We start from the raw sequence: 288,358 nt of genomic DNA, 5'->3' as shown, positions 1-288,358 counted from the left end.
ACTCAGCGGACGCAACCAAGGTGGCAATGTGAGATCTTTTCGCTGCCCTAAGTGCCCTGGTGTATTCCTTGGTGCAGGTGGTTACCATTGCTCGGTTCGATTCGGACTTATCGGCCCTCCATAGGTGCTCTAGGCGTCTCCTCCGGCGCTTCATCTCCCGGAGTTCCTCGGTAAACCAAGGGGGTCTCCGGGATCCGGTGCCTCGGAGGGGCCGTAGTGGCGCAATCCGGTCAAGGGTCTCCGATGCTGCCGAGTGCCAGGCAGCAACCAGAGTCTCAACCGGACTGTGGACAAAAGTATCAGGAATGACCCCAAGCTCCGTCTGGAACCTTAACGGCTCCATAAGTCACCTGGGGCGGAACCACCTGGTCGGTTCCTCCTCCCTACAGTGGGGGTTTGGTCTCCGGAAGTCAAGCCTCAGTAGGCAGTGGTCTGACCACGACAGGGGTATGATGTCGTTACCCCTCAGACCAAGATCACAAATCCACTGCTCCGAGAGGAATACGAGGTCGAGCATGTGACCCGCTGAGTGGGTTGGGCCCCGGATTACCTGGGTCAAGCCCATGGCCGTCATGGAAGCCATGAACTCCTGCGCCCCATCAGAGTGTTCACCGAGCGACGGCAAATTGAAGTCCCCCAAGACCATCAGCCTGGGGAACTCAATTGCCAGCTCGGCTACCGACTCGAGGAGCGAGGGGAGGGCTGCTGCAATGCTGTTGGGAGGCAGGTACGTTAACAGCAGACCCACTTGACCCTTGAGGTCCAACTTTACCAGCAGAGACTCACACCCGACAAGCTCCGGAGCAGGGATCCTACGAGGAGCTAACGACTCCCGGATAGCAATAGCCACACCCCCACCCCTTCCCTGGGCTCTCGGCTGGTGCAGCACCTGAAATCCTTCTGGGCACATCTCTACGAGGGGGACTCCTCCCTCTGGGCCCAGCCAGGTTTCAGTAATACATGCCAGGTCTGCCCTCTCGTCTAAAATTAAGTCCCGGACGAGAGGAGCTTTGTGAACCACAGACCTGGCATTTAGTGACAGCAGCCTGAGCCCAGGGTCCTGATTACTTGTGTCATCTGGTCTCGGAGTGGGACTCATAGGGCCGGAAGGAGGGATCTCTGTAACGTAGCGAACCCTCCTTCCCCGGTAATGGCCTGCCCTAAAGTCCCCGCCATATCTGCCCCTCCCTGTTACGACCGTAATGCTCCGACCCTCTCCCGTGTCTCTGGTCCCCTCAACCACCCCCGTGCCCCCCGCATCCCCCGGCAGGTCCTCCGAATCATACATACCCATACACTCACCCAGGCAATCCCCACGTAGCAGTTAAAACACAAAAATTACAACAATAATAATGATAAAAAGTGGGACATTCATTCATCCCATACATATCCCATGCATATCCCATACAAAGAGAAGGAAAAAAGATGAAAGAAAAGGAAGAAAAGAAGATAAATTGCGCTGTTGATTAAAAGTGCAAGATCAGATAACATAACTGGCTCTCAGCGTTCAAGATAGTTGGAGTGGCTGGAGACCAGTTACAGTTCAGATAAAATATATGGGGGAGTGTCTTATATCCCCCTCTTCTTCTGTAAGTTTGAAGAGGTTCAACCAGGCCGGAACAGTTCCAGATGGCAAAGGGTTTTCTTGTGCAGGCACTGTCCAAGGTGAAAGTAATAATAGTGGCAATAATCAAAGCCAGATGGAAATGTGCCAGCAAGCCTAGGAATCCAAAGGCCGTGGCAGGGAGAGGCCAGATGTTAGAATGCCACAATAAGAAGTAGTCCAGTGCCAAGCAGAAAGCACAGGGGGAGGCTTCACAACAGTGGGGACAGGCAAAGATGGAGTCGCTTCTGTGGGGCCACCTGACCAGACACGAGCGGAGGGGGGGGCAAAGACGGGGCGAAAACGAGGCCGGACGGGGAGGAGAGCCATCCGGAGGGACTGCCGCGGCACCAGGCAAAGCCAGCCGCCCAACTTCCTCAGTCCCAACAGTAATTCTGTCCGTCCACTCTCCTTCCGAAGCAACAATAGCCCGGCAAAGCCCCCAGAAAACACAGCCAACACGCTCACCCTCGGCAATATTCTTATTAATCCGCTCTCTCTCCGGGACAATGGCGGCCGCGCAGAGCCCCCAGAAAGCGCAGCCAACAGTCCCAATGATTCCTCCGTCCGTCCGCTTGCACTCCGGGGCGATGGCAAACAAACAGAGTCCCCAGGAGGTGCAGCCAGCAACACGAGGACACCGGAGCCTTTGGAAAACGCCGAAGGACGCCGCCGCCAGAGAAAAACACCGAAGCACGCTACCGCTGCTCCCAGCGTGGCCTCGCCTCCCCCACCGCCGAGCAGCACAGGCAGCACACAGACCTCCGGTGTTTGAACGAGCCGGGGCCGCTCGAAAACGGCGGCCCCCTCAAAGGTCTGGTTTCCTCGGATCCCCCAGGCTCCAGACATCCCTGAGGACCTCTTCACGGAAGGTTCAAGTTGATTTTTTGAGGTTTCCAGCGTTTTTTCCGTCTAAGTTAGAACGGAGAAGAACGCCTAGCAGCCATCTCTGATCTCGCACATGCGCACTTGGACCGCCTTTCAATTTCAGTAATTAAGGCAGAATGACTGATAAACAAAAGTTTTGTTTGTAAACATCCTTACAGTTCATAGGTTTGCAGCTATAGGATGTCCAAATCAGATATGATTTAAATAACACTTTGGGGCATTTTTTTTCTCTGTCTCGTGGACATTGGGAAACTGGGGGGGGGGGTGTCCTAATCTGTGATATTGTCCAGCATGATGGTACTTAATTCTAAAAGGATGGGTAGGCAAGATATTGGAGACAATTTTAGTCTCAGAATCTATTCTAGCCAAACAAGCTCCTTTAATGTCAACTAAGATGATTTGGACTACTTATTTTACAATCTTCCTTTGAATACTCAATTATCACAGAAGAAAACCAATTTGATAGGGGATGGAGGGATAGAGGGAGAAGTAGGAGCCATAGAAGGAAACAGAAATGGGATGGTTCTTTTCCATATTTGGTCAATCTATATATTTTGAGATAGCCACATACATTATAAAATACTAGACATTTCCCATGAGCATTGTTAAAAAAAACATGAAGCAGAAGTTATACTCCTGAGCATTTTGGAAAAAAAGAGAAAATCTTTGCAAAAGATTTTTTTTTATTAAATTAGGATCACAGATCCATTTTATTGTTTTTAAAAATTGGAGCCAGATCTGGATAAAATCTTATCTGACATTCTTTTAAGAGATTTATCTATTTGTGCAGTGATGTTATAATTTTGTAGTTAAAATTCATTCTGGATACAAAAATCAAATTGATAATCCCTGCTGAAAGCTGGCTGTCACTTTCCAAGACTCAGGAGGATATTCCAAAAATTCATTAAGCAAACCAAGATTTGTCATAATTAAAGCTTCTTATATTTATAATAAAGACACAAAATTCCAAATGTGATCTGGCACAAAAATGTTTATGCCTTCAACTGATCCACATATTAAACTTTGGGAAAAAAAAACAACTTTTCAAAGCAATTACACAGCTGTATTATTTCCTTTTAATTGCAATCTCTCTTCTCATGTTTAATTGCATTGTTATCTCCAACAATATCTAGAAAAAGTTATTTTCTCCTTAATGAGGTTTTATTTCAAATATCCATCTTCCTTGTCTGTGCTCAGCAGCAAATGTTACAAAGCATCACATCGAAGCACAGTGAAAATGTTGGCTTCACAATTCACATCTCATTCATCCAATGCATCATGGAAGCCCCTGCTTTCTCATTTATTCTTCCTTTAAAAAAAATGATTTTATATATCTGCAGTATCCCTTGATATCTCAACCCAAATTTCCACACCATTACACTTCTGCTTTTTGTCCTCTTCCTCTCTGTTTAGCACCACTTCAGTATTATCTTTCTGGTCAGGGTTTTGGAGAACTTCCAGACTGGTCCAGACTGGTCCAACTGCTGAGATATGAAAACTCTCAAAATCTTTTTTTATATGCTACACCTACTACAATAACTTCTTGTATATCATTCAACACTCATTTTTACTTAGCATCTTTGGCTGAATTTGATATTGAGTCAACTGCTTTTCTGAAAAATGCTCCTTGATTGTTATGTTTTACCATTTCCCAGCCAAATTATTTCCAATTATAGCATTTATATTATCCAATTACGAACAACAATATTTGGCATCAAAAATAAAGAAAAGTGCAAGATGTTGTGACAGCTTATATTTACCCTCAGCCAATAGACTTCTCTTTCACACCCTATTAAGGACAAAATATTTAATATCAACATTAATATTTACTTACTATTTATAAATATTAAAATATATAAAATTGTTACTTATCTTCAGGATACGATATAGTTATAGAATTTGGCAAACTAAACAAACTAACCTTGAAACTGTTGATCCTTACCTCGTTCCTATCAGGTGTTAAAGCTAAGTCTGAGAAGATTCTTGTGCATAGGCTTTTAGCAATAAATCGATTAATTTGAACCTCTACATGTGACCAATTTTTTTTATACCTGACACAGAGGTGGGTTCCTACCAATTTGCACCAGATCGGTAGAACCGGTTTGTCAAATCTATCGAACCGGTTAGAAGAGGTTCCACCAGTGGACCCAGAAAGCAGGTCACACCTACAGAAGAGGTTCCAAAAATTTTTGAAACCCGTCACTGACCTGACAGCATTTTCTTAGTTAGGCTGAAGCACCTGCTTCTACCAGCTGATCTAGGGCACCATGAAAGGCTGACAAATAGCTAAATATTAATAATTTATTCCTGTACTTTTGCTGGAAGGATGGTCAGGTAATCTTCTGCCTTATGAACCAAAATAATCTGTAGGAGGCCTTTTGACAGAGAGGCTGGATTTCTCAGTACCAAGCAGCAGACGATTTAAGCCAACATTAATCTTCCAGATTTCTACATTTGAAAAAAGCTACCCCTCAACATGTTGAACCATAATGATGGAACTAAAGACATACTGTAACTCCAATGTCAGAGTTTGAGCAGCGTGACTAGTATTATGTGATAAACCCAAAAGCACTAACACAGCACACAGAGCCTTAAGACAATTAACAGTGGTTTATATACAACTATATACAGACATATACATGCAGGAGATAAATTCCCTTACCATACACTACCGACACAAGGAAAGAACTGAATACACGCTGAGAGAGAGAAACACCCTCTAATAACCACCTATATATCAACTCCTCTTAAAACAGTAAAAGACTTATGTGGACCCCACCCCACTAGAATTTTAAAGAGCTGCAATGAATCAGCTTCATTGCGTCAGTCTTGCTGATTACAGCTTACAACCTTTCATCAGCTGGCAGCTATTAAATCCTCAGTACCTTGACATCCAAGTTTTGCTCTACTTGTGCAGGTCTTATAGTGGCTGTAAAAACTGAGTAAGGAATAAGGATCCAATAAATGCTATTGCCATTTATTCTCTGACACCTCTTTCATATGAAGATGAATGGCAAGTACTTTGTACTTTATACATAGGCTCTGGAATCTCCACTTTAAAAAGTTAAATAGCAGACCCAGGAAATATTTTTACTGAAGTTCTCAGAATGAACCTTCTAGACAGAACAGATGATGTTGGTTTAATAGTTGTTGCTGTTGTTGTTTAGGGTCTTATCTATCATCTGACATTTCATCATATTAAAACTTTACATCTCTCTTTTTCCCTTCAGCAAGTCATGAACCAATAACATAAAGAATGCAGCTGTTATAAAATATAACTACTCTATTGCATGTAATTTTCTTTCCAAAGGGGGGAAAATCTACTTTTTGAGCAGCAGATGTGCCTGTAGCTATATTTCATTTGAGTCACTGCTTTTCTTCAGTCGCTTTCAAAAACTCCTTGAAAGACATCAAAGGAAGAACCTAAGGGAAGAACCTAAGAAACATTTGACTTCTCCAAAGTATTAAAAAAAGTTCGGCCAAATACATTTGCCCAATAGGATAAGTCTTGATTTATTTATTTCTTTAACAGATTCTGTAGGTTGACAATAAATGGATACATAATTAAAACTCTCCATATAGTCTGCCACAGAAGACTCAAATGTCCATTGCTAATAAAGACATTCCTTTTCTCTAACTGAAGGTATAAGGTGAGTATATATAGAAGCTAACTTTTTCAAAGGTTTGTTATTCATAGTGGTAAAGTGTACAATCTAAATTGCAAAGATAGTCTAATTACAATGTTGTCCAGACCAAGAGCTGATGTGGTGCAGTGGTTAGAGTATAGCACTGCAGGATGCTTCAGCTGACTGCTAGCTGAAGTTCAGCAGTTTAAATCTCATCAGGCTCAAGGTTGATTCAGCTTTCCAAGGTGGGTAAAATGAAGACCCGGATTTCTGGGGGCATTATGCTGACTCTCTAACCACTTAGAGAGGGCTGTAGAAAGCACTATGAAGCAGTATATAAGTCTAAATGCTATTGCTATTAGTGAACTCTATAGTCAACTATATGTGTGTCTCTTTGGAAGATATTCCTGGTGTTTCCAATGGAGTTAAGGCTCAGGTTAAGTATATGTAGGATTTCAGCCTAGTTTTGAAATCAATTTCCTATAGAACCCACATAATCATCTTACCCATAAGTAAGAGTACAGGGATATGTTTGTACTATCTACTTCTGTATACTTTTCCTGTTAAATTATGCAACTTTTTAGTGTATAGGACATGAAATGATGGTCTTAAATTACAGGAAGGCAGACTCCAGTTGAATGTAAAGAAAACATCCTAGTGGTAGGATGGACAAACTAAGCAATCAATTAATTAGAATGATGGTAGATTTCTCTTCCATTGGATGTGTTCAAACAGAGTCTAGATCTGTGGTTCCCAACCTTTTTTTGCCCATGCCCCACCTAAGCACCTCTAAAATCCTGATGCCCCCTCTGTGACATATAATTCTAACTTTACTTAACCCGGAGGAAGCCTAAAAGGCAATTAACCTGGTTTAAACAAGGTTCAAATTGCCCCCATTAAAAATCAAATTGCCTCCCTGTGGGGCGTGGGCCCCACATTGGGAGCCACTGGTCTAGATAATAATCTGTTAGGGATCATTTGGTTTATTTCTTCATTGAGCAGAAGATTGAAGCTGGTAGCTTAAATGGCCCTTTCCAACTCAAAGATTCAATATTGTGTGATTTTCCAGGATTCCACACCACCTAATTACCTAGGTAGAAAACACTCGGTAATAGATTTCAAACAGTAGAAGGTTCCTGGAATGGTAACAGAGCCATGGGAATGGGGGAGTGTCATGAATTCTCCTTTTGCATGACAGAAATGGGAGCAGAGGGAAACAAAAGCAGCTTTAAGGTTTTGAAGTGTAACACTTTAAAAAATAGTATTACACTATTTCTGCTCGATATGGAGCAGAAATATCTTTTTCTTTTAGAAAATGAATTTTAACAATTAAGGTGGGAGCATGTAATACAACTAATTTGCTCATACTGAACAGTTGAACCAATGGATAGAAGCTTGACAGTGAGTGATGCAAACTTGAACTAAGAGTGGTTTCCCGAGTGTAAAATCTATTAGATAATGGAATGGCCTCCTTCTGAAGAAGTGGGTGCTACATCACTGGAGGTCTTCAAAGAAAATATTGGACAGCCTTTGCCCAGAGTGGTGTGAGGATTCACTGGTCAGAGGTTGAACTGGAAGATCACCAAGCTCCTTTTCAACCCTATGATTCTATGTTCAAAACAACACGACCCTGATGATTGGAAAGACCCCACAGAGACTTCATTTCCTTAAAGTGCTGCGAAAAAAATCAGGTGGAACAATGGCTGATGACCTCTTTCTGTCAGTCCACCATAGAAAATGTCCTCATATATTGTATTATAGTATGGTATGCTGGTTTAACAGCTGCAGATAGGAAGGCACTACAGAGAATGATCAATTTGGCACAAGAAACCATTGGTTGCCCTCTAACACCACTGGATGACATCGCCAGGTCTCGCTGCTTTAGCAGAGTAAGGAAGATACTCAGAGATGATTCACACCCAGGTCAGTGTCTTTTTCCACTTCTACAATCGGCCAGAAGACATCAAAGCATAGCCAGCCAAACAAATAGGTTTAAAAATAGTTTCTATCCTCGGGCTGTCAGACTTTTAAATACAACCACAATCACTCCATGCACACCTGGAAACGTATGACTAGTGTTTTTCTTTTTCTTTCCTTTTTCGTTTCCGCTATAATTTTGCACTAGTGATGCTAAAACCAACTTCATTGTATTTATTTCGTACAATGACAATGAAGACTATACTATACTATACTAACATCATTGAATGGGAGGATTCACATTTGTTATAAGAAAAGCAGGATATAGATGTAATAAATGCATCATGACAATATATGGAAAGTCCACTACGGGAGAACAAACCAGTTTTTATGGCACATAAACATCATTTACTTGAATATGTTGTGCTTTATTAGCAGCAGCTGATTGCATTGAGCTAGTTTTGTGGGATAGCGTGGCATTTCCAGTAACTTGAATATTCTGTTTCTGGCACATGGAGATCATTGCTTATATGGTTTCAACAGATCTTAGCTGGTGGGCTTCTATAAATGTGAGCCAGCCAGATCATAATGTTTATCTCAAAAGGGACTGTGTGACACACTGGGTAGTCAATAACATCATATTCAGCTTCAGAGTAATACAGAGAGAAAAAGACTTTTGGCCCCAATCTTGTGGTAAGACAATTATACCCATCTGGAAACTCTTGCAGTTTCCCCCTCCCCAGCTCCCTTTTTCTAAACTCTTAAATATTTCACTATAGTAAAGCCATTCTCATGATGACTTTTCTGAAATTGCTTATTTTTCAGATCAGTGGAGAGGGATACAGAAGCGTCTCAGATCATTACAGAACATGAAGATCCTTGCACTTCTCACTATATTACAAGTGACAGCCATGCCCAGTTGAGCCCTGAACATTCTAGTCAGCAAAGAGAGCCACTATAAAAGGGCTCCACTACAACTTTCAAACTTAAAAATGCCTTCTGACAGACATAATTTTAAAAAATCTATCCCATCTGTTTCAATCCCAGGGCATATGGCCATGATGGAGAACCTATGGCATGTGTGCCAGAGGTGGCACACAGAGCCCTCTCTGCTGGCACGTTGCTCCTGGTCAGATCTTCGTGGCATTTCTTTCGTGAGCTTCTGTTTCCCTTCAAACAATGAAACATAAGCTTGCCAAAGAAAAGATCTTACCTCTTGCCACGCTGCTGGTATTGGGATGCCCTGCCTCCCGCCAACCAGGTGGTCTTCAGGTCTCTGCTGCGCATGCGTGCATATACATGCATGTGCACATTTGTGCATGCTCACTAATGCATGCATTCATACATACACGTGCATGTCTGCACATATGGGCATTCACACACATGCACCTTTCAGTTTGGGCATGCACACATGCAGTTTGGGCACTCGGTGTCTAAAAGGTTCGCCATCGCTGACATATGGTAATGCCACAGATATATATTTTGTGTCATTATATCTAATAGCAAACAGGGCCATAGATACATAATTCTTGCTATGGCAGTACAAGACAGGTAAGCCATGTTCTCTGCAATAACATTCTGAGAAGAAGGAGTCTCCAAGTTTGCAATTTCTTTGACAGTAGTGTCGCCAATGATCACAACCCCAAGCACCTTGGCTTGAAGAGCAGATAAATTGTCATAAAGGCTTCATGGGTTCTTGCAGCTTGACTCATATCAGAAGATATGACAATCTCCTTTCAGTTTTATAGAACAGAATTCTTTATTGGCCAAGTGTGATTGGACACAGAAGGGTTTTTTCTTCGGTGGATAAGCACTCAAGTGTACATAAAAGAGATAAGTGATAAATATGATAATAGTCATCATAAATACATTCATCATGATACAACACTTAGTGATAGTCATAGGATACTAAATAAGCAATCAAAATCATACTAGGAAACTAAAACAATATAAATCATAAAGATACACGCAACTAGGCAATAGTCATAAGTAGAAAAGGAGATAGCTAATAGGAAATTCTACTTTATGTCAATGTTGTTGCATTTTATAAATAAATTAAGGCAAGTCTCAAGCTTTGCTTTCACATATGTAATATCTTTCAGGCAATATTTAATTACTGCATGATTACTTGAATTGATAATTCTCCTGAAATTTTCTTTATTATTACAAACTGTATTGTAACAAGAGAAATAAATAAATGCATAAAAACTTCCCCCGCTATCCTGTCTTTCTTTTGAATGATCAGTAGCAAAGCTGCAGCAAAGCCATAAAACACTGCTTTATTTGTGAGCATCTGACCATGCATTTTAAAGTTAATTATCTTTCAACTGAATATATGTGGACTCCCTACAGTGTTGACTAAATATACGCTATGCAGTTTCTATATTCCTTTCTCACTTCCTACTTAAAGTTAAATAAGAGATTAATTATACTGATGTGCAATTTCTCTTGGATTGGCAGTATCTGTCTCTTCAGTTATCTCCCTCTTCAGCCTCCCTGGAAGCTATTTGTACCAGTAAATCCTATACTTAAATGTCCCTCTTCTTTCTTTAGTAGCATTTAGATCTCCAACCAGCTGCCCTTCAGGAATCCTGACCCAGCCTCTCTAGGAACTGTCCAATATCCATTTTGACTTGTCAGTCAATTTTCCCCATTTCTCTTTTAAGTCTCCATCATTCTCATCTCCTTTTCCAATAAGCAAGTTACTGTTTACTTCTATTTCTGTGAGAAAGTGCCCTATTTCTCTGATCTTTGCTATCAATTTAAAAAAGGGGCAATGTCTATGTTTGGATGAGCACATGATAGGATGACAAATAATCTCAGGATGTGGCATGCTTTCATATGAACATTACAATATGTCAACAGAACAATGAAACAATTATATTGAACAGAAATTCATATGGAAACAAAAATTATCTTCAAGCAAAATCTAGGTCATCTAGAAGTCAGCTAATTGGATATAAGCAGAAATCTGATTTAACTAATTAGACTAAAACTCAAAAACTTTGAAATAATGCCCTGAATGGGAAATTAACAAATTAATTTCAATGGAACGTTAATACAATAAGGACATAATAATGTTCATTTGCAGATTCTCTGTGACATCATTCATCCTTATTTGGAGAGGGGCATGACTGTTTGTTTTAACTATATACATAAGCAAACTATTTAGGTTAAAGGAAAGCATTGCTTTCATTATTAATCAAAAGTATTCAAGTTTGCACTTTTCATTATTTTAAAAGTTGATATCTGCTTTTCCTTCCTTTATATATATTTTCTCAGTAAGGTAAAATGAAGTAAACATTGATAAATCACATCAATTTCACCAGATTTTGCCTTGGAATAGTGTCAAACTTGATTTCATTGAGACCCACATCAGGGCTATGTTTGACTTTGAGCGGGGGGAGGGTGGCCAGCTCAACATCACTTATTGAGCCTCTGTTTTCAGCCACGATGGGCCACCTGGGCTCCGTTTTCGGCAGCGATGGCCTCCTGTAGCCCTCTGCCAGCAAAAATGAAGCTTGAGGAGGGAATGTGCACCTTGGCTGGGCTTCATTTTCACTGGCAGAGAGTTGCAGAATGCCATCACGGCCAAAAACAAAGTGGCCTTACCAAGCTCTGTTTTTGCTGTCAAAGACACAGCTAGCCAGTTCTTCACTGTTTCCAGGAGGACCTACAGACCAGATCTAAGCACCTCATGGGTCGTATCTGGCCCACAGGCCTTGGGTTTGACACCCCTGCCATAGACTGGGGGGGGGGGAGTTTTATAATTAAAAGAAATAAGCAAAACACCACCAATAGTGTTGTCAGAAACCTTTGAATTCAGGTTGACACAGTTTGGAGCTGAAGGGGGAGAGCAGAGGTGGATGGAGTCTTCAGCCAAAACAACATAGTTAGCTGATGAGCCAGATACATTCCAATGGCCGGCTGACCAGAGGAGGATGAGAGAAGTCACCAAGCAACCAGCACTTATCCCAATTGGACAGTGTGACATATTGTTTTGGAAAAATGAGAAAAGTTGGGTAGAAAGCACGGGAACCTTTAGTACTGGATTAATGTCAGGTTCCAATTAATGTACCCTTCACAAATTGAACTCCGGGGCATTCCATTTCCTCAAAGAACAAATTTATTTAGATACATCATCTTGGCACAGACTGATGGAAAGCCAGTTCTAAGGGTTCCGGCACTTTCCACCCCAGTTAAAGAAAAGGTTTCTCATTTTTCCAAAACAATATGTCACACTGCCCAATCAGAATACATGCTGGTTGCTTGGCAACTTCTCTCTCCTCCTCTGGTCAACTGGCTGTTGGAATATATCTGACTCATCGGCTAACTGTGTTGTTTTGGCTGAAGACTCCATCCACCTCTGCTCTCTCCCTTCAGCTCCAAACTGCGTCAACCTGAATTCATGTGAAAATAACCCATGATAGAAACAAGTCCCCCCACCGGAAAGGAACCTGGCCACCATCCAGTCAGATTTAGGCTTGACAAGTGTTTAGAACAAGACAAAAATGAGTAATGTTCAACTGAGCAGAGTAAAGTATTACAAAATGTATCAGAACTTTATAAATAGAATGGCTTGGAGCAAATCAAGCAACAGTTGTGGAAGAAAGAAGAAGAGGATAATTACTTAGGCTTAGCAACTTGTAGAGCAAACAATCTGGTTTCTAATAGAGATTCCTACAATTAGGAATTTTGTAACTTTCTTAGTTGTTTCAGTGTAGTGATCTTGCGGCAACTAATTTACAATTGCTGTTTGTAATTGATAGTTGGGAATTTTGCTAATTAGTGGATCAATGACATAACAATGTAAGGTATGATATAAATGACAATCTAGAAACCTGTGTGCCAATCTTGAGTGTGGTACCTATAATGGCAGTGAGGGTAGAACATCAAATTGTGCCAATGTGAATGCCTTCTAAATGGGTCATGGCAGATATGCTAAAATTTCTATGTAAAAAGGAGCACATGTTAGCTTGTAGCAGCCAGATATTTGTGGAGGTCAAGAAAATGAAGTGACATATCCATACATACCTGTTCTGACCCCCACCTTGTCCGTTCAGAAACGAAAGCCAAACAAAACGTTCAAAGGAATGTTTTTTTTATCAGTCCCGGCTCTTGCTGGCTGCGAGCCCAAAATAAACACAGATAAATGCTCTGGCAAAAGTCCTATAACTCATAGACTACTGCAAAACAGGATTATATAAATCAAGTCACTTATCCAAGTTGGCTTTACTCGATGTTTGCACGCGAACGGGGAACGTTGACTTCTGCAACCAGGGCGTGGCACCATCAGTCTCTTTTATCAGCAGGAGGAGATCCTAACGAGCAACAGCTGCTCATTTTCATCTCCTGTAAGTCCTCAAATGTTCCTTACGTTGGTCAGCCCTTCTCCTGCATGCATCCCGAAACAACTCACAGGAGGTTTCTGTGTCAGCCTCTTTGTCTCCTCCCCACTGATCCAAGGCTCAGTCGTTACCTGGGAACCAACTAGTCTCTCTGCGCCCTGCTCGGAATCAGAACCCTGTCCAAGGTCCTCCGCCTCCTCCAGGCCTGACTCATAGGGCCCCTCGCTGTCAGAGTCTGATAGCAGCTCCAAAGGCTCCTGCCGAGCCACAGCACATACCATTACCAGGTACGTCATCAGCCATATCCCCAAAGTGAGGGCAACAATAACACCAAGACACTTTATACCAAATAGAATCGTGATACAATTTCATTAGACATTACAAAATTCCAATACATATGGGTACCATCCAGTACTATCCATGGATAATAATCAAAACTATTTGATTCTCTGCAAATATTGCATTTTTGTCCCCCAAAAATGTAAGCAAAGAATTAGGGTTTTTTTCCTCAATAATAATTGTGATTTGTTGTGATTACCAACACCAACATACATTATCAAATTTTGATTTAACAAACTAGAGGCCATAGTTCATGTGCATACATGATATAAAACTTCAGGGAAAAACTCATTTTTTTCTTGTTAAAAACATTTATATTATCTTACAAATTCATGGTACATATGTTAAAGCTGAGATACACATATGCAAATGGTTATGATAACAAGACTTGAGTAGATGGTTTTGATTCATTCAAATGCTTCAGCTGTCATTTGCTTGCTGGACCTGTATGATATTATTATATCCAACATATGATTATTGTGTGTCTCGATGCTTGTAAGAACAAAATAGAATCTAGTCTTTTAAGTGGTTTATTGCCATACAAAGTATTTACTGTGCACTATGAAAACATCAGGCCATTGCATATAACGGTGAGCCAAAGGGAGGGAAAGAGCAATAGGTGTGGAAAGTAATGGTTCAATAGAAATTACTACCAAGAAACTTAAGCTGACAAAAAGGTCTAATCTTGTTAACTTCACAGCAGCAGGTCCATTGATCGGGGGAGGGGGCGAGCATTTAATTCTGAATGTTCTCATAGCTTTTACTGATGTAGAAAATGCTGTAAAGTATGAGTTATTCTATGTAGCAAAGGCTGTATAGTAAAGAACAGAAATGTTTGGATAGACTTGTGATTTTTACTTCCGCTCTGCTTCTTATTTTCATTTCCCTTCTTTTCTTTCTCCTTCCCTTTATTGAAGCAACAGCCCTGCTTAAAGAATTACAACATTTTCACATGAACAAACATGTTTATATTACAGTTCAGACAGTACCAATATTCACAAGGAGATAGGAAAAAGCACATTATTTTGGGCAATCATACTGTGTGAGAAAAAAGAACAATTAAAAAGGGGCAGAGAAGAGGGAAGTTAAAGGAATCTTCCAGAACTTTATCAACCAACTAATTTATACATATTAACAAAGTACTACATTATTAATATGCTAAATTAACCTTTCTTTGTGTGTCTAGAGTGGCTTAGCCTAATAGAAAAATCCTCTTCTTATTTGTATCCCCTACTTGGAAAGATTGCATCTATGTTTAGTAAAGGTGTGTCAAACTACTAAAAATACTTTATTGCTATTTTGCCATCATAGTAATTCTCCTATAAGGGAAATAGGGGTAATTTTAATCTACCTACCTACTCCTTTCTCTTTCTCTCTTTCTCTCTTTCTCTCTTTCTCTCTTTCTCTCTTTCTCTCTTTCTCTCTTTCTCTCTTTCTCCTTCTTTCTTTCTTTTTTCTTTCTTTCTTTCATCTTATCTATGTACCTGATACTCTAGGCATCTAACAGACATGTCAACAGCTATGTACTATTCTATATATGTCAACATATATAGAATGGTAGGGCCTTGTGTTACAATATTCCATCTTCCATCTTGCTGGCTTTGATTTTCTCTTTCCCACTCAGATGCCACTGTGGTTCACCTGCAAAACTTGTATAAGGCAATGGATGCAAAGATGTAGGAAGGTGGTATAAATTACTTAGGCTTTAGCCATAAAATAACAATTGCATTTGACATGAAATAAGTTCTAAGCTAATTTGTATATTATGTTTTGGATTGTATCTATTTCTCATGCATTGATTACTATAAAGCATTTGATCATGCTTTCTCTCTATGGTCTCTATGGTCTATTCACGAATCAGCTATCATCTTTAGCTCTATCTGTAATAAATGACTATTTATGTTCTATGCGTACCCTACATCAAACAAAAGTGCTAGTTAAGAAAGTTTTTCAATAGAAGTGTTGGGAATTAGCCTATTTATTTGGGACTTGTAATCTCTTTGAGTAGACTTTGACACACACATGCTTTAGTCCTGTATTTGACTAATATTTCTTCGCAAAAAGAAATAAACTTTAAAATGTTATTGCAATTTTGAGTTGTATGCTAAAACTTGGAATTTATAAAGAAATTTGGATTTAGTCAGGAGTGAAGGCAAGAAGAGGATTTTATTTAATTGGAAAGAAATAATTGCTCTGGCCTTAAAATCCTGGATTGAATATATTATAGGTGTTCAGTTTTTTGTGTAATTTATTATTCTATTTAAGTGTATTTATTTTGTATCATTTTCTTATTAGCTTTTGGGGGGTTTTATTCGTTGTTAAATATTTTGTGGATTTTCCCCCTTTATTCTAGAATGTACTAAATTTTAAACATTAAAAAGAATGTCTATTAATATTTCTGATATGGGATTAGGGACAAGTGGATATCCCACCCGATTCATTATTACATTTTCTATTTACACTTCCCTTTATGATCCAAGTGATCAGGACATGTAAATTCACAATAGGTAACAGAATTAAAGTTCTGCTTGATACTGTCAGCTGTTTTTTAATGCTACCAGTATTATCACTTGCAAACATCAATGAACCAGTTCTGACTCACTGATCTGTTTTCACCAACCTTCTGGCAGTGAACATGGGAAAGTAGAGACCATGGGTATAAGCCGGCTGCAGGCCACTGACTGGTGTAGCTCAAGACAATCTTTTGATAGACCTCCAAGGAACACTGTGCACCATGGTCTCCAATTTGAGTGCCCTATGCATATTTTAGACTTTAAACACTACCAGGCATTAGCTTAAAGATGGGCAAATAATGTGGGCTACATAAGTCATTCTTACTGTGCTGCCCCAGCAGTATATAGCTAGTGTAGGAATTAAGAACTGTCTCCTTTAAGAAACTACCTCATGGGAAATACAGGTAGAAACTGCCTTATGGGAAAAGTAGTTCCATAACATGTGATCACATCTATGTTTCTGATTGGCCACTGGGACATTTTGCCTACGTGCAAAGTTTATAGCCGCTCAGTTTGCCTTTGTGAACCAGAATAGTAGTGTGTATCTCCGCTCAGCATGGGAGTAAAATCGTCATCTTTTTACACCACCTGATGGGACAGATCATGGAAAGTCAGAAGCATCTTAACACTGAACTGTAAGTTTTACTGTTAAGAATGCCTGATAATAAACTTGATCTGAAAGAGATTCCTAAGCATGGAGTTAATTGCATGACTCGAGCAAGCCTACAATGCCCAAAGCAGAACACTTACTGACTCTGGCTTTATTTTTGTTTTGTTTTGTTTATTCCTAATTGTTAGATATGTTAATGAAAAACGTTCACTTTTAACTCTTAAGGGTAGAAAGGCAGGTCTAAGGGAAAATTGAGTGTTAGCAAAACCTAGATCTGTCAAAGTGTGTGTGAGTGGCAGGTTTATAAATATATTAGACAACCCATGAGTCATTGGGTCACCCTTTCAGAGATATTTCCTTATCAGAGGAAATAAACAGAGAAATAAAATGACCATGGGTGTGCAAAAAATCATGGGGAGCAGGGGCAACTTCAAACTTCCTGCTGGTTTCCACATTGATTTTCCTTGTAGCAAATTGGAAGGGAGCGTTGGAACACAGAACTGCAGCACTGAAACAGTCATAACTTTGCTAAATTTCAGTCCTAAAAATCATGGCTCCTGGATTTTGGATGCATTCTGAAAGTTAGCCCATTTGAGTTACACTGATTCAAAAATTGTTGCTCTGTAATGCACCATTTCATCCAATTGAAAGTTACAAACAAGAGTTTATAATATAGTGGGACCTTGGGTCACAACCAAATTGGGTGCTGACCAAAAAATGTTTCACTCAGGTCATGAACACATCCTCGGGTGCCGAACAAACACAGCCGTAGTGATTTTCCCTGCCACGTTGATTTTCCCTGCCATGCCATTTTGTGTGTGTGCATGCACATGTGCAATCAGTCTTGCTTCTGGTCATGGCCAAATTGGGTACTGACCGAAGTCCTGGAATGGATTACGGTCGGCACCCGAGGTCCCACTGTAGATAGATGATAGATAGATGATAGATAGATAGATGATGGATAGATGGATGGATGGATGGATGGATGGATGGATGGATGGATGGATGATAGATGTTATAGAACTAGGGAAAGCAATGAATGACAATTGAGCAATGCTGAAGTATTAAGGAAACCTGCTTTCAACCCATTTAAAGTTATTTCATAAATATTAATCACATGTGTTTAAATGTTAACAAAATTATTGTACTCTTCAGTAGAGAGATACAGATGGACAGGCAGGCAAATAAAGGTATATCAGAGAAAAAAAGATTCAGATTGGGTAAGGGCTTTGTGGTGGCAATAAAACCAATGTATCTTTTAGAGATATTCCTGGTTAATGGGATTTTTGCGGAACAAAAGAAAAATAAGAAAAGGACATACACACCAACAATCAGGATTTGACAGGTGACCTTGTTAGAGTGAAGCAAATTTGGCAAAGAGGCAGGGAGGTATGTCTTCATAAAGTGTATCCTTGTGTGGAATAAATGTCTTCTCACCTCTGACTCTGAACAGGATCGAATATTGTCAATATCTCAATATTCCACCTCACTGCACTTTGTGGAGCTGTCTTCTGTAGGAGCAAATGAAGCAAATGCCCTCATGGGTAGTTGGTGGTATGGATCACAACTTGTCTCCAACATGTGACAGTAGTGACCCCAGAGTCCATTTAGCTTGCTTTGATTTTCTTTAAGAGTGTTCCATGCTTGCATTTTGTCCTCTTGGATAGATTTTTTAGAGCAATGATTAGTGGAGACGGTAGAAATGAAGCCCTTGTTGATTGGTGACATTGTTTCTACCAAGCCATTGTCCTCATCTATAATATGTGACATTTATTTTAAAAAACCTGTGATGTTGAATTCATCAGTTTACCGCTGGGAAAAAATGTAATGAGAGATCTTTTTTTTCTCCAGCATTTCTGTTATTATAATCTCATCATCACAAAGGAAAATGAATGCTTCTAGAAATATTTCATGTTTTTCTGTATAGGGATGGTCAACCTTTTTCATGTGCTAATGTTAAGAATGCTTAGTTATTTTTCACAGCTTCTCTTTCTTGGGCTTAACCAAATCAGCATTCATTGTTTCATTTAGTCTAAGAATGTTGGAAAAATAAAATACAATTATGCAATCTCTTCTGCTATTCTGTTATTTTGTTGAAACAGAGCCCACCAACATAAATTGTATTTCCCAGTACATGGATTAACAGTGTTGGAGACATGCATGCTCTTCTAAACTACAGTAGTCCCAATGATGATTTCCAAAAATATAGAAGCTTTATATATCTTAGAAATTAGATTCATAGAACAGGTCCACAAATCTCTACCATTTCTCATTATTGAAGGGTCATCTGAATTCACCCTATGCCTTCTGCCTTGATTAAGCAGAAATGGTAAAGACATACATTCAGATGACGTGAAACTAATGCACCAACCTATAATCATAAGATTATTTGTGAGATCACCACACAGCTTAGCTAAGACCTCAAAAAAGAAAAATTCTACTGCTAGTCCTAGCATGCAGCAAAGAGGTTCACAGAAATCAGAAAATGAAAATATCTGATTCATCCAAATGTTCTTCTTTGCTGCTCTCTATGCCCATATGACAAATCCTTTCGATAGTCAAATACAGTTAGTCCTCGACTTACAACCGAGCCCAAAATTTATGTTGCTAAGTAAGATATTTGTTAAATGAGATTTGCCTCATTTTATGACCTTTCTTGCCACAGTTGTTAACTAAATCATTGAAGTTGTTATGTTAATAACCTGGTTGTTAAGTGAATCTGGCTTCCCCATTGACATTGTTTGTCAGAAGGTTGCAAAAGGGATTCACATGATCTGGGGACACTGCAACTGTCATAAATACGAACCATTTGTCAAGCATCCAAGTCATTGTCAAGTGATCATGAGGATGCTGCAACAGTCATAAGTGTGAAAAATGTTCATGTCACTTTTTTCAGTGAGGTAATTTTGAACATCACTAAATGAGCTTTAATAATTAATATTAGTGCCCTAACTTGTTCCTGAGAAATGCTGTAACTCTCCACCAGTATATAAGATGCTGAGCTTGTTGATCCAAATGTCGGCAGTTCATCGGTTTGAATCCCTAGTGCCGCGCAATGGGGTGAGCTCCCGTTACTTGTCCCAGCTTCTCCCAACCTAGCAGTTCGAAAGCACATAAAAAATACAAGTAGAAAAATAGGGACCACCTTGTGGGAAGGTAAAAGCGCTCTTCATGCTGGCCACATGACCACAGAGGAGTCTTCGGACAGCTCTGGCTCTTCAGCTTAGAAATGGGGATGTGCACCGTCCCTAGAAATGACTAGCACGCATGTGCAGGGGAACCTTTACCATTACCTTACAAGAATTATGCAATCAGGTTCTATGTTCCATGTAGAACAGCAACTCTACTAATCTAAAATTCTTCTCCCGGATCTGCATAATTGGAAGGGCAATCTATGTTCCACATAACAGGGCTAATAGAAGTAGGACATAATATTACACATGCTGTCTCTAGCTTTTCATTATTAGATTATCTTTCTTGATATTGACAAGATAGTATTTGTCTCACTTTTCATCTCATTTTTCAACTTTTCATCTTGTGTGTTTCATCTGAACCACTGCATATTATTCACATTCTGATTTAGATGAAACCTTCATCGGGCTGCTTCAGACAAATGTGTTTTCCCCTGATGGTTTCTTCCAGCTACAAGGTTAATATGAGAAGTTAGACTTTATTTGTAATATAAAAAGTTGGACTTTGGGAGGAGTGGATTGTTCCTGAATTGCTGTCATTAGATGGTTCACACCCTCTTATCATGATTTAAGGTCCTCCAGGCTTCCTGCTAAAGTGCCTAGCACCTGCTGCTCTGCCTGCAATGGAGCACAGATGTGAATTGCTATGATAACCTGCCAATATCGGGCTTGCAATGCATGAGTCCCTGGATGACAGTATTTACTAGATCCAAGTGTAATTTTAGAAGATGATAAACTGAATATTTGGCTGACACTGCAATAAATGTCTCCTAGAATGACATTTTAGCACCAACCTGGATGAACAGATTAAAAAAATAGGCAGTTGTCTGAACCATCTGCCCATTGCTTGGGAAGATACATATTTCAGTATTAAGGACACCCATTGTCTGTAAAAGGCAACCGCTTCAACCCCATTCTTAAGACCTTGAATAGCAGAAGTGAAATAGCATCATCTAGAGATTCTATGGACCTCTGCCACAATGTTGTAGATGATCATCTCTGACAGATGATGTAGAAAGTCCTGAAATCAAAACCAGACACCGTAATTCATAGAAATGTGTTCCTATCACATTTTTCCTAATGTGATAGGAAAAGATCAACATGATAAGTTCAGGATCCTACACAAATTTTGTCCAATGTTGTTTTTCATATCAGACTAAGCTCAAGCATAAGTATGTGTCAAAATGATTACAGTTTCTCTTATTTCTTCTTCCTCTGCCATTTTTTCTGTGCTGGATTTTATATGCAAATATCCTCAGGGCTGGACTTTAGCCTTTTATAATCTTCAGTGGAGTTCACTGGAGAAATTTCCACAATTCATGCATTTTCACCCAAAAGACAAATACATTTTCTATATTAAGATTACTTTGCAAAAGCTGAGATAATCAAGCTGGCACAGCATTTAAGGTATTGGTCTCACACCAGAAACACCCAGATCTATTCTTAGCCAAGGATTCACTTTCTCTCATCCAAATTTATTTCCCAAGGTTGCTGATATCTCCGTGTAAACTACTTTAAGCAATTGGAGAAAAGCAGGGTATAAATTTAACAAATAAATAATAAAAATTAAGTTGGGGATCAAAACCAAACATAGAGAAAGACCTTGGTCTTTTGCAAGTTAAATTAAAAATATTGAGATGTTAGCTTTAAACAGAGTTTACTGCAAAATCTAGAGCAACTTGTTATGTTTTTCCTGTTGTTATATCTGCCAGATAGAGCTAGAGTTTATATGGTAAAGCATCACAGATTAGTTCTGGTATAAATGTTAGTATTTATAAAATGTTTTATATTTTCTTTAAAATTTTCTTACCCATCTTGGCTATTTACTGAGTAGAAAAATAGAGTATTCATCAGATAAATAATTATCTACTTCAGTTCAATATGGTTTATGATCATGCTAGATATTGCTTTTGAGTTTATATAATCTTTATAATGTTGTCTGATTATCTTTCTGAGTCTACTTAACAGAAGGCACGCTGACAGCTCTGAGCCAATTCAAAATGTTTATTCTTTATAATTTGAGGATTCAGAATATTTGATTGATTTAATTCAGTCCTCTAAGCATATTACCTTCCAAATGGAGGCATACCATTTAATTTGATAATTGTATCCAAATTATTCATTCAGTATCGAAAGTCAACTTTATTTATTTCAATCAAATTGTCTTGGATTCAAATCTCCAGAATAAATTTTTGCACAGCTGTTGCCTATTACCTTCCAAGTCTATTTACCAAAGTTGGTTCTTCACAATGAGTAATTCTGCTCTTGACTCAAAGAAGCTTATTACTGGGGAATTGGGAAATATCTCGGAAACAATATTATCAGTAATATTGAGTCATTTCCATTTTTTGTAATTTCTTAGTCAAAGTATTGCTATTGACTGTCCATACAGAACACTGAGACAAATAAATTGAGGATATATATTTTGTTTATCATTTCATCTATCACTAATAGTTGAAGCATCTTTGTAGCAATAAAAACATTACCTGTATTCTAGTTTTAATTAAGATTGCCTCACTTTTTCCAAATTGGAAGTCGTGGCATATTTCTTACACTCTAAAATTCATGATGATTTGGATTCTGCCACAGATAAAAATATTTTATAGTAAAGAATCACAGCTGCAAATTTGGTAATCTCTTACTTCCATCGGTCTATGAAAAAGGGTTTGAAACCAAAATATGCATAATCCAACTACTTTACAATACTTGTCCTTACTCAGACTGTGGTTCAAATCTTAGATACTTAATTAAAAACATGCAAACATTTAAACATTTACAGCAAATTCAGACTATATCTAATGAAATACATGCTAATCATGTATTTATAAAAGTTTTGACAGCATAGTGTGATCATGAATTAATTATTCAATATTTCTCAATTCAAACAATAAATGTGGCATTGATGGTGTGTAGTTGGTTCACAAGAAAACAATTAGTAAAAGAAGAGCCTTTTATTATTTTGCCCATACTTAGGCAAAATATCAGCTGGCGGTTGTCTAGCTAGCATGTTTATTGTTATGTACACATATGATTTACAATTGTCTAACAACAAAATACATTGTGCTTTTATAAAATCCTGGAACAAAACCTTGGTCAAAGTGATGTAACTAACTTATCACTTTTATTTTCTGAATATTGAAAGGGTGGGGAAAGGGAGGGAGGGAAAAGGGAAATGGAAAGGGGAAAAGGAAGAGGGAAGGGGAAAGGGGAGGAAACAAAAGGATCAGGAAACAAAAGGATCAAGAAAGGGAAAGATTTACTTTTATCATTGATATGTTAATACATCAGACTCTAAATCTGGCAATATATAGCTGATCAGGAAACATGTTCCATTTCCTCAGAGCTTTTAGAAGTATACTAATTATTCCACAGCCTATGAATACAAATGTGTTGTACTACAGAAAAGATCATTCTGCCAGAGAAATAACAAAACATATTGTGTATGTTGTGTTTGTGTGTGTGCAGCAGACATTCTGTAATGCTTAAACAATGCAGTATTCATTCATTTATTCATTTATTAAATTTATAGGCCGCCCAATCCCGGAGGACTCCGGGCGGCTATATTCTTGAACTTTTCTTAAACATTTCTTAATGTTTGATTCCATAATGCAGGTAGCTTGTTCCTGGACAGATGTGGACTAATTTGAGTGAAAGTGCCCCATTGGGATCCCCAGGCAGTGCAGTGTTCAAAGAACCATTATAGTTAATGGGTTGTTTCTAATTGTACTAATTTCCTCAGAAACATCTTGATAATAGACCCCAGCAAGGTAAAGCCTGCATCTTGGTCATTCATAGACCTCTTGGATTCTTGGCACTAAGAGGTTGCTGTGAGGCTGAAGCACATAAATATATAATGTTGTGGCCATGCAAATCAAGAGTATCTTCTTCCAGCAAGTGCATCTACAAAGTTTGCCTTCAAGGATGTATCTCACTCTCTAGAATTGTAGCTGTGTTTTATTTAAACAGCAGTCTTTTTCTCATTTTTCTATGCCATACTTGAAAGGAATGGACTCACTTCTTTGTCAGAGCATAAAAAGCTATGCATTGGGGTGATAATCCATCAGCTATAATATCTAGTCAAGGAAGAATGGCACATTTAGAACTTGACCTCAGCCTGATATAATTTCCTTTTCTATAATAAAAGCCATGACTACAAGCAGAGGAAAATTCAGCATTATGGGAAAAGAGACAAACCTCTGAAGATAAATGCTGGGAGCAGGGAAGGAGGGTAAGGCATTGAAGGGTGCAGCCAGGTATATCATTTGGTCATCATCCATTCCACCATCTGAACTGTTTTCCACTTTCAAAGCTAATCTGTTCTCTTCAGGTACAGGATGGATGCATTTCAGCCAGCCGTGACACAATATCCAATTGCTATGTACGTAAATGGAATGGGAAAAACTACCATTTTCTTGCTCACTTCTTGTAATAAAATATATTTAGATAGGTACAAAAATGCACCACCAAAGACTTCAAAGGTGCTCTCCGTTCATTGTTCAATGTGAATATGATTAGGTTTTGATAGAATGTGAATACTGAGTGATACTTGAGTCTAGTTGTGAGTGATAGGAAGCTGGGCCTCTTTGTAGATCAAGCCATTTCTTCTTTGCATTTTATCTATTTATCTATGTTTTGAAAACTAAACTAAACATCTAAATTCATTTAATAACAGTGAGAAGAGTAAGGTGTAGGCTTTGTGTTTTTTTAAATAGAACAATTATAAAACTACTTAGCTTTGCTTCATTGATCCCACTCCTAACAAAAAATCATTTTAATTCAAATTGCTTTAAATAAAAAAAGCTGTCAGATTTTTAGAAACCATAGATTATCCTCCCTCAATTTTGTTCACATGTATTTGAATTACAATTCTCATCAATCACGGCTACATAATTGTGGATCTATTGGATGCATATATTGGGAGATACTGGTAATAGTAAAATACATTTAGGGCACACTAGTTAGAGTTGAGGCAAGTTGGTCCCATATATTTAATGGGCACTAGGTTGGGGGAGAAATGAAAGAAAATATAATCTAATTTTAATTATCCTTTTTTTCTTTTTTAAGAATATATAATAATTAGGCTTTGTCAGTTCTAAATGTACATGATGGTAAAGTTTATGATAAATTTTAAGTCTTGGGTATTTTTTTAAGTATCAGAAGCAATATAATTTCATATCCTAGCTGTGCTAAATGCTCTTATCCACAATTTAGCAGCTAGGCCTATTTTTCTGCCCATCTTTGACTGAAGGGAAATTTTTGAAATGATTAGAGAGAAGAGACTCATCTGTTTCCAGGATGCCTTCCTTGTAGAATTAAAAAGTCAGGTGGAGGGAGGAATTCTCCATTTCTTTAAAATAGCTCTACTTGCCTCCAGCTAACTGCTGATGAAAGCAACTCTGAAATTTATACCTAAAGGCAAAATAGATACTAAATTGTGATATCTTACAGATCAGCCCTTGCCAGGGGCTTGTCCATCTCTCATGATCAAAAAGTGCTACTTCATCCTTATTCAATGGACAGCCAGGAATGAACAGATATGAACAGATATGAGGAACAGCAGGATAATAAGGATAATAACCATTCTTTTTCCTGAGGCTCATTCCTACTCATGTCAAAAACAGACTCAGCACCCTGCTCCAGAGATTCCTTCATTAAAAGCAAGGAGGTATTCCTGACATATCATCATAAATGTAAGGGACGTTTTGTCTTAAAAAAGAAAGAAAAAAGACAGAAAAGGGAAACTGAAGTGGATGTAATTTTGATGAGTATAGTTTATTGACAAATTGATATGAAACAACTTGGTGCAAAGATTATAGCTCATTCCAACCCATAATTTTACCCCAACCTAAGTAAAGACAAAGCAGATAGATGATAAGAAAAATATAAGGCCAAGACATGTAACAAATATTGCTGTCAAATAATGTTTCTACAGTGCAATGGGGGAAAATAGAATGGTTCTTTTCCATTTTTGATTGCAAACACATGCAAATAAACAAAGCAAAAATAGCATTCAAATTTGCTTTCACTAGAATCCATGGCAAAATTCTTTTAGAGGCAGTCCTTGTTTAATGACAATAATTGAGACCGGCAGCTCTATTACTAAGTAACATAGTAAAAAAGAATGTCATATGACTGTACTGTCTTATGATAGCAATTGCAGCAGTTCTAGTTGCTACTGTTAGACAAATCTGTCATGGTCCCCTTATGACTCAGTAATGTGATTACCATCTGTGAACTATCCCCAGCTCCCTCAGTGACTTCATTCATTGGAAACTGGCACTGAATGTCACAAATGGCAATCATGTTACCGTGAAAACTAAAATAGTCACATATACAAGGAACAGATGTAATGTTCAGTACCATTGTAACTTCAAATAACCACTGAACAAGTAGTCACTGGATGATCTATATCCCTTCTTTAATTTACATATACAATCCAATACACAAGGTCATGACATAATTCAACATTTGTACCTCTCTACTTTGAGACTATAGGGGAAGATGGACTGCATCACCATCGCACACAAACCAAGAAAAGCCTTCCAAAACAACCTAAGTAAACTAAAAGACTGAGCAGCCCCAGATGGAAAAAAACAGGGATGATCTACAACAGAGATAGTCAACCTTTTTATACCTACCGCCCACTTTTGTGTCTCTCTTATTAGTAAAATTTTCTAACCGCCCACCGGTTCCACAGTAATGGTGATTTTATGAAAACCTAATAAAAAATTTTAAATAATGCTATGATTTTTTTTTAAGTCAATTAAATTTTAAAAAAAGGAAAGTGCTTCAGTATCGGACAAAACCCCTACCGCCCACCATGAAAGCTGGAACGCCCACTAGTGGGCGGTAGGGACCAGGTTGACTACCACTGATATACAACATACAGTATCTGTAACATCCACTATGTAGGACAAACAGGTAGAAAACTAGCACAATGCATCCATGAACACCAACTTGAAATCAGAAGACATGATGAAAATTCCTTAATTTCGCAACACATGAATAGACTTGACCATAGCTTCAGCTAGAAAACTAAGCATTCTGGATCAAGCCAAGTCCAAAAATGCTAGAGAATTCTTGGAAGCCTGGCACTCCGACAAATTGCCATCAACAGGCACATCAAAATTAACATCTACATATCCCTCAAAAGAGGCAATTTAAAAGCCAAAAAGAAACAAAAAGTTCCAAACAGTTTGTCATAAACAATTAACTCCCAGATGGGCACAGAGTAACACCAAGATTAACAGTAGACCAAAAATCAAAGTAAACAATACGCCAATCAAGAAACTAACAATGCGAAAACTTCTGGGGGGGCGGAGCCTGTCGCCGAGGAGGGCTCAACCGAGCTCCTCTCAGAGATCTGGTCTGTATATCTAAATAAGATCATAGATATCACCCCTTTTTGGCTATAAAGGGGCAGGGAGGAGCTCTGTGTGCTAGGGTCTATTCGTAATTCACAGCCTTTCTCTTTTTTTTGGCTGTGGACAGAGATTAGATCCAGCGTAGCGGAGCCTTTATCTCCAGCCAGTTCTTCTCAGCTGCTTTTTTTTTGCAGCCCTAGACAGGCGATCCCCCCCCCCAGGACAAAGCAAAGTTGTTTGAAGCTAGGATTAATACGGGCGGGTCCCACCCCTGTGAGATTTATGCTTTTATTACTATCTTAAACACCAGCACCATTTGTCTTAGAGGCTTCTTTGTTTAAACGGACTTCAAAATGGCGATTTCTCTGCGTTGGTGATTGATAGGGGAAGTACTTAGCCGGTTTTACCTTCCTGCAGACCGCTCCTTAAAAAAATAATTTTTTTTTTTTTTTTTTTTTTTGGAAACAGAGGGGAGCGAAAGCGTTGTTTATTTGTTTATTTATAATGGCACCCAGGTCAAAATCGAAGCGTCTCTCTACAAATGTGCCTAAAGAACCTATGAATGAACTTAAAGAATTTACACTGGAATCGCAGCCCTTGTCTCCTACGCCCTCTACTGGAGAATTCTTAACACAGGAATTTTTCTTTCAAATGTTTAATTATTTTAAACAAGAAATTAAGGAATTTGTATTGGAGCTATATGGTGATTTAAAGTCTAAAATTGACCAAATGAAGGCGAATACGTTTGCAGCCGTGTCTGCCCTGTCAGATTATACCGCTGAAATAGAGAATAAATTGGAAAGCTTGGAGGAGGCTAATTCTAATTTGACTACTAATATTCAAATATTACAAGAAAAAATTAGAGACACTCAAGAACAGCTCGTTATGATAAACTTTAATAAGAAGGCATTCGCAATAAGAGTCAGAGGATTCCGTGAAAAGGAGCGAGAGAATCTGAAACAGACCTTTGTTGAAGCCCTCAGCCATGCGGTGGGAAGCCCGGGACTTAACTTTGATTGGCAGATTCGGAAAATCTATCGCCAGAATTCGTTGGTAGCGGAACAGCGACAGCTCCCAAGGGACATAATTATATATTTCTCCACAAAAGAATCTAGAAACGCGATTATGCAAAAGTTTCATAATAATAGTTTGCGAGTTGATGGCCAGGATCTGATTGTCTTTAAAGAAATACCATTCCAGATGTTAAAGGCAAGAAGGGAGTATACTTTCCTAACTAAACTGCTTAGAAATTATCAGATTCAATATAAATGGGAGGCCCCAGCCGGTATTACGGTCACATTTGAGAATCAAAGATTTCGTCTCAATTCTGTTTCGGAGGCTCGAGACTTCTATTACAAGATCTTGAAGGCGGGGCTTCCTGATTCACTTGGAAAAGAGAAGAGACAAGTCGAAGGAGAAGGCAAGCAACGGACAACATGGCTGCAAGATGGAGGGGGTAGCTTTTCCTCCCTCGGGGAAGCAGAAAAGCGGAGATCAAGGATTTAGACATTCTAAATTACTCGCCAAAGTTGTGGATTGAATGGGGGTTTGCGACCTCTCTCCGGTAGAAAAAGCGGAACTTATTGGTGGGGTGATACTGAATGTATATATGTAAAATGAATGCAGAATGATTTATGTTGTTTAAATTCTGTTAGAAGGGAAAGTTGGATGAGATTATTTTAAAACAGAAGGTAAACTGATTCTTGTTGAAAGTATTATTTGAACAGGTGGAATGATCCATGCTAATTAATTTTTATTAGAAGGGAAAGCTTGGTGAAATTATTTTGAGCTAGATTTTAAACTAATGTCTGTATAAATTTGATAGTGGTAAATATCAGAGAAGCAAGGGATGAGGGTAAAATGCATGCGGAATGATTTACGTATATTGGTGGGGTGATACTGAATGTATATATGTAAAATGAACGCAGAATGATTTATGTTGTTTAAATTCTGTTAGAAGGGAAAGCTGGACGAGATTATTTTAAAACAGAAGGTAAACTGATTCTTGTTGAAAGTATTATTTGAATATGTGGAATGATCCATGCTATTTAATTTTTATTAGAAGGGAAAGCTTGGTGAAATTATTTTGAGCTAGATTTTAAACTAATGTCTGCATAAATTTGATAGTGGTAAATATCAGAGAAGCAAGGGATGAGGGTAAAATGCATGCGGAATGATTTACGTTGTTTAAATCCTATTAGAAGGGAAAGCTGGTCGGGATCATTTTAAGATAGAATGCAAACTGATTTTTGTGTAAAGTAATACTTGATCCACGCTGCTTAAAGTTCACTAAGAAGAGTAAGTTTGGTCAGATTATTTTGAATTACTGTTTGAAAATAAGGTTAAGAAAGATTATTTACGCTGTTTAAATCCTATTAGAAGGGAAAGTTTGATTATTCTTCTGTAAAGCAATATTTGAATATGTGGAACGATCCACGCTGCTTAAATTTTACTAGAAGGGATTATTTTTGAGATAGATTGTATATTGATGTCTATACAAATTTGTATAAATGTTTATCTGAATACAAGGTTAAGGAAGAGGAACGGGAGAGTCTACAGGAGGTCTGGGTAAATAACAAAGAAGCAAGAGACGAGAATAAAATATAGATAGAATGACTTACACTATTTAAGCATAGATAAAGATGGGGGCTGAGCTTAACACAAAGAGTTCTTTTTTTTTTCTTTTTTCTTTTTTCTTTTCCTTTTTTTCTTTTTTGTTTTTCTTTCCTTTAATATATTACTTTTATTTTTAATCCATACGAACATAAGATACTTTAGATAGAAGGCAGTGCCAGGTGTGGGCCCTGGGAAGTCGGGAGGATTAGGGATGGGGATTTATGGGGGGTGGGTGGGTGGGTGTTAACATAGTCTCAATAAGAACAAGAATGCACTTATATACGGTTGTTCTTTTTTTCTCTCTCTCTCTTTTCTTTCTTTATATTTTTTTTCCTTGGTTTATTTTACTTTTTATCAGATTATAATAAACAACACTTGAATAAAGGAATACACCAAGGAGGGAGGTAGAGGGAAAGAAGAGGGAGGAGTAAGGAAGGAGTAAGGGGAATGTAAGGAGGGTGTGTTGGGAGTAAGGAAGGTTTGAGGGGAAAGGGAAGTAGGAGGGGAGTGTTAGAGGGAGGAAAGGAAAGTTGGAGGGGGTAGATGGGGTGTATGGAGGATGGAAGTGTCAGGTGGGGTTGTGAATGATGAGTTGTGTTTTCTTTTTTATTTTGTTTAACTTTTTTTTTATTATAGCAAATACCCTGTATATAAGTGATTGTAAAATGGAATGTGAAAATGAATAAAATATATTTAAAAAAAAAAGAAACTAACAATGCAAATGAACAAACTAATAGACGATAATAAACTAATCAAGGGACTGTCCCCATTAACACTGGCAGGGCAAGACATTAGCATACAAAATGATAGCAAACCCACTTCCTTCTAGCACTGATGGTGTTACCTAGTTTGGTAATGAAACATCTACAAGAAAACAATCAAGCATTAATAGCAACAAGGACCCCATGTAAGATGGACTCTTTCACCACCAGCTTCCTACCTGCAACAACTGAGCAGGCCTTAGATAGCTCCCAAATCTAAAGAACTGTATGTAAAAGTTTCTGAATTTAATTCCTGGCAGACAGTTTGACCTCTATAGGGTAACATCTGACTGCTCAGGTCTGATGAATCCACAAAAGAATGAATCCTGGTGCCTGTTTTCTGATGGTCAACATTCAATTGCTGATTGTTATGCGGGGGACTAGGGGAGAGAGAGAGACAAAATATTATTGAAATATTATTTATTGCATAAATAATTCTTTAAACATTACTCAACATACCTGCACATAATGTGACAGTGTTTTCCTCCTAGAAATGACCCATTTCTTGATGGAAAGCAAATAGGAAAAGAGATATACTGCATCCTCTGATTCTAAATATAAGTAAGCTAAAATATAAGTAAGCTAAGTTTTTCAAGAGTACTTACAACCTATTATGGTAACTTTTCTAATAAAACTCTTACGTGACCCTTTTATTTTCCTCAATGGCTTTGGGAATCAATAAAGTAATATTACTTTACGAATTTGATTTATTGAACATTTGGCCCAGTTATACATCATGTAATGCCTTCTAGATAGTCTTAGATGTTGTAAACAAAACACCTTTCAACTATTTTGGAAAGCTAATAGATTCTGTGTAATAGACACTGTATAATAGACAGGTATATACTGTAGAGAATGGGTCCATCAATAATTCTGTTGAACAGAACTTTCTGATAATGTACCTTTGAGTTTGATGCTGAAGACCAAACCTCTACATCTTCTCTGTGAGCTTCCAAAACATGCAACAGCATAGGTTTTGAAAGAAGATGCTGGGTCAATAGACTTTTGGTCTCACTGTGTGTGGTTTCTATCTTTCTTTCTTTTTTGCAGTTTTAATAGCAACCTGGAAGTAAATCAAATATGAAATGAACCTTTGAAAAAGGCTAAACTATGAGGCTGACAACTTTTATAGTCAATTTTATTTGGGTGACATTTTAAATGGTTCTGAAAGTAAATCTCAGTCCCAGCCAATAACGCAGCTTGTGAAACTATTATTACTGGTTGTTTGGCATTTCAAGAAAACAGGGAAAGGCCTTATATAGTCACTATGGTTTATGTGGCATATTAAATAAAGTATTATCTTAGTCAACATAAAGAGATGGTATTAATTACAGGTAGAGATGAAGCAGAACAAATAGTCCATGTAGCATCATCTTGCCTTGATAATGAAAGCACTGTGATAAAACACTTTAGAAGAATGGTGAACAGCAAATCTTTTTTTAAACCCCTTGACCTGAATTACGTAGATGCTGTGTACGATTTATTCAAGTGTTTTCTTCTCATATAAAGCTCCATCCTTGCAGTCTAACCTTATCATTTCTCCATGTAAAGGAAAGAACACAATCAGGAAAATAACACAAAAGAAGCCAAATTTCATGAGCGTATTAAAAAAATGCCTTAATCTTGATGATTGAATATAGTTTCTGTAGAGATGAAGCAGAAATCAGGACCTAAATCCAGCCCAACCAGAAAGTTGCACACAGAACGTGATACTAATTTGGAGGGGACAATTTGTAGACAATATTTATTTCATCCAATAAGTTATTCTTCTCTAAGTGAAAGTGGCAGTGCTTACCAAACAAAAAGGACCATCTTTATTTATGCCAATAATATAGTTGTATCACATAATTGTCCTTCAATTCCATGGAACACTAAACCTGAGCATGCTTTAATGCCCTCCCTATAGCAATTCTTGAGAGAAGATTCAAAAATATCCAATTGATATACTGTTAACCTTCAATTGGGCAAAACAGTCCATCATAGGACAACAATTTTTAAATCAAGGGATCTCTTATAGAATGTGTTCTAACTAACTTATAGAATGTGTTCAAATTTAGGGACCCATTACTACCATAGAATTGAAACTAGGAAAATAACAGAATAACAGAATTGGAAGGGACCTTGGAGATCTTTTTAGTACACACCCTGATCAGACAGGAAACGCTATACCAGTGATGGGGAACCTTTTTTGGCTCACGGGCCAAAAGCAGGGGGAGCACAGAGGGGTTGTGCACTGGCATGCCACACATGTGCATGCTTCCCCCCACTGCGACCAGTGCTCCCCCCACCCCGCTTTTGGCACTCTTTTTTCGCCCTCCCCAGGCTCTAGAGGCTTTCTAGGAGCCTGGGGAGAGCAAAAACAGCCTCCCTGTTCCCCCCTGAAGGCCCACCCTGAAGTTTCCCTGAAGCCTCCAGAGCATGAAAAACCAACCCTTTGGGCAAACGGTGTGCTCATAGGGCCCTTTTTCATTCCTTTGACGGCTCTGGAGGGCGAAAAGAGCACTATGAGCAAATAGAAAGTGACTTTCTGTTTGCTCATAGGGCTATTTTTTGCCTTCTGGAGCCATCAGGGAAGCCTCCCTAAGGCTCCTGAAGGCTCCGGAGGACAAAAAATGGCACTACGGCCAAACCAGATGTCCATTCCTGAATTTCTGGTTTGCCCATAGGGCTGGTTTTTCACACTTCAGGGAAGCCTCTGGAGGGTGAAAAATGGCCTCAAAAGAAGGCCGAAGTCAGCTGGCCATTATAGGGCACGGCCCTATATCATTTCAGAGTGTTGGAGCACCCACAACTTCAGGAGGCAAGTCATTACACTGATTAATTATTCTGTCAGGAAATTTCTCCTTAGTTCTAGGTTGCTTCTCTCCTTAATTAGTTTCCAACTACTGCTTCTTGTCCTGCCTTCAGGTGCTTTAGAAAATAGGTTTACCCCCTCTTCTTTGTAGCAACCCCTGAGATATTGGAATTCTTTGATCATGTCACCTCCTAATTCTTCTTTTCATTAAACTACACATAAATATCAGAGCAGATGTTTTACATATTTTACATGTTTTATATTTTATATATTTACATAGATGTTTTAGACAGTGATCAGACTGATGATGTAATTATCAACTGTACGCATGTTGTATTTGTTTGATTTGTTGATCACTGTATTTAATGATAGCAATAGCACTTAGACTTATAAACTACTTCACAGTGTAGTAAAGAGGGCAGCGGTCCTCGCTAAGCGGTTCTCAGAGTCAGCATATTGCCCTCAACAATTTGGGTCCTCATTTTACTGACCTCAGAAGGCTGAGTCAACCTTGAGCCGCTCAGGATCGAACTCCTGGCTATGAGCAGTTAGCTTGCAATACTGCAATCTAACCATTCTCACCACAGTACCACCACCATCTCAGTTTTGCTGGATCAAGCAACATGATTTGCATGTCATGACAGTATTCCACCTCAAAGATTCAAAAGCCACACTTTTGTATTATTTAATAAAGAGCAATACATCAAAATAAAATAAAATATATACAGTCCACTTCAAATTTTCATGTCCTATATTTTATTAACTGCTTGCTGCCTTAGAATGCAATAAATCAAGGACACGTGAAGCTTCCTTGACAATAGTTGAATATTGGATTGCATTAATACTAGAGACATCATGGCAGCTTAATGGGTAGCATAGTGTTTTTTTCATTCTCATCTGTGCACAGCTTCAGAATCTGTTTCGAAAAGGGGATTCAAGATATTTTTGCATTGCAGCTTTAAGCTGCTTGTCTCCTGTACTAGTGCTGATTAGAAAGGAACACAATTTAAGAAATCACTCTCCAGATTTCAAGCTTTAGCAACTATGTTGGCCAATTGTTCTGTCCTGGATAATGTCGTCCCTAATTATTGGACTCTTCTACTTTTTACTCTCCCACCTGAGCTGGAAAAGCAAATGCTGATCACCTTCATACCCTTGAGTAGACCTTTAAGGCAACCTGATCTCTATTGGAAGAGGGAAACAACATTTAGAGGTCTTTGACTCATATAGTGTGAAAGAGCCGTGTAATCCAAGCCCCATTTCAGTTGGAGAGGTTGCCTGCTTGTGTTCAGAATATCACTAGACCACTAGTGGAGAAAATAACAATACCGTTTTCACCATTCTTGCTATTGAGCTGATAAAGAAATCCAATAAATTTATGTCAGTTCCACCCCAGGACTGTATTCAGTCCAAAGAAATGACAAAGGGGAAGACATTATTAGATTCTACTCTGGAGAAGTGTATCTGTGCTGGGAGCGAGAAAAAGGGGGCAGATACAGAATTGTTCTCTCTCTTCTTTATGATTGTTAGGAAGAAGTTTGGAGTCTGCTTGTATCTTTATTGGGCCCACCTTCATGAGTGCACAGACAAAGAGGAACCTTCCCTCCAAACCTTTTGTCTTTGCTGCAGCCTTCCCTTCCCCCTTATTAGGCACTCCAATTTTCTGTTCCTTTACCTAGATAATTTCTGCTAAATCAATTTAAAAAGAAAATTAAAAAGGGAATGATTACTATTTCAATATTTCAGTAGTGGATTAGTTACTCTATCCGCCCCCCCCCCCCAAAAAAAAACAAAAACAGTTCACCATTCCAGCAAACCAGGATGAAATGGCTGTGGAAGGCGACATTAGTGAAGATGCCCACCACAGCACATGTGCCCATTGGAGACATTGTCCACAACCAAATGACATGTAACAGCTAGAATTTGGAAAATGCTTCTTTGAAGTGGAACTAGAAAATACCAGTAGAGGTTGTCATCACCATGGGCTGGGAATAAGCTGAGGATGTGTTGATGTCCTCCAGAACTGGTACTTAGGTCACCCTCACAGCAGGATAAATAAAATGGACAAATGAGCTCCCAGAACATATTTGCATACAAACAAAGCATCTGTCTGCAGAAATGTAAATGTACAACCCTTCAATGAAGTCAAGGAGAAGCACTACCCAAACTAAATTGACCTTACAGTTTACACTGAGAAGAAATTGACTTATTCAGTAATTCATACTTTTCTAGGCTCTTCCCAAGGACATTAGTCGACTTGCAATGGATCTTGAGAAATGCCCAAGAAAAGAGTTGTTCAATAGCAAGGTGTTAATCTTCCTTTAAGGCTGCTTCTAGACAAAGGAGATTGTTTTGTTGTGAACCATTCAGCTTTTTACATTGTGTTGGCAAATGCTGCTTTTTCTTCTCCATATTATAGACAGTAGTGAGACAGATAACAATTCTCTCATTTGTGGCACCACACTCTCTTTTATTGTGATACATAGAAAGAAATAGAGCTAGTTTGGTATAGTGGTGAAGGCATCAGGCTAGAAACTGGTAGATTGGGAGATCATGAGTTCTAATCCTGCCTTAGGCAAAAAACCAGCTAGGAGACCTTGGGCCAGCATCATAAATGTGCACCAAGCTTTGCTTATATTCATTCATTCATTTTCTTTCCATTGCTACAGAAGTTCAAGTCAGCACTGAGCTTTCTGTTCATTGAGAACAGAGAGAACAATGAGAAATAACAATTGGCCTGAAGCCATCCAGTGTGTTTTAATAATAGAAGGTATTTTTGAAGCTGAATCTTATGAGTCACAATCTAGTACCAGACTATTTCTTTGCAATAAGTATGATGAGCCTCTTCCCATAGGCATACATGTTCAAATCTAAAATGGGGATCAATTGAGAGAAATAGTACATAGGAGAATCAAAGAATACTAGCTTTCTAACAAACTGATTGCTGTTTCAAATATCTTTAATTTTGATTTGGTTTATTACAATAACACTGCTAGCTGGACAACCTCAGATACAGAATCTGGAAACTGTAAGATAGACAGTTCTGAGGGCATACCGCCTGCAACCCACCACTGTTGCATTTCAAAATGAATAAACATGATCTCACTTGTTCCAGAACTGGCATTCAATATTAATCAATATTCTCTTTTCATCTTCTATGAAGTTAAGTGCTATAATAACATGGAAGATCTGCATTTAAGCTGGCTATGATCCTCCTCAATGTCACCAGTGACTATCTACCCATCCTCTATATAGACACTGAGTTGAGTAAATAAAATTTTGAAGTGAGTTATTTTGACAGAATTACCTTGCTATAACTCATTTTATCTTTCTGTAATTTAGGGAGGAGAGGAGGAGGAGAAGAGGAGGAGGAGGAGGAGGATTCCAGTGTTCTCATATCTCCTCTTAAGATTTTTAATAGCACTAATAGGAGTATGCTACATAAAAATCCCTTTTAAAGGAATAAATGATAACATATAAGATAAATGAGAAATGAGAAAAGGAGGCTACAAAAAAAAAGTCAGATAGCTGATCATGTTTTCATCATGAGAAAAAATATCCTAGTAAATATAGCAACTCACTACCAACTAAAGTCTTATCACATCTATGTCATGACCGCTTAACTGTAGATGTGAATAATCATGTTTGTATCAATCTATATCTACTTGGGCTGTGAAACACAAGCTACGGTTTTTTTCCCATATATCATCAGCACCACCAAGAGACCAACACAGGAAATATTTCTATCGCTGTTTCTTTCTTTCTATCTTGATCACCATCTCTATCTATAGGCACACAGACACGCACGCACTCACATGAATTTTTTTTTAGACTAATAAATTATGCAACAGAACAAAGCCACCTGGAGTTCTATTGCTTTTCAAGGAAAGACAAGAGAATAATGTACCTGGTCTTGTTATTCACATGGTAAGATGGCAAGAACACTGCTAAGGAAATATGAATGAGGTACCAGAAGATTATTATTTTGAAAACATGGCTTCTGATGAAAGAAAGTCATGTACCTAATCATAAAGAAAAGAAACAGGTTTTGTTCCACTTATCTGTGAAAGATAGATGGCTCAATCCTCCATTTTAATCTGAGCTCAGTGAAATCAATAGCCATTTGAAATGCCCTAGGGAAGCAGGGTCAAACCAAGTCCAAGACCACAGAGAAAATGAATCTGCTACCAAAAGTTCAAATACTATGTGCTCTGCAAACTAAAAAGCATTCCCGTTTCCTCACATATGTAACAGCTATGATGGCTTCAAAGCACAACTTGGAATATTCATTAAGTACATAACGAGAAAAGATCAATAGTGGCAGAGGAGATGTTCTCTTTTAAAACAAAAATGCCAAGTTGGGGACAGACGGGTACAGTGTTTGAGTTCCTATTGTGCAGCACTCTTGACACACAGTTCAACTTGAGAATGTTCAGTCTTTGGGGACAACAGATGGAAAAAGGTGCCTTCTCAACTTTACTTTTCCCAATGGATTGGGAGGCAGCAAAGAATTGCATTTTTTAAAAACAAAGTTATTAAATGTGCAGAAATGTGCAGAAATGTGCAGAAATGTAGGACTGAAGATTTGAAACACTATATATTTGCAGACAGAATGACTTTAACAAATCGAAGATGCTATTCAGTATTATCAAAACACCTAACCTTTTCCACATCACCTGTGGGTATGTATTTCACTTTCTAAAGTCTGAGCATATTGCTCTAGGCCAGGGGTGTCAAATTCAAGGCCTGGGGGCCAGATCCGGCTCATGGGGGGCCACCCTGGAAACAGCAAAGGACTGGCCCACAGTGCTTCTGCCAGCAAAAACGGGCCCCCGAGCTCCATTTTCACTGGCAGAGGGTTGTAGGAGGCCGTGGCATCCGAAAACAGAGTTTGGAGCCCGTTTTTGTTGGCATAACCCTTGGGCCACCACTGGTACCTCTGACAGGAGTGATGTTGAGCTGGCCACGCCCACTCCGGCCACGCCCACCCTGACTCTCCAAGGTCAAACACAACCCTGATGCAGCCCTCAATGAAATCGAGTTTGATATCCATGCTCTATGCTGTTAGTCATGTGCTCAATGAGTCTGAGTTACAATGGAGAAAGTGATTGCCACTGCAATGCTTCTCATATAAGACAGGCTCCATTATGAACCCTACCAAGGAGTTTGCTAAAATGCCACAAGGGGATAAAAGATATGGGTGGGGGGCGGAAAGAGACAAAGGACTATTCACTAATAAACTGCATGTTTTACTTAAAAATTCAAAGCACAAAACACAAATGCTTCCTGAATTCAAAAAGGTATAGAATCAACATTAAAAAAAAAAACATAACACATGAATAAATATGAGAAAAGGAAAACTACAAAAGCATTTCTGGCAGACAGAAACAAAAAGTGGAAAAATGCAACAACCATACATACAGTTGTCTTTATAACCACAAAATTAAGCAGCTGTCTCACGCAAAGTAGGGAACATGTACAGTGAATTACAATGTAATTCTCACTGCAGTTTACGAGAAAATGAATGCAAACAGTTATAACTTACAGGAATAAGGACAGAAAAAAGTCATTAGCAATTTGATCTTTTAGTTATTACACTACTACTTTAGCCCCATTTAAATTTCCAGCAGCTGGGTTGATTAAATGTGCCTTAAGTCTTCAATTATATAAAATGGTGATTTAGAAACTAAAGAGAAGAAAGGAATTTATAAAACAATTCAGTCCATATTGGGGATTTGAGAAATATTCTCCTGTGAACTTGGAAAAAAGCCCCCCAAAAATACTATACAAAATTACAGTGCAGAAAATGTAGAAAAGTCCATATATACTATTTTAAAAAAAGCAGGAGGAAACTGAGGTAAATATTCTTGGTATAGGTAATAAACTGCAGAAGTAAAGTTTTACCCAATAAACAAAATACAGTGATTTTTTTTGTTATAGAAGACGAAACAGAGGAATTATTTTTTTTTAATCTTAAACTATCAAAAACATGCCTCAAAATGCTCCTTGAAAATGAAAGACACATTCTTTGTTCAACAAGGTGGCGCAGTGGTTAAATGCAGCACTGCAGGCTACTGCTAGATCAGCAGGTCAGCGGTTCAAATCTCACCGGCTCAGGGTTGACTCAGCCTTCCATCCTTCCGAGGTGGGTAAAATGAGGACCCAGATTGTTGGGGGCAATATGCTGACTCTCTGTAAACCGCTTAGAGAGGCCTGAAAGGCCTATGAAGTGGTATATAAGTCTACTGCTATTGCTATAAGATGGTATACAGCACAGACATGCATACAACCCTCACAGAAACCAACATCAGCCAAGAAAAAATAAAATGAAATCAGGAAAGGTATAAATGTTATTGTTCTTTAATCCATTAACATTCCTTTTTGTTTCCATTCCAGCGTTCTGATTGGTCATTCCCCAACCCCCACCTCATTCCCATATTCAGTCTTGACGTTTGTTTTCAAGACTGATGCATGACATGACAGGAAGCAAAGTACAAAAGAAAGTCATTAGCACAAAGTAGTAAACCTTGTACCATTTTTCCTACATTTGGGTTGTTGTTGTTTTTTCATGGCCTATGCAAGTTTTGTCAGGGCAGCTGATTTTTTTTCCCTTCATTATCTCAGACACCAGGCAGTAAAAAATTTTCACGGAAAGTCCCAAATGTGCTTTTTTCAGCAGGCAACTGGACATTCTTGTTTTGTCTTTGAAGACGTTTCACTTCTCATCCAAGAAGCGTCTTCAGCTCTGACAAGATAGTGGGGAATGGAAGGATTTATATTCCCCATTATCCAGTCAGAACTGAATACGTTTCTTGGATGAGAAGCGAAACGTCTTCAAAGGCAAAACAGGAAAGTCCAGTTGCCTCTTGAGAAAGCATATTTGGGACAACCATGACCTGGATGACTGAGAATCTGTACAGATTCTTCACAGAAAGATGGTCTGCTTGTGGAAAATAGATTTATTTCCATTCTATTGCATGGCTCTTTCTGAGTTCCCTGCCCCTCCCAAGTGGGATCTGATTAATGGAAGACTATTCATCTGCTTTCAGTTTTAAAAACTGAGCTTAGGAAGAAGTTCAGAAAAGAACTCAAGAGACTCCCCACAGCTGAAGTGCTGTCCTGTTTTTATGACAGAAAAGTTTTGTCCTGAAAAATGCATATTTTTCCTATTTACAAGAAGCAGTCCCAGTGTAACATTCTTCCGTTAGGTAGTAATGCCAGATGAGAATGACAAATGCACAGATTTTATTTTTTTTTAAAGAAATGTCAGCAAGGGGAAGTTGGAGCTCCTGCTGACTGCTGATTTTTGGATCTTTTCTTCAAAAATCCAAGAGGCTCTTTTATTCTTTTTCAACAGGATTCCTCTGTCATTCACAAGCTTTGTGCACCTGGTGACATAAGGCTGTATTCGTGTTTCTGTGTCACGACTAGGGTGAAAACCTGCCATTTAACATAAACCTTTTCCTTTGTTTGCATCTGCCTACTTTGATTTATGAGAGCATTGTGCTCTCTAAACCAAAATTTAATAGGTGTTTGCATACTAGCACTCCTCAAAAGAATAAACTGATAAAAAAAATCTCTTTCACTTAATTGTGCTTCAAGACAAGGTTATCCTCTGTGGATTTGCATTGCAGCTTTATTGTAGAAATGGACAAAGGAATAGTTACTCAAGGTAGAGAGGTGTACAGTGGTGGGATTCAGCCAGTTCGCACCTATTCGGGAGAACCAGTTGGTAACTTTCTAAGCAGTTCGGAGAACCGGTTGTTGGAAGAAATCTCATTTTGTTTTTTTCCCACTTTACAGGGCTAATCCTGTAAGGAAGGTAGGAAGGAAACATTCTGGTGTTGTTTCTAGCCTAATCTTTATTGCCCTGCTTACAGAAACTGCCTCTCCAGTTAACCCTTATTACCATTGTAACAACTAAGGCAAAGTGCCCATCGACCTGAGTGACATTGACTTGGCCACACCCACATGATCACACGGCCATCGAGCCCCGCCTACCCAGCTGGTCATTAGGGCAGAGAACCGGTTGGTAAATTATTTGAATCCCACCACTGGAGGTGTAGCAATTTGAACAAGTAAAAGAGAAGGTAAAACCTAGAGAGCATTCAAAGCCCCCCCCCCACCTCCCCAAAAAATCTGTAGATTCAAAGGGTCTGATGACACTTGAACATAACGAATAGCTGTATTGGCATGAAGTGTTTGCCCAGGATGCTTTGAGCTATGGTCAACTCAATCCAAACTTCAAGACTGATAGCCTAAATCATAATCTACCCTAAATCCACCCAACACATTAAGCTAAAGTGCAAGGCTAGTGGGTCTAGGTAGTGGTAGCTCAATGTTGTCCGCATTGAGCTAGCACTTCAGTGTGTTAAGCCTAAACAAAAGCAACAATCCAAATAGTCTCTCAAGGCAAATTCTGGATATACTTTTTTATTCAAAATGCAAGCTAGTCTCCAAAATAAAAATCACATATTACAGGAATATATCCCATTCAGTCTTTTCCTTAAAATCTGGGTGGACTATTTTTCTCTGTAGTCATATTTTTTTTCTGCTCAAAATCACCTTTCTCACATTATAACGCAATAAAGAATTTATGGAGAGGCCCATTTTCTCATCCTGCTTCTTCAAAAGTGAAAAAAGCAGTGCAAAGACTTGCCATTTCCTGCTGTGATGTATTCCGTCCATTGCATTCAAAAGCAAGTGTGCGATTTTGACATTCGAGGCAGAAATTTCTGTAACTCCTCCTCCCCTTCCCTACCAGTAAAAATTCCATGATAATAAATGAAACAAGTTAACAGGGCCTGATTTTTTTTTATGAATAACTCCAAATCAAGTACATCGGACGGCTACTTCGTTACCCTAAGAGTACAGGCTGCCATGATTAAGTAGCTTGTGGTGTTGAAGAAGGGTTTCAGCCAAGATAGGTTTCTGTAAGGTTCTTCAGACCCATTCCTTGCACTCCATTTCCAAGAAAATAATAGTTTTAGCTTCAGCTTTCCACTCCTTGCCCTCAGCTAGTCTGAATCTCTCATTGTAATTCTTCCAGTTTTATCCCAAATTTGGCAAAAACAGGCTGCTGCCATTATTCATAGATTCTGATATTGCCCATGCTGAAGATTCAATACTTTAACGTGCATTGGCAATTGCTGGAAAAAGAATATTCACAATTTCTTGTAAGAAGCTGAAACCTGGTGTGGCATAGTATGTATTCAGCTAGCAGGCTACATGCAGGATTTTCAAATGGTTTTCCCTTTGTTGCATAAATCAGGTCTTACTGTAAAAATAAATGCTAGTGAAGCTTACGTGGAGAAAGAAACAGAGCACTCTGCACTTGTCATGCTGTTTCTTTTGTTCCATTTCCTCCTTTGTTCCTTTATCTCCCCACCTCTTGTCTGAGGAGATTTGAAGTTCTGATTTGTTCATTATTGCAGGTAAAAGACTAGAATGAACAAAAAGATCTGGCAGGGAGAGAGGAATGGAGAGTGGAATCAGTTGATGTTGTGCTACAGTGGCATGGAAAAAAAACCTCTCAGTTAAATTCTGGAACCCAGTTTTATTTTTTCTGATTCAGTTCACTGTTAACTGGTCCTGTAGACAGGTAGTTCTGAGGGCCAGGAATGAGGAATATGGCCTACTTTTGCAAGACTCTCAGAATGAAAAGATACTTAACTTGGGGACTTCCAGAGGAGATTATATAAACTGAAAACAGGTCTGTGAAAGCAGAGACAATGACTGACAAAGACCAAGGAATCAGCCAGTAAACCAGTTCCTTGGAACCTCTCTGGTTAAGGAGAGAACTGGAGATTGCCTACATGAGCTCCAGTTCAATATCATCTATATAGCTGTCTCTCCTACATGTTTCCCAGCAACAACAATCCTAGAGTAGTTTGGGCTGAGGGAGTAGACGTTCCCCAGAGAACTTCCCTGGCTGAGGGTGGACTTGAATCTCACTCTTCCTGGTTCTAGTTCACACCTTAATTACTACCCTACTTTGTCTCTCACATGTATATGGGGGGGGGGGGGGGTATTTCATTTCTGTCCCTGAAAATCAGCTATATACAGTAGCTCTGTCAGTAAACATAATCACTATTCTACACTAACTGGATGTAGCCTAGATTTTAGGCTGTGTTGCTTGAAACCAAAATAACTGTCATCTTGCATTGATCTATCCTGGGTACTCTTCAAATCCATCCAAAACCTTGTAAATCTGAAAGTTCTGTTCACAGTCATCAGTGTGCTTTGTGGTTTAGGATTACAGCTGAGTAGGTCACCAAGATATAGTGTGTATGTCTCCCTTGGCATCACCAGTTGTCTTTCATAAAGTAAGAACTTATTACATTCTGCCTCCTGGCTTTAGTATTGGACCCCTTTGTCAGGCTACCCAGAAAGATCTGTCTTCTATGAAATGGATGATGAAGCAGAAAACTGTAGATTCAAAAGGGAAATGTTCCACTTTGCTCTCAGAAAAACTCATTTTCCTTCAGACTCATCAATCAGTCTTCTAGGAGGCAGACATTTTTTGTCTGGCCCCAGACTTGCTGATAGCCATTGCATGAAAGATCCCATGAAATTTTAACAAAATTTCAAATGTGTTCAGTGTGACCCACCCAAAATGTGAGTCTTTAGGGCCAAAGTGATCCTCTTCATTTCCATCACTGATCAGAGACCCAATTTTATTTCAATCATCTAAGCCAGGGGTACCCAAACTTGGGAACTTTAAGACTTGTGGACTTCAACTCCCAGAATTCCCCAGCCAACCATGCTGGCTAGGGAATTCTGGGAGTTGAAGTCCACAAGTCTTAAAGTTCCCAAGTTTGGACACCCCTGATCTAAGCCACTGTTTTTCAAATTGGCAACTTTAAAATGGCTAGACTTCACCTCCAGAATTCCCCAGCCAATTACGGACAGCTGAAGTCTAGGAGTTGAAACCTACATATTTTGAAGTTGCCAAATTTAAAAATAACACTTATCTAAAAATAAAGAACACTTATTTGCCCTAATTGAATTGATGCAGGTCAGGCAGTTTTGATATTGCTTTCCTGTTGCAATGATTGATGTCCAAAATATTGTACACTTTCTTTTTTGGCCTATACTTTACAGTATTTAAGAATGACTAACAGGCACTTTCTTACTGTTACTTTAAGCTGCTTTTAACTCCAGCAAAAATGGAAACCATACAGTGTTACCACAGGGAAAAACTGATTTATTGTAGTATGAGTTCCCCTAGAAACAACCCACTTTATCAGATGCATGACAGATTACTTTGTTATGCACCATATGACAACTTGGAATGTTGCTACAAAGGCTTATTCTGCAATAAACCATTTAATCTCAAAGGAGTCACAATCCTCCTTCTCATCTTCACTTCTTCATATACCAGCTTCTCCACATGATAATTTTCTAGCAAAGGAAACATGGTACCCAGGTGTGTTTTTTTTTTCTAAAGAAAAGATCTTTGTGTGGACTGCCTCAAGTAATCATGAAAGAAAATATTTTTCACACCAGAATTGGGATATCAGTTGCGACCATGAATGGTGCATAGAGAGAGGGGGGGAGAGAGGGAGGGAGGGGGAGAGAGGGAGAGAGAAAGAGAAGGAAGGATAGAGATGCCATTTTGTGATTTATTTTTATTTTTTTGTAAAGACTGTGCAATAGCTCAGTGGTTAAAGATGCTGAAGAGGATGCTGAGTGATAGCTCAATGGCTAAGACGCTGAGCTTGTCGATTAGAAAGGTTGTCGATTAGAAAGGTTGGCAGTTCGGCAGTTTGAATCCCTAGTGCCATGTATAGGGATGAGCTCCAGTTACTTGTCCCAGCTTCTGTCAACCTAGCAGTTTGAAAGCATGTAAAAATGCAAGTAGAAAAAATAGGGGCCACCTTTTGGTGGGAAGGTAACTGCGTTCCATACTTCTTCGGCATTTAGTCATGACCACATGACCACAGAGATGTCTTTGGACAGCACTGGCTCTTCAGCTTTGAAACGGAGGATCTAGGATCCCCTAGAGTTGGGAAAAACTAACACATATGTGCGAGGGGAACCTTTACCTTTACCTAAAGATACAGAGCTTGTCAGCTGAAAAGCCGGCAGCCTGGCTTCAAAACTCATGTGCCATGCAATCAGGAAGTTCCTGTTACTTACCCCATCTCCAGCCCATCTAGAAGTTCGAAAGCATGCAAATCCAAGTAGATAAATAGGTACCACTTCAGTGGGAAGGTAACAATGTTCCATGCACCTCAGCATATAGTCATGCTGGTCACATGACCATGGAAATGTCTTTGGACAATGCTGGCTTCAAAGAAATGGAGAGTTGGACATGACTGGATAGGGGAAACCTTTACTTTGTTTTGTAAAATTTTTAAATCTAGGTACCAGTGGTTTTAACAGCTGGTAGAAGGGAAAAACTGAAGGATCCATGATGAAATAAGGAATTACCAGCCCAACCCCAGCAAAATATTCCCACCACTGCAAATTCCCAGTGGCAGGACACTTCTCTTTCAGGTGATGGAATCAACCTCCATTGAAACAAGCTGGATTCCAGCTCAGCTTTGCAGATTCGTTATTTATTCTATTTAAACAGTGCATGCTGCTTGGCCCAAAAGATCTCCTGCTTTATCCATGTAACAAATAAGCTGAAGAGGCAAACCAGCAACTGTCCCTTTTATAACCTGAGCATGAAAAGTATTTGAAATTTTGTGTGTGTGTGTGTGTGTGTGTGTGTGTGTGTGTGTGTGTGTGTAGCAAAGACATATATCTTTCTCTTTAGATATAGGTCTCCTTACAGATATCTACACATACTTCCACAATCAGTGCTGATTGGGTTCCCACTTCACAGTAAACCTAATTTCTTCACCTGATCAAGCACATCACTATTATCTGAATATGCAAACCAAAGTTAGCAAAACTTCTGGTTCAGGTTTCACCTTTTCCAGTAAACCTAAATCTTAGCCTAGTGTATCTGAGACTGATAATCCATGATTTGCTGAATAACAAGTATAAATCCTGCCTTCATATCAGAAATATTGATCCTGTCCTGCATTTGAAAAGATCAATAAATGAAAGAAAATATCAGACATGCTTGCTTAATTAATTAATTTACATACAGCCCCTCTCCCCAATAAGGCATCTCTGGATGATTTGCAAAGAATAAAAAGATAAATATAAATAAATAAAAAATTTAAAAGCTATGTAAAAACTAGAACCAAGGAAATAGGGGATAAGATCTTCTTATCCACTTCCATATTTCAACCCCATCCAGAGTTAGGGTTAGGGCCCCAGACCAACCATCAAAGCTCAATTTTGATACCCTTCCAGAAGGCCAAAAGAATGGGTGCAGTTCCCACCTCCAAATGGTGAGATGAGGTCATAGCAGAAAAGGCTCTCCCCCTTGATCCCACCCACTGGGATTCTTATTCAGAATATATTGTAAGGAATTATATATAATTATACAGCATATGCATTAAAAGCATAGATATTAAAATGCATTAAAAGCATAGATATTTTTCTGCCTCCATTTTAAAGGGCTTTACAAGATAATTAATTTATTAAAGATTAGCTTTTGTATGTTTAATTATTCATTGTTAAGTCAAAAAGGCATCAGCATACACATTGCTTTATGTGAACAAAGAACATTCACAGCAACATTAACCTTTTTCCTCTGTATCACAGTATATTCTACAGAGAAAAAAGAGGGTGCTCTTAACTCTTAGAAACACTTCTTGTGGATTTTTGCTACATAATTCAAAGACCAAGCTAGTTTTGCTTTCTTAAACAAAAGTGATAAAATCCACAAAAGGCAGGCCTATTTGCAGTGTTCTTGTTACACCAAATAAAAGACCGATAGCCAGCACATTTCTCTAGAATTGTGGGGTCTAAGAGGATGAGAAATTCTATTTCCATCGGCACCGTACAATTCGGTGTAATGTATAATTCTGTCACTGTTTTTGCCTCATTACAGTGAATTATCCAATGAAGAATAAAATGTGTTCAGGGGAGAATTTTCATTCATTTTCCAACACCTTTGAGTCTCCCTTACATCACTCAAGATCCATGTAGAAAAGAAAGAGAAGCATTTGTAATCTGAATAAGTATCCTGACAAAGTATGTTTTCCATTCCTGTTAAAGGTCGATAGAACCGAGCACTGCTTTGAAGCCTCCTGTTGTGGGGGGTAGAAACCCTAAAACTATTGCCCTTTTTGAATGTTAACATGGTAGTAACAATTTACTGTTTCATTCCAAAGATATATGTATCATTAGAACCGGCTGCAAACATTATGATGCCTCAGGTGAAAAATCCAAATGTCACCCACTGCATTCTTAACTGCAAATTACCATTAACTAACTTACATTTGATGCCTCTAAACTATCACTTGTGATAGTCACTTCAGTTCAATTCTTAGTAAAGCTGTATCTTCCCCCATCCCCTTTCTTGTAAAACACAACGTATTCATAATTAAGAAGACAGGCTATGCTATTCCAATCAATGAAACCAATTGCCATGACATTCAAAGTTTATGGAACATTGCCACCTAATGGAAATATGCATTTAATACATGTTATCGTATCCATCTAATACAAAGGATTTGCAGTTAGTAATTGTAAGATCACATTTTGCCTTTGTATTTTATAGTACTTTTATTTTTTAAAAGACAACATATGCCGGAGGGTAGAGTAGAATTCTCCGTAATAACTCCAAACATTTTTATAAATAAAGCCAGAAAAATCCCCAATTGCTTTTAATGAATACTCAGAAAACTTACCTGTCATCCTGTTTGAGCCTGCTTGGCCTGTGACACATTATTCTGCCCATGTGATATTTGAATTAGTTTTTTTTTTAAACTCCTAACCTGCAACTAAGGTTTAATTAGTTCTGAAGAGAAAAAGTTCTTTCTTATAGGAAAGCTACTGGGACACTTTTTTTTTCATTGGATCTTTTTGGGCTAATTTGAAGAATAATTTTTATCAATGATTAGCTCTAACAGCTCTAATTAGCTGTAACAATGAATATAGCCGCTTCAACTCCTCGTGATATCATACTGGGGATCAGACTTTCAACAGAAATTCATGCACTATAAAGAATTTTTCAGTGCTTCCTGCTTGGACTATTTTTGGAAAAGCAGAGGAGTGACTTATCTTCTTTATCTGTCATTTCCATGACACACTAAATCTCATCGGATATTAACCCAGTTTAAATCTCCTTACTGGCCATTCCAATAGCACACTACCTTGTTCAAAATTGGCCATTTTGGGAACACAGACTCCATGTCCATTTTCACACGCACTGGTTGGTAAATCTGTGAAACTCTGCATCAGAAGAAAGCTCACGTCTTCCTTGCATCGTGAGTTCCTTCCCTATTGACCAGGAAACCTCTAGATGAGATGGGTGGCACATTAATATAATAAACAATAATAAAGTCTGAAACATATATGAATAAGAACAGAGAGAGAAAGATACAGAAAAGAACAACAGAACAACAGAAGAGATCCAAGAACCAAGTCACACTAAAGCATCTTTGCTGGTTGCCCTGTCTTCTAACGGCTCTTTCTGCTCCAACTCTGGACAATATTATAACAGAGTTGGAAGGGACCTTAGAGGTCTTCTAGTCCAACCCCCTGCCTAGATAGGAAACCCTATACCATTTCAGACGAATGGTTATACAACATCTTCTTAAAAATTCCCAGTGTTGGAGCATTCACAACTTCTAGAGGCAAGATGTTCCACTGATTAATTGTTCTGTCAGGAAATTTCTCCTCAGTTCTAAGTTGCTTCTCTCCTTGATTAGTTTCCACCCATTGCTTCTTGTTCTACCCTCAGGTGCTTTGGAGAATAATTTGACTCCCTCTTCTTTGTAGCACCCCTGAGATATTGGAACACTGCTATCATGTCTCCCCTAGTCCTTCTTTTCATTAAACTAGACATACCCAGTTCCTGCAACAGTTCTTCATATGCTTTAACCTCCAGTCTTTTAATCATCTTTGTTGCTCTTCTCTGCACTCTTTCTAGAATCTCCATATCTTTTCTACATCATGGCGACCAAAACTGAGTGCAGTATTCCACATGTGGCCTTACTAAGGCATTATAAAGTGGTATTAACACTTCAAGTGATCTTGATTCTATCACTCTGTTTATGCAGTCTAGAATTTTGTTGGGGTTTTTTGGCAGCTGCTGCACACAGATGGCTCATATTTAAATGGTTGTCCACTAGGATTCCAAGATCCCTCTCACAGTTAAGATCCGTCTCTGACCACTCAAGGCACTTTATGGAATCTGGTATCTCTTTCTTCCCCAACACATCCACAAAAGGCAGAAGACAAGTGATCACCATAAACACACAAAAGCTTCTAATCATTCACAGTCTCTCCAACCATGAGACCCCCACAAATGCTCATGAGAAATAAAACATTCCTTGCAGGGAGAAACAAGGATTTTAATGATGGAGAAAGTCAAATCTTGAATGAATTAATGAATGACAAAGGAGATAGATATCTCCAACTATAGCAATCAACAATCCCCCGGAAGTGAGCACAAAAAAATCCATATAGTCACATTACTGGCTATAAGTACATGCAACATGCATGTCTTCCAGTACGCTGAGTGTGGGGAAGAAATTTTCATCCACAGTCAGTCAGCACTAGGGAAGCATGTTCACTGGCTGACAGAATTTCAAAATGGTGTCCAGAATATTACTATACAAAAGGGGGTAATTTTATGTGTTTGTGTGTATACTTGAGCTCTGACTAACTAGATGAATTTGTTAACCCTATGCAAGATTTGCCTATGTTGGGTTAAATCTAAACACTGGAATTAGCCAATCATTAGTCAACAGAATCATTGTGGAATTTCCATCCTCCACTAACTACCATTGATAGACCCAATTAAGCATGCTCTGGGTCCAGGGCCTATCTATATTTTTGTAATGCCACACATAGAACTACAATATGTTATAGCCTTTTGTAACCCTAAAATCAATGTATGCAAAATGTAAACAAACAATACAAGGCTTGGGAGCCCAGGATTTTTTTTAAGGGAGAGGGAGAGAGAATGTGGATATCTGTTTCACCATCTGCTGTGTCTCAAAAAGATTCTACTTACCTCCTGCCATGAAGATCCATGCTGTCCAGAAAAGGCAATTATTCTAAAGATAGAGCAGTGGAGGATGCTGACATACCTCTTTTATGTTTTTAATGCAGTCAGTCTAATTAAATATTTGTGAAAAGCTTAACAAACCATAGGCTGGCAATCCACAAAAGAAGAGCTTCTTTTCTATTTGACTCTCTGTCTGTAATTTTCTCTTCTGTTCTCCTTCCATGCTGCTTTATTATAAATATTTTAAAGGCCCTTGATTCATAGTAGTGCTGCTGGAGAAGCCTGCTTAGTTGATATTGGATTTGGTGAGGGCTTTTTGCCAAAATGCCTCTCTCCCACCCACCCCTCCAAAAAAACCTACTTGAAAGAAGAGGAAGGTCCCCAGTTGGGGAATAAACAGTCCAATTCTTTTTGTTTTATTCTGTGCTCTGAAGCATTTCTGTGCTTCTTTATCTCCTTCTAATGAAAATAACAGCAAAACTACACAAAATATGATGCAAGGACCTGAGGTTCATTAAATCCAAGCAAGTAGAGTAGGACAGATTAACTCTTTCTTTCCCAGCACTGGTACTTATCAACATGCCCTTTGCTATGTAGCTATTAAAAATGCAATTCATGGTGAGTCTCATATAACCTATGATTTAAAAAAAAGGTTCACAGAATTTCTGCTTCCACAATGGGACTTTCTTTAGTTCTATTTCCCCTGCAGGATTTCATAATCTTTATCATCTATTCTAGAATGCCTTAATTCAGCAGAACTGAGTTTTAAGCATGGGGGTTGGGGGAGGGTTGTACGGCTTTTTTTTTTTTACAGACCATGAAAAGCAACTTTAATCTGCTTTCTCTTAAAAGTAACCCTTTCTGTCTAGTCTGACACAGCAGAAAGTCCTGTGAATGGAAGAGAAAGTAATACATTTGCACTGATTTCTCTTTGTCTCCACAGTCTTCTCCACCTTCCCAATGGGCTCCAAATTACAAGTCATATAGAGAGAATGAATGAGGAGTTAATCACAAAATAAATACATGAAGGAAGAATGGATGGTTTGAGCGGGAAGGCTGGGAAAGTTGTGATTAAATGGAATTAAGGAGAGCCTCAAAGGAAGAGAGGTAGAAGTTTAAAGAGCTTGAAATGATGTCCAGACATGACAAAGGCAAGGGTAGTTTATTCCCTGCCCCCAATTGCTTTTACTTACTATTTATCTTTTCATTAAATTCCTTTCTCCCCCCCCCCATGCAGTAAACAAATATCACAAAATCATTCCTTAAAATTCACACCCACCTTTCCCTATGATCATCATAAAGGACTGAAAATGGATTCCAATTCAAGATAAATCATGACAGGTTCTGAACAGAGAGTGGCAACTTGCTCCTCTTCATACATTGGGACAAAAAAGTATTTAGGCAGCCACCAATTGTTCAAGTTCTCCCACTTAAAAACATGAGAGAGGCCTATAATTGACATCATAGGTAGACCTCAACTATGAGAGACAAAATGAGGAAACAAATCCAGACAATCACGTTGTCTGATTTGGAAAGATTTTTTTTGACTAAATACTTTTTGTCCCACTGTATGTTTGGGCATATTTCCTGGGAAAATAAGCAGACATCATTAATTGGTGTGCAAGGGTAACAACCATGGATAACTGATCTATTGTATCAGGGTCCCTTTTTACTCCAAAGAGTATCATAACAAGAAGCCAGCAACAAGGCAGGCAGCTTCTCCAATCCTTAAAAGGGTTAGCCTGGACCATTTTCTGGAGCGTGAATGGAGATATTTCCTTGAAGCAGGACCACTGCATCCCCCATAGCTACATCACTCAGCCTGTTCAGGAGGACTGTCAGCAGAAAGGGTGGAGTCAGAGCAACTGAATGGAGCTGGCTGTTTACTGGCCAGATGCCCTTCCTGTCATCAATGCAGAGTTTCTAGCTGATATTTACTCACTGTGCCCAGAGATAGAAATATCTGCCGCTACCTAGGATCGAACTCAGCCTCCTGATTGTGAGGTGAGAGCGCCACCTCTAGGCCATTGCACCACTCTGACTTTTCACCTATACATCCTCTAATATACCCAGAGGGCTAAAACTCCAGCAGAAACTGGTCACATTAACACTCTGCCTATGATGTCAGTAAGGCATCCAGTAGCAGTTGCTGTATCCAACTGCAGTTGTGCACTACAGAAAAAAGGAACTCCTGCTAGAAATCCATAAGAACCCCCAGTCGCACAACAATTATGACCTCTCTGTCTCAATTCCTAAATTGTCCATATAGATAATTACTCTGAAAGATTTTCACCATTCAGCTAATGCTCCGACTCTAGGGGGCGGTGCTAATCTCCATTTCAAAGCCAAAGAGCCAATGCTGTTCGAAGACGTCTCCATGGTCTTATGGCCGGCATGACTAAATGCCGAAGGTGCATGGAACACTGTTACTTTCCCATCAAATTGGTCCCTATTTTTCTATTTGCATTTTTACCTGCTTTCGAACTGCTAGGTTGGCAGAAGCTGGAACAATAATGGGGGCTTACTCTGTTACTCGGCACTAGGGATTTGAACCGCCGAACTACAGATTACATGGTCAACCAACTTCTGCAAAATGAAAGAAGAGTAAGCTGGGCTTGTCTTATGATCTGCCCTGGGATGCATTTTCGCCTGTGCTTTCCTGAATCTCAACTGCTTCAGATTATTTCATGATCATTTGTGTCAGCTTCATGCTATGGCTGTTTTCTTTTGGCCTGGTGTTTCACAGCTCTCATTCTCCCTAAAGATATAACAGGAACAAATTTAAATCTATGTAGCGTAGAAATTAAACCTCTAATTAGATCAGGCATGTCTTTGATTGCGTGAATGGAAAAGCCAAATATATTCTTTTGAATGAAACAAAACTAATGAATAGCAGTCATAGTAAATAAGTACAGAGCAACTTGAAGAGTAAAAATGTTCTGCAGTTTTTTGACAATTGACTTAGTTATTTATTTGTAAAATTTGTATGTTGCCAATTTTATTTCAGCTCATGGTGGCTTGCGACTTTTAAAACATTCGCAATACATGCAATGCTATAAAACAATGAAACAATAAACACCAAAATGTCCTTGGTAATATAACAAATCCAATTAACACCCCACAGTCATAATATAATAATATTCCCTGGCACAACAGTCCTATGGTATTACACAGCATCCCACCATTAACAATTAATGAAAAAGCAGCAAGACAACAGCTCTCAAAACCCCTCTGAATATTTAATCTTTAGTTCTTTCTAGAAAGCCATCACAGTGGGAATTATAATGTCCAAAGGAAGGCTATTCCATAACGTTGGGCCTAAGACAGCACACTTCTGACTCACAGACACTTCTCTGGCTTAATTCACAAAAATATGGGATCACCAGGAGCTTCCATGTACTGTAAGGACAGGATAGGTTAGTTCTGGCTGGAGAATACAATCTTGAAAATATTTTGATGTCAGGCTATGCAGGTAGGTAGTCCTTGACCTCTGACCACAATTGAGCCCAAGATTTCTGTTGTTAAATGAGACATTTGTTAAGTGAGGTTTGCCCCATTTTATGTCCTTTCCTGCCACGGCTGTTGAATCACTGCAGTTGTTATGTTAGTAATCCGGTTGTTAAATGAATCTGGCTTATATCCATGGACTTTGCTTGTCAGAAGATCACAAAAGAGAATCATGTGACCTTGGGACCTAAATATGAACCAGTTGCCAAGCATCTGAAACTTGAGCACATGATCATGGGAATGCTGCAAAGGTTGTGACTGTGAAAAATGGTTATATTTCAGTGTCATTGTAATTTGAATGGCCATTAAACAAACTGTTGTAAGTCAAGGACTACCTGTAAAGAATTTTACAGAGTGCACAGTCCTTTGAATTGTACTCAAATATCTACCAGCCACCAAACACAGGATCTTGAATAGTGGCATAATTGACAGCTACAAAGAACATTTATATCGGCTGAAGCTTCCAAACACCCTTCAAATGCAATTTGAAGAATAAAATGTGCTTGATGTGCTAACAATAGCTTTCCCAATTAAAGGCTTAACCCATACTTATAAAGATATCAAAGGATTTCAACAAGGTTTGGCTTCAGCTATGATTCCACTCTCATAATCATAAGATTTCTACACTGTGGGCATGAGCGCTTCACTTGTTATGTAACATAAAATTCCCAGATTTTCATAATGCAACATGAATAGTAACTTTTTCAATATGGAACAGCGGTAGAGAAGATGTTGAAATGCCAATTAACCAAACAAAGCCCTAGCATGTAGGTTTCAATGAACAGGAGTCAGAAGAAATTAGAGGAGCTTTTGGATATTTTTTGCCCATCAGAAAGTTTTGATCTTCAAGTTAGTTTATGTATCAATTAATTACATCTACTGCCTCAACCCTTTTTCTTTGGCAAATGGGTTAGGGCAGTGATGGCAAACCTGTTCGGCATTGAGGGCCCAAACCAGAATGTATGTGTGCATACGCGCACACCGGAGCATCAGAAACCCCAAAACCAGCTGGCCGGTGGACATGCGCGCACTGGTCATCTGGTCTTTGGGTTTCCAGAATGCACAAGTGTACTGGCCAGCTGGTCTTTGTGAGCGCTGGAGAACCAGAAACCCAAAGACCAGGTGGCATGCGCACCATCCAACTGGTCTTTGGGTTTCCAGCACTCCAAAACACACAAACACCAACTGGCCGGTACACATGCGCGCAATGGAAACCAAAAGAGCAGCTGGTGACAGTATGTGTGCCTATAGAGAGGGCTCTGTGCTCCACCTCTGGCATATGTGCCATAGGTTCACCATCATGGGGTTAAAGTTATAGAAAGATTGTTGACAATAATGCATATCAATGTACTTATCACAAAGATATAGGAATATAGCAGGGGTGGGTTCCTGCCAGTTCTAACCTCTTCTATAGAAGAGGTTCCACAAATCTATAGTGCTCTTTAGAACCGGTTCCAGCTCCCTCCCCCCACCCGTCAGCACATCATCAAGATGAAAAGTGAGAGGAGGAATTCTGGGAGTTGAAGTCCACAAGTCTTAAAGCTGTCAAGTTTGAACACCCCGGAGGTGGGGTTCTAAAGGGTTAGGGATGCAAGGGTGTTGTAATTTGACAGTTTTAAGATTTGCATGCTTCAAATGTCAGAGTTTCAGAACCAACATTTTGGTTGCTAAGCAGGAGCATTGTTAAGTGAGTTTCACCGCATTTTACAAGTTGGCCACGCCCACCCAGTCACATGGCCAGCAGGCCACTCCCACCTGGTCATATGGCCAGCAAGCCACTCCACAAAACAGGCCACACCTACAGAAGAGGTTCTAAAAAAATTTGAAACCCACCACTGGAATATAGGAATATTCTTTATTGGCCAAGTTTAATTGGATAAACAAGGGATTTGTCTCCAGTGCATAAGCTCTTAGTTTACATACTGTACAAACAACAAAGTGATAAGTCATAAATCATAAGATACAATATTGGACCTATCAATTATATTGTTAGATGTAGTTATTGTGTGGTAAGGTGGAAAACTAATAAATTTGATAAATAAATATTCACTTATTTTGGCAGTCATGGTGAACACGGGGCCCCATTGCAGCATACCGGTTGCAATGAGATCTGGAACCCACCATTGGTGCACTGATATAAGTTTCAGAATGTTTACAAAATGTTATCACTCCCAGTCAATCCAATTTGATATGATTATGCCAGGAAGAATGTGATTCTAAAATCTCCTGTGATGGATGATTGTCTCCTCTAAATATGCCTTCAAATTTGAAGGTTAAAGGACGAGTCCTTGAAATCTTTTAGATGTTACTAATCTACAGCACTCAACAGCTATAGCTAACAATGAAAGAAACTAACAGCTGTAAGTGCAGCAACATTTGAAAGTCTCACTTCCTGTTGCAATGAAAGTAATCCCTGATATCTCTGGATTTAGATGATCTAGAGAAGACTATGATTATTTTCCAAGTTCATGTACAGATATTCCAAAAGATCATCAGCTCTCAGCAGTCACTAAAGTTTGTGATGTACAGTGAACTTTATCAGCACACACCTAATGTGACCTATTTTAAAATTCCAACATTTATTTAGAAAAATATAAAATAACTATGGAATAGCATATTCCAAACAAAATCCAGGGAAATCAAATGCTACACATCTTTCTTCTGATGCATTTCAAAAAAACTTAAGTTGGCATAGCTCAAATAATTTTTGAGAACTAGATCTCTACAGTTAGTTTATGATATAGAATATGCAGTACTTTCCAACTTATTTAAATCTCTCATTGTTGAAGAACTCTAGCATGTGACAGGCAGCGAGATCGACCAGTTAGATAAATCTAAAATTAATACCGCTCATTTAGTCACCACCATTTTACAAGAGATATTGAACTGGAATGGGGTGTCTGACAAACCCATACAATTCCTTGAACTGTTAAGTCAATTGTGTTTGTTTGTTACTGCATTGATCAAGTTGTGGTCTGAAAAATAAGGGTTTTAAGGAGAACTCACTTGACTTTTTCATCTGATGCCAAGCTTAAAGATGCAGGTTTTGAACATTGCCACATAAAACTTGGATTCGCACAACATATTAGGCTGTTGATTTTAACTGTAAACCACAATTGTGTGTGTGTGTGCATGTGTGTGTGTGTAAAACTAAGCCATAAATAATGATTCCCAAAAAAATTTATATATAAGTCAAAACCAAACAATTTTGGTTTGATTGTTTGTGAGGCGAGCTTGGGATGTGACTTTTGACTATGCTGGGAAAGGTTTAAAAAGTATGCATATATAAGGAGTGGAGTCATATGAAATCAGTTTAAAGCTGCAATTCTATGTACTACTACTTTGCAGTAGGCCTGGTTGGAATACATTTAAATATGAATAAAGTACATCCCAACATCAGCAGATCTTAAAGCTACTTTTGTCATTATTCAAAACAGATACAGGTTGATTGGTAGCCATACTTCGTTGTTTTCAACTGTAAAAGTAAGAAACTCTGGCACAGGTTATTCAGAGTAACAATTTTCTGGCCCTCTAATTTTGAGCTACTCACACAGCTTTGCTTGAGCACTTCCTGGGCAACTTTAATCTGGGGAATCAATTCTACAAATGATAAATCCAATGAGCAAGAATTAGAAGTCCAAGATGGAGCCTAGTGAGTTATGAATGAAACTTGGATTAAAGCTGGTGCTCACCTACTTTTGCAATTCTTATTCTACCAGTCAGAAAAGGGCATTTTTAAATGAGATTAATTATATATTAGTGGATTGGTAGCCCCACCTGTAACGGTCATGATAATAGGCATGTTAATCAAATTTTTGGTGCAACAACAACTATCTTACTCTTGCATTTAGAATTTCAACCTAAGTTCTGTATAATTTATATATATATATAATTCTCTGTGGTGGGTTCTGGATCCCAGTGCAACCAGTATGGTACAACGGGGCCAGGCCTCCACCACATGCACACATACGTACCGCCCATGACGCTCCAGCTGCTCAGCGGAGCATTGCGCAGGCGCCGTACGCTCCGTGTGTGTGTGCAAAAGCCCTGATCGGCTCAATACAGGTAAGGAGAGTGGGCAGGCAGGCCCTCTGTAGCACTGTACCGGAATGGTACCAAGCCCATACCGGGGTGTACTGGTCGTATCCTACTATTGATAATTCTACAACATTCTATGTTCAAATGCTGAAAGTCAACATTTTTCAAGAAAGAGCTGTTGCTTAGCAGGTAAAAATATAACACTATATACATGCCTACTTCAATATTACTTCATATTTGCAGAGACCCCCTGGATGGCTAAAAAGTACCAGTTTTGCTAATGTAAGAAATCAGTTGCATTGATTAATAGCACTTATGTTCCTTCCTTGAAAAATTGCCCACATAAGTTAAACATTTTATGCAAGTGAATGAATGATAGAATCAAGTATTGAATATCTGCTATAATGTTCAATTTCTTAAGTGTAGTTATTCTCTACCTTATGCGGATCCTGAAACTATTAGCAGTTCTTAATAATTGCAAAGTAGTTTAATTTCTGAAGGGCAAAATAGACCACCATTGCTACACTACAATTAAGGTGGAACTGAAATCATAGAGTCCTTTCCACCGTAAATTCATTCCAAGTCGCCAGAGCTCTCAGCAAAGCACTATAATTAGTAGAAACACAATTGCAGATAATTACCTTTGTAATATAATAGAACAGGATTTCACGTCTACTACTAGCCTTTATTATAAATCCATTTGGCTCCTGATCTAATTTCCAGGCTCCCTTCAGAATTTATTTGATGTCATCTATCTTGTATTTTAATGGCCCAGCTTTTGTAATCTAACATTAATTATATTTCCCATTAAATATTGGGAAAGCTTCTATTTAAACCATAGCTATTTTGTAAATGAGAAAATGTCACCTTATCTTACTTTGATTCCATTTCTTTCTGTTAGCTTTGTCATCTTTTTTTTTTCTTGCTATGTATTAGATTATTGATGTGCTGAACTCATAGATATAACCATATCTCTTTCAGAGAAGATATGCAATTTGTCATTTGGAAGGAGATGGGAAAAACAACAGCCTCGCTTTCATCGTTCTATATACTATTTATATATTTCTCTGGTTTTCATTTCTATCATAAATATTAAGACTGCAATCTTGTTCTTAAACAGAAATATGCTACACTGGACACAACAGGATTTACCTCTGAGATTTATCCTACAATATTTACTCCTTTTCTTTTCATTTAGTGAGTTTGCTGCAGAGGTGGTATTCAGCAGGTTCTGACCAGTTCTGACCAGTTCTGGAGAACCGGTAGCAGAACTGGATTCTGATCAATTTTTTAAAAAATCTGTGGGATATTCAAGAACCATAATCAAACAATCCCTCATTAAAATAAATAATTATCTTAGCAAGATAAATCATTCACCTCAACTGGAAAATGCAAAAACTCTAAAATATTGTAGTCTGATGTTTCCAATAAAGCAGGGGTGTCAAGCTGGATTTTTTTGAGTGCTTTAAAATGGCATTTGCATTTCTTCTAGGGCCGGACAGATGCCTCCTGCAGCACTTTGCTGTCTAAAACAGGGTGCAGCTGGCTGTGCACAGACCCCCCCCCCACGTCCCGTTTTTGGCCTGGATGGCCTCCTTCAGCACTTTGTCAGCCAAAACAGGGCAGGGGAGGCCACATGTTTCCCCGCCCCATGCCCCATTGTGGTTTGCAGACTGCTGTAGGAGGCCATGCAGGCTGAAAATGGGGCACGGGCTGCACCAGCCCCACACCCTGTGTTAGCTGCCCGAGGCACTGTGGACTAGTCCTTTGCTATCTCCAGGCCAGCCCCATGGGCCAGATTTCAGCACCCCATGGGCAAGATTCAGCCCATGGGCCTTGAGTTTGACATCCCTGCAATAAAGTATTTGGCAAAGTTGTAAACGATAAAATAAACTAACATAAGGCTATCTTCATACAAAATTGTTTTCATTATCTTGTTAATACAAATGTCTTTTTTGCTGAATGTTACAAAATACCAGCCTTCCCCAACCTGGCACATTTCAGATATGTTTGGACTGCAAGTCCTAGAATGACTAGCTAGCATGCCAAGAAACTGATTCTTGACTTTCTCCTTGGACTGCTGTACCTTTTTCTCTGTCCTTTTTTTTCCATCTCTGTTATACTACCTGACTTCCACGATCCACTTATACTGCTTTCCTGCAATTAATTTAAGCTTTTCAGTTGCAAGACATCACACAAACTCATATGCTGGTTTGTCAATCTAGGACAGGGCTGTCAACCTTGCGGCAGCACAGCAGTGTCACATGATGTATCAGAACTTCTTTCTCTTTGCTAAACCAGGCGTGGGCGTGGTCTACACATAATGCATCCAGCCTGTGGGCTGCAAGTTTCACAGCCCTGATGTAGGAGAAGCTGCCTCTTGCCTGATGACTTAAAGGGGCTTACCCTTTCAAAGGAGAGGTCAGTCCAGTATATGGTAGGACAAGGGTAGGGAATATTTTGTTAAGCTGAAGTGAGCGCTTTGCAATATTCTAGCAACTGAACATAAATGTTATTTGTACAAAATTTACAATAAAAACAGTTTATTACAATCAGTCCATGTGCTACAGTAAATTTCACAGATTTTCTATTCAAAATGCTGGAAAAAAATCATCTTGATATAGTGAATACATTTCAAATTAATTCACCAGTTTGAGTATTTCATATTTATGTTTCTAGCACATTCTGTCAAACAGACTAATGCCACAATATGACTTTGCTATAGGGAGAAATAGCTTACAAGCATTATTGCATCCCCAGGATTATAACTCAATTGTCATTTTTATACATGAAAAGTATTTATTATATGACCAAAGGTAACAGATTATTCCACATCAGAAAACATGAGTTTGAACATTTGATTTACTAAGAGTTATGTGTGGCTACACAATATGCTAAGATATAATGTGGTTGGTTTGGTTTTGGATTAACAGATTGTATGATCACAGCTACTATGTGTGATCCCAGGTACTATAATAATAAGTCATGATTCATACATAGTGTAGCATGTAAAAATCTAAACACATTCATTTTCAATTTCCATCTTGGTCTTAATATTGAATTATTTTAATAAAGAGAATTCAATATTAATCTGTGAATTATTGCATTACAAGGTAAATGATGGGCTGTTAACATGACAAGATGCTTTCCCCTCCTCTCTAGGTAAAACTTTACTTCTGATATGCTCATTATTCTTAAAATTATAAGCTCCTTCCAGTGTCTCTTAAAGAAATAAATAGATGGTATCAACTACCAATCTCTTTGCTCAATGTTCAATGTCCTGAATGAAAATCAGTGATATCCTCAACTAATGGAAAATCACTGATCTCCTTGGGGTGATTAACATAGAATTGCCCAAGGTCAATATTGATAGTCTGTCTTTTTAAAAGTTCTAAAGCAGCAGTGAAATGACGCAGCTACCTCACTCTCTTGAAGTGGGTCCTCTCCATATATCAAATTCTTCAGAAGCAAGTACTTCAGTTTTGCTCCAAATAACAGAAGAATGGAGTAATTGGACTATGAGATATCCCCTGATTACTGGTGCTTCAAAACTCTTATTTGCACAGGCACATTTCCCAATAAGTCTAGGTAGATCATGTCCTCTTGTCCTTAGAAATATTGTAATAGACTCTTGCATATATCTGGCAGAAATTATTGTCTTGTTCTATGAAATAGTCTGGCTATATATTATGCAGCTTAATACAGGCTTATCCTATATTAGAAATGTGATATTAAAGAGTTTCACAGATTAGCTATAGTGAAATGTGCATTCTGGTTATATCCTTTTTTATGCAAGCAATCAAAACTTCCATAAAAATATTTTTTTCCACAAGATACATGTTCATGTTTTGCAGTAGACATCATACTTCAGCTTGGTTCCCAGCTTCGTTCCAGCTAAACATTCCTTAAATTTAGCCTCCATTTGCTCATTTTGAGGCTTGTCAAAAATATTCTTCCAATCTCCTACAATGCCTGCAACAAAAAGAAAATGGGAGGCTAAACGAAAACAATCACTTATTTGATAGTTCTAATAACAATTCAAATTATTTTGTAATTTGATAACTGGGCACAAAAATGATACAATGCACTGAGGATTAGAGAAATATGAACCCGTCCACCAAATTTCTATGGTTCCCCCTTAGCCAAATCTATTAAATCTATTGTCTTGCTTCCAGCATTTTCTGTCATGTACAAGCACCAGAGCCAGTTGTGAAAATGAAGCCAAAAACTCTTTATATGCCCGCACCCTGTTATGTAGTCTGCAGGCAGCCACAGCAAGTGAAACTTGACTGAGTTTAAAACAACTTCAGCAGCGCCAGTAATTCTAAGAACTTGGATACAAGTATTATAGTAATGATTATAGTTTTTAAAATATGCACATCTTAACCTCAAATTCACGCTTTTAAAAATACAGGATAACCAATGCACTTCCAATTCAGATAGGGGGGGGGGGAATCAACAAAATGTGATGCCCCTTGACTATCACTCCTTTATTTACCGCAAACGATATCAGATAGTAGCTTTTCTTCCCATGTGGCAATTTCAGAAATTTAAAAGTAAGTTTTGACATTCTGAAACCACCCACTTGATGAGGACGCACCAGAAAATATGAATACTGTATTTTTTGGAGTATAAGATGCACCAGTGTATAAGACGCACCAAGGTTTTGAAGTGGCAATTTTTTAAAAAAAAGTTTTTGCACTCTGCAAACCTCCCCAAAACAGCCCATTTTTCGTGAAAACGGGCCTGGTTTTTTTTTTCTTCTTCAAAAAAGGCATGAATAGCCTTTAGGGGGCTTACAAAGTGCTCCTGGGGGTGCTCCGCCCCAAAATGAGCAAAAAATTGCCCAATTTTTGTCAAAAAAAATGGCACGCATAGCCTTTAGAAGGCTTATAGAGTTCTCCTGGGGGCTGGGGGGGGCAAATTGAGCAAAAAATGGCCCATTTTTCGCTCATTTCTGCCTTCCCCAGCCCCCCAGGAGCTCTCTGAAAGCCCTCTACAGGCTCTGCAAGGCCATTTTGGTGAAGTGGGCGGGGTTTTGGGATGCAAAAAGTGCTTTATTCAGTGTATAAGACACACCCAGATTTTCAGTCTCTTTTTTGAGGGAAAAAGGTACATCTTATACTCCGAAAAATATGGTAGGTTTGCAGCAGATAGTTTCGACATACAACAGTTCATTTAGTGATCATTCAAAGTTACAATGGCACTGAAAAAACGGACTTATGAGCGGTTTTCACAGTTACCACCTTTCCATCATCCCCATGATCACATGATCAAAATTCAGATGCTTGGCAGCTGGTTCATATTTATGGGGTTGCAAGGTAACCAGGGATCATGTGATCCCCTTTTGCAACCTTCTGACAAGCAAAGTCAATGGGGAAGCCATTCACTTAACAACCAGGTTACTAATTTATCAACTGCAGTGATTCACTTTACTGTGGCAAGAAAGGTCGTAAAATGGGGCAAATTTCACTTAACAACAGAAACATTGGGCTCAATTGTGGTCATAAGTTGAGGACCACCTGTAGTTGTAAACCCTACAAAGTATGTTTGCTGCGTACAATTATGGGACATTCATAAGCAGAGATGTCAGGAATGCTCATCACTTACTAATGGAAACCTGATATAGGGGAATACTAGAAAAATATTATTATCCTGTTTTCTTTTCTTTCTTTTTTTTAACCAACCTTTCCGGAAGAGCAGGGGACCAGCTGCACCATGTGTTTCCTGTGACTTATCGCGCACTGCTTGGAAGGTACTTCTGTCTGCAATAGACTGAATTTGCTCAGTAGTAGCAGGGAAACCAAAGAAATTAGCTATTTGCTTTACTCCCGAAACCAGGTCCTAAAAGCAATATTGCGATGTGATTAATATCCTATGTAAGTTGTATAAACTGTCTATTTGATATGCATTATTTATGTTAATGTTATGAAAAGCACAATTTCTTAGGGTAAACTTGAGTAGCTTCAGATTAAAAAGCTATTGTTGGATCTGTTGATTTTTGAGCATGTAGCAAAGTTGCAAACAATATACCAACTCTATACGGAACCATACAGACCAGGGGTGTCAAACTCATGGCCCAAAGGCCAGATGTATCATGCGCTGGCCACCGCACCCCGATTTTAGCAAAGAGGGAGAGAGTCACAATACGTCACATGACAAGAATGTGACGATGTGAGTTTGACACCTCTGATAGAGACTATAAACCATAATAGGTACCATAATTTTTGGAGTATAAGATACACTTTCCCTCCCCCCCTAAAAGAGGGTGGAAATGTTGGTGAGTCTTATATTCTGAATATGGCTATTTTTGGCCTCCTGAAACCACACCCCGCATGTCCATTTTCACCAAAAACGAGCGCATTTTTTGCAACAAATGGGGCATGCAGAGGGCTTGGAAGGCCTGCAGAGTGCTCCTGGGGGCTGGAGAGAGCAAAAACGGCACTCCTGTGGGGTTTGGGAGCCCCAAAACTGGTCCATTTTTCGCAAAAACTGAGTCCTCAGAGTGCTTGGGAGGCCTGCAGAGTGCAGAGAGTGTAAAAACCGGACATATGGAGGCCAACAACTTTTTTTTCTTGTTTTAAAAAGGTTCAGTAGTATCTAAATCTGTTCTCACACAAATACACAAATACTTAAGACATTTACATCATTAAGCTACATTTTAGGGGAAATTATCATAAAGAAGTGGCATTTTTTAAGAAAACAGGGTATCAACTTTCTCCAATAGAGCTTGTTCTTCCTGTTTCCCATAATAACTTTTCAAATGTTGTAATACAATTGCTTTCAACCAGATGAAGCCAAAATGGCCCAGGAAATGAGTTTAAAATGTATTTTTAATGCCATTAGCGTATTAAAAGCTCTTCAGATCCCAAATCAAAAAAGAAGGCCTAGATACCTCCAGGGGTTTAGGATATGGGTGCACAAAATTATTCCACTGGTGAGAGAAGTAACTTTTTCCATTCGCTCTTTTTTTCCCAATCACTTACTCTTCAGGTAACAGGACAAGGAAATGACCCATAGAATATACTAAGACTTGAATTCCAGCCTTTTGATCACACCATGTCTTATAAAACCAATAAGAGTTTGGAACAACCTCCTTTCATCTGATGTACATGGAGAAGCTTTTCCCATGATTATGAATACACCCACCTCCTTTAATTCCTCATATATCAGAATCAGAACGTTTTCATCATCTATATGTTTGTTCCAAGCGATAGCTTGATCAAAATAGGATCCCCAGGCAACTATGGTATAAAGACAGTATATTAAAATGATTTTATTTGTTTTAAAAAAAAGTCTGCACAGCAAGTTATTTTTTATATATTATTGCATTCATATTCTCTCGGGATAACATATAGTATTGAGGCAAAACTTTTTTTTATTAAACATCCTATTTCCTTCTCATTTCCTTGTTCTCGTATCCAGGCATCAACCTGCATATCAACTCTAAAAGATCTGCAATCCTCTAAAGACCATAGGAATTGTAAGGTAATAGTATCTCTTCTGCTGGCAAGCAATGTGCTAATGATGTTTGTTCTGCTGGTTGGAAACAAGTTTCTGTTTCTACTTACATAAGCTCTCAAGATACAAAGACTACAAAAGTCTTGCTGGGAACTTCCATATAAATAGGGGCAGCTCTTGTGGAAAGCACTTGTGAGAGTTCTCAGTTCAGCTTTGGCTAGAGACAACAATTAGTTCTCAAAATCCTGTCTAACTATGTTGTCTATCCCAAAGTCACGTCCAGCAAGTAAACTTTGCAAGCTTTAATGCTATTTCAAAAATCTGTGGGGTCTTTTTGCTTAGGGGCAATAGAAATGTGTTCATGTATACCACAAAAAATGAAGCTCTGATCATATCATTTTCATTTCTCTTAAAGCCAAACATTCTTCCAGAGGGTATATTACTTCCTACAAAAGCAAGGAAGGAATACCACTAGAAAAAGTTGAAAGGATCACATACCTCAGTTTTAATTTACATGAAAGCTGGGACATGATCAGTGAAGACATGAATTTAGAAAACTCGAACAGCCTTCTTCAAAATGAAAAAGGTCTTCTGCAGTCACGACATAAGCCTAAGACTGAAAATCAAGCTTGTCAGATGTTACATCTTTTCTATCCTGCTCTACGGAGTAGAGTGTTGGTCTCTGACTGAAAACCACTTGAAGAAACCACTTTGAAATGTGGATTTACAGACGGCTGTTATGTATAAACTGGATTAACAAAATCACAAATGAGGAGGTGATAAACCACCTGGGAAAGCCAAGGGAAACCATCAAAGCCATTAAAAAGCGAACGTTAGAATATTTTGGACATGTCATGCGACACCCAGAAAAATATGGCATCCTTCACTTAATCTTCCAGGGAAAGACTGAAGGCAAACAAGGTCCAGGCAGAAGAACATCATCATAGCTTCAAAACCTAAGGGAATGGTTTGGACAAAACTCAGCAGCACTTTTTCATGCGGCTGTTGTCAAAAATAGGATTGCCAACATGATCACTAACATCCGGTGACGGATATGGCACAAGAAGAAGAAGAAGACAAGCAAGTTTGACAGCACTCCTATTAGAAATCATAGTGGTACATCTCATTTTTTCCCCTAGTGCTCAGATTGATCAAATTAGCCTAGCATTCTCTTCCCCAAATTATTATATTTGAGCCAATCTGAGAAATTAAGACTACCTTTTCCATTCATGAATTCTGGGAAAAATTCCTCCCATGAATTATAACTGGGAATGGTTGGTGCATTATTATGAAAATGGAAAAACGATGCTGCTGTATCTTTAGGATTTCGAAACACCACCAATATCTAAGGTAAGAAAAAAGAGCAGACATTTTAAATTTCCTGTATTACTATTGTATTACTGATAAAAGTCCCTATTGATACTGATGATTAGCACTACCTAAACTACACTTAAAAGGAAACTAAAGGTTGAAATTACACCCATTAATTGTTTAATGGGATCTTTCAGAAAGCAGTTACCCATACTCCAAATCCTCTTGTATCTTTATAAAGGTCTATACTGCCCAAATCCAATCAACCATCAAATGGCAGCAGAGAATTAGTTTTCAGTTCTTTCTTTGCTGCCATTTTGTTGTCCTCTAGATTAGGGCAAAATACAATGCCATCTTTCACACAGCTGCCACTATGCACTGATTTCTTGTGGTCAAGGGAGCTTCTTTCCTAGTTAATTTACTTTGAGTAGGGTTACTAGACGCTTCATATCCTATGTTCCTAATATGTATCTATAGTCTATAGACTCTAGTAGCTAAACTGTTGCAATACCTAGTATTGTAAAATATTTGCTAGGCTATATCAGATACTTTCCTTCCAAATGTTCTGGACTACAGCTTTCTCAATACTTTGTCATGCTAGCTGACTGTTAGTAACCTGCAGGCTACAGTAGGCTACTGCCTAATTTCACATATTATATCATTCCCATAAATATTACAGTAGGCCCACTCCTATGAATTGCTTATCTAAGAAACTGCAGAACTAAATGTGAAACACAATGCCTACCTTGGCTTTATTTTTGAAAATAGATTTGGGCAGGTAGTTGTAATGGAGATGCGTGGCCACAATCCTTGGAGAAGGAAATTGTTTCATCCTCTTTACAAACAAAAACAAGGAAAGATGGGGGGAAACCATATCAAATGGGCCACTCATACATGTACAGATTAGCTCTACTGACATATAAAAATCAATTCATCACCTACATATATAAAAAGGCAGTTAGAATAACTTTGATTCTATAAATCCCATCTGCACATGTATGACACCAAACAGAACAATATTGAGATATGGCAAACGTTTCATATCACTCTATTTTTACATTCCAGACAAGCAATAAAATCACATTCCTGGGCATCTGATGACTAGAGAACATTGCTGGAAGACTAGAGGCACATTCCAGACAAGAGAACTTTCTCTATTGCCTTATTTCATTGCAACAACAACTACCACAGAGGTGCAGATGAAATATCCCATTTTGGAAAGCCAAGTTTTGTTACTAGTTAACCTGAAACTTTTCTGGATCTCCACACTCGATAAATGGCAATTCTGTGTTCTCCTGCTTAACTTTCAACGTTGTGGCAATCAGATCATTCACAATGAGAATCAACCAATTTGCTCCTGGGGGAAGAAAAAAACAGGAAAAATCATAATAAAAATCTAAGGAAGGTGTTATTCTTGTTGAACACAGTAAGGCTTCATTACCTAATGCAAAATAATTTGCAGCTAGATATGGTGAGATGGAAACTATCCATTGGTTTCAATTAGTGTACAAGTAATATTAGTTGTACCATACGATATTTTAAAGCTGTATCTTCGCCAGATTGCTAAATTATAAGCTATATAGCTGCTTCAGCTTGTAAATGCTTTCTTCCATGCTTTGATATATTCCCTCACATGTAATTAAATAAATATTCCTGTTTATGCCCTAAAATCAGAAAGGGATTTTTATTTCAAGTTTGGATTTCTATTTTTTTCAAGGCCAATTTGGGGTGTTTGTTCGCCATCATAGACAGCATAGCAGATTACAGATGAGGAAGTAGATGTAGCCAGTTTGATCTAGCCACAGTTAAGGCACCAGGACAGAAACCAGAAGACTGAATTCTAGTCCCACCTTAGGCATGAAAGCCAGCTGGAAGACTTTGGGCCAGTCATTTTCTCTCAGTCCAATTCATGTCAAGGGATGTGATTGTGGGTAAAATAGAAGGAGGAAGGTGTATGGGATATGTTCACTGCATTGAATTGTTTATTTATCAAAATAATAAAGTTAGGCTTAAAAAAAAAACTTCAAATAATAATAGTTGGAGGACCACAAGTGAAGGAGCAAGACAATGAATGCAAATAAGTTTTAAGCCTAATTATAAAGACATGATTTAGCCAAAATCTTTGAATCAGCCATTAATGAAGTTTAGACATAGATGTCCCCATATTTTGTTAAATAAATCACATTCACACAGTACATTAAGCCAATTCTTTTTTAAAGAAATTACTTGGGATGATGCTTGAACCATAAAGAAATGTATCTTAAAATCATATAAAGCATTTTAAATAACTAAAGTGTCAACTCCCTTCGGAACCTGACATAAAGTATATATTTGCATTGAAATCATCAGTTAATGGCACAAAGTGATTTTTCATTATTATAAAAATATTTTGAAGATTTAAAAACCTCTTCAAATAAGCTAATGAAATGCTAATTGACATATTCCAATCATTCACTAAACATTTTATTTACTATTCTTTTCTTTCCTTGGTGTATATCTTATATAGTTTACTTACATAATGAAGCATTTAACACCAATTACCATAATAATTGTAATGCTAAGTCCAGTACAAAAAGCTTTATTAGAAAAAGGAGAATTAGTGGTGCTATTTCTGTATAAACCATCTCAAGGGTAATGATAAATATTACGTTACACCTTCAGATACACAATATTGAAAAAGGTTTTTTTAATAGTTGCTTATGATCTCATTTGGCAACAAAATAACATAAGAGTTCTATTCACCACATTTGGGATAGGAAACCAACACAGCATCATCTTTTCTGCTTTCAAAATTCTCCAGGGCTTGGAACGTCTCTGCACTGCACACTGTATTCGGGTAGAGAGTCCCCTGGTAGGAAAAGAGAAGTTCGTGGAGGTTAAGGCCTTTGGATTTTTCCAGTGCTTTCTCTATTTCTTCTGCAATTTTTTTCTGTGTCATGGTTGCTTTCTCTGTTCTAAGCTAACTACCCTGTTGTTAAGGCACCAAAAGCTTTTAAAGGTTTTTTGAGAGGTGGACAAAACAGCATACTTATCCTTTTGTTTTCTGCCTTATGTAAGAAGGCAGGCAGCTTGGGTTACCCTTTTGCTCCTCCCTTTCTATTCTCCAAGAGATAAAAACTGTCAAGTCCTCCTGTTTAAATATTGTTTATATTTTTGCAGGTAATCCCCATTTAAACCAAGAAACTTTGACTTGGCTGAGTCAACAAAGAATAGATTAAACACACACAGAGAGAGGGGGGAGATCTAAATAGCTTAATAAGCAACTCCTATCAACATTAAATTTATTTCAATATACTGCATATGGCCACCAGTTTTATTGTAGTTACTCTGAGTGGCTAATCACAGTTACAAATACAATATAATCAGAAATAGATTCATCCTTGGCAGCCAAGGATGTTACAGTTTAATTTCTTATACCATAATCAGGAACTTTGCAAAGTAAGATAGTAGTCATACCAGACGCTCCCAAATTATAGGTACAAAGCCATCCTAATTTTTACAGCGTTGGGCAAAGTGCAATAAGATCTTCAGTTTTCACCACGTAACTCTATATAGTGAGGTATTATCGTATTATGTTTTACAAGTGCTGCAGTAGGTACACTTGTAGTAGGTAGTTCGAGCCCCAGGAATAAAAGACGAATTAGCACTAGCAAATTCTCTGAGCATCTTTTAGCATCGCTGCTGCGCGACTAATTTTTGTTTGAACTGAGAATACTTCATTGTACTGTATTGCGAAGGTCATTCCAAAACACGCCGACAGAGAGCGTACTCTGCTCTGCCGGTTTATTGCTTCAATAAACTCCCGCGGGGACGAAAAATAAAGCGTTTGCGGGATTCAAGTAAATTGCGTAAGCTCGAAGATGTCACACCTTTGCACATGCGCAAAATGGAAAGCAGTCGCTAAGCTCCGCCAGACTCGAAAAACATTTTACGCCTGCGCGCACAGGCTTGGCTCCTCCCTCGGAGGTAAGAAGGAAAGAGGCATGGAAGGAAGATCGGAAGCTTCTCTTACGTAGAGGACGTTGGATTGTAAGTGTCAGTGGTAATTGCTGCTTGCATGTTCCATCCCAAGAGAAAAGTAGAGCAATGCCCCGCAGCGTGGTTTTTTGCGCGGAAACTTAGCATCTCTACATTGACGGCACCCATAGAAAGTCCGGGTTTGACCTGAAGCTAGAACAAAGAGTTTATCTGCCTCTGATCAGGAGGAAGGGCTGATTTCGGAGAGCAAACGGCAGTTCTCCGTAGCACCAAATGTGTTTTGGATGGACTAACCTCGTGTTCTTCCAACTTGGCAATTTTTAAGATGTGTGGATTTCAGATCCCAGAATCCCCCACCCAGCAAGCTGATCAATTCAAATACCTGTTCGCACAGCAGTCATATATGATTTCATCCCACTGTCAGTATAATAAAATAGAAGTAATCATCAGCAAAGACCTTGGCAAGTCTTTGGCAAGCAAATTTCGGTGAAGAATGTTAGCTTTTATATTTATACTTTTAATCTTTAATAGATTTGTATCCTGCTTTGGGGTGTGTGTACTTAGTGCACTTAAATTACACATCAAAGATCAGATCTGACTGCTCTTCCCAAGAATGTTTTTTAGCAGTCTTAACTTCCCCTTTTAAAGCAGCAAGATACTTTTATAGTATAGTTGTCCCAAAAATTTAAAGGGCATTAATCTTAGTGCTCTTCAATGCACTTCCCACAACAATTTGGGGGGGGGGGGGCAATACAAAAAAACCCCACCATGAATTGAGATTATGCCCCTGTGGATAAGGAGCCATTGAAATTATAGCTCATGTCCAGCTATATAGTACACTTCACCTAATAAAATACTGGGAAATATTGATCTCTTTTATGTACAACTACTGTTATCAGATCAGCATGAAGCAATTTATCTTAATGTGGCCAGACTTTGTTATATGGTATGCAAAATTAAGCAGACTTTAACTGCCGGCTAATAATTCATCACTAATTGTAATTTATTATCTTTTATTTTTTAATTATTGTTGCTTTTAATGCTTTTATTTGTGATATTGGTCTGTGGCCATAATAAAAATTGATTATCTTGCCTTTTCTTCAGAATCTGAAGGTAGGACACAAGCATCCCCTCATCTCATTTTTTTTCCACAAATAGCTGAGAAAGTCATGCCCAAGTCAGTCATATGTGACTGAGCGTTGACAAGAATGTGATCTCCCCAATGGCACTCAGTGCATTAACTCTACATTGTACTACACTTAGAATTCAGGTCAGGTCAGATTCATTTCAAAATTTAACCGCAAGAGTGCATTTTGCAGACTAAGAGCTATTTCAAAACCACAGGATTAATTCAACTAACACTTGAATAGTTATTACAATACTCAAATTAGTTGTCTTTAATGATTTCACTGCTCACTTGAAAATCTTTGCTTAACATCAACTATACATTCTTATATTGCCTTTTGTCTTTTAAAGCAGGGGTCCCCAGTGTCCGAGCCATGGCCCAGTACCAGACCACGGTCTATTTGGAACCAGACCATGCGGGAGGCAGGCCAGGGTGCATGCCTGTGCACAACCCCATTCCTACACGTAGCGGGCTGGCGTCCATGCACATACAGCTGTACTTGAGTCGAGCTGCATATGTATGCCCGCCGGCTCACCGCTCACAAGTTGAAAAGTGTATGCATGTGCATATTGGCATGGCCTGGTTCCCTCTCCCCCATACACACAGCTGGGCCACCAAGTTGCAAATGTTGGGGACCACTGCTTTAAACTAGTCCCTTTCTTTTGGGAACTCAATTCCATACATTTGTTTTATTTCCTTAGCCCATTTGCTCATCCTTTATACATATTTTGTGATTTTATCAGTCAGATATATTACAAAATAAACATATTACCATTGCATTTATCACTCATATTAGTATTCACCTCCTTTCATCATACATTGCCTCTTATTGCACTTAATGATGAAAACTATGGACACATTCACATAATCTGGAACATTTCTTAGATATTTACACATAATGTATTAACAAAGATGCATTCTTAAGTGATTGAACTATCTTCTAAACATTCTATTCTTGTGCATATTGAGTGAATGTTGGAAGTAAACCATATTTGATTCAAAATAAAAATCATTGTAATATCCAGTACCTCAGCAGTGATTTAACAAACTTGAGATCAGTTAACAAACTGTGAGATATGTATCTGAAAAAACATACATCTTAGTTCTGTCCCTTTCAGCTTCTTTGTGTAAAGTTGTTTCATTTCTTATTCTTCAGTCACTACTGAAATGTTGTCACCACTGATCCCTATTCACTTTTATCACTAGGACTTGGGATTGGCTGAAAAATGAATCCCCAATCTTCCATCAAGTTCTTCAAAAAAATTCTAATTTTGGAAATTATTGGAGTTCTGGGGGCATATACTTTGTATTACAAAATGAACTCGAGTGAAGGTAAGAATCTGATACAACTTTATGTAAAGTAACTTCATTGATGTGGGCAGTCATATCTGAAATGGGAAAAATATTTTGAATCTAGTGTTGGTACACTTACTGCCACACCATAAGGAAGCCATGTAGTATTTTTCTGGGTGTCCCTGGTATTATTGAGCAAGACCAGGAAAAGGTGTGGCTTCTTGAAGGCTGTGATGATATAGTAAGTATGCTTGTGCTCTACATGGGGCTGCCCTTGAGGAGTATTCGGCGACTTCAGCTAGTCCAGAATGCAGCCGCGCAAGCGATTGTGGGTGTACCTCGCTTCACCCACGTAACACCTATCCTCCGCGAGCTGCGCTGGCTACCTGTCGATCTCCGGATACGCTTCAAGGTGCTACTTGCCACCTATAAAGCCCTTCATGGTAGTGGATCTGGGTACTTGGGAGACCGCCTACTGCCGATCACCTCCACACGACCCATTAGATCTCATCGTTTAGGCCTCCTCCGAGTTCCATCCGCTGGCCAATGCCGACTGGCCACCATGCGGAGGAGAGCCTTCTCGGTGGTTGCCCCGACCCAATGGAACGATCTCCCCGTGGAGCTTCGTACTCTCACCACCCTCCAGACCTTCCGCACAGCCCTTAGAATCTGGCTATCCCGTCAGGCCTGGGGCTAAAGATTGTGACCCGCCCGAATGGTATGAATGTTGCGTTTTAATTATGTACTGTCTATATGTAAAAGTCTGTTTCCCCCCTCCTTTTGATTGTGAGCCGCCCTGAGTCCCCCCAGGGAAAAGGGCGGCATACAAATAAACACAAATTCAAATTCAAATTGTGCTAGATCTACAATGGGAAAACACCTTTTTTACACATCCTCACTTATCAAATAATCTGACTTAGTTCATAAATATTGTAATCTTCAAAGAGCAGCAGCTGGTCCACATTTCCTGCACTTTCACTATCATTCACTATCATTAGATTTGCTTATGTGCCATTAAGGGCATTTTCAACTAACGACTGTATAGATATGTCCGTGATGATCTGTCTATAACCTTTTTTTTTCATGTCTCCCAATGACACCCGTTGCTACTGTAACTGAGTCTGCTAGTCTTCTCTTCCTTCCGGCTTTCCCAGCATACTATTGTCTTTGAAGTGTGATGACCAGAGCTGTAACCACATTTCAGATATGATCAAACTACAGATTTGTATTACTTATTTTTATGTTATTTTCCTGTTCCTTTTTCTTTTGCCTTTATTCATAAGGAGATGCTTTTGTGAAACTATTCGCTATTTCCAAAATCCTTGAAAGCAAAGTTCCCTAATCTTTCCAGCTTTGCAGACCAGTGACGGGTACGGGAAAATAATTATGTGCAAGTGACTGGCAAATGCCCCCATCACTAGTGCAAGTGGGGATCCATGCACACACTTGCCTGCTTCCACAGCCCGGTTCCAAATGGCTCACAGTCCAATAGTGGGCCACAGCTCAGGGATGGGGGACCCTTGCTTTAAAGCAGTGGTAGTCAACCTGCTCCCTACTGCCCACTAGTGGGAGTTCCAGCTTTCATGGTGGGCGGTAGGGGTTTTGTCCGATACTGAAGCATTTTCCTTTTTTTTAATTTAATTAATTTTTTTTTAAAAAATGTCATAGCATTATTTAAAAACATTTTCATTAGGTTTTCATAAAATCACCATTACTGTGGTTAGAAAATTTTACTACTAACAGAGATACAAAAGTGGGCAGTTGGTATAAAAAGGTTGATTACCCTTGCTCTAAAGGATAGTCCGCATTAGCTTAGATCCATCTAGCATATTTGCAATTAATATTATTATTTTTCTAAATGTCCATAACTTTATACTTGTTTAGACTAAACTGTATTTTAATGCTCATTGTTCCAGGAGATTTTAAAGGTCTTCATTATTTCATTTTGTTTTAATCAAAAAAATTGCATCAACAAGCTTATTCATTGCTAGTCTTTAAACTTTATGAATGCATTAAATATTGCTAATCCCAGTGTAGATCGTTGAGAATCTCACTGTAACATTGAGGCCTTTATTCTTACTCCTTCCATTTTTTAAATTAATGAAACATGAGATTTTTATTTTATTTCACAATATCTGAGTTTCCCAATAATTCTTTGGATAAACTTCATTCAAAGTTTTGAAAATATAAGGTGACATTTTGCTCTGCCTCTTTTATAAACTACCATTTCATATTTAGTGAATTCTGAAAGATTAGGATAATGTAAAAAAAAGTATATGCTGTACTACTACTGTATTAAAGTCTGCTGTAGTACTTTGTAACTAATAGAAATTCCTTTTGCTCCAGATTTCAGACATAAAATGAAGCGAAGGTGGCCATCTGTTTTGGAAGGTATGTTTGGTTAATAATTATCGAGTGCAATTCTTTCAGTCCATGAAACAAGCCATTTTTTTAAAATATAGTTGTTTGGTACAGATAACATTCTGCAGGACTTCCCTCTGAAAATTAGAATAAAAATATACCCAAAAACATATCTTCAAAATTCCTTTTTAATTCAACGAAGTTTTAAGCATTTTTTATTTATTTTCACAGTATATTACAAGAGTAATGAGTGGGCTGGTATTTATGGGCTCAAAGAGATGGATGAAGAGAAATGGCTTACAAAAAAACCCTAAAAGTAAGTAGAAACAATTTGGTAGTAGTTAATATCAAAAGAATTTACATTTATTTTTTTCGCTTGTATTTTTGTTTGTTTTTCAGTGGTTTATGCCTGAACTTCTTTTTCTGCCTGATGATACTTTTCACATCTTTATTGTGAATCCACTTGTCGCGTTCTGCCTCCCACTTGAGCTGCTTGAGATCTAAAAGAGGAAGACAGTGAATAAATTGGATAAATCAATGGAATAAGTACATTCTTTAAACTTCAAAGGAGTGTTTTCTATTTGGATGCAAAGTATTTGTAAGGCAAGATATTCAAAAGATTAACCATGAACACTCTTGTTGCATTTTTTCATTAAAAAAGCATGTAAAAGGTATTTTAAAAGGCTCCATTTTTTGTTTTCTTTGTTTTTCAGCAGACTCTTCAATCTTATTACTGCGCATTTTAACATATTTTGTGCCTTTTCATAACATACCTAAAGTAAGTAGCTCAGAATATTGAGGTCTCAGCAGTTATGCTTTGGGGCAATTGCTTTTTCATGTGAATAATTTTTTGAAGTAAACTTTTCATATTCCATCCCTATATAGAAATACTACAGACTGAATATAGGTTTGACCTTATTTTGGAAGCTAAAGAAATCTAGCCAAGGCTCCCAGTGGAATAAAGAGCAGGATACAATCCTTATATATTTCTATATATGTTTAATCTAACCAGCACTTCTAAAGAAGTATTTAATATGCTAAGTAAAAGATTAAGCATAATGAAGAATCAGGCATAAAAGGACTGGCAGTAGCAGGTTTATTAAAATTCCAATTAACATGATAAATGGAAGCCTCTCAACAGCAGAATGCTTAAAAGCCTTTTCACAAAAGTTATCTTTTTTTTTAGAAAAGTTATATGGCTGCCCACTCACTTTCAGCGACTCTAGGCAGCTTACAGTTCTTACAACAGATATAATTTTCTCTAATGTGAGAATCCAAATGTGGTCCAAAGTGGGAAACTTTCCAGCCTATCTGATCTTAGACTGGAGCTCTCCCAAAACAGTCCTAACGGGCGGACTGAGTTTTCGAACTGAGCATGCAGAGGCAAAGGGAGGCGTGGTCAATTAAAAACATCACTCAGTCCAAGGGCAGATAGGCTGTGTTAACCCAGCATTGGACTCTCCGAGCAGTGCACTGGAGAATGGAAGCCTCTCAACAGCAGAATGCTTAAAAGCCTTTTCACAAAAGTTATCTTTTTTTTTAGAAAAGTTATATGGCTGCCCACTCACTTTCAGCGACTCTAGGCAGCTTACAAAAAATAAAAACTCAATATATAAAGAATAAAAATAAGCCCACACCTGCCCCCTGGCGACAACAAGCAATGAAATAAGAATATAAGTGACAAAAGACACTACCAAGCAGTTTAACAACTATATTAAGTACTTCCATGCACTTTCCTTAATCCTAATAAACACTATAGGGATGGCTCTGATCAGTAGGAAAGTTTACAGTAGGTACACCCTGTTGAGGTGGGATGTCAAAGATGTTCATATACAAGTTACTTACTTGCATTATCTTTGTTGGCCATTGCATTCATTCCAATATTGTCGAACTTGGATCCAATATTTTCATCAAGCAAGTGACCAAACTTTAAAAGAAATGCAACACAATTAGATCTCTGAATGCCTTCAAATTAAACACCATTTAACAGATACTAAAATCAATATACTTACCTCTTCTGCAGCAGCAGCAGCAGCACCAGTATCTTTGAGTTTTCTTTTTCTCTTCTTTGGCCCTTAAAGAAAAAGAGTGTTCACCAATTGCTTCTGTGCAGTTTTACATAAAGCAAGAATTCATTGTTATTAGTATAACAAAGTAGTTGCCAAAGAATCAGCTGAAGCTAGAGAGAACTAGAAAAATCCACATATCTGAATTGGAGAGAAATATTGTACAATGAACAGTTCTAGTTTCTTAACTCAGCAACATCTTCATTTACAGAACCTACCACTTTCCACTGGTTTGGAAGGAATAAATTTAATAATAGACTAAACATTTCCATGTTTCTCCCTCACTGAAATTCTTACTTTTTATAAAGTTGATGTTACACCAGCCACTCCTCTGATATAAAAACTAGACTGATTGATAAATTGTTTTATAATGAAATTAGAAACAACATTCATTTTAACAAAATGAATGTGGGGTTCAATGAAATTATATTACAGTGCAAAAATGTGGAGTTACTTTCATTTGAATAAATAAATTTAAATCCCTTATTTTAAACCTTCCAAATGTCACTAATATATATCCCTGGTGCAGTCTAAAACGGCTTATGATTGTGCACTGGAAAGAAAATAATTCTGATAACTTATGCTAATCCCTTGGTATTTTGACAGAAACATGAATTTCTCATGCTTCTTATTTGTCAAGTCTTAAAAGTATTACTTTTACCTATATTATCTTTAACTGATCCAGCAAAATCCATTTCTTTTTTTCTTTTGCCATTCTTACTGCCAGGTGTGATTCCAGTGTCATTACTTTCATCTGTTAACAAAAAGAAAAGCTAGTAAAACTTGCATTACATAATAAAATTGAAAATTACAGCATGAAATTTTGATGTCCATTTGGAAACACTTGCATACTACAAATATTGAAACAAGATTTCAGATCTCCTCTGATTAACTACAAGGATTTCTACAGCATAACTTTTAAAAGTGGAACAATTTATCTGTATGGTTTAACTGTTTTAGCAAGAGTAAAAAGTTTTAGGATTATGGGAACCATTGTTTACCTGGAGTGTTATCATCGTCTGACACATCCATGAAAGTCCCTCCCTCTTCATCAATATCTTCCCCAAAGTCTTCATCCATACTACCCAGAGAGACTTCCTCATCATCCAGGTCCTCAAAATTGTCTTCCTCAGAGTCTTCTGATTCTGTTTCGTCATTTGAATTTTTCTTCTTTTTCTTTTTGACTTTTATATTACTAAAAATGATGGAAATAAACTTATATACACTTTTTCTCACAATTCTTATCTTCCTTTTTAAATAGACCTTTGTGGATTAGATACTTGGAGAAAGAGTGTATCTTATTTATGATTGTGGTGCTTTATTTTGAGGTAGCCCAGCTTATGTTCTCTGTATCTCTCCCAGTGTTTTTGACTAGAGCATTATATAATTGTGTTAATATGTAACTTTATGAATGCTAATCAAATTAGAATTTATGACCTGCACTTAATCGGATGACTCAATTAAGGAATTTACTGGTAATGCTTCCTTACACTGTAAGAAATTCTGAAGAACCACAGCCATCAATGCTACATTACTTTATATTGGACAAATTGGTCAACCTTTATGCAAAAGGAAAAAGAGATAAAAATCTGCATCAGAAATAGTAGTATCTAAAACCAAGAATGATATTTCAACACCCATAATTATTTACTTATATCCTGCCTTTATTGTTTTCTTAAATAGCTCAAGGCAGTGAATATACCTAATTCTTCCTCCTCCTATTTGCCCTACAACAACCCTGTGAGGTGAGTTGGATTGAGAGAATGACTGGCTTAAAGTCACCCAGCCTGCTGCTACAACTCTGATCCAAAGCTGGAGTACTTGATAAAAGAAACTTTTCACTGGGAACTAGCTATAAATGTGCACAAATATAGACATACAGTATAGGATGTACTATAAATGTGGTTTGATGCAGATTCACAAAATGACATAACGGTTAAATTTGATCTCCTAAATCTCTTCATATAATCCAAGAATGCTGATCAGCTTTCCATCCCAAATCCCTGTTCTCCTGTAACGCTAACATCTCATAGCATGTGAAACTTGAACCAATGGGAACAAAAGCACACACTGAAGCATCATTGGCTCTCCCAGTTTCTGTCTTCTTGGCCAGTAAGAAAAAAATGCTCTAAACTATTCAATAAAGAAAACACTAAACTGCAAATATATTGGAGGGGGAAGGGAGATGATACAACCAAAAATGATCCATTGCTTATTCGACTGGGTTTCCATTTGATTATTTTCATTTAATAGAGCTTGAAATAGAAAGCATATAGAAAAAAGTTGACACAAAGTTTTATTTCGTAATGAATGCCGGGAAAGTAAACACTCTGTGTCAACTGATTTTTATATACTCCTTATTTCAAGCACAAGCACTTTATATCACTCTCTGTATTTCTAGATGAAAAAGGAATTCTAATCTACATCAAATTATGGAAAAAATAACTCAAAACAGGATTAGTTTATTTCCATACACACTATCAAAATTATTTTCATATAAGAAAGAGAAGTACATTTTAATATGTAGATCTGAGCAATTTACACTGAGATTTCTCCTCAATCTCAAGGACAAGCTGACCGAGGACATAAGACATACACTTCAGAAATCAAATATTAGTTTCAAAAACATTTTATCCTTTCTAAACAAAACAATTAAAAAACTGCAAAAGGTTAAGAAAAGTTTTTGATATTACATCAGGTAAATCACTTTGGTGTGTTCAGATCTTTCTAAAGTACAGATAATTCTCAGAGGTGTCTCATTTTTGCTCAAACCAAAACCCTGCAAGATAACTAAAAGAAAACAAGCATGCTCTACGGTTATGTTTTGCATAAAATTACATCAATTTCACAGTAATTTGGATGATTGCTAATAGTATTTCAAATGCGAAGAGCTATTCGAAATCCCATTCAGTGATACAATATTAACCGGGAGGGGGGGGGGGGCGTTCAGAAAAGTTCTGAGCCATCAATGCACTATATACAGTACAATCAGTTCCTAATGCTAGTTTAAATCAGTTATTAATGTTATCTAGAATCTTTAGAATTTATATAGAATTTAAAAAACCTTACCCCGCAAAATTAAGATCATTCTCAATGTTCCCAAAATAATTGTCTTGTTCAAATGAATCTGAAAGAAATTAGGTTCAGAAGTACAATATTGTAATGTCAAAGTTAAAATATTTAAAATTTTAAAGTTCAGTTTATTATAATTCATTGTAGAGAATCACAGAAGGAAAATAGCAGCTAGCAAAACATGACCCAAAAGAAAATATTAGTAGGTAACTTAAAGTAACTTAATTCTCTTTAGTATAGGTGGGAAAGAAATGAAAGCATTTTCAGGATTTTAAGACTGACGTCAAATAGTAACTGTCACATTCAAAGGAAATCAAATGTTCTGTGTATCATTTATGATTACTTACATGAGAGGAGGAACAGAACAATATGCATAGCCTTACCTAATGCTTTTTCAAATTCTTCATCATCCACATCTTCTATACTTTCATCATCCCCCACAGGCTTCCTTTTTTCTTTGTCCAAGTCTAATTTTTTATAAAATCTGAGAATCAAAAGAATATTGTACATGTCCACATAAAACTAGTTTATATGTCTAATCTGTTAAAGTAATACAAACACGGTTCAGGATTTTACTTTTATAAACACTATGTCATTTTAAAGTCATTACAGGTAGTCCTCAGATTACAATGGCGATGTGGACCAGGATCGTCATTGCTAAGCAATGCAATCATAACCCCAATACATGCAGGTCATTAAGCAGGAAGAGGCAACTTACCACCTTCCCTGGTAGCTTCCTCATTGACCTTGCTTATGAGAAGACAGCAGGGAAGGTTGCAAACAGTGGTTACATGACTGTGGCTCCCTGACACCATAATCATGACCCAAGCATTCAGATCCTAATCACATGACCATGGGCATGGGGTTACTGAGATGGCTGGAACTTTGAAGACTAGTCATCCTTTTTTTTGGGGGGGTACTACCTTAACAGTAGTTTTGATTTATGAGAAAAGCAAATATATTTATTAAATGGTTGTATCATATATTTGGATTCCATTATACATCACTTAGAAACTTTTAGGCTTTTTTAGGCCAACTGTGAAAGCATTTCTTCCAATTAACAAAGATACTTTGCCATATACTGCTTTGAGATAAAAAATAGAACCCTTCAACATTCCCCAGTAATATAGTATGACAAACATGTAAAATTATTTTGACCTATTACTGTTTTATGACTTGAGTATTACCATATTTTTCAGAGTATAAGATGCACCTTTTTGCCTCAAAAAAAGAGGCTGAAAATCTGGGTGCGTCTTATACACTGAATACAGCATTTTTTGTCTCCCGAAGCCCCACCCCTTCACCAAAATGGCCATGCATACCCTTATGGAGGCTTTCAGAGAGCTCCTGGAGGCTGGGGAGGGCAGAAATGAGCAAAAAATGGAACGTTTCTCCCCCCACAATCCCCAGCAGTACTTTATAAGCCTCCATAAGGCTATGCATGCAATTTTTATGACAAAAATGGACCTGTTTTCGCAAAACGCGGGCCATTTTTTACTCGTTTTTGGTTCCCCCCCCCCAGGAGCACTCTGCAAGCCCCCTCCAACACTCTTCATGTCTTTTTTTAAAAAACAGGAGGCAGAGTGCAAAAACTTTTTTTTCCCCTTTTGAAAAGCTCTTTAACTGATTGATGAGAATTACATTGATCAAGTGCTGTGCCAGCAGAAAGTCTTAGGTACTACAGATTGTCAGCGATTTCCTTCTCCAGCACATGGATAAATACACCTGGAAACGTACCTACCTACCTACCTACTTTCTCTCTGTCTCTCTCTCTACCTATACTGTATTTCTTTCTCCCCGCCCTCTATCTACCTATGTACCTACCTACTCTCTCCCTTCCTATCTACTGTATTTCTCTCTCTATTTCTCTCTCCATCCCTCTACCTACCAACCTACCTATTCTCGCTCTCCCTATCTACTGTATTTCTCTCTCTCTCTATTTCTCTCTCTCTGTCCCTCTACCTACCTACCTACACCCTTTCTCTCTCCCTACCTACCTACTGTATTTCTATATCTATCTTTCTCTATTTCTCTCTCTATCTCCCTTTATCTACCTACCTACCTACCAAACTACTCTCTCCCTATCTACCTACTGTATTTCTCTCTTTCTCTCCCTCTCTATCCCTCTATCTACCTACCTACTTTTTTTTTTAATTTGCCTCTTCAAAACCTTGGTGAGTCTTATACTCCGGTGCATCTTATACTCCGAAAAATACAGTAGATGCCATCAAATCAGTGTTAACTGTGAGTGTCCACATGGGTAGATTTTCTCCATGACAATCTGTCCCTAACCTGATTCATCAGGTCTTCCAACAATGTACCCATTGCCAGTGTGAATGAGTCCATCCACCTTGCTGCATTCTCTTTTCTTCCACCATTTCCAGCAACAAAGCTTTCTCCAGAAAGCGAAGTGTTCACCTAATGTGTTCCAAGCAAGATCATTTGAGCCTGGTCATTTCTGCTTCAAGTGAAAAGTCTGGATTTATTTGTTCACTGATCTATTACAATTTCCAGCCAGTCATTTCTATTTATTTGCTATTGTTTACCTTTCCTACTCTCTTGTGTACTGTTAGTTCCTTAATATTGATTTTGATTGACGTAAGTGATTCAACAGGCTTCATTTCGCTAGGCATCCTACTGGGAGTCAATTGACGCAGATGCAAATAGCTAGAGACAGTCTTTGAAGGAGCCATGAAAGTTTTCCAGACAACATAGCTGATTTAATGCTTCAAGGAGGATGCTAATCTGATGCTAGCACTCTTGTTGAAGCGATTCTTTTGAATACATTGCAAAATACTATGTCCTAAGATGCTATCAAGGCAAGATTTTTTGTGAGGGCTTGGCTCTCTACTTTTCAATAGCAGAATATCAGGGCTGAAAAATCAATAGCAAGATTTCCCAAAACAGCTACTGAAACTGATGATGATAGAATAGAGACAAGCTACAGCAAGCCAAGATGGTATCATTGAGCTTGTTCATATAATTGCATTTTATTATGTATCCTTTCTCCTTTAGTTTTTAAAAGCCCTCGACATTAATTTTCCCCACCGGACAATCCCCTCCCTATTCTATATAATTGTATTAATTACGAGATTTGCACAAGCACTGCTGTAATAAAAACTCTAAAGATAATATGCACTTGTAAGAAGAAGAAAAAACCCTCCCCACACCCAGTCAAGGATAAAAGGATAACTAGTATGCCAAGTATAATTTAAAAAAATATGTAATTACCTGTGGAAAAATACTTCGTCTACAGGTATTTTGCTTTCATCTTGTGAAAGGAATTCTTTACTATTCACTAGAAATAGAAATATTAAATATGTCATATAGATTGCTCTTACACTGATTAATGCTGCTAGCTCCATATAAAAATAGATTTATATAAACAACAGAAACCTATCAACACATTAAATTCTTAATAATATAAGGCTGACAAGAAGCAACAACTCTGGAACTTGGGACATTTAAGACCAGGTGCATAAGTTTCCTATTTCCTATCCTAAATTTACTGAATAAGAGATGTGACTACAATGATTTCTTTCCATTTGGATTCCAAAGCACAACACAATCTGAAATTACCAATATCATTTCAACGTATTTTAAATAAATTAATTTGATTCAAAAGCTTTAACGAAAAGAAGTGTTATAACATGGAGAATTCAATTATTTAGATTCATTGGGGATTGCATCCATTTAATGTCCCTCTGCTGCTGGAGGGATTTGTTGATGAAGTACCAGCATCCCAGGAGAATAAAGAAAGTGATGATTTAGATGATTTATATTACAGTTTATTTATCTTCTTACAATCCTCCAAACTTTTTAGATCTTTTTCCCTTTAAAAAGCATTCATTATCACAATGCTACTGAAAATGCCCTATTTACAAAATTCCAAGGCAAGTAAAAAAAAAGTCCTTCTGAATTAAAATTATATAGGTATGTCTGGTGAGTATACTGTACTCAAATTCTTAAGGGAAAAGTAGAGAGACAAATCTTCCCTATTCCTCCTCTTGTATCCAGTTCTAATCGCTACTCTAAATTCATGAGAATGAAGCTGGACAAAAAGATATCAGTTCTTGGAATTAGAAAGATATATAATATTTCAACAATTCTTCAGACTAGCTGCCAATTTGAAATTTTACTCAAAGCAAACACCAATACCAGATATACCAATATCTGATATCTGATATACCAATATCAGAACAAATACATTCATTATATAATATATTTAAGAAAGTTTACATTCCTTGTTTAAACCATTTAGTCAGAAAAATGTAATTGTGTGGTAATTGGAATTGGAATTTATTGCATTTATATGCCGCCCTTTTCCCCGAAGGGGACTCAGGGCAGCTCACAATCCAAGTCAGGGAAGGGGGTACAGACAAGGGATAAAAAAGACGAACATAACAATAAACAATTTAAAAGCACACAACAACCATACCATTCGAGGGGGGGGGGGCAAAAGCTCTTTAGCCCCAGGCCTGTCAGAACAGCCATGTTTTAATAGCAATAGCAATAGCAGTAGACTTATATACCGCTTCATAGGGCTTTCAGCCCTCTCTAAGCGGTTTACAGAGAGTCAGCATATTGCCCCCAACAATCTGGGTCCTCATTTTACCCACCTCGGAAGGATGGAAGGCTGAGTCAACCCTGAGCCGGTGAGATTTGAACCGCTGAACTGCTGATCTAGCAGTAGCCTGCAGTGCTGCATTTAACCACTGCGCCACCTTGGCTCTTAAGGGCTTGTGAGGAAGGCCTGGAGGATGGTGAGGGTTCGAATCTCCACGGGGAGCTCGTTCCAGAGGGTCGGAGCAGCCACAGAGAAGGCTCTCCTCCGGGTAGTCGCCAGTCGGCATTGGCCGGCGGATGGAATTCGGAGGAGGCCTAATCTGTGGGATCTGATCGGTCTATTGGAGGTAATTGGCAACAGGCGGTCTCTCAAGTACTCAGGTCCAATACCATGAAGGGCTTTATAAGTGACGACTAGCGCCTTGAAGCGTATCCGAAGACCAATAGGCAGCCAGTGCAGCTCGCGGAGGATAGGTGTTACGTGGGTGAACCGAGGTGCACCCACGATCGCTCGCGCGGCTGCATTCTGGACAAGCTGAAGTCTCCGAATGCTCTTCAAGGGCTGCCCCATGTAGAGCACATTGCAGTAGTCCAGTCTAGAGGTCACAAGGGCACGAGTGACTGTTGTGAGGGCCTCCCGGTTCAGGTAGGGACGCAACTGGTGCACCAAGCGAACCTGGGCAAATGCCCCCCTGGTCACAGCCGACAAGTGGTGTTCAAAAGTCAGCTGTGGGTCCAGGAGGACTCCCAAATTGCGAACCCTATCTGAGGGGCGTACTGTTTGACCCCCCCAGCCTGAGAGATGGAAAACTTGGCCAATTAGTAGGAGGGAAACACACCAGCCGCTTGGTCTTATCCGGATTGAGTACAAGCTTGTTAAACCCCATCCAAGTCCTAACAGCCTCGAGGCACTGGCACATCACGTCAATCGCTTCGCTGAGTTGGCACGGGGCGGACAGATACAACTGTGTATCGTCCGCATACTGATGGTATTTTATCCCATGCCGTCGAATGATCTCACCCAGCGGCTTCATGTAGATATTAAACAGGAGGGGGGACAGGACCGAACCCTGCAGCACCCCATAATTCAGGGGCCTAGGGGTCGATCTCTGCCCTCTGACCAACACCGACTGCGACCTGTCCGAGAGATAAGAGGAGAACCACCGTAGAACAGTGCCTCCCACCCCCACCCCCCACAGTCGTCGCAGAAGGATACCATGGTCGATGGTATCGAAGGCCGCTGAGAGGTCAAGGAGCACTAGGACGGAGGCATGACCTCCATCCCTGGCTCTCCAGAGATCATCGATCAGCGCGACCAAAGCGGTTTCCGTGCTGTAGCCAGGCCTAAATCCCGACTGGAAGGGATCTAGATAATCCTCCAGTCCGTGGACCAACACCTATCTATGGCATGCCAGCAACCAGGCCACACAAACAAGCAAAGCCCCATTTGCAGGATGCAGGCAGCATACAAAATCACATCCCTTCCAGCCTGCAGAAAAATCTCTTGCCACACAATCAGTCCCTGGTGCCCAAAAGGTTGGGGCTTTCTCTGCCTAAGGAGAAATGCCCCCCTCCCCCCAAAAAACTATTTTTAATTATATCAGAAAATTGAGTATCTCCTACATTTGCATTCATGAAAATCTCTTCAATCCAGTGGAAACCTCTAGGAATGGAAGAAACAAATGTGATTGCTAATTATCTCCTTTATCCCTAAGACCATTGAATGCGATCCAGCCCAAATTTTCTCTAGAGAATTGAAGAAAACTCCAGAAAAATGTGGTTAGTATTTTGGGAGCTGCAGGAGAAATAGCAGAAAACTTCCCTTGTATAATAGGCATTTCTGTTCATAGGACCCTCTGATTCAGGAGACTTCAGTGAATGATATTCAATGAACATAACACATATTATAGCTTCTATTGAAACTGTTGGATATTACATCAGTGTTATAATAATGACAGGAAATTACTAGTGATAATCTTTAGAATTGCAAGGTATTTTACCTGCCAGGTTTCGCACATCATTCATGGACTGTTTTTTCTTTGGCTGCATTACCACACTACTAGTATTTTCTGCAAAAATAAGTTAAGAGATCAAACAAACTTATAAGTTGCTCATGTTAACTTTAATCTTTGATGCTTTACTAAAATAAAGGCTTCATACCTTTGCCTTTGTGAGCTTTGGGATTTCTATAAACAAAACGATCCAAAAACCTCATTAATGTGAAATCCTGTAGCGGATCACCTGAATATTCAATGTAATTACCCTGCATCAGAGAGAGAGAGAAAAAATCACATTTATAGTTAGCATCAAGAAATATGCCAGTGGAAATTTTAATTTTAATGCTATTTTTATGTTTTTATAATTATTTTATACATGTTCTATTTTTTATTATTATACCCTACCCAGTCACTTCCTGTGACATGGGGAGCCATATAAATGTGATTAACTACACAAGTCTTATCTACTTAAAGTGAACTACTAACAGGAAGAATTGCTAGGCTATGACACTGATTACTTAAACTGTTGGGGGAAATTGTAATTCTGTATAATCTGGATCAAAACAGTACATCCAGTTGCTTAAAGAATAAACAAGATAGTAATAACTCTTCCTGTTCTACTCAGTAGATTTGAAAATACCAAACAAATAGAATCAATCAGTTTATCTTGTTGAAATGAAAATCAAGTATCTGCATCTTGAAATACGTTGACAAAGTCTATGTCTAAACTATGTCTATATTTAATATAATCAATTGGCAAGATGGCCACATTAAACTAAACTGATAGGTAAATTACACCCCCATTTGCTTTTTGCTTCTTTTCTGTGTTTTGGGATGGGAGAGCCTTTCTCTAAAATTCATAGACAAAATGTAAAGGAAAATAAGAAATTCAACTAACCTCTAGAATTCTTTTTGCAAAAACAGCCACAGATGGATGGAAGTGTTCTGAAAGCTAGAAAGACCAAAGTTTTATGTTCAATACTTTAAGATGCTGAAATCTCTGTTAAGACTACAAAGAGTTATTCAACAAGTTAAGAGGGAAAAATAATTGCACAGTACAAACATTTATTACCGTAATTTCTTTGGTATAATACATTTTTTAATACTAAAGACCTACAAATACTCAAACCTGCATATCTAAAACTGAATGAAATACAGGAAAGAGAAAGATTAGCATTTCAGTTCCTTCTAATACCACACCTGAGTGACTATTCATCTTGTGTCCTCTAAACAGTACCTTCCTGAGTTCCCAAAAATGTATATATAGTTTGCTAAGTATAAATATGTAATGGAATAATTATCCTCACTGTCCTAAGATAGGAAATCATATTTTATTTCATTTAATTGTGCAATTCTACTTTTGTCTTTCCATTTGGATCTTAAGACAGAGCATTCCTCATTTCAGCTTCACAAGCTCCCTGTGAAGGAGGTTAGGGTAAGAAACATGACTTATCCAAGACATTGAAAGTAAGGAGGAATTTGAGTCTGTGTACTCTGTAATTAATGGTGTAGAAAGTGGGAAACCATTTTTGGCTCAGACACTCACTTATTTTGTGCTTTGCCTGGGAAAGCAGCATGAGGTATAGCTAATGATATCATCAACAGGTGGAACAGAATGAGTATCAAATGACTGAAGCAGCATAGATGAATTGGTGTGTGTGTATGTGTGTGTAACTGTACAATATAATGATCACATTCGGCAGATTTCTCCTCTGATTTTTCATACTTGAAAATTTGTACCTTCTTCAGTTCCCAAAAGCTTGTTCTATCAGCTTCACAGTAGGAAGGGTTTCGGGATAATGGGTCATAGCTACCGGTGCCTTTGCCACCTGTTAAAGAAGAGATTTTTATTACTTTTCAAAATAAATTAACAGAAATACCTAATTAACAGAACAGAGCAAGAAATAGACTTTTTTGCAATAAACTTCCCCAACTTAGCTATTGTGTATTTTATGTCCTGGAGCCGAAGCTCATGTGGTTTACATGGCAAAAGATAGTGAAGAGCAGCATGCCAAACTAATGGCTTCTACTATTCCAAGTACAGTTTTTAATAATATGATAGTAGAAAGAAAATGAGCTATTTTAGATAAAGCAGGAATCCAAGTGATCAAGAAATTAAGAATTCTTCTTGGAAGAATTTGACTCTTAGCCCAACAAAATTCCTATTACTTCAATTCCCATTCTGTAGTCTTATTTAAAAAAAATATATTGGGAAAATTAATGACCTATCCACTTTAGTATTCATATCTTTCTGCTGACTCTCTTAACTCTTTCATATGACAAAGCTAGCTTTGAATAATGTTCCTCAAATTAAATCCTGAAAATTTTAAAACAATCTGCTAAAACTTCAAACCCTATTATAATGATTGTTGAACAAACAGATTTTCAAAACATTTTTACCTGATAGATTATGGTGATGTATCCAAGAACCCTCTGAAGCCTGGTTATGGGGTTTTGTAGACTGTTCCATATCCTCATCTTTTATCTGTTTGTCTGCATCTACCAGGTTTTCTTCTTGTTCTTCAAGATCATGAAAATGTTCTTCATCATCTGATTCCTATAGAAAGAATCAGTTTTAAGCAAGAATGATCAATATAGAAAACAAGATAGCTCTTAGAACAGGGGTCCCTAGCCCCTGGTCCTGCAAACCAGGCCACGCAAGCAGAAGGCAAGCACACAAAGCTCCATCTGCAGGAGCAGCGAGTGTGCACGCAAAACCATCTCCCCCCCCCCCCCCCAGCCTCCATTGCTGGTTTATGGTTCTGGAAAGATTTGGGACCACTGTTTTAAAAGATAAGCAAGCAGATGCAGTTTGATATTAACTTGCAAAAATCATAGAAATAGTTTCGATAGTTCATAAACATAGACAGAAAGCTGCTTCAAAACAGCAAAAAACAGTTTGAAGAGTAAACTGTGAAAGCAAAAGCAAATGTCAGAAGCTTACATAAGGCACATCGGTGAATAGAATTTATATTTCATTACATTTTAATAGTCTTATCTCCAATCTTAATTGGAGTAGTCTTTACTGTTAAACATGTGTAAAATTACATAGTTAAATAGCTACATCTTCAGAACTGAATCTGAAAAAACCCAGAATTGTTTTTGTATGATACTTATTTTAAACTTATTTTGTATGGTACTTATTTTAAACTTATTTTAATTTTGTAGTCCACAAAATTACATTTAGGGTTTTAAAACAATGCAATAGCACATTATCTAATAAAACCTAATGGAAACCCAAGTTTCAACAAGAATGAAACTCTTTTTTTCCTAAAATGTAATTATTTCTGTTAATTGAATGTAAAGATTCATTTTTGGGGACAGCTTAATTGGACCTAACACAATTATACATTTTACAACTGATTGTGTCTAACATACCGTTTCTTTGACAAAACAACCTTTAAATCATAACCTTTATTTCAAGGGAGTGTTTTTGGAGGAAAAATTCAAGTCAACCTTGACTCCTACGGCAAGTCCATGCAGTTTTCTACAGAGCGTTTTGAAAGTGATTTGCTCTGTTTCATTCCTAAGGCTGAGAAAAAGTGACTGGCCCAAGGCTATCCAACTGACTTTCACACCTAAGGTAGCTATTATGGTCCAACTCCAATACCTTAACCACTAGAACAAACTGAATTTCGTGACAGTTCACAAATACTTAAAATTATTCAGCAACGATTTCATTTAGAAATTAAGTATATGATATCCAGCATAGGGCCTGATATTTATTTTGGTCTTGAAAATAAAACATAATTATAAATTACATCCAATCATTGATGGGTTGTGGTGGCGCAGTACTGCAGGCTACTTCTGCTGACTCCCAGCTAACTGCAATTTGGCAGTTTGAATCTCACCAGGCTCAAGGTTGACTCAGCCGTCCATCCTTCCAAGGTCGGTAAAATGAGGACCCAGATTGTTGATGGAAATATGCTGACATTGTAAACCGCTTAAACAGGGTTGTAAAGTACTATGAAGCCTAGGTGCTATTGTTATTTTTCAACTATTACAACTCAGTGGGAAAGATATTATTCCTCAGATCCATCTGACTTTAATTATACACAATACACCACTAATAGTTGGTCCTCTCAACTAAAGGATCATTGGTAAATAAGCATCTGCAAACAGTCTGAGCAATTTAAAAAATGAAGTCAGTAGATAAAGTAGGCTAAGAAAAAACATGCAACCGGAACATATCATACCACATGATCCTGCAGCTGTACCCATAAGCCTGGTTTTATTTTCAGAAGTTCAGACACAAGATACAGAGCCCCACAGGCAAATGGTGGCATTTGTCCACAAGTGACTTGAAGTAATCGTTTCACAAAAGCTTTAACTCGTCGCAATACTGTGTCAGCCTTCAAAGATTTGTAGACAAGGTTGAGAAACATGGATGGTTTGGCACATAATGCTACTCCAGGATCTAACAACTTCCTGCAAAAAATATTCACATTAGATCATTGCAGATATTTTCTTATGTATCTCCACTACATGCTTAACAAGACAACTTAGAGAGTTTTACAGAAGCTAACTATACTATGGTACTCAACTTATTCATTTAGTCACCATTGAAATTTACAAAACCAAACACAAAACTGCACAATATTTGATTTTATGCACATGCCTGTTGGATATAAGGGGACAGAAGGACCAAAAGGAGGACACATCCTTTTGTTGGATCTTTGGTAGCACTATGCTATGATTATTTGCATTCAATTAAATTTAAGGATAAATGTGTTACAGTTAAAAGCATGTTTAAATATGTGTTTACAAATTAAAAAATGAACAATCCTAATATAACAACTTGTTTATGAAATGATTTTTAAAAATCATCAAGCCTTCATGAAGAATTTCATACTCATTGCAATTTCAGGTTTACATTATCACTAAACTGTGAATTTTAAATGGCAGAAGAAATTCTGGTTACAATAAGAGTTCTTGTTTCAACCATCAGAATTTCAGAAGGAAGATTTTAAAAATTACTAAAAGCATCAAAAATGGGGACATGGGGGCGGGGGGGGGGGCATGGCTAAAAGCAGAGCTGGCAAACATGGTGGAACAAAGAACCAGAGTAGATCAGTTCATCAGAACTCCTCTCTGGACAAGAGAACTTGAGATTGCTCACCATACAGCTGCTCCTCGTGAGGAGACTGCAAGACAGCAGTCTCCATTGGGATTAGAACTCTCGAGACAGCAACATCTCCATCTTGCTCAAGCCATAGTCAGTGCCTTTATAGACACTGCAGGTCGGCATATCTTCTTTTCTAATTACTTTCAAACACGGCTTATTAAATACTTCTCAGATATTAGGAACTTTTAGACTGACATATGAAAAGAAATCAAGTTCTAGGATATTATTTGAACTCAGTTAAAAATAAAAGGAAGGAATATAAAGTTGGCTTAATTTTATCAGGGTTAAAATAGATATATTATCTCTTGATATCCTTCAATGGATTTTCATAATTAGAACTGCAATGTGGTAGCTTTAAGGAGTTGGTAACAGATAAAAGATGGGATGTGGGAAGAAGAGCTCATTTGTTGTATTTTAAGAGAAGTGATAAATTACTAAAATCATGTATAGTTGTGATGAAGTGGGATATCATTTCTTTTCAATTTCTTTTTTCTTTACTATACTTCTATTTTTCTTTTCTGCATTTTCCATTCTTTCATTTAATCCTTTTAAGTTTATATTTTTATCTTTGTAATTGTAATTTTTAATTAAAGTATTATTTAAAAACCATTAAAAACCAAATAGTTTATACATGCATGAACTCTCCCAAAAGACAGGTTACCTATCCACTGTTATTAGTAGATGTGAGTGATTAGTTGGTATGGAGAGGTGATTGAAATGCAATGTGTATAATATCACAATTTAAAGATATATTTAAAATATGTAATTATTATTTGAGAAAACAATATTTGACAAATCAAAAATATGCATGGCACTTACTTATATAAGGCTATGTAATATCGGTCAGAGATAGTCTGATTAGAATCCATCACTTGAAACAGCAACATCAAGGCCTGTATGCTAGTATTGAAGTTCACAATGTGTAAAACTTTAAACAAAGTATCCATTTGGTCTTTTATTTTTTCACTGCTAGTCTGGGCATAAGGATATGCTCGATTCACTCCAGTCAGTAGAGCACTAAGCATTTTAGACCCAACATCCTTCTTCTTGATGCAAGATTGGAAAAAACAAAAGTAGAGTGTTGTGAGTTTATTAGCCAGTTCACTTTCTTCATGGCTAAGAACTATCTGGTTCAAAAAGCAAACTGCATAGTATTGTGCTTTGGGACTAATGTTTGATCTGTAGAGAAGCCTCTCCACTTCATTACACACTACTCCTTTCATATTGGGATGCTTATGAAGCAAAGTCTCAAGAAGATAAGATGCTTTAGTGGCTACTTTGTTCTGAGGATCTCCCAGTTTATTGACCAACTGAACAAGGAAAGCCTTTTCTTGCTCTACTTTATTACAGAGCAATTCATGGGCTGTGGATAGTGCACGGCCCTTTGTTGCTATCAAGGGATCATGAGTCAGTGATTCTAACACTTGCACAAACTCAGCAACCCAGTGCTTCAGGTGATGCTCAAAATACCACAATATTAGACGCCTGTCTCTTGAATCCCTGTTGCCACTTGAAAGCTTCTCCAAATTGTCAAAAGGATGTTGAGAGAAAGTGTGCAGTTTCCGAGTATCTGGCAAGAGATGAGACATGAGAAGTTCTTTGAAAGTATCCAATGCCATTAAGCTCTGCCTTCTGCTGCCTTTCTTTTTGATCATATTAACCAGGATCTCTATAAATTGAAGTGAGTGAACAGGAGCATCTTGGATAAGAAGAGTCATGGCAGCCATTCTATCAACAAGTGTTCCTGACGATACCATTGTCTTCATCCATGCAGATGATGATCCTTTCTGCAAATTTGTGTTGTTTTTGTACAGGTTTATTTCCTGTTCATAAAGTTTTTCAGCCAAGGCTTTGCATCTGGATACAAGAAATTGATTTTGAGTTTCAGCAGAAAATTCATTAGTATACTCCAGGTCATACCATTTCCCCCCTGGTTTTATCAGCAATACCTGTCGCACATGAAACTGAAAAGCTTCTTCTTCCTTTGCTTTCTTTGTTTTCAGCACCGGTGTACTGTTTTCATTGCTAATGGGGACTGGCTTTTTCACTTTATCTTTAGCAGTAGTCAACTGAGCGTTGATTTTTTCTTTTTTTTCTTTTTCTTTTTTTCCTGCCGTAGTTACATTTACTCTTTTTTGATTGGCATTTTCACCTGTGGGAGATTTTTTCTTTAGTTCTGTTGCTGCTTCCTTCTCTTCTTCTTCTTCCAGGAACTTTTTTGAATATTTGCTCACACCTAGTGAATTTATAAATGCCTCTAATTCACCTTGATTTAAATCATCAATTGCTCCTTTTTTGCCACCATCCACAAGCTCTTCTGATTCATTCAAAGCAGCGAGCATGATATACTCTTGCTGTATAAAATGAAATCAAGAAGCTAATATTAATGTCTTTAATTTACAACTGATAATCAGGCGATAAGCAGTTAAATCGAACAGGCAGGGAAATTACAAGATATATTGCAAGTAACCCAAAACAAAGAAACCTTGGAAGTTTGTTAAAATCAGAACAGTGGAATATTAAAGTTTCCTGTATCTAATTTATAAGACTGACAGAAAGACAATGTTTTGCTTTTAGGTTAGGATTTTAATAAACAGTCACAAATATGCTAAGAGAAACGTTATATTTTGCATTTGGGGTGTGTGGGGACATTAACAGCTCAACCAAGTGTCCTGAGCTTTTGCCACTGACAAAAAAGAAAAGCATAGGTAATCTGTTCCCAAATTATTCAATCCAAAACCATGGTAACTATATTTTCAAGATTTTTGCAAGCATCATCATCTGTTAAAGTTTATCATTTAAATGCACTTCTGTGCCAGAGATACTGGCTGTATTTGGCAAAATCCTGCTTGCTATCTAGTTTCACAAGGTATTCTCAGTGGCCAACCAGATGCTGAACAAAAATGCCACAATTTTGGCATTTGGGGAATGTGGGTTTGTTTTCTCCACACATCTGGAGGCCAGCAATCTGAGAAATGCCCGGACACCAAGGACTTTATCTTGATCAGACATGTCACGGGGGAAAGTGGAGATACAACACTCAACCAACTCTTAGAATAAATAACAACACCCCCCTCCCCAATGTTAATTCAATGTTCTGCCAAGGATTTCAGCTTCCCTCCTAAACACGTGCTTTCACAATACTCCGGTCCCTTACTGCTTTAGGGATTGTCTCTTACTTTAGTCCCTCCGAGGCGCAGCACCTCCTCCAGCGTAAATTCACTTTCATCCTCGGCCCCATCGTCGCTATCTATCTCCTCACTCTCCGGTGGCGCCATCTTCCCGGACAGACCACGCATGCAGAGCGATTCCCCTCGTTTCCGGGAAAGAGGGCGGAGCCACCTCTCAAGAAAAAGGACTTGGAAGATAGGGAGCAAATAAACGAGGTACAATGAAGCGTCTCTGGCTTCTTACAACATATCGGGGGGCGAGGGAGGCCTCATGTTTGCCTAAGAATGTGTGTAGGAGAACCGTAGCCTCGACTGTAGATTGAATTGGTTAGTTAAGGAAGAGCGCTTTTAGTAAGCTGCCAGGACTTGTGTGCGGAGGAGAGACTGAGAACGGGGAGAAGGCTAAGGCAATGCGGCTCGTGCTTTCAGGATGCGCTGTATTGCAAACCGCGCGCTTCGGCGTGCGGTGCGAACGCTCCGTTGGTTTCCCTAGGAGCAGGAACAGCGCAAGGGGCTGGCCTGTTCGCTTGGCCCGCCAGAATGAGCGTGTCTGTGCCCCTTTATCCCGAAGTAAGTCTTGTGGAGCTCTATGCTCTTCGGTGCCAAATAAATTTGCCCGTTTGCAACTTTAAAATCCTAAGCAGGTTGGAGTTTCCGTGAAGTCAAGCTGGGCTTTGCAGGTTTGCTTTGCACTTCCTGCAGTACCTGCACCTCAAACTAAAGGAGTCTGTCCTTGAATCGGTAAAATTATCAGTCAAGCCCCGAGCCTGCTTTTTTTTTTTAGTATTAGACAATAGCTGGTAGATGCTTCTATCTATAGTGGCCGCTGGTTCTCTTTAACATAATCAGATAAGATAACATTTATTGGCACTTTTTATTATTACCACTTTTTCTGCTTACACGCTGCCACACATTAAAAATGAAATTGTGAAGCACATCAAAAGAATGTGTGTGCGTGTATACACACATACGTATCACACATACATATATACATACACACACCATACATATACATGTCCTATAGATGTGCTGTACATATACAGATATATTAATCACAGTCCAGTTTGAATAGTGGAAAAATAGTGTATTTAGTGTATTTAATATGATGGATAATATCTTTCTGTAGTCATGATTAAAATTGGCCTTTCCCTTGCCATTACTCATTGCTATATACGGCTGGGCTGGTTTTATCCTGTAAAGCAGTGGTTCTCAACCTTCCCAATGCTGCGACCCTTTAATACAGTTCCTCATGTTGTGGTGACCCCCAACCATCAAATTGGTGTCTCGGTTCCTAAGACAATCGAAAATAGGTGTTTTCTGGCCAACTCGGCATTTCATCAATCTCTGGACCTCACTCTTCCAAATTTCTGCCCTGCTCCTTCTCACAGTGTGGAGCGCAAATGGCACACGTTAGACGTAAGACCGGCTCTTAAGATCTACATAGCCAAGATGGCAACCTTTAGATGCACGGAAGCTCTCTTCGTCTCTTTCTACCCTACCAACAAGGCTGAAAGCTTCTCCATCTATGATTGGCCGTTGGATCAGGTCAGCAATCTCAAGGGCTTACCTCTCACATCACCACATGCCTCCTTCCAACATTACGGCTCATTCCACACACAGCGCAGCTACGTCAGCGGCATGGACGCAACAAGGCTTGGCTCCTAGACAGAAGTTATGAGGAACTGCTATGATAGTATGCATAGAGTGTAAAATAAATTCTGCAATTGTGTACTTGTAGCTCTCCTCAGAGATGCCCATGTCCCAGATATCTCCAGGAACCTCTCTTTCATGTATTATTTACTGCTCTGTTGCACTTATATTGAGAAGGGATACTTGGGATCTGCCTTTTAGGAAGTCCTTGGTGGGAATCCTGTGGCAGTGATTTTCAGTTGTAACCCTCTTCCTTTTAATAATCTCTACTTGCAATTCAGGAAGATCTTGAAAAAAACATTGTTCCACAAACTTTTAATGTCTACAGCAGGGTGGATTTAAATCACTAGTAAGAAGGCTTGATTTAAATCAACTTGATTTAAATCATAATTTTTAAAGAGCAACTGTCATCTGTCCTGCAGCAGCTTCTCCTCTGACCCACTGTTGACTCCCTGACAGCCCCATTCACTTTAATGGGTTGGCTGGTGATGCAGCAATGATACAACAAGGTGAGGGACGCGGCAGGCAGCAGGTGAGTGGATGCCCGCTAACAGGCACTGCCATGGTGGATCTGAAATGACAGGTGCTCTTTAATATTATATTTATAAGCTGCTTAGAAGGTTTCACTTTCATTTTTACTGCTACTCACACTTAGAGCCAGTGGTACAGATGCATTTCTCTTCAAACAATCATACAGTTTGCAGTATACATAGATTTGCAAAACAATGGGCTAATGGAATATTCCTGAACTTTGTTTTATGATTTATTTCATGGTTACTTTGAAATTGTGTGAATGCATCAATGCAGTGCATGTTATCTCAGCTTGCAGAGCTTGGATTCATTGAACGAGTTTACCAAAAATGTAAATATTGCAGAATATACAGCCTGATGCTACATAACTAAGCTCCATTTCATGCTGAATAAACTAAATTATTAATGTATCTTAAATACAAAATTATGTTTAGATAGATTTTTACTCCAAAAGCATTTTATTAAAATAAATTTGATAAAAATAAAAAGAATCTGATTTAAAATTAAATATTTTTTATCCACCCTGATCTAGGGAGATTCTCAGTCATACATGTTATAGTTGTTCCAAACGTGCTTTTTCAAGAGGCAAGTGGACTTTCTAGTTTTTCTTTGAAGACGTTTCGCTTCTCATCCAAGAGCTGAAGAAGCTTCTTGGATGAGAAGTGAAACATCTTCAAAGAAAAATCAGAAAGTCCAATTACCTCTTGAAAAAGCACCTTTGGGACAAACTTTTAATATTTACAGTAATTATATCTATTACCAGCATGTGGTAGGATGCCAATAGCTGGCTGTTTAGCTTTATTCAATTTTATTAGATATATATCCTCATTTTTCCCTGCAAGCTCAATGCTGTGCAGTTGTATCTTCATAATAACTTTGAGATGGACTAGCCTGAAGAATTAGCAGTCAGTCTGAAGAATGTAGTCAGCCCTGTGATGGAAGCCATCTACAAAAAATGCATTCAGGTGCTCAAAAATCTACAATTTTGAAATCAGTAAAGAAAACAATAAGGATGTCAACTTATTTAGATTAAATGTTTTGGATGCTAGCTTTTGATATCTTTGTTATTGTAGCAATAATAACAATAGCAGAAATAGCACATATTTATTAAAATAAGCCAAAAGCTAATACAAATTCACAATAGAAGGAGAGAATTTTAAGAGGACTGATCAATTGCCTGAATGTTGCACACAATTAAATTACTTAATTAGCTTAGTCCCTGTAAAGTTTCAACTTCTCTAAATGCCATTTGAATAACAAGCAAAAATGAATAGTTGGAAAAGTATTTCACATATTAAAACTGATTATTTGAGGATATGTCATGTTTCTCTTTATGCAGGTTTTTCCACTGTATTGAGATGCCAGCACTTCAGTTCAGAAAATAAAGCAGCAGACAAAAGCCTCATGACTCCAATGCTGAAACATCTCATTATGAAAATAAAATCAACTGGTCCTATTACAGTTGCTGAATATATGCGGGAAGTTTTGACAAATCCACTGAAGGTATGATGACATATTAAATATATAGAAGTCAGCTTTGTGGGATTAAAACAGACAGGAAGGTGGTGCAAGGATGGCAGAAAAGATTATTGATAGTTCATGTCCTTCTATCCAGAATATAGGGTATAAGCGATGCTTGAACAAAGTCTGCAGGATTGTCTGGGATGCTACACATTCATTTCACAATTTGTTTTCCTTCTTACCTTCTGGGACGAGGCTTCGTAGTATCCAAAGCAGAACATTCAGATTCACAGTTTTGTTCCAAATAGCATCAAACTTGTGAACTCTCAATCTTTCTCTTTCTGCCATGTATTCAAGATAGATGATAGATAGATAGATAGATAGATAGATAGATAGATAGATAGATAGATAGATAGATACATACATACATACATACATACATACATACATACATACATACATACATATCCACTGTATGTATGTGTATGTATATCCTTCTTGTCCCATCTCTTCTACTCAAATAAATAGCCCTTTGTCATTTTCAACTATAAATGTTAAACAAGGGACTTTTGTTTTCTCATCTGAAATCTTATTTTTACATTGCAGCAAATCTGTTATTACATCATTTCAGCTTCCTGTTTACATTTGATAAATAATATTGCAAGGTGTGGAACCTTTCATGTATACTTTATTATTCTTAGAGAACTGTTTCAAATTTTCTGAGCAGACTAGCAGAAGAATGTAATCAAGGATTAAGATTTTATGTTGCAAATAATATTTAATTTCTTTTTTCTCTTCCCCCCAGGGGTACTATATGCATCAAGATATGTTTGGAGAACAGGGAGATTTTGTTACATCACCTGAAATAAGTCAGATATTTGGAGAGGTAGCTTTAAAAAGTACAGTTATTTTTTTCATGTGCATGATTATCTAAGTTATAAGCATCTAACATAAAGAACAAAGCAGTAAATTAAGACTGCTTTTTTAAAAGAAATTAAAAAATTAATTTCAAAAGCTTGGTTGAACTTAACAAATAAAACTACATTTTCTTGATGCTATAGCTGTTAATGTCATTTTTGTCATTTATAAGAATTCTGGCTAGTGACTCCTAATTATAAATGATAAAGTCTGAAAATACAAGAATGTTCTTTTATCATTTATTTCTGGGCTCCAGTGGTTTAACAGTTCTTGAGACATTGTGTTTTGTAACTGATAATTTTGTAATTAATCTAGAATTTATTATATTTTAATACTATTGAGATACTCTACTGTTTGAATTTCTACTTAAATGTTTTGACAAGAATTGGTAATGTAATTTTTTTATATTCCTGTCATATTTGTGCTCTTTTTTAGAGTACTCTGAGCCTATCTAAATAAAAAAAGCTTCATGCCCTAATATAAAGTTTACTTCTTCATCTGATACTTTTTATGAGATCTAAATTTCATTAATGGTAAAAAAAAAATAGAAAAAAAATTCTACTCAAGAAAGTTTAGTAATATTGTTAGGTAGTATGTGAAAAGCATAATATTTTTAATAAAAATAAATAAATAAAGGAAAATGTGGTTTTAAGCTGTGCAAATAGAAATAGTTTAGAAATCACAAGAAATAACAGTTCTACTAAATTCTGATTTGGTCATACCCCATTATGTCAGTTTTAGGGTTCAGCTGCACTAAAGAAATATTTCTAGAACTTGAAAGAGAGACACATCAAGGATAATTGGGGAGCTAGAAGCAAATTTCCTCCACCAGTTGAACATTATTTCCAGTATTAGAACTGGTGATCTAGTCTGTTTTCTTGGGTGATTCCAAGGTCCGTCCAATGCAGACATAAACTATTTACAACTCCCATTAATTTCAACATTATTTAAATAATTTCATTATGCACAAAATATGTATGGGGGGTACTTTTCCTGTGATTTTATATATCATATATACACAACATGTATCACTCAGTTTATAAATGTGTCCAGTTTTGCAGTTAAAAAAGCTTTTTTTTTCTTCAGTTAATAGGTATTTGGTTTATTAGTGAATGGATGGCTACAGGAAAATCTCCAAAATTTCAGCTGGTGGAACTGGGTCCAGGTAGAGGTAGTCTTATAGATGATATTTTAAGAGTAAGTAAAAACAGTCTTTTTATGTATTGTACTAGGTAGTGATAAACAAATTTGCTCAACTCATTTTCTGTGACATAATTTTTCAAAATTAAGTTCATTTCTTTCCAGTTCTACATCAGTTTGCGATTGTTTAAGCTTGCACAAAAATATAAACATACTTTCATGCATCCACAAATTTGTATGCATTGATGAAGACTTTTCTTAACGTGCATGTTTTGTAAGCTCTTACCTTACATACATTGGATATTTTCATTTACACTAATTTACATATTTTGTGATATTGGATCACAAAACAGCATTTCTAAATTGAGAAAAGCAGAAACCAAAGTAAAAGTGTCTTTCAATGTTTGTCTGTTCAACTGTCAACTGACTATTTGTTTAACTGTCAGTCTTGTGCCATAGCTATATGTTACTGACTTGTTTTTATTTAATTCTTTTTAATACAAAATAGCAGTAGAATTTTAGCATCTCTGAGAAATTTGTGGGCAATATGCAAGCTTTCCTTGCATATTGCCCACAACAATCTGGCTCCTCATTTTTCCAATCTTGGAAAGATGGGAGCCTGAGTCAACCTTGAGCTCTTTCAGGATTGAACTCCAGGCTGTGGGCAGAGTTTGCCTGCAAAACTGCACTTTAACCACTGTGCCACCAGAATTAATTTGTAGGAATTCCAAACTATTGTATGCTAGCTGAGACATTTATCTCAGTGATATAGAACTGGTGTGGAGTGGGACACTGAGGCTAATGTGATATTTAGCATATTGTGCTACATTTGCAAGAATAGACAAAACTTGAAAAAAGGAAGAAGAAAGGGACAAAAAAAACAGGTAATGAGGTCAGTAAAAAAAATTGAAAAAGATTAGATTTATCCAACTAAATAAATATGTTGGATTCTTGTTTCCAAATCCAGCTTTAGAGGGGGGTGAATGAACAGACAGATAGTAGATGTAAGCTATAACAGTAATTTTCTGTGCTCATAGGTTTTTACTCAGCTGAGCTCCATACTTGCTAACTGTGAAATTTCTGTTCATTTGGTGGAAGTCAGTCCAAAGTTAAGTGAAATGCAGGCATCAATGCTGACAAATGAGAAAGTAGAGTTGCCAGAAAGCTCCAGTGCTTACATGCATGGAATTAGTAAGACTGGAATACCAATTTTCTGGTATAGAAACTTGAATGAAGTGCCAGAAGGTAAGAACTACTTCATTTATTGCTTTTCAGTCAGTAGTTGAGACTAAGCATTATTTATTAGTCAATAGTTAAAAGTTTGCAATGAAGGGAGATAATCAGTTAAGGTACATTTAACTATGATTCGGCTTTAATGAGCATGAAAACATTCAAAATATCCAATTAAACCCTTGAAAGAGTCAGTTTGTTTATGTCTGTAAACAGTTTCGCAGTAGACCCTCATTTTGTATTTAAGAATTATTTCAGGAAATGGTAAGCCTGTAGCATCCTCTTGGATTTCTGTACATTTGCATTCTATCATTGCTTTATTAATGTATAGCAATAGCACTTAGACCTATATACCACTTTACAGTGCTTTACAGCCCCTCTAAGCAGTTTACAGAGTCAGAATATTGCCCCCAACAATCTGGGTCCTCATTTTATCCACCTCAGAAGGATGGAAGGCTGAGTCACCTTGAGCATGGTAGGATTTGAACTGCTAAATTGCAAGCATCCAGCAGTCAACTGAAGTAGCCTGCAGTACTGCATTCTAAATAAATCTGTAATCTGTATGTAACCAAATTAATCCAGAAGCCTTGATCCATTAAGGTTTCAAATAGGTATCGACTCTCAGTAACCATCTAGATTGGGGGTATGGCCCACAGGCTGGATGCATCACGTGCTGGCTCTGCCTCCCTCCAGTTTAGCGAAGGGGGGGAAAGTCCCAATATGTCATGTGACGCCACTGTGACACCGCGAGTTTGACACCCCTGATCTGGATAAAAAGGTTCTCTCCAGCAGTCAACAGTCATTGTTTCTCGTTTGTCCATGCAGTTTTCTTGATAAGTAAAATAAAAGCAGTTACTCCTGCAACATATATTGAAATATAATTGAGTACACTAAAATTATAAATTTTGACATGATTTAGCTCAAATGAGTCATTCATAAAAATAGTTCCTAATAAAGATTTTGGCTGTATATTATAGAAATTAAGGCATTTTTATTTTTGACTGAACCTTTTTCCCCTCTACCTAGGCAATAGCTTTTATTTAGCACATGAATTTCTTGATGCTCTGCCTGTTCATAAGTTTCAGGTATGATCACACACTACTATAAGATTTGACTTAAAAATTGTTCAGTGTTTGCTGAGATGTAGAAATAGGGACCTTATTAGTATAGATATTTATAACAAGATAGTTATTATAATAAACTCTATAGGGAGTGTATTTATGTGACATTTGCAAAGAAGAAAAAAGTCACATTATCAAGAACTTTTTAATTATATATTCTTTAATATATAAGAAACTGGAGTTTTATGTAATATTAAATATATAAATTTATAACTGCAAGATTGACATATATTCCAAATGATTATATAATCTTATAAGTATACTTATTACATAAGTCACAAAACATAAAAGAATAATGTAATTATCACGCTTTGTAAATTACACAGCAGATTTCATGGAACCACAGCACATGAATTTGAGAAGCCCTATGCACAATCACAAGTGCAAGAAAGGGAAAGATCAAATTCATTACTACAGATAGTCTTCACGGCACAGCTATAATTGTGCCCACAATTTCGATGATAAGTCGTAAAGGTCATAAAGTAGGACCACGCCTAATTTTATGACATTTTACAGTGATAGTTAAGCAAATGCTACAGTTGTTGAGCAAGCATCTAGTCATGGGTGATGATGGCCTATTAAATATGTTATTACTAACAAATGTTCCAAGACTTAGAATTTAATTCTGAAATTGTAGGATTGTGTGTGCAAACTACCATTACAACTAATGTAGCTTCTGCCCTTCAGCAATTCTTTGCAACAAAATTCTGAAAGAAACATCTCTACACTGGGATAGATTTTGCTCTTTCTTGCTCGAGATTTGTTTTAAACAAACCTAATCAGAAGTGAAAGTCAGTATACTTATCCAATGAATCCATAGTATTCTATTTTGCCTTTTCAATTAACAGAAAACAGAAAATGGGTGGCGTGAATTGTTGGTTGATATTGATCCAGAAGCTTCTGATAAACTGCGATTTGTCCTTGCACCCTCTTCCACTCCTGCCTCAAAATCCTTCATACATGTAAATTTCTGATTATTTTAATTCTATTCCTAGGTTATATAATCTGGTGGGTTTTTCTTTTTAAATTGTACTGCAATTCTATAATGGTCCAAGATCATCATTCTTTAAAATGTATTTAGCTGAAGCAATCACAACTGTTATAATTTTTTTTCAGCTGCTGTTTTATGCATTTCTCTTGTCGTAATATGGAAACGCTATGCCAGACAGAACTAAATGTGCAATATTCCTTTTTTTTGTTTTTAGAAAGGCAGTAATGGTCTATTTACTTCACAGCAAAACATTAAGCTCGTCACCTTCATTTAATCAAAATGTTTAATACAATTAAATTAAAATTGATGTCATATATTCTAGTCAACATATACATCAGAGCTACCTTTTTTATATAACTTTCAGGAATATTTTACTAAGACAGTATTTATGTAATTAATTTATTGCTATATTTCTTTTAAAGCTGTCTAAAAATTGAAGTTCTGTTGAAACACTTCTGTTCCCTTATAAACATGGTGCTTAGCAAAGAAAGTAATAATTCAAAAATCACTGTTCTTTGTACAAGATGTATATTGCAACATGGCATTATGGATCGTTTTAACAATTATAGTTCAATTTAAATTTTATATTAGGATCAAGAATCCAGAGATCATGTGGAAGTATGTCCTGATGCTGGTGTCACCATCCAGAAGCTCGCTTCTAATGTTGAAAACAATGGAGGAGCAGCACTGATTATAGATTATGGTCATGATGGAACCAAAACTGATACTTTCCGAGTAAGTTGATTCGTATAACTTCATTGTAATTTGAATATGCGGATTTCAGTTGGATAGTAGAAAGAGGAAGAGAGACAAATTGGCAGTACTTCCTATTCCTACCTACAAATATTCAGATTTATTGCACTATTATAAGTCATTTCTATTGAATAAAAAGTTACATCCTTTTAAATTAAAATTAATAGATTTGGAAGGGGCCATTTATGCCATCATCTGTAAATGTGTGCTTAGTACAAAACATTAGTGTAACCGCAACAGATAATATCCAACTTCTTAAATTTGTCCAGTTAAAGGCAGTTAATCATTTCTCTCTTAATTGGTTCCATGTGAAACTGCTCTTATCACTAGTTTTTTGCTATTCTGGGATATCAGAGACTGTGTGTTGTCTTTTTTTCTCCATGGCTACTTCATCTAGTATTCAAAGAATGCCTTGTGATCACCCTATTTTTTTCATATGACTAAACATAGTTAAATCCCTCAATTTCTCCTTATGAGTTTCAGCATCCATTCCCTACCTATTGCTATTGCCTTTTGGTGTATCTGTTGCAATTTGTTTGAATCTTTCATAAAACGATGCACCCAGAACTGAGATGAAACCTAAACAATGCAAGATACAGTGGAATTAGTATTTCCCATAGTTTAGAAACTATTCTTCCGTTTGCGTTTTTGGCAGCTCTGGCACATTGCTAATTCTATTCAGCTGATCACCAGCTGAAGATGATTTTCACACATACTTTTCCTTGTCCAGATATTTCCCTTCGTATACCTCTGCATTTTTTTCCTGTTTCTTAAGTGCATACTTTTGCATTTGTCTGTTAAGTTTCATTCCATTATTTTTAGCCCATTTTGCTAACCTATTCAGGGTTTTTTTTTGAATGTTAATTCTATTTTCAAAAGTCCTGGCTGTCATACTCAGTAATGTGTCAATAGTAAATTTGATAGCATTAGTTCCCCTCTTCCTGTACAGGTAGAGTACATCCCTAGGATTGAGTCTTGTGGCCTATCATTTAATACCTGATGTTAGGGAAAGTGTGAAAGGTTGCTAGCCCAGCCTGTAACAGCTATCTAGGAAGAAAGCAGGAATGGGAAAAAATGTAAACATTTGTCTCCAATAGACAGGTATGGAAAAGTTTAAAGCCTCTCGCTTCATAAAACAGGATTTGAAGTATGATTTGATATAAATTCTGTAGCTCTCTCCCCACATCACCAGGACTGTCAATTGTGTTTTATGGCTGCTGTTCCAATATGCCAGTGAAGTTTATATCTGCATTTCATCCAGGTCTCTGAAGAGCTTCTACTCTTTTGAGCTGCTCGACACTTCACTCTTTATTAAGAACTATCAATTCGCTTCTTAGACTATGATTGTTGAGCCAACCTTAGATTCATTTTACACACACCATCAAGACAGACATATTAAGCTACTGTTTAAAAATGTCAAGGATAGTTCGTGAGATATTTTGCTGAAATTTACGATAGTATATACAATCACTACAAGGAATTACTAATCAGAAAACGAAGTAAGATTAGCCTGCTTTGTGGCTGCCAAATCCACAGTGGCTTCTGAGTATTGTGTGTTTCCAAGCACTTAACTAGTAATCACTTGCAATTTATTTTACATTTTCCCAGGTCAATACAGGCTGTCTGGTCTGTCTTTCCATTGATGCTCTTCTTCTCTCCCTCCCCTCCAGATGAGGGTCATTTACCTCTCATCTGCTGCTGCATGTTGTCCAGGATTTATCAAATATAATTAATAAAGATTTCATGAAACCATTGGCAAGTTTTAATATCCTTGTATGCAATCCACTGGCTCTAAATATTTGAAATAATTCACATTTAATAGTTCCTTTGTTTCCTCACACTCAAGCTAAATTTTAGATCTTCACAATTGCCTAGGTAATTACTTCCTTTTTAGAGAGGACATTATATTTCACCCTTTAAAAAATCTGGAAAATAATGTATACTTTTAAAAAGGTATGATGCAAGAATCCTGACAAATATAGTTGCAAGAAAAAGTATGTGAACCCCTTGGGATTATGTGGAGTTTTGCATGAATTGGTCATAAAATGTGCTCTGAACTTCATCTGTCACAACAATAGAAAAACACAGTCTGCTGAAAATAATACTACACAAACATTAGATGTTGCCATGGTTTAATTGCACCTAACATGTAAACATTCACAGTGCAGGGAGGAAAAAGTATGTGAACCCTTGGTCTTAATAACTGGTTGACCCTCCTTTGGCAGCAATAACCTCAACCAAACGTTTCTTGTAGTTGCAGATCAGACCTGCACAACGATGTGGAGTAATTGTGGACCACTCCTCTTCACAAAACTGTTTCAGTGTAGCAATATTCTTGGGATGTCTGGTGTGAATCACTCTCTTAAGGTCATGCCACAGCATTTCAATCGGGTTGAGGTCAGGACTCTGACTGGGCCGCTCCAGAGGGCGTATTCTGTGCTGTTGAAGCCATTTTTGTATTGACTTACTTGTATGCTTTGGGTCATTGTCCTGTTGCATCACCCATCCCCTGTGGAGCTTCAGTTGGCAGACAGATAGTCATACGTTTTCCTGCAAAATGTCTTGATAAACTCTGGAATTCATTTTCCCATCAATGACAACAATCCGTCCAGGCCCTGAGGCAGCAAAGCAGCCCCAAACCATGATGCTCCCTCCGCCATGTTTTACAGTGGGGATGAGGTTTTGATGTTGGTGTGCTGTGCCTTTTTTTCTCCACCCATAGTATTGTTTGTTTTTCCCAAACAACTCAATTTTGCTTTCATATGTCCACAGTATATTTTGCCAGTAGTGCTGTGGAATATCCAGGTGCTCTTTTGCAAACTTCAAACATGCTGCAATTTTTTTTTTTGGACAGCAGTGGCTTCCTCTGTGGTGTCCTCCCATGCACTCCATTCTTGTTTAATGTTTTCCTTATTGTAGATGTGTCAACAAAAATGTTAGCATGTGCCAGAGATTTCTATAGGTCTTTAGCTGACACTCTAGGATTCCTCTTTACCTCATGAAGCATTCTGCATTGTGCTCTTGCAGTCATTTTTACAGGACGACCACACATCGAGAGAGTAGCAAGAGTGCTAAACTTTCTCCATTTGTAGACAGTCTGTCTTACCGTGGACACATGAACATCAAGGCTTTTGGAGATATTTTTGTAACCCTTTCCAGCTTCCTGCAAGTCAACAATTCTTGATCGTAGGTCTTCTGAGAGCTCTTTTCTGCAAGGCATGGTTCACATCAGACAGTGCTTCTTGAAACCAATAAACCCACAACAGGTGTGTGTTTTTAAAGGGCAGAACAGCTGTCAGCAACACATCCAATATCATCACACTGATTGGAGTCAAGGTTGGCTCACTCCTGGCTCCAATTAGCTCTTGGAGACGTCATTAGGCTAGGGGCTCACATACTTTTTCCTCCCTGCACTGTAAATGTTTACATGTTAGGTGCAATTAAACCATGGCAACATCTAATTTTTGTGTAATATTATTTTCAGCAGACTGTGTTTGTCTATTGTTGTGACTTAGATGAAGTTCAGAGCACATTTTATGACCAATTCATGCAAAACTCCATGTAATCCCGAGGGGTTCACATACTTTTTCTTGCAACTGTAAGGTAGCAATAATCAGGACTCACCTTCAAAAATAAAATTGACCACCCATAATCTTAACAGAGCACACGGGTGAACTTCTCTTACTTATTTTCTATTTTCAGGGATTCCGTGGTCATAAACTTCATGACACATTACTGTCACCAGGATCTGCAGATCTCACTGCTGATGTAGATTTCAGCTACTTGCGAAGAATGGTACAGAAAAGAGTAGCCACTTTAGGACCATTAAAGCAAAAGGAATTCTTGAAAAATATGGGCATCGATGTTAGATTACAGGTAAGGGCTAATTTTGTAATTAATTTATTCATTAATAACCTGCTTTCGCCAAGAGCTCAAAGCAACTTACATAAGGAAACCCTTTCATTTTATCTCAACCACCTCCATTGTCCTGTGCCCCCAAGAGGGGGCCTCTAGCCAACTGTCAGAGCCACATCTTTAGGCCCTTACGAAGATAGAAAATTTCAGGGCTGAAGGCAGAGTGAAGCTATGTTTCTATCTTAACCACTGTTTCTTTTGTTCAGGAAAACAAAAGAAATCAAAAATTATTAAATCATTGCTTCTGGCTCTTGCATTTATTCAACAGACAGAACTGATACCTAAAACTACATAATTTATATACAGATTAAACTACATGAGTTATATACAGATTGGGAAGGAGAGGAGTAAATTTTAGGATGGCAAAATAATATCTTTTTTTTAACATAGGTTCTACTACAGAATGCTGACGATGCAGTCACTCGAAGTCATCTGCTTCAAGGTTATCAAATGCTCATGGATAAAATGGGAGAACGCTTTTATTTTTTTGCCCTTTTACCTCATTACAGATTTAAGCCAGATCATTCACTTTCATCACCTGTTGCTGGCTTTGGAGAACTTTTATGGAAATGAACCCCAAATCAGAATATGCATTTGGTAAACATCTAAATTTCCCTAAGGATCTATACTTAGATCTATTAGGAAGACAGTTGAGTTACCTTAACTGTGGAAAATTTCAATCATGCTCATGTAACATGTAACCAATATAGGGAATCATTGATAAGGTAAAATTAAAAACAAAACAGTGCTGCTGAAAGGGAGGAGGAGTTTTAGATGGAAAACAATATACAATTCTGTACTGTGAAAGGGTTTAATTAAAGTTTGCTCTTTAATCCATTCCCCCGAGAATTTCCAAATTTATGGGATAATTTCACTGCTCTCATACACATCCTTATTCCCTTCTCAACCTAGCAATAGCTGCCTGCCAACCTGGTGCTTGCAACTTCCTGCTGGATTTCCCACTGACAGCCACAGATTCAGTAAGCAACAACAACCAGGACTGTAGGGAGTTGCCATCACTAAGTGATGGGGCTGTGCTTTATGACTGCATCGCTTAGCAACAAAAATTCCAGTCTCAATTTTCATAAGATAAGGATTACTTATATATGGCTACCAGCGAGCAGGTTATTTTCAGAAAACAGAGAGCTAGTACAAATCGAGTAACAGTGCAAGCTCCTTTTCATTTGTAAATGCAGCTCTATGCTATGTTGTAATAAATGGTTAATGTATTAATATTGTTTGTAACTCATTTCAGAAAAATGAAGGACAAAAAACGATATAAGCACTGGTTCATTCTTGCTTTTTAACATAAGCAGCCTGTCCTAATTTCTGAGGACTCCTTCCTAAATTCCACAACTATTATATCATGCTTATAATAATAAAACATCCAATATGACTTGGCTAAACAGACTATTCAAAAAGGTTGCAACTCAAGTTTGCTACAAGCTATTGCCAAGAATATCATTAAAAACACTGGCTGTTGTCTCATATTTCACTTCAATAGTGCATCTTAGTGAGCTTGAGGAAAAATCTAGAACTGGACCAAATTTCACATAACGGATTCAAACTAACTTGACAATACTATAGTACTAATCATCCTAATCTCTTACCGCAAAAGTCTTTTTATGAATAGAAAAAGACACAGTAGGGAAATAAAATTTATTTCAAGCTTAGAGGATATTTACAAACAATGAGATATATAAAAATATAAAAAGTACTTGACAGTGTCTTTTGAGACTATAGGTTTTACTAAAGTATTTTCTAGAATCAATACAGCACTATTTTTCGATGAATGCAACTTACCTCAAAAAGAAATATTAATGCTAATGCAATTCTGGGTACAAATTCATCTGGAACAAATGCCAATTTAAAGCTTTGATGCAGTAATTTAGGCATTCAAAGGAACAGTTTAAGAATGCTAGCTATGCAATTTTATTGTTGTAGAGTATGTGTAACAGCTTTATAGAATAGAAACATTCCAGTTATTTTTTTCTTTGGCCCCAATAACATTTGTATTCTTGTTCTACTGCTATATAACATTGTTATCCTGAAAACATAACATTGTTATCCTGAAAACAAAAGAATAACCTAACAGGCGTAACATGAAGTACAATACATTCTCTAGAAGTTACTTGCAACTATTTAAATTATAGCTATTCAACTGTACATACTCACTTGGAAGTAAGTCCCATTGAACTCAGTGGGATATATTTCTAAGGAGACATATACAATAGCCCTGTTAATGAACACCACTGGGAACATCTATGAGTCTACTTTGGCATAAAAAAAAAAGTCAGGTAAAAACAGATACGTTCAGTTCTAGTAGAGATTAGGCTGGGATTTAGCTTGCTCGGGCGATTTCAGTCTAAGAATACTTTCAACTATTCCATGTCAACTTCCATCACATCTACTTTTGAGTATTTCCTTTCAATCATTGGAGTCCGCAAGATACATTTAATCCTCCATCTCTGCAGTGGATATCTTTTCCAGCCCTGACTCTAACATCTAATGCGGGCAAGGTAGCAATTGGCAAATTATTAGTTCAATAACTAGAAAAGAGAAATGTTTTTTCTAGATTTAATTCTGATTAAGACTATACCTCTGTATGTCTTTCTCAGTACAGTCCTTCAATTTTTCCATCATTAAGTGATAAGTAATCTATCAATAAAATACTATTCTTCATTCTGCATGAATGAATTGAGGAGTTATAATTTTCTGCATTTTAGTTCCTATCATCATAAAAAAGATTTTTTAAAACTATCTGAAATTGGGATATTAGAAAAACATTACAACTAAAAATAGGATGTTTGGCTAACAGAAAAACCAATATAAAAATATTAAAAGGAAATGATATTTTCATATTAAATAATTGCATTATATTCTGTTGAAGCTTTCTCACATTAAATGTTTCAATTATCTATTTTTCTAGCATCTAATCTTTTAGAAAATTGCTTTAAGAAAGTGACTACAAACCTGCTAGAAAGGTAGAAAAGTAACAAAAGCATTTTTATTTTGGTAATAAAATGGCCAAGGAATCTTGCAATTTAAAAAAAAGATATATGCAGAGATGAGAACACATTGTCAGAACTTCAACTTAAGTTGCAGTAACTTGTACAATGTGTATGGTATTCAGGTGCTATTGCTATTCTGCATTCCCATAGCTTAACAAACTGTTTTATTGAATTATATGCCTCAATTTTTCAATTTTGCACTTGAAAGGGATGTTTGCAAAGTTTCATGAAGTTTTGTACTCAAGACATTTCAGAATGAAAAGTTTTGCATATTTCTAGGTTTTGGTCATGGCATATATGTTCATGATTCTTTATAGCTTCCTTATAAATGTTATCTAAATATCAGAAAATAGTATCTTTGCCTAAATAGATAAGAACTAGAAAACATTAAAAATTGTTACTATGTAAATTACAAAAAAGAAGAAGAAAATTCACATACATCAAGTCTCTGTGTACATAAGCTGTCAGTAACATCTCTGTGATGTACCAGTAAGGCAATATTACAGAAATACTTCATGGCTTTTAACTCAGTGCTGGATGATATTCATAATCATAGAAACTAGAGAGATAAAAATGCTTCCCAGATGTCCATCCACAAAGTGATGCAGGATCTTGCCTTCATAGCTTTAGACACTGAATCATTTGAACAACCAAAAGCATCAATTGTTCCAAAGTATCAGAACTTGGTTAAAATGCTTTTTCCAATGAATCATGGATCTTCCTCCATATCATCTGGATTGGGAGCCATAATGAAATGTTTGGGATATACAAGATTGTGCTCATATGCATGTTCTTCCCAGCGAGCATCATCACTCTCATGCGTAATGTAACGCTCTCCAATGCGAGTTTCAAACTCCCGAAGATCAAGCCAAGTTTGATAATCCTGCAAAGAGAAAAAAACTTAATGGAAAATTTAACAATATTCAAAATACAGTACAAATTAATTTCCCAGTGACCACATTGATGCATGTATGGTAAGTTAGACAATTCCATCTGCTTTGGCCTTTCCAAACAAAGTACATTTTAATAGAGAAATTATTCACCTTAAAAAGAAAATGATGCATAATATTTTAAACCAGAAGCAAGATTGGATACCTGGTAAAACAGCTGACTAAAAAAGAATAGAAAATATAAACTAGTAAAATACATGGGATAAGTTAGGCAAAGTTTCAAATTTTACAGAATAGATTTGAATTGGGGGTTTAAAGAAAAAGCTATACCAAAAAAGGTGAGAATTAGTGTTGCTTGATATTTTAAACTCTTACATATCCAAGGCCGCAAGAAACTGCTGCCTTGTTGCTCCTGATGCAGCTATTGGCTACCCTAAGTCCCTCTTCCTCCACAGAGAGGCCACCAAATTAATTGTTAGTGAGGACAAATAATAAGACATCCTGTGAGTCTGGATATCATCTAGATTCTCCATCTGAGTTGATCCATTAAATCTGAATAATTAAGTGGGGCACATTTTTGTCCTTCCCCAGACTTTTTGTAACCCCAAAGTTACTATATATTCTGCTCCATATTCTTTCAGAGTGAGGAACATAAATAATAAATATAAAATATTATCTAAGCTAATAGTAATACATAAATACATGAGTATTATTGATAATTGAACACAACGTATTAAAAAGGCAGAATAATACCTCCAAAAATGGGATAGGGAAGATGATAGAAAGTTTGAACTGAGTTACACTCTTAAATATTTTCAAGGCTTCAGTTCATTGCACACTTGTCAGATATGATTCATAATAGTATGATATGTAACTCTACCTGTAACCAAGGATGACTAAGGGATTTGTCAACACTATAACGTTTTCTCATCTTCACTTGAAGCAAATTATTTATTAAATCAGTAGCTGAGGAAGCAAATAAAAAAGCAATCAGGGTAAATATTTCATCCCTTTCCATCATTCTATCTATTCCCCACACCCACCTCACACACATTGATACATTTATTCTGGAGGAAGAGTTAAAGCTTTTTTAATGATATAAAAAATAAAATTAAAAAATATTGATAATCATAAAAGAGGTCATCTAACTCTAAATAAACACCAAGATTCTTTAATTTGAAACCAAATTTAAGAATTAAGACTGTTTCTTAAAGTAGAAATCCTCTAATTATTTATGTGATGCTTTGTCTATTTCCTAATTTTCAATGCTGGCATTCCATACAAGCTTTGGGGTTTCAGCACCCCTTTCAAGTTTCTATCCATCATCAAAATCTTTGTAAAAAGTATGTAGTTGAACTAAAAAAAGAAAAACCAAGAAGCCAATTCATACACAGCATCAGAATTAAATGTACCTAATAGCAGTATAGCATACTCAAATCAGAGAAATATAATATGTTATAAGTCTACAAACCAAATATATCCCCATATATTTTGGGGAAATATATATTCAGAAGTAGTGTTTTAGGCTTATTTATTAAAATGTGTCACTCATCTCACCACATGGGAACTCTGGGCAGTATTAAACACACACATGTACATACACACACACACAAACACACAGACACATAAAATAATAATTAAAAGATGGGAAGAGAGGGAGCAGGATGTGCAAGGGGGGGGGGAGGTGGAATCAACAACCACTAGAATGACATTTCCCCATTAGGAATCCAGGACAACTGGCAGAGTCCGGTTTTGGAGGACTTATGGAATGTTAGGAGGGACAAGATCTTCCAATGGCAGCACCATGGCAGAGAAGGTTTACGTGGATCCTGGAACTTGCCGGCTGGAATTCTTGATCAACAGGATCCACGGCATACCTCCTATGCCCACATGGATGGGGCAAGTCTGTGCCATGGGGTGAGATGGTTCCTCAAGCAACCTGAACCCATGCCATGTAAGGCTTTAATGGTAATAACCAACACCTTGAATTGCACCCCAAAGCAAACCAGTAGCCAATGCAGCTTGCGGAACAGGAGTGTAACAAGGGCCATTCTAGAAGCCCCAAAGCCCTCACTGCTGCCCTCTGCACCGTTGGAAGCTTCTGAATGCTCTTGAAGGTAGCCTTGAAAATAGATATAGTATGTCTACTTAAACACACTGTAATTAAGAAACATTTTTTCACAGAGAACAGACTACAGTATGGAGCTTCATCAGTAATTAAATCTACTTCCCTTTCTATACCCTGGAAAGCCCAGAATACGCTGTCTCATAATAGAAGTTTGAGAAGTTTTAAGAAGTTCAAGGAAAAATCTTATCAACTATAGTACACATCAGACTTTAACTCATTAAGTGGACAGCTTGCTATTTTAAGAGTAAAAGTTTTATTTTCCTTTTGCTCAGTCACAGGAAAATGGTTCCAAATGATTCCTGAATAGCAATCACTATTCATCTAATTTAATGTCATGTCATTGCCACACTCCAATTATGCTATAGATTTTACTAATATGCAGAAAACACGAAATAGGTGTTTTTTAATGATATTTACCTTCATTAGATATTTCCTTCCAGGGATTTGGTGGATACATAAATGCTGCATTTTGGATCTGATCATTTATGTCTTCATCTTCATTAAATGGAAATGTGCCACTTAAGCTCACATAGATGATGACACCCACAGACCACATATCCAACGATCTATTGTAGCCTTTACTCCTAAGTACTTCTGGGGCAAGATAAGCTGGAGTTCCTACTACAGACCTCCTAAAAGATTTTTCCCCAATAATGCGTGCAAAACCGAAATCACACAGCTTTACCTGTAAAACAAATATTCTTTACTTAAGTTACTATGCAGTTAGCTTAAAAACAAACTATCATGGCCGATTTAAAAAAAAATCAAATAGGGTGTATGGAGTGTTTACAAACATGAAATATGGCCAATATAATTAGCAAGTTATAGCAGTTTCTTTGCATTAGTTATACTTTATTAAGGCTTTTAATTTTCTTTCCAATTCTTTTGGAAAATGAGCACATTAGTCTAGGAGAAATATATTTTCAGTACTATAACTTTTTTTCCAAATCAAACATAGCTAAATTAGAGGAAAAAATATTCTAGCTGTAAATAATAATTTTGTCAATCACTAAAAAAAAATAGAAAGTTTAAGAAAAAAGGTTAAATCTTATTCTAGATTTCCTCTTACACAACAGACAGTTATACAAAGAATACTTATTTCCTTACCCACCTGAGGAAAGGGTTCTGCGGATGCTAATAGTACATTTTCAGGCTTTAAATCACAGTGTACTATATTCTTGAAGTGTAAGTTCCTCAAAGCAACAAGTATCTTTAAAAAAGGGAAAAGGCATTTTCAAAATCAGTTCTGTACCAAGACCCCAACAGACATTACAATCCAGGAGAGTATGCTTCAATTCAATATTTGTTTTAAAGCAAATGCACTCTTTTGTTGGAATCCTTCCAGAAGTCTACCCTTCAATTAAAAAAAAAAAAGAATTGAGGGGATGGGTTCTAATCCAGCTTCCCAAAGAGACAGCATCATTATTCAGCTAGTTACATTCAGCTACTTCCAAATGTAACTGGTAAGTAACTTGTAAATAACTTCTTTATAGTGGCATGAAAACTCAATCTCTTACCATTCCTATTAAGTACACAATGAATTCAATATTAGGATATTAATCCCCAATTAGAATTACCTGCCACACACTGTAATTTTTATTGGTAGTAAAAGTGACTTTAAAAAAAACAAACATTTTTAGCCTAAAACAAATAAAGTGATTATATAAGCAACACAAAGTAATGAAAACAGCAATGGTATGATTATAAACTAAACCTTGACATCATTTTTTTAAAAACAGTCAGGAGTAAACACCTCTTTAAGGCCACTCGAAGAGAGTATATAGGTAGTCCTCAACTTATGAGCATAATTGAGCCCCAAATTTTTGTTGCTAAGTAATGCAGTTGTTAAGTGAATTTTGCCCCATTTTACAACTTTTCTTGCTGCAGTTGTTAAGTGAATCACTATAGTTGTTAGTCACACAGTTGTTAAGTAAACCTGGCTTCCCCATTGACTTTGCTTTTCAGAAGTTTGCAAAAGATGATCATGACCCCTGGACACTGCGGGGATCATCAATGCAAGTCAGTTCCCAAGCATCTGGATTTTAATCACGCGACCATGGGGATGCTAGAATGTTCATTAAGTGTGAAAAACTGTCAATTTTTCAGTGCCATTGTAACTTTGAATGGTCACTAAATGAACTGTTTGTAAGTCGAGGACTACCTGTATACCCATCATTCTTGGTCATTCCTCAAAGGAATGACCACAATAGAGAAGGCTCTCTCACTAAGGAAGAAAACATTGAAAACAAATGACTCACTTGAGTGACCATGAATTTGGTGATTCTTTCTGGAAGCCGACTTTTCTCACTGGAAAGAATCATTTCTAACATATCGCCATGAAGTTTTTCCATCACAACAAAAACCCTTTCAGGAGTTTCAAACATACATTCCAGGTTTACAATCCCAGGGTGATGCAAATTCTAAGGAAATATACAGTACTGACTCAGACAAAATATCAAATGAATAAACTCAGGAAGGATTCATTACAGATAGTATTCAGACAAAAAAAAACCCATTCTGTGTTTTACTATTTCAAAAGCACTCAGGCAATCCTTTGTAATACTTAGGACAATGGTTCCTTTGTTTAGCAGGTCAAAAGGTAATCTACGAGTAATAAGAAATACCACACACAAAAAGCTACCAAGAAATGGCACCTCAACATAGATGCTTATTATACACTCACAATTTCTAATTTTAAAAAACACACTGTGATGCAGTTTTACATCATTTTTGTACCTGCAAAATAGCCACTTCATTGCGGAGCTGGCTTTCTTGTTTTGTAGGGAATCTCATTTTATCAATTACTTTAATTGCCACATCCCGTCCAGTCTTTCTATGTTTACCTGCAAAAATACACAGAGAAAAGGGAAGTCTCTCAGGTAGTCTTGCACAAAGAGGCAGTATTGATAATAACATGTATTTAATGGGTTTAACAGAATAACAATGTTGGAAGAGACCTTGGAGATCTTCTAGTCCAATCCCCTTGCTCAAGCAGAAAACCCTGTACCATTTCAGCCCTGTGGTTGTTCCATCTCTTCTTTAAAACTCCAATGTTGAAGCACCCACAATTCTTTTCATCACAGAGAGTTAAATTGTCATTAAATAGAGTTGTTAAACTCCAGAAACTTAACACATCTCTGGTAAAATTGTACTAAAAAGAATGAAAGACTTGGAAATCATTAAACTAAAAATTATTCTTTTGATTCCAAATATCAGCAGCACTATCCCAGGAATTCAGGGGAAGGAGATACAAAAATAGGGCTAGACATGCCTGTGTGGCTTATGGAGTATCCATATAATGTAAAAACTGGTCCTGAACTTTCTGCTTAAGGTTGTTTTGCATCACAAACTTATTCAAGTTGAGATCCCAAAGGTGCTTTTTTTTTCAAGAGGCAATTATACTTTCTGGTTTTTCTTTGAAGACATTTCGCTTCTCATCCAAGAAGCTTCTTCAGTTCTTCTTCAATGTCTTCAAAGAAAACCCAGAAAGTCCAGTTGCCTCTTGAAAAAAAACACACTTGGGACAACCATGACCTGAATGACTGAGAATCTCCACAGACATTCAGGTTGAGAAGGAAATATTTAAAATGCTTCTTTTAGTCCATTCGAAGTCAAACTACACATTTTAGAAGATATACTGGTATACTATTTTATAAATACAGATATATATCCCATTTAACAAATGTATTTCAGCTGTTAAATGGAAAGGCACTTTATTCATTTTCAAATGTATTTTTCACATTGGTCTAAGTTTTCAATAACTGCTTTATATACAATTCTACAGGATATTGGAACAAAGAAATACCTGTTATAATATTATAGCACCTAATTATTCTATTTGAGTATATAAAATATTCACAATAGGGACGGAATATTAAACAAGTGATATCAAGTGACTTGTACTGCTACTATTTTAGACGCCTACACCTCAACTGGAGTTCCATATTCAGTACTGCTGGATCTATAACAAGCTAGGGTATACAAGCTATGAAAGACAATTGACAGCAGAAACACTCCAGTAAAAGGCAACTATAAAAGCACTGCTAATTATATGGAAATAATAATCATTATCAGATATATATTTCGAAGAACAAAAGTAGCACTTTAGTGGTTAGCAGAGCTGCCAAAGAATCAGTTTATGAAAAAGACCTGTCTTATGGCAGCAGAAATGAGTTGTAATGTGGAATCTGCTAAAAAGAAACTATGAAATGATATCATTTTAAAGAAACTGATTTATATCATGCCCAAATAGTTTGTGAAATATACAGCTGCCTTCTTCAACCTGTGGCCCTCATAAGTGTTAAAACTACACTTCCCAATTTTGGGAAATATGGTCTTAATGATTTTAAAGTTCCAGTTTGGAACAAAATTACTGTATTTTTCAGAGTATAAGACACACCTTTTTTCCTCAAAAAAGAGGCTGAAAATCTGGGTGCATCTTATACATCAAATACAGCACTTTTTTGCCTCCTGAAGCCCCGGCCCTTCACCAAAATGGCCATGCATAGCCTTATGGAGACTTTAGAGAGCTCCTGGGGGCTGAGGAGGGCAGAAATGAGTAAAAAACGGCCCATTTCCCCCCCTCCAGCCCCCAGCAGCACTCTATAAACTTCCTAAAGGCTATGCATGCAATTTTTTGACAAAAAACAGGCCAATTTTCACAAAAAAATGGGCCATTTTTGCTCTCCCCCCCCCCCCAGAGCACTCTGCAAGCCTCCTAAAAGGATATTCATGCTTTAAAAAAAAAACGGGCCTGTTTTCGCAAAAAAAACAGGCCGTTTTTGGGAGGTCTGCAGAGTGCAAAAACTTCTCCAGCACATGGATAAATACACCTGGAAACATCTACCTACCTACCAACTCTCTCTCTCTCTCTCTCCCTACGTACCTACTGTATTTCTCTCCCCTTCCTCTCTCTCTCTCCCTCTATCTACCTACCCTCTCTCTCCCTACCTATCTACTGTATTTCTCTCTCTTTCTATTTCTCTCTCTATCCCTCTACCTACCTACCTACCTACCTACACACTCTCTCCCTACCTACTGTATTACTCTCCCTCTCTCTCTTTCTCTTTCTCTCTCTCTATATATATCCCTTTATCTACCTACCTATCTACTCTCTCTCCCTATGTACTGTATTTCTCTCTCTCTTTCTATTTCTCTCTCTCTATCCCTCTACCTACCTACCCTCTCTCTCTCCCTACCTACCTACTGTATTTCTCTATCTATCTCTATTTCTCTCTCTCTTTTCCTTTATCTGCATACCTACCTATCTAACTACTCTCTCTCTCCCTACCTACTGTATTTCTCTCTTTCTCTCCCTCTCTATCCCTCTATCTACCTACCCTCTCTCTCTCCCTACCTACCTACTGTATTTCTCTCTCTTTCTCTCCCTCTCTATCCCTCTCTCTACCTACTTTTTTAAAAAAATTCCCTCTTCAAAATCTTATACTCTGGTGTTTCTTATATGCCAAAAATACGGTAACCTAAAATCACTGGCAGTTCTCCAGCATTTTCCCATGATATTTTAGACAGTTGGAACTGAACTTATATCTTTACTATACTGTATATCACACCATTAATCTTGCACCATTAGTACATTACTTCTATAACCATATATTTCCATTAATAAGAAACAGCAAGTCTGTTTTATATATCAATCCTACAGACAAAATATTTCACATGTGCTGTAATATTTATTCAAACTTACCTCCATACACAATTCCAAATTGACCAGAACCAAGCACCTCATCAGCAAAGATCTGATACACTGAACTTATATCCTATGAAAAGGATATAGACAGAAGAAAGGAAATATTAGGTTCACTCACTTGATAAAATGACACCATAGCAGAAATTGAAATTGGAACTACACGTCACACAGTTTAAAGAGAGAAGAGTTGTGACACAAATTGTGAAAATGAATTATGTAAAAGACCTGTTCAGGCATGCAAGAACATATTACTTTTGATATCTGAAGTTTGAACACTTGTATATTTAATCCATGCAAATTGCACTTGAGGAAATGTATCGTTTACAAAATTCCTCATGTTATTGTTATTTAAATGTATAACAATCTTTTTTAATAAACAGCATATGTTGGGCTATTTTTAAAAAGTGAACAATTTGCTCCTTTATATTTCCAACATTCTTGATTTCAATATAAAATATCCATCAAGTAGCAATTAACAGTGAATGATTAGAAGAATATATTTTGTTTTTATTTTGTTGACTTACCACATTTTCTTGGATCTGGGAATTTGAAACAGAAATGCTGACACATAATTCTTCTGCAATGAAAAACATATAATCCTTCTTTTAAACCTGGTATTACTCACATGGTGTTCCACAAAATTTCATGTTTGAATGAAGATCATAGTAGTTGCATGTAAAATTATCAAGTCATTACTAGGACACTATTGGTAGGATAATAATTAAGTCATCTGATGCCTTATGGTAATAATTGCCAATCTAATTTAAATTATAAATCTAAATGTGTGAAATATGAGCTGAAGCTTTTCTAGCTATTGGTGAGATAAATTGAAACTATGAAGAAAGCAATGCCAAGCAGCATCTTTTCAGGATAAAGCTTAGATGACAGTAATGGTAAATTGTTCCATACTGTGCAAGAGAGCCACTAAACACTTCTTCTGAATGTATTGCTTCTTACTGAATGCCTTAAGAATGTACTTTTTTATAAAGGGTAATAAATTGGTTGGTACTTGTGATGTAACTCAAACTACTACATATAAAACAATGGCATTAATTAAGTTTTGTGTACTAGGAAAGAGACCCACAATATTAAAGACAGTACTTTGTCATTTAGCAGCCCATCATGAAGCCTTTTTCAGTCCTTACTGTGATCTTTTCCTTGTCCTGTAGTAATGCAAGTGCTGGTCTCAGGTGTGACTGGCATTAAAGCCTGACGAATAGCTTTCTCCCAGCTCTGGGCTACGTCCAATCCAACTCCAGTAGCAGCCAAAACAGGGCTATGGTGACTGCTGCCATTATTCTCTCCAACAAAGTATACCATTGTATCAGTTATTATTTCAAAACAGTGAGGATTGCTGCCTTGCACCATATTTGAGAAATCCCGTGGCTGAGTCACCTGAAGAATTTCGGAAAGTGGAATCTCCTGCAGAAAATGTAAAATATTAAAACTCAAACAGGGAGACCTCTTTGTAAGAATATACAACAGTACAACTGACAGCACTGAGAAAAGGTAAATAGTAATGCACTCAGCTAAGAACATTTCAGTAGGTACACTTATACCAGTTCCTTATTCATACTTCCAAGGAAGCCTCAAACATCTCAGTAAGCCAAACCAATGAAGTTATGTCTTATTAAAAATCTAAATGGGTTTTTTTTGTTAGATTAATGTATCAGTGAATGGCCTTTTGAAATTCTCTTATGCAGTCTATAAAGTTTAATTACCTTTGAAGTTCCCAGCATCAAATGTACCAGTTTGATTAATGCTGAGCTACATATTGAAATTATCTTTCACTTTTGAGGTTACACTATACTATAAGATCCTATTTTAATTCCTTAGCAGATTATTCTGTAACATCTGATCTATTATAGGTAGTCCTCAATTTACAACAGTTTATTTAGCGACCATTCAAAATTACAATGGCACTGAAAAAAGTGACTTACAGCCATTTTTCACACTTACAACTATTGCAGTAGCCCCACAGTCACATATCAAAGTTCAGACACTTGGCCATTGATTCATGTTTATGACTGTTGCAATGTCCTGGGTTATGTAATTACCTTCTCTGACCTTCTGACAAGCAAGATCAATGAGGAAGCCAAATTCACTTAACAACCATGTGACTAACTTAACATTGCAGTGATTCACTTAACAACTGTGGTAAGAAAGGTAATAAATTGGAGCAAAATTCACTTAAATGTCTCGCTTAGGAACATAAAATTTTGGGTTCAGTTGTGGTCGTACGTTGTGTATTGGTATTAGTATTGGTATTGGTATTATTGGTATTTTATTGCATTGTATTGTCAGATTCTAACATTAAGAATAAATTCAAACCTATCCCCAGCCCCCAACATACGTATATAAACATAGAGGAATATGCCACCACTGTGTCTGCATATATTCAAAAGTGCATAGAGGATGTCTGTGTCCTTAAAAACATTGTTGTGAGAACTAATGAAAAACCATGGTTGACATATGAGGTTCTCATGATGCAGAAAGCACAGAATGTGGCTTTTAAATCTGGCGATATGCTGGAACTTAGAACAGCCAGAGTTAATCTGAAAAGCGCCATGAAAACAGCAAAGCAAGCCCATTGTCAGAAAAGTTGAGAACTTTTTTCAGGACCCAATGAACTCCAGGCGTATGTGGCAAGGAATCCAGGCCATTACAGATTATAACGTGGATCCATTGAGATGCAATGGTAACACAGACTTTTTAAATAAGCTGAACACATTTTTGGGAAGATTTGAAGCATCAAATAGCATCCCTGCTAGGAAAGCTGTGCCCCATTCTGATAAGCAAGTGCTTAGCTTTGATGTTACCTCAGTCTGGAGGACATTGCAGAAAGTTAACATTCAGAAGGCAGCAGATCCAGGTAATATTTACAATAGCAGAGTTGGAAGGGACCTTGGAGGTCTTCTAGTCCAACCTCCTGCCTAGGCAGGAAACCCTATACCATTTCAGACAGATGGCTATCCAACATCTTCTTAAAGACTTTCTGTGTTGGAACATTCACAACTTCTGGAGGCAAGCTGTCCAACCGATTAACCGAATATCCCTGGGCGTGTTCTTAGAAAATGTGTGGATGAGTTGGCTTGTGTCCTTACAGATATTTTCAATCTTTCATTGTAGCAGTGGTCTCATTGTGTTTTAAGACAGCCATTATTTTGCCAGTGCCAAAAAAGGCTACAATTGCGGGTCGTAATGATTACCGTCCAGTTGCACTTATATCCATTCATTATGTAATGTTTTGAGAGGCTGATAAAGGACATTATTGTATCTAGCTGCCCTCCAGCATTTGACTCGCTTTAGTTTGCTCATCATCCAAATCACTCTACAGAGGATACTATTTCTTCTGTTCTCCATCTGAGCTTGGCGCACTTAGAGGAAACAAACACTCTTGCACAAATGCTGTTTGTCGACCTCAGTTCAGCATTTAATACAATCATTCCTCAGCGTATAGTAGACAAACTGGGCCTCTTGGGCTTTAATATTCCTTTGTGCAACTGGATTCTTGGTTTTCTTATTGACAGGCCCTAGTATGTGTGAGTTGGGACTAATATTTCTAACATGGTTTTCTTGAACATAGGTTCTTCTCAGGGCAACCCAACAGTTGCATTTATGTTGCATTTATGCAACTGTCATAAATACGAGTCAGTTGCCAAGCATTTGAATTTTGATACATGACTACAGGGATCCTGCAACATCCATAAGTGTGAAAAATGGTCATAAGTCACTTGTTTCAGTGCCGTTATAAGTTTGAATGCTCACTAAACAGACTGTTGTAAGTCAAGAACTGTCTGTATTTCACACTTCTCATTTCTTTCCATCAGATTATAACTACATACATTATAATATATAATGCACAAGCAAAACAGAAAATAGTTCACCAGAGATAAACTATAAACTGCAACTCATTATAAATACATCTATGACATATTAACAGTTTTAAATTGTACATCATCTAGCAGAAAGCAATTAAAATGAAATGATAATAGGCAAATAGAATTTTAAAGAGGAGATGAGATTTGGATAATCTCTTACCTTGTAATATTTTGTCCCAGATTCATTTTGAAATAGCGTAAGACTTTTACTGTCTAATCTCCAGTAATGCCTTTTTCTCTGCAACAAAGTAGTTACTGTTTAAGAAGCAACTTTTTATTTCATTTGTATAGCTGCCCATCTTAAAATCAAACTCTTAGCAGCTAAATATGCACTCTAGATACATTTATATATGCAGCACAGAAGCTAGGTATAGACACTATTTACTTGAACCAATTTCAATTTGTGTTTAGATCATTTTATCAAAAATTATCATCTGCGTTACAACATTCCTAAACTAAATTTCTAAACATTCTTGAACTGCTGTAGAAAATAATTATTAAATGAACACAGAATTTGAACCATTTCCTTATATTGGCTATGCCATTTTCTGGCACAAGGAATTAACCCAATTCTTAATCCATGGGAACAGCATTAGGTATCTGCACCATGGTCACAATACTTTGCAAAAGTCTTTATCTGATACAAAAAAGTCATCACATGCCTCAAGATTATTATTTATTTAGTGTATGATGATGTTAGCCAGGAGACTATAATGCTAATACAGAATAATTATTTGGCTGCCTAAGTCTGCCCATTCCATTCAAGCTTGCACACTTTCCAAGATGCATCACAGGGGCTGAGTTAGTTTCACACCAGAAAGAAAAACAAACAGCATCCAGGAGCATCATCCAGAGCCTCCTCCCTCCACCAAAGTCACCTGACAAACAGGCACTGCATCCGGAAAGGTTCCCCACTAGCATGGTTATGACCATCTGCACAAAGCAGTGGCTCATCTTCCCACTGGAGTGGTACTTATTTATGTACTTGCATATAACATGCTTTCAAACTGCTAGATGGGCAGAGCCTGAGGCAAATGGCGGGAGCTTACCCACAATACAGTGCTAGGACTCAAACTGCCAGAGCAAAAATCATCTCCACCATCATTAAGCCACTGAGCCACTATGCCTCAAGAGATGATTAAATACAAAACCCTATCTTATTCACAGAATTTGATGGGGAGATCCACATTGGTCTCCATTTGTAATACTGTATTTTTCCATCTTGTCTTTCAGTTTTATCTTTCGGTAGGAAAGCAGCTAAATAGTTTAATTTCTTGAATGGAATACAAAATGCTCTACACTTGGAAATAAAAAGTTTTTCACCAAGAAGACAGCTTAATTACTTACCAGGTTGTCTCGACTTGTGTAGTGAACCATCCATCCTTCTTTTACCATTGTACTGCTTTTCCTCTTTGTGTGTTTGACTGACTGTACAACTCTCATTAATGGAATGTTATTGCTTGTGGATGGGCTGTTGAAGAATAATAAATTGCACAATCATTTATCAGTACAGCAGGACCATTGATGCCTAAATAATGATCTTCTATAGTCGGCTACAAAGCATGTTGGGCTGGAAGCCTCTCTCTGATCATTCATTGTATCTACTTCATCAGCCCTTTGCTTGGAATGAGTGTACAAGCAATCTCTTTGGCTACTTTGTGCAATCTGAACAAGCTTCTCCATGACCTGAAGACCTATTTTCTATTGACAATATTGGGCATCTTTGCATTATATGATCAAAACAGTTAAAATATCTTGCTAGGATAAAAACAGGAGTTATGTACCATTTTTATTCCAAAATGTGGTATAAACTAGATTCCAAAAATTTCTAGTCAAATTAAAGGATTTACACTAAATCAAAAAATACAGTAAAAAGGCAGAACTCCTGGATAAATGAAAATAATTCTCTTGCATTCAACTTTCCTCTGCATGGCAAAACAAGCACTATAAAGATCTATTCTACATGAGACCCAGAGGTCACCTTCCATTTCTACATTCACGGCAGGGAAGCATTCTGTTCTGTTTATTCAAGCCAAGCCCTACTTATACATGGAGAGGATTTAAAATACACAGCAGATAAAGGGAACTTTTATTTTAGATAAAGAGATAGTACTTTTGCGAATGTAATAGAATCAACTTACAAACTTTGTTTTCCCAATGTCATTCTAAAAAAAAAATAGCTTTCATTATTACTACTGTATAATTTGGAATAAATGTCAAGATATTCCTTTTATATGGCCTTGTAATGAATTATAAATGAGCAATTTATCCAAGTATAGTCTTGTTCCATGAACTACACTTGCCCCTCTAACTTTTTAATAATAATTTTAGAGCAAATTAGTTGCATTTACACATGTGTAAAGAGTACAAAAAGCTTTTTTTCCAATTTGCATCTATGTTCCTTTAACCAGACTTAACAAGACATACATTCATTGTAAAAACTGATTCCTTACGTTTTTCTTCCAAATTAATTTACTTAAATTAGGAATGAGTTTGAACTGGAATCAGCATAATAAAATTGTCATTTAAATTCAGACCACATTATCCATGGTTTACCCAGCAAAACAAATTATTTCTCATGTTGTCGCTTATATTTTCATATTGCTTCTCTTAATGAACTATTTTTAGAGCCTCCTTATTGGTCAAAAGCCATATACCCAAAAGTAAACTGCACAATATATTGTCTTTAATATCACAGCTAGAAACCTGAAGCAGTAGATGATGTGCAAGGGTGTATTACATGTGGATCCCAAGTGCAATGCCTTGATTTTACCAACCTGATAGTTTTTACAGCCTCTTCATCTTTGTCTCCATCAAGATCTGCTGGATCCATAAAAAACATTTTGTCTTCTGGAGGAGATGGTTCTTCCACATAATCCAATCCTCTCCCAACATCACTATTCATTTCACTGCTATCAACCTCCATTGGCATATCAGTATCTTGGCCTGGGCTAGCTGGTTCTTCTTCCCAAAACAACAAAATATTTTTAAATTTTACAATGTAGTATGTGCAAAATACATTAAGAAATATATCACATTCATAGAATCTGAATTAAGTATCTATCCTTATGTACTAACTAGGCTTATGGAAAAATCCCCCAAACTCAGCCAAGAAACAAAACAAGCAGAAACTTTGGGGCAAAGCTTTCATTTATTAAAAAAAAAAAAGTACCTGCATGTAGGTACTTCCAGAAACAGGGCAATTCTCCATTAGTGGAAAGTTGGCATAAGTATAGTTTCCATCATTTGTGCCAGGTGACTGTCACCCCTCTGATGCAACACCATGACCAGACATTTCCAGGAAAGGGTGTGGACAGGATGACAATCTGGACACAGAACTCCCTCTATACCTGGTTCAATGCCCATGCAAATTAAATCTGTTTTCCTATAGCCTCAAACACAGCAGGTAACCAAGGATAAGCAGTCATCACTTCCCATACTATATGAATACACACACACACACAAACAATTCTCTCTTTAAAGAGCCACATAAATCAAGCTACATAAAGTAAATTATGATAACAGTTCTTTAATCTGCTTCAGAAAAAGGCTGTCTACATGTAAACTATAATTTGGCTGTTTCCTAAATGATATTTAGGAAATACCAAATTGAGGTGTCATGAGATAGTATTCTATACAAATGTTTACATCGAATTTACATTTGGGAAGTCAATTCTGTAATCATGCAAAGGATAGTCAGTGACTAGTAAGACAGAAGGTTTAGCATGTTCCAATCAGCATTTTATTTTTTTGTTGTTGTGGTGGTGGAGGTGGTTAATAGAGGAATGTTTGCTACTCAGATTTTGAGGACAATATAGAGCAGAACTGGGCATACTCCTCAGCCTTACCCTGTAGGGGGTCCCCCACGTCCCTCCTATTTAGGAGGGAGCGGGTAATCCTAAACAGGGCGGCTGGGTGGGACTCAGCGGACGCAACCAAGGTGGCAATGTGTGTTCTTTTAGCTGCCCTCAATGCCCTGATGTATTCCTTGGTGCATGTTGTCAAAAGTGCTCGGTTCGATTCGGACTTATCGGACCTCCACAAGTGCTCTAGGCGTCTCCTCCGGCGCTTCTTCTCCCGGAGCTCCTCAGTGAACCAAGGAGGCCTCCGGGATCCGCCGACCCGGAGGGGCCGTAGTGGCGCAATCTGGTCGAGAGACTCCGATGCCGCCGAGTACCAGGCAGCAACCAGAGTCTCCGCCGAACTGTGGGCGAGAGTATCAGGAATAACCCCAAGCTCCGTCTGGAACCTCAAGGGGACCATAAGTCGCCTGGGGCGGAACCACCTGGTCGGTTCCTCCTCCCTACGGTGGGTGTTTGGCCTCCGGAAGTCAAGCCTCAGTAGGCAGTGGTCTGACCACGACAGGGGTATGATCTCATTACCCCTCAGACCAAGATCACAAATCCACTGCTCCGAGAGGAATATGAGGTCGAGCATGTGACCCGCTGAGTGGGTTGGGCCCCGAATTACCTGGGTCAAGCCCATGGCTGTCATGGAGGCCATGAACTCCTGCGCTCCGTCAGAGTGTTCACCGAGTGAAGGCAAATTAAAGTCCCCCAGAACCATAAGCCTGGGGAACTCAATTGCCAGCTCGGCTACTGACTCGAGGACCGAGGGGAGGGCTGCTGCAACGCAGTTGGGAGGCAGGTACGTTAGCAGCAAACCCACTTGACCCTTGAGGTCCAACGTCACCAGCAGGGACTCACACCCGACAAGCTCCGGAGCAGGGATCCTACGAGGTGCTAAAGACTCCCGGATAACAATAGCCACACCGCCACCCCTTCCCTGGGCTCTCGGCTGATGATGCACCTGAAATCAGGCTGAGTCCTGCAAGCCCTTGGATAGGAAAGAAACTGGAAGCTTACAAGTTCCAGTCAGCCTGATCTCCCCTTGCTTGTTGGAGTTTGCAAATTCCAGAGGGCCTGATCTCTGGGTGGAAAGGCAGCTGGAGACTTGCAAACTCCTGTTGATTCGTGCCCACTAGAATTGGCCTGATCTCCCTTGGATAGAAGGACCCAGTGGGATGGGATGCGTAGATGGGTGAGCACTACAGCATTCCTGTAGTCAGTCATAATGGCAAAAGACCATATGAGTTCATAACTTTGAAAGTGGGCCATAAGTAACTTTTTGGGAGTGTGTCATAATGACTTTAAACAGTCACTAAGTCGCTGGTCATAATTTGAGGACTATTTGTAGTGAGTATTCCTCTTCAGAGAAATTTAAAAGAATTAGACAAATATTCATTCTAATAACTCCTATTAAAACTTCAGGCATTGCTAAAAGTAAAGTTTTGCATCCAACACTTTCTTTCTGGTAGTTCAGGTAGTCCTCGACTTACAACCAGTCACTTAGGGACCATTCAAAGTTGAAACAGACCTCCCAAAAGTTACTTACAACCCAATTGTGAAATTATGGTCATTGTAGTGCTCCTGCTAGGATGCAGGGGATGGAGCAGCCTGCTCTTCTCCCCCAATGTGAGGTCCAGAACTCCAGATACCTACTGTACAAATGTAAATGCGGGATCACCAATGGGGAGCGGGATGGAGAGGAAGATATGGAACTTAGTGGAGTGGGAAGCCAGAATAAGGCCTGCAGAAAGTGGAAAGGGTGGAGAGAGGCCTTGGGAGGCCCAGGGAGGAGGGTCTGGGCCAGCACTAGCTCTCCTAGAGCCTTCCTGACCCCTGAGGCATCCACACTGGGGATACCAGGGATAGAGGTTATTAAGTGAGGCAATCACATGGGCTTCTCACTTATTAACAGTCACAATTTGTGACCATAAAGAGCAGGCTCCATTACAATTATAACTCAAGGACTACTTGTATGAATAAATTATTTCACTCTGCTAGTCTAGATAGTCTCTACATATTTGATAATAATTTTGATATATGCAGAACATGGAGAAGAAATGCAAAGAAAAGTCACACATGCATACCACAACCCAAAGTTATGTTTCCAGCAATACCTTACAACGCATATCTTACCTCCATTGAAGACAACTTCTCCCAAGCAATCTTTAGGTACTTTAGAGGCACAGCGTTTATGACAATTGAATCTGCAATCTAAATTAAGGGGAAAATTTTATTTATGTATTTATTATTTTTGTATAATCTCTTTAAAGCCTCTTTTTGAAGTAACTTTTATTTATTTTCAGGACATATTTTTAAAGTAATAAGAAAATTAAAGTAATTATTTGGATCAAAGCTGCATTTGGATCAAAGCTGCATTTTGACATACAGACATAAAACTGTATATTGTGGTACTACCATTGCAAGGTTCTTTTAATTCAGCCATTCCAACTGAATGAGACTGATGAGAGCTGGAGCACTCCCAAGAAGATAGCTTAAAACTAAGATCTAGCACAGAAGTAGAATTATCAATATCTAAACTGCAATTAAGAAAGTGAGTTGTGATCTACCTGTTTCCTTGTCAGCATCAGACATGATGATATGTGTATTTTACAATGGTATTATGCATATTTAGATTTTAACAAGGATTTGAAATCATAAACTTTTTTCATCCTTGTGGAAATACTGATATTTTTTTATGATCACAATCAGTTTAGACAAGTCAGAAAGAAAAAAAGACTAATTACAAGATAAATAACATTAGTAATACTGGATTAATTTTGAATCTAATAAGTTTAAAATGCAACTTTGCCCAGTCTAAACATTCACCAGGTAATAGTAACCAATAAGGAATTTCTTGCAGGCAAATGATTCAACTCAGAAGAGAATATTATTCATCAATTGTATCCAGTATATTCAAACAGAAAATTGTTAAGAGGAACAGAGCCTTCCATAAAAAAAATATGTAATCTTATTTATATAGTTTCTTGATCATCATACCATTCTAAGCTTCTTATTCTGCTTTAATTTTATAATTAAAAAGGCTTTAAAGCCTTGATAGCTGACATTAACTTGCAGAAAAAACACTTGCCTTTACACTGCATTCCTTGGCGAAAAAGGCCTTTGAGCAATCGCTTGCAGTACTGACATATGGTAGGTCGGGTGTAAGAATGTACAGCAAAGGTATGTGGGACTTTCACCCGGCAAAGAACCATTTTTTCCATCCATATCGGACGCCCACTCCATGAAGGAATTCTTTTACTAGGTTCTGGATGACAACGCTGCAAAAAAGAAAAACTTTCAACCCACCTTGGCCATGGATAACTCTGGACCAATCACTTTTTCTCAACCCAACCCATTTCACAGGGTTGTTGAAGGTGTGTTGGATATGTTCATCCCCTTGAGTTAACCATTTTGTTGCAGTCAAATTCATTTTCCCCCATTCACTTTGCTTGTTGGAAGGTGGCTAGGAAGATTGCAAATGACCAATTGCCAAGCACTTAAATTTTGATCACTAACCACAGGGATGTTGTGAAAATTGCAAATGCAAGTACCAATCAAAATTCACTTTTTTCAACTTCATCATAACTTTGAACAGTTGTTAAATGCCTGGTTTAAATTGAGACTGTAGAATAGTGTGTCTACTACAACAGTTTCTACTATCTATTTTGATAGGCACTAAAAAGTGAACTAAATGCCCAATAAACCAAAATATGCCAATGTACATGCATACACATTCATTTAAAAGCAAAATTCGGATTTTAAGAAAAGTTAGATTATTTGAAGTGACCATTCTCAGCTAAAATTAAGTCTGAATAACACAAAGTTCCATATGATTAAGAGGTACAGAAATTAGGATTATGTGCTTTGGGTAATAACAGTATTTTACCAAATTGATTTTAATTCTTCTTTGAAAAGAAAAAAATTAAATACCTCTTCTGTGGACGTAGATTCAGTTTGTACAGATCTTGGGATGGAAAGTGCAGCTCCTGGTAAAGACACATTAGATAGCCGCCTCTTTCTTACTCCACTGCAGTTATTTGGAATCTTAAAAGCACATCGCTTGTGATAATTTAATCCACACCCTAATGAAATTAATGCAGGGAGGGGGAGCAAAGGAAAAGATAAATAGACTTTTACTGGTGATGCTACACATTTTCTTGGATTTTATTTCATGAAAGACAGATTAAACAAAATATATGGCAAAGATAACACATTTTTTAAAAACTGAACCAACACCTCTAATTTTGCCATGATCATGTAATTAACAGCAGATCTCTGCAATGCATGGAATGTTTTTGGCCTGAATATTTGCTTTTCTGACCCCACTTCACCCTGGCTAAAGCTGAAAAACAGTGCCTGTTATGCAATTCACACTGCTGCTGATTTTCCTCAGCTCTTTCCCCAGCAGATTATCTAAACACTGTACTCCTGAGTCTGTTAGAACCACCAGATTAGAGTACAAGCCAATGAATAGGACTTGGGTTATTAATGCGCCTGTGCATTAATACATCAGAAGAAGTGCTCCAGAATTATCAAGGGATGTATACTCTGTATGCACAGTGAAAGAAGTGCAGGAGTGCATACAAAACACTTGTTTTCAAATGATTAAAGCAGCTGAACTTTTTTCAAACTTCAACAGCTGCTTCAAAAGCTGTTACCAACTGTCCCCACTAATAATTTACCCAGCGCTTGTTATTAATAACTTGATAATCAGAGGTGGGTTGCTACCGGTTTGCACTGGTTCAGGCAAACTGATAGTGGAAATTGCGACTGGGTCGCCAAACCGGTAGGAACGGCAGGCTTGCCATGCCCCTGAACCGGTTCCCTGGTCACTGCATGTTTTTTTGACATTTTTACATTTTATAGATCTATTTACAGGCAACTGCACATGCACCGAACTGGCAGTAATGTTGACAGAAACACATCCCTGTTGATAATGATTAGGAAACAGACATATGGAAAGGGTTTTTCGTTCTAGATAACTTATAAATATATTGACGTACAAAAATAAAACATAAAATCCCACCCTGCATCATCTCATTATTTGTAATATTGCACCAACGTGGCCTTTTGCATACACTAGACTTTCTACAAGAAACTCAAAAGTTTATATAGCATCATTTCTTCCCATAAACCAAACATAATTCTTCTTATTATATAAATCTATTATGTAGGAAAAGAATTATTAACTTAAATTATGGCATGCAAATGACATGCTTTTGAAACATCTCTGTAACTATATACCACATCTGGGGATTTAGGACATAAACATTGTTTATAACACTCATAGTTACTAATTGCCTTACCTTCACATTTCAGTCCTTGCCGTACCAAGCCCCAAAGCATCTCTCCACAATAATCACAAAAAGTAGGGGCCTTATAGGAATGAACGTAAAGCATGTGAGGTCGAATCTGGAAATCCTCAACTGTAGCTAATGCTTTAAAAATACATATATGAAAAAGTACATTTTAATGCCTTCCTGAATATTGAAATACTTAAAAAAAATATCAATATAGTGAATACAATGCCTTAAATGCTACAAGACCATGAGACAAATACCTTTACATAAAATTTAAAAAGTATGGATATAACTATGACATTTTATACTGTTTAAAATATAATCGCCCACAAACCTCAAAAGTAAAAACCTACTGATTCCATGACGTTAGGTCACTACAGTAAATAATCAGGATGAATCAATTTCCAATTTAAAAAAATGAGTTTTCATATTTTCATCTTTAATATCCAATTCTACAAAATATTTCATCAACTTTGCAGTGTGTGAGCATTTAAAAATATTTATATTACAATTTATAAATTACAATTATTTCCAATAATGGTAATACTAGGGTATAAATATGAGGATTGCATTGAAAACAGATATTCTTACCAGACAGAACAACCTCAACAAGATCACCTTCCCGTATCTCTTCTGCTGATGTAATTCGCTGTAAAATGTTTTCTGAGTTCAGATCATGGCGGAATAGGAGAATTTTATCATACATGCCAAAAAACCCACACTCCGGGAACTGCAACAACAAAAAAGCAAAAATCTACATTGAAATATTTCATAATTTACTATGCCATAATTTATTATTTTAACATAAAACTGTTAAAGGTGTTGTCTAATATAATCACAGAGAACAAAATTGTAAGCATTTGTTGCTGAAAACTACTTAAATTAATTAAATTAATATATACATACTCAGTTAAACAAACATCAAGTATATTTTAAGTACATAAACACAAAGCTTTTGTCATAAACACAAAGCTTTTGTCATAAACACAAAGCTTTTGCTGTGACCCAGCATAACAGATATACTGCCCTTGTTGACCTTAATGGGGACACTAAAGTGACAGGTCAAGGTAGTTGTGATAATGACGACTCAAATAAGCAGGGGATCTTAGTCCAAAATAAAGAATTTACTTCGGAAAGGCGAAATGGGGAACCAGGTGTCACACATCAGTCGCACAAGAAGAGCAAGGTATGCAAAAAGAGAAGTCACCTTCTGGTTGGTGATTTAATCATAAGGGATGTAAATTTAGGAAAGGATATGGAGGTTTTAAAAGAGGTCAGGTGTCTGCCAGGTGTACTGCCAGCAGAGACAAGAGGCGTATTCTTAAAGATAGCCAAGAATGCAAGTAAGGACTGTGATGGTGGTGCTATTATACATCTTGGCACAAATGATCTGTCCCAAAAAGATGTACTTTCTGTGAAGAATGATTTCCAGAGTTTGGGGTATAAACTTAGTAGTATAGGTTGTATGGTTATCTTTTCAGAGGTTTTACCAATATATAAGGAACAAAAAGGGAAGGGCCAGTGTGTGGCAGAGTTTAATGTGTGGCTAAAGGAGTGGTGTAAAAGGGAAGGCTTTGGTTTTATTAGTCATGATGTCTGCAGCTGGTCCAATGAAAAACTGTACAAAAGAGATGGTTTGCACCCATCCAACAAAGGGACTGAGTTACTTGGCATTAAATTCACAGATTTTCTGGATAAATATTTAAACTGAACAGCGGGGACAGAGAATTAATTGATACAGAACATTTCTGTCCCCAGCAATCTAAAATTCATGGGGTTATCAGTGCAGGTAACATGGATGTTTATGCGGGTAAGATTATCACCCCCGCTGTCAAACAAAACCAAGCATTCAATAGTGAGTGCCATACACCCCAGGGTTCTGAAGGAACTGGCAGACGAGATCTCAGAACCACTGAAATATATCTTTCACAGATCCTGGTAGTTCTGGGAACTACCAGAAGACTGAAAAAGAGCTGATGAAACAGATCCAGGAAACTACAGACCTATCAGCCTGACCTCAATACCAGGAAAGATTCTGGAAAAGATAATCAAGCAACGAATTAGCAAACACCTAGAAGCAAACAAAGTAATAGACAAAAGCCAACATGGGTTTGTCAAAAACAGATCATGCCAGACTAATCTTATTGCATTCTTTGACAAAGTGACAAAATTAGTGGATCAGAGGAATGTCGTCGATATAATTTACTTGGACTTCAGTAAGGCATTTGATAAGGTAGACCATAACCTACTACTAGATAAAATAAAAGAATGTGGGTTAGACAGCACCACCACCAGATGGATTTGTAACTGGCTGACCAACCACACTCAACGTGTAATCCTCAATGGAACTACATCTTCATGGAGGGAAGTATGCAGTGGAGTACTGTTTTGGGCCCAGTACTCTTCAAAATCTTCATCAATGATTTGGATGAGGGAATAAATGGGGAACTCATCAAATTTGTAGATGACCCCAAGCTGGCAGGAATAGCCAACACTCCAGAAGATAGGCTAAAGATACAGAAGGATCATGACACACCTGAACATTGAGCACTATCCTAATAAAATGAAATTCAATGGTGAAAAGAGTAAAGTTCTACATTTAGGCAACAAAAACGAAATGCACAGGTACAGTATAGGTGGTACCTTGCTCAACAGTAGTAACTGTGAAAGGGATCTTGGAGTCCTAGTGGACAACCATTTAAATATGAGCCAGCAGTGTGCAGCAGCTGCCAAAAAAGCCAACACAGTTCTAGGCTGCATAAACAGAGGGATAGAATCAAAATCATGTGAAGTGTTAATACCACTTTATAATGCCTTGGTAAGGCCACACTTGGAATACTGCATTCAGTTCTGGTCGCCACGATTTAGAAAATATGTGGAGACTCTAAAAGAGTGCAGAGAAGAGCAACAAAGATGATTAGGGGACTGGAGACTAAAACATATGAAGAACGGTTGCAGGAACTGGGTATGTCTAGTTTAATAGAAAGAAGAACTAGGAGAGACATGATAGCAGTATTCCAATATCACAAAGAAGAGGGAGTCAAACTATTTTCCAAGGCACCTGAGGATAGAACAAGAAGCAATGAGTGGAAACTAATCAAGGAAAGAAGCAACTTAGAACTGAGGAGAAATTTCCTGACAGTTAGAACAATTAATCAGTGGAACAGCTTGCCTCCAGAAGTTGTGAATGCCCCAACGCTGGAAGTCTTTAAGAAGATGTTGGATAGCCATTTGTCTGAAATGGTATAGGGTTTCCTGGCTAGGCAGGGGGTTGGACTAGAAGACCTCCAAGGTCCCTTCCAACTCTGCTATTGTATTGTATTGTATTTTAATCTCTTGTGAAATAGCCAGCTCCTAATATTTTTGTATTTATATTGAGAATTAAGACAGAAACACCATTCAAGAAGGGCTAATCCTTCCTGGATTATAAAAGAAACACATGAGAATTGTCTGGCCTTTCTTGTAAATTAGATTTGCTAAAAAACAAGATATTTTTGCTTCATTTCTTCATTTTTAGGTGGATATAATGAATGTTTTATATCGTAACATAATTAACTATAAGTGAGAAAATGAATGTTCAAATGCTGGAAGAAAGGTACTGAATGGTATATGATCTGTTATGATGAATGTTCAGAGAAATGAAAATGGCAATGCATGCTTCTACGTACCTGATTATATGGAATTGAGAGATGTCAAAAAGGAAAGTTGAAAGCAGTAGGAATGGAATAATAATTAAATGTGTGAGATTAAAAAGAAAAGAAATAGGGTTAAAAATGAATCAGTGCTGAATAAATGTAGACTGAATGCAATAGTATCCAATCAAGTACAAGGTTGTAAGTTACACAGTCACTTAACAGGAAGATTGGTAGCATATAAATTTAATAGGTAATACATGCATGCATATATACATATGAATATTGAGCTGATTTGTTCACATAGAATGAAGACTGAATTACAAAATAAATATATGATGGTGGAGTGAACAGTTCAAGAAGAATAAGATTGACATAGTTATGGTTGAACAGATATGATGAGAACCTCAAAAAGAAAGAAGTAGTTAAAAACAAAATATCAAAAAAGGGGCGTGGTAGAAGAAAAGTAATTTGGAGCTCCCTTTCTTTTCTTAGGTAAAGGTTTCCCTCACACATATGTACTAGTCATTCCCGACTCTCGGGGGCTGTGCTCATCTCTGTTTCAAAGCCGAAGAGCCAGGGCTGTCCGAAAACATCTCTGTGGTCATGTGGCCAGCATGACTAAATTGAGCACTGTCACCTTTCCACCAAAGTGATTCCTATTTTTCTACTTGCATTTTTTACATGCTTTCCAGTTGCTAGATTGGCAGAAGCTGGGACAAGTAACGGGAGCTCACTCTATTACGCGGCACTAGGGATTTGAACTGCCAAACTGCCAACCTTTCTGATCGACAAGCTCAGCTTGTCTTACCTCATGTCATTAGTGTATTTGGCTTACTATTTGTTACTCCAATTCCGTGCTTTGTAAAAGTGTTGTCATCTCAAAGAAATGGTCAGGTAAGCAGTACTTCATACTCAACATCCTATTCTGTTCACAATTCATAGCAAAATATTCCTGAAATTTTATTTTGGTATTTGCCTGTGTTCTTTTATTTATTTAGGTAAAGATAATTTCTCAAAACTGACCTCATCTGTATTCTTTGTCCTTAGCAAATATGCATGTTTTGGCATTGAAAATAATTTTCTCCTGCACCAATTCATCACAATGTGCAACATTACTAGATTTACAAAATAGCACATAATAAAATGATCTAAATATCAATAGATTAAGCTCACTACGAACTCCAACATATCTTATGATAAGCCAAATTCCTATCTGAACATGAACAGTGTTTATCAAATATATTAAAAAATAGTTATACTGTAGTACCTTTCCATTTTCTGCTTGAAGGTCACCACTGCCAATTATTTTTTTAAAAAGAATCGTTTTAAACCTTATCATTAAATGCTTCAATTTTTTGCAACACTGCTTCTAGCTTATAATGGAATCAACATTATCAACATTATTCAGATCCCAGAGTTATAATCAAGTGGTAACCATATAATATTTATAATAGAATTTCAAACATTCTGAAACTGCTTGTTTCTAGATTGTGAATGAAGTTCTATTTGAAGCAGATACACTATATTGCCAAAAGTATTCGCTCACCCATCCAAATAATCAGGATCAGGTGTTCCAATCACTTCCATGGCCACAGGTGTATAAAATCAAATACCTAGGCATGCAGACTGTTTTTACAAACATTTGTGAAAGAATGGGTCGCTCTCATGAGCTCAGTGAATTCCAGCGTGGAACCGTGATAGGATGCAACAAATCCAGTCGTGAAATTTCTTCGCTCCTAAATATTCTACAGTCAACTGTCAGCTGTATTATAAGAACGTGGAAGTGTTTGGGAATGACAGTAACTCAGCCATGAAGTGGTAGGCCACTTAAACTCGTCCAACATCAGTGGTGAACTCACAAATGCGCTTCTGGAAGAATGGTCAAAAATTCCCATAAACACACTCCTAAACCTTTTGAACAGCCTTCCCAGAAGAGTTGAAGCTGTTATAGCTGCAAAGGGTGGACCGACGTCATATTGAACCCTATGGATTAGGAATAGGATGTTACTTACAGTAAATTCATATGCGAGTAAAGGCAGGTGAGCGAATACTTTTGGCAATATAGTGTATGTGTGGATCCAAGCAATGTGGCATTTGTAAGTGACAGAAGAAAATTTTGTCAATGGACAAATTTTCTAGGTACTGTCCAAATTTTTTTTGCTATGGCACTCAGTGTGCTGATAACTACCGGGACCACTGCAACCAGTTTAATGCCATAATCCTTAAATTTTGATTTTCAGAACTTATTATTTTGTGTTCTTCTCCAATTTTTGCCACTCTACTATCCCCTGATATTGCCATATAAATTATTCACTCTTTTTTTTAAAAAAAACTATAATTAACAGTTTGTTTGGTCTCAATTTCTGCAGGTATAATCTATCGGTATCACTATAGAGATGTAGCGCAGTGAATAGTCATCAGTTTTCTTGTTCTTCAGTCCAAACTGTCCAATTCAGTTTGTGTCTAGTTAGTAATTTCAGCAGTGTACATATCACAAGTATGACCCAGGTATTGATGGTATTGATGGTGTTTCCACCATTCAGTTTTATTTTTAGAAATTGTTACTCTTTGGATGTATTATTTACTAAACACATTCTAACTTGTGCATACTTGATGTAAATGCCAGGATATTTGTAGGCTTCATCCTGATGGTTTAGCCATTCAATATTTCAATTCAATTATTTTGTCTTTCTTACCCCACTTTATTCCTACTGCAGCACATTTCTCTAGCCTAAATTCTACTGCTATATCTGTGCTTAAAATTCTTGCAGTGTTTCTCAATGACTGGATTTCAATTTCTGATCTTCCTTAAAGCTTCAGTTCACCCATATAAAGCAAATGTAAAATGTTATTAGCATTCTTTTTGCTGTTTGACAGACAAGATTTAATTTCTTCAAAATAAATGAAAATGAGAGCATGACAATGACAAAAAAGTCACCCTATATCAGGTGCAAACAAACAGATCTACATGTGTAGAGTTCAAACCTTGCCTTGTTGTGTTTACAAAATGAGTTCAGGCTAATTTCCAACTTGAGACCTACTCCCAACTAGGATAGTTGCTCTTTCAGACCCTGCAAGATGCCTCTCCTAATGATGACAAGCCCAAACTTTTTATTTCCAACCATCAATTCTGCTTCCTCTGTTCCAATATTTTTTCTATATACCTTCTAACATTTTTATACACATTCTAATGTTTAATTCTAATGACACCAATTGCTTCTAAACATTTGATGATCCAGCTATCTGGTAATGAATCAAAGACCCTTTTATAATCAATCCAGATCATGTCTAAATTAACTTTTTTTAATATCTAACACATACTATATATCCCCCCTCCCCCCTCCCCCCTAACACCCCACCTCCCTTTCCCCCCCGACTTCCCAGAGCCCGTACACGGTATAGGTTTTTAACAAATACAGTCTAAAATATATTAAGACAAAGGAAATAAAAAAGAAGTTAATAACATCTCTGCATTAAACTCAGCTTCTTCCTGTTGCACTAACTTTAAGCAGTTTAGATTATTCCTAATCTTAAGCATAGGCTATCTGTAATTTCTTAGTCCCGTATTTGTTTTGTATATAGTCAATCCATTTTTTCCAGTCTCGTTTATATCTCTCATTTGAATGGTCTTTAAGATATGCCAATATTTTAGCCATCTCGACTAGGTTTGTAACTTTCAATGTCCATTCTTGGGTTGTAGGCAAGTCTTCCTTCTTCCAGTATTGCGCCACCAACAGTCTTGCTGCCGTTATTAAGTGCAGAACCAAATTAGTCTCTACCGCTGTAAATTCAGTACATATACCTAGTAAAAATAACTGAGGAGTAAACTTTATCCTTCTTTTAAAAATATTTTGCATAATCCACCACATTTTTATCCAAAATGCCTTAACCTTTTGACAGGTCCACCATATATGAAAATATGTAGCATCGAGAGAACCACATCTCCAACATTTAGGCTGTACATTCGGGTACATCGAAGCCAGCTTTTTAGGATCTAAATGCCATCTATAAAACTTCTTATACAAATTTTCTCTCAGGTTTTGTGCTTGTGTGAATTTCACATTTCTTACCCATATTCTTTCCCATGTGTCCAACATTATTGGTTCTTCAATATTTTGAGCCCACTTTATCATACAATCTTTAACTAGTTCTGTTTCCGAATCCATCTGTATTAGTACATTATATATCCTCTTTATATGCATTAAACTTTGATCTCTTATTTGTTTAAACAAATTATCCTCAACTTGGATAAAACCAGTTTTTTGGTCTATTTTCCACCTGGCCTGTAATTGGCCATACTGGAACCATGTTTGAACTACCTTCTCCTCTTTCAATACCTCTAAAGATTTTAGTTGTAGAACCCCCCCTTTCCAAAGTGAGAAGTTGTCTGTAGGTGGTTCTATCCTGTTTTTGTGCTATATTCATATTTTCAATTGCATATCTAGGAATTGCCCACATGGGTAACTTGTCATTTAGTTTATATTGATATTTTTTCCAAACCCGCAGTAAAGCATTTCTTAAGATATGACTTTTAAAATTCTTATCCAATTTTTTGTTGAATAAAAAGTAAGCATGCCAACCATATACCAGATCGTGTCCCTCAATATTCAGTATTCTATCGTTGGTTAAATGGGTCCAATCACTAATTGCGGATAGCACCACTGCATCATAATATAATTTTAGGTTAGGTAATTTCAAGCCTCCTCTCTCGCGTACATCTTGCATTATTTTCATCTTTACCCTCGGCTTCTTTCCTGCCCATACAAATTTGTCGATACCCTTCTGCCATTCTAAAAGATTTGCATCTTTTTTAAGTATAGGTAACATTTGAAAAAGAAATAAAAATTTTGGTAAGATGTTCATTTTCACTGCCGCTATCCTACCCAGCAAGGATAAGTGCAATTTCTCCCATTTTTTCATCTCTGTCTGTATACTCCGCCAAAGTGGTTCATAATTGTGCTTATATAATTTCCCGTTTGAGGCTAAAATATTAACCCCAAGATATTTGACTTTTTTGACTACCTCACATCCTAGCATCCCTCCTAGTTCTTCCTTTTGTTTAGTATTCATATTTATAGCTAATATTTTGGTTTTTCCTAAATTTATTTTAAAACCAGACACTTGACCATATTGATTAATCGTATTCATTAAAACCATACTAGATTCCTGCGGTTGTTCCAATATTATGACCAAATCATCCGCAAAAGCGCGGACTCTGTATTCTTGCTGCCTAATCTTGATCCCTTTTAGACCATCCAAGCCCCGTATTTTATTCAACAATACTTCCAAAGTTATAATGAACAATAGTGGGGACAAAGGACAGCTCTGTCTTGTACCTTTTCCGATTTGAAAAGGGTCTGTTAAACTTCCGTTGACGATGATTTGAGCTGTTTGCTGTTGGTATATTGCTTTGATTGACTGTAAAAAGCTATCTCCTATCTGCATTTTTTGCAATATCTTCAACATGTCTAAATTAACTTATTGGCTTTTACAATTCTCCAAAGCCACTTTATCAATCAGAAGTTGATCTTTTGTATCTCTACCTTTCCTCCCCCCACCCTTTTCTATTCTACTAGAAAGATGTTACTTTCTCAGGGGTGGGTTCCTACCGGTCTTTGTGGACCGGTTGGTCAGCGAACCCGGAAGTAATTAACTTCCAGGAACGTCGGTACCGGTCCTGGCCCCCGTCGCCGCAAAGTGCCCTTGCCAACAAGGCAGCGCGACCTTTCAGCATGTAGAAACAGCAAAAGAAGGAACAGGAGAGGAGTTCCAAACGGGGCTTTTCGGATAGCCGAACTCCTCTCCTGTCCCTTCTTTTGCTGTTTGATCAAGCCGTGCGGGTTGCGCTCCCTTTTCTTTCATAGCCAGCTCGTTTCCAATTGGGGGAGGGGGGAAGAAATCGATTTTTTCTGTCCCTCTCCATGGATCCCCACCCCAATTGGAAATGAGCTGGCTATGAAAGAAAAGGGAGTGCAACCCGCACAGCTTGTTCAAACAGCAAAAGAAGGAACAGGAGAGGAGTTCCAAGTGGAGCTTTTCAAACAGCCGAACTCCTCTCCTGTCCCTTCTTTTGCTGTTTGAACAAGCCGTGCGGGTTGCACTCCCTTGTCCCAGCTGCCCCGCTGCCTGCGCGCGCCTATGTTTTCCAAGGCATGGAGCAATTCCGGAGCCGATCCATCACCCCCATGGAAAACATAAGCACGCACGCACAGGCTGCACAATTACAGCCCCGGAGAGTGGAGACTCTCGGAAGGAAGCCAGAGGCAGCGGGGCATCCGGGTCCCTCGCCCTCAGAGGGAGGAAGGGCCAGTTGGGAGAGGGGCATTGGTCCTGCTGCCTCTGGTGGACGAAGCTTTACTGGCCCGCAGCAAAGAATCTGTCCCTCATCCTGGATCCATTGGTCTTGGGATGTTCTACGGAGCCCCCCAGGGAAGAACGCTGCTGCCACGTACTTTTAACCATATATTTTGCTCCCATGTCTGCAGAATGCTGCAAAAAACCATGAATACAGGCCAGTTGTTGGGTGTTTCAAATGTGATTGGAACACTCAACAAGGTGACCACAGTATATGTGTGTCTGTTTCTGTGTCTACATGTGTGTGTGTGTGTGTGTGATAGAGACAGACAAACAGACAGAGGCACAGAGAGATAGAGGGAATGAGAGACAGACCCAGACACAGAGGGAGGAGAGAGATACACAGAGAGAGAGAGACAGACAGACACAGAGAGAGAATCACATAGAGACACACAGAGGGAGGGAGGGAGGGAGGGAGGGAGGGAGGGAAGGAGGGAGGGAGGGAGAGGCAAAGAGCTCCCCCCCCACACACACACAGACTCACACAGAGAGAGAAAGAGAAAGAGAAAGGAAGAAAGAAAAAAAGAAAGAAGAAAGAAAAAGTGAGAGATGAAAGAAAAAAGAAAAAAAGGACAGAGTGACAAAAGAGAGAGAGAAAGAAAACACAAGCCACTCCCACCAGGTCACATGGCCAGCAAGCCACTCCCACAAAGGAAGCCACACCCACAGAGTAGGTTCAAAAAAAATTTGAAACCCACCATGGTACTTTCTTCTAAATAATCTTGGATGTTCCAAAGGTGCATTTTCCAAAAGGCAATTGGATTTTCTTGTTGTTTTTTCCTTTGAGGACATTCCACTTCTCATCCAAGAAGCTTCTCAGTTTTTGGATGAGAAGCAAAACATTTTCAAAAAAAAAAAGGAAGCCCAGATCCCTTTTGGAAATAGCACCTTTGGTACAACCATGACCTGGATGATTGAGAATCTCCACAGACAATCTTGGATGTTGTCCACTATTATGCCTGTGAGTAATTTAAACATTGTAGGCAAACTTATTGTCTATGATTTCCGGGTGTTGTCCCTTTTGCTGAGTATTTTTGAATTAGAGATGTTTTGCCAATTAATAACCAGTTGCTGATGACTCCTTTATGCAATACTTCATTAAGCTGTGTAGCTATAACTAGATGCAAAGTAGTCAGATATTTGACCCAAAAGCCATGCAATTGATCATTTCCAGGACATATTCAGATTTTAATTTTTTCAGTCACTTTTTAACTATTTCTGTTATTTTATAAGGTCTTCCAATTGACTTCCAAAGCTTCTCTGACTTTTCTGGTGATAAGTCAATATTTTAATAGACTTGTCTTGATTCCTTACATTCTTCAATCCGTCCTCTTTCATGTTTTTTTAAAAATTATTTTAATCTGATCTTCATTTCTTCACGTTAACCTCCAGTCTGATCTTCCACTTTGGGATTAAATATTATTTTACTTGTAGCTTTCTAATTTCATTACTCAGGTCTTCTATAACCACCGCTGCTGTCCTTTAGGCAAGCTAACTGGTCTGTTTGACAGATGTAATTTTAATCCTTGCAAGCACCTTATTTACATCCTTCATTAGAAAATCTTACAGGGGAACTACTTTCAAGAAATTATCAGTACTTTCTACTGATAATTCTGAATATGCCATAATCTTGTCTTCTAATCCTTCCTTTCTGGGGGTCAGTTTATAAGTTGTTTCAATGGAGGCCTATATTGGTTCTGTTGCTGTTACTTCTTCTAACTTATCATTTCTGTAATTCACATCAGCAGTTCCCTTCATATTTACAGTTATTCTTATCTGAATTTGTTCTACTATTGTTTTGGGGTATTTCATTTTCATATTTTGTTTCTGAATCTCTTCCCATTCTATGTCTCTGAATATTCTATTTTAGTAACGAATCTCCTTTAATCTGCTAATTGTTGTTTAGTGATATTTGAGACTGGGAACATTATTTTCCAATGTTCAAACATTGGAATGCTTTAAGTACCCTTATTTTTTTTGCTTCCAATTAATAATAATATGTGATTATGGCATGACTTTCCAACTCAATATTCTTTTGTCTAATCTATTGTTGTTGTTCTTTCAGTAATCCTACAGTTGACCCAAATGATGACCAATCTGTTATAGAATTCTTTTCATCTTTTCTCACCATATTCTTTCAGTATAAATTTCAAGCCAGTTGTACATCCAGTTCGTTATGCCACCAGCCCATGTTTAACTTGCTAACCAGAATGTCATGTACTTTGATTAAATCAAGATATATTTTTTCTGTATTATTCCCATCATCTATTATAGTAGTCAATTATCAACCAAGACATATTCTTGATAAATTTATGAGCAGTCCAGACTTTTACCAATTACAGATCAATGATCTTAATAACTGCTCAGAATACTAACATCAAACTGGTTTACCCATAATTCCTTTTCTTCTTTTTGAACTTAAATATAACATTTATTATCTCCAAAGATCTGACCTTCATTAAATGATATCTGCATTCTTCTTGTCGGTATTGAGAACTTGGTAAAAATAATATGATATAAATGAAGAAGAATGAAATGATTTAAACTAGAATTCCTTATACTAGATATTATAGTCTTCTTTGAGAAAGTAGAGAGTAAGGCTAACAGAGGCTATATAATTACCATCTAAGTTTTTGCAACTAATACCGGGGTGAAGCATTTGATATGGGCAACTATATAAATTCAATATAACTTTTTAATTTGTGAAATTATATTAGGATAAGAACACTGAAAGTAAATCATAATCTAATTTATACAATACCACAATTTTAAAAAATTGCAAATGATTACCAACTATCATAACTCCAATTTCAAAATTTCTTATACAAATCTTGTTTACAATGTCAATTCACTGTTGCTTATGAAGATAAGTTTATAAAAAGTTACATTGCTAGTTGATCCTTTGAAAACACTTTTTTTGCTAATGTAAAACACTCGAACTAAATATAACACTTTTAAATAAATTAATATTTAAAAATTATTTTATATTCTAATTTTCAACCTCATAAAATAAATTTTGATTCCTATGATTCTTATATTTCACTAAGTCATCAACTTTAGTCATCAAATAATATATCACATTTAAAGGAAGTCACAAATATTGAGTGGTTGTTTTAGAAATATAAGGATTGGATTTATATGAAAAAATGAAAACAAGATAGGTGAAATCTGAAAACTCTTCCTTGCAGATGTGACACCATATATTACAATCAAATAGACAACATTGTAAAACAGTTTCAAAGAAACAATTAAAACAATAAGGAAATTCTCTGTCCAACATAAAGAGAAACAGCTGTCATAAAAGTAAGTCTGATGCATAGAGAATGACCATTGGCTTACCTGAAGGCTCATTTCTGTGCACCGCGGGAGAGTCCAAGCGACGGGTTAAATCAGTCTAGTTGCCCTGGGACTGAGGAATCTTTTTCCTTGGCCACGCCTCCTGGTGTTACTTGGAGCCAGAATTTTGAGATGGTCTGGAACCGTGAAGGCTGGAAGCGTGATGAATCAGGTAAAGAAAGTCCAAGTTGACACAACAGTCACGAATCCCTGGACTGAGAAACCAGGGTGGGTTGGACTCTCCCACGGTGCATAGAAAAGGACCCTTCAGGTAAGCCAACGGTCATTTTCCTGTGCACCGCTTGGAGAGTCCAAGTGACGGGACATACCCAAGTTATATGTCACTAGGGTGGGCAGAAGAACAGTCTCAGAATTCAGTCATGGAAACAACCGCCTGTAGCACCCACCTGCCGAAAGATGCCAAGGCATACATGTCCAATTTGTTCCTGACAAAGGGCGGCGGTGAGGACCAAGTAGCCGCTCTGCAGATGTCTTCAATGGTAGCCTCGGTGTCTCAGGCCACGGTGGTGGCAGCGCTCCTAGTAGAATGGGCGGTAATGTGCCGAGGTAATGCCCTGGACTGGTGTTCGTATGCAGCTGCAATGCATGCTCTTAGCCACCTATTGTCCGTGGAAGATGTCACCTTCTTACTCAAGGAGCCAGGCTGGAACGAAACAAAGAGGGCCTCTGACCTGCAGAAGTCTGCAGAGTGTCTGATGTATACCTGCAGGGCCCGTGTGACGTCCAACTTGTGCCAACCACGTTCCCTCGGGTGGTTGGGGCGCAGCCAGAAGTTAGGCAGGATTACTTCCTGCATCCTGTGGAACCAGGTGTTGACCTTCAGAATGAAAGCAGGATCCAGATGCAGTACGACCCTGTCTGGGTGGAGGACACATAGATCCTCCCACACCGATAAAGCCGCCAGTTCCGAGATGCGTCTCGCAGATATTATTGCAACAAGAAAGGCAGTCTTTAAGGTGAAGTGATGAAGAGATGTCTCAAAGGGCGGAGAGGTAAGAGCCTGTAAGACCACCAATAGGTGCCAGGTGGGATAGCGGTGAACCACCGGAGGACGTAAGTTGGAGGCGCCCTTAAGGAAACAGCCAACCCTCGAGATCTTGCTGAGGGGCTGGGCCGGGTCACCGTACCAGACGGTGGATAGTGCCGCCACCTGACAACGAAGGGTATTGGGGGTGAGATCTTTGTCTAGGCCCCCTTGTAGAAAATCCAGTACATGGGAAACAGGCGCAGTGACTGGATCGAGACGGTAGTTGTCACACTGCTTGGCGAAGGTGGAATCATATATCCTGGTCGTTGATGGTCGTCTGGACGCCTGGATGGTATGCACAACCTCCTCCAACAGCCCTTCGCTCCTCAGGAGATCCCCTTCAAGTGCCAGATGGCCAGCTGGAGCCACTGGGGGTCCGGGTGTACTTTGGCCCCCTGGCTAAGTGAGACTTGGTCCCGAGGAATCTGCCATGGGGATGACACCAACAGGCTGATGAGGTCAGCGTACCATGACCTGCGAGGGGAGCTACGAGCAGGACCTCCGCCCTTTCTGCGATGATCTTGCAGATTTCCTGTGGTAGAAGCGGAAGCGGTGGGAAGGTGTACAGAAGACCCTGAGGCAATCTGCATTGAAGGGCATCTGTCCCCTCCACCCCTGGCGAGTGGAAGCGGGAGAAGCGCTGGAGCTGCGTGTTCTCTTGGGTGGCGAACAGGTCAATCACTGGGGTGCCAAATCTGTGAGACAACTGGTCGAACAGAGCCGGATCCAGATGCCACTCTACACTGTCTATGGTGATCCTGCTCAACCAGTCCACCTGCGTGTTGTCCACTCCTGAGATGTGGTCGGAGTAAATGGATGCAATGTGATGCTCCGCCCACCTGCACAGGGCCTCCACCTCCACCATGAGCTTCCTGGACCTGGTGCTGCACTGGCAATTTATATGGGCCTTGGTGGCCACATTATCAAGCATCAGGAGGACCTGTTGATGAAGAATGTCCCGGTGAAAATGTCGCAGGGCAAGTTTGGCTACTCGCAGCTCTAAGAAGTTGATGTTGCAGGTTGCTTCAGCTGGAGACCACTTGCCTTGAGTTACATGATGTCCCATGTGCGCCCCCAACCGGCAAGGCTGCCATCTGTCGTGATGACTACTCTCGTGAGCTCCTTGAACAGGTGTCCCTTCAGTAGAGCCACCAATTGCCACCACTTGAGAGGCCTCTTCACGTTTGGGGGAATCCGCACCTTCATGGATGATTTGGTCCTGTTGGCTCTTTGATGGGGCAGGAAAAGCCACTGCAACTCTCTGGAGTGAAGACATGCCCAGGCAACGGCCAAGATGCAGGAGATCATCTTCCCCAACAGTTGTGATAGGACTAACACAGGGGCCTGCCTCAACCCCAGAATCTTGCGGGTCAGGGATACTAAGCTGTCTATCCTGTCCTGGGAGAGGAAAACCCTGCAGGCTGAGGTGTCTATCACCACCCCCAGATGGATGAGTTTGGTAGTTGGGATGAGATGCTTTTTTTCCAGGTTCAAGGAGAACCCGTGATTCCTGAGGGACCTCATTGTAATGTGGAGATCCCGTAAGGCCTGTTTCCTGAATGATGATTGGATGAGAATGTCCTCCAGGTAAGATTGAAGCCTTAGGGGCCTGCACCTGAATTGTGCTGCAACCACTGACAAAACCTTTGTGAAGGTCTTGGGTGCCGACGACAGGCCGAATGGAAGGGCCCTGTACTGCTAGTGTTGGCCAACATAGAAAAACCGCAGGAACCTCCGGTGTTGTGGCCGAATGGAAATGTGTAGATAAGCCTCCTTCAAGTCGATGGACATGAAGAGGTTCCCCTGGCGAATCCCTGCTAGGATAGTCTGCAGGGATTGCATCTTGAACCTCCTATATGCGATGTGACGGTTGAGGTTCTTGAGGTCCAAGATGGCTCTCCACCCCCCTGAGTTCTTGGGCACCAGGAAGAGAATGGGATTTGATTTGATTCCCTTCCTGGTTGAGTGGAACTTGTTCATTATTGATCTCCAGGAGGTGGTGAATTTCCTGGGCCATGAGTTCCCTCTTGAGAGGGCAAGAGGGGGTAGGACAACGGATGAAGTTCTGAGGGGGTTGGGAGAGAAACCCCAAGGAAAGCCCCTTCCTGACAGCCTGGAGGATCCAGGTGTCCTCCGTGGTCAGTGCCCATTGGGGAGTGAACAGCTGGAGTCAGCTCCCAATGGGAGGGGAGCGTTGATGGTCACTTACCTCCCTGCGTCCCATCAGATCGCACAGGGTAGGCCTCCTCCGAATTCCATCCGCCAGTCAGTGCCGACTGGCGACTACTCGGAGGAGAGCCTTCTCAGTTGCAGCTCCGACGCTATGGAACAATCTCCCCGTGGAGATTCGCACCCTCACCACCGCCCAGGCCTTCCGCACAGCCCTCAAGAACTGGCTAGCCCGTCAGGCCTGGGGATGAAAAATCTTAGTTTGTCCCCTCCCGAATGATGAATGAATGTTGTGCTCTATTTTTAATATTATGTATTGTCTTATGTCTTTTGTCTTTGTACCCCCTTTCCCGTGTTTTGTAAGCCGCCCTGAGTCCCCTCAGGGAAAAGGGCGGCCTATAAATTATAATAAACATTCCAAACATTCCAAACATTCTTGGACTTGCGGAAGGGCCTGTTGGAGGTCCCACCGCGGTTGGACCTGCGGTAGTTGAACTGCTGCCTACCCCTGTCCGGAAAGGACTGCCTGTCCTGGGACCTGGCTCTTTGATGGGTCCTGTCGAGGGAGCGGAAGAGGATCCTGCGGACTCACTGGAACGAAAGGACTGTCTCTTGAAATAGAGAGAGGATTTACGATCCTGTTTCTTGTTCAGGGTGAGCAGAACTTTCCATTTATCTTTGGATTCAATCAAGAAGAGGTCTAAGACCTCCCCAAATAATTTGGACCCCTTAAACGGGGCAAACGCCAATTTCCACTTGTTCTTCTGGTCCGCCTGCCAGTGACAGAGTCAGATGAGGCGGCGGGAGGTCATGTTGGACGCCAATGCCCTAGAGGCGAATTTGGCCGCGTTAAGAGAGGCATCAGCCGAATACGGAGATGCCGCAATAATTTTTGTTATGTCCTGGCAAAGATGAGTGTCTCCTGCTGGTAGTTTAACCTGAAGCTCATGCAGCCAAATGACAGAGGCTCTGCTAAAGAAGGATGCGGAGGAAGAAGCCCTAATGGCCCAGGCCATTGCCTGATGAGAATCAGTGGATAAAAGGCAAAAAAAAATACATAAAAATCCTTCCTATGCCGGTGTATGATCACCAGGTGGTCAAGACGCCAGTGCCGCTTGGGGAAATGATGGGGGTGGAAGTGACCCAGGTGGAGATCCGATCAAGGCCAGCTAACCACCTTGTGGCTATCTGCAGAAGCGTCGCTGAGCGGAAACACCAATGGGAGAAAAGGTGCGAATTCAGGCCCTCCCAATTGGCCGCCGCTCTGGTGCGAGGGAGAAGGAGGCAGTAAAGATGGTGGCCGCGTGATTTAAAGCAACTGTGCATCCCTCCACAGCAGGCTACGCCCTCCAAAAGGTGAGAAAAACACAAAAATACGACAATTCCAACTAAAAGGGGAACGCCAGCAGCCGCCTGAACTCCAGCAGCCGTCGCTCCTGCCGTGCTTTAAAGCAAAAGCGGCAGCTCTCCGTTGCCGTCCAAAGGCGGCGTGGCAAGCGGAGCACCCACCACCACCACACCTACCTCCGAGTCTCTAGGAGAAATCAAAACGATGTGAAGCAAAAAGGGGGAGACAAATGAATTGCTAATTATAAGAAAAAGTAATTAAGGAAAAAGAAAAGAAAATACTAGAAGGAGAGTCCAAGCCTAGATAAATTGTGCTGGAGCTCACAAATATAAGTCCTGAACAGGCAGACGGAAGAAAAATTCTGGCGCCAAGTAACACCAGGAGGCAAGGCCAAGGAAAAAGATTCCTCAGTCCCAGGGCAACCAGACTGATTTAACCCGTCACTTGGACTCTCCAAGCGGTGCACAAGAAAAGAATGATTTCTCATAAGGGTAAAAAAGGCTTCTTTTAAAAAATTGAAAAATATTTAAATGGAAATTTGAGACAGTGAAGAAATTCCAAGGTGCTGTCCTCTTAGTCCTAGAAAAATTAGAGATTTTTGTTTAAGCATCTGCTCATTTAGCACTTGAATTATATAGAATTATGCAGTCTACACAGCCATTTTGCTTTTTATAATAACAGAATGTATAATAAACACCACCCAGTTAACTACAAATAGTCCTCAACTCATGATCACAATTGAGCCCAAAATTTCTGCTGCTAAGAGTTGTTAAGTGAGTTATGCCCCATTTTACAACCTTTTTTGCCACAAATGTTAAACACTGCCGTTGTTAAGTTAGTAACATGACTGTTAAGTTAACTTGGCTTCACCAATGTTTTTGCTTGTCAGAAGGTTGCATTTCCCCAGGAAAGTGCAACTTTCTTAAATACGCGTCAGCTGCCAAGTACCTAAATTTTGATCAGGTGACCATGGGAATGCTGAATATGAAAAACAGTCATAAGTCACTATTTTCAATGCCATTGTAACTTTGAATGTTCTTTAAACAAATGGTTGTAAGTTACAGACTACCTGTATATTAAACAGCTGTACATTAAACATCTTCATGAAAAATTAGTTGGAAAGTTGAGCCAGTATTCTGATAGAGGAGCAAAGCAGATATCAGGCACTAAGATCAATGTTCAGACAGGGTATTGTCTATTTTTTAATGTATCTCCTCCCTCTGAATGTCTATAGAGATTCTCAGTCTTCCAGGTCATAGACCTTTAGCTATGTAATTTGGGATGAACACCCTTCAAATGGTATGGGAGTATAAACAGATTTCCAAAAATTGCAGACTACAGGATCCATTAGCACTATTCAGGTGACCCTGAAGACAAAGATAAATCTCCAAGTGCTTCAACAAGCCTCTAAAAGGATGCAAATGACCAGCTGTTTGCAAGGAATATAAATCCTTCAATTCCCAACCATCCAGTCAGAGCTGAAGAAGCTTCTTACATGAGAAGCAAAACGTTTTCAAAGAAAAAATAAGAATGTCCAGTTGCCTCATGAAAAAACACCCTTGGGATCTTCCTCTGAATATTCTTTACATTGCCTTTATTGATTTAAAGCTACCAATCTTACTATGACTCTAGGAGAGGCAAGACTGGCTACTCCTTTGCAGATCTAAATCTTTGCTTGATTATATATTTACATGAAATATTATAATGCATGTCTGTTATAGTAGTTCAGGTTTTTTAAATCTTTTCTTCCTATCCAAAAAAGGATGAAACTAGGATATGTCTACAGTAATTTCCAACCCCCATTTTTAAAATTCATTCTTTGGTTCAAACTGACAAAATCTAAATTTCATCCATCAAAATTGGCCAATAGAACTCCTTCAATTCTTCTAAAAGTTATCCTGTCTATAGTTCAAATGATCTTGAGACAGACGTCTAAGTCCTTATCTTTTATTGTAGACAGGAAAGACTGATCATAAATTGCTATAAATCAGTGGTACACTTTTTTCCCAAAAGTTCTCCATTCATCATCAACCAGAGAAAACAAATTGTTTCTATATTGATCAAATTAAGGTATTTCAATATTTCCTTCAGCACCAGTAACGGACCCCATGAAAAATACCATCAAACTCATCAGTGATATGCTGTGCAGCACATAGATTTGCAATTACTAAGATTCAAGTGTGCAAGAACCTGCCCAGCCCAAATTTTTAAGAACCTTGTTGCAAATGCCAGTCTCTCTCTGATAAAACTAAATGCTGAACTAATTTTTAGTGTGGTTCATATGTGGCACTGTCAATTTCTTGCTCAAATTACAATAGTCCCTGACTTACTACTGATTGTTAGATACTGTTTAGAGTTACCACAGCCTTATAAAAAATGCTTTACAGTCCATAAAGTACTTCTAGACATCCTAAAATATTGTGCGCGCACACCAATCATATGAATGCATTCTAAATGCTTGGCAATTGGCTGGTTGCAGTCTCCCACACTTACATGACATTATTCATTATTTGCAATGCTTTTTGCATTGGCAAAAAAAGCCCATTCTAGAGAATAGATTCAGACTTATGACCACGTAATTTGATTAATGACCACCCTAAATTAGGTATGGTCATGTGGATGCCACAACTTATGAATGCTATGATTTGCAACTGAAATTTCAGTCCCAATTGCGGTTCCCATCAAAGACTATCTATATTCTTCACTGACAACTTCCTATTACTAATTATCTTACAAGGGAAGAAAAGATATAAATCAATCTCAAAATTTTCTAGTTTATCTTATCAATGTTTGACTTTGTTTAGTCACAGAAATTGGAACTAAGGCAATTTCTCTTCAACAATCCTCCTTAAAGGATCTGAGTTCAAGCCCTATCTTCTATGAAGTGGGCTTGCTTAAAAGACTCTCTTCCTACGCTAATTATTTAGTCAACATTTTATATTCTGTGAGCTTTTATACTTGTTTGATTTCTGCCTTACTGAAGTTTCAGAAATATTCTTGTCCAAAAGCAAAGAAATTAAATTGTTTCACTTATAGTATGTTTTTCCATTGATCTTTTTTTTATAAAGCCAGCATGCTCATCTAATAACACTCAACCTAATAGCTATGGTAATTCAGAAGAGACGACTATTCTCATTCAAGACAAGTTTTCTGCAATCAGTAGAAGAGTTGTTAAATTTTGTTCAATTGGCACTGTAGTTCGCACTGAATATTATAGATGTACTGATAATATATTAGGGATATATCTTCTTTTTAAAATTCATTTTCTGTTTTTCTGCATGACTCTAAATATTTGTGTTTGATTGTAAATAAATAACTAAATCTCCTAATATAAATATTTTATATAAATAAATACCCATAATACTATTCCTTCTTGAGGTAAGCAAAATTACCCAAGTAAAGAGAAATAATACAAATGTTAAACATTGCCACATATTTGCAATATAGTCATATGTGAGTGAATGTTTGAGATACAACATTGTACATTACATTTCCTGGTGCCTTACAAGTATTTCCTGACAGTTACACCATTTTAGGCTATGATGACATTGCTAAATATGAGCAGAAAAGATTACAATTAATGGAATTTTTATTTTATTCATCAAAAGAGTATTATTCTTACCAATAGGAGTGTATATATATATATCTGTATGATTTTGAATGAAACACACGTAAGCTTTTTAAAGTCTTTGTCTAGTTAGCAAGAAATTAAATATTAATTATTATAATAGCAATTGTTATGCAGAAGATGAAAGCAGGATAAAACCCATAACTGAATCATGCCAGGATTAATAAACAAAGAGACACTTTCTCTAGGGAAAAGATTAAAGCATGGAAAAACTATTCAATTTTCATCTACTATTTAAGACTTTTGTAGGAGTCATTTTGTCAAATGAAAAAAAACTTTTTTAAAGGCAGAAGTCATAACTGTTTAGGTCTTTAATTGAACAATTTGATACAAGTAAATCCAGAACATCATTGCTAGCTTTCACACATGTAAAGCAATAGTAATGTAGTGCTAAATATTTAACACAAGATGGAAAAAAAAATAATAACTCAGCAGCATATCTTAAGGAAAAGGATATTTTTAAGGTAATATAACAGTATATCTTTAACAGAAGCATGAATAGGTTTATTAGAAGCAGTGTAGCTTTTTGAAGAAATCAATTAACAATAGAAGACAGAATTCTCTGGAACGGCAGAAAGGATGAATCATGTGAGAAAAGAGACTGTAAAACAGAAAAATGCAGAATCAGATGAATTCTGACAGTTCAAAGGATTAGAGTATGTGAGACCGGATAAAGGGAAGATAATAGAGAGCACCACTTTAAGGGATAACAGAAGAGAGAAGAGGAAACATTAAAGAAAGCAGATAACATAAAAAAGGATTACAGCAAAAAATGAAAGGCAAGAAAAGTAACTATGTCAAAGAAAACCCTTCTCTGAAATCTTTTACCAGAATCTTAACATGTAGGAATAAAGCAGAGCTCTGGTAATAGAGCTATCCCTCTAAATTATCTCCTGTCATGGGATACTGAAATTGCTCTCATTTTGCCAGCAGATTAATACCCTATTGTTTTAGACTCCTGATATACTAATTCACAGTTTAGATAGTAGTTAAGATGCTGGCTTAAAAACCAGGAAATTGTGAGTTCTAGCCTCGTCAGGTATGAAACCAACCAGGTTACTTTGGGCAAGTGACTCTTTATATAATTGACACTATTTTAACAGCTGCCTAATCAATTTCTTTTGTGTTCTCAATATATTTCTAAAATGATAGACACAGATTATATTAATAGCTTGGATTTAATATTGCCACAGTTGAGTGACTAACACTTATTTCCTGTTTTTTTCCCCATGAATCTTGAACACAATACAGTTTCTATATATCAGAATATCCATCTAAAGGTGTGCCAATTCTCTCAGAAATCCAAGTTAGTAACCCTGTAAGCATATTGTTTTAATATCTTTCCCATTTTTTCCTTTATTCTTTCCTGGTTGTGAATTCACTTGCTTGATTAATAACTTTTAGAAAGTTTAATGTTTACAATATTTTATATACTTTCTAGAGACTGCATAAAGATATTATCTCAATATTCCATTTTTCTCATGATTGGTATAGCTTCTTGTGAAGTATTCTCATAACATATATATGTGTCTAAAATATTATTTTAAAACAAAGTTGCACATCTCAAAGATTACAGGTCCAATCCATTTGAGAGAACTACTTATGCAACTGGAGTCATACTGCCACCTGTGCACCAGCTGCAAAAATTCTTATGAAAAAGAAATCCACCACATATAAGCACCCCTCCTCCCTATTTCCTGATCAGAAGTGTGTTGTCTATATGGAACATATGCTCACTCTGCAGCTGCTGTGGGCATAATAAGAGCTTTCGTTCATATATACCATTCTAAAGCCAACTGGAAAGGGCAAACTTAAAATCCAAAGTTATACTCCTTTTAGAGTACAATTGGCTTCCTATAACATGCTTCTGAACTTTAGCCAAGTGCTTGTACAGTTGGAAGTTGCCAAGAATCAACAGGAAGATACTAACTTAAAAGCTTGAATAAAGAAAAAATATAACCAATATCTATACAGAAAGAATAGGGGTAGCCAATAATATTAGACTAATTAAAGTATGCATATACATGAGAAATGAGTTTGAAAGTAGGAATGTTTACCGTAAGATATAAATGTAAGATTTCACCTAAAAATGAAGTCTGTTGTCCAAGTGTTAAGATGAACTACACAAATGGTAATATAAACTTCCAAGCTGATCAAAAAGAAACCAGCTTTGTTACTTGCCACATATATCTGTAATCATTTCTTCGGAATCCAACTAACATCTCACTTGCAAATACTATAATCCAATTTTCAAATCATAAGCTAATAAGCATACATTTTTAACATAGGATATCTTAGATTTTTGATCAACCGATCACACTCTGATCCACAATAAGTAAATGAAAGTTTGGCTTTCTGATACTAGTATTTTTATTTTATATTGCTAGCACAATATAGGATAAACCAGAGTTCACAAGTTTTATCTAAAAAGATTAACGTAATATAGATGCCCAGATGCTGAATTTGGTTGTAAAAAGTTTACATTCAAATACTCATTTGTTGAAGAAATTTCCTGTCTGACTTTTGGCAAATCACCAAAGCACCCCTGGGCTGATGTTTTCCCTGTAAGATTTTTCCCAGGGACAAACTGAGTGTAAATCCCAGTGAATCACACACACTTTTCCTGCTCCCTTTATGAATACAAATATCTCAATATATTGCTTTTCTCAGCAATGCAAGTGGTGATACTAAATTTAAAGCCTACTCCAAAACTTTCTGTGGGGAAATAGTATCAGAAATACAACATCACCTGGCTCTCAATCTACCGTACTTTCTACTGCTACACTGATTCTAATACAACCATCTGCCAATTTTGAAGGAGATGCTATAATACTAATGAAGTTTATTAAATGAAGTAATATTATACAAATTTTCACTTGGATAAAAATTACCAATCATATGCAAACTACAAGCAATAATTTTCCATGGTGCTAAATTTTAAATTAAATCCTCCCTATGACATTATACATAATATATTCAAGATTCATAATTCTACTAAAGATTGCAAGCCTATTATTGTGTAATATGTAAATAAAAATCTAATGAACTCAATAGTACTATTTATTAAACAGACAACCAAAGGACTGCATTGTTAAATCTTAATCCAGGTTATCTGAGGAACCGTCTTGCCCAATGATATCAGCCCATCCTACTCACTCTGGTAAAAGGGAAATGCTGTGGACCCTCTTGGTCAAAAAGCTGTGGCTGGTGATGTGTGTAAAAGGAGAACCTTTTATGCTGTGGCCCCACTCTATGGAATATAGGTGTTGGTCTTCAAGAAGAGCATAAAAACTGAATCTGCCAGTTAGCCTGGGGTTTTGACAGGGTTGCTCCAATGGCCATCTCTATATTCATCCTGCTATTTTTGCTTCTTGCCTTTGCATTTAATATTTTTAATATTTTAACATTTTAATTGTAAACTTTCCAGAGTCGCTTTAAAGAAAGATAGGCAGCATATAAATTTAATAAATAAATACATGCTTTTTTATCCCTTTGAATCAGTGTTAAATCTTGGTAACTGCCTGGATAGTCATTGCAGTTATTTTGGCAAGATTTTGGAAGTGGTTTGCCATTGCCTACTTCCTAGAGATGAGTGTGAGTGACTTGCCCAAAGTCACCAACTAGCTTTGTACCTAAGGTGGGACTAGAACTCAAATCTCCTGGTCTCTAGTCTGATGCTTAAACACTACAACAAACTGGCTCCCCAATCCATCTATAATCTATCTATATTTTCTTATTCATAGAAAGAGTAGTCAATTGTTCAAGGCTTTAACAAACACATAAGAGAAGGATTGAACAACAGCAAGCAAGCAAATTCTGTCCCTACATTCCCATCCTATTCACTGTTCATTTTGCATATTGATGATAAACTCTTGAAGGTGGCAGCCCTCTGTGTTCAGATAATCTCTTCACAGAATTTGGAATTCTGAAATAGAATTGTTTTAAATTTCCAATGCAGTACTAATGGATAGAAAAAGTGTCATGCTATCAAATCCTCAAAATATAGAAGACACCATGTACAACAATGTAAATAAGCAGAATTTGCATGCTAATTTTTACTCTGCCTGTATGTTCATTGAAAACTGAATTAAATACCTAAGAAGGGAGAAAGATAATAATAACATGATCATTAAAATCAGTAAAACTCTTATGTTCTACTGTACCTTTTGATAAACTACAGAGCACACTAGGTCTTTAACAATAGATAGGGAGAGATCTTGAGCCTCAATTGTAACTGTTTCTCGAGTGAGACCAATCTGCAGCAAAAAAGAGATTCCATGTACAGATCCTCTGGAGTTGGTGAGGCTTTGTGTGCTGAAGCTGCCATTGGAAAGTCGGCCTGAGAGTCCAGATTGTGGACTTGAAGATAAAGATGGAGTAGGTGGAGCAGCAGCATGAGACACAGATGGAGAAAACTTCTGTAAAGATGGAGGAGAAGATTCGTTTGATGACATCTGAGTTGATTTAAATCCACTAAGACCTGTTCAACATACAGACAAAAAAAAATCTCTGCAATGTTGCAAGTTGAATCTCACATTTTCCTTTTATGGTTCAAGAAAACATCCTCTTGTCTAAATCATCTTCACTCTCTTTTTCATTCTGTGCATGCTGATGAGTATAAATTTGGCTAGAAGTTATTTTAAGGAAAAGTCCTCTTTGTACAGCTCGTGTCAAAAATGAGTTGTCCTTAGCACCACATCCAGATATTGGGAGACATTTACATCATTATGAAATTGTTCACTTCAGAAACAGAAATATACAATATTTTTTCACAGAGGATCTTCATTTTGCTTTTGAGACAACTGTAGAGTTAGTTTTGTGCATGGAAAGAGTAGTATTAAAGTGCCCCACTTAAAAATAGTGCACTTCAGAATTCAATATGTGAATAGTTACATTAAATGTTAATATGTGTCAGTTTTTTAAAGATAATTAGTTTCTCGAGTCATAAGTACTGCCTTGAATAATGCTGTTCTGTTTTCAGGAATTCTTTTATCATTTAATAATGATGAGAAAAAAGAGAACATTAATTATTTCCAAGTTTTCATATTCTGAAAAATGTTCATCTTTTAAAAGTAAAAAGCAAAATTTGTACTAAAATGTATATATCGAACAGAAGTGATGGTTTCACATTGATGGTCTTCGGCATTCTCAACTGCTATTAACTGCCTAGAAAGAAAAAAATAATATGTTATATCACATATATTAACAATATTACATAATCATCACTCCAGTTAAAACCAGAAAAAATACTTCATTCACAATGTCACCAAATTGTCTCATATCACAATTTCTGCTTTCATTGGAAAAAAATTCCCTTTATTGTTGTATGTGTTACAGAAAGACCGAAGTGTGGTACCATTTATGCAAGCTTTTCAATCCTTGACATGTTCATTTAAAGTGATCATTTATCAAGGGATCTGAAAGAGCCTGGAAGGTTGCTGATAGTTACCCTGAACTAGATGGGTAAACAATCTGACAGAGGTCAACCTTCTCATAGAGAGGAGTAATAAAATGAATTTTAAGTCTCCTTGAGTTACTGTTTATAGAAAGTTATAGAAAAATTGGAGAAATTAAAAACAACTTGTCAGAACCATTCTATAAACAATAGCAGGAATTATTTAGAACACAAATACAAAGTAGATACATTCTGTGCAGTAAAGCTACATTTTCTCGCAATCACAGGAAACTCAAGTATAATATACTTTAAAAAGTGCAGTTTGTTGGCATTTTTTATTTCATGTACTGTATTTTTCGGAGTATAAGACGCACCTTTTTTCCTCAAAAGAGGCTGAAAATCTGGGTGCGTCTTATACATCGAATACAGCATTTTTTGCCTCCCGAAGCCTCCCGAAGCCCCGTCCCTTCACCAAAATGACGGTGCATAGCCTTATGAAGGCTTTCAGAGAGCTTCTGGGAGCTAGGCAGAAATGAGCAAAAAATGGTCCGTTTCCCCCCCCCCCCCCCAGCTCCCAGCAGCAGTCTATAAGCCTCCATAAGGTTATGCATGCAATTTTTTTGACAAAAAACAGGGCTTTTTGCTCTTTTTGTCCCCCTCCCCGAAGCACTCTGCAAGCCCCCCCCCCAGGCTATTCATGCCTTTTATTTGAAAAAAACGGGCCGTTTTTCGGAGGTTTGCAGAGTGCTAAAACTTTTTTTTTCTTTTTGGAAAGCTCTTTAACTGATGAGAATTACATTGATCAAGTGCTGTGCCAGCAGAAACAAAGTCTTAAGGTTTGTCAGTGATTTCCTTCTCCAGCACATGGATAAATACACCTGGAAACATCTACCTACCTACCTACTCTCTCTCTCCCTATCTATGTACTGTATTTCTCTCTTTCTATCTCTCAACCTATCTACCTACCTACCTACACACACACTCTCTCTCCCTACCTACCTACCTACTGTATTTCTCTCTCTCTCTATCCCTCTATCTACCTACCTACCTACCCTCTGTCTCCCTACCTATTGTATTTCTCTCTCTTTCTATTTCTCTCTATCCCTCTACCTACCTACCTACTTACACACACTCTCTCCCTACCTATCTACTGTATTTCTCTCTATCCCTCTATCTATCTACCTACTCACTCTCTCCCTACCTACTTACTGTATTTGTCTCTCTCTCTATTTCTCTATCCCTTTATCCACCTACCTACCTACCTAACTACTCTCTCTACCTACATACCTATCTACTGTATTTCTCTTTCTTTCTCTCCCTTTCTATCCCTCTATCTACCTACCTACTTTTTTTTAATTTGCCTCTTCAAAACCTTAGTGCATCTTATACTCCAGTGTGCCTTATACTCTGAAAAATACGGTAGTTATCAATCCTCAACAATTCTCCAACTGGGAAAAAAGCAATGTCAGCTTTTCATTTACATGGATGCTCTCATGAAATATTATATGTAGAAAGAGCTATTTACTAAAAGAAATAAAATGATCATATGATAGCTTGTAGAGGGAGGCTGCAAGAGTTGGCAAGAAACTTTACTTGCTTTCTTGCTTTCTTGTACTGTATAAGTTTGTGCATGGTTTGTTGGCCAAGACAGCCATTTGATGGGAGTGCCCAAATTCTCAAAATTCCAAATGTGCCACTGACCCCAAAAAGCTGGGAATCACTGCACTATTATCTTCTATTGCAATTGAGTTACTAGTCCCCATAATGAGAACTGTGGAGTATTATGTAGGTTGAAAACAGTATTATGTGGGTTGATTTAAATTAAATCAATGTAATGTTATTAAATATTAAATCAATTTAAATCATGGTTTAAATCATTAGGAAAAATTAATTTAAATTACAAGTTAGTTACTAGCCAAAAGAATTTTAATTAAATACAATTACATTTGTTTGTTTTCATCTCTATTACCAGTAGAACTACTTTCTCATTGAAGAATATATTCAGAATACAGACATTTTAATTTTAAAGAGGATTTTTTTTCCTTTTTATAAGAAACATACCATATATAATTTTTTCAGATTTTTGACAAATAACAGGCAGACATACTATCAAGCTAATGTATGTGAAAATTTTAGAATTCAGATCAATTTATTTTTATGAACATCTGAACAATATTTATAAAATGCTAGAAGAACATCATCAGTTTTTAAATTGTGCTAATATGTGGTGATAAAATTATTATCTTTAATTAAAAACAATGTTAAACAAAAAAGTATAATTGTGTTTTTGAATTAACTTTTATTTCATAAATTCTCTATTATTGATATTTATTTTTAGAAAGAGACAAGTTATTAAATTTATAAACTTATCTTCTTAGGAACAAATAAAATATAATCACAAAGAGTTCTTATCATGCATTAAACTTATATTCATTTTAGGGGCCACTTTAAACTTGATTTTGATTGCAGAAATCCTATTTAAATCTTTAAGAGCTTAAAAGGTTTAGGCTGCAAAAAAGGAACGTAACAGAGGAAAGTATATATAAAGCATTATATAAAAAAGATGGAATAGCATGTCCCCCAGAGATGTATATAACCATGATGGTTTAAAAAAAAAACTGTTTTCCCGACCTTAGTTTAGGATAGGAAGCAAGCCCATATAGAATATTATGTGTTAGTTGCAACATTATCTAAATTCAATAATAAATTATTTTGGGTATAAATGCATTCTTATATTTCAAAAGTTGTGCTGTTACCACAAACTTCCAAGAAGTAGCATATTACAGGCAGGATTACATATTTAATAAAATGTTGAAATTGCAGAAATAAATGGAATGAAACACCATTTGCATATTCAGAACATAATGAAGAAGCAAGACATTATTCTAACAGAAATATGACTTATAGTATGTTGATTTTCAATCTTGAGAAAATACTTGAAACAAAGCCCATATGTGAATGAAATTCACACTGATGACTAAATATATGTTGCCAGTCTACTGCTATTCAACACGAAAGTTGCGATTCAAAATGAGATTATTTAGAGTAAGTTGCATTGTGTTAAATGCATGATATCTACTTATTTATACTATATACATCTTCATAGACATCTAAAATGTATTTCTCTTGACACTAATAACATAAATAGGTTCATTCACTCAAGGGAAATAAGTACATATTGTTTTATAAGACAATTTTTTTGCATATTTTCTTTAAAATAACATTTTTAGATGTAAAGAAATATAGAGTAACAGCTATATTAAATTTGGAACATTATTTTTATTTACTTACAGTAGATTTCACCCAGATGTAATCATACTTTGTCCTAATGTTTTAACAATTCTACTCTAAGCATGACTAAATCTGGATTCAGTTCAATGTTAGAACAAGATTTTTCTTAGTGGATTAAGCAACAAAGTTACATAACTTTAACACAAAGAGAACCAAAGACAAGATAGCAAACTTAAACTTCCTTAAAGTGTTCATAAATGGATATAAACTATTGACTTTTCAAGGTCTCTACGCTGTCACATTCTCCAAAAATACAATTACAGAAAACGGTTTGTAGAAAAACATATTTATTTCAGTGCCAGTGAGATCTTCAGCAAATCAAGAAGATAACCATAATAAAATTTTCAATAAGATTTATCTTTCTGTATAATTACTGTATGCTGTTTATACAGTGCCGAACAATCTAGAATAAATATAGCCTGACCATATAGCCTGACCAAAACAGAGATAAATTTTAGCAGAAGCATTCTGACTTGAAGAAAAAGCCAGCTAAGTAGAGGAAGCTGCAACAAGCTGCATGAGATCCAAGACACAGATGATGTTTCAGTTTTTATACTTATTGTTATTAATTATTAATATTTTATTGTCCTCAATGCTAGTTTTGTATATGCTAAAATGGACAATGTAAAGAAAAAATAGATTCACTTAAATTAACTATTGTATATTGACAAAAAACTTTTTCATGCTATATAATTAAATGATGTTTGTCTTAACAAGCAGCAAAGAAATTCTTAAGTATAAGGCACAAAAACAGTGTATCAAGCTAACCAAGAAAAAAAAGCTCAGTCAAGAAAAATTGCTATCATTTTTATTTTATTTATATCCTACTTTCTTCTCTGATAAGCTCAAAGGCTGCTGAACATCAAGTTCCACATTGCAGACATTTAATAATTTCCAGATATTAAAAGTTTAGAATTAATATTTATACATGTGAAAGGAGCAGTCACTCTAGTCAGATTACATCTTCAATTTAAAAATGTCTCTTTCAAATGCAAAACTGCAGTAGCACCAAAATTAATTTCATAAAAATATCATACATTATTTTTAATAGCCATTTGTATTCATTTATTCAAAAATAGATCATTCATAGTTAAATAAATTCCAAGTGATTAGTTTCATATTGAAAATGTTAAAAGCTAACCCTTTCACTGCTAACCAGTTAAATAACCTTTTTGCCTCTTCTGGGTCCAAGAATTTGAAGCAGGCTTCCGTATTTTCATTCTCCATGCTTCTGCTATGGGGGAGACAAGCCCCATCATTTATCTTAATCCCAGACTTCATATAAGTCTTTACCTTTAATAAAGACCCATATGAATTGTAACTACAATGTAGTTATTCTGTGATTTCCTCTGCAGTCTAAGGTTGAGAGGAAGGCTGATATTGTTTGGCTGCAGAAATATCTCCAATGCACAATGGACAAATTGGCAAGCTCCATAGTAGCCACACTGTAGAGAAGAAAGTGCAACAACTAAAAAGTTATCAAACCAACAAAAGGAGAGGAGAGTCACAAAGTCTGTTTGTTTTTTAAACTGTCCCTAATTTTCAATATCCAATTATATCTTTCTCATACATTGGATAAGACACTGCATCTGTAAGAAGAGAGATGATGCAGATAACAAAGTTTGTGCAACTCAACTTTACATATGCTTGTTTGGAAGGAAGTTTGAATTCGGCTGAGCTCATTTTTATTTGGTTAAAAAACAACAACCGTATCCATGTGAAGTTCTCTACACCACACAAAATGATGTAACTGACTAACATACTTCATTCACACAACTGAGATGGATACCCTAAAATATGAACTGACTTGCTACCAGTAATACAATCTTTATTTGATGAACTTCAAACAAATGACTGAAAAATAAAAAGTGGAAAGTAGCTTGTAAATCACGATTTTTCTCTTTACTACCAATCTGCATCACTGCTCTAATGCTGTTAACTTCTGGTAAAGTTATTAGCAGGCACTGCATTATCCCAACATAGGTTGTAAATGTCATGTATAAAGAAAAATCACCCATCAGAATTGACTCATTCCATTTTCTGTTGATACCATTATTTCTCAATCAAACATTACCCACAGCTTGTGGCTAACAACCACCACTCCATTATTATGAGATTATCATCATACTGCAAACATCCTTAATAAAAAAAGATTCCTAATTACACATCCTCACCAAAAATTACGCTAGTAGTCCATGCACCACTTCCTCAACCTCACAAGTGTTGGTGTGTGATTGTTTCCATGTAAATTCACTACGTGCACGCTATCATTGAAAGTTCCACCAATCACCCTTCGAAGCATATTCACGAAGCACCAACGCCTGAGCTACAAATCTGCCAAACCGAAAACTGGGGAGAAAGAGATGGGGAGGGGGGGGGGAGAAAGAGAAGTTCCACAGGGAAATTATACCTTTACTAGTGGCATGTTAATACACCTTACAAATCTTTGAGCCAAGGCAGGCAGAGAGGTCCATTTCAGGCTGGGGATATCCTTTTTCTTCTATGAGCGTCTGTGCATTTTGAAAAGAAGAGGCTCCCCTTAATCTTTTTAAGATCTCGATTCCGGCTATACTAAACGAGAAGAAACTTCCCCTCAGAAAGGGAGTAGGCTTTCTTAAAACGAAGCAGCCGCCAACTCTTCTTGGAAGCATCCTCAGAGTTGGGAGGGGGGGCGGGTTGAGGGGAGAGAAGATGATGTGGCCTCAGACTCACAGACTCGCCCTGCCACACCTGGACGCGACCGGGTCGGCCTGTTTCTCACCCCCTCCCCTCCCCTCCCCCAGTCACATCAACATCTGTCCCGAAGCGGCAGTCGCCTTTTTGGCGCAAAAGCTGAAGTGCCTGCAAGTCAAACCCTCACCTCGAGCTCGAGCCTCACTCCGCTTCGCTTCGGCTTCCCTTCCCTTCCCTCTCTCAGTACCCTGGGAAGGGCGGCACTACCGCCTCCTACGGACTGAAGTAACTTTCCATGTTATCTCTTTCTGTTGGGTTTCTTCTTCACCTTCGCCACCCGTAACTCTTGACCACTCACTTGTAGGTTCGAGAAAATGTGCCGCGGGACGAGGTGGCTTCACACGCACCTTATTACCGCCGCTCCCACTTTCGCGCACACAGACACCCATTCGCACATATACGTACACACGCACATACACACAGACACACACACTAAAAAAAAAGTCTCAGCCGCCCCAGAAGAGACCCGGGAGGGGACGAGAAGCATGCTGGGAAGTGAAGTTTTCCCTCGCCCCTTTTCCACCCGAAATGAAAGCCATCTAGAACTACAACGACCGCCAGGCTGTCGCGGCGGCGAAGCGGCAAGGTTGAGACAGCGCAGGCGCCAAGGAGACGCACCGAGTTTCCGTTACTTCTAGTGCCTGTGGCGGTTGATGTTCTGAATCGCGAAGAGGAGGCTGGGTGGGTTACGCAGGGAGCCTTGAAATACGAGGAGCAGAGAAAAGTATTGGGTGTGTGTGTGTGTGATTGAGCAGGAGATGAAGGCGTCAAAGGGTTCTGCTCTTTTTTTTTCTTTTTTTTTTTGAGCGAGAGGAGGAATTAATTTTGAACTTACCCCCCGTCCGAGAGACGTCGCGAAGTTTTATTTGGGTTCTCCTCTTTCAGTCGACTATGCCATATCTCGATGAGTAGCCTCTCCGTGCCTCAGTCGAACTATTTTTACAAGCCCTTTCGCTGTTCTCGAGCTCTTGGATGAAGGAAGCCAGAAAGCGGAGCTTCGCTTGTTCGTGTCCCAAATTCCAAGCGCATTTGATCACCACCTTCTCTCGCGACCGTCCAGCAGATGCCTCTGGTCCGCAGTGTCTTCCTATCTGAGGAGAATAAACCATTCCATTTATCGCCCCATAGGCCTCCAAAGCCTGCTGCCGTGGCAAGGTTTTTGCCTCTCCTGATCGCCTCTTTGTTTCGTTTCTCTTGACAAAGAGATGACTGTATTTATGCGACTTGGTTTATGGTTTATTCTTTTTAACTCAAATTTCCTGGAGTTGCACGACACATTCAACCAGAAAAACGAATCCCTTGGATTGGGTCCATCCCTCCCCATGCAAGCATAGATGGTGGCTGATTAATTTGTGGGTCAGTGTGGCACTGGGGCTCTGCCTAATGGAAAGGTTTTCAAAGTCCTCTGCTTACTCACTAGTATTGATGGGCTGTATACTGTACTCCAGAGTCAAGACTGGAGGTTTATGGGAGGCTTAGTAAAAAGACAATGATCCTGCAAGATGTGGAAGAATAAAGCAGCCTCCAACCTATATTTGCTTATCTGCTGCCCCCCAGATATGGCAGCACATAACACAATTAACTTTCCTGGGGAGGAAAGCTATGGAAAATCTAGACAGCATACTAAAAAACAGAGACATCACTCTGCCAACAAAAGTACGTATAGTCAAGGCTATGATTTTCCCAGTTGCAATGTATGGCTGTGAAAGTTGGACATAAGGAAGGCTGAGCACCAAAGAATTGAGGCCTTTGAACTATGGTGCTTGAGAAGACTCCTGCAAGTCCCTTGGACTGCAAGGCGATCAAACCGGTCAATCCTAGATAATATCAACCCTGAGTACTCTTTAGAAGGCCAGAGCCTGAAGATGAAACTCAAATACTTTGGTCACCTAATGAGAAAGAAGGACTCACCGGAGAAGAGCCTAATGCTGGGAAAGATTGAGGGCAAAAGAAGGGGAGGACAGAATGAGGTGGCTGGGTGGAGTCACTGAAGCAGTAGGTGTGAGCTTAAATGGACTCCGGGGGATGGTAAGAGGACAGGAAGGCCTGGAGGAACGTAATCCATGGGGTCATGATGGGTCTGGCATGACTTTGCAACTAACAAACGTAATAACAGAGTTGGAAGGGATCTTGTGAGTCATGTAGTCCAACCCCCGCGCCCAAGCAGGAGACCCTGCGCCATTTCTGACTGAGGGCAGTCCAATCTCTTCTTGAAAACTTCTAGTGATGAAGCTCCCACAACTTCTGAAGGCAAGCTGTTGGATTGGTTGATTGTTCTCTGTGTCAGAAAATTTCTCCTTATTTCTAGATTGAATCTCTCCTTGATCAGTTTCCATCCATTATTCCTTGTCTGGCCTTCAGGTGCTTTGAAAAATAGGTTGACCCACTCCTCTCTGTGACAGCCCCACAAGTATATTGGAAGACTGCTGTCATGTCTCCCCTGGTCCTTCACTATACTAGTCATGCCCACTTCCTGTAATCATTTTTCATATGTTTTAACCTCCAGTCCCCTAAATCATCTTTGTTGCTTTTCTCTGTATTAAGATTGATCAACTAGCATATAATAAGCTGTGGTATGAGAGAACTGACAGCTTGGTACTCTTATCCTTATGACAAAAGAGTTTGAGTTGGTCTGAACTCTGTCCAAAGCAATTATTAGAGAGAAGCCAGATTCAAGCATTGACAAGTTTTCAGGCTGAATATCTATGGTATAGCTTTTTGTTGTCCTGGCACTTTGCCAGCAGAAGTGAGGATATTATAAACATAAGTTTTATTGTTACTCCAGATCAACAATTGAGCTCACACAGTGCACTAAGTAACACTATGCTTTGTCTGGTTCTGGCTTAATGGATGGTTACAGCAATTATGGTTTTTGTATAATTCACTACTTAACGTGGTTTTTGAATCCAGCAGGCCTCTCCCTTATTCTGGAAGTCCAGACTACAATCAGTCAGTGCCGACTGGCAACTACACAGAGGAGAGCCTTTTCAGTAGTAGCTCCGACCCTTTGGAACGATCTCCCCGTGGAGATTCGTACCCTCACCACCGTCCAGACCTTCCGCACAGCCCTTAAGACCTGGCTAGCCCGTCAGGCCTGGGGATAAAGATAATTTATCCCCACCCGAATGATGAATGAATGTTGCTTACTATTTTACTTCTATGTATTGTTTGTGTCTATTGTCTGTACCCTCCCTTCCTTATTTTATGTAAGCCGCCCTGAGTCCCCTCAGGGAAAAGGGCGGCCTATAAATACCAATAAAATCCTAAAATCCTAAATCCTAAATTTCCAGCAGGAAGACCTGCAACACCAACCTATTGTTATAATAACTGTTGCCTTTCTCGACTTTAATTAATCCACGTTGGCATCTACAGACCATCTTCAACATATAACAAACTATCTCCAGGGACCCATCGGCAATTCTGTCCTGATCTCACTACATAATAAAGACAATCTTTTTAGATCATCTCCTTCATCCCCAATTAATTTTAGGAACTTATATCATCTCATTTTTATACTGTAAGAGGTTAACACCCACCCCTCTCCTAGAAAACTGAAATATTCTATGAAATATTAAAAAGGTATAATATTGTATTTTCCCTAAAGGAGAAACATGTTTCTAAAGACAAACTCAGAGCCTCAGCTCCCTGCCCATCCCCCAGCAGATATTTTGGTTGTCTACAAGACAAAAGACTTTCAGCTCCAAAGTGATAGAATTAGCCCTTCCTCAAGATCCAAACCAAGACAAAGCCATTAAATCATAATAGGAATTGCCCAAAGCCCCTTCATTACATCATCACCCAGCAAGATTCAACCAGGCCTGGGACTCGAGACAAACCTACAAAATTACTCCTGCATGGCCCCATGGGAGTCTGACAACCAATCAGACTACATTTCTTACACAGGAACAGGTAGCTCCAAGGTGGAGTCCAAGAGAGGGTATAAATTTATAAATCTCCCTCTCTCACCCACCCACTCACTTTTTTTGCCCAGGACCTCAAACCATCTGGTCCTGTCTACCATTAAACCATCTTTCCAAGCAATCTCCATGTTTCCAGTGTCTTTCTTCCCACTTGGAACTGAACCCAGATGGACATTTCTTCCAACAATACTATAGCTGCAATCCTATACAGTATACATTTACTTACCTAAAAATAAATTCTACTTAATTCATGTCACTTACTTATGAGCCAACTTTTATTTTTTTAAAAATCAGAATTTCCCCCCCAAAGTTACATATTATATTATGCATTTGATTTACAAACAGTCCAAATACTTTTTGTAAAATAAAATATAACATGTATATTCCAACTGCAGCTTGAATAAGCTTTTACACATAAATTTAGGTCACCTTCCAACAACTGTTATAGCCAAATCGGATTTCTTGATTTGGTGCTCTCTGTGCTGGCTACAGTTATTAGAAGATATGATCCAACAATATGGAGTGCATGTGCATCTTTAAAATACCTGTGTCTAACCCAATGCCTGCCATCCTAAGACCAAATTTGGAAATGGAAGAGATTCATTGATTTTGCAATATTTGATGCAGCTTCCTGCCTTATCAAACATGATCAGGGCTACAGGTATAGATTGTATAAAATTCACCAGTAACTTCACAAAACTGAAAGCCATTCAATAACTGAGAATCTGTTTAATTAGAGAATGTATTGTACATAAACACTGGTCAAAACAGTTTGTTCAGCATAGTAAACCATTAGGTGGCACTGTAACATTATGCTCAACAATTGTACAAGAAATTTACAGTATTTTAAATATGAATTTATGTTATCTTAAAATTCTAAAAAGAGATGTCCCTTAAAAGCTTGACTATTTATATTATCATCTTCCCTCTTTCATATCCTAAAGAGCTCATTAATCAAGTGGCCATAAGCCTAGTTTGGTTATTATTGTCACTGCAGAAATCAAAATTTGAAATTAAGATTAGTTGAATGGCGCTGGACTGGGATGATGATAGCATAAATTGCCCTTAATTATTAGAGAGGGTGAATGTGTCTTTAATGATTGTGGTTTATGAACTACAAACTAGTCAACCAGCTCTTACTGCCTAGGATGCTTTGTGAGCCCAGTCCATGTGCTATTTTACGACTTAGTGTAGTCTGCAAACTCAGAAAATTAGATTAGATCAATTGTAGCTCAGTGTGTTGTGTGAATGCCACCATGAAGTTAGATGTCTATTGCTAACATTGTTCTATGCATCTCTGCAAGGAAATAATCCCATTTAAACAAGTGTCCACAAGTCACAAAAACACTGATGTTCTTTTGTCAGGCTCCTGGCACTTCTTCAATGCCATTAAGGCAGCCGGATTCATAACAGGATATGAATCAGAATTACTGAGCACATCGAAGTCAGCTCAGCTGCAGCTTGCATAAAGACCTTCCTTTTGTGATTCCTCGAATTTTCTGACAAGGAAAATTATCTACCTAGGAGGGAAATATCCAACTCCCAGTGGTGAGTTCTGATTACTGTACTGAATGTGATATAATAACTTGAAACAGCAGTGTTAATATGCATCAATTAAAATCTCTTTGGATGGCCTTCTTAAAAACATTTATTATAAATATATTTTGCAACATGGCAATATATACACAGTAGTCTTTGTACAGTATATTTGCATATGACCAGTTATCTCCCAGAGGAGGAGGAGGACAGCTGATGTCTTTATACCACATATAAAAGCATGTCTGGTGTGAATCTTGGGGAAGTTATTAACCCAACTATGCTCACACAATATTCTAAACTACTGTTCAATAAACAATGCTTTTTCAATACAGTATTTGTGGTTTACAAACTGTGGTTGAGTTTGTACTATATGTTAGGCTACAAAGAAGCAAACTACCTTTTGGATTAAACTAAAATGTTGGATTTCTGGCATTGTAACACATTGTCAAGCAACTCAGCTATCAGAAAGCACTCTCAGTTTGCTGAAGAACAGGTACCTTGGTTAGTTTCACAGCCCATCTTCTTCCTTTTATTGACATATTTAAAAACTCCAGTGGTTCCTTTAGACATTTTAGACATTTTTTTTTAGACATTTTATTAGGATTTATAGGCCGCCCTTTTCCCTGAGGGGACTCAGGGCGGCTTACAATCGCAGGGAAGGGGGTGCAATACCAAAAGACAAACAATATGTGAACAGAATAAAATAATAAAACACAACTTGCATTCAACAGTCAACACTCGGGCGGGTAAATTGGGAACCTATCCCCAGGCCTGATGGGAGAGCCAGGTCTTAAGGGCTGTGCGGAAGGTCTGGATGGTGGTGAGGGTATGGATCTCGACGGGGAGGTCGTTCCACAGGGTCGGAGCTGCAACAGAAAAGGCTCTCCTCCGTGTAGTCGCCAGTCGACATTGACTGGCAGATGGGATTCGGAGGAGGCCCAGTCTGTGCGATCTGATCGGTCGGAGGGAGGTAATCGGCAGAAGGCGGTCTCTCAATTAAAGCCACTTACAGAGTTGGAAAATTGCTCTCTCTGCTTTCACTCATCCCCTTTTCACACATACAAACAAGCTCCTGCAGAGCAGATGTGTAAAAATAATAGAAAAGAAGATATGGTGTTAACTAAAGCAGTCCTTTTTTGCAGCTCCTTAGCCTTCTGTCTCTATGTCCAAAAGTTGAAAGGAATTTAATTAGATCAGTTAATTTATAATTGGGCAAAAGTGACTCAAACCTTAGAGGCACTATTCAGGACTGAAATATCAACCGATCCTAGCTTAACACCTGTGAATTCATTAGTTATTTGAGGAACTTTCCAACTTTCCTAGTAGGACTGTTGAATATCACATAAGTCAGGAGTGTCAAAATCCTGCCCATGTGGTGTTTAGATCTGGCCCGCAAGGCCACCCTGAAAATAACGAAAGACTGACCCATGGTGTCTCTGCCTCAGAAAACGGAACTCGGGAGGGCTGTGTGCAGACCTCCTGGGCTCCATTTTTGCTGGAAGAGGGTTGCAGGAGGCCGTCACGGCCAAAAATGGAGCTTGTGAGCCTGTTTTCGCTGGCAGAGCACTTGGGCCGCCACAGGCACCTCCGGCACAAGTGATGTCGAGCTGGCAATGTCCACCCTGGCCACACACATCACGCCCCCCCCAAGGTCAAACACAATCCTGAAGTGGTCCTCTGAAATCAAGTTTGACACCCCTGAGACAAGTGCTTCCTTTTATTTATTGATCAGGTTAATCCAGTCACAATGTTTGCTTGGTGTGGCTTAGTCTGTTGTGTCAATGCAGCTAGTTATGATACTATGTATTCAATTTAAAAAGGGTTAAACAGATTTCATTTATCAGGTTGGGTAAACCACTCAATGGATGTGTTCACACTATATACAAATTTTGGCTAACTGATACTATTGTTTATTTTTGTTTCCTTTTTTATAAAATAAAACTATGGTAGCCAACTCAGGACAAAGAACAATCATTCATGAAGTGGAAAAAAGCTGAGTTTCCCTTTACTCTTTAAAACCACATGTTTTATCATATGCTTAACACACTATTTATGCCCATAAGTAGGGGCTACCAGCTAAGGGCACCAGTATTTTTTATCATTTTAGATAGCAACAAAGATTTACAAAAATCCTTAATGTTTTCTAGCATCTAGCAGTCATCAGGATTTTTGCAATCCATATTTGATAACATACATACTGTGCTGGGGAAACAATGAGAAAGGGACCCTTCAAATGGAAAAAAAGTTCCCCAAACTCAGTGTAGAATCGATTAAAACAATGTTAGTGTACTAAAAGATAAACATTCTGCAGGAACTTATACTTGAATCCGGTTTATGAAAACTTATGGAGAACTTTTCCACAATCAGGCAAACATTCAAACGAGTTAAACTGTAATCCCCAGCATGCTGACTGGGAATTCTGGAGAATTTTTGTTCTCCAACCCATCAGAAAGGTACCAGCTTCCAGTAGGTGGAATTCAATGTGTTTGCTGAGCTGCTTGTAAGAGCTTTGCTCAGTAATACCGTTAATGTCGTCGCACTAAAAAGTCTCCCAAATCCCATATCCTTCCAATAATTTATAAATGTTTTGCTGGCTGATCAGTCTGGAATAGGAAACAACTCGAGAGAAATACAGTACACGCTTTGATTCATTACTTCACGATAATCTTAAAAGTAAAATAATAATAATAATAATAATAATAATAATAATAATAATAATAATAATAATAATAATAATAATAATAATATGATAACCACGAGGCGCCTCTCGCTGCTCACTTTTATCAGTGGAAAAACCATCTATAGCATAGAAGAGCCTCGCTCGCTTTGGGAGGAAAAGACCAGGAGGAAACGGGGGAGCTGCCCTTCTGGCTGCAGCCCAAAGTGGCGGGATTAGTCATCTGTTGTCCTCCTGATGCTGCTGACGTGGTGCCAGGGACAAAACGCCCACCCACTCCTGAGGGGAAAACGGACTGATTGGGATGGGAATTAGCATCTCTCCCGCCGCGTTACGTAGGCAAGGCAAGACAGAAACTCGCCGGACGCGGAGCCAAAAAAGCGCCTCAGGAAGGCAGAAGCGAAGCGCCGCCGCTGTCCCATCGCCGCCTGCTCGCCAACGCTGCGCCCGCTTCTTCGCCTGATTCTGCCTCGCTCTGAGGCTCGAGCGAGCCTCCTTCACCTGCAGCTGGGGTCGGCTTCGCCCCCTGCCCAGCCGATAGAGGGGCCGCTGCTTCTGCAACGGCATGGCCAGAGAGAGACGAGATAGCAAGGCGGCGGCGTTCTTCTGCCTGGCCTGGGCACTCTGCTTGGCTCTCCCGGGCTTCCCGCAGCATGTAGGTGGCCGAGAAGACAGAGCGGACTGGACTCAGGAGAAGGTGGGTGGCTTGCAGCGTCCCCTGTTTTGTGGGTGCAACGGAGGCGCTGGGACAAGTACAGCCAAGAGGAGACAATGTCTGTGTGGTCGGCATTTTTGGCCTTTGGGGGAATGAAAGGGAGAAAATGTGTCTGTGTGTGTGAGTAACAGTATATATGTGTGTGTTATGTATGGGTATGGGAAGATATACTTTGTTTTTCATACATACATACATACACACACACACACACATACATGCACATCTAGATGTTCTGCTTCTTTCTTTTTCATGGTAATACCAGTATGATGCATGGGGCATTGGGGTGGCTGGAGAGGTAGAGACCTGAACTCTTTTGTGTTATACCCTTGTTCTATTGCTATTCTTATTTGTGGAGTGGCCAGACGAAATCCGGTAGCATGATGTACGTCTTCTTTTTTTAAGGGTAATGAGGTGGCTAATTGTATCATAAAAATAAGTGATCTGGAAGGCTGATGTACAAATAAACGCCTCTTACCCAGCTGCACAGCCCTCAGGCACCAGAGAGGAAAATATGGTAGCTCCCTCACCAACTAATGGGCAAAGTCTGAAGGCACATGATAATATAGCAGCATTGCTGAAGTCAAGATATCTGAAGTGGCTCAGCGCCTGATGAGAGAGCATCCAAACAACAGACCTACTTCAATCGAGAGAGCCTCAAATTCCATCAGTGGGGAGGGCAAAATTGGAACTTTTTATTGGGCAAATATAGTACTATGATCCTCTATTTTTATAGAAGAGTAGATCCCAAACTGGTCAGTTGGGCAAATTCCAAGCAGAGCATAATAAGAATTGTGCTCAATCAATTTGCCATGGAGGGAGGGATGTCTCCTGAGAAACATGCATAGCTTTGGTTGGCAAAGAAGGCATTTATTCATCCTTTGTTTGGTATTTTACTCTGACAAACATTTGAAGTTGTTACTAAAATTAATTAACAGTTGAAAGTCTTATGGAAGAGAAGCACCTTTATAAATTACTTAAATCCTTCCAAGAAAGTAGGGAAGGTCATATCAAAGCCTGGGAGCAACAGAAGAAGATCCCCTTCGTCTTGCCAGAAAGAATGTGGGCTTACCTGCAAATCACAGCAGGTGCATTACAGGAAATGCACACCTTTAAATAAAAAGCCTAAAACCTTTTTGCACTGATGGCTTACATTGTATCAAGTACAGTAAGCAACAATAAAAAGTGATGATCTTTCAGTACAATCATGATAAAATTCTGACACTTTTTGTACTCCTTAGCAGCATATTTCCTACATTTTGCATTAATTGCAACATCTGGATACTTCTCAAGAAGTATTTCCTAAGCTTTGTCTCAGTTGTCTCATTAAACATGAAGGCATGTCTATGTAGAGGTGTCCAAGGAAAGAGTCAAAATCCATAAGATGGCAGGTATATGTTGCAATCAAAGCTCAATGCCTTTTGTATGTATATCAGTGTCCAATACACATGCAGAAATTGCAATACGTCACTATCACCTGACAAGCCTTAGCTGCAGCCAAGCAAAACAATTGGTTGATATTTTTCTTGCATCAAGCAATGCAGAGGTGGTATTCAGCAGGTTCTGACCAGTTCTGGAGAACTGATAGCGGAAATTTTGAATAGTTCAGAGAACCAGTAGGTTTAGGTTTAGGTTTATTAGATTTATATGCCACCCTTCTCCCAAGGACTCAGGTCGGCGTACAACATTAAAAGAAACATAATACAAAACAAAAAATAAAAAAATAAATAGAATATCCCAAACCCAATTAAAATTGACAATGACATTTTTTTAAAAAAAATTCGAATTAAAATTAACAGTGATCAATAATTTATTTTGATTTGTTCAGGCCCGGCTGGCTTGCTGGAAAAGCCAACTTTTTAGGGCGCGTCGGAAGGACCGGAGGTCGGGGATTATACAAAGCTCTGGGGGCAGCTCATTCCAGAGGGAAAGCGCTCCCACAGAGAAGGCTCTCCCCCTGGGGGTCACTAGCCGACACCTCTGGCCAACGGCACCCTGAGGAGGCCAACTCTGTGGGATCGCACTGGACAGTGGGAGGCTACCGGTGGCAGTAGGTGGTCTCGCAGGTACCCTGGGCCTAAGCCATGGAGCGCTTTAAAGGTCATAATTAGTACCTTGAATCACACCCGAGAGACAACTGGCAATCAGTGCAGGCCGCCTAAGAGGGGTGTAACATGGGAGCACCTAGGTGCCCCCATGATAACCCACGCAGCCGCATTCTGGACCAGTTGAAGCTTCCGGGTGCTCTTCAAGGGCAGCCCCATGTAGAGAGCGTTACAGTAGTCCAGGTGAGAAAGGACGAGGGCATGAGTGACTGTGGACAGAGCATCCCGATCCAAGTAAATACATCCTGTGACTGGCTCTGCCCCCATCTATTCTCTGCCTCCCCAGTCCCAGCTGATCCAGAGGAAATGGGGATTTTGCAGTATCCTTCCCCTGGAGTGGGGTGGGAATGGAGATTTTACAGTATCCTTCCCCTGCCATGCTCACCAAGCCATGCCCACCTAGCTACACCCAGAGAACCAGTAGTAAAAAAAATTGAATCCCACCACTGAATCAATGTACTTTAACTTACCCCTTAGTAAACAATTAAGACAGCAACCACCTATCAGCTTCATTAGAGAAGCAGAGTCAAGACTGATTGTGTAGATACAGGCAAATTATGCTGGCAATATTTTGATCTGCTTTACAGACTGTGAAAAAGTACATTAAACTTCACATGCACCATTAGCACATTGAAATATAACTAACATAATTTCCCCCAAATTTGACTGGCTCCAACAGAATGACATTAATTGTAGTTATGTGAAGCATAGGAAGCACACGGACACCTATAATAATGTCAAATAATGTTGAGAAATCTGATAGGATGTGAAGATTACAAAGAGAAAAAAAGACAAATGGCCTCTATGGCTAGATTCTGAGTCTTCCCCCCCCCCCCCAAAAAAAAACCACAACATTCCTAATCAAACTTCAGCATCCTCATGTTGAAGAAAATATGAGCAATTCTTTCTCCATATTACACTAAAGAAACCTTCATTACAAAATATTCAAATAATCAATCTTTTAATTTTGGGGGAATAGAGCCGTCTCGGGACCATAGCATTTGTTTTTCTTTCATCCAGATTAGAATAGCCATGAACTGTACGTATGTAGTAGCTAAGTGATAAAATATTTATGTATAAAACATGTCAAGATTGCACTTTATAATGAGGATAGTTCTGAATGTTGATTGGATTTATTCTGCATTTATTTTAATTTACATTAAGAACAATTACATTGACCTATTTTAGTAAATATGTATTATTGTGTTTTGCATATATTCAATTTATCATAATAGAAAGGTTCATGATCAGGCAGCCTGTAGTGCACAGTCTATAACTGGAGAATTTCAACATCCCCTCCCCCCTCTTTTTTTTAAACATGGAAATAGAAGTGATCTTCTTTGTACTGGAGGATTGCTCTACTTACCTGAAAGACTAGGGGTTTTTTAAATCAAATATTTGGCACACATAAGTAAATAGTTTATTATAGTCTTAGACAAGAGTCATAGACATAAGAGCATCTATGAAATATAACGTCTAATGGCTAATATAATAGAATGAACTTTATTAACATCAACTTTCGCCCTTAGAGGATAATACATTGCTGCAAACGGTTGTTACTAGGTAACAGTTTTGCAGCTGTATATGTCAGAGTTGGATTTTTATCAGACAATAGATAAAGAATATAAAATTTGTCGGGGTGCCTGGCATTTTGCTAAGTAGGAGTTCAAATGACTTTCAGTATAAAATGTATTACATTTTCAATCAATTCTACCTCTCCTAGGTCCAATGGGATAGTTTTTGGATGACTGCTGTTTTCTTATATCTACCACCTAATATAGTCAAAAGTATGGCACCAAAGCAAAAAAAAGTCCAGCAAACTTTGTAATTTGGATTGACATGAATTTAGGTAGTCGGCTGAAAAGCGATTAGATTGATTTTTGTGGAATTGAAAAATCTTGTAATTTGGCCTAATTTGTATTGAAGCTCTTTGCAAGTACAAGTTTTAATGTGAAGTTACAACAGCACTGAAAACAAATTAATTTACAAACGGGCCTTACATTTACAACTGGTTCTCGCACTTACAACCATCACAGCATCCACGTGATCACATGAATAGTCATAATCAAATGCGGTTGTGTCAAGGGCTACTTCTCTCTCTTTCTCTCATCCCTTTATCTACCTAGCAAAGGAGTTGTTTCTTTAGCAGCTGCAGCAGCATTGTAAAGCTGTATCTTATTTTGTCTTTCAGTGGACACAAATTGGCATTGGTAAATGTTTGTACTACTTTATCAAAATCATCCTTTTATTGATTTCTATGCAACAGTTTCTTGGCAAGTAAAATGGAATAGCATTTTAATTTTAATTTTTTCCATTATTTTTTTAACTACAATCAATTTAATCTTCATTACTCTTAAAAACTCTGTTGCCTAATATGCATTTTTAATAAAAAAATCTCTTAGTATATTTTTCATTATTTATGGAAATCTATAATTTTAGCAGAATGCTAAATTTGTAATAGTAAAGATTTAAAAAATACTTAGAAGTGAAAAAGGATGTGGATCAAACTACATCTTACATTCTTCCAGGACTCAAAGGAAGGAGATGAATGAAATATCTCCATATACCCGTGATGGCAAACCTATGACATGCGTGCCGGATGTGGCACACAGAGACATTTCTCCAGGCACACCAGCTGTCTCCCATTGCTGTTCCAGTGCCGGTCCACCTGCTCCTTGCATGGGCGGGATCACTGGAAACCAAAAGAACAGCTCCCTGGCATGCATGTACGTGCCGGGAAGCTGAGCTTTTGGTATCCAGTGCACACGCGCGCACTGACTACCTGCTCTTTGTGCACGCATGCACATAAGAAACCAGAAGACCAGGTGACCAGCATGTATGCGCACACTGGAAATCATAAGCTCAGCTTCCTGAGCTGCTCTTCCAGTTTCCAGCGCTTTCACACATGTGTGCCTGGTAGCTGCTCTTTCGGTTTCTGGCGCTCCCCCACATTCCCGCAATCCCATTTCGGCACTTGGTGCCGAAAAGGTTCACAAACACTGCCATATACCATAAAATTAGCATGTGCTAGAACTGAGTCTTAGGAAGAGGTACAAAATAATTGCTTTTTGGAAGAAATTAATGGCACTATGTCTTCTCTAAAAATAGGAGTAGAGAATAGGAGTCACTGTACTAATGTCTTCAGTCTTTAACTTATGCACAGCATGTGTACATGTAAAAATACCTTACAGAAATGCCATACATTTCCATGCACAGTGTGTCAATAGATTAAACTCTGGATAATAGCTCCTTATTGCTAGTTATCATGTTAACCATAAACTTTGATAATGGTTATTTTATCTTAATGTTTCCATCATGGATACAAAACAACATAAGCAATATAACTTCTCATCCTGATTTTTCCTTTAATTCTTTCTGCAGTATTCCCATCGTCCAACCATTTTAAATGCAACTAGCATCCGACAGGTCACTTCACAGACAAATGTTAATCGCATGTGGCAAAATGACCTTCATCCAATCCTGATTGAGAGATATCCAGGATCACCTGGGAGTTATGCTGTGCGACAGGTAAGACAGAACAAGTTGTACCTACTGATAGAGGTAAAATAATTCTACAGGCATAGAGAAGATAGAATAAGTACACTGCAATATAAATGTCACAGAGGTAATATCATTGCAAGAAAAATTTAAAAGCCTTCTTAAATCAAGCCAAAGGCCATCTATCCACTTTTCTATGTCATAATATGACAACTAATGATTCTAAACAGGAGGTTTAGAGACAGACACAAAGGCAATAACTTTTCAATTGCTTCCCTCTTCCTCCACATTTTTAAGCTATGCTGCTTATTATTCAGGAGGTGGTATACAGGTGTAGAATTAGTAATCATTAATTGAAACACAGTTAATGCTCCTGGAATGGAGAAAGTAATTATGTTGTCAGCATTAATGATAGCACAGGAAATAGCCACTAGCAACTAATATATTTCAACTTGGGGAAGAACTACACTTTACAGTCATAAAATACAGTCGCAAGTAAGCAGGACATTTATTATGTTAAATTCTGATCAATTGGAGATGTTGTCCAAAAATGATGGTGATTCTTAGTATAGTTGGAATATGATGATATATAAGCTCGATGATCTGCAATTTATGAAGCAAAAAAGGCAGATAAACGCTTTCAAAGAATATCTACTAAATGCTTGTTTCCTAGGAGATTGCTCATAAATAGCCTAAACAAAAATAGTATCTCTTGTGCTGCAGTAATTAAACATATCCAAAAAAGAGAATGTACTACTGTTCCTGGAGAAGATCAGTACAGTTTCTGAAAAAAAAGTTTTTAGTATGACAAATTCCTTTGATGTTCATACCACTGAAAATGACAAACCTAATTCAAGTCTCCCCTGCATATTAGGATTTCCAATCACAAATTTATTTATTTCTGCCCTTCTCAAACAATTAGATAATTAGCATTTACAGACTACCATGGGTATCACTGATAATCAACACCTATGATTATGTGTTCTGGAATTAATCCATATCCTAAAATACATTTTCATTCTTACAGGTAATTCCCCCCCCCCACTTTTCTATCCTCTCAAAATCTCTGAAAGGTAAAGGTAATAAAAAGCTGCAAAGTGTTTAGTTTGTGATGGGCTATATTGGGGACCTTTCATGTACTTAGACAGGCATGGGTTGCTGCCAGTTTTACTAATGGTTCACAACGCACACGCAACATGTGCTTGTTTTGCTCACACACGTGCTGTTCGTTCGTGCACTGTTCAATGTAAATTGTTTTTCGCGCATGCACAGAACAATTTACAGGGAACTGCACACATGCAGTCACTAAAAAACAAAATGACAGTGGCCCAGTGGCAGCAAGGGAATCGGTTCGTGGGCATGGCAGGCCTGGGTCACTGCCTGTCCTGCGACCCAGGCATTAATTCCACTACCGGTTCAGCTGAACCGGGCAGAACCTGGAGCAACCCACCTCTGTACTTAGAGCTTAAGATAATAATACTAAGATTGTTGCTCTAATAAATTTACCAAAAGGAAGATGCCTAAAGTAAAATTCTTCTTTTCTTTGCCAGTGTCTTTATACGTATACGTGTACATAATTATGTCTTTTGTAGCTTTGTTCTGATCAGCAGAAAGTCCTGTTTTTCAGTGCATAGATTTGATTTTATAGAAGATACATTTTTCTAACTATCCTTCAGCAATTGTAACCCTGTTACTTACAGACAAGTATCAACATGTTCTGTAAGATAATGAAGGCTCTCTTAGGCCTTGATTGCAGCAACTCTTGAGCTGCTATAGAAATGAGCAGCTGAGAAAACATATTACTAAGGAAACATCCAAAGATATATCCTCAGATGGGGGAGCAGCAATTATATATCATTAAGTGACAGCAGCTGGGATTGAGAACCTCTTACTTTCATAAGTCTTTCTTGCATTTCAATCTGGAATTGCTGACTGAAGTCCATTTTTCTCATGTTTTGAACAATTTCTATGCCTTAGATATTTTTAAACGTTTCTATGCCTTCTGCAATTATGACCATAAAGAAAATGTAGTGGCTATAGAATCTTCTCATTCTGATTTTCCTTTAGTTCTTTCTGTAGAATTCACTGCAGAAGTACTCTTATTCAAAGCTCACAATGGCCAAAACCTTTAGATTTGTCCATATATACAATTGCCTCTCTGATCCGTTCCTTTGCAACATGAGGTAATAGAGGAAAAAAGAGATACCCAAGATGTGGGTGTATGTGAATGTACCAGCATTCTGAAAGAATCATTCTTATATTAAAAAGCTAAAAATGAGAAAGGCGTAAGTAAATACTGTATATTATCACATTTTCTTTGCCTGATGACCTTTAGATGTATTTGATAGTTGTTCCTAGATGCTGCAGATAACAGGTGAGCTGGCAGAAAGTTATGGGAATGCACCATGTTGAAAAAGGCTGATAAGAGCTCGCTTAGTGCAAAATTTTGGTTTGCAGTATACAAACAGAATTCCAGCCTGAAACAGAAGACTTGTTCTGCTTCATTATCAATAGGCTAGAAAAGGTCTCCTGAAGAGAAATGTATTCAAAGCTGTGAATGAACATTTATCGAATAATAGGTTTCATTAATCTTCTTCAGGAAATTTGTTGGCACCTGCAGGATTGATTTGTAAGGGCTTACTTAAAAATTAACACTATTGATCACTATTGATTTTTGGTTCTATATATTTTAGCATATCAAGCATCGGTTACAAGGACTGCAGGCTGGCTGGCTTGTTGAAGAAGACACATTTCAGAGTCATACTCCTTATGGATACCGCACTTTTTCAAATATAATCAGTACTCTCAATCCCCTTGCCAAGCGTCATTTGGTGGTTGCTTGCCATTATGACTCAAAATATTTTCCGCCACAACTGGATGGTAAAGTGTTTGTTGGAGCCACCGACTCAGCTGTGCCTTGTGCAATGATGCTAGAATTGGCAAGGTCCTTGGATAGACAGCTTTCTTTTCTGAAGGTATTTGCTTTTTCTTCAAATTGCTCCTGCATTTACTGTGATTCTAAGTAAAGTGACACACTTTCCATTCTGTTTTCCACTCATTCCATAGCAAAGCAGCTTGCCACCCAAGGCAGATCTTTCTCTGAAGCTTATTTTCTTTGACGGCGAAGAAGCTTTTGTGCGATGGTCGCCTTCAGATTCCCTGTATGGCTCTAGATCTTTGGCCCAGAAAATGGCATCTACTCCCCATCCACCAGGTGTCAGGAACACAAATCAAATTCAAGGCATTGTAAGTGAAAACTTTACAAATAATGGATACAGGGATGAAAATGGCAGAACTATACAAAGTTTTTGGCGTAACATTAATTTCCTATTTTATAAAATAAAATCCTATTAGTCCAATTTTTAAAATGTTATAATGATTGGGAAGAAAGGAAAAAAATGGAAGAGAGACAAAAATATTTTGCAATTATTACTTTAAATGGGGTCTTGAAAAGGGAAATTGTACAGTGCTGTATTATTGGGGGCTGTGCTGTGAATGGTAGGGGAGAAGTCGCCTCCAAATGTATCTGTTAAGCAGGAAGAGAGGAAGATATTCTTTGGGGGACAGGAGACCCTTACAAGGGAGCTGTCCTGTTTCAGGATGAACATACACACAAAATTGAGTTGTAATCTGTTTACTTTTAAGTTTTTAAGAACTATTGGCTTTGGCAGGCAGACCTCTGATGTGTGCAAACACACAAGAACACTAACAAGAAAGTGAAATTTTGCCTGTCAGTCCAAAGCCAAATCAGATCATGGGCATATGTAAACCAGGAACAGTACAATGATCTAAGTGCCATGGAAAATAATCAGACAGCCCAGGCTTCAGATAACACATAGGAATGAGTAACATAAAAATGCCAATCCATGGTTAGAGTAGATGTTCCCAACTGAAAAACCAACTTCTCGTAGTTGCATTATATTAGCTAGTGTGAACAAGATTTAATTAAGACAGTTGCTATTTTTGCTTCTTAGTGTTCCTTTACTCCACTCTCCAGGGTTCACAGCATGTTTTTAGGCTGGGTGGCTGCTTGGGATCAGGATCTTTGTGTTTTACATTGTTCTGCATTTGTTCCAGATTATTGCTAGCACAGTCAGCCTTTGGTGCTTGATTGCTCCTGATTCCTGAGTCTGATATCCTTCTTGAGCAGGGTCCCCATGTCTGAGTCCTTGGATTTAGAGGAGACCATGTAGGCCTGAGAAATCTATCTTCAGAAACAGAGTTCTAAAGTTAATTACATAGCACATTCAAAATTTAGTACAAACTTTCTTAATGAAATTAACAAAATAGATTCTGCTGTTATTTTTGTGCTGATAGGCAATGATTGTTCGTATAGGAGCAACGTTTGTAGTAAAAGAATCACTAGTCCTAGCACAAAACCAAGTCCTTCCTATAAAATCCCAAATTTTTCAGTTCTTTTGTAGCCATACTCCTAGAGCACAAGGATATGAATAAAGAACCATGGAATCTATGTTCTTCACCTTAAATATGAGTAGGTTTATGAAAAGAATTGCAAGCATGACTTTCTAAACTATCATTTAGAATAACATTAGCACTTCGACATATACGATTTCACAGTGCTTTACAGCCCTCTTTAAGCTGTTTACACCATATTGCCCCCAACAGTTTTACTGACCTCAGAAGGATGGAAGGCTGAGTCAACCTTGAGCCAGTCAGAATCAAACTCCTGGCAGGGTGCCGAGTTAGCCTGCAATACTGTATTCTAACCATGATGCCACCAACAGAATAAAACAATCTGCAATGAAATAAAAACTAATCAGATAAAACAGACAAACAAAGGTAGAGTTAATTGATAAAACAAATATAGAAGTATGCCACTTAAAAGCAGTTGTCATCTGAAGTTTTTGTAGACTTATTAATCAGAATCAAGTCCTTACTAATTACAATAAGAGTCACACTAAGGTTTGTGAGCAGAAGATTTCAATCTCAGTGAGATATTTCTATTCAACAGTAGAAGTACAGTAACATAAATATGTTGAAATACTTGTCTGGAATTGTCAACATTCACTGATTTTTAGACAATCATTAATATTCTCTTATGGGTAAAGCTCTGAGATTGGCATTTAAAGGACTAACCTTGACCCATTTCCTGTAGGATCTTTTTGTGTTGATGGATTTACTTGGTGCACGAAACCCTGTTTTTCCTGTTTACTTTTTGAATACAGCTCGATGGTTTGGGAGACTTGAATCCATTGGTAAGAACATTTTACAAAATATACCAGTTTTACTAGTAAAGGGATATTTGCATCTTCTAGTTTTATACAGTAGAGTATTTCTAGCAATACCATGCTATCACAAATGTTGCTATAAACATCTTTTCCCTTTGAAGGAGATGTTTAAACAAAAATGCATGCATTACAGAAGTTTCAAGAAATTAGTCATATATACATATTTTTTTAAGATCATTGTGGATTCTGTTGATTAAGATAAAAACTATACAAATGTTACCATATAGCAGTAGACTTATATACCGCTTCATAGGCCTTTCAGGCCTCTCTAAGCGGTTTACAGAGAGTCAGCATATTGCCCCCAACAATCTGGGTCCTCATTTTACCCACCTCGGAAGGATGGAAGGCTGAGTCAACCCTGAGCCGGTGAGATTTGAACCGCTGACCTGCTGATCTAGCAGTAGCCTGCAGTGCTGCATTTAACCACTGCGCCACCTTGGCTCTTGGCTACCAAAACAGTACAATACAGATTAAGCAAAATATCTGTTCTAAGGCCATTTTCTGGGATACAGTAGCAATCATAACTATGAGTTTGCATTCACAAAGCATTGAGGGTGCATAGAATTCTGAAAACTCATTTTTTGCTTCAAAATGTTTTAAACGGATTGAGAACTTAAAAAAAAACAATTATTTGATATTCATAACTTGCTACTTTTAAAAAAAATCTTGCAGAACAAAACCTTCATGATTTGGGTTTGCTACATAATTATTCTTCTGAGAGGCAGTACTTCCGAAGTAATTTACGTCGACATCCAGTTGAGGATGACCATATTCCATTTTTGAGAAGAGGTATGGATTTTTAAAATGTATTTAAATTGACATACATTCAGCAATATATATAGAAGTGTTATTTATCTATGCAAATCTTTCTCCAAACTTAAGGAATTGTACAAATGTTCATTCTTATAGAGTCAGGTCTGGTCACAAACCCATTTTTCAGAATGTGGTTTATTTTATTTTTGACAAATCATAATATTAATGCAAGGAAGTCAGTGATTATAATTATGGTAATATTGCACAATTGTTTCTTTTTCTCATCCCACTTCAGATTGTAAATTACATACAGAGAGAGAATGATAGACTGAGGGATCTTTGATCTTTTTTTCAGCATGGCAATACAAATTAACGGAAATACATTGGCAGGAGTCCCATCAACCGAGTATTATATAAACATAAAAACGTAAATGAAACATTTAGACCAATGTCTATTCAATTCACTTATACAAAGTAATTTTGTCAAAGGGTATACTTTTCAGTCTATTGCTCCAAATACGCTTCTCTGGGGCAGGGAGTGTTCATAAGTCTTGCCCTTTAGGATATTCAGGGGTCCACCCAGGGCACATATACAAAAGGAAAAGTTTGTGTCAGATCATTTGCCTCTGCCTGTGGACATACCTGTTCTAGAGGTAAAAAGTGGATTTGCTATTTACACACAGGACTTTAAAATGTTTATGTTTAAAGATAGATCCCACTTCAAAATAGTCTATTATCTCTGATAGGCAAAATCTATTGTTGATATGGTTAGTCTTTAAATGTTCTTACAATGTTAGCAGCAGTGGAGTTTTAGTAATGTTCTGATATTCAGTAGACTAAACAATGTGATTACAACATTAACACCATCATGCTTTCAATTTTTGTATTATACAACATTGTTGAGAAATAACAGTTGTCTCAAAAGTTGGACCAACTCTTCATCTTTTTGTTCTCTTATCCCAACAGGTGTTCCAATCCTACACTTGATACCTTCACCTTTCCCTAGAGTATGGCACACTATGGAGGACAATGAAGAGAATCTTGACAAGCCAACTATTGACAACCTCAGCAAAATTCTGCAAATTTTTGTGCTGGAATATCTCAACTTGGGATAACTGTTACCCTTAAATTAATATTTTGTTCTAAATACTTAGCTCTGTTTAGAATTCTTCCAAGAATAGGCTTTTACTGTAGACATAGCAATCAGATCTCTTACTTTATGCCTTGTCTGTGACAAAAACTGAAAGATTGTCCATCTAGATTTTATAATGTTAGTGAAATTTTAAAATTTATTCCTAAACAACAAATACTTGGCAGTGTAAAAGTTAATTATGTTATTATGAGAAGCTGGATGTAAAAAAAAGATCAAAACACCATTTTTAATTTAATTGACTTTTTAATTTAAAAATGAATGGGAAGTGTTTATATATCTTAGATGTTAACTTCTTTCTATTAATCTTTAATATACATGTTTCATAACTTGACTAACGTAATGTTAAAAAGAACAATTAAGCATCTCAGGGTGAGAATCTGAACACCTTTGACCTGCCAACTCACACATGTGCAGAAGACAAGGGCTGCAAAACAAACAACAAAAAAACTGTATGTGGCTTGTTTATTGCACTGCTGTTTGAATGATTCCCAAATATGATTTAAGGTGCCAATGTTGTAGTCTTCTATAGCTGTGAGTGCCAATAAAAAACTGGGAATTAACTGCCTGGACTACAATTCTGAACCAGGTATGCAAATCATCAATCTACATCTCATTAAATCATGTTGTAAAATATATATTGGCTGATTAGTTTATCTGATGATGAGTGATCTCAGCATACAATTAGCCCTTAATTAACATTAATGATATTCGAATTTGCAAGTGAATCATAGATGGGTTGTAAAATCCACTGATATTATCAACATATTTTCAGGCTACATTTAAGAATTCCTGTCACCTTCTTCCAGTGCAGATATGAGTAAACATTTATTCCTCCATTTATTTCATTCTCTGAAAACCCTCAGAAAACAATGCCCAAAATGGCAGCATGATTCAACAGTTAATGATATTTTAAATATATACTTCATATTAATCTTGGCAACTACCTAGACAAGCCCTGTATTTTTCTTGTTAAGGTTTTTCAGAAGTGGTTGCCATTGCCTCCTTCCTAGGACTGAAAGTTACTGGCCCAAAGCCACACAACTTGCTTTGTGCCTATGGTAGGACTAGAACTCAATCCACAGGTTTCTAGCCTGTGCCTTAATCACTACACCAAACTGGCTCTCCTAATTAGTATATAAAATGGGTGCATTAATCTTAATACACTAATCAACAGTACTAAACAACTCTGCCTTGGAGGAAAAAATCCTTTTCATCGATTACATATCAGCACCACACATTGGTGTTAATTTGACAACATAATAGCTAATTTTATATAAGTTTGAGTTCCAAAACTATAATTTTACAAGCATTGTTCATCTAAGCACATTTTTCTATAAGGATAGGCAATATGTGATTCTGTCAGCAGCTTAACATTTCTGACATACTAGGAGTTCAGTATAGATAGGTGGTTATATAAGATAATATAAACACACTATAATTAATGGAGTAGATGCTGCACATATATGGTTGAACAAAACGCAACTAACCCTAAAACCATGCCTTTACAATCATATTCTATTCTTTCGATTCCTATAGTAGTTGTTAAGGGTAGGGGGAGCTGTTAGTTGAAACTAGACTTGGAAAGATTTCCTTACCTAAACAGAAACAGAATAGGAGGAGGAAGCAGAAGGAATGGGAGTAACTTCCTGTCAGGTTCTTCATGGAGTTCCCTTGTGGAAAGCTGGCAGGGAACATCAGAAATCAAACATACAAAATGAGGCCAATGCATAGGAAAGAAGACATTATATAAATTTTATAAGCTGTATAACAATTATATATTAGAGAAGGAGAAATTATTCATATAGGAGCAATATTTAAATATAACTTTGGACAGAAGAAATTCCTGTGCTTCCAATGGTTGAACTGTTATAGACAAGATAAAACAACACATAGGTTTTTAAAATCTGATTTAATTAGTTGCTCCAAAAGAAAATACCATTATAAATAGGCTTGTAACATTGTTCCATAAAATACAACCTTGTAATTGGTAATAATTTTCTGTTTTTAAAAAAAGGACAAGTAGCTTTCTCCTTACAACCCTGCCATGCTTATTTTTTCAGAGTTGACCTGATGTTGGTCTTGTGAAAATTTATATTTACCAACGAGAGAGAGATTAGTTCTTTAAATGTTATTCTGAGCATCAACTTTTTTTTTTAAGGTTGTCAACTCTTCTTTGTTTGAGCTGACACAGTTCCACATATTGGTGTTGTGAAGATACTTTGATATGAATACCCAGAATTCTGTTCTTTAAATAAGGCTAGACCTCCTACACTTGAACCTGATTTCAACTAATTGATTGAAACCAGATTCTAGTTTATCTCAAATGAATTGATAAATCTAGAGATTTACATGCTCTTGCCACACACAAACCTGCAGCTTTACATTATTTTCATAAATGAACAAGTACACTATTTTGACTTTTTTTACTTAACTGGTTCTTTATCCAGTTTTAGGATTTGTGCAGAGGACAGATCGTGTTTTAGGTCATATTTATGCAGCAATATTAATGATTCCAAAGAGTTCAGAAACTTTTAGGAGCCACTGTATGTTTATTCATACCTTTATATTTGTTACAGGTAAATTGCCTATAATCTTGTAATTTCATGATGAAAATAGATCAAAGAGTTTTCAAAGGACTTTCTGTTTATAAAGGAATAGCAGATTTATCCAGGAAAGGTAATCATGCTTACACTCAATATCTCAAGATAAATGGATACCTTCTTTATTGGGGGGAAACAAGAGATGAAGGACAGCAATTCCATGTTGCTGTTGCAGAAATGAGATTCCCCAAAGTATGCTGTTTAAAAAGTTAGTCACTTCTGATTTCCCACAGTGGAAACCTTGGCTAATCCCAAACTGGCCATTAGTATCCTTCATTTATTTAAATGGAAGATGTCACTGAGGAAAAACCAATTACGACACACAATGCAAGTAGTAAGTATACAACTCCATCACCCAAATACTTATTAGTGGAACAAAACAGATTCAACCTGACAGGCTTTGTGAAAAGCAGATGGGCTCCAGTTAGTATGAGCTAAGTCTCTTGTGTAAAACCTTTTGCTGCCCTTCACCCAGGAGTGTTAACAAGGTGGAGAAAACTTGTCAAGCATGGATTTTGGGGTTTTTTTTTCAACTCCTTCCCTAGCAGTAGGTATGGAAAGCCCCTATATTATATTTTGTGTAACCAGGTGAAGTGTATTTGTTCTGGGTCATTCTTCATCTATACACGTTTTTGCATATGTATGCACCAGGAAGGATAGCACAGGCTACAGAAGCTCTGGGTCAGAAATCAAGGGGAAGGAGGGAAGAGGGTTTAAAATGAAGCAATCTTTCAATCAGGCTGAAAAGAATAAATGCTGAAATTACCACAACAGCCTGCTAGATCAGTAAACCCATCTTATTGTAGATTCTTTCAGGATAGTAGTAAAACCAGGCTTCTTTTATTGCTCAGCAGCTCTGGGCTGCATTTTTCAGCATTTCCTTCCCTGTCAATCAATCTATGAAAATCCAAATGCTGTTTCCGTTTGGTCCACCTGCAGCAGTTCTCTTCAGTCTGAAATTTATGTTGGTGATAGGAGATAAAAACAGAGCCTTCCTTGTGTTCTTACCCAGCCTTAGCACAAGCAAGAAGCAGACCCCTTGTCACGAAAACCCTCTCTTTATTTACCTCTTGTGAATTAATTGCATTCACCCACCGAAAAGTCAAGGCAAAAATTTGCAAGAAGTTAACAGCAGCAACAGACCTTATCAGTTTCTTGTGATAATTGCAAGGCCTTGAGCTCCCAGCCAAAAGGCTGCAAATTACTGGTAAGTTCTGGCAAGCAATCTTTAATGCAAGAAACACAATGAGCAAAATCTCCAGAAATACAAACTTGTCTCCTACGACAACCACTCCCCTTTCCTTCTATTTATTCCCCAGCCAGGAGGAACCATTCAATGTCCACATGTGCTTTGCTTCCCGAGTTGACTCCTTGCCCTCCGTTGTTCACTTCTCCTAACTGCTCTGTGCATACATGCATCTGGAACAGGCCCCAGCTGTTCTTCCTCCTCACTCATCTCAACCTCCAAAGACAGTTGCTCTCCAGTGGCTGGGAAATGTCAGACAGCCCTGGCTGTATCTCTTGAGTCCAACACAGACATCTATCAGAGTCCTCCTAGAACTGGCCCAAGTTCTTCCCCAACTTCTTCATCATCTGAGTCTGCTGCTAGCTCTGCTGGTGGCTGGCAGGCCATAACACCTTGCTTCACCGTTTCTGAATCTCCATCTGTACTCTTAATTCCATTTCCCTCCTCTGTAATTAGGCACCACCATAGGAATCCCTCTCTTTGGATCTTTACAAGAGCTATAGGCCTTACTCTGACATTTTCAGCTCTTCCCCTCAGGGCTATGCTCATGGAGGAGGGGAGAAACTTGTCTTTAAAGTCTAACCGTCTACGTGTTCTTGTTTAAAATCTCTGATGTCCTGTTTCTTCCAGAAACGTAACTGTGCATGTGAGAAACGTATTGGACATAATATTCTTAATAATCAGTTACAGGTAGGTGGATGACCTTGTCTTCCCACACTGTCATATTTCATGATGTCTCCTCTGCACTCCACAAGCAAGAATATCCATAAGCATTTTAATATCAACCTGAATTTCAGGAAATTTGCTGGACTTACCAAATAATCATTTTCCATTGTTCAGAAAGTATAACTTTTAAAAATGATTGTATGATTACATCAAAGACAATTTTTTTAAAAAATAATTTTGTTAATAGACACCTTGCAAAACCATTATTTTCTGGAGTTCCTTTCACATAACTGTTGAAATTATTTACAAGACCAGCAATATATGCAATTGCAATAACCTTTTATAAAGCTATGGCTTTACAGTCACAGAAATGGATAACTGCACCAAAAAAAGTCAATCCATGAGGGCACGTTTTCATGATTTTGAAAACCTCTGATACTAGTTTACCAGGAAATCAGTCTTGTAGAAAAATGAGCAATAAAATAATTGAAGTAATTTTAAACAATAAATATAGAAAGAGTTTATTAGGGCCTTAATTGACCTCGAGTGCCAGTTCCATATCTCTGGGGAACATTAATGAAGCCAGTCCTGAATCCATGGGTTACTCCTGTTCCTGGCAATCCAAAGCCTTGAGTGAAGACACTGCTATAAGGTACAGTTCCATGGTTGAAGTTTAATCCATAGGGCCTTGTCTGAGTGTTCATGAGAATGATAGGGTTCATATTTTTACCTGGTGTGTTAAAAGCAAATTCTGGAGGTGGACTGCTTGGTTTAGTTGGAGTGGATGTAACATGGTCAGAATTTTCCGCTGCTTTTAGAGATGGCATTGGAATAATGTAATGATCTGAAAGGTTCAGCATATTGTTCCCGATAGGTCCAGTAGCCAAAGTAGGCCTAATCCAGTCATCTTTGAAAATCTGAACAGTCAAAATAGATACTAACGCACTTAACCGATTTGTCACATGTGCAAGTACCAACTGTTCATTAGCATCTCTTCGAATTCTCACATGAACTGATCCAGCCTAGAAGACAAATTAAGAAAAGCTCATCAGTCTGTGACATATAAAACTGGTAGACAGGGACAAATGCACAATGAGAAACACACTTTTGAAATAATTTAGTAAACCCTGCAATCACTAGATGAGAAACTATCAGAATGTATTTCTTCATTCTTGCTTTTTAGAGAAAAAAGTCATTAGTGGATAAATACATACCAGTGAACCAAACCCCAATGTCCAGAAGTGTTCATTTCGAACTTCTAGAACTCCATCCAAAGTAGAAACCTGGTTCAAGACATAGAAAGTTACTGTATAAAATAATAATAAAACAATAATATGACTGTTTGGAATAAGGGGTCCTTGGTGTTCTCTGAGCTTGCTTGTTTTCTAACAGGTGTGTCATTACCCTTTACCACTGTTTGTAATAGCTTAATAAAACAAATCTAGCATATTTTATAAATAAGAAGGCATTTTTGGATTGCCATTAGAGGTGTCCCATAATTTATTTATTTGATTTCTATAGCCATTCATCTCAGCAAGTGACTCTTGGCAATAAAACATTGCATTATGTTTTATAAAACTTAAAAACAATTAAAACCATTTAAACAGTACAAAATAAATATATATGGCAGCAAGTAAAAACGTTGCTATGGATGTTAATATAATCAGCAACTGGGGCTCTTAACACACTCTCACAACCAAGTCTTCATGGCCTTGTAAAAGGCCAGCAGGGTCATGGTTACCCTCAACTCTGAAGGGAGAGAATTGAAGAGGGCAGGGGCGATGCAGAGAAGGCATGTCTCCTGGTTCCCATAGCTCAGTGGTTCCCAAACTTGGCTCTGCTGGCTGGAGAATTCTGGGAGTTGAAGTCCACAAGTCTTAAAGTTGCCAAGTTTGGGAACCACTGCCATAGCTGACACACCTTGGCTGATAGGACCTGAAGCATGTCCAACTGCCTGACCAAACTGGACAGATAGAAACAACTGGGAGAATATGGCCCCAAACTATGAAGGCCTTTTTTATATTAACTTACCTCTCGTATAAGTTTATCTAGTTGTCCAATCACATGAGGTGGTGTCGTCTAAAAAAAAGGTTTACAATTTCACAATGTAATTTATTCAGCCACAACACAAATGATTAGTAATTAGGATGCTGTTAAAGTATGAGCAATCAGTATCAAGGAATACATCTGACTACATTATGTGAATGCTTCTGAAAAGAAAGATACATTATTCAAATAGGATTTTTTAAAAGTTTTGCTGAATGGGTGAGTTCACATAAGCAGCACCTCTTCTGCGTTTGAACACAGACATACTAAACCACAATGTTAGTCCTTGACAATTTGTTCTTTTGTAACAAAGTTCTGGTATTATTTTAAAAAATTCTAACAACACTATGAGTCATCTACCCATTTAACTTGTCTAGAGATTTAGCCATCTTTGTTATTGGCACCTATAGTGGAGTAAACCCTATTTGTTCTATCTCCTAGGTTACCTATTATTTTAGCTTCCTGACAAATTTAGGGCCTTTCTGATGCCAGCTACCATCCAAAAACTCTAAAGAGTACCCTGATAGAGTACCCAGATTCCTACTCTAAGATGAGTTGCCATCATTTGTTATAGTTGGAAATTAGCCTTCCCCCAATCTTTGAGTCTGGACAATCCTTTTCTAATGTTCAAGAGTGTCATTACTGCAACCTGATAACAAGACAAAGGAGGTGATTTAATTAAAGGATTAGTCCTCAAGAAGTAGATCAGCCTAATTACATGTAAGAAGTTGTTAATCTAAAGTATTTATTGAGAATTGAGAATAAATGGAGAGGATAAACTGTACACATGCAACCTATAGAACAAATAAGCACAACGATCTAGGTAATCACAGAGTCCATTCTAAAATAATTAACCTTACTGTCTCTTCCCTCAGAAGACAGATGAATCAACCTCTCCTCTGAGGAGAGCCATCCCTGCCTGCTATCTTTCTTTTTCTCCTATCAACTTCTAACCCCAGCACTTCTTACTAGGAAAACCTTCTTGCAAAGAATATGCAAGTTATCGTTCCAATTAATTTAATTAACCAATTCTGTACTGACAGCTACTGCAAGTCACAAAACTTTATCTGTATTACTATGATTTTCCAGAATTAATTATTGTGGTTGTTTTGCTGACCTCAGTAAGCAATGCTGCTTTTTTGGCTACTCTCTAACTGCTAGTACAAAGTCTTAACTCTTTGTCTCACCTGAAGCAATACCTTTCCACTGTAGACACTCATGGGATACATGGTACCAAATGTCATCAAAGCAATAGCCACTGCAGAAGCTGTATCAACTGCAAAATAATTACTGAAAGAGAAAAATATAACATTATAGGCATCCCTGTTTTTCAGTATCAAGCTTCTGTCAAATGTTATCATTCCAATGAACAGTACTTACTTAATTTCGATTAACATGTATGTAATACAAAGAGCGAAAGCCCCAGCAAGATCAATCAAGATGAATGGATTCATACGTGGAAGAAAGATGCTACTCAGCCCAGGAATGATACCACACAAGCTAAAAGTAACAATAAATAGTATCAATTAGTGAAGAAAGCTAAGAGGCAGCACACTCTTATTATGCATATGGCAGTAGCTCCTACAGTTGCTCTCTGAAATATACCAATGGGATAACTCTGATGCAAAAAATCCCCAAAAATAAAAATAAAATAAAAATCTTCATCTGAAATTTTAGAATGCTGTTGGAAAAGAAGATAATCTAGAGCTAAGTAAAAAAAAGAGTTTGAATCCATATAATCAAATTCAATTCCTCATCGCTACAGGTATATGTCAATGCATTTTTTCTGGCTACCAAAAGTGTTTTTTTCTCCCATTGTCTTATTCTAAAACAAAATTTTAGTACTCTGAATTAGCATTCAAATATTAAACAGTTTGGTCTATTGCTATTAGCATCTTGCCAACTGCAACTAAGATTTGTATTAATCGTTAAATCTGTGCCCAATTTATGCCAGGTTCTCTAAAAGACAATCTTCACCCATATAATCCTATCTGAACATTAATAATGTTTTAGGTTAGGATTACATTTTAGGTACTCTACATGTCTTATCTGCATATTTTAACAATTTTTATGAGTATGTTGAATCGTAAGGATACAGCTTTTTTCAAGAAACATTAATTAAGACAGTTTGTGTACCCAATGATTATTAGATAACAGGAACATGACTTTAAGGAAATTTGATACTATTTGCTTTTTACCACTTAAGACTTTCATATTAACTCATAAATGGGTGAAAAGGAACGTGCCCTCTTTCAGCAGAACAAAATTTAATCTAATACTATTTTAGCAAACTCAATTATTTTCATATTCTTGAGCTGTGACTTTGATTATAACAATTTGTCAACCTTCTTTATATTCAACACAAATTATCTGGCCATTTGCCTAAAGAAAAAATTAACATAGTTTAAAAATAGAAACCAACACCCTTCCGTGAGAAAGTGATTATAAACAAAAAAGACAAGAAGATGCCATTTCAATAAATCAAATTTCCACAGTATAACTTCCAAACAATATATATTTGGCAATGGCAACAAATCAAAAGAATGTCACAGTGGCCCACACCCACAAACTTGGGCTGCTAGTCTCATTAGCTCTGTCTATGTCACAGTACAAAGTTGCTAAGAAACAGAAATTTCCAGCTATTTTCAGGGAACTACCGGAATTTAACATAAGAAAGAACTATTTTTTAAAAATCCTGTTTGCTTTCTTCTGAGTGTTTTAAATTTATTATTGCTTAAAACCCATACTAGAAACTCTCTCTTTCAAAGACCAAGCTAATACCTAGAATTGGCTATGCAAGCACATTAGGTTTTTAAACTAATATTAAGTGCAAATGCAGATAAAGATGATTTACCTTCTAAATACCATCTCTGCTTAGCAATTCATTTTTACAAATGGGGGGGGGGGGTTGGACCAGCTGACATGCTTCAAAGTAAGCACCACCCTCTAATATCATATTTGCATCACAAGAGAGCTCCTATATGCATTCTTAGAAAATAAAAACAGTGTATAGCTTCAACCCACATTTTCTTTAAAACAATGAAAGACTATGGTAAGGTAAGCTGGTAGTGAGAGAAAGTATCTAAGACAACGGTGTCAAACTGGCATCATGCTCGGCCACGCCCACCCTAGCTCCACAAAAAAGTCTCGATATGTCTCGATATATCATGACATGATTGAGTTTGACAACTCTGATCTAGGAGATAAAAGAGATATGGATAACCTAAGTATCACACCTTGAATTTGGAGGCATGGGGACCCAACCTTCCAATTCTGGGACCACCTGGAATGAGCCATGTTTTAGAAATGGACTGAACCAGAATTTTGATTTTTTTTCTTAGCCTGTAGAAAAGTTATTTTACCTGTGCTTTACACCGTAAGAGGTAGGAAAAAAAGTTTGAGACTACATAAAGTCCTACAGCAATGTTTTTCAAACATGGTAAGATGCTCAATGAGGAATTCTGGGAGTTGATGTCCACATATCTTAAAGTTGTCAAGTTTGAAAACAAGTGTCTTGAAGTTTCAGGATTATCACTTTTAAAACATGACAAGAAACTACCACATCACTCATCCACCTGATGAGTGTTTTAACAATAGAGCTATTTTGTTAATAAAAAAAGTCTCTCCTGCCTCACCATGATGTCAAAATTAGAAATACATCCTTCAGGCCAAAGAAAATAGCACACTCTGATTTAGAAGGCCTTTCTTTCTAACTTACCTCCTAGTGAGATCTGCAACATGTTCCTGAAGCCAACTTGTACTTGCCGCTGCAGAGAATAGTGTAATTGCTCATTAAGAGAACATTCAAAATATCTTAAGTCTAATATAATCCTGCTCAAATCTGTATCAAGTTCAACTGTAGGGCAAAAGTTCTATCTGAAAATTTTACTTTATTAGCACATTATCTCCTCATTATCAAAAAATAAACCTATTTAAACAAGCCAATAATCTTCTAAGTATTCATTGACTTTTTTTAAAAAAATGTATTCCTGGAGTGCTGGGTAAATGGAATTCCTTTATTGTTTTACTACAGTGTATATTTAAAGGAAGTTCTACCTTTAAAATCAGCCTAAAGGTAAATTTAAATTAAAGTAAACAATATATTATTCTACTAATTGAAAGCACAATTTTATAATTATGGTCAAACTGCGTTAAAAACAAAGACATAAAAAACTTTATTCAATTATAATGCAGCATGATTATGTTTTCAAAATACTATTAACCAGAATCACAAGAGCAATTGAAAAAGATTATTAGAACTTGATTATTTCTAGATGTTATTGCAAGACTAAACTACCACCCAAATCACACATCCGTTACATTACACTTAAATATAAGACCTGAAGAATTTTCACAGTTCACCCTTAAGTCAGAAAGAATTTGCGATGGAACATGAAAGGGCATATGAGGGTCCCTAACAGTTCTACATATATTTTTTTTCTTGTTAAGAATTTGCATTCTCCGGGGGGGCGGAGCCTGTCGCCGAGGAGGGCTCAACCGAGCTCTCTCAGAGATCTGGTCTGTATATCTAAATAAGATCATAGATATCACCCCTTTTTGGCTATAAAGGGGCAGGGAGGAGCTCTGTGTGCTAGGGTCTATTCGTAATTCACAGCCTTTCTCTTTTTTTTTGGCTGTGGACAGAGATTAGATCCAGCGTGAGCGGAGCTTTTATCTCCAGCCAGTTCTTCTCAGCTGCCTTTTTTTGCAGCCCTAGACAGGCGATCCCCCCCCCCCCAGGACAAAGCAAAGTTGTTTGAAGCTAGGATTAATACGGGCGGGTCCCACTCCTGTGAGATTTATGCTTTTATTACTATCTTAAATACCAGCACCATTTGTCTTAGAGGCTTCTTTGTTTAAACGGACTTCAAAATGGCGATTTCTCTCCGTTGGTGACTGATAGGGGATGTACGTAGCCGGTTTTACCTTCCTGCAGACCGCTCCTTAACAAAGTAACTTTTTTTGGTTTTTTTGGGAAACAGAGGGGAGCGAAAGCGCTGTTTATTTGTTTATTTATAATGGCACCCAGGTCAAAATCGAAGCGTCTCTCTACAAATGTGCCTAAAGAATCTGTGAATGAGCTTAAAGAATTTACACTGGAATCGCAGCCCTTGTCTCCTACGCCCTCTACTGGAGAATTCTTAACACAGGAATTTTTTTTTCAAATGTTTAATGATTTTAAACAAGAAATTAAGGAATTTGTATTGGAGCTATATGGTGATTTAAAGTCTAAAATTGACCAAATGAAGGCGAATACGTTTGCAGCCGTGTCTGCCCTGTCAGATTATACCGCTGAAATAGAGAATAAATTGGAAAGTTTGGAGGAGGCTAATTCTAATTTGACTACTAATATTCAAATATTACAACAAAAAATTAGAGACACCCAAGAACAGCTCGTTATGATAAACTTTAATAAGAAGGCATTCGCAATAAGAGTCAGAGGATTCCGCGAAAAGGAACGAGAGAATCTGAAACAGACCTTTGTTGAAGCCCTCAGCCATGCGGTGGGAAGCCCGGGACTTAACTTTGATTGGCAGATTCGGAAAATCTATCGCCAGAATTTGTTGGTAGCGGAACAGCGACAGCTCCCGAGGGACATAATCATATATTTCTCCACAAAAGAATCCAGAAACGCGATCATGCAAAAATTTTACAATAATAGATTGAGAGTTGATGGCCAGGACTTGATTGTCTTCAAAGAAATACCTTTCCAGATGTTAAAGGCAAGAAGGGACTATACCTTTTTAACTAAAGAGCTTAGAAATCATCAGATTCAATATAAATGGGAGGCCCCAGCCGGCATTACGGTCACATTCGAGAATCAAAGACTTCGTCTCAATTCTGTTTCGGAGGCTCGAGATTTCTATTACAAGACTTTGAAGGCGGAACTTCCTGATTCACTTGGAAAAGAGGAGAGACAAGCCGAAGGAGAAGGCAAGCAACAGACCACATGGCTGCAAGATGGAGGGGGTAGCTCCCCCTCCCTCGGAGAAGCAGAAAAGCGGAGTTTGAGGATTTAGACATTCTAAAATATTCACCAAAGTTGTGGATTGAATGGGGGTTTGCGACCTCTCTCCGGCAGAAAAAGCGGAATGTATTGGTGGGGTGATACTGAATGTATATATGTAAAATGCATGCAGAATGATTTACGTTGTTTAAATCTTGTTAGAAGGGAAAGTTTGAAGAGATTATTTTAAAATAGAAGGTAAACTGATTCTTGTTGAAACTATTATTTGAATATGTGGAATGATCTATGCTATTTAATTTTTATTAGAAGGGAAAGCTTGGTGAAATTATTTTGAGCTAGATTTTAAACTAATGTTTGTATAAATTTGATAGTGGCAAATATTAGAGAAGCAAGGGATGAGGGTAAAATGCATGCGGAATGATTTACGTATATTGGTGGGGTGATACTGAATGTATATATGTAAAATGAATGCAGAATGATTTATGTTGTTTAAATTCTGTTAGAAGGGAAAGCTGGATGACATAATTTTAAAACGGAAGGTAAACTGATTCTTGTTGAAAGTATTATTTGAATATGTGGAATGATCTATGCTATTTAATTTTTATTAGAAGGGAAAGCTTGGTGAAATTATTTTGAGCTAAATTTTAAACTAATGTCTGCATAAATTTGATAGTGGTAAATATCAGAGAAGCAAGGGATGAGGGCAAAATGCACGCGGAATGATTTACGTTGTTTAAATCCTATTAGAAGGGAAAGCTGGTCGGGATCATTTCAAGATAGAATGCAAACTGATTTTTGTGTAAAGTAATACTTGATCCACGCTGCTTAAACTTTACCAAGAAGGGAAAGTCTGGTCAGATTATTTTGAATTATTGTTTGAAATTAAGGTTAAGAAAGGGAAAGTTTGATTATTCTTCTGTAAAGTAATATTTGAATATGTGGAGTTAGCACCTGCAATGCAGTTATTGTTACCCTTTTTCACATTTTCTAAGGTATTGAAAATGAGGATGCCTCTGCTATACATCTAGTTTCTTCTTAGTCCTTCTGAGTATTATCAAAGATTTAAGGGATGGAAGTTGTGTGTTTGCTGACAACAACAAATAACATTTGGCTACTAATTAATATAATATCATTTTTAAACTTTTATTAAATTAAAATACATATTTTCTTTTTCAAAAAAATTATGTACCTTCAGACACGTAAGCAAATGGTTTGTTCTTAATTGAAAGCATTGTGAACAAGTTGAAAGTGAGTGCCACAAAGGTACCAACCAGCAATCGACCCCTAAAAAAAAATCTTTATCAATACAGCATATTGTCAGGTACAAAGTACAGGTATATTATTTATTCTTCATTACCATTAGGCTCCATTTAGCTACAGTGGGTTTTTTTAAGTTTACCTGATTCCATTTAATTATATACAACTCTTATGTAAATAGAGAACATTAGCTGAGAGATTTATTAAATTTCTGTGCTGCTGTACAGGACTTTCAGAGGTTTTATGGGAATGCATGAGCCTTTAATAGAGAGATGCCCAACCCCATGTCACCTGTTCTGTTGGGTTTTTTTAGTCTTTAATCTATCTTAATTTTTAAATTGTTATCTTTTTATTATGCTGTAAGCCACCTAGAGTTGTTGAATGAGATGGGCGGCATATTCATGAAATAAAAAAATACATAAATAAATACATAAATAAAAACATCTATGAGCCCAGTTACAATCATAAAAACCCTGAAACTTACAAAAACTATAGAACCCAAAAACTAGACCTCAAGTTTCAATAGCCCTTAAGAAAATATCATTTTTCAAGTGCTTCTGGATGGCAGCCAAAGTTGGAGTCAGCCTACATGACAGTGGGAGGCCATTCTTTTGTGGAAAAGCAGCATCTTAGCCTTCTGCCCCAGCACAAAATGGGGAAGCACTTACTGATGGAATTCTTAAGACTAAACAAGCCAACCTCATTTTAGTGGGTGAACAAGAATGTAACTTAGTGCCAAGTGAGAGGCCTTTCTATGTTAACATCAATACTTTAAATTGCAACAACAATCTGATAGGAAGGCAATGCAAGGTCTATAGTATAGTCCCACAGGCAAATGTAAAACAGTACACAGACAATTTTGCAATTTTGGCCAGCTGAAGCTTCCTAATTGTCTTTAAAGGCAACCCCACATCGAGCGTGTTACAGTAATATAAATAAATGGGAACAAGGGCATGAATCACTGTAGCAAGATTTTCTTGCCCCAGGTAGAGGCACACTAGCCAAAGCTGGCCAAAGGTTCCACCATCTGTGGTTTCAACTTGCTGCTTAAGTAAGAGCTCAATTTGTGAGCCAGCCCTTCAAGGGAAATGATTCCTCATCAAGAGATATAGTGGAGCTTCCAGAGCACTTTAATGGACAAACTCTGTCTTGCTAGGATTCAAATTTAGCAAGTTGTCTCCCATCCAACCCCTCACAACTTCCAGACAAATCTAACATCTAAAACAAAAATTTTACATTTCTTTTAGTAGCCATGGAACCCAAAACTATGATGAAATTACAAATAACATTAAATTTAAGCTTCTATTATTTAATATAAATCAGACAAAGTCTTTTAAAAAGACATCTGCCAATTTATTGCATGTGTGACTTAAAGTTATCTCTATATAAAATCCATTTGTATTAAACAAGTATCCCAGATCAACAAATTCAGGTGGATTTTTGTCACTGACCTAAAAGTCATGACAGCATTTAATTTTCAGTTTTCTGCTTTAACAGATAAAGTAATGTACTAATGGCCCTATTCATTATGCCAATTTTATATACTTGTAATATTTATTATTAGTTAATTTAAAAGGCTTACGTATGAATCTCTGGCTGTTCAACAAATCGTTCAGCACTGAAAAGACACAATAAATCTGTTAGTCACATATATAGTCCTTCATGCACCAGCAAATCTATGATGTTTACTGTGAATAAAACATTGTATTATCCTTTATAGCTGGAATGGCTGCCTCCCCATCAAAAGGGCCTCATGCCTTGGGACTGATAGTGGTTCTGGTACTGAGGCTGAAACCTCTGTCTGTCCCTGTTAAACCCCCTATCCGCCTGTCTATCCGGGCGAGGCTGATAGTACCTATGAGATGCTGTCTCGTGGTCTATAGGTCTGTAGGCCGGTCTGCGAAAATAAGGTGCCGGCCGTTGTACTGCGCGCTTGGTGGCGAGGTGGAGGGATGTTCTTTTTATCTTTGTTCTCGACCAATATTGGGTCGAGAGAGTCTCCAAATAAGGATCCCCAGAATAAGGTGTAGACGCTAACCTCCACTTGGACTTAGCGTCCGCCTGCCAGTTGTGCCACCAGACCAGACGTCTGGTGGCAACAGACGATGACAGGGCCCAGGAAGCGAACTACACCACTGTGAGGGTGGCGTCCGCTGAGAACTAGGTGGCAGCCAGCAGTTTATTAAAGTCCTGCTGGAGGCGTGCGTCCTGAGGGGAGATTTGTTCTTGAACCTGTTGTAGCCACAAGGATGTTCTATTGAAGAATGAGGCAACTGAGGCGGCTTTAATTACCTAGGCAGTCGCCTGAAAGTTTTTGCAGAGGGTGAGCTCCACCTTCCTGTCCTCGGGTTTGACGTTGTTAGCAATATCCCCCACCACTAGGACAGAGGATGTAGCCAGGGCTCATCAACTGTTGGAACCTGAAGGATGTTCGTGAAAGTTTTATCCATGTTATAGAATTGGCTGTCACTATCCCCTAGGTTGGGAAACGCCCCTGGGCGGGTCCACTGATTTTTGACAACCTTGGAAAAAAGTTCTGGGACAGGTATCTCCTCCTTGTCCTGTTGTAGCTGAGAGAATAGGGTACCTTTCTTGGCCTGCTGAGGTTGAGCTGTAGGTGATTGAGCAGGAGGAATCTAGGGAGGTAACTCCAATTCAGCTGTTGCCCTGGCCTTGCAAAGGAGGGGCTTAAACTGATGGAGGAAAACAGCCAGAGAATGCAGGAGGGTCCATTTTGGAAGACTCCTCGTCCTCTGAAAATCAAGGTCCCTCTGGGGCCCCTCTCCCAACAAGGATGCTTCACTGGCTACCGAAGGTGAGGTAGGCTTGACCTCAGTAGGGGCCCTTGTCTCCCTGCGTATGAAGCTATGCCCTTTGTTCTCAGGTTGTTTGGCAGGGGCCTCATCTTGATGGCGTAGGCCAGAGGCAATGCCATGTGAAATGGCCTGTGCGCTGAATTGTTGCATGCGCTCAGGGATGTCCTGCATGAAATCCTCAGGGAGTGACTCATCCCTTGAAGGGGATTTATCCCTAATGGTCAGAGGACCCCTAGGAGCTACCGAGGTATGAGGAATCATGCTGGAGGTGGTACAGCCAAAGGGATTACCCTGTAACTCACCCACATTTCTAGCAGACAAGGGGGGGGGGGAGAGAAATTTTCCTGCCCCTCCCAGAGCGTTGGGGAGAAAGGGAAAGGGCTCTTCTCCTCCTGATGGATCTGGACCTATGAGCAGGGCTGATGCTGCGGTCTGCAGAGACTAAAAGCCTCTCAGCTCTGGCCACTCTTTTTTCTAGGGCTTTCTGCCTGCCTTGTTCATCCCTCTCCACTGCCCTGGATTGGCGTTGAACCACAGGGGTTCTGCCTCCTTTGGACTTGGACTTCCTGGGTGGGCTGGATTGGCTCTCGACATTGGAAGTCCCAGCCTGCCTACTGGGGCTATTGCGAGGCATGGCTAAGCCAGGCTCTGCCACTCATGGCCCTTGATAACAGCAGTGGTGCTCCAAACAATGTCTGAGGCTTTTCTTCCGCGACTCTCTTCAGACTCAGATCAAAGTGATCGGCTTATCTCTAAGCTGATTGCAGTTCTTTCCACATGGTGGTGCTTAAAATGGCCACCACAAGCTGCCTGTGCTTTCGGAACCCAAAATGGCCACTGCTCCTCTCTGTGGAACTCTGGAGCCACCACTGTTTGTGCAGCTGCCTCAGGAAACCGAAACAGATGATTTTAAGGAGCCTCTCAACCTTCGCAAGGATCCCTCTGCTCCCTGAGGCCAGTCAGGCAAGGATCTTCCACTTGTGGGGTTAGACTGCCTCTCTAGAACTTCCAGCAATTTAGAATTGAATTGTTCAATTAATCTGATTTTCTTTTTAAAATTGTTCAAGGATTGAGAAATTAATTCAGAAGTGGAGCCAAGGAAAATACTTCTTCTCTTAGACCAGACTGAGTTAATCTGGGCCAAGGAAGAAGGAGAGTCATAGGCATGGCTTCTGAATTATTGACTCAGTCTCTCGACCAACCAGGCTATGAAAATACCCACTCCTGAGCCATCCTGCTGTATCCATGGAGAACATCGTATTATCCTTTGTAGCTGCTGTTTTTTAAAAAAAAACTTTTCTAGAACTGGAAATACTATTATCTTTGAAAATGATTAAATAATAAGCACAACAATACCTTTCTTTAAGTATAAAAAGTGCTCCAAGTTGTGCAAGAACCGTAGAAGCAAATACTGCTAGGACTTCAAATCTCTCAAATCTGCAGTTTTGGAAATTAAGCATTTAAAAATCAGTGCAAATAATAAAGACTATTAATCAGAAAGTATAATGCATTCATTGAGGTGGGTGCAAGAAGGTATGCTAGAAAATTAACATGTGCTATTTACTTTTGCTGTTATTTTCTTTTTATTAAAACATTTTTAAAAGTTAAATTAAGGGAAGGCCAGATAAGTTGGGCAACTGAATAATTTCCATGTATTTTGGAATTATTCTGTTCTATTAAGTTCTATGATTTAATTCATGCCACCTAGCAATTAGGGTGTCATTGTTAGGCAACACCACGCATGAATAGTTTTGATTTTACATGCAGTTAAAAAAAAGCAGGTTGGGCGCCTTAAAGTTTGGATAGCTTAATTTTAGCTTTGTGGCAGATAGGATTATTTTACATTACTGAGGTTGATGAAAAGCTATGTATCCTCTGCTATCTGTTCATAATGAATTTGCAAAGGCTGAATAAGGGACAAAGTGTTAACTTAGGTTTAGCTCCTCTCTCTGAGGACTTCACAAAGATGTCCTATTGTTATCTCAGCAAGAGTATGAACTTACTTTTTTTGTTTGTTGCAATTTGTATTTATATTGTTGCTTTTATTCTTGATATATTTTATAACGTAAATTTAATTCACATAAGTAGCTTGGATAATACATTTGTATGACAAGCGCAAATTATAAAATCTCATATGACTAATAAAAGAAAATGGCTCTGAAAGGAGATTGCATATAGATACCAGTTTACTACACCTAACTGAAACAAAACCGTGCATATTACAGCTTCATTTAGCTACAGTTTGAACTCCAAGGCATCAGAGATTTCAAAAATACAGATTACATTAAACACATCTAGTAAGAAACGTAAAAAGAAATTTCTATTCTTGCAAATTAAAAATGCACTTTCCCCCTTATGTGATAAGAAAGATTTACTTCCATAAAGAGAATAAAACTATATAAGGGCCCCAGAGTCTACATAAAACTGCATAGAGCCTGATCTGTTCTATCAATCACAGACTGGTGATTTCTGGGCTGCTAATATCATATTTGATCAAATAAATATAATATGCATATTTCAAATTAGCACCCTTTAATTTCTTGGGCACATATCAGTACAGTATTGAACATTACATATAATGCTCTTTTAACGTGTGCATTATAATTTTCTTGAATTTATAAAATCTCTTTATAAAGAAAATTGATCTAATAAATTAATAACATGTTTATTTCATAGTAAAATAATATTTTCAAAAGAAACAAAATATTAATTATCCAACTTACCCAAATGAATATGAGGAACTAGGCTTCTTCATCATCACCCAATAACTTATTAAGCATGTTATTAAGCTAAATAAAAAATGAAACAAAAATTAAAATAAGAGAAATGTAGCTATTAAAAATTATATAAAATAAATCCAGAATTTCAACATTCAATTATCATTTAACATATTAAGGAATTGCCAATAATCAAATAAATCCTTAGTTTAACATCCTGCTGAAGCGGAGGTCGGTATATGAAATATGAATTTTTATTTAATCCAAATGTATGTAATTTTCATTAAAATATATAATTATGTCATTATGTAAATAAAGTGGATTGATGTAAATGATGCAAATTGATGAAAACTGTCTAGACTATTTCAGAAACAATGGACATGTCTCTTGCATCTAAAGTCCGCAAATTGGGTGCTTTTTTCAGGTTGTGTCAGATTTTCTGTTCAACTGTCTCTTTAAATCAATTAATGCAGTGGTAATACCCTACATATGTTTAGTCAGAATTAAATTCCATTGTGTTGACAGACTTATTTTTTTATAAGAGTATTGCAATCTCAGTTAATGTAGGTGAGTATGAGTTAATCTTGAAAAAGCAGGAGTTGTTATGTAAACACCAACTCAGTCCTGAGAAAGGGGGGGTGAAAATGATATTCAAGATCACCCCGCTTTGATTCTCTTTAATATACGACAGACCAAAGAGAAACCTATTAGGCATACAAGATTTTGTTATTATACTTTACAGCAATATAGTAGAGATCCAGTTGTTTCTAGAACCAGTAGATATCCTGTGGTTTCCTGACCTGGCCTATGTTATGGGGCTGACAGAGATATTTAAAGGCTTGTCATTTATTTAAAAAGCAAATAGTTTTTACCACCAAATTGCATAGAAAACAAAAGTGGGGATTAAAGACAAAATATACTGCTGTCATAATGGGACTTAAGCATGCTTAAATCTCCTTTGTTTGCAGATCTTTGAAAAATCTCTCTCTCTGTGCTGTATGTGACATTAGAAAACAGTGGGATCTATTTTTATGGACTTATCTCCTATGCATTGAAAAGTCACTTAGGGTGCAATCCTATATCATATATCTGGCAATCCAATCCACTTAAGATTTAATCTTAAATAGATACAAATGGGACTGCATTTTACTTAACTAAGAGAAACAGGATTTATTAGGGAATATTAAAAGCTTTTTACCATAACCCATGGATTTGGATAAAAGGACATTATTTTTACAGGTGTTACAAAATTAACTGATGAAAAAAAGGAAACATACCTGAAAAGATCAAAGATTGTTAGATAGGTATATGCAGTTAAAGCTGTGGAAAGAAGACGGCCATTTTACTGTGACATAAACAAATGTTGAAAATAATTTAGTTAACTTGCCTGTAAGTAAATAAATGTACTATTGCTTTTAATAAACAATTGTTGGGCTTTATGCAATTTCCTATTTAATAAATATGCATCTACCAAATCACAAAGCTTGTCAAGGAACTTGTTTAGACCTCTGGGATTTTTTTTGTATGGTGGCATCGGTCAAGGTTTGGAGGTTATTTGTGAATTTTGTATGGGAGTTTTCAGGTGTTATTGCGAATGCCATAATAGTGGATATTCAACAGAGGAGTTGGTGGATTTACTGCTAGGATTTCAGAAGTTTTGTATGTGCTATGAGATTGAGGACTACAGAGTGAAGACTGAAGAAGTTAAGGAAAAGAAATAAAATATATGAATAGTGCATATTCATTGGTTCTTGGTGAAGGGTAAATTGTTCCTTGCATAAGACGGATGTGTCAAAGTGGTTATGCAAGTTACATAGTTTGGCAGAATCATAACTGTAAGGAGGTTCTTAAGACAACTCAAGGCCACTATTGTGGGAAATCTTAACAACATAGAGCCGCAGCAGACAATTAAGGGAGGAAGCATACTGTTACAAAATAGATTCTTGAGAGCAGAAGAGCATCTCTCTTACATTTCTGCCCTTTAGATCAATGCCTAGAGCAGGAGTGGAAAAACATTTATCTACCAACTGTCACATTTCCTTAAAATAATGTGCAATATTTTCAGTAGGTTTTTAACTATTTTAAGTTTTTATATTCAATTTTCAGGTTTTTAATGTTCTATGTTTTTAATTTTATTTTTTTTATTTTATTTATTTTATTTATTAAACATTTATAGGCCGCCCTTTTCCCTGAGGGGACTCAGGGCGGCTTACAATAATAGGGGAGGGGAGTGCAGGACAGAACACAAAAAGAAAATGTGAGTAAAAATAATTAGCGGTAAAACACAACATTCATTCAACATGGGGCGAGAGTAAAGTCTTATCCCCAGGCCTGACGGGATAGCCAGATCTTGAGGGCTGTGCGGAAGGCCTGGACGGTGGTGAAGGTGCGGATCTCCACGGGGAGAGTGTTCCATAGCGTCGGAGCTGCAACTGAGAAGGCTCTCCTCCGCGTAGTCGCCAGTCGGCACTGACTGGCGGATGGAATTCGGAGGAGGCCTACTCTATGCGATCTGATGGGACGGAGGGAGGTAATTGGCAGAAGGCGGTCTTTCAAATAGCCAGATCCATTACCATGGAGCGCTTTATGAATGGTAAGTAGGACCTTGAAGTGCACCCGGAGATCAACAGGTAGCCAGCGCAGCTCACGGAGGATCAGTGTTATGTGGGCGAACCGTGGTGCGCCCACAATCACTCGCGCGGCTGCATTCTGGACTAACTGAAGTCGCCGGATGCTCTTCAAGGGGAGCCCCATGTAGAGCACATTGCAGTATTCCAGCCTAGAGATCACAAGGGCTCGAGTGACTGTTGTGAGGGCCTCCCGGTTCAGGTAGGGCCGCAACTGGCGCACCAGGCGAACCTGGGCAAATGCCCCCCTGGTCACAGCTGACAAGTGATGGTCGAAACTCAGCTGTGGGTAATATTTGTATACTGCCCAGAGTCCCTCTATGAGGAAGATGAACAGTTTCTAAATGATAAATAAAGATCACATAATAGTGACAGGAAGAATCAGTATTAGTACCTCCAGACACATTCAAGATCATTAGTATATAACTTCTCCATCTGAAGATATAAAACTGCAGTCTCAAGAAAATTGGGCATGACAATTTAAAAGTTATCTGTGTATTATGCAAATAAAAATGTAGACCCATCTTCAGTCATGAACCTATACAACATTAATCAAAGAGTTATACACTGCTATTCCTATCTATAGCCTCCTTCAATGTTTTATCCCCATCCCCACCAAAACAAACAAGACATTGAGTTGGATAGGTATACCTGGGTATGTGATGGGAGTCATTATGTGGGGTTTTTCATACAGAAAGTGAAAATAAAAGTTTTAAACTGCAAATCAGTCTATATAGCCTGTGTCTCCAGACAAAAAGCAATAACAAGGAGCACTAAAGTTAATCTATGCTGCACAATTTAAAAATGACATAGACAGTCTAATATATACGGTAGGTAGCCCTCGGTTAATGATCACTCATTCAGTAACTGTTCAAAGTTATGACCGTGCTGAAAAAGTGGTGCTTATGACTGGTCCTCAAAGTTCCAACCATTCCGGTAGCTCCATTGTTTCGTCATCACAATCTGGGTATTTAGCAACCAGTGATGGTTGGAACTTCCCACAATTACGAAAACACAGTTTGTGGGCCACCTGCACATCTTCCTGCACCTTCCAAGCCTCGATGCATTTGTACCTTGCTTCTCTGTCCATTCATGCATCTTTCTCCATCCATCAGCAGCCACTTCCTGTTTGCCAGCCTGTTTGCAAGCCATCTGGGAATTGCAATTTCCTGCTAGCTTTTTACACTGATCGGATGTTAGAAGTCAGCAGGATTTTGTGACAAGGTGGTCATTTAATGATCCATGATCTTGACTTAACAATGGCAACGGAGACTGCAGGGATTGCTGTCACTAAGTAATACAGGCATAAATCACATTGTGTTCTACAAACATGTCATTTAGAGATGAAAATTCCAGTTCCAAATTGTAGTCCTAATACAAGGACTATCTGTACCTGCAATAGTTGTTTCAATTTTTAGATATTTTAGCACAATTTTATCATAAAGCACGTGCATCCATCTAATAGAATTGTGGGCATCAATAAAGGTAAGCAAAGTTTCACATTTAGTAGAATTAATTTTGATTTATCTTAATATCCTTTCACATCATCAAAAAATAAGAATGACTTTAGGAACAGAAAAAGTAAAAAAAAAAAGCTAGCTATCAATAATGCTTACAAATACAATTTTATGTCAATATTAAACAGCTTTTGTATAGCTCAATCATCTCATTAAAAGGATAACATACCTATGCTGTTTGTAGAACTACACCACATAAGCAGGAATGCAGTACATAATATATTTATTGTACCAAACAGCAAGATCTTCCATGACTATAAATAACAAGAGTTGAAACAAGTTTAGTAAAGAGGGTTTTATTGGGGGAAAAATCCTTATAATCTACAGATAAAATATTGAACATTCAGCTCAAGTTTCCCATGGCTTTAATCTCTTTGCTGAAAAAAGAATGCCAGAGCATAGTCTAGGATCAATGTATTCATAATTTTTCAAATAGTGATTTATTGACCAACAAGTAGTCTTCGGCTTGTGATTATTGGAATCAGAATTTTTCTTGCTAAGCAAGGTGATTGTTAAGTGAGTTGTGCCTAATTCTACAACCTTTTTTGCCACAGTTAACTGAATCACTACAGTTTAGTGAATCCAGCTTTCCCCATTGATTTGGATTGTTAGAAGCCTTCTAGGAAGGTCATAATTGGAAATCATGTGACCTTAAAACACTGCAATGGTAAATACATACCAATTGCCAAGCAGCCAAATTTTGATCTTGTGACTGTGTGGATGCTGAGATGGTTGTAAATGCAAGGACTGGTCATGAGTCACTTTTCTTAGTGCTGTTATAGCTTCACACAGTCATTAAAAATAGGTCAAGGACTACCTGTTCATCTAAGTTCAACAGCTTTTTCTCTTCAGCATTGCACAGAGTTCCTTGGCCCAGAATACTATTTGTTAATCAAACTCAATAAAAATAAAATGAATGCATATTGACAATTGCACTATTAACAAAGAAAAGTTAAAAAGACACAGACTTAGATAAATGAATAGATGTAATAAATTGAAAAAGCTAAATCTCAGATATTTACAACTAATAAAGAAAATACTGACTGGAACATTTTCCCCATTTGTTTATTTGTCAGACTGACATTCTACTTCCATCAGCACATGACATTCAACAGGGCTAAAAGAAATAACTATAAAATATTATGTAACACAATGAAAACTCAATTAAATCCTATTAGAAAATTCCAGAAAATAATAATAAAATCTCAGCTTGCTTCCATCAGCCAAAAGCCACTTCCAAAGGCTTGCTTATAAATATTAAGCATATTTCAATCTCTCTATCCTATAATGTTGCTCAATAATAATCGTATGTTAGATACATCTCATAACATCCAAGTTACAGTTATTATGCAATTTACAAGAATAAAAAAGGTTTACCAGTAACAAAGGAACAAATATAAGGAAAGTATAGGGAGCAACTGGAACAGGAAATAGGTTAAAAGTGATGGAGGAACAAATCAGAGTCATTGATTCTGTATACATGTTTAAGACTCTGTAAAAATAAGCATCTATGTATTAAATTATTTTCTTGCCCGTAAATGCAAACACTTACCCTTCGATCAGCAGTTACTGTTCTAAATTCCTGTGTTAACTTGCCCAGAAGAGACCGCTGTGATTTGCGAAACAAATATATTGTTCCCTACAAAGAAGATAGCAATAGTTGTTTACTAAATTTTCTATTTTTTTCTAACATTCCAATTCATGAATTTGATTTCTACATGCAATCTATCACAATAAATATAATCTCCATGCTAACATTTAAAAAGTAACAAAACACTCACTGATGGTACGGTAAATCCATTAATATATACAGTTTATATCAGTGATTCCCAACCTTTTTTTGCCCCACCTAAGCATCTCTAAAATCCTGATGCCCCGTGACGTATAATTCTTACTTTACTCAAAAAGTGAACTCTACTCAAACAGAGAAAGCCTAAAAGGCCATTAACTTGGTTTAAACAAGGTTCATATTTCCCCCATTAAAAATCAAATTGCCCCCCTATGGGGTGTGGGCCCCACATTGGGAACCACTGGTCTATATAAAATGTGTACCTTACCTCTGTTAAAATGCTAGGTTTTTGATATGTAAAAAAAAAAAGAAGGCCAAGATATACGCTCTACAATTCAATTGAAAAACAAACTGAAAACATTTAGGGGGGAAATAATAATAAATATTAGAATAATGTGGCTGCATAACTGTGCACACCCTCTTATAAGTAGGGATATGGTTGTGTTCAGAATTAACCAATCACATTCAAACTGATGGTAAATAGTAGTCAGTACACACTTGCCATCAATTAAAGTGATTTGATCAAGCCCATATAAAGTCCAGCACTGCTAGTAGGATTTTTATGCTATTTACTCAGTTGCCTCTTAAGCAAAAAGTCTGTAAAGAGCTTACAAAGTATAAAGGGATCTCATTTCAGAAGAGGGTATAAATCCCCCCCCAGTGGTGGGTTGCAGGAGGTACGCCCCGGTACAGGTGTACCGGTGCCTGCCCAGAGCACTGGGTACCATTCCGGTACAGTGCTCTGGAGGGTCCACCCACCCGCCAGAGCTTCTTACCTGTATTTGAGCTCTTTGGCGCTTCCAAGCACACACATGGAGCGCACGGCGCCTGTGCAACTCTCCACTGAGCAGCAGAAGTTTTGCGGAGGCATCGCAAGAGGTAAGGATGCATGCATGCACTATGTGCATTCATGTGGTGGACACTGGTCCCCGTTGTACCGTACCAGTTGCAACAGGATCCAGAACCCACCACTGCCCCCTCACACAATGAAGACAATCATTAACAAGTAGAAAAAATATCGCACAACAGTGACATTATCAAGAACTGGAGATACCTCCAAAATTGATGAAAAAATCAAGAAAACTAGTCTGAGAGACTGCCAGGAGGCCTATAGCAACATTAAAAGAGTTGCGGGAATTTCTGACAAGTACTGGTTGTACACTACATGTGACAACAAACTCCTGTATTTTTCCTACGTCTGAGATATGGGATAGGATGGCAAGATGGAAGCCTTTTTTTACAAAGAAAAACATCCAAGCCCAGTTATATTTTCTAAAAACCTACATCAAATCTAACAAAAACATGAAGAAAAAATGTGTTACGGTCTGAAGATGACAAGATCAGTGTTGATCAGTATTGAATTCCAAAAAATATGTTTGGTGGAAAAACAACACTACACATCACCAAAAGTATACCTTACCCACATTGAAGCATGATGATGGCAGCATTATAATTTAGGGTTGTTTTCTTCAGCTGGAATAGGACCTTTAATCAAAACTATGAACAGTTCCAAATATCAGTGTTGCCACAAAACTTTCAGGTCTCTGCTAAATTGCTGGAGATGAAGAGGCATTTCAACTTTCAACATAACAACCAAAAGTATACCTCCAAAAGAAAGGCTTCATCAAAAGAAGATCAAAGTTTTGGAATGGCCCAGCCAGAGCCCAGGTTTAAATCCAATTTAAAATCTGTGGGATGACCTGAAGAGGGCTGTGCACAGGAGATGCCCTTGCAATCTGACAGATTTGGAGCGTTTTTGCAAGGAAGAGCAGGCAAAGTTTCCCAAGGCCAGATGTTCCATGCTGATAGGCCCCTATCCCAAAAGTCTGAATGCTGTCATAAAATCAAAAGAAGCTTCAACAAAGTATTACCGTAGTTTAAGGGTGTGCATCTTTAGGTAACCACATTATTGTAATGTTTTATTTCCTCCCCACAAGATTTCATTTTGTTTTTCAATTGAATTGGACACTTATATATTACACTGGAGATGGGGGGGGGGATCTGAAGTGATTTATCTTGGTCTGATTTTATATCTCAAAAACCAGGCATTTTAACAGAGCCGTATAGACTTTCCATATCCACTGTATTGCCAGCTAGCTTTAAAATATTCACTCATTGCATTTTTACCCTATTAAGAATTCAAGTGTCTTGAGGTGGCTTTATAATCACCATAACATTTCTTAGGTTCAAAGCAGACACCTTATGGGTACTTTAGGATTTTTATGGCTTTAAAAGGATCTGAACCCAGACCACTCAGCAAGCCTTTGCTCCAATCTCTTGAACAGAGACTACAGGTGGTCATTTATTCACTAGCAAATTATTCTTTTGCTCTTTCATAGAAGGATGTATTATAGTGTAAGAGGCTAAGGGAAGCAAGTATACCTTTTTCATGATATGTGGTTAAAAACAACTATTAATTATCGATCAAATTCATGACATGTGATTAAAACAATTAATCAGTGGAACAACTTGCCTCCAGAAGTTGTTAATGCTCCAACACTGGATGTTTTTAAGATGTTGGATATCCATTTGTCTGAAGTTTTGTAGGGTTTCCTGCCTGGCCGGGGGGGGGGGGGGGCGGGGGGGGGGGTTTGGACTAGAAGACCTCCAAGGTCTCTTCCAACTCTATTATTCTAAATTCCTAATTAAACAACGCTTCCAGGTTATCTGGTTTGATGAGCCAAGCCATCCCTCCAGCCACTGCACCACACCTCCTCTCAAGGAAACCCCACACATGGGATACAGCGGGCTGTAACCCAGTTACATTTCCCCCTTTTAACCTGAAACAGGACTCTCCAGTGCAGCAGAGATTAACAAACCGCCTTCTACACACACTTGGAACTTTCTGCGCAAAAAGGCTTTGGAAAGCTATTCTCCAGTCTTGACAGCCACCTTTCCCTGCTGCAGGGAACTCCCCTCCTTCAGAACTGGGAAGCCAGTCAACGTTCCCCTCCTAGCATCCTCTCACGGTTGCACCACCGTGGACACCGGTTCGCCACGCAGCGTTCGAGGCCCTCAACCGCCCTCCGCCCCCCAAGGTGGGAACTCACCATATTGCGGAACAAGCGGCTCCCAACGGGGCCGGAAAAGGCGGGCGTCTCCTGTCACCAAAGAAAGGAGTAGGAGTTGAATTAGCTGACGTGTAATTGGCCGACCCCGGAACTAAACAGGAAGTGACGTAACCTCGCTCCGCCCCGCTCGGACCCAATCGAGGCAGGGAATGAGGTTCGCCCGTGCCGGTGTTCCGTTGCCTTGGAAAAGGTGCACGCGATAACCGCGGTAGCTACCGATAAGGTTTAGCGTGGGGTCATTTCTCGATGACGGGCAAACTCGTTATTTCCGGATATGGTCCGATAACAGTGATAAGAATGCCTTGTAGCAACAGTGGAACTGCAATTAGAAATAATAGAGCGGTGGGCACAACTGGCATCAGAGGTGGGGAACTGTGGCTCCTTTTATGGCTGGCTGGAGAATTCTGGGAGCTGAAGTCCACAAGTCATAAAAAGAACCTGTTTCCCTTAATCTAAGTCAGGGGTCCCCAAACTTGTGGACTTCAACTCTCAGAATTCTCCAGCCAGCTATGATGGCTGGAGAATTCTGAGAGTTGGAAGTCCACAAGTCTTAAAATTGCGAAGTTGGAAGACCTCTGATGTAAGTACTCTTCAGAATTCCTCGCACAACCCAGTGTGCTCCATAAATGATGGACTTCGACAACTCCCTGGGAATTCTAAGGAACTGTAGTTCAGCATAATTGGAGGACACCAATAGAGGGATCAATTTTCCTTCCCCTTTAATGCAGGGTGCAGTCTGTCACATATCTGGCTGGCATCTTTTAAGAAGCTGCAGTTAAGCTAGTCGTAAAATACAAAGTGAAAATGACTGTTTTGTGTCCCAAGTCACAAACCAGTTGACCGTATCTTAATCTAGCATGCTGGAATAACATCAAGCATACAGCCTGGAAGTAAAGAATTTCCTAACAGTGAGAATGATTGATCAATGGAACAACGTGCCTCCAGGAGTTTTTCAAGAAAACTCCCGACCACCATTTGTCTGATATGGTATAAAGACTTCTGCTTTGAGTTGGATTAGATTTCCAAGGTCCCTTCCAGTCCTATAATTCAGTATCAAGTGAGATTGTGCATCACATTTTCAAAATGTAGACTTAAATGACTTCTGATTAATCATTCTAAGAACTCTTTGAATGAAAAGACCTCTATTTTGCAAGCCTTTGAAAAAATGTGTTTAAGACTCATTTTAAAGCATACTGTTTCAGTTTTGGATTGAAAATACTGTTTGTGCATGATGCTAATGTAATCTGTTCTTCAAGAGGACTTACTTTCAAATGTTAAACAGCTGGTTTTCCTAGTTCTTAAAAGCAGGAAAGTTTAATTTTCTTTTTATATAATGTAGTATTCTCAGTCTGATGCTATCCAAATAAGAGTGCTCAACCAGCACAGAAAGCAGTTGAAAACAGCTTTTTCCAAAAGCTTTTTATTCACATTTTAACCCTTTCATATACATCTTAGATTTTTCTAATCTTCTTAGATTTTTTTTTACTTTAGTTACAGAACAGGTGACTAGTATTCCGATGCCCCAAGTAATAGCCATGCAAAAAATGTATTATTGTGAAAGATGTCTTGTGGCATAGTTCATAGGATAATTAAGGCATCAAAGTAGAGGGATGTTATACTTCATATTTGTTTTGAGTGTAATAAAAAAAGAATGCAACCAACATCTCACAATCCATTTTAACATACTTAAAAATATTAAATAGTCAAAATACTGTTTCCACATTTTTATTTAGAAAATAACAGAGGAAAATTTCTGTTTCAACACAGTAAATTAGAATTTAAAGTTAGATTTCTAGTCTTATTTCAGAGATAGCAAATGGAAATATCCCACAAAAGTCATTATCCTATGAGAAATATTAACAGCAAAAAGTAATACTGTAGGCAAGAGATTTGCAAGTCATGAGTCAGGAACTCAACATGGAATAAAACTGAGTATTAAGACAAACTGCAACAAATAAGTCAATCTAATTTTACATGAGCATTTTTCATATATTTATGCAGAGTTTTCCTAATATTTCATATTATGAAACCTAATTTCAACAGCTAGAATATGAGAACTTTTTCAAAATGAGTTCAAAGTTCTCTCTTTATAGTTGAAAATCTGTTCAATAAAACAGATTTTTAGTAGCACCTTTGATTTAAAATAAGAACTTATTTAAATGTCAAGTTTTTATTAAATGAGATAACTAATTGAGAAGAACATTCTTTACAGAAAAGATAACAGATGTCTTTTAGGACTTTCAGGAACTTGTATGTATAGATTGAAGCACTTTTCTCTGTTTTCCCCCATGTAAATAGCATAAAGCCTTTTTTAGAAGAATCGGAAAACAAAATTTTAAATTGTCTAGGATGTCTGTTTACTGGACATCCAAGATGTGTTGCAGAACAAACATCAGTTAAAAAGTCCAACTGCTATGGTGGTTGCTTGATAACTGAAAACAGACATAGTAACAGTTTATGCTACTCATTGAACAAATCCTACATCCATCTTGGAATAAATTTGGAGCTTCATCAGGTTCTCATTAATGCAAGCACATTAAAAATAACTGGAGGGGCCTAATACACTATATTTTAGAAAACATAGAAGTATTATTAAAATTATACTAGATAAATAACTGTTTCTCACATTTCTATTTAAGAGAATTGAAATAAGGACATGATTACAATCATTGCTGATTATGGCTTGAATGAAAATGTATTAACTGTTATATTTATTTCAAAGCAACATTTATTGCATAAAAGCAAATATTCTGTAGTGTCCCACCATATTTCAAAATTTGCTAAATACGTACACATAACTCAGATTTCAGATATTTCCCTTCCCAAAAATGCTTAATAAGATAGATAGCACTGCCTTTACCAAAGATAATATACATGAAGCTAAAAATCCAACCATTTGTATTCTTATGAAATAAGCTATAATAAAGACAATATACTAGGATCTCTAGAATCTGTTCAAGCATCTGAAATACTCCTAATAACACTTGCTTAAAAAGGAATTAAGCCAATTGACTTGACAGTTTTAATTCTATTTTTATATATCTAAATCACCTAGTAATACTGATTCAAATATCATAAAAATAATTCTTGCCTGAATAAATGTTTGCTTTAATTAATCAGACTCTAATTGCAAGTATAATTCAGAAATGTTCAGCCCTTAAATTAAAATAAGGCAGATTATTGCAGATGAGAAGTGAAACATTTTCAAAGAAAAAAGAAAGCCCAGTTGCCTTTTTGAAAAGCACTTTTGGGACAACCATGATCTGGATGCTTGAGAATCTCCAGACAGTAATTTTGATTATTAGGTTTTTGAAATCTGATATATTTGTAGATTTAAAATGACAATTCTGACGATTCTAATTGGGACTTCAGGCAACCACAAGATTTTACTACATCAGGGAAAAAATAAACATGTTCAATGTCCTTGGATTAGATTATCCAACTTTAGAATAAAGAGCCAAGTGATCAAGAAGCTTTAGACAAGTATAATTTGTTCAAGGATTAAAACTAATAAAACTTTAAATAAGACTGTATAATCACTTTATTGTATACTGTACCAGTATGAAGAGCTGAATTGTACAGCAGGAGTAGCTAGTGTCATCAGTCTTTTGGTAATGTCTTTTTACTGTGTAACAAACATCTTTACCATTTACCTTTAGTAAGAGTGTTAATACTATGCAGTATTTCTGTATTCAGATGCATCAATATGGTCTTGAAATTATTTCAAAGATAAAACAGGAAAAGAGGCTTTGAATTTATTCCATAATACGTACATCTTACAAATATTTGTTGAAGTTGGAGACATGCATCTATTCTGTACATACCCACAAACACACTTTATGTATTAGCAAAGAAAATCGGAGGAAAAGAGAATAAAGGGTATCCACAATAGTATGAAACCTAACCTTTCCAAATTCTCAAAAGATAAATCACAATTAATCAGTTTCAGATATTAAATACTTGCCTTGTTCAATCAAGCTGTAAGAGCCAAGTAACATAGTTTTATTGTATTTTAAATAAAACTGTGATAGTTTAATAACTCATACAAAGATTTAGTAACAAGCTGTTAATAGAACAATATATTATTTTTTAGATTTGCCTTTGCACATAAGGCATAATTTCTTCTATAAGATAGCAACTGAAGAAATCTCTAGAAATTTGAAAACCTTATTTTAAGATTAGGAGTATTGTTGATTTGTAAATAGTATGTATTGTCAAAAAAAATTAAATAAAGTTCATGAAATCCTACTTCAAGTTCAAAAGTAGCTTTCAAAAACCAATAACATTTTAATAGAAATGTTACTTTTCTGGCCCTGTTTTTCTATCCTTTTGCACAACTACTAAATTTAAAAACTGAATTAGTCTGTATTTGTTTATCTACGTCATACCCTTTCTATTATATATTAAACATACAATTGAATAAATTATCCATTTTGTAAACACCAATCATATTAGACAGAGAAGTAAATCCATCTGTTCCTTTAATATTAAAAGCCCATTATATTACAAGTCATTTAATATCTTTTTTTTAAAAATGGTTGTGTAACTATAAACTGAAACATATGGTAGATATAAAAGACCAATTAAACAATTACAGCTATGATCACTTGCATATCTTAGAAAATCACCAGAATGGAAAATTCCCTGGCTTTTGGTCATTGTGGTCACAAAAACTAGCACTGAAGAGAAACACTGTTGTTGATTTAAATTTATACTATTTCATATTTTGACTATGATACAAAAACAAGATCCTACTATGGATATTTATAAATGCACTGGAAAACTCCTGCAAGAAAAAACAACTTTAAGACATTTGGTATACCAATTTGTTGTACTAATATATTGACTGTGGGACTTCACAAAGAAAAAGAACAAAACTATGCGGATGCTTTGTATTGTGGACTTTTCAAAATATTCTTCTTATCCATATGGGTTTATTTTTAATTTGGCACATTATCAATACACAAGAAACTGAAAACAAGGCTTAGTGATTAAGAAAAACACAACAAAAGTAAATATCATGAGCAACGTTTAGAAAATACAAAAAAAGTACACAAAGTACATTTTTCCTATCATTCATTGGTACAATTCTCTTCCCCATTTTACTGTGCTCTCATAGTTTGTTGGGTATAAATCCTGGTATTAAAGTTTAGGGAGCTCATCATCAACTATTACAAATCAGTCTTGCCTTTTAGTGCAGATACTGCTGATGTCTTGTAAACATTCAGCATTAGTTTGAATCAGCTGTCCCTTGCTGACAACAATCTCCCCTCCTTTGATAAAGTTGTTGATCAAACTGTAGTGTCTCCAAAGGCTTTGTTCCAGCGAATGTAAGCTTCTAGGGTTTGAGGGCTAAGACTGCATTTTATTTTCTTCAAAGACTCGATGAAATCCGACAGCCGAATATTCCTCATCTAAAAGGAGAGGGGGAAAAAGCTGCCTTGAGTATCACATATTATTCAGATATCTCTCTCTGTGCGTACTGTATGTTCAGTTAGCCATGTTCCCAGGAAGTTTTGTTGATAAGAAAGATTGGTGTTATAGAAATGGCTAGTTATATATTAATATGTAAAAGCAAAAAGTTGAGGTTGGTGTGTGTTTATCTTGTATTGTACTAGGAAGAGTTGGAAGTCAATACTTCCTTTTCTTTCTTTTTCTCTTCCCCTTTGTATTTCACACCCTCTTTTTCCTGGCCCCTTTCCCTTAATTTCCTATTTTATTTTATTTTTGTATTTTATATAATAAAAATAAAAATAATAAAAGAGTATCACATATTATTGGGTTTAAAACTTGTTTTCTAAACTGTATTATTTTCAAAAATCATCAACATGGGACTACCAGCATTGAGACACAGACCAAAAGTAATTAAACTTGGATCAGTACTACTATGTTGATTCCACTAGATGGCACTAAAGTATGTGAATCAATTTTAGCAAATCATTTCAGATCATTTCCCCATTTCTAGCATGCTAAAAAGACTCAAAATACAAAGTGCTTAAGGCAACAGCATACTGTGATCTCTCTGCTCCCTATTTCAGTCTCAGTCTGTGCATTCGTCATGTTTCTGGAAATTTAGAGGACAGAGAATCTACTAACACAGTGCCATAAGGGAAGGTTGCAGGATGGAATAAAAAATCTTATGTTGTACTCATGGAATGGTAATTTTTACACTGCAGTGCTGTATAAGTGTCTATACATCTAGCCTTTTTTCTGAAGTGTTACATATTTTTTAGTTGCATTTGTGTTCTCAAATATAAAATTATGGTTAGTAATTATCTACTTAGAGGAATTGTTTCTATGACATATTTTGGGGTATTTAATTGCTTTTTAGTAGAATCAGATTTTTTTTTATGTTATATAGACCAACTTGACATCTTAGTACTTTTCTAAATTAAATGCATGTGTTCTACTCTCAAAAAAGTGTATTAAAATAATCCATTTTATTTTGAATGTTCAATTGTCCTCTGAAAACAATAATACAAAAGATTAAAAATGACTGAATTGTTGAAGTCAGCAAAGCACATACCTCACTAGCAGACATGTTCTTCACCTGCTCAGGTTTTAATTCTGTAAAATAAAAGAAACATAATTAATTAGTTTCAAATCAATATATCCTATCAAAAAGCTTAATATTTGAATTAAGACAACTCCGAATTCTGGCAATAAAGCTGATTTAAACCAGTTCATGTTAAGTTCATGTTTCTTCATCTTGAAGATCATAAGGCTCTAGGCAGGTCGTGATCCCAGGACCATGGGAATACTGCGACAGTCATCAGTGGGAACTGGTCACGAGTCACTTTTTTCAGTGCCATTGTAACTTCAAATGGTCACTAAACAAATGGTTGTAAGTTGAGGACTATCTGTTTTAGGCTTTTCAAGATTTGGGGGGTGTTTACAAGTTGAAGAAGAAGGAACTTGCTTCCCAAAACTTTCCACTCACTCCCTTTTTTTAAAAACTCCCAAACAAGAAAAAAAGTTACATCTTTAAATATTTTCAAATTCTGATACATTGCCTCCAATGTATCTTATCTGTTAATAGATAATAGATATTTGCTAATATTATCTATTATAAAACAAAAAGAAAATACTTCAACTATTTTAGATTTAACAATCTGATACACTAAATTTGTTTAAGCTTGTACATTGCCTTTTTATACTCATTTCTTTTTATCATTTAGTTACTGTAGCTTTTTAGCATTCACTGTTATTTCTTTTATATTACTGTCACATTAATTGCCCCAACTCCTACCCATCAAGAAATTCAAAAAGATGCAAATATGAATAGATAAATAGGTATCACTTCTCACCACTTTGGTGGGAAGGTAACAATCTTCCATGTGACTCTATGTATAGATATGCTGGTTATATGAGCATGAAAAATGTCTTCGGACAATGCTGGCTCCCTCAACTAAGAAACAGAGATGAGCATCATCCCTAGCGTTGAACATGACTGGAAAGGGGAAACCTATACCCTTTTTTTCATTAGGTTACAATGTTTCATTTGATTATGTTTACTATTAGCCTGTCCTTATTGGATTGGTTGCAACTTCTGTTATATACTGTCTCTGTGCTAAACTACAGTCCTAATGAACAGTGTGTGTGGTGTGTGTGTGTGTGTATGCAACCAATATTAGCTAGTTAATTCTAATTATTGAAATTATTTTAAAACACTACTAGCTATAGCAAGGACTTGAGCAAACTAAACTATTTCGTTGGATCTTAGCTTAACTAAAGATGCATATCTGAGTACTATTTAGAGCCACCTTAGAGATGCATTTAATTCAAAGCTAAAAGTTTGCTTACCTCGTATAGGGCCCAACGCTGCATCTTTTGCCAATGCTGTTAAGTCGCTACCTGAATATCCATCTGACATTCTTTAGAAGTGAACACAATTTCAAAAAATTATATTCTCTACAGAAAGCTAACAAAGTTTATATTCTGTATTATAAATCAGTACAATACAATTGAGTAAAACAGAACTTGTAAATTTTGGATGAAATAATTAGGTACATAGTTCAGAAAGACTTTTCAATATTTAATGCTGATATTAATGATATTAAATTGTAGTCTTATCATTTAAGAAGTCAACATACTATATATGATGAGAGATGAAGTGCTGATATCTTTTCTTTATAAACAGTGAGGAAGAGAAACATGACTATGCCATTACTCAGAGCCATTTATATTTAGCATTTCTTATGATGAGCAACAGCTGCAAATATCACTAGGCGCTGTCCACCTAGATTTAGCATTAAGTTAGAATTTACTCACCTAGCTAACTGTGCCAATTCCTTTTGGGTTAATGGATTTCCTTGTTTGCTCAAGAGATTTTTTAGTAAAAGCAGTCGAGTCTGCAAAATATAACATTCTCTATTTGCAATCTTTGCTTAAATAATCATGCAAAAGGCTCTATACATCTGAAAATTGTGCAGAATGATTTTCACTTTGCAAAGACAACAGAGAAGATTAAGTTTAAAATCATATAGGACAGAAGTGAAGCTATATCTTGAAAATACCTATATGCTTCTATGTCTTGCTATTATACAAATATTAGCAAAATGCTAATGGCTTAATAGAAACACAGCAAACTGCAAGGGTTCAGCATTCTTCTATTCAATCTATAATACCCAATCAGACTATCCCGGCTTCTCACATATTTTAACACATTCATTAAATATGTGAAAAGCTATGAAAATCTGATTGGGACTGATATGGAAGGCAATGAAAATTCAAAACTGTCTTTAATTTGCTGTCCAGTACATTATGGGTTTAAATAGATATTTCATGGCAAGTAACAGATTTGGCTTGGCACCCATGCAAATATACCATTTATATTTACTTGCCTATTGCTTGAAAGTTTTCTTTCGCATTAAAAGTGAAAGCTTAAATTTCCAGATAATGAAAAATAAGTAAACTTGAAGCAGAAAGATGCATTCTCTTTATGCCAATCTTTTTACAAATAAGGCATATTCAGAACTGATATAGTGACAATTAAATGTCCATCCATATGTAGGTTAATTCTGATGTTAATGGTAATTTGTTATTCAGCTGCAATCTAGGTTCGTCACTACTTCATAGGAAGATAATCAAAAAGTTAAAGAAAATTTATAGAGTAGGGAAATGAGCAAAGGGGTAATTGACAGAGGAAAAGATTAAAAAGAAGGAAAAGGAAAGGAAGAGTTTCACTACAGAAATTCTAGACAACCTTATGATAAAAGAATCCATCCTATAATTAAACACGAACGAACAAATTTTTGTATTATTAATTTGCATCCAAGAATTGAATAAGAAACATTCTTACTTTAAAATATTGCCATAATCTACATACCTCTTCATTAGGCAACGATACATACACTCTTTTGGTGAATCGTCTGAGAAAGAAATAGAAAGTATAAAAGATCTACTTAAGATTCAAGATATAATAAAAAATATTGAAAATATAATAAAATTTTCAAACCAGGATTGTAGTTAGCAATAATGGTTTTTTAAACTCTAAAATTTAAAATTAGCCCTTTATTTATTGCTAGCAGTTAATATTAGAATTTCAAGATTACACTTTGTTATTAGCCCAGTAGGCTTTGAGAAGTGAGAATTGTAGATGAGATTATGAGGAAGAATGATACACTGGGCTTGAGAAAGTGGAACACAAGCAAAAAAAGAAAAGGGGAAAATGAAAAAACAGGAAACAATAAATAGAAATGGAAAAATCTCAATTCAACATCAAAGCAGCTGCACTTCTTACTTAATTTTACTTATTTTGTGGGCATTTATTTTGTAGGTCTTGAGTTCCAATTGTGTACGAATGTGCCAATGTAATTTGCTAATTTATTTTTATTTATTTTAAAATTAATAATTGCATAAAAATGCTATCTTACTAAACTTCTATTTAAAACATATAACTCAAGAGTGTCTTTACTGATTAGAATTTAATAGTGAAAGAAGACATGAACAATGGAAGGAAGAAGGAATCATAAGTGTCATTAATAAAATTTAAATTCAGGCCCAATACATTTTAGAAAAGGTATTGCTTTTTCAAGTGTGCCATAAAAACAGAAGCTATGCAAAAAGTTACCAGAATAACTTTCAATCCACCGGTAGTATGACCAGTTGCTTAGCAATCATCCAAAGTTACAACAGACCCTCCCAAAAATCTTACCTCTGACCTGGATCCAAAAGCTGGTATCCCCCAACCCACCCAATCCCCAATCAACATGATTGTGTTTTGGCACTTGGCAACCAGTACGTTTCTACAGTATCCTTGAAAAAGCAATAAATATTCCAAAATATATAGGAAAACTAAATTTTCCTGGCAGTTGGGATTCTTCCCACTATGTTGACTAGAATTTGGTCAATTATTTTTAAATAATTGGCATACATATAAGAAGAAAACTTGAGAGTTGTTTTGAAACACAATGGCATTTGGCCAGAAAGATCTTTCCATTTTCGGTGAATAGAAGTTTATATTTCATTTTTAATGTATTCAACCTGTCTTCAAGTAACAAAATGAAGATAAATTGTTGATTTGTATCAAAAATATAGTTATAAAATATTTCCAACAATTCATTCCAATAATATTTCCAGTAAATATTTCATCATCTATTTACTGTCCTTTTTTTTTCATTTTTTACCAAAATAAAAATACTCTTTACACATGGCATATCAAATTAGTGTTCAAGAATAGCATCAAAGCTAAATTTACATTACATATTCCTAATTAATTATGCAGGAGTTAAAATACCTGAGTACAGCATCATCAAGCTCCTGTGGCCTGTTAGTTGCTCCCATTACTAAAATGCGATCTTCTCCTGAAGACTGTACCTTTTTTCCCCAGAAAGCAAATTCAGATAGAATCAGAAACGGAAACATCAAAGTATAAATATAAACGTATTCTTGTAACTGGGAACAAACTATTTCCACAAGACCATGTAGTGGCAATGCAGAAACCATTATTATTTTGAGGAGTTTAATGACATATTATGATTTTCTCATTATTAGGAAAAGTCTACAAGGTTTTTTTTTCTTGTTTACTGATTAAAGAAAACAGGGTGAGGGGAATCTTTAGGTAGCTTGAAAGTTTTTCTTACACTAAGAGTCATATGCTACCAAGCCAAGGACATCTTGCAGTCTCCTGACAAATAACAGTCAGTAAAGTCATGATGCTAGGTTTTGATAAAAAAAACCCTTGGGGTTTGTCATGGTTGACTCGCTACGGAACCCTGCTCGCAACGAGACAGCAGTAACGGGGGGAGGGAGGGAATGTAAGTGTGTTGCTTGGAAGCATGAGACAGACCCAAACCCCAAAGTCATCAACTGGGAATGCAAGAGCAACTGATTGGTGGACAATGGACAATAGGAGGTCCAGGGAGGGGAAAGTTTTCCTATAGTGTTTGCAGGCGAAAACATGAGAACTGGCTTTTCTACTTCTGTTCCCATATGGCTTTTCAGTAAAGATACACTCTTGGATAAAAAATGTCCCAGGAGATTCTTTTGCTGTTTAATGCAGTGGGATGGTTGACAGAGATGTTGTTTGTTATCAGTCTCTGCTTTGAACCTAGCATTGGGTACTAAGGAAATTGGCCACCCTTGTGGTATTTCTGCTGTTGTTATTAAGGAGTTCTGGCAGCTTGTAAAAGAGAGGGGTATTATCTTGCTTGTTATGTATGCTTTTGACTCTGCTTGAGGTAACAATAAAGCTTAAAGTTATTTTATTCATTGGTGTATTTATTGTCTCTAGATCCAAAAAAATCAAGCATACTGAAAAATACTTTAAGCTTAGCAAAAAAAAAGCAGGGGGAGAGAATAGTAGCAATTCATCTTTTACTAGAAAAACCTCAACTATTTTTTTAATCAATAATAAAAAGTTTAATCGTTAGAATTAAAAATACTATATAACTGCTGCTAACACCCAGCACTGTAATACTGTTCCACAATTAATACTTACACCATCAAACTCTATTAAGAATTCTGTTTTTAAACGTCGGCTAGCATCATGTTCACCTTCTCTTCTTTCACATAATAAACTATCCACTTCATCTAAAATATAAAGATAACCTTTATTGATATTTTTCTGTGACCACACTGCACACATTAAAAATGAAATTCTGTTGCCTGCTCAAAAGAAAATATCTATCTACCATACCCATACATAACACACATATACACATGCTATATAAACACACACACACACACACATATATCTATACCTACACCTGTGTATGTGTGTGTGAGAGAGAGAGAGAAAGAGAGAGAGAGAGAGAGAAAGAGAGAGATTTCAAATAGCATATATTATTCAACAGCTCTTAAGTTATCAACATTTGTAGAAATGACAGAATTAAAATTTCTGGTTCGGGTTATTAATATACTATCTGAAAAGCACTTAGCCAAATATGGCTTATCTTAAAAATCTAAGCAAAGCAGAGCTGGTTAGTACTGGAATAGGAGATCCAACAGGAAAACTTAGGATAGGAGACTAGACCAAGAAGTTTAGAAAAAAGAGAAGGTAATGGGAATCCATTTCCATACATTGGTTAAGAAAATTAACAAGTACCTGTCAAGGTCATTGACTGGAAAAAAATTTGCTTTTTTTAAAAAAAATCCTGTTCTCAAGTATAGATTATCAGTACTTATTATAAATGTTATAAAATAAATTTAAAACTCTGAGTTAAGAACATATTATTTCTGCAATGCAACTCAATAATAAAATGGATAATGAATGATATGTTATTCTCAATTAAAACTATTTTTAAAAGGTTTATCCTTTAAATTTAAATCAAAATTCAACTAGTCAGATACATGAAATTTTACCAATAAAAATGATAGAAGGCTGAAGTTCTCTAGCTACTGCAAAAAGTGCACGGACTAGTTTCTCTCCTTCACCAACCTAAGGGGGGAAAAAACAAGATATCTATCTCAAATTGATTGAATCATATGCTTCACAACTGGCATATTATCAGTGGATACTAAAATATGACTAACTTGATCTATTCTATGACTGTGACATTAAATCTTCGTTACTATATTTACTATAATTAAATTAATTTTTAAATGTTTATTAAAGTTTTCATCTGTATCCCCCCTCTACAAGCCAGGCACACATAAAGCACTTTTTTTTCAGCAGGCTGCCCCAAAGAATGTGGAATGGAAAAGGTTCTAAAAGGAAAAGAGTTTTTACAAAATTAATATATACTTGTTACTCTAACCTAATTACACAGGAAAGTACAGAATCATACAATCATACTTTATTGGAGGAGCTTTTTTTTCTTCTGTCTTGAAAGAAACACTAAATTGAAATGTTAATATAACATATATCAAATCTGTTGCTGCCAATTAATGCAGATACATCTTTCTAGCAGCACCTACTAATTCTTTTATCTAATCTCTATTCCTGAAAAAACCATTTCTTAATATCTGGTTAGATTCACAGTTCTGGGGATATAGTGGAAAAAGAATTACCTAAATACTTATTTCTATAGCACCATGTCCAAGAGGACTTTATACATACAAGAATTTTCAGAGAGACATAAGATTGTATTACAGCTTTCAATTTTAATGTATTCCAGGGGAATACAATTAGATACAGATGTAGATAAGAATTAGAAATAGTTTAAAGGTAAGGTAAAGCTTCCCTCAAACACATGTGCTAGTCGTTCCTGATTCTAGGGAGCAGTGCTCATCTCAATTTCAAAGATGAAGAGTCAGCGCTCTCCTTGGCCACGTGGCCAGCATGACTAAAAGCCGAAGGCACACGGGACACTGTTTAAAAATATTTTAGAAACAGATAAACATGATTTCAAATGTACTGGAATCTGGTGCAAATACGACTCCATTTATTATTATTTTCAAAACTTCCTAAAATGACTTTTTAACCATAGCCAGAATATAATATTGCTACTTACATATTTTGATGTCAGACTTGCAGCACTTATGTTAAAAAAGGTTGAATTTGATTCTGCAGCCACTGCTTTGGCCTATATTAAAAAGAAATTGGTTTAAGTCTTAAAAATTGGTTTAATAATACCAAGCACATAACATCTTTCAGCAATGTAATTATCCTTATTAGTCAGAGTTCTGCTGATTGGACACATATGTGCCCAGTAAATAACTATATATGTTAAAGGAAATTTCAATCTATCAGCACTTTAGCAATGTATGTTATACTTTTATATGTCTGCTTATATATTTCAGAATTTACTTTTTCTTGTAAGATACTGGGAAATTCTGAGCATTCTTCTAACTGGAGTACCCATGTCCCAACATGAAACTACTCTGTTATCTCAAAATGATAAGAAAGAATATTTCTGGGTACATATATAAAATATAATGTTCAAACACTGTTTCCATAAGCAATATGCCAAACACACAAATAGACAGTATTTTCTGGCTAAAGGGAAGGGCAGAATAATTGAAATGAATGAGCTTGGAGTACAAATGGGCATTTATTTTTCTGGATTAAGGAGTGAAATTTTGAGGATTTTTAAAGAAAAAAATTATCTTAAGCCTCTTTTAAATCTCACGTTTGTTTCCTGCCTTAAAATGAAAGAAAAACACACTGCCAATTTTTAGCAAATATAATCAGATTTAGAAGAGGTACTGGGGGGAACAAAAGAGGAGATTGCCTGCCCATGTGATAGAAGAAAGCAGCTCTCTTACCAGCATTGTCTTCCCATTTCCTGGTGGGCCAAATAACAACAATCCTCGTGCAGGAGCCCTAAGTCCTGTAAACAACTACAAGAGTGACTGAATTACATTTTGGTTCATGGCATAATCTGAACTCTTCAGTCTATAAACTAATAATTTTATAGCTGAGAGAAGACATTATTAATGTTTTTTGCAGTAGATATGAAAAACACTTATCATCCTGATTACTGAATACTTTGCCATTGAACTCTATTTTTTTGTACTTGATACTAGGTCAAAATAAGAGTCTAGGAAAAATAGGCCAAAAAAGACCACAGAAAAATTCAAATAATACAAAAGAAACTAATACTTAAATTATTAAATTTAAGATATATTTTTTGGAATTCACCAAGCTATAAATGCTATAGAAAAAATATACTTTCTAGCATAGAATTTATTTATTTTTTTAATATCATAAATTGTTATTCATTTTTCAAGCAACTAATGCTATTATAGCCTGTTATCCATGATTGCAGTTCTACGTTTTCTTCACAAAGTGTATTTTAATAGTCAGGTGTGAGCCATCTGATAGAAGAGACAGCAAAACTGCCTCCAATTGCCTATTCTGGCTAATATATATATGCTATGGATTTATTTCATTAATTGCCTTTAGTCTATCTTAAGAAAATGAATGTGTAACACACAGAGTATATTACGGTAATTGGAATGATTATATAAAGATATGTCTTTTATTATAGTATCAACAAAAATTGTCAATTTTTCTTTCCTGAAACATCTTTAAACATAGCTTGAAAAGAATTGGATAGATTGCACTACTTATCAACAGTAATATTTCAATTGTCAATTGATGCTACAAATGCAAAATCTGAACTATGGTGCCAAAGGCTACTGAAAAATTAGAAACTCAGATGACTTGGTCCATATATGTATGGACTCTAAATCAAATATTCACCTGCAAACTTTTAAGAGCCAAATCTAAACTATATTCTGAAAGTTGTGTTCAAAAATAAGCCCATTGTTTCCTCAAACTGCAGCAGAGATAGGAGGGATGATTAAGAGTGGCCATCTCACTTAATGATCATCATTGCTTGCAACAATAATGGGCAGTTTCCATTACAGTTATAGGTCAAAGAACATCTGTAGACCAATTATATCTTTAATACTGGTTTGGAGATACACTTTGCCTGTAAGCATACTAAACAGAAGGGCAACTTTCACTTTCATTAGGTTTCTGATCCAGGCCATCTTGTTCAATGGCAGAATAGAAGAGCAATTTTGCCAGTACTTTCATTCTACTGTAGATTCCTAGAACACAAAAATCTGGTTCTAAAAATAGAGACCATCTGGAGAACGTGGAGGTCAGTGGTAGGTGCTGCATATAAAGAGATGCTTAAAATTGTTTCTCCCTCCCTTCCTGGGCAAGGAGGATTTTCAGCAGAATTTCATTTAGAAATGGATGATACCCATAGGAAAGGCATACCTAATATTAACTGCTTCAATTGAAAATATAATTATGCTTTATTTAAACTTTACCACTGAAAACCTAGCAAATGTATAGCGGGGGAGTAGATAACATTCGTTTTAGCACATTACTGAGCATGTGATTAATTTCTATTTATTAATCTATGCAATATAATCAATATATTGGACCAATAAAAGCTGAATATTTTAAGTAACTATAAGAATGCCAGTTTTACTCCAGCATCTAATCCAATACTCCAATTGTACTTTGATACAGAAAAATTGTGATTACACATAATAGATGCAAATATAACAAATATGCATGTTACATGAATACATCCAAAATGCTAATTTTTTAAAAATCAAAGTAAAATCTACCAGATAATGAAAACATAAAAGAGGCAATAAAACAAGCCAATAAACAGATTGCTTACTTCAGGTCTAAGTGAAGGAAGGATAACAATTTCTTGCAGTGCCTGTTTAGCCAACTCCTGCCCAGCGATATCATCAAAATTGACAGATGGCCCACTAACAAATACAGAATAGTAATTAGTGCAACAATAGGCATCTCATTCTTCTAGAGTGCAGCTGAATATTTCACTCTTTGTCTCAACTGATTTTCTTTTTTAAAAAACCTTTACAGTTAAGAAATTCTCATGGTATATTAAATATTATATTTTAAAGAATATTTTCATTTCTTCCTATCAAAATCTTAAACAGATGCAGAAAAAACAATATGAACATTACTTGCCCTGAAAATAATCACACTTGATATTTACTAAAAAGCATTCCCATCTCACACTCACCTACAAAATACTACTGGCACTTACCTGTCTACAATTTCATTGAGAATAAGATTAGCAAGGTTACTATCCACATTTTTGAAAATCTTTGTGTCTTTCTTTTTTCGTACAGCAGTTGAAGGAGTAGAAGGCTTGGTGGTTCTATTATTTTTTGGAGTAACCTAAGAAAACAATTATTTCAAATGTATTTCAATATTATTTTAAAAAAAGAATTAGATATCAGCTTCAGTAATCTACAGGAAGGAAATTTCCATTCAGCATCTGGGTAATCGGTTAAACAAATCTGTGATAAGGCAATAACTTTATTTTTAAAAAATACAGAAAAAACAGCTAATTAAATGTTACAAAAGAGTAATGTAACATTAATTATATGACATCAAGGTATTGTCAATTCTTAGCAACCATATACTGTATATTTTCTCCATGGTAATATAACATACTTTTATAAATTCAGGAAAGGAAAGGAAAAACAGAGCACAAATATATAATACTATGTGGAAAGAAAAGCAACTGTTGTAGTAAAATACATAATTATTCTCTAGATAAGCAGAGTTCCTCTCTCTCTCTCTTCTATCTATCTATCATCTATCTATCTATCTATCTATCTATCTATCTATCTATCTATCTATCATCTATCTATCTATCTATCTATCTATCTATCTATCTATCTATCTTCTAAACAAAAATAACTTATATTCCATATTATTTATCAAAGTTTTAATTGCTTTTAAACAACTATTTTTTTGAATAAATAAGAGACAGAATGTAATAATCCTTCCTTCCAATGCCTAACATACCATGCTGGTCAAAAAGCAAAGGTAAAATCTGTACAAGAACTCTGTATTACCACTTTGAGTTGATGGCAGTGATATTTTAAACTAGGTTTTTTTTCTACACTGAAAATAATAAACCCAGAAGAAAATAAGCTCAGTATCACCATTAACCATTTTCTAAATCTATGGTTTTAAAATTAACAGCAAAATAAATTGGAATACTTGAATTCTTAACCATCCTTAATAGTTCTGCTATACTGAGAATAAAAATATCTCTGTGCACGCATACAATAAGAGATTTTTGTTAATTTTGAAAATTACAAATATTTTAGCTTTTCCAACGAGAAAAAGTGTTCTACCTTTTTGATCATTTTGTTTCTTCTTTTCCATATACTTTTCCATGGCAATTTTTTCCAGGCATCCAAGTACCCATAACATCAGTGAAATCATTTCTCAAAGCTTATAATTGAAGCAGTTTTGCAACCCAGTTGCCAACTTGTAAAATATGGGCGGAATCCAGCTATTTCCAATGATAGAAGCCTCCCATTCGCAAAATGGGGAAGAATGCTATACAGATAGTCCTTGACTTATAACAGTTCATGTAGTGACCATTCAAAGTTACAATGGCTCTGAGAAAAGTGACTTATGACCATTTGTCACACTTATGACCATAGCAGCATCCCTATGGTTACGTTGTCAAAATTTGGCCACTTGGCAACTGACTCATAATTATGACAGTTGCACTCCCAGGATCATGTGATCCCCTTTTGCAACCTTCCGACAAGCAGTCAATGGGGAAACCAGATTCACTTAACAACTGTGGCAAGAAACTAAAATGAGATAAAACTCACTTAACAAACGTCTCACTTAACAGAAATGTTGCGCTTTGTGGCTGTAAATCAAGGACTACTGGTATACTAAATTCATCTTCCCTAGTTATTTTCTGTCAAATTATTGAAAAGCATTTTTCCATTCTTTTAGCAGATATCTTCTACTGATAACAAGAATGACACTAGATATAACCACAACCTTAATCAAAATTAAGAGCAAAATAACATTAAATAGGGTTTTTTCCCCTAAAAATGTGTTTGAGATTACAAACTTATACAATTCCCTTACAGTAAATCACATCTTTGTTCCATTAGCTTCTATGGTCTATTCTAGTCTCTACCAGCCTTTCCTAGTAATATCAATAACTGAACTTAGATTTTGCTGCATGCAAAACATGCTATTTATAAAATGCAATTCCTTTATTTTGAATTGCAACTTTTCTATTGCTTTTTCTATTTCAATTGCAACTTTTCTATTTGCAATTAACAAAAATGCAATATGCTGTGCATAGAAACTAGTGTCCTACCTTCTGAGTTGCAGCTGAAGGAACTCTAGGTGCAGAAAAATTAGAAACTCCAGTATAACTAGGTGTTCTTTGGTGCCCAGAAAATCCTCCAGATCCAGCCTTTGCCACAGATTTTGAACGAGGAAGTGAATTACTACTATGAGACAATGGATCCTTCTTTTTTGGAACAGTTCCATTTTCTACAAAGAAAAAGAATAAATTTCTTACTACAGAAAACATTCAAATCAACTAGTTGCACTTTTACTTACTTTTAAATTGGTACTATCTATTAATTTAGTTGATTTATGACAGATTTCACACAAAAACTCTGAGCAATAATATAGGGTTAAATCTCACAATAGATAATGAACAATAATAATATAAAAACACATAATTTAATTTATTTATCTATAGCAATTACCCATAAGTGAGTAAACACATTATCTTTGTGAACAGATCACCTCAGAAACATGACATGATTTATCTTAATAATGTTGATTTCGGTTTGCACTGGTATTTCGTAAACTTTATTGAGTAGGTTGCTTTGTTAGAAAATTTTAGAACTAAAAATATTATCATTTCTTGCAAGCACAGCCAATGTATCTCAGCACTATGTATACTAAAAATGTACAAAACTGTTATACTTTTTTTTAACTTCTCAGACTATTATAGAAGCACAGTTTTGACCAGGTAGCATACAACTATTTTTGCAGTATTCAAGCAATATGAAACACCGTACAGGTTGTCTTCATTTAACAACAATAATTGGGACCACCAACTCCATTGCTAAGCAAGACATCACATAGCTGTGACTTGCAATTATACCACCGGCTTCTCCATTCACTTGGCTTGTCAGAAGCCAGTTGTAGAGCATGCAAATAGTGATCACGTGACGGTGATATGGTGCAACAGTCATAAAAAGCCGCTGGCTGTGGAGCATCAAATCTCAATTATGGGACTGCAGGGATGTTCAAGAATCATAAGTCCAAGGACCAGTCATAAAGTTATTTTTTTTCCATACCATAATTTCAAATGATCACTAAACAGAGTAGTAATAAAATGAGAACTACCTATAATCAAAAATTCAGTGCAAGAAGATAATGTACATTTTACATCTATGGAAACTTGAAAATAAAATTATAATGTAACTATGAAGATCAATATAAAAATTGTAAAGAATTCTAAAGAATATATTGATCTACTACTTACTGTATAAACTGTATGTTCCATTTACCAGTAACCTATGGCTCCTTACAGATTACTGTCTTGGGAATGCCTCCTTTGATAGCAAAAGACTACCACCACCCCCGACCAATGCAGTGAAATTTTGGATCTAAGTGGAATTAATTAATATATGATAGACTTCTTTACCTAATGATATTTTCATTAATCTATATTACTATATAAAGGTTATCAACAAGAAAGCAAGCAGTTAAAATGTTTCTGAATCTTAGAAAGTTAGATTCACTCTTCACTTAACATTACACATTTATTTATCAAATTTATATGGCTACCAAATTGGATCGTGTACAACTGTCAATAAAATACATGTATGCAATACAATAGCAGAGTTGGAAGGGACCTTGGAGGTCTTCTAATCCAACCCCCTGCTAGGCAGGAAACCCTATACCGTTTCAGACAAACGGCTATCCAGCATCATCTTAAAGACTTTCATATTTCAAAACAGAAAAATCAGTTTTAAAATGGAGATAATTGAAACTAAAAATACATGTAAAATATGTAGAACCTCTCAAATATTTTCAGAATGATTCCTAAATAATTAAAACTTATCAAACAAATCAAGCAACAATAAAGTTGTCAACATTATTTGTTTCAATATCTAAAAGCAGCAGCAAAGATACTATGTAAGATGCCTAGGAATAAGACTCTTATCAGGTAGATGCTAGAGCCACAAGAGCATCAAAGAAGTTTATATTACTGCCTGTAGAAGTTACATAAAAACTAGGGCTCAGGATACCTGGTTCCAAACAAGAGTTTAAATTCTGTTTGAAAACAATGAAAATACAAAGTACTACAGTAACTAGATTTCCAGACAAACTTCAACAAACAGTGCAGGAATGAATAAAACTTCTTGTAAGCTGTTCACTTGTTGTAAGCCACTTAGTTGCCTTGAACCACAATACAGTATATGCAACAAATAAATTTAATAAATAAATAAAATCATGCAATAATCTAAGATTACACAGAAACTGGCCCATCTGTATCAGTGAAAATATTACACACACTATGGAACAACAGAATTTGGGGGAGAGGAGTGATCATGCATTGAACTTAGGTACAAATGTATGTTAAATAAAAATTTTACAATACTATTAACTGGGCTAATATACCATCAACTGGCATTCTAACCTGAACAGTTTAATTTCTGCTTCACAAGGCAACAAATTTGTGCTCTTCAATCTCCTGGTTTTTGTACAAGATCTTTGTTGATTCTAAATAACTTTTAAGTATTTACAGTACCTCACCTGATCCAAGTATAAAAGTGAGATAGAATATTTGCCTGTTTCTTGTGTACGTATCTCTTCAGTACTATTCATATAACTGTAACAATCAACTCCCAGTTTCTGAATGATTTTATTCAGTGATTCCGTATATGTTAAAGCACAGACAATGTGGATTTCAGATAAATTCGCAATTCGAGATGTGATAAAGATACTGTTTTTCAAAGTGGATAGAAAGTAATGATTAGCTGATCACTGATCAGAATTGCCAACTGATTTTGTTTTAGGAAGGTATGGCAGATATTTTACTTTGATAAATCCACAAAAACATCTAACTACCTGATATTATCTGAAGGAAAATTAAAAGGAAGAACAGAATAGGAAAAGTCATAAAACCATACTATTTTCTAAAATTTATTTTGCATATGAAATTTATTAGAACAGAAACTATTTTCCATGCAATCTAGTCTATATGATTATTTGGTTTAAAAAGTATCAATAAAAGTAGTTGCAATTGCAAGCAGTAATCAGTTTTTTTCAACAATATAGTGATATGCCAATTCTCATTATGCTACTTCATATATAGAATTAGAGTTAGTATCAGTACATCACAATGGATGAAATCACACTGTAGTCTTACAAATATAACTTATCTTCCACAAAGCCATGTATACAACTTTTTCTTGCCCCAATCATTAAGTGAATCATTACAGTTGTTAATAACAAGACTATTAAGTGAATCTGGCTTTCCCATTGAATCCGCTTATCCAAAGATTGCAAAATCTTTGGATAAGCGGGGAATCACATGACTCCAAGACACTGCAACAATCATAAATATGAACCAGTTGCCAAGCATCTGAATTTTGATCACGTGACCATGCAGATGTTGTAATACTTAGAAGTGTGAAAAAAGTGATTTTTTTTCAGTGCTATTATAACTTCAAACAATCACTAAATGAATGGTTATAAATTGGTTACCTGTATTCATATACCAATACTAATTGTTTCAAGCAAAGCATCACACTAAATCAGTTACTGAGAATATACTTTTAGAGAGAAATAATTATCAAAAATGTTTTTATAGAGCAAAAAAACTGTGTGTGTGTGTGTGTGTGTATACACAAAATATATTATATTATGTATATATATATGTATGTATAGGATATTATTTGGAGTTACTATGTCTTATAAGAATAAAAATGACTGAAGGTACAAGCTAAAAAGCTCATAAAAAACATAGCAAAGAAATTTCCAAAACAGCTTAGCAAGAAATCACTAAACATTTACAACACTCTACCTAAATTTTGTCTCTTATTTTCATTCATTATTCTTATTTCTTAAACACGCTTTAAGAATGTTGAACATCAATAATTTTCTCATATAAATAAACTTCAAGCTAATTTTCTCATTATTCTAGCTCATGTACACACACTGACAAAGAAAAGCCACGGAAAAAAATGTCCTTCAATAGGAGATATATGCAAAAACGTATTCTCTGCTTTTGTTTTTATAAAAAATAGCAAACAACATAATTTAATGTAGATATGAATTTTAAAAAAATTGAATTCTTTTTTTCTAGCACTGCATTTTATAAGGATCCTAACTAGATTTTCCAAAATTCCAAACTTTATGTCAAAATACTAAACTTTAAAACTAATGCCTTTCCTTGCCTTTCAAGACATAAGAAATGTTAAAAAAGCAATTTGGTGAAGACAACATTAATTCAGCATAAATTAATAAGAAACTTTAAAAGAGAAAACATTTTAAAACTATATTAGGAGCAGGGTATTTATTGCTGCGTATTTTGTTTTGATAAGGTAGATACTGAGAGACATCCCCCTAATTAATTAGGTGCTGGGAAAACCAAACCCACCTGACTGGAGATGTCCATTGCGGCATACCAGGTTAGTATTGTCACTACGGACTTCCATTTGCAGCTTGGGAATTTGCTTAACTGCCTGCATCTTCTCTATGCAACAGAACAGAGGAGGGAAAAGGACAAATAAAAGACAAAAAATGAACCAATGAAAGTTACGTATACTGGTAATAACCAAAATGATTTTGCCTTTAGTTGGCTTGATAAGGATTAAAGTTACAAAGCTTATACCTAATGTTTACAATGTTATGAAGTCACATCTTATTAATAAAATACAATTTATGTAAAACTGTGAGCTGCAGTCAGTAACTGCATTTTTCAGAAATAGCGAAGAAAAGAACTAGTGGGATACTTTAAAATGAATGTGCAAAGAATTATGATTTCTTCTACCTATCATCTCAGAAAGTCTACAACTTGTTGGTTCAATTTGCAATCATATTTCATACTAAATTTTGTTAAGTATTTCTTTATGATAAACATTCCATTTTAAGCAGTTAAGTATATTTGTAATCTACAGGTTATTTCAAGTTGCTACATAATTCTTTAAATAAGAGCACAGGAGGAGCCTCCTTTCTGATCAAGTGAACTTTCCCTAAATATTAAGTAATTGTTGCATAATTAAAATAAAATTACTACTTTTCTAGCAATAAGATTTAGCATTGCATTATAATTATCAGAAATAAATTAGACAGATACAGCTCATAAATGTTCATTAAACTTCCACGTCTTATACTAGTTTTAGAACCAGTTTTAGAACCTTTTGAAATGAACAGCTTGTTAGATATCATCCTGAATCTAACTGTCAGCCATTTACAACAATATTTAGATTCATAAATAATCTATTTATAAAATCATGGTCCTTTTCAGTTTTTTAGAAAACAGATCAAATCTATCTCTTTTTTTGTACTTCAAAAATTAAACCAGCCATTTAAAAAAATTAATAGCTTTTCAATACACATTAAGGTAAAAATGGTATTCTGTAATTACTACTTTGTTACTCTCAGAACAATCCAGATTCTTTTTTGATACTATCGTGTATTTTCATGCAACAGAGTACTGCAATATAGCTTTAGCTAAAAGAGGCATCACAAAAACACACATTCATTTTTTAATATATGCATTTTTTGAAAGGATTCTTATCCAGCCCTTCCTAAAATCTTATCTCACATTTCTTCTCTATGTTCCTTTCTTGTATACTGTTACCCAACAGTCCTTAGTCAAAAAGATGACCCTCAATTGGTCATATCAACACATGGCAAAGACATATGTATACATAACATTTATTCCATATCATCTACACCATGGCTGTCAAACTCCCAGCCCATGGGCCGTATGTGTCACACACTGGCCACGCCCACACCCAGTTTAGTGAAGGGGGAAAAAGTCCCGATACATCATGTGATGCTGCTGTGATGACATGAGTTTGACACCCCTGATCTACACCAACCTTTCTCAACTCAGATTCAGCAAGAGATCTCTAAGCGATCTCTGGAGAACCAGGGATAGGGGCCATGACTCTATCCTAGTGCTCCTTGACCTCTCAGCGGCCTTCGATACCATCGACCATGGTATCCTTCTGCGGCAGTTGCGAGAGGTGGGAGTGGGAGGCACCGTTCTTCGGTGGTTCTCCTCCTACCTCTCGGACAGGTCGCAGTCGATGTTGGTCGGAGGGCAGAGATCGACCCCCAGGCCCCTCAATTATGGGGTGCTGCAGGGTTCGGTCCTGTCCCCCCTCCTATTTAATATCTACATGAAGCTTCTGGGTGAGATCATACATCGGCACGGGATAAAATACCACCAATATGCGGATGATACTCAGCTGTATCTGTCCGCCCCGTGCCAACTCAATGAAGCGGTTGAAGTGATGTATCAGTGCCTGGAGGCTGTCAGGGTCTGGATGGGAATGACCAAGTTTGCACTCAATCCTGACAAGACTGAGTGGCTATTGATGCTCCCTCCCAAAGATTGGCCATGTGCTCTATCTCTCAGGCTGGGGGGTGAAATTATATGCCCCTCAGAAAGGGTTCGCAATTTGGGAGTCCTCCTGGACCCACAGCTGACTTTAGAACATCATCTGTCGGCTGTGACCAGGGGGGCATTTGCCCAGGTTCGCTTGGTGCACCAATTGCGACCCTACCTGGACAGGGAGGCCCTTCAAATAGTCACTCACACCCTTGTGACCTGAAGACTGGACTACTGTAACACGCTCTACATGGGGCTGCCCTTGAAGAGTATTCGGAGACTTCAGCTTGTCCAGAATGCAACTGCGCAAGCGATTGTGGGTGCACCTCGGTACACCCACGTTACACCTATCCTGCGCGAGCTGCACTGGCTGCCTATTGGGCTCCGGACACGGTTCAAGGTGCTAGTCGTTACTTTTAAAGCCCTGCATGGTATTGGACCTGGGTACTTGAGAGACCGCCTCCTGCCAATTAACTCCCTATGACCGATCAGATCCCACAGATTAGGCCTCCTCTGAATTCCATCGGCCAGCCAGTGTTGACTGGCAACTCCCCGGGGGAGGGCCTTCTCTGTGGCTGCTCCGGCCCTCTGGAACGATCTCCCCGTTGAGATCCGGACCCTAACCACCCTTCCGGCTTTCCACAAAGCCACGAAGACCTGGTTGTTCCGGCAGGCCTGGGGCTGATGAATTTCCAGCCTCACTTAAATTGTTGTGACTGTTGTTGTGTTTTAATTTGTCTGTCTTTTTTCCTGTTTGTATCCCCCCTTCCCCTTTGGTTGTTAGCTGCCCTGAGTCTCTCGGGAATAGGGCGGCATACAAATTGAATAAACATCAACATCAAACATCTAAGGTTCTATAAGATACCATGACTGGGAGGAGGTGGGGAAAACCTTTTTTTAAACAAATGCACTCATAATGATGGGAATTTTTACACATCACAACTCAGCTCCACTTTGCTATTGTTGTTAAATGTTGACAAATGTGGGTTGAATAGGTTACAAATGAATTGTATGGTGATTTTTTCATATTTTTTGTGAAAAATAGTTGTTTAATTTTTATGCAGGGATTCACTAATCTGAAAATTATTTCAAAGGTTTCTCCAGAGTAAAAAGTTTGAGAAAGGCTAATCTAGGACATAATTCATTAAGCCTGCTAAATCATTTCTAAAAACTGTATGAAAATTAATCCTTATACTTCCTTTATTTCATCTTGATGGTAAACAGTACGTTAGAGCTACTGCCACTATGCATGAAAAATACTATATCTAACAGTAATGAAAAACTTTCACTGCCTTTATGTTCATTTCCAAATGTAAGTCACAGCATTGATGTTTGCTTGCACATAAAATCTTGACCTCCCATAAGAATGATAACATAGTTGAGTAGATATGGTGACTGGGCATGCTGCCAATTATATACTATGGTTAAGAATATCAATGGCAAAACCATACAGAGGGTTTCAACTGTAAACAGAACTGAACTATGGGATTAATGTTCAATCTTACTGAAAGGCAATATCTGTCTAAAAGCAGGCCAATAGTCTGCACGTACTATTTTATCTTCACATTCATACATGACAAGGATACTTGAAGAGCACCCAGAAGCTTCAGCTGCTACAGAATGCGGCTGCGTGAACAATCTTGGATTCCCCAAGGATGCTGCATATAATACCTCTGCTGTGTGAGCTGCACTGTGTGCCAATTTGCTTCTGGATCCAATTCAAGATGTTGGTTATGATGTTTAAAACCCTACATGGCCCAGATTATTACAGAATCACTTTCACCCCATTAAGTCAGCTTGTCCCACTTGGTCAGCAGGGAAAGTATGCTGTGGATCCATCAGTTAAAGAATGTTGATTGGCAAGTTCCAGGAAGAGATCCTTCTCTGCCTTTGTCCTCATCCTTTGGAAAATCCTCCTACCACCACTTCCCTTTTTTAACTGCTGAAGACCTGCCTCTGTCAACTCAAAAATGCTGGGGTACATTTGTGCCTCTTTGTCTTATTAGAAACATGGTATATGAAGTAGCCTTTTTATATCTGTAACAGCAAAATCAAATAAAACAGTGCCCTACAGCATCTTAAAAATGTAGCTAAATTCTATCCTTTGCCATGGGCCAAACTCTAAATTGCTCCAGGCCTCCAGAAAAGAGCAACAGCAATTTGAAGCCTTTCAGGACAACACTAAAGTTATACCAATATTTATAAGCCCTGTAGGAGAAAAAACTCACTATTATCAAAGCTGCAGGTGCAGGAAAGGGTAAGGAAAGTACAATTCCACATCATAGGATTGTAGTTTACATTTGACACTTCATTTAACAGCAAGTTATTTTAATATAATACATGTTGCAGCTGCATGTTATTCTTGTTAAAATGTTTGTTGTTGGCTATGAAATACGTATTTTTATAAATTCCAATCTTACAATTTTTCTGGTCACAGTCAATGACATTTAGGGATGCAGTTTTAAGCAAACCACAGTCACAGAAATATACAAAATCTTTTTGGCACCATTCCTCCAAACTTAAAATGTTCTGCTCCTGATTTTGTTTACTGTACTCTAAGGATTCCCAATCTTTTTAGCCTCTGAGGGACATTTGAAATGAGACACTGTTGAGTCCCACAACAAAATGGTGGCTATGGAAGCCACCTAATACAAAATGGCAACTAGATCTACCAGACTAATTACAAAAGAAATGTCCAAAAAAATAATTGGATAATCATGAGAAATATATGGAGAATGCACTACAACTGTTTGGAAGAACAACAAACGGAAACCTAAGGAGTGTGCTTTTTTAAAATCTATATTTCTTAGTTAACACTGGCTTCCTAAAAAAATCAACATAATTAAAGAGATAGTAAATGAGATTTATAAAGTCATAAGCTATCTTATTTAGGAGCTTCATCTTTTCTAGGTAGAAATTCTATGTCCTTGTTTCTCCTAATAATTAAGTAAAGCCATGCATGCTATCCCAGCTTCAGCCCTATGAGACATAAACCATGTAACATGGATAAATGATTTAACAGGGTTTTTAAGAAAGTCAGCAGTGAATAAATTGAGATACTGCTATCCCTACAAGTCTGTGATGACTGAAAATAACATGTATGTGATGATACAAATCCTACCCTTATTTGCATCCTAACTTTTGATCTAAGTAGGTAATTTGCCGAGCTTGCCTCATTACATGTTTCTTTCCTGGCCCCTCCAGAAATTTTTGCTGCTATCTAGTTTTATTTTGCCTCAATTTATAAATGCTTTGATTTAAAAGATTTCAATTTATGATAATCTGTCACTGAATTCATTAGGTATTTTGTAAAGGTCTGTACCCTTGAACTGATTTCAAGATTATTTTGTTCAACAATTTACTACTTTTCTTCAAAGTAATCTGCAATTAAAACCTATTTAGCTGAAATTTTAGCAACATTTTTCCCTATGAATTTTCCTTCTAAGATGCACTTTATACTATATTCCATCAATGCTAATTCTGGACCAATTGCTTAGTCATTTCAAGAAGAAACTTATGTTCATGCTGTATTTTTAAAAGTTTTCGCAAAAAAAACTGCTCACTAGTTCTTCAGCTTCCCCTTAGGAAACCAAACTATGACAATATATTTGCATCTCTAAACAAGTACACTAATGTAAAATGAAGTCTATCGGTGAAATGTACGTTTCAAACTTAGAAAAAAATAGTTTTAAATCATTTTTCTCTCAATACATCGTAAACATATGCACTACCAGTTCTACAATTTTCTAAAGTAACAACATTAAGTAGTACCTAACAGCTGCAAACGGTCCTTGGCCATTGCCAAATTTGTCATCATTTTAGACTGGAGGCGCCGAGCTCGATCATAATGGTCTCCTTAAAGAGAAAGTTAAACATTCAGCAGAGGTATAATTGCAATATCTATCTTATACTCCATCAAAAGTGAGTAATTAATGCAAATGATAACTAATAAAATAACTATATCAGTTGGAACAAATGAAACTAGAAGTAACGTTTGGCAAGAAACTTGTAGGATGCTACCATGTTTCCCTGAAAATAAGACAGGGTCTTATTTTCTTTTGACCCCCAAAATAAACACTTGGCCTTATTTTCGAGGAGGTCTTATTATTTTTGAGGTGCAGGAGGCAGCGAGTGTGGTAACCTCATGGCTGCTGCTACGCTGCAATATTTTCGGGGAGGGCTTATTTTTTGGGAGGGTTTATTTTAGCACATGCGCTCAAAAGCCCGATTGGGCTTATTATCCGGAGAGGTCTTATTTTCAGGAAAACAGGGTACTACAATTATACAGGGTTACAAACTATGGACTCCTAAGAATAACTGCAGATATGAGAAATTACTATATATAATATATATATTTTCTGTCCCAAAATACTCATATGTACATATTATGAGTTTAAAATTTCTTTTGAAAAGTGATGCATTATGATTACAGATTTCAAAATCTATGCCAATATTCTGCCAGAGAAAAATACTACTGTCCTAATAAAGACTATTAATTTTAGAGAGTAAATGATTATTTTTAAGCATCTTTAACAAAAATTAAAAGTACTTCAAGGTGTTATTTGACTAAATCTTAGCCTTGTGTCTTAAATTATCGAACTTAACTATAATGTGTTAACTCACATTATAATTTTTATACAATACATTAACTGTTAAATTAAGTATACTTTTGTTCCTATCTTAATACCATAAGAAATAAAATTCTTTTATGTTACTCCATTTTCCCAGCTAAAACTATCATCAGAAAAACTCACTAAAGCCGTAATAACTAAGCCAAAAAATGCAAATATAGACTATATGTTCAAAAATTTTATTCACCTAAACAAGTAGCTCCTACTTACTAAACTTACTGCTATAAATTTAGCATGAGCTTTAGAGCAAGGGTGTCAAACTCAATTTCATTGAGGACCGCAAGGTTGTGTTTGACCTCAGAGGGCCGGGTTGCACATGGCCAGGGTGGGCGTGGCCAGCTTAACATCACTCATGTTGGGAGTGCTTTTGGTGGCCTGAGTGGTCTGCCAGCGAAAACGGGCTGCACAGCTCCGTTTCCGGCTGCAACAGCATCCTGCAACCCTGTCAGCGAGAACAGCCAAGAAGGACCACACACAGCCCTTGTGAGCGGCATCCTGCACCCTCTGCCAGGGAAAACGGAGCTTGGGAAGACCGCATGTTTTTCCTTGCAGAGGCACTGCACGACAGTCCGCTGTTTCCAGGGTGACCCCGTGGGTCAGTTCTAAGCATCTTGCGGGCCGGATCCAGGCCCCAGGTCTTGGGTTTAACACCCCTGCTTTAGAGGATTCCCTATTATTCTTTGTTTCTATGACTTCTCTATACAATCCCTTTCAAAAAGATAAAAGACAAAAGACATGATATGAACAGAGGTGATTCAGATCTTCAATAATTATTCTATAATCATTATATCCAATGATCAATATCTAATTATCAATTTCAATATATGTAACTGCCAATCTAATGTATCTAAGCAGATTACCTAATAACAGGCTGAAATTATTAAAAGTTTTTTTAAACACTAAAAAGCAAAACAAAAACAATAGTAGAATGCAGTACAATCAATTAGTTATGCAGAATAACTATAAAATGCAACATACACTATTGCAGGATAATACAAGTCATAGAAAATAAAACTGAACACAAACTGTAGAACTTCTGGTATTAAAAAAAGGTTTTGCTACAAAGTATAGGAACCAGACATAATCCTTGGGAAGTGCTTCTACAACTCTACAACAAAAGTCTCTGCCTTATTTCACCTATGACAGTAACACAGAACGACGATTGATTAGTCTGAAAGCAATATGAGTGAGAAAATTCTTTTCCCAAATTTTTCAGAAGTTTAAGGATCAAGTCTCAAAAAATTGAATTGGATCTAGAAACAATGTAACAGCCAGTGCAGTGGATGAAGCACTGATATTTATGTATTTATTTACTTAAAGAAAATATACAGTTGACTCTCTCATATACAGTAATGATTCTAGGCGACTCACAACAATCCCCAAAAATCCAAAAACAAAAGTATTCTTCTTCCCAGGTACCAGATTAAACAACCTCCTAGCTCAACCCTCATCCTAGCTCAAAGCCTGGGAGAAGAGCCAAATCTTCACAGCTCTCCAAATGGCTAAAGATATGCATCCCTTGGATCTCAAGAGAGTGGCAACTTTTAAGGGAGTGGCCCTGGAGTGCCCCCATCCTGTCTTAGTAGAACAAGGAGATATCTCCGGCAGAGGTGGTCCCATAAGGAACCTGGCTTTCTGCCAGCACTATGAATTGCAACCAGAAAGCAACTAGGACCCAGTGCAGCTCGTGCAGCAGAGGTGTTAATCAGAAAAACTGTAGGGCACACCAAACTGCAGTGCCATTGTATTTGGAAACTGTTGCAGCTTCCAGATGGTCTTTCAAAGACACCCTCATTTAGTTTGAATTGCAGAAATCCAAATGAGAGATAACTAGGGCAGAAGTGACTGAGAGCAAGGCCTCCTGGTCCAGTCATTTTTTTACTTTTATTTATCAAATTTTAAAACTACCCATCTTTCTCCCAGAGGGACTCTGAAATAAATATTTGGTGCACAAGATGAATTTGTGCAAGGGCCACACTGGCCATATTTGCTATCTGTTCTTTTAGCAGGAACCAAGAGTTGAAGATGATCTTCAAATTGTGCACAAAATTTGTCTGGGGGAGTGTTACCCATTCCAGAATCTCAAATTGTCAACTCTCCTGATTCTAAGGGGTCAAAAATCTACAAGCACTCCATTTTGCTAGGATTGCATCATAGCTGGTTTGTCCCCATTCAGGCCCTCAAAGCCTCCAGGCATTGAGCAAGCACCCAAAGAGCATAACTTGTCCAGCATTGGCTAATGGAGGTGGCTAATGGAAGAGATAACACACATAACCTCTCTTTCCTGTATGCACTTTGTTCCCTGTCTCTTCAGCCTGGTTAGTTTTATTTTAATTAAGATTTTTTAATTTATGATCCTTATTGTTTTAATGATTTACCAGAGCATTTTAATTAAATGTCTGTAAGTCCTCTTGTATGGGTGACATACAAGTTTAGTAAATACATTGGGAAAAGATATGCAATTGGGTAACATCAGCATGCTGGTAATACCAAAGCTCCTGCTGGCAGATGACCTCTTGCAGTGGCTTTATATAGGTGTTAAATAGGAGAGAGAACCAAGTCCTGAGACACCTCATATAACATGGGACTATGGCTGGACCTCTTCACCCTGCAAACACTGCCTGGTATGTGTCATGGCAAAAGAAGAATCACTACAAAACAAGTCATCCACTACTGTCACTAATGCTGTCTCAGTACTATAGGCCAGCCTGAATCCTGACTGAAAAGCTATGATATGTTATTAACCAATTCCACTTATCAACTCTGCAATTTTAATTTGGAACAAGTTTCTTATTTTCAAAATTATAAGCATCATAGGAATCCAGTTTTGACAAATGTCTTTGAATTTTTATGATTATACACATTATGGCAATAACCAGGAAGTCTTCTAATGGTAGTTGGCTCTGCCAAACATTACAGTAGTCCTCAGTTAATGACCGCTCGTTCAGCAACCATTTGAAGTAAGAACAGTGCTAAACAAGTGGTACTTACATCCCATCCTTGAAATTCTATCTGTCCCTGCACACCCATGGACACGATTCATAGGCTTGGCAACCGGATGTTACTTAAAACAGTTGCAATGTCTGGCAGTCACTTGTTCATTATTTCCAACCTACATTGTTGGCTTCTCACAAGCAAAGCCAATGGAGAAGCTGGCAAGGAAAGTTGCATGTGCTCCTGTTCCTTTTTCTCCTGAGGAGCTTGGCTAGGAAACTGATACTGCATAGCCTGGAACACCCCCCCCCCCCACACACACACACTCTTAATGTGCACCTGCCAGACCAGTTGCACTTGCCCCAGGCTACAGCATCTTTGTATTCACACAACAGCTACTTGCACACTCTCTTACGGTCTAGAGCACCCACCTACCCAGCTGCACTTATAAAACAGCAGCTACCCACCCACCCCCACCTGGTGGTACCCCTCATCCAGCCACAAGCAATATCGGATGTAAGACTTCCTGCCATTTTCCTCACTGACTTTGCCTGTTGGAAGCTGGCAGGAAATCACAAGCTGAGGTCACATGAGGTCCTCACTTAACAATCCATGATCCTTGCTTAATGATAAGCAACCAAGATTGCTGGAATTGCCAAAGCTAAGTGATGCAGTCATGGGACATTGTGCTTTACAACCCTTATTGCTTAGCAATGGAAATTCTGGTTCCAATTGCCATGGTTAAGTAAAGACTAGTTATACATAGTACCAAATACAACAACTTATTAATGGAATTCCTAAAAACTAAGGCTACCTGATAATTAAATCAGTGTTGGGAAAGTCATGTTTCCTCAAAGATGCTGGACTATAATTGTAAGCATTTCTATGCATTGGTTATTATAGTTAGGATTAAAGGGAGTTATAGTCCAACATATGGGTGGTCAAAAGTTTCTCAATCTTGAATGAAATAAGGATTGACATGAACCTCTGAATTTAGTCCAATTCTGATGAAGATGAACATCTCGACAGAGATGTATTAATAATAATTTAACATATCCAGAATTTGGAATAATTCAAATTTATTGTACAGAGAAATATTGACAAGGAAGTAATAATGCTACCAAAATTAGCCGCTCAGTGAACAGCTAACAGTTTAGTCTAATCACTGAAAAGAGAAAGTTTATTTCCACAATGAAGAAAACTTTACATACTAATTTTGCCTTCAGGTGCATGTCTAACCTTTTCATCAACTTGAAATCTTCATATTTACACAAGTTTGTTGAAAGTCCTGTCTTGGTGTAACATGAAAGGAGGCATTCTCAGTGATTCTATATAGAGTATAATATGGAATATACTGGTACTGCCCTAACAGGGTACCTGGGCACCTCTCCTCTAACACTTAAGATGTTACAAAACATCTTTGTGCCTAAACTGTGCTAAGGGACTAGTATGCCATTTTATTAGAAGGGGTGCATTTAATTTGAATGTAACTGAGATCACTAGAATGCTTATTTATTATAATTTGGTAGTACATCATTTTAAAAAAATCCTATGGATTTCACAAATTTCAAGATTTTTTTCTTCCAAACTGTCTATTCAGAATTTTCAAACCAAATTGATAGCTTTTCTTCTTCATATAACACTAAAATGAACTTACCTTGACCAATAACTAATATAGCTATTCCTTTCTCGAGTTCTTCGATTCCCTTTCTATACCATTCAACAGCTTGTTCCTTTTGTCCTGCTGAAAAAAGTGAGTTCTATTATTTTATTGTGAAAGAACATCAGACAGTATACAAAGCATAATTATCTGTACCACAATAACCAAAATTGAAAGAAAATATAAGCACGTAGTCTTAGTCCAAGTAGTCCAAACATTGACAAACTTAAGTAATTTTCTCTTGTTAAAACAAAGATATACAGAAAAAAACAATAATACTTTAGAGTAAATCTGATCCTCCTGTAGTTTGCCAATAAAAAGTAAGTGCTAATTTTACAAACAAGATCTGTTCAAGCATTTTAGTAGACAATTACATCTAGGGTAATTGTCTGACCTCATTATAGGCATAGGTCTGAAGTTCATCTATACACTCCAGAAAGCTTGGATAATGGTGAATGGAGATTTGACTCAACCATGAGAAATCCAGAAAGGAACAAGACAAGGCTGTCCTTTATCACTATTATTATTTATTCTAGTGTTGGAACTGTTAAATAGAGATATTAATCAAGAGAACAGAACAAATGGACTACAAATTAAAGTGCACAATTACGTGGATTTGCTGATGATTTGGTGTTGTCAATATATGTTTTATTTCATTTTCATTTTCAATTTATACAATCACTTATATACTGTGCGATTAAAGAAACAATAAACACAACTCTTCTTATATTCCAAAATACAAAACCAACATAACACTTCAACCCTCCATACACCCTTTCTTTCTCCCCCTCCAACTTTCATTTCTCCCCTTCAGCAATCCCCTCCTCTACTTCCCCTCCCCCTCTAACATTCCTTTCTTCCCCTCCCTCCATCTCACCCTCCTTCCATTCCCCTCTCACTCCCTCTCTACTCCTCCCTCTTCTTTCCCTCTACTCCTCACTTCGGTGTATTTCTGCTATTCATTAGTATATTCGATTTGTATTTTATACTAAAATTGAAAGAAAAGAAAAAAAAAATAAAAGAAAGGAAAAGAGCAACAGTATACAAGTGCATTCTTGTTGTTTTGAAAATTGAAACTATGTTTCCCCCCTCCCTCCACCCCCCCTCCCCCCTATGATCCCCCTTCCCTACCCCCCTTCAGACTTCTCAGATCCCATACCCGGCTTAGCTTTTTATCAAACACAGTCTAGAGTATATTAAAACCAAGTACATTGAAAATTAAGAGATAAAAATAAAAAAAGGAAAAAAGAAGGAAATAATAAAATAAAAAAAGGAAAAATCAATAAACTCTTTACGTTGAGCTCAGCTTCCCATCATTATTAAGATTTGAACAATGTACGTCATTCCTAATCTCAGTTAATTAATTGCTTGCAGGATTTCAAACTGTATTGAAACCAAATAAGTTAACCAGATAGAATTCTTCTCTAGCTAGGGGCCTTATTTCTTTATCTAAATATCTGTCTGATTCCAAACCTTTAATTTGTCCCGTTTATAAACACATCTCAAATTCTTCTCTCGGTTTCCTTTTCCAACTCTTCTCGTCCTGCCTCTATCCGTGTCCATATACATACATATACACACATATATATATATATATACACACACACATATACATACACATACATATATTTTATTTTCATCCGTACTCCTCTCATATATGCTCCGCCTTCCTACAGACTCCCTGGGTGTATCCTTCCAGGCATTATAATCAAATAACAGTTTATACAAAAATCAATTTACTTTCTATCTCAAAATAAGCTCTAATTCAACCTCCACTACCCTCCCGTCTACACCACACCTCCCAACTCCCTCCAACCTGAACCACGATCCAGAAACACCAAGCTCTCCGCCCTCCTCACCCTGGAAAATAATTCATTAGTAATTTATATAAAAGTTCAGAATTATCCATCAAGTCTTTTTTTTTTTTAAGTCCCATACAATATATTTTCCAAGGAGATCAGCATCAGTTCTTTCAGCATTAATGTCTCTTCATCTGTATACAACTATACCATTTTATGCAAAACAAAAGTCACAGAGTATTGTTCAAGTTGAGAATTAAGCCAATATTTTAAATCAGTTAATTTAATATAATTTCCTTGCAAAGAAGTTATATCATTTTAAGGCTATTTAATATAGCAAGATGCTTATAAAGGTTTCATGAATATCTCCTTAATCAATGGCTGATGTTCATAGATGTTGCTACGATCCACTTTATTTTCGATTCGTCTGGGAGCACGGCTAGATCCTTGTTCTCTGGTCTTCTGCTTTTCCGGAAGGGGAAAGCGATACTTCCTGTCTTGTAATTGTGTATTTTGTTGTTTCTCTTCTCCTTCTCTTTGTCTTTCTCCAAGTCCAGGTGATTCAAGGTGTCCCACCTTTAGGATCTCATAATAAAAATCTCGGGCTTCCCAAACAGAGTTAAGACGATATTTTTGGTCATCGAATGTAACTATAATACCAAATGGCACATCCCATCTATACTGTATCTGACGGTTTCTGAGTTCTTTAGTTAGAAAAGCATAGTCTCTCCTAGCTCTTAACATTTGGGGTGGTATTTCTTTGAAAACAATCAAGTCCTGTCCATCAATTCGCAGCCTGGTATTATAAAACTTTTGTAATATCGCATTTCTGGATTCTCTTGTAGCAAAATATATAATCATGTCTCTCGGAAGCTGTCTCTGTTTTGCCGCCCACGAATTCTGGTGATAAATTTTTTGGATCTGCCAATCAAAGTTGAGTCCCGGACTTCCCACCAAACGACTGAAAGCCTCTGAAAAAGTCTGTTTCAAGTTCTCCCGTTCATTTTCACGTAATCCCCTAACTCTTAAAGCAAGCTCCATCTTTTTATAATTTGTCATAACAAGTTGTTTTTCTGCGTTTTCAACTTCCTGTTGTAGCACTTCAATTTTAGATGTCAGGTTGGAGTTGGCTTCCTCCAGGAGCTCCAGCTTATCTTCCATTCCAGCAACATAGTCTGTCAATACAGTTATGACTCTTGTCATATCCTCCCTGAGCAATCTTGGTATCAAGCTTGTCACATAAATCTGTAACAAGTTGCTTCATCTCCTATCTAAATTCTTTGAGAGTCTCAAAAAGAAATTCTTTCGTTAACAAATCTCCAGTAGGGGGCGTGGAAGGTAAGAGCTGCGGCTTTGTAACAAATGCCTGAGATGCAAGAGAACGTCTGGGCTGCTTCGATTTCGGTGCCATTATAAAAAGAAAGCAAACAGAGTCTCTGCTCATGTTGATTTGAGATAAGGTAGTTTCAGTAAACTTTTGGCAATTGATAAAAAGAAATCTTTGAGGGAACGGGGCTAATTGGTTTGTAAAAAGTTATTTCCTTAATTCTGTGCCAGGAAGTTGAAGATATATCGTTATAGCAAATGCGGAAGCTATAAAATCGCCATTTTTAAAAAAAATTAAACAAAGGAGTCTTTTATAAAATTGAAGCTGGTATTTTAAATAGAGAGAAAAAAGGGTTCACGGGTATGGTCTCTGCTCGGATTGATCTTAAATGAGTTAATTACAAAGGCTTGTCCTGAGGGGGGGGTAACTCGCCTTGAGCTGAAAAAAAAACAGCTGAGAAGATCTGGCCGGAGTAAGTGACTCAGCTTTCGTTGATCCTTCTCTTTCGTTCGCAGCCAAAAAAAAAAGAGCTGCGAACTACAAAGAGGATTCTAACTAGCTGTGTCCCTCCCTACTTTTTTCTTGCCTGAAAAAAGAGATATCTAAGATCTTAAATAGATATACGAACCAGAACTCTGAGGGCAGCTTCGTTAAGCTGCCGACGGCGGCAACCCCCTCCCCTGGAAGTCCGGTGATTTGGTGTTAATTGTGCAAAATCAGCTAGAGAACATTGAATATTACGAGGAAGATTAAAATGTTTGGAGAAATGGCAGGTTTAAAAATTCACAAGATTTTAATAGACAATTGTGTCTAGGGTAAATTGTTCTGTACCAAACCTTACTATAGGCATGGAATTGAACTGAAACATGTTAAACTTATTTTTTAAAAAACAGGTAAATAATAGTAGCATAATGACTACATCAGACTAGAATTACATCAGAATCAGTGAAAGGCAATGTAATCTAAATACAACACTAGCTAAAAATTATACAGCTGAGAAAGTCAGCATTACATCACTGCCATCATGGAAGTCTGTTCAATTGGACTTTTCTATTCAATTTTCTACCAACTCTCTTTTAGGAAGTATTTCTCAAGGGACAGGAAGAAACAGATAATGATGGCATTTACCACAGAAATCTCTTGAATTGAATTTCCTTCTTTATTCTCATTACCATCAGCTGCCTTTAAAAATGATTTTATACTTGCTTTTTAAAAAAATACTTTATCATTATTTATGCTTATAAATTGTAAATCACTTAGGAAGATTACCCTGTGACAGAATATAAGTAACTGAAATAAATTATTACATATTTTATGCAATAAGTTTTTTAATTGTTACTTATTTTAATTCATGCTATCATAACATAAAATACATGTGAATAATAAATCATGAATGTTAAATCAAGCACAAGTAAGAAGGTATAGAAATTAAAGTGAAAAGCTATTGATCCTTATCCTAAGTAGTTTTAATATTTCAGGACTTACATGGCTAAATTTATATGTCGGCCTGAGTTAATTAAGTCACAAATCTAGGCCTAGATACTAGATTCAAAATTAATTTATGTCTTAAAGCTTTTAAATGGCTTCCTAAGTTAATTTTAAGCTTAGACAGTATCTCATATTCTAACTTAAGAAATAAGTAGTGCCTGACTTCTAAAAATATTTCAAGACTCAGAGAATATTAAAATATTCTAACAAATAAAGTGCAAACTTAAAAATAAAGTCATTTGAGTCCAGCAAAGAAGAAAGGTTGAATTCAAAACATCTAGGGCAAAACATTTATTGATGCACCGATTTGTTTTTTTTACTTTGTTTCCAATTACACCTGTGCCTACAGTGTTAGTGATACTATATGTCGTTTATTCAAACTGTTAAGCCCATGAAATCATCAAAAGCATCATGAGTTGAGTTTACTGTAAATAATATTTTTAATGTGGGAAAGTATTATGCTAAACTCTTGATGGCCTTGGTAAATATTAATCTAATAAATAAACAAACCCTTCCTATTTTTTATGAAGCAAGAGCTTTTTTAACATTTCTCCTTCTCACAAATTAAGCCAAGACAAGAAACATCTCAAATTGACCCCAACTGTTCTATAAAAGAACACTCAGAAATTACAGCTGCAAGCCATAAGGATTGCTGTACAATAATCAAAGCAATAGAGATTTTGCAAAAAACTAAGCTAATCTATGGTTAGTGTACAGTACAAATACAATTCTCTCATCATTGAAGGGATTATTAACAAGTTATGAAGCAATATAATTTATTTGGAACACAGTCACAATTTCTTAGTTTTCTATCTGTAGTTATAAAGTCTTCATCAAAACAATTTTGGTATATTTTCTCTCTGACCTCAGAGGCAATTATATTTCATTAGTACTACTATCAAACATAATAAATGTATTGAAGCTTGGGGTGGTTTACAACATGAAAAATACAATTAATACTGTTAAAAATGTAACAGCCCAAACAGATCAATTATAACAAAAACACATCAATGTCTTTACAAGCATTCTAGCACCAGCTGTGAGAATGGAGATAGGTGCAATGGTCATCAAGAGAGTTTGCAGTATACAGTATATTGATTGACCTGGTTACTTGAGAGACCGCCTCCTGCCAGTCACCTCTCAAAGACCTATTAGATCTCACAGACTAGGCCTCCTCCGAATTCCATCTGCTGGCCAATGTCGGCTGGTGACTCACGGGGGAGGGCCTTCTCTGTGGCTGCTCCGGCCCTCTGGAACAATCTCCCCATTGAGATCCGGACCCTTACCACCCTTCCACAAAGCAACTAAGACCTGGCTGTTCCGGCAGGCCTGGGGCTGTTGAACTATCCAGCCCACTTCGAGGTTATGACTGTTGTTGTATTTTAAATTTCTGTTTTCTATTTTGATTTTTGTACCCCCTCCCCTTCTGATTGTTAGCCGCCCTGAGTCTTCCAGGAATAGGGCGGCATACAAGTCAAATAAAACCAAAACCAAACCAAACCAAATATATCTCTCTACTTGCATCCTATTCCAGAAAACGTGGCTTGAAACAGAGCTCCAATAATGCTTGTGATTACCTCTCACTAACCCATAGTTAATCATTACTCAATTTACCATAAAATAACCACAGTGGTTAAATATTAACAAGGTTAAAATATGTATTGTAGGCCTGTATGTCATGCAACCACAGCCAAGAAGACAGTGGAAAATCATCACTGCAGTTAACATTTAATCAAAATATTTCACCCTATGGTACTGTGTAGAATTAACTGAAGTAAATCTTTTGCTGCATACATACTATTGTTGCGGAATAGAAACAGGACAACAGAGCAGAAATTTTCATCAACTTCTAAAAGCAAGTTTTAATTTTTTTAAACAGATATAAAACTCAAAAATTAAGAAAAACTAAAATACTGCCATTAATAGAGCATTTCTACATTTTTAGCACATGTATGTATGCAGGTTAACTATCTGACATTTTTAGTGTTTAAAATCTTAGGTAACAATGATGTGACAGATTTTTGTTTGAAAAATTATTGGCTTTCAAATATATTATATTGGACAATAATTAACTAATGGCCTGATTCAGTGTAAGGTGGCTGCATATATTTTCCAACAAGTATAACTTGGAAAGTCTCACTTTCCAAGAAATAGGCACAACAATACAATGCTACAAATGTAATTTAACCTTTATTCTTTCCATTTTGTGTGTTATGAACTGCTTGAATATATTTTACAGAAGGCAAAAATGAATAGATCTAATCAAGGTAGTGATGCTGATAAAAATTAACACATCAAGGTGGTTTCATCTATTTCAATAGGAAAGAGTTCTAGCAACATATCTCACAAAATCTACAAATCTGCAAAATGTAGATATGGTATTTAAGCGCTTCTATCAATGGGTTTAGCTCGGCCTCAAAACTTTACTGTCAGCAAGCTGCTATTAATTATTGACAGTTTGCAACTGACAAGACACAACTTGTACCATCCACACTCCACCTAACATTAACATACTCCTGCTTAAGTTACTGCTGTACAGTAACCTAACCGTATAAGGAAAATGCCATTTTGGATCATTTGCCTAAAGAAGTCATCATTCAACAGCAATTATTTTTTCTCCTCTGTAATGACAGCCATAGAGCCAGTTTGGTGTTGCAATTAAGGCACCAGGCTATATCTAGGGAGTTGTAGTCCCACTTTAGGTGTGAAACTACCTGGGTGACCTTGGGCCAGCCTCTCTGTCAGGACTAGGAGGAAAAATGGGAAAATCTCTTCCAAAATTGTTTGCCAAGAAAACTGCAGAGATCTATCCAGGCACTTGCCAGGAGTTCAAAATCAACTGAACGGCCGCCCTAGCCTAAAAATTAAAAAACCATGCTAGCCAGAAAAAAATAACATAACACCCGTAAACATGTAAGCTGGAGAGTCACTACAGAAGAGACTGGGAGGAATGCAATGCATGAATAAGACACAACCTGAACCTAGAGAACAAAGAGACTTAACCCAATCCTGTAGCACAAAGTCTCTTTCAGACTCACAACAAAGCCTCCCCTCACATGGGCTCCACCCACAAGCCCTTCCTATCAACATCTTTCATGCAGAGGAGGAACCCTTTTACTGCTGCTGTGTGGTTGTAACGTGGGTCTTCTCGGCCTGGGCAATTCAACGCTTGCAATCCCGTCCCTTCCCGTTATACACCTGTCTCTAAGAGCATCTCTCCCCACCCACCCGCCCCGTTAAGGCTGTTAACGACGTTAGAGCGATGTTCATCGCTGCTGGCACTCAACATCCCGACGCCAGCTCCATCCACGCCGAGCCCGAGAGATCATCTTTCTCAGCTCCTTCCCTTCGCCTCGCTTTCTTAAGGCGAGAGTCGCTCACACAGGCGTAGCGGCTTTTAAGGCACAGCCGTGTTAGGCGATAAGCAGGTGTCCGGCCCTAATATAGCAGTAATGCCGGCTGTCGCTTCGCCACGAGCCTGAGGGGAAAGCAGAGGCTATGACGAAGCAGAAAACCGAGCCTGCTTCTAGACGAGAATAAGCCGAAAAAGGAAGGCTTCCCCGAACAGCTGGCGAACCTCGCAGCTTTCCCCCTCGGGCTCGTCCGTCGGCCCTGTCCGCTTCCCCCAACCCCCGACTTAGCTTACCCGCCTCGTCTTCGTCGATGCGCAGAGCCGTAGAGATGCACTCGAAGGCGCGTTTGTGACAGGTTCGTACCGACTCGGGTGCATCGCCTGCCCGGCTGGTGCCCTTGGCGGCGGCCATCAACGCCCCGCCGCGGGAGAGGCGCTCGCACAGCCAGGCGAAGAGCAGCCCGAGTTGGAAGGCGAGGAAACGAAGCAGCGCGAAGACGGCGAAAAGCGGATACGAGAAATAGTAGAGATTCCGCTTGTGAGGAGAAGCCACCGCCGCCTGTTGGCGGTGTGAGGCGGAAGCCGAACCGGCCGCGGATGAAGGTGAGGCTCCGGCGGTCCGAGTCGGGGAGCTGGAGGCGCTTAAGCCCTTTTTCTTCCCTCTCCCTCCCGGAGAATTCATTCATCACCACCGTAGCCATAACCCGCTGCCAGCGACTGACAACAACCACCTGCGAGGGCCTGCCATAGCGGAGGCTACGCCCCTTTTTTGCTCAACCCCGCTATCTCTCACACGCGCGGACGAGAAAGTCTACGTAGCGAGCCTTTCTGAATAAGAAACTCCGTAAGCTCCTTTCCAGGGTCTATTGTTAGTCATAGGGCGATCGACGCCGGAGCGCAATGCTTCTTTTCAGAGGGATATCGGAAGTTTGGGTTCCATTCCACGTTAGGAAGTTCGTCCTTTGTGTGAGAGCGATGCAGTCTGGGTAATGTCGTTTAAACAACCTTTGCCGAATGGGAGTCAGAATGTTTTTCCTCGTGGTGTCTTGTCAGATGATCCTAGAAATGTGGTAGCTTTATAAGCCCCTTTTATGTTTTCAAAATCGGCAAGAGCTGCCTCTCGCTTGCTGTAAAACTAAGGCGTTGCACCGAACTCCATGGCTGATTTGCACATCCCAATAAATAGTTATGCGGTTGCTTTGGGCTTAATATTGAAAGATGAAGGATTGGAGTTGTAGTGTTATTGTGTGAGCTATGCCATTATGGTTCGGTCAATGTGTCATTGTTTTTAAAAAGAGCGTTTGTAAAGGTAGTAAGTATAACTCCTATTTAGCCTTATCCTTATAGGCTACTTTGTCTTTCTTTTCTTTCTCTTTTATGTTAATACATATAGTATTCCACATGTGGCGTAGAAAGTCAGGGGCTGAATTTGCTTGAACTTTGCTTACTAACTTTGCAAAATGGCTTTTGAAAGCAAAATGTGTTTATTAAGGGGAACTGTAACATATTTTATAGGGTACAGAAACCATATATTAAATATATGCAATGCATATGAAAGCAAGCGATCAAACAATAAAAGTACATTGATTATATGTGAGAATAGAACAACAAAGAACATTTTCGATAACATTCCACAAATGGCAATTTTATAGGTTACATTATTTCCTTTCCCAGCTAGGTTTATATTGTCCTTAAAATGTGTGTTAAAGGAATATGGTCTCTCATTTAGTTTATGAATAAGCTATCGTAGTTTATAGGCTCTTTTTCCAGATTAAAGAAATGACTAGTTAAAAATGTTGATTTCAAAAAGAGGCATTGATGCCTCCTTAAAATGCTAATATCTCTCCCATTAAAAGGTTAATAATGAAGCTTAAAATTCTAGGTAGGGCGGAGATAAAATAAGTATTCAGTACAGATAATTCAAATCTCCAATTTTGTATAGTTATCAGTTACTGCTATGCTACTCCTAAGTAGTATAGACACAGCTACTGTATGGCACTGCTACGTTTTTCACTATCACTTCTGGTTCTTGTCTATTACCACAATATCTGGTAGATTGGCCCAAATTTGCCTGTCCATCTGGATCTGGAAGTCCCATGGGATTTTAGCTCTGTTATTCTCCATGACCTTCTGTGGAAACTCCCATCTGGACTTGGGAGGGTCTAGTCCATACATTGTGCAGAGGTTCCTGAATACAGTGCCAGCTACTTGTTTATGCTGTTCAGTGTATGCTGTTCCGCCTGCATCTTGCACTCTGCCGCTATATATTTGAACTGTCTCCGAAGCTACTCTATACATTCTGCAGTGGTGATAGATATAGCCGCACCAAATAACAGCAATATCAGGAATAAGCTGTATGAGAAATTGGAGAAGTACCGGGACCCAAAGGAGGTGGAAAGTAAATGCCAAAGTGGTCCCAGTGGTAGGAGCACTCAGGCTGTAATTCCTCGTCTGGGAGACTATCTCCAACAGATCTCCCAGGTACAACAGCAGAATTTTCTATCCAGAATAGTGCAGTGCTAGCAGCACATATATCACTCATAACGGTAAAAAGGCAAATATGTATCATGTATCACATGTGCGAAGTTCATCTATTGGCTCTTACTGTAAAACCATGCTGCCACAAGATACAGTCAGATTCAACATCTTGTAGGCCCCATTTATCTTAAGTCTATCATCACACCTTAAACACCTGTAGTGATCTAAACACCTTCACATAGGGCAATTTTTCTCAAACTGGTTTTAAATATGGCACAATTAACTTTTTAAATATGGCACAATTAACTTTTGACTAAATGTCATTCTGATGCACAAAGTTATATTTTTATCACCTCCCTCTTCTTAAAACATGTTGCAAATCCAATGTTCTGTAAACACCATTGAACTTAATACAACTTTTAAATACAATGGCTAGAATAAGAAAAAGAAAAGATGGCAATCTATCACACTGACCCCTTGAGCTTTCTATACTATAGGATTATTTTGTCACTACTGTGTCCCAGTATTCTCTTCTCCCTCCCTTGTTCAGTTAGTCAGTACTACTAATAAACAATGCCTGGTTCACATAAGCCAAGAGGAATATGGAGATAAACTTGAAGAAGAAATGCAAGAACATTAAACAATTGACAATTCAGGAGTGAGAAATAAACTCAAGATAATCCTGCCTTGATTCTGTTTGGTATAAAAGAAGGCAGACAGATACTCTGGCAGGATTTCAAGACTGTTGTCTTATAAAAATAAAGTAGTCCTTGTGTTATTTATTCCTGGACCTGTCTTATTTTGAAAGACTGACAGCAAATAAGATTGCTACATTTGGCCAAGTCTACCCAATGCACTAAACTAAAATCAAGTAAAATAGATTCCAGTTTAGTGTGTTGTGATTTACCAAGCATATGCTTTATGGGCACAGGCTTCTTGGGATTTCCAATAATTCATAAGAGGCTGCATCAAAGAACTACAATAAATCCTCATTCCTTCCAACTTTTGAGATTATGTCCCTAAAAGTAAATTGTAATTAATCTCATTCAAGGAAGCAAAAAGTGATATGGTCTTGGCTTAATTGTAAAAAGTGTTTATTAAATCTTGTGACACATTAGTACACCCTGATATATTCTGAATTGTGCAATAAATCAGAGGAGTGAGAAACTCTACCCTTTTCTTCCAAGGGATTTCATACAATGATTAATCCTGCTCCACCCATCCCAAAAAGCTGGAAACTTGCTTTCTGCTCTCCTTACCAGAAATACTATTCTCCAAGTATGAGTTACCCTTTGAAGGCAAAAAGCAGCATTCTTGCCCTGCAGCCAGGGGGAAAATGCTGATGAGTTAAAATATGTTGGCACCTCATTGAAGAGTGGAGTGTGCTAAATAATTTTATGAAGATAGAAGGTAAGGTGTTTTACTTTACAGTAATTTAACATTTTAGAATTCATTTGGGATCAAGATGTTTATAACAAATAAATTGCCTCTATAAACATCAGAATCTACATAAGGAATCTTCATACTCTCAACGCAGAGAGCTACTATGCGACAATCCAGACTTCCATTAGAAGACAGCAAATATACAGGAAACATCAAATCCACTGGACTTCAGCAGCCCGGTTCCGAAAGCCCCACCTTTTCCCATCTTGAGTTTTTCTAAACAGGGAAAGCATTGAATGCTTGCAAGTTAAAGACGCCTGTTGCAAAACACGAATCCGTACTTCATCCAGAACAAAATTCTGCTTCGTGGTGAGGTGATAGCTTCTTTTCTGTAAATTGTTAAATTTATAGCAAACGTCTGAAAAAAAGGACTCTTTCACTCTGATCGATTCGGTGAGTAAGCACCATTTTAATTTCGAGGATGCATAGCCCGCATTTTACACGGCTCAATACCAACCGGAGAGGTGTTTTTTTTTCCAACAGTCTCCACCCACTCGGTGCAGCGCTCGGGGGAGGAGACATTTCTTATTACGCAGGCGCACAAATGGGGGGGGGGAGGAATCTTGGTGGCCCGTGAAGTGCGACGTCCCTCCTAGTCCATGGCACAACATCGTACGACAACCAATATATTTTTACGACTGGTAACGACGGCTGTTTTCCTCGTTGCTCCGCGACGGGCCGTTTCTTCCCAGTTATATCTTGGAACCGAATTTAGTTGACGAAGGGTAAGTATCGTAAGAGGAGCACAGGCACTTTGCAGCCTTAAGGCAGTTTATATGCCGGAACCACTTAGTTCCTCCCTGCTTGATTTTTAACTGCAAAAAAAAAAGGCTTTTTTGTTAGGACGCCGAGTAAAAGCTGCTATCCAATCTCCGCTTACATGGAATAAAGCGGGCTTCCTTTTGAATTAATAAATATGTATCTCATCCATGGGCTTTCTAATTCTGGGATTAGTTCCTGCTCAGTCTATGGCCCCCAGGTAATTTTGATAGCCTCGTCGAAGTCGTGAAATCACTTTTAAATATCGCTTGCTTAAGAGAGTTTTGTTTTACTGGCTTAATATAAAAAGTACTTGGAATCTGGGAGAGTAGCAAAAGAACTTCGAGGTCCCGGTCTCAAAATATCTTTTGAGGTTCGGAATGTTAGCCTTGTATGTCATAATATATTAACTTGTATAATCAATTCTCATTTTTTTAAAGTTCTCTCAGACTATTTTAATTTCTGTACAACATGGATACTGAACAGATTATCGAGGGACAGCCACAGGTAAGGGCTTAAACCAGCAACTGTAATAATAATTCTTTAATATTTTGTTTTTCAAAAAAAGGCAAATATTCCTTTCTTGTTATTTTATGGTTGTGTGTTGTTTTACAGGTTCCAGAAAATCCACATGCAGAATATGGCCTTACAGAAAATGTAGAGGTAATTGAGATTTGATTATTTCCAACTAAATTTAATGATACACTACTCAGTGTATAATTTTGGATACAGAACTGAATGGAGTTGCTGAATGGAGTCTCATGTATATTATGTATTAGAACGTTTGATTGAATATTGGTTCTGAGATTATGACACCGTACTGAAAATTAGAGAGGTGTCTATTAGGTTTTTTTAAAAAAAAAACTTGATGAAATAAGTTTTTATAATTGCCTTGCAAAAAGCTTTGTTTGGTTGCTTTGTGATGATGCAAATTAGGTGGAGAGATACTTAGTATATTGTTAGAGATGGAAATCTTATTTCCCCCCATCCCTTGGGAGTACTTATGGGGCATTTATGATATTTTTGAAATTATGCTAAGCCTATTTTAAGTTCTGCCGGATGCTGGAAAATTGCAGTACTGAGTTTCAGATGTTACAGTTCAAGAGTTTCTAAAGATTCATACGTCCATGGGATTCTGGATTGGCCACTCAAGTCTCTGGAATACATTTGCATATTCATATGTATACTTTGGTACAACAAGACTTTAACCGACGCTATAAATTCTATTGAATAAAAGCATGAGTATTTTCAGCTTTGTTGCTTGGAGTTCTGTTCCATTCAGAAGAATATTATTTTGCTTGTGTAGACTATAATAAAATGCATAGAACTTTGGAAATATTCTAGACACAGAGGCATGCAACTTGAAGGGCACATGGGTGCAACTTAAGAAGTTTTAATTGAATGATCAAGGGAGATTTATGTACCTCCAAATTTTAGGGCACTAAATTTGTTCCTTAAATTCTCAAAAATGCTAAAGATTAATCTTGCACATTTTGGTCATACCCATTCTAAGTACCTCAAAAGGAATGCCTGGAAACTCTGTAATTTAAATAAGAAATTTGGATTTCAATTAGAGATGGGATAGAAATCTTCACGAAGCGTATGTTTATAATTTTAAGCGGATAGTGGAAAATGAGAAAACAAGTGCAGAAAAAACATCGAAGCAGAAAGTGGACCTTCAGTCATTACCTACACGTGCATATCTGGATCAGACAGTTGTCCCTATCTTATTACAAGGCCTTGCAGTCCTTGCAAAGGAGAGGTAAGTTATATATAAAATTATCCAAATCACTCTCTTGATTTCTTGTTTGTATTTTTCTTTTAATTATTAAGGCCTCATCTGTTTGTTTCATTGTAGCATCTTTTATCATATTCTTACAGCCATTTTTAAATCTGCTTTCAGATCAGTCTCAATCTTAGGTAATACTTGTTTCTCTTCCATAACGTCTTTTAAACAAGGTCCATTTATAGAAGCAGACACTCTTAAAATTAATTTCTGTACTTTTTACTAAGTGTTGAAGAAAATTCACCCAGTGCTATAAAACCTGTCAATTCAAAGATTCCTAATAGCTGAAAAGAAGTTAACAAGCTATTTCCAAAGTGATTTCAAAAGGAAGCAAAGGCATCAATCATGATTTGAACAAGATGGTTATTCCCTCCTTTTCCAGATCTTTAAAACCTACTAGAGAACACTATTTTGAAGTCTTCTCATGAAAAGTAAATATCTTGAGCACTTGTGGGTAATCTCAAGTCCTCTTCTTGTCCAGAGAACAATTTGAAAGAGCTAGTCATTAGCTCTTCTTTCCATCTCAATTGTCAGTTGACCATTTCTTTCCTGGACGTCCCTCCATCTAGTTCGCATTTCAAGATGGCCAATAACCTGCTAAAATATGACCTGCGATATCAAATATGTGAAAAAAGGATTGAATTGAAGAGTAGAAAGAATGGGGGTTGGAACTAAAGAGATTAGTGTATACAGAGAAAGCCCTGAGGAGGACCATATCAGAAAGTAATATATTTCAGAAACAGAATGATTGTATCTCCTGCTAGCACACAGTCCTCAGCTGAAAAATTCTCTTTTTGACTTAAAACATCATAAAATATGTAAAATTACTTTACATTGTTATATATGTTTTGTTGTTGTATTTTTTTTTCTGTTTTTAAAGGTAAAAATGTTCAATAAAAACTATTTTTAAAAAGTCATCATAACATATTAATACTTAATAAAATATTTAAATATTAAATACAAATCAAAGAATCAACAATATTCTTGATAAAACAGTTGAGAAAACTGATGTTAAAACCATGTAGCCATCTGCTACGTCTGGGAATCTCAAGGAATTTGTGATTTCATAAGATGACTGCATTGACATGTTTTGACTCTCATGATCAAGTGAGAACAAAACCACAGATTAATACATGAAATTGAAGTTCTAACTCAAATTAATAAATCAGCAAGGCCTGTAATTTAGTCATGAATTATTCAATATACTTTAGTGACTGGTTGTATAATAAAATGCTTGACAATCTGGAATGACATTCAAAGTATTTTCTTCTTTTTAAATAAGCAACATGTTCTATAGCTTTAATATTCAGTATTTGAATATTATAATATTGAAAATAGGATTTGAATTATGTTTTAATTTTCATATTAACTTCATAAGTTAATTGAAGTTAAAAGAATTTTATTTTATAGCTATTGTTTATCTTTTTTCTTTTCAGGCCTATAAACCCTATAGAATTTTTAGCGGCATATCTGTTAAAAAATAAAGCACAGTTTGAAGACAGGAATTAAATTCATCTGGAGATTGACAATTGATTGCTATGTTCTGTACTAAAAACATGAATCATTGTCTTATACATAAATCCTGCAAAACCAAAAATTCTCATCTACAGACCATTAATTGAATTATTTAATAAAATACCTTATATAAATTATGAAATGTGTATTAAGGTGTCATGATTCTCCACCAGGATATAAATATGAAAAGGCTAGAGTTTACATCACAACACATTTTATTATTTGACCTCATCTAGTTCAGATATCCTTGGAAAATTCACAGTTGAGAATAAGTAATTCCGAAAGTATAGTCCTGCCAATAGTTTATTGAGCATAAATGCAATGGAACTTGGAAGTTAATTCTAATGAAACATGCAAGGAAAACTCTATAACAAGATATTTATCAGGATATATTACTTTTCTACCGAAAAAGTAAATGTATGGTTGCTCTGGTATAGTATTTGGCACATTTTGCAGAAATAGGGAAGGATATCTATATATTCATATTCAACGACTGTTTATGCACTGTTGGCAAATTATCACAACAACAACAATAACATCTTATTTCTATGAATATATTCATTGGTCTTGTAGAAATTTTACTTGTGGGATACTTCAATCATAATAATGAAGTTGCTTTCAAAATATGAATAATGAAAGCTAAAGAAAAAATCATGAGAATAAGATGACTAATGTGTGAAGGAAACAGCACAACTAATGACAAACCTATAAAAAAGGCATACCCAATTAAATTATTGCTCTTTTAGTGATTTAACCATGTTAAAACTATTGGAATTAAATACATTTTAAATGTAAAATTATAGCTAATGGATAGGTAAAATAATTCATTATAATGGAGCTTCACAGTGTCCCCCACCCTTTTCAATTTTTGATCATTTGTGAGAATGGGGGACATTGTTCATTTTTGATCATTTGTGAGAATGGGGGACATTGTTCTGTAATAACACTGATAAAATACTTTGCATGTAAATATATCTTTGTTTCTGTCTCTTCAATCTCTGCTTCCCTTTTTATAAAGCTCTGGATAGCTACCGTATTAATTTTAAAAAGATAACCCCCTCTTCGTGTAAATGCATAGGATGGGTAAAGTGTTAAGTATGTACACCGCCAAGTTGATCAAAAACAACAGGATAAAAATCAAATCTGGACAAAAGATGCGCTTTGAGATACATAGCCACATTAGCTAAGCCCAAGACCAGAGGTTTGACTCCAACCTGGAAGTTTATTTGTAATCAATGCAGTAACCAGAACTCTAGAATTACACTTACACTCTTAAGCCCATTAGCACTCACTCCATTTTATTTGGGATTGACTATTTTTCAGTTTCTTCAAAAGCAATCCTATGTCAAATACATTGCAATCTAAATGCTGAATAAGAAGAGTGAATCGTTATTAATACAATAATATGGGGCGCAATAGCTCAGTTGCTAAAGACAAAGAGCTTGTCAGCTGGAAAGTTTGACAGCGCGGGTTTGAGATTTGAGCGCTGTATGAAGGGATCTGTTAGTTGCCCCAGCTCCTATCCAATCTGAAATCATGCAAATGTGAGTAGATAAATAGGCACTACTTTGGTGTGAAGGCAACAGCATTCCATGCACCTTGGCAGCTGCTGCCAAAAAAGCCAACACAATAAGACTAATCTTATTGCATTCTTTGACAAAGTGACAAAATTAGTGGACCAGAGGAATGCCGTCGATATAGTTTACTTGGACTTCCTTAAGGCATTTGACATAACCTACTACTAGATAAAGTAGAAGAATGTGGGTTAGACAGCATCACCACCAGATGGATTCGTAACTGGCTGACCAACTGCACTCAACGTGTAGTCCTCACTGGAACTGCATCTACATGGACGGAAGTATGCAGTAGAGTACCCCAAGGCTCGGTTTTAAGCCCTGTACACTTCAACATCTTCATCAATGATTTGGATGAGGGAATAAATGGGGAACTCATCAAATTTGCAGATGACACCAAGCTGGCAGGAATAAGATACAGAAGGGTCTTGACAAACTTGAACATTGGGTACTATCTAATAAAATGAAATTCAATGGTGAAAAGAGTAAGGTTCTACATTTAGGCAAGAAAAGCGAAATGCACAGGTAAAGTATAGGTGGTACCTTGCTCAATAGTAATAACTGTAAGAGGGTCTTGGAATCCTAGTGGACAACCATTTAAATATGAGCCAGCAGTGTGCAGCCAAAAAAGCCAACACAGTTCTAGGCTACATAAGCAGAGGGATAGAATCAATATCACGTGAAGTGTTAATACCACTTTATAATGCCTTGGTAAGGCCACACTTGGAATACTGCATTCAGTTTTTGTCGCCACAATGTAGAAAAGATGTGGAGACTCTAGAAAGAGTGCAGAGAAGAGCAACAAAGATGATTAGGGGACTGGAAACTAAAACATGAAGAACGGTTGCAGGAACTGGGTATGTCTAGTTTAATAGAAAGAAGGACTAGGGGAGACATAGCAGTGTTCCAATATCTCAGGGGTTGCCACAAAGAAGAGGGAGTCAAACTATTCTCCAACCTGAGTGTAGAACAAGAAGCAATGGGTGGAAACTAATCAAGGAGAGAAGCAACTTAAAACTGTGGATAAATTTCCTGATGGAACAATTAATTAGTGGAACAGCTTGCCTCCAGAAGTTGTGAATGCCCCAACACTGGAAGTCTTTAAGAAGATGTTGGATAGCCATTTGTCTGAAACGGTATAGGGTTTCCTGCCTAGCCAGGGGGTTGGACTAGAAGACCTCCAAGGTCCCTTCCAACTCTGCTATTGTATTGTATTGTATTGTATAGAGCAACGTTGCTGCCCTTGGCTAAGAAACAGAGGAGCATTACTGCCTATAATCGGACATGACTGGTTAGGGGAAATCTTTATTGATAATTCACCCCAAACCAAAGGATTACTGCATTTCCTCTGGTTTCATATAGGTATTAAATAACATGGTGCCATTTGCATTTCCAAACACCCTTATAATCCTAATGCTTAAAAAAGTGCATATAAACTCAGAAGACATTATCTCAATCGTCTTCTCAAGGACTATCTAATTCATACCAAATACGAGCAAGAAAAAAAGATTCTGCAAAGAACCTTAAAAGCTTGCAAGATATCTGTTCCTCCTTCACTCTGAAAGATATAGGTAATTGTGAACAAGTGTGTACAAGAATCTGCAGATGCAGAAATCATGCAATTGTATGGATGCTTAATACTTTCATCATTACAATTACCTTATCAAATCTCAAATTTGCATATCTAGCCAACGTTAGTCACTTCATTTTCTACTACGGTTGTGGTAAGTGGCTGGCACAAACCACTCAAATGAGTCTCCCCCCCCCATTCCCCCCCCTCTAGAAATAAGCTTGACTTGGGCTAAAAAAATGTCTGACTGAGATAAACATTAATGTCCTTTTTCAGATACATTTTACTCCTGCAAGATAAACTACCATTTCTAGTCTATGATTGTTTACATACATCATTCTTTAGATTCCCCGGTATGAATTCATGAAATCCCAAATACATCCAGATTGTATCCCCAGGACATGGAATCCCAGCATCGAAAGCATAAAGGTCAACCATCAATCCAATTATGAAAACTGAGGGCCTGGGCAGGCTCCCTAGGCAATAACATGGGCAGTACACTAACAGCAGCCCAATTTCTCAACAGAGGTGGAGATAACATCCATGCATGAGTTGACATTGTCCGCCTTCTGATTGGACTGAGTCTTATTCACTTATATAATTATAGGTAGTCCTCAACTTACAACCTCAATGGAGCCCAACATTTCTGTTGCTAAGTAAGATAATTGTTAAGTGAGCTTTGTCCTATTTTACTATCATTCTTGATGCATTTGTTAAGTAAACCATTGTAGTTGTTAAGTTAGTAACATGATTGTTAAGTGAATCTGGCTTTCCCATTGACTTTGCTTGTCAGAAAGTCACAAAAGGCGATCACATGATCCCGGGACACTACAATGGTCATAAATGTGATTCAGTTCCCAAGGGTCAGAATTTTGATCACGTGACCATAAGGATGCTGCAATGGTCATATTGTGAAAAATGGTCATAACTCACATACGGCACTTTTTTCAGTGCCGTAACTTCGAACAATCACTAAATGACTGTCATCATGGACTACCTGTAATGCATCCATTAGTTGGAAACTAAATCAAGTACAATGCAGGTCTCTCAGCCTACTTCATGAGGTTGTTACCGTGGAAAAAACTGGAGGAGGAAGAATTATGTGCATTGCCTTGGGCACATCTCTTAGACTAGAGGAAAGGCAGGGTGAAAAACTAACAAATAAATAAGAAAAGTTGCCTTGGTTTAATTAAACTACTGTTACTGTTGACCCAGACAAAGCCAGGAGAGGGAACCCTTGAGAAAAATATCTGTTTCGTTTAGAGCACTGCTTAAAAGGGGGTTCTTGTAAATTTCTCCCATCTCCAAGGGGCATATTGAAACCAATTTTTTTTATATGGTGCCTGTTTTCTGCTCAACATTTTGTATAAATACATATATAGAGTAAGGAAGATGACCTTCAAAAGATCAGTTATGAAAGAAAAAAAACATAGTTTAAGTCAAAACAAGGAATTGCGGGAAATTCTCAGTCACCCAGGTCATGGTTGTCCCAAAAGTGCTTTTTTCAAGAGGCAACTGGGCTTTCTTGCTTTTTTCTTGAAGATGTTTTGCTTCTCATCTTCTTCTTGCTTCTTGGATAAGAAGCTTCTTGGATGAGAAACATCTTCAAAGAAAAACAAGGAATTCCAGTTGCTTCTTGAAAAAAGCACGTTTGGGTCAAAACAAAGAGACATGCATAAGTGACTCGGGCAAACACCTCCCTAATTCATATATATTTAAGTGAATGGGAGTAAAGCATTGCAAGATTATGTTATTGTAACCAATAAAAATAAAAATAGCTTGAGCCTTCTTGTACGGCTGATTTCTTGATTTGGTCTGCGTGGTGGGGCTGACACCTAGCCAATTGGGGTTTATTCATTAAAGTATATTATACAAGGAAAGATTAATGACCATAATTAAACTTTCAAAGAAAAACATTACTGAGGTGAAGAAAAGAGACTGACTGCTATTCAGTGAGTGACTTCTACCATTCTATAAAATTCATGATGTTTAGTTAAGAGCCTTTTTCAATAATGTTTTAAGGTAATACTTGACTGTTTTGAACCAATTTCCTCTGGCTTTTCCTGCTTTAAAGTATTTCTTCCAAGATCTACAATCAGATCAGTTTCCACTGGCGAAATAATAGAAACAGATTATTTTTATTACACAGCAATAGCAATAGCAATAGCAGTAGACTTATATACCGCTTCATAGGGCTTTCAGCCCTCTCTAAGCGGTTTACAGAGAGTCAGCATATTGCCCCCAACAATCTGGGTCCTCATTTTACCCACCTCAGAAGGATGGAAGGCTGAGTCAACCCTGAGCCGGTGAGATTTGAACCGCTGAACTGCTGATCTAGCAATAGCCTGCAGTGCTGCATTTAACCACTGCGCCACCTCGGCGCAGGATCAATGAATGAGTGCTTGGGAAAGCAGATAACTTTTCTTTCTATGATACACCTCTGCATAACATGTTCTTTCATTATTGTTCTGTCAACAAATTCACTTTGTACCAGGGACGTGCAGGCAGGGGAGGCGGGGCCTCACCAGTGTCATGAAGAAAAGAAAAATTAAAAGAAAAAGGCTAAGGTAGTTGCTGACAGAGTCACAGTGGATGACTCTGCTTAGTGCTTAACTGCAAGGGGAGGCGAGAGAACTACGGGCCTCCTTTACTCTAGCTTTATGATCACTTGAGCTAAGCAAGGGTTAAAAGGCGAAAAATTCCTTATGCAAAGGAGGCACGTGTTCTCTCACCTCCTGTAGAAGGCATTTTTAGAGGCTTTTTAGAGTTCTCTGGGAGCAACTAGCTCAGTCTGACTCAGAGCTCTTGCCTTTCTCTTTTTACATTTTTTTTCTTTTCATGGGGGCAGGCAAAAGCAGAGTTGAAATCCTCTCTGAAACAGCTGGAAAAGGTGCGTGTGTGGGGGGAGGGGGGAGGAATTCAAAAAGTTTGATTGCATGCAGAGCCACGTTGCCTTTTCAAACACACATACACACACACACACACACACACACACACACACACACACACAGCTGGATAAAAGTATATAAGCCCAGCTTCACTGATTACAAGTTTGAAAAGGCAACGTGGCTCCACCTGCAATCAAAGGCTCGGATCAGAAGGCAGCAGGTGAAGGAGGGGTATGGCAGAGGAGCTGTTTTCAAGCCATTGGAAAATATATCCAATCCAACTTCTGTGTTTGTGTTTGTTTGAGAGAGAGTGAGTGAGAGAGGGATCCAACTGCCTGTGTCTGTTTGAGAGAGGGGGGAAGGGCAAGAGGGAGGAAGGAGGGGAAAGGAGAAGAAAAAAAATGGGAAAACTTATTTTGCAAGGGGGAAAAATGCTGTCGCTTTAAATTGGAACTGAGCATGCCTGGCTGTGGAATTCTGGGAGTTGAAGTTCAAAAGTCTAAAAAAATTGCTACCTCACCAGCCATAAAGCTCACCGCATGTCACTGCTTTGTACGCATCTATAGTATAAGTAGATTCTCTTCCAAATCTCAGAGTGCTCCTATGCATTTCAAGCATAAAGTGAGTCTTCTACTGTAGGGCTTATGACTGTATATTTAATATCATTTTTTTTAAAAAATTGTTTAACAAAACCTACCCTGTATGAAACTAAGAATAGACACAAAGCAAATAACTGAAGTGAAGGGCACTGACTGCAGAATTAAGCAATAAAACAATATTCTTTTAGATTCAAAGGAGAAAACATTGAAATCAAAAGTATAAGTAAATTTTATATTCAGGTTCAGGTTTTTCTTTTTTTCTCTCTTTCTCTCTTCTACAATAAGTAAAGTGCTTTTCCATATCCCAAGGACGGAACAGAAAGCTGTCAGTTGGTTATTCTTTTTGAGACAGCTTGAGTCATCTGTTTCTGAAGCAGTGAGACAGTGACATCATGGTTCCCATTAATTGTTTAATCCACAGACTTCCCATTCTACTAATGAAACATTATGTTTCAATAGTTTTACATCTATGTGAGGAGTGGGAACCAAGGCAGATACAACTTCTTGGTTTTCCCCTATCACTTAGGATTCAAATTGTGTGAATGACTGAATGAAATATGTTTTATGTCTAATTGCTTTGTTTGGTGGGGAGGTGGAATGAAATGAAAAAGATTTATTGATGAATAAAAATCATATTGACCTGGGCTTGAAAAGAATTTTGCAGCAGACATTTCAAATAATATTAGGCGCTAACTCTTTGGAAGAACTACCTTATATTTCAGAGAGCAAACTTCCTAGAATACTTGCTAGATCAGCTGCCGTATACAGTCACAATTGCTATCATCCAGCTGTCTCTCATGTCAATGTTGCTCAAAATATAATGGTGACCCGTCATCTGGGTCAGCTAGGCAGAAGGAAAAATAATAAATCAGAGGTAATAATTTGAAAAGGGCTTCTTAGGTAGGATAGTTGTAGGTACTTTGAAGGAAGAAGGGATCAATCTAGAATCTGATCTAAGGAAAATAACAAAATTAAATTATGAAGGACCAAAATGTAATTGTATTTATTTTGTTTAGTGGGATTACTGTCTGTGTTAGCATATATAAGAAATTCTCTAAACACTTAATAGAACTACAGCATAGTTTGAGATTACATTATTAAAAAGAAAATGGGGGATGATTTTAGATATCATATTTTAAATGCAGCATTCCAATACTTGGAATTCTCAGTCTTTAAATATATTACAATAATACAGTTTATACATTGCACATGTAATAATTTTGGAACATCCTGTCATCCAAAGTGTTCAGAAAGCATCCTTTACTCTTCTATTTCTCAAAGTATCTTAACAATCTTACCTAAATGTTTTACCTTACAGTAAAAGCTATAACTTTGTTTGAAACAATGTCCTTTTGTTGTTTCTCAATTTTCCTCCTGTTTTCAGGCCCAGTGGAACATTTTAAATTTTCTTTTGAGACAGATGGAAAAGTAATGTATATTGGGTTCACAATACTTTAATGAAATATGAAACAAACAAAATATTAAAAAGTTACAATATTTATATAGTTACTTACCAAACACATCTAAATTATATTAAAGTAACCAAAATATATTTACAATCCCCAAGGCATGTCACAACTTTTGAGCACTCCTAATGTTTGGAAATTGAAAGCTGAAAAACCCTATGATATACCATATCTATTTTTTCCATTCCAAGATCATATATTTGCATGGTTAATAATTATTTGGAAAATGTGTATAGAAAAAATAAGCCACAAAAATAGCAACATGTTTAAACAGAAGCATAGAGCAAATCAAAAGGATCCACAAGTCAGAGCAAGCCATTATTACAGGTAATTCAGAATGCAGAACAAAGTATTAAAACATCAGTTCTTGTTTCATTTTATTAAATAACCAAAGGCGACATACGTTTGAACTTCAAACATTTAATATTGAATTACCTTTTGATTATCCTTATGAAAGTTTGAGATGAAAATATATCAAACTTAACTATAATTTAAATACAATGATTTATTTCTCCCTAGTAGGGAAGTTTTAGAGAGATAATTTAGGTGCCTGGTGCCTGCTGTCCAGATACCAGCTTTTGCTGAACAAATTTAAGGCACCTAGAGAATAATGAACAGGTTGTATATTTACAAAAAATAATATGGAATTAATATGTTATGCACATTCTAAGAGCTTAATTTCAACTATTGTATCAACTAGATACATTATCTATCTATCTATCTATCTATCTATTTATCTATCTATCTAGAAATTAGATGAATGCACACATACTACTGATTATTGATGATAGATATTTTGATTTATTAATTAGCACTAAATATAGACTAGGTTACCACATGTACTCTACATGCAGAACATTCTTATGTAAACCAGTGCATATGAAATGGGTATCAGTGTAAAGCAGCCAGATATTCTTTCTGTAAAATTGCCATGAACTCATCTTGCAGTTAGCCCATTAAGTTAAAACTCAGATCAGTTCAGCGGGATAACAAAGCAAACAACAGTGATTTAATTGTCTGATTTTGTTATAGTACAAATATAATATATAATAATATTATAAAAAATAATGGTAAAGGGATGATAATCGGGGATGTAAAATATATGTTTATGAATGAAGGTAATATATGTTTACTTTTAAATACAGATGATACCAAACGGTTGGTTGGAAACCCAGATGATTTGCAGTGAAGATTGTAGATAGATTGTACTATGCAACAAGGGGAATAGATCCAAAAATTAAATGTAACAAAGAAGATAACTTATGTTGGCCAGGAAAAAATGGAGCAAATATTTGTAAATTATACATAAATGACAACAAAAAAGAGAGATCCCAACTCACCATGACTGTGGGTAAGAGTCTGCTTCTATCCATTTCGTCACAAATAGAGATGTAAAGGGTACCATCCATAGGAATAGAGATGCTTTGGTGACTACAAAAGCATCCCTCCTACAGTTGTGGTATCTCCTTAAGGAATTATATTTTTCTTGCATTTGTATAATAGTTGCATAGGGTCATAAATGCCTATTTCAGGAGCTCTTCAAAGTTCCTCTACCCATATGGCTACCAAGTAAGAGGAGACTAAAACATATGAAGAACGTTTGCAGGAACTGGGTATGTCTAGTTTAATAGAAAGAAGGACTAGGGGAGACATGATAGCAGTGTTCCAATATCTCAGGGGTTGCCACAAAGAAGAGGGAGTCAAACTATTCTCCAAGGCACCTGAGGGCAGAACAAGAAGCAATGGGTGGAAACTAATCAAGGAGAGAAGCAACTTAGAACTGAGGAGAAATTTCCTGACAGTTAGAACAATTAATCAGTGGACTTCCGGGGAGTGGCCTGTCGCCGTCGGCAGCTTAACAGAGCTGCCCCCAGAATTCAGGTTCGTTATCTGCTTAATATCAACAAGATAACTCTTTTTTCAGACAAGAAAAAAGCAGTGAGGAATCTCAGCTGGTAAGAATCTTCTTTGAAGTTCACAGTTTGTTTTTTTGTGAGCTGTGGACGGAGGGGGAGGATCAACCCATAGCTGAGTCATTCAACTCCGACCTGAACTTCGCAGCTGTTATTCACAGCACTAGACAGAACCCCTCCCCCTCAGGACAATCTTTAGAAAAGAGACTATTAAAAATCAATACGAGCAAAGACCAAACTTGTGAACTTTGAAAACCTTTCTCTATCTGAAATACCAGCTTCAATGTTATAAAAACCTCTTTTGTTTAATTGTCTTCAAAATGGCGTTTACAGCTTCTGCATTTGTTATCTCCGGCTTCCTGCTACAGAATTAAAGAAACAATCTCTTATAATTTAATTAGAGCTACTCCCTTAAAGCTTTCAAGACTCTTTGTTGTTGAAACAGGGACATTCCAAACATTCCAAACGGACTTTCTCTTTTGAAATCCTCCGTAAAACCCCTTGAAAAAAAAAAAAAAAAAAAGAAGGAAAAAAAGGGGGGGGGAGGAATTTCTTTTTCTCCACATAGCACAGTGGATTAGTAATTTAGAATAAATAATTAAAACTAAAATATAATGGCATCTAAATCAACCTCTGTCAAATTACCTCCGAAAACGTCTCCCATACCTGGTACAAAGCTGCAGCCCCCACCATCTATGCCCCCTAGTGGAGATGTACTAACAAAAGAATTTTTTCTGGAAATGTTCAAAGAATCCAGAGAACAGAACTTAGAAATGTTTAAAGAATTCAGAGAACAGAATCTAGAAATGCTCAAAGAATTCAAAGATGAAATAAGGAATGAGATGGAAGTTCTATATGACAAATTCGATACCAGAGTCACTAAAACGAATGATAATATGATGGGAATTGTAAATGTGATAACAGAATATATTTCTGGAATGGAAGATAATTTAGAAACTCTCAATGAAGCTAAAACTAACCTGATATCCAAAACTGAAGTGGTGGAACAAAAAATTGACAATGCTGAAAAACAAATTATTATGATACAGTATAAGCAGATGGAGCTTGCATTAAGAGTGAGGGGGCTGCGTGAAGAAAAGCAGGAGAACTTAAAGCAAATGTTTTCTGAAGCTTTTGACCGTCTGGTGGGAAAACCGGGACCCAATTTTGATTGGCAGATTGACAGGATTTTTCGTGTTAACTCATGGGCGGCAAAACAAAGGCAACTTCCCCGAGACGTAGTAATATACTTTGTTACAAGAGAATCTAGAAATATGATACTACAAGAGTCTTACAATACTAAGCTTCAAATTGGTGGACAGGACCTGATTGTTTTGAAAGAAATACCACCTCAGATGCTAAGAGCCAGAAGAGATTATGCTTTTCTGGTGGAAGAGCTCAGAAAGCGTCAGATACAGTACAGATGGGATGCCCCATTCGGTATTATAGTTACAATGGACAAACAAAGATATCGTCTCAGCTCTGTATGGAAAGCTCGTGATTTCTATCATAAGATTCTGAAGATGGGATACCCTGAACCTTCGGGATATGGTGAAAAACCACGAGACGAACAAGATAAACAGCAAACCACACAACCATCAGATAAAATGTATCATCTCCCTCTTCCGGAAGGGCAAGGAGTCAAGGAAAAAAGATCCAACCGTAAGACCACCAGACAAACGGATAAACAAGCTACTATGCAACAATCTCAACAATCGTTGGCCACTGATCAAGGAGCTACTGCAACAAGCTCAGAAGCTGTGGGAGGAGCTAAACCAAAGGTGAGACAGGCCTTGCAGGAGGCTCTAAAAAAGCTTCAGGCAACCAAAAATGACAACTAAGATTTTGACATGGAATGTTAACGGACTGAACTCTCCACAGAAAAGAAAGAAAATATTTCATTATCTCAAACAGTTTAAGAATGACATAATTTGCTTGCAAGAAACTCATATCAAATCAACCGATCAAAAATATTTGTTTAACCCCAAACTGGGCCAACATTTTGCGACCTCAGCCATGGAAAAGAAAAATGGCAAAGTAGTATATTTAAGAAAAGATATTAAAGCTGAGCTAATTGAAGCAGATCCCTTTGGAAGATATATTGCATTAGATTTAATCATAGAAGGGGAAAAAACATTACTTTTGGGAATTTATGCTCCTAATCAACAACAAGATGGATTTTATAGAAATCTCCACGCTAAATTAGTACAGTGGGACTTTGAGTCTTGTATATTATTGGGTGACTGGAATGGCGTGATCGACACCAAAAGAGATAAGAAGACAGCTCGCCCGAATACCAAATTTCGAGCTAAGTTACCCCAAGCCTTTTTTGACATGCTGGACGACTTTGAATTGCGAGACGCTTGGCGCGAGAGGCATGCAGAAGAACATGACTTTACCTTTTTTTCCAATAGACATCAATCTCTTTCAAGGATTGATTTTATACTAATTACAAATGATTTACTTTGTAGGGTGAAGAAGACAAAGATTATGGCGAGAGTTCTTTCAGACCATAATCCAGTCTGGATGGAATTGGGAAGGGTAGCCCAGCCAAGAAGGTCCTGGAGGTTGAATGAAAACTTATTTAGATATGAAAAGTATGTTAATGATTGTAAAAAATTGCTATCGGAATATTTTGTTCTCAATATGAACAAGGGTACATCTTTGGAATATGTATGGGATGCAAGCAAAGCGTATATGAGAGGAGTATTAATGAATATAAACAAAATACATAGACACAAACAAGGGCAAAAACGAAAAGAATTGGAAGAGGAAATTAAAGGGAAAGAGTCAGAGTTAACATTGAATCCAGGAGATACAAAGATTAGGGAAACAATTGCTATATTAAAATCTCAGTTTGATATGCTGATCTCTGACCAGGTAGCTACTAGTTTATTATATGCTAAACATAATACTTTCTGCAATGCAAATAAACCCGGTAGGTGGTTGGCTTATCAGATTAGAAAAAAAAGGAAAGCTCGAAATGTATCCAAATTGTGTTACAGAGGGAGGGAAGTGTTTCAACAGGAAGAGATTCAAAAGGTATTTCGGGAATTTTTTACAGAGTTGTATAAAGGGGATAAAATTAAGGACGGAGATATAGACAAATTCCTAGATAAAGAGAAAATCCCCCTAGTTAGAGAAGAACATAGGCATAAGCTGAATCAACCTATAACCTCTGGGGAAATTTTGCAGGCAATTAAACAATTAAAGTTAGGGAAAGCACCAGGCACAGATGGTTTAACAGCTGTTTATTATAAAAATCTACAGTTAGAAATGGTAGAACCCCTCAGAGAATTATTCAATAAAATTCAATCGGGAGGGAAAGTGCCTCCTTCGTGGAAGACTGCGTTCATATCGTTGATACCCAAAGAAGATCAAGACCTTACCCAACCAAAAAATTATAGACCTATTTCATTACTCAATGTAGATTATAAAATTTTTACTAAAATATTAGCAAATAGGCTAATGGGGGTAATTCAGCAACTGATACATACCGATCAAACTGGTTTTATACAGGGCAGACAGATGAAGGACAATGTTAGATTAATTATCAACGCTTTAGAATACCTGGGAAAGAACAATCAAATCCCGGCCACATTCATATTTTTGGATGCGGAGAAAGCCTTTGATCGAGTTAATTGGCAATTCCTGCTGAAGACATTGCAAAAAATGCAGATAGGAGATGGCTTTTTACGGTCAATTGGTGCAATATATCAGCAGCAAACAGCCCAGATCATTGTCAATGGAAATCTGACAGACTCCTTTCAAATTGAAAAAGGTACAAGACAGGGCTGTCCTCTGTCCCCATTATTGTTTATTATAACTTTGGAAATATTGTTGAATAAGATACGGGGCCTGGGCGGTCTAAAAGGGATTAAAATTAGACAGCAAGAATATAGAGTCCGTGCATTTGCGGATGATCTGGTTATAATATTGGAACAACCGCAGGAAACTAGTAGGGTATTACTGAATACGATCAATCAATATGGTCAAGTCTCAGGATTTAAAATAAATCTAGGAAAAACCAAAATAATAGCTATAAATATGACTACCAAACAGAAGGAAGAACTGGGGGCGATGCTAAGATGTGAGGTAGTTAAAAAAGTTAAATATCTTGGAGTTAATATTTTAATCTCAAATGGGAAATTATACAAGTATAATTATGAATCACTTTGGCATAGTACACAGTTGGAGTTGAAAAGGTGGGAAAAACTGCATTTGTCCTTGCTGGGTAGAATAGCGGCAGTAAAAATGAACATTTTACCAAAATTTTTATTTCTTTTTCAAATGTTACCAATACTTAAAAGAGATGCGAATCTTTTAGAATGGCAGAAGAGTATCAATAAATTTGTGTGGGCAGGAAAGAAGCCGAGGGTAAAGATGAAAATAATGCAAGATGCACGTGAAAGAGGAGGATTGAAATTACCTAACTTAAAATTATACTATGATGCAGTGGCATTATCTGCAATTAGTGATTGGATTCATCTAACTAATGACAGAATTTTGAATATCGAGGGATATGACTTGTTATATGGTTGGCATGCTTACCTGTTATTTAACAAAAAAACGGATAAGAAATTTAAAAATCACATCTTAAGAAATGCTTTATTGCGGGTTTGGAAAAAATATCAACATAAACTAAATGATAAAGTGCCCATGTGGGCAATTCCTAGACATGCAATTGAAAATATGAATGTAGAACAAAAACACGATAGAACCACCTATAGACAACTTCTTATCTCAGAAAGAGGGGTGATGGAACTAAAATCTTTAGAGGTACTTAAAGAAGAGAAGGTAGTTCAAACGTGGTTTCAGTATGGTCAACTACAGGCTAGGTGGAAAACAGATCAAAAAATTGGCTTTGTAAAAGTTGAGGATAATTTGTTTAAACAAATAAGAGATCAAAGCTCAATGCATATAAAGAGGATATATAATGTATTAGTACAGATGGATTCTGAAACGGAACTGATTAAGGATTGTATGATAAAATGGGCTCAGAATATCGAGGAACCAATAATGCTTGAAACATGGGAAAGAATCTGGGTAAGAAATGTGAAATTTACACAAGCACAAAACTTGAGAGAAAATTTTTATAAGATGTTTTATAGATGGCACCTAGATCCTAAAAAGCTTGCCTCTATGTATCCAAATGTTCAACCTAAATGTTGGAGATGTGGTTCTTGTGATGCTACATATTTTCATATATGGTGGACATGTCGTAATGTTAAGGCATTCTGGATAAAAATATGGTGGATCCTGCAAAACATCTTTAAAAGAAGGATAAAATTTACCCCCCAGTTGTTTTTACTGGGTATATGTATTGATTTTACAGTAGCAGAGACTAATTTGATTCTGTATTTAATAACGGCAGCAAGACTCTTGGTGGCGCAGTATTGGAAGAAGAAAGATTTACCTACAATTCAAGAATGGACTTTGAAAGTTATGAACTTAGCCGAAATGGCCAAAATCTCAGCATATCTCAAAGAACATTCAAACGAGAGATATAAACGAGACTGGAAAAAGTGGATTGATTATATAAAAAGTAAATATGGGACTAAGAAACTCCAGATAGCTTATGCTTAGTATCAGTAATAATTTAAATTGTTTAAAATTTGGGTAACAGTAAGAAGCTGAGTTCAATGTAGAGATATTTTAGACTGTGATTGTTCAAAAATTATACCACGTATGGTCTTTGGGAAGTCGGGGGGAGGGAAGGGAGGTGGGGATTTAGGGGGAGGGGGGAGGGGGGAAATACAATATGTGTTAAATTCCATGATTGTATTTGTATACTGTGGCTTTTCAATGTTAGTGCGAAAATAGAACAAACCGAATATACTGGAAGGTAATAGATACCGAAGGAAAGAGTCGAGTGAAAGAAGAAGGAGGGTGGAGAGGGTGAGAGAGAGGAGGAGGAGAAGGGAGGGAGGGAATGGAGAGGGAGTGATAGGGTTAAGGTTAGAAAGAAGGGGAGGGGAAGTAGGCGTAGAGGGGTGTGTGAGAAGGAAGAATGAAAGTTGGAGGGGGTTGAAAGAGGGTGTATGGCAGGCTAAGGTGGTATACTGGGTTTGTATTGTAGAGGGCATTTTCTATATAAGTGAGGGCCGTGTTTATTATTCAATGTTATATGCCCTGATTAAGCACAGTGAATATGTGATTGTATAGAATGAAAACATAATAAAATATATATTAAGAACAATTAATCAGTGGAACAGCTTGCCTCCAGAAGTTGTGAATGCCCCAACACTGGAAATCTTTAAGAAGATGTTGGATAGCCATTTGTCTGAAATGGTATAGGGTTTCCTGCTTAGGCAGGGGGTTGGACTAGAAGACATCCAAGATCCCTTCCAACTCTCTGCTATTGTATTATTGTATTGTATTGTATAATAAGCCCAGAAAAATAGCTGCCAATAGGTACACCAAGGATGTCTATGCTGCTCCTTTGCTACTTTAGATCTGAAATCTATGCACTTTTACTTCTGCAGTTGTGAGAATTTGCTACTTCCAGATTGACATAAATCAATGATGGGTTTCAAATGTTTTTAGAACTTCTTCTGTAGGTGTGGTCTGTTTTGTGGGAGTGGCTTGCTGGCCATGTGACTGGGTGGGAGTGGTTTGGCAGTCATGTGGCTGGGTGGGCGTGGCCAACTTATAAAATGTGGTGAAACTCACTTAACGCTCTTGCTTAGCAACCAAAATGTTGGCTCAGAAACTCTGGCATTTGAAGCACGCAAGCTGTCACGTTACAAGACCCTTGCACCCCTAACCCTTAGAAAAAAAACCCAGGGGTGTTCAAACTTGACAGCTTTAAGACTTGTGGACTTCAACTCCCAGAATTCTTCCTCTCGCTCTTCATCTTGATGATGTGCGGACGGGTGAGGGGAGACAGCTGGAACCGGTTCTAAACGGCACGGTAGATTTGTGGAACCTCTTCTATAGAAGAGGTTAGAACTGGCAGGAACTCACCTCTGACATAAATGTACAGTAGGTTGAATATGATAAGATGGGTTACTTAAGAAATAAGTATAGTAAAACCTGAAGCGGTAGTGTCAAGAATAAATGGGTATTGAATGAATGTGAATTGAATACAAATAAGTGACCAGGACAAAATAAGTAGGTATGTCAATGTAGTTTGGTTTTTAAAGACAATGAATGAAAATTAAATCATGAAATGAGGACATAAAGGAAGAGTGAATAGATTGAGAGGAAGGAGAAGAACCAGAATATTGTGGCTGGTTGAGGTTGCAGAGATACTGAAAAAGAGAAAGGTAAGAAGAACAATATATGTAGCAATGTATGGATAAGATGGAAGCAGTGATGACTAGTTAGACAAGATGTCACTGGAGAGATATTCAAAATGGTGTAAATGTAAAATATATTTAGCTATATTTCTTTTGCTTTTTCTCATGCCTTTAATTTCAGTGCTTATTATCTTTAACTCCTTTTCTATGTGTTTGTGTAGTGTATGGTTTATCTCACAAGAAATAGCTTCCTGCATATCTATGGATGCACACAGATCACTGCAGAAGAGTTTCTCTCCTGCAGCAAGGTGTTGGGGGGAGGAACAACATGAGATGAGCAGAGCTGAGAAAAAAAGATGACCATTACTATTGATTAAAAACCAAGCCTACCAAAATCTTACTGAATTAAGTGTAGTAATAATACATCCATGCTTTGAGAGACTAACCGTTCTATTTTGAATCCTAAATGGATTATCCCAATTCAGTAGAGAGAGGGTCTTGTAGAGGCGCCATAAAAATGTGATCATTAGCCATACACATTGTACATTTAAATGTATCTTCTGGACACTACCAGAAGTAGGTAGAGGGCAGCTCTCATTTTATTACAGATACTGAATGATTTGTCTGTTATTCTTCTTTCCCTTAATAATAGCACTAAAACCACACTGTTTATAAGAACAAAACATAGTAGATTCTTGTACAGAAGTGCTTGGTGCTCCTTTCAGTCTTGGAACTCGAGAGGAAATATTTCATGAAAGACTCATGTAATTTTCTGACTGGATATTCCCAAGATCTTGTTAAAAAAAAAAGTACATTCCACAAAACTCAAGTCTGATTGTGAGACTAGCACACATCATTTCATAGTGATTGCATGAACTGGGGTAAAGAAAACCTTGAAACCTCCTAACTAGTCAAATCTTCTGTTTCTTATGGATATCCAGCATATCATGTTAATACTAGTATCAAATATTCTGAAGTATCTAAAACATCGTTGTTGTTGTTGTTATTGTTGTTGTAGAACTTTAATGAACAATTTGGGAAATCTGATTGTAAGATACTAATTCCATTCCAGACTCCTGTGCTTTTGTTGTTCTGTTCTTCCTCGTTGCTGACTTCATTGGCTCTGCCTTTCTTCACTCCCTCTCTCCAGTCCAATGATAATTGTAATTCTTCCCCCCATCCCCCTCTTTCCAGTTCAACCTTATTAGCTATTTTGGAAGAAGAGGCCTTTGAGGACTGTTGGTGTCTCCATGGCAGCAGGCCAATAATATACCAGATGACAAATGAGGTGGGTGAACAGTTGAAGTGGATTAAGTGCCTGCCTTTGTATAACCCACCGTGATCCTGTTTCATCCCATCAAAGTGAAACCAAGCATGCAGCAGCAAAACACACATATATTTTAGTCCTCCTGTTACTAAACTATTGAGTTATTTAAACTAAACAAACATGTCCATGCTTGTGGGACCTTACATCTGGGAACTACTAGCTTTCTGTCACATAGAAATTCCTGAGCATACTGTTCAAATGTTTTTCAGAAGTTATTTGGCTACCATTCTCAATTGCCATTCTGTTTGGGTTGTATTCCACTCTACCTTTCCTTTTATAAATCTCTGCCTATGACCAATTTATTCAGGGACCTCTCCAGCCCACTACATTTTGCTAAGCAAAGCAGCTACAAAAACATATTGTTGTTTCTGATGCAAAATAAACAGGTAGTCCTTGAATTATGACCACAATTGAACCCAACATTTCTGTTGTTAAGTGAAACGTTTAAGTGAAGTTTGACCATTTTACGACCTTTCTTGCCACAGTTGTTAAGTGAATAACTGCTGTTGTTAAATTAGTAGCATGGTTATTAAGTGAATCTGGCTTTCCCATTGATTTTGCATGTCAGAAGGTTGCAAAAGGGGATCACATGACCCTAGAACACTGTAATGGTCATAAATACGAATCAGTTGCCAAGTATCTGAATTTTGATCACATGACCATGAGGATACTGCAATGATTGTAAGTGTGGGGAAATGGTCATAAGTCACTTTTTTCAGTGCCATTGAACGGTCACTAAATGAACTGTTGTAAGTCGAGGACTTTCTGTAGTAGGTTGCAGTTTTGAGTCCACCTAGCTACTTCACTGGCATCTCTTAAATCTTGGGCTTGTTGGGTGAATCAAAATTGGAATATCTGCTTGGTGATCTGCATTGAGGACTCTGCTATATTCACATCCTACAATCAAGGTAATGAAAATGCATTTGCATTTTGAAGCAAATGGACATTTCTGAGATTATACAGCTGCATCAGTCTTAGACAAGGCCCATAGTTCAGTCCAGAACATCTGGGTTGTATGCAAAAAAAATCCCTGGCACCTCCAACAAAGATTAGGAAATAATATTGTTTCAACACTTGGAGTGAAGAAATACCAAATTTACCTTTGATCTTAAGAAAAGTATCAGCTCACTAAACTTGGAAAGGAGAGCTATTGAAGAAAAAATGGTTGAAAGAGATTTTAAGTTTTGCAATGTTTGCAATGTTCTTGGAGAATAATACCTTCGGATAAAGACAAAAACCTTCTTGTCATCTGATTGTTTCGATTTAGTTAATATAAAACACTTATAAGCTTAATTGACAATAAATACAAAATATATTTGACATTTATATATTGTTCCTTGTTATATATTTTCCTTTCCCCTTTACTTTGATATATTGTGCGTATCTTATATGCTGTCCAGAATCACAGATGTCAATAAATACTGTAAATATAAAATCTTTAATTCTAAGTATGATCACCCTAGCCTGCTCTTATCTAGAAGGTAGAATGCCATCAACATATTCTCCCAGAATTTGCTGTTCCAATTTCTAGATCTTTAATTTGTCCCATGTCTCCTTACTTGCATTAAATCAGTGGTCCCCAACCTGTCCAGCTGTGTGGACTGGTGGTGGTGGGGAAATGATTCACACAAAGAGAGCTTCAAATGCACACAAGAGTGCCTGCTGCTCGCACAAATGGAACTGTGCACTTTCACATCCTACTTCCAAACGGGCCATGGCCCGGACCGGACCAAGGCCCAGGAGTTGGGGTCCCCTTCCTTAGATTGATCTTTATGAGAGCTTAAACTGCTTGTGTTGCTTTCTTATGGTGAAGAATATAATCTGAACTAGAAGTAACTGCCATTTTCAGTTAGTATCCAAGAAACCTTAGCATTGAACAATTAATGTGGTTTCATATTCTGGTGCTAATTAAAAAAAGGTGTTTTAATGCTAGGCTTAATTCTACAAACACCCCTGACCATTATTAAGAAATCATATGGCGATAGATTAATGACATGCAGATTGCCATTTAATCAGTCTGACGTATTTCTTTATTTTAACTATTAATAGCCCACCCATTATTCAGAAGATCTTACAGAGTAATGCCATTGATGAGGCAAGTTTATGATATGCTTACTTGTCCAAATTTAAACCCTAGAAAGTGACTGTCAATTTTGCCAATTCTCTATATCTGTGATGGCGAACCTATGGCACACATGCCACAGGTGGCACACAGAGCCCTCTCTGTGGCCAT

The 288,358-nt window shown here is 37.4% G+C and overlaps 9 protein-coding genes across 16 annotated transcripts; 4 read left to right on the top strand and 5 right to left on the bottom strand.

Annotated features, from left to right (window-relative positions):
* Nucleotides 1-62,042: 62,042 nt before the first annotated feature.
* On the bottom strand, nt 62,043-69,911 carry SULT6B1 (sulfotransferase family 6B member 1). Its single transcript, XM_032216718.1, has 7 exons — nt 69,716-69,911; nt 68,218-68,330; nt 67,719-67,808; nt 66,881-67,007; nt 65,351-65,445; nt 63,889-64,045; nt 62,043-62,173 (listed from the first exon to the last, which is right to left on the bottom strand). The coding sequence occupies exons 1-7, from the start codon at nt 69,909-69,911 to the stop codon at nt 62,043-62,045; spliced, it is 909 nt and encodes a 302-aa protein (XP_032072609.1).
* Nucleotides 69,912-70,900: 989 nt separating this feature from the next.
* Nucleotides 70,901-76,140, top strand: CEBPZOS (CEBPZ opposite strand). The gene is made up of 4 exons (XM_032215304.1): nt 70,901-71,002; nt 73,284-73,409; nt 75,717-75,761; nt 75,963-76,140. The coding sequence occupies exons 2-4, from the start codon at nt 73,304-73,306 to the stop codon at nt 76,043-76,045; spliced, it is 234 nt and encodes a 77-aa protein (XP_032071195.1). The 5' UTR covers nt 70,901-71,002; nt 73,284-73,303; the 3' UTR covers nt 76,046-76,140.
* CEBPZ (CCAAT enhancer binding protein zeta) lies at nt 76,068-95,881 on the bottom strand. The gene is made up of 16 exons (XM_032215301.1): nt 95,737-95,881; nt 93,377-94,911; nt 91,629-91,860; nt 89,833-89,989; nt 89,173-89,261; nt 88,331-88,384; nt 87,596-87,698; nt 87,436-87,504; nt 84,101-84,167; nt 81,253-81,353; nt 80,867-80,924; nt 78,799-78,992; nt 78,459-78,551; nt 77,744-77,805; nt 77,577-77,658; nt 76,068-76,231 (listed from the first exon to the last, which is right to left on the bottom strand). Exons 1-16 carry the CDS (start codon nt 95,854-95,856, stop codon nt 76,095-76,097), a joined length of 3,153 nt encoding a protein of 1,050 aa, XP_032071192.1. The 5' UTR covers nt 95,857-95,881; the 3' UTR covers nt 76,068-76,094.
* Nucleotides 95,882-95,910: 29 nt separating this feature from the next.
* On the top strand, nt 95,911-110,672 carry NDUFAF7 (NADH:ubiquinone oxidoreductase complex assembly factor 7). Of its 2 annotated transcripts, none has more exons than XM_032215303.1 (10): nt 95,911-95,943; nt 99,248-99,411; nt 100,175-100,255; nt 101,374-101,484; nt 102,465-102,672; nt 103,684-103,742; nt 104,627-104,740; nt 105,361-105,504; nt 109,225-109,398; nt 109,828-110,672. In XM_032215303.1, exons 2-10 carry the CDS (start codon nt 99,313-99,315, stop codon nt 110,008-110,010), a joined length of 1,173 nt encoding a protein of 390 aa, XP_032071194.1. In that variant the 5' UTR covers nt 95,911-95,943; nt 99,248-99,312; the 3' UTR covers nt 110,011-110,672. The 2 variants fall into 2 exon arrangements, with proteins under 2 accessions (XP_032071194.1, XP_032071193.1); XM_032215302.1 differs by lacking the exon at nt 95,911-95,943 and adding an exon at nt 96,112-96,297.
* A 1,158-nt stretch (nt 110,673-111,830) lies between these two features.
* On the bottom strand, nt 111,831-167,612 carry PRKD3 (protein kinase D3). 2 transcript variants are annotated; one of them, XM_032215721.1, is made up of 19 exons: nt 167,267-167,612; nt 159,884-160,886; nt 134,794-134,932; nt 134,209-134,340; nt 132,833-132,984; nt 131,991-132,180; nt 131,036-131,113; nt 127,832-128,018; nt 126,402-126,525; nt 125,215-125,292; nt 122,319-122,595; nt 121,698-121,750; nt 121,171-121,243; nt 118,203-118,309; nt 117,725-117,886; nt 116,578-116,676; nt 115,884-116,151; nt 114,219-114,304; nt 111,831-113,331 (listed from the first exon to the last, which is right to left on the bottom strand). In XM_032215721.1, exons 2-19 carry the CDS (start codon nt 160,172-160,174, stop codon nt 113,158-113,160), a joined length of 2,670 nt encoding a protein of 889 aa, XP_032071612.1. In that variant the 5' UTR covers nt 160,175-160,886; nt 167,267-167,612; the 3' UTR covers nt 111,831-113,157. The 2 variants fall into 2 exon arrangements, with proteins under 2 accessions (XP_032071612.1, XP_032071613.1); XM_032215722.1 differs by having other exon boundaries at nt 127,832-128,015.
* Nucleotides 167,613-175,554: 7,942 nt separating this feature from the next.
* QPCT (glutaminyl-peptide cyclotransferase) lies at nt 175,555-189,380 on the top strand. The gene is made up of 7 exons (XM_032216577.1): nt 175,555-175,972; nt 181,474-181,620; nt 184,284-184,565; nt 184,657-184,836; nt 186,707-186,806; nt 187,512-187,628; nt 188,559-189,380. Exons 1-7 carry the CDS (start codon nt 175,841-175,843, stop codon nt 188,705-188,707), a joined length of 1,107 nt encoding a protein of 368 aa, XP_032072468.1. The 5' UTR covers nt 175,555-175,840; the 3' UTR covers nt 188,708-189,380.
* Nucleotides 189,381-193,205: 3,825 nt separating this feature from the next.
* Nucleotides 193,206-217,148, bottom strand: SLC30A6 (solute carrier family 30 member 6). The gene is made up of 14 exons (XM_032216292.1): nt 217,045-217,148; nt 213,758-213,844; nt 212,375-212,459; nt 209,339-209,381; nt 208,068-208,133; nt 206,701-206,781; nt 204,111-204,146; nt 202,461-202,555; nt 199,022-199,070; nt 196,684-196,803; nt 196,491-196,593; nt 195,289-195,336; nt 194,472-194,540; nt 193,206-194,279 (listed from the first exon to the last, which is right to left on the bottom strand). The coding sequence occupies exons 1-14, from the start codon at nt 217,045-217,047 to the stop codon at nt 193,782-193,784; spliced, it is 1,383 nt and encodes a 460-aa protein (XP_032072183.1). The 5' UTR covers nt 217,048-217,148; the 3' UTR covers nt 193,206-193,781.
* A 1,626-nt stretch (nt 217,149-218,774) lies between these two features.
* SPAST (spastin) lies at nt 218,775-260,858 on the bottom strand. 5 transcript variants are annotated; one of them, XM_032214977.1, is made up of 17 exons: nt 259,861-260,854; nt 251,598-251,681; nt 246,147-246,230; nt 240,411-240,506; nt 236,097-236,275; nt 233,994-234,127; nt 233,598-233,691; nt 231,715-231,789; nt 230,961-231,032; nt 229,870-229,945; nt 229,007-229,098; nt 227,804-227,883; nt 226,394-226,436; nt 225,337-225,416; nt 224,869-224,939; nt 223,592-223,632; nt 218,775-222,479 (listed from the first exon to the last, which is right to left on the bottom strand). In XM_032214977.1, the coding sequence occupies exons 1-17, from the start codon at nt 260,246-260,248 to the stop codon at nt 222,357-222,359; spliced, it is 1,812 nt and encodes a 603-aa protein (XP_032070868.1). In that variant the 5' UTR covers nt 260,249-260,854; the 3' UTR covers nt 218,775-222,356. The 5 variants fall into 5 exon arrangements, with proteins under 5 accessions (XP_032070868.1, XP_032070867.1, XP_032070870.1 ...); XM_032214976.1 differs by having other exon boundaries at nt 251,598-251,684; nt 259,861-260,850; XM_032214979.1 differs by lacking the exon at nt 240,411-240,506 and having other exon boundaries at nt 259,861-260,858.
* Nucleotides 260,859-264,028: 3,170 nt separating this feature from the next.
* On the top strand, nt 264,029-268,252 carry DPY30 (dpy-30 histone methyltransferase complex regulatory subunit). Of its 2 annotated transcripts, none has more exons than XM_032214981.1 (5): nt 264,029-264,212; nt 264,687-264,753; nt 264,862-264,909; nt 265,866-266,008; nt 267,469-268,252. In XM_032214981.1, exons 2-5 carry the CDS (start codon nt 264,718-264,720, stop codon nt 267,539-267,541), a joined length of 300 nt encoding a protein of 99 aa, XP_032070872.1. In that variant the 5' UTR covers nt 264,029-264,212; nt 264,687-264,717; the 3' UTR covers nt 267,542-268,252. The 2 variants fall into 2 exon arrangements, with proteins under 2 accessions (XP_032070872.1, XP_032070873.1); XM_032214982.1 differs by lacking the exon at nt 264,029-264,212 and adding an exon at nt 264,249-264,466.
* Nucleotides 268,253-288,358: the final 20,106 nt, after the last annotated feature.

The sequence above is a fragment of the Thamnophis elegans genome, chromosome 4, assembly GCF_009769535.1.
Source record: "Thamnophis elegans isolate rThaEle1 chromosome 4, rThaEle1.pri, whole genome shotgun sequence".
Taxonomy (NCBI): Eukaryota; Metazoa; Chordata; class Lepidosauria; order Squamata; family Colubridae; genus Thamnophis; species Thamnophis elegans.
The sequence above is the reverse complement of the archived record's forward strand: the minus strand, read 5'-3'. Positions and strand labels throughout refer to the sequence as shown.

Excerpts from the sequence above, each read along its gene's own strand:
- SPAST (XM_032214976.1), bottom strand. The coding sequence starts at position 260,248 with ATGAATTCTCCGGGAGGGAGAGGGAAGAAAAAGGGCTTAAGCGCCTCC. Across the intron at positions 231,033-231,714 it reads GAAATGGGAAGACAATGCTG|GCCAAAGCAGTGGCTGCAGA; the intron begins GTAAGAGAGCTG and ends TTTTTAATATAG. Across the intron at positions 229,946-230,960 it reads CAAGTCTGACATCAAAATAT|GTTGGTGAAGGAGAGAAACT; the intron begins GTAAGTAGCAAT and ends TTCCCCCCTTAG.
- CEBPZOS (XM_032215304.1), top strand. The coding sequence starts at position 73,304 with ATGAATCCCCAATCTTCCATCAAGTTCTTCAAAAAAATTCTAATTTTG. Across the intron at positions 73,410-75,716 it reads CAAAATGAACTCGAGTGAAG|ATTTCAGACATAAAATGAAG; the intron begins GTAAGAATCTGA and ends CTTTTGCTCCAG. Across the intron at positions 75,762-75,962 it reads GTGGCCATCTGTTTTGGAAG|TATATTACAAGAGTAATGAG; the intron begins GTATGTTTGGTT and ends TTATTTTCACAG.
- DPY30 (XM_032214981.1), top strand. The coding sequence starts at position 264,718 with ATGGATACTGAACAGATTATCGAGGGACAGCCACAG. Across the intron at positions 264,754-264,861 it reads TTATCGAGGGACAGCCACAG|GTTCCAGAAAATCCACATGC; the intron begins GTAAGGGCTTAA and ends GTTGTTTTACAG. Across the intron at positions 264,910-265,865 it reads GCCTTACAGAAAATGTAGAG|CGGATAGTGGAAAATGAGAA; the intron begins GTAATTGAGATT and ends TATAATTTTAAG.
- NDUFAF7 (XM_032215302.1), top strand. The coding sequence starts at position 96,138 with ATGCGGCTCGTGCTTTCAGGATGCGCTGTATTGCAAACCGCGCGCTTC. Across the intron at positions 100,256-101,373 it reads TAAGTCAGATATTTGGAGAG|TTAATAGGTATTTGGTTTAT; the intron begins GTAGCTTTAAAA and ends TTTTTTCTTCAG. Across the intron at positions 102,673-103,683 it reads CTTGAATGAAGTGCCAGAAG|GCAATAGCTTTTATTTAGCA; the intron begins GTAAGAACTACT and ends CCCTCTACCTAG.
- CEBPZ (XM_032215301.1), bottom strand. The coding sequence starts at position 95,856 with ATGCGTGGTCTGTCCGGGAAGATGGCGCCACCGGAGAGTGAGGAGATA. Across the intron at positions 87,699-88,330 it reads TTGCAAAAAGAATTCTAGAG|GGTAATTACATTGAATATTC; the intron begins GTTAGTTGAATT and ends TCTCTGATGCAG. Across the intron at positions 81,354-84,100 it reads GACGAAGTATTTTTCCACAG|ATTTTATAAAAAATTAGACT; the intron begins GTAATTACATAT and ends TTTGATTCTCAG.
- QPCT (XM_032216577.1), top strand. The coding sequence starts at position 175,841 with ATGGCCAGAGAGAGACGAGATAGCAAGGCGGCGGCGTTCTTCTGCCTG. Across the intron at positions 181,621-184,283 it reads GGAGTTATGCTGTGCGACAG|CATATCAAGCATCGGTTACA; the intron begins GTAAGACAGAAC and ends TATATATTTTAG. Across the intron at positions 184,566-184,656 it reads GACAGCTTTCTTTTCTGAAG|CAAAGCAGCTTGCCACCCAA; the intron begins GTATTTGCTTTT and ends CTCATTCCATAG.
- SULT6B1 (XM_032216718.1), bottom strand. The coding sequence starts at position 69,911 with ATGACACAGAAAAAAATTGCAGAAGAAATAGAGAAAGCACTGGAAAAA. Across the intron at positions 68,331-69,715 it reads GGTTTCCTATCCCAAATGTG|GAGCAAATTGGTTGATTCTC; the intron begins GTGAATAGAACT and ends TTCTTCCCCCAG. Across the intron at positions 62,174-63,888 it reads TCCCCTGCTCTTCCGGAAAG|GCATTGTAGGAGATTGGAAG; the intron begins GTTGGTTAAAAA and ends TTTTTGTTGCAG.
- PRKD3 (XM_032215721.1), bottom strand. The coding sequence starts at position 160,174 with ATGTCATCAAACGAATCTTCTCCTCCATCTTTACAGAAGTTTTCTCCA. Across the intron at positions 134,933-159,883 it reads GCTCTGTAGTTTATCAAAAG|TTCCCGGAGTGTGGGTTTTT; the intron begins GTACAGTAGAAC and ends TTGTTGTTGCAG. Across the intron at positions 116,677-117,724 it reads CCAAATTCATGGTCACTCAA|ATACTTGTTGCTTTGAGGAA; the intron begins GTGAGTCATTTG and ends CCTTTTTTAAAG.
- SLC30A6 (XM_032216292.1), bottom strand. Across the intron at positions 209,382-212,374 it reads TAGTTCTACAAACAGCATAG|CTTTAACTGCATATACCTAT; the intron begins GTATGTTATCCT and ends TTCTTTCCACAG. Across the intron at positions 204,147-206,700 it reads CTTTTTATACTTAAAGAAAG|TGCTGAACGATTTGTTGAAC; the intron begins GTATTGTTGTGC and ends GTGTCTTTTCAG.